At 47.1% G+C, this 217,031-nt stretch overlaps 1 protein-coding gene and 136 non-coding genes across 137 annotated transcripts; 23 read left to right on the top strand and 114 right to left on the bottom strand.

The window, feature by feature from the left end:
* Nucleotides 1–23,426: 23,426 nt before the first annotated feature.
* On the bottom strand, nucleotides 23,427–23,499 carry trnak-cuu (transfer RNA lysine (anticodon CUU)). Its single transcript has one exon. It is a non-coding gene; the product is annotated as a tRNA-Lys (tRNA).
* Nucleotides 23,500–24,346: 847 nt separating this feature from the next.
* LOC141307912 (U4 spliceosomal RNA) lies at nucleotides 24,347–24,487 on the bottom strand. The gene has a single exon (XR_012346838.1). It is a non-coding gene; the product is annotated as a U4 spliceosomal RNA (small nuclear RNA).
* Nucleotides 24,488–24,950: 463 nt separating this feature from the next.
* Nucleotides 24,951–25,032, top strand: trnas-gcu (transfer RNA serine (anticodon GCU)). The gene has a single exon. It is a non-coding gene; the product is annotated as a tRNA-Ser (tRNA).
* Nucleotides 25,033–26,032: 1,000 nt separating this feature from the next.
* trnan-guu (transfer RNA asparagine (anticodon GUU)) lies at nucleotides 26,033–26,106 on the bottom strand. Its single transcript has one exon. It is a non-coding gene; the product is annotated as a tRNA-Asn (tRNA).
* A 201-nt stretch (nucleotides 26,107–26,307) lies between these two features.
* On the bottom strand, nucleotides 26,308–26,380 carry trnak-cuu (transfer RNA lysine (anticodon CUU)). Its single transcript has one exon. It is a non-coding gene; the product is annotated as a tRNA-Lys (tRNA).
* An 847-nt stretch (nucleotides 26,381–27,227) lies between these two features.
* On the bottom strand, nucleotides 27,228–27,368 carry LOC141307874 (U4 spliceosomal RNA). Its single transcript, XR_012346799.1, has one exon. It is a non-coding gene; the product is annotated as a U4 spliceosomal RNA (small nuclear RNA).
* A 1,813-nt stretch (nucleotides 27,369–29,181) lies between these two features.
* Nucleotides 29,182–29,254, bottom strand: trnak-cuu (transfer RNA lysine (anticodon CUU)). The gene has a single exon. It is a non-coding gene; the product is annotated as a tRNA-Lys (tRNA).
* Nucleotides 29,255–30,101: 847 nt separating this feature from the next.
* On the bottom strand, nucleotides 30,102–30,242 carry LOC141307847 (U4 spliceosomal RNA). Its single transcript, XR_012346773.1, has one exon. It is a non-coding gene; the product is annotated as a U4 spliceosomal RNA (small nuclear RNA).
* Nucleotides 30,243–30,705: 463 nt separating this feature from the next.
* trnas-gcu (transfer RNA serine (anticodon GCU)) lies at nucleotides 30,706–30,787 on the top strand. Its single transcript has one exon. It is a non-coding gene; the product is annotated as a tRNA-Ser (tRNA).
* A 2,184-nt stretch (nucleotides 30,788–32,971) lies between these two features.
* Nucleotides 32,972–33,112, bottom strand: LOC141307846 (U4 spliceosomal RNA). The gene has a single exon (XR_012346772.1). It is a non-coding gene; the product is annotated as a U4 spliceosomal RNA (small nuclear RNA).
* Nucleotides 33,113–33,575: 463 nt separating this feature from the next.
* Nucleotides 33,576–33,657, top strand: trnas-gcu (transfer RNA serine (anticodon GCU)). Its single transcript has one exon. It is a non-coding gene; the product is annotated as a tRNA-Ser (tRNA).
* A 1,000-nt stretch (nucleotides 33,658–34,657) lies between these two features.
* On the bottom strand, nucleotides 34,658–34,731 carry trnan-guu (transfer RNA asparagine (anticodon GUU)). The gene has a single exon. It is a non-coding gene; the product is annotated as a tRNA-Asn (tRNA).
* Nucleotides 34,732–34,932: 201 nt separating this feature from the next.
* Nucleotides 34,933–35,005, bottom strand: trnak-cuu (transfer RNA lysine (anticodon CUU)). Its single transcript has one exon. It is a non-coding gene; the product is annotated as a tRNA-Lys (tRNA).
* An 847-nt stretch (nucleotides 35,006–35,852) lies between these two features.
* Nucleotides 35,853–35,993, bottom strand: LOC141307844 (U4 spliceosomal RNA). Its single transcript, XR_012346769.1, has one exon. It is a non-coding gene; the product is annotated as a U4 spliceosomal RNA (small nuclear RNA).
* A 1,538-nt stretch (nucleotides 35,994–37,531) lies between these two features.
* On the bottom strand, nucleotides 37,532–37,605 carry trnan-guu (transfer RNA asparagine (anticodon GUU)). The gene has a single exon. It is a non-coding gene; the product is annotated as a tRNA-Asn (tRNA).
* A 200-nt stretch (nucleotides 37,606–37,805) lies between these two features.
* trnak-cuu (transfer RNA lysine (anticodon CUU)) lies at nucleotides 37,806–37,878 on the bottom strand. The gene has a single exon. It is a non-coding gene; the product is annotated as a tRNA-Lys (tRNA).
* Nucleotides 37,879–38,725: 847 nt separating this feature from the next.
* Nucleotides 38,726–38,866, bottom strand: LOC141307843 (U4 spliceosomal RNA). Its single transcript, XR_012346768.1, has one exon. It is a non-coding gene; the product is annotated as a U4 spliceosomal RNA (small nuclear RNA).
* Nucleotides 38,867–39,329: 463 nt separating this feature from the next.
* On the top strand, nucleotides 39,330–39,411 carry trnas-gcu (transfer RNA serine (anticodon GCU)). The gene has a single exon. It is a non-coding gene; the product is annotated as a tRNA-Ser (tRNA).
* A 2,184-nt stretch (nucleotides 39,412–41,595) lies between these two features.
* LOC141307842 (U4 spliceosomal RNA) lies at nucleotides 41,596–41,736 on the bottom strand. Its single transcript, XR_012346767.1, has one exon. It is a non-coding gene; the product is annotated as a U4 spliceosomal RNA (small nuclear RNA).
* Nucleotides 41,737–42,199: 463 nt separating this feature from the next.
* On the top strand, nucleotides 42,200–42,281 carry trnas-gcu (transfer RNA serine (anticodon GCU)). The gene has a single exon. It is a non-coding gene; the product is annotated as a tRNA-Ser (tRNA).
* A 1,275-nt stretch (nucleotides 42,282–43,556) lies between these two features.
* On the bottom strand, nucleotides 43,557–43,629 carry trnak-cuu (transfer RNA lysine (anticodon CUU)). Its single transcript has one exon. It is a non-coding gene; the product is annotated as a tRNA-Lys (tRNA).
* An 847-nt stretch (nucleotides 43,630–44,476) lies between these two features.
* Nucleotides 44,477–44,617, bottom strand: LOC141307841 (U4 spliceosomal RNA). Its single transcript, XR_012346766.1, has one exon. It is a non-coding gene; the product is annotated as a U4 spliceosomal RNA (small nuclear RNA).
* A 1,538-nt stretch (nucleotides 44,618–46,155) lies between these two features.
* Nucleotides 46,156–46,229, bottom strand: trnan-guu (transfer RNA asparagine (anticodon GUU)). The gene has a single exon. It is a non-coding gene; the product is annotated as a tRNA-Asn (tRNA).
* Nucleotides 46,230–46,429: 200 nt separating this feature from the next.
* trnak-cuu (transfer RNA lysine (anticodon CUU)) lies at nucleotides 46,430–46,502 on the bottom strand. Its single transcript has one exon. It is a non-coding gene; the product is annotated as a tRNA-Lys (tRNA).
* An 847-nt stretch (nucleotides 46,503–47,349) lies between these two features.
* On the bottom strand, nucleotides 47,350–47,490 carry LOC141307840 (U4 spliceosomal RNA). Its single transcript, XR_012346765.1, has one exon. It is a non-coding gene; the product is annotated as a U4 spliceosomal RNA (small nuclear RNA).
* Nucleotides 47,491–47,953: 463 nt separating this feature from the next.
* Nucleotides 47,954–48,035, top strand: trnas-gcu (transfer RNA serine (anticodon GCU)). Its single transcript has one exon. It is a non-coding gene; the product is annotated as a tRNA-Ser (tRNA).
* A 996-nt stretch (nucleotides 48,036–49,031) lies between these two features.
* trnan-guu (transfer RNA asparagine (anticodon GUU)) lies at nucleotides 49,032–49,105 on the bottom strand. Its single transcript has one exon. It is a non-coding gene; the product is annotated as a tRNA-Asn (tRNA).
* Nucleotides 49,106–49,306: 201 nt separating this feature from the next.
* trnak-cuu (transfer RNA lysine (anticodon CUU)) lies at nucleotides 49,307–49,379 on the bottom strand. Its single transcript has one exon. It is a non-coding gene; the product is annotated as a tRNA-Lys (tRNA).
* An 847-nt stretch (nucleotides 49,380–50,226) lies between these two features.
* Nucleotides 50,227–50,367, bottom strand: LOC141307838 (U4 spliceosomal RNA). The gene has a single exon (XR_012346764.1). It is a non-coding gene; the product is annotated as a U4 spliceosomal RNA (small nuclear RNA).
* Nucleotides 50,368–51,905: 1,538 nt separating this feature from the next.
* On the bottom strand, nucleotides 51,906–51,979 carry trnan-guu (transfer RNA asparagine (anticodon GUU)). The gene has a single exon. It is a non-coding gene; the product is annotated as a tRNA-Asn (tRNA).
* A 200-nt stretch (nucleotides 51,980–52,179) lies between these two features.
* Nucleotides 52,180–52,252, bottom strand: trnak-cuu (transfer RNA lysine (anticodon CUU)). The gene has a single exon. It is a non-coding gene; the product is annotated as a tRNA-Lys (tRNA).
* An 847-nt stretch (nucleotides 52,253–53,099) lies between these two features.
* On the bottom strand, nucleotides 53,100–53,240 carry LOC141307837 (U4 spliceosomal RNA). Its single transcript, XR_012346763.1, has one exon. It is a non-coding gene; the product is annotated as a U4 spliceosomal RNA (small nuclear RNA).
* Nucleotides 53,241–53,703: 463 nt separating this feature from the next.
* Nucleotides 53,704–53,785, top strand: trnas-gcu (transfer RNA serine (anticodon GCU)). The gene has a single exon. It is a non-coding gene; the product is annotated as a tRNA-Ser (tRNA).
* Nucleotides 53,786–54,781: 996 nt separating this feature from the next.
* Nucleotides 54,782–54,855, bottom strand: trnan-guu (transfer RNA asparagine (anticodon GUU)). Its single transcript has one exon. It is a non-coding gene; the product is annotated as a tRNA-Asn (tRNA).
* A 200-nt stretch (nucleotides 54,856–55,055) lies between these two features.
* On the bottom strand, nucleotides 55,056–55,128 carry trnak-cuu (transfer RNA lysine (anticodon CUU)). The gene has a single exon. It is a non-coding gene; the product is annotated as a tRNA-Lys (tRNA).
* A 1,943-nt stretch (nucleotides 55,129–57,071) lies between these two features.
* On the bottom strand, nucleotides 57,072–57,212 carry LOC141307836 (U4 spliceosomal RNA). The gene has a single exon (XR_012346762.1). It is a non-coding gene; the product is annotated as a U4 spliceosomal RNA (small nuclear RNA).
* A 1,538-nt stretch (nucleotides 57,213–58,750) lies between these two features.
* On the bottom strand, nucleotides 58,751–58,824 carry trnan-guu (transfer RNA asparagine (anticodon GUU)). The gene has a single exon. It is a non-coding gene; the product is annotated as a tRNA-Asn (tRNA).
* Nucleotides 58,825–59,024: 200 nt separating this feature from the next.
* On the bottom strand, nucleotides 59,025–59,097 carry trnak-cuu (transfer RNA lysine (anticodon CUU)). The gene has a single exon. It is a non-coding gene; the product is annotated as a tRNA-Lys (tRNA).
* Nucleotides 59,098–59,944: 847 nt separating this feature from the next.
* Nucleotides 59,945–60,085, bottom strand: LOC141307913 (U4 spliceosomal RNA). Its single transcript, XR_012346839.1, has one exon. It is a non-coding gene; the product is annotated as a U4 spliceosomal RNA (small nuclear RNA).
* Nucleotides 60,086–60,548: 463 nt separating this feature from the next.
* trnas-gcu (transfer RNA serine (anticodon GCU)) lies at nucleotides 60,549–60,630 on the top strand. Its single transcript has one exon. It is a non-coding gene; the product is annotated as a tRNA-Ser (tRNA).
* Nucleotides 60,631–62,814: 2,184 nt separating this feature from the next.
* Nucleotides 62,815–62,955, bottom strand: LOC141307835 (U4 spliceosomal RNA). The gene has a single exon (XR_012346761.1). It is a non-coding gene; the product is annotated as a U4 spliceosomal RNA (small nuclear RNA).
* Nucleotides 62,956–63,418: 463 nt separating this feature from the next.
* Nucleotides 63,419–63,500, top strand: trnas-gcu (transfer RNA serine (anticodon GCU)). The gene has a single exon. It is a non-coding gene; the product is annotated as a tRNA-Ser (tRNA).
* A 1,000-nt stretch (nucleotides 63,501–64,500) lies between these two features.
* trnan-guu (transfer RNA asparagine (anticodon GUU)) lies at nucleotides 64,501–64,574 on the bottom strand. Its single transcript has one exon. It is a non-coding gene; the product is annotated as a tRNA-Asn (tRNA).
* Nucleotides 64,575–64,775: 201 nt separating this feature from the next.
* trnak-cuu (transfer RNA lysine (anticodon CUU)) lies at nucleotides 64,776–64,848 on the bottom strand. The gene has a single exon. It is a non-coding gene; the product is annotated as a tRNA-Lys (tRNA).
* An 847-nt stretch (nucleotides 64,849–65,695) lies between these two features.
* LOC141307887 (U4 spliceosomal RNA) lies at nucleotides 65,696–65,836 on the bottom strand. Its single transcript, XR_012346812.1, has one exon. It is a non-coding gene; the product is annotated as a U4 spliceosomal RNA (small nuclear RNA).
* A 2,726-nt stretch (nucleotides 65,837–68,562) lies between these two features.
* LOC141307834 (U4 spliceosomal RNA) lies at nucleotides 68,563–68,703 on the bottom strand. Its single transcript, XR_012346760.1, has one exon. It is a non-coding gene; the product is annotated as a U4 spliceosomal RNA (small nuclear RNA).
* A 463-nt stretch (nucleotides 68,704–69,166) lies between these two features.
* trnas-gcu (transfer RNA serine (anticodon GCU)) lies at nucleotides 69,167–69,248 on the top strand. The gene has a single exon. It is a non-coding gene; the product is annotated as a tRNA-Ser (tRNA).
* Nucleotides 69,249–71,432: 2,184 nt separating this feature from the next.
* Nucleotides 71,433–71,573, bottom strand: LOC141307832 (U4 spliceosomal RNA). Its single transcript, XR_012346757.1, has one exon. It is a non-coding gene; the product is annotated as a U4 spliceosomal RNA (small nuclear RNA).
* Nucleotides 71,574–72,036: 463 nt separating this feature from the next.
* trnas-gcu (transfer RNA serine (anticodon GCU)) lies at nucleotides 72,037–72,118 on the top strand. Its single transcript has one exon. It is a non-coding gene; the product is annotated as a tRNA-Ser (tRNA).
* Nucleotides 72,119–73,118: 1,000 nt separating this feature from the next.
* On the bottom strand, nucleotides 73,119–73,192 carry trnan-guu (transfer RNA asparagine (anticodon GUU)). The gene has a single exon. It is a non-coding gene; the product is annotated as a tRNA-Asn (tRNA).
* Nucleotides 73,193–73,393: 201 nt separating this feature from the next.
* trnak-cuu (transfer RNA lysine (anticodon CUU)) lies at nucleotides 73,394–73,466 on the bottom strand. The gene has a single exon. It is a non-coding gene; the product is annotated as a tRNA-Lys (tRNA).
* An 847-nt stretch (nucleotides 73,467–74,313) lies between these two features.
* LOC141307831 (U4 spliceosomal RNA) lies at nucleotides 74,314–74,454 on the bottom strand. The gene has a single exon (XR_012346756.1). It is a non-coding gene; the product is annotated as a U4 spliceosomal RNA (small nuclear RNA).
* Nucleotides 74,455–75,992: 1,538 nt separating this feature from the next.
* trnan-guu (transfer RNA asparagine (anticodon GUU)) lies at nucleotides 75,993–76,066 on the bottom strand. The gene has a single exon. It is a non-coding gene; the product is annotated as a tRNA-Asn (tRNA).
* A 200-nt stretch (nucleotides 76,067–76,266) lies between these two features.
* trnak-cuu (transfer RNA lysine (anticodon CUU)) lies at nucleotides 76,267–76,339 on the bottom strand. Its single transcript has one exon. It is a non-coding gene; the product is annotated as a tRNA-Lys (tRNA).
* An 847-nt stretch (nucleotides 76,340–77,186) lies between these two features.
* On the bottom strand, nucleotides 77,187–77,327 carry LOC141307830 (U4 spliceosomal RNA). The gene has a single exon (XR_012346755.1). It is a non-coding gene; the product is annotated as a U4 spliceosomal RNA (small nuclear RNA).
* Nucleotides 77,328–77,790: 463 nt separating this feature from the next.
* trnas-gcu (transfer RNA serine (anticodon GCU)) lies at nucleotides 77,791–77,872 on the top strand. Its single transcript has one exon. It is a non-coding gene; the product is annotated as a tRNA-Ser (tRNA).
* A 2,184-nt stretch (nucleotides 77,873–80,056) lies between these two features.
* Nucleotides 80,057–80,197, bottom strand: LOC141307829 (U4 spliceosomal RNA). Its single transcript, XR_012346754.1, has one exon. It is a non-coding gene; the product is annotated as a U4 spliceosomal RNA (small nuclear RNA).
* A 463-nt stretch (nucleotides 80,198–80,660) lies between these two features.
* Nucleotides 80,661–80,742, top strand: trnas-gcu (transfer RNA serine (anticodon GCU)). Its single transcript has one exon. It is a non-coding gene; the product is annotated as a tRNA-Ser (tRNA).
* Nucleotides 80,743–81,742: 1,000 nt separating this feature from the next.
* On the bottom strand, nucleotides 81,743–81,816 carry trnan-guu (transfer RNA asparagine (anticodon GUU)). Its single transcript has one exon. It is a non-coding gene; the product is annotated as a tRNA-Asn (tRNA).
* A 201-nt stretch (nucleotides 81,817–82,017) lies between these two features.
* trnak-cuu (transfer RNA lysine (anticodon CUU)) lies at nucleotides 82,018–82,090 on the bottom strand. Its single transcript has one exon. It is a non-coding gene; the product is annotated as a tRNA-Lys (tRNA).
* Nucleotides 82,091–82,937: 847 nt separating this feature from the next.
* On the bottom strand, nucleotides 82,938–83,078 carry LOC141307827 (U4 spliceosomal RNA). Its single transcript, XR_012346753.1, has one exon. It is a non-coding gene; the product is annotated as a U4 spliceosomal RNA (small nuclear RNA).
* A 1,538-nt stretch (nucleotides 83,079–84,616) lies between these two features.
* On the bottom strand, nucleotides 84,617–84,690 carry trnan-guu (transfer RNA asparagine (anticodon GUU)). Its single transcript has one exon. It is a non-coding gene; the product is annotated as a tRNA-Asn (tRNA).
* A 200-nt stretch (nucleotides 84,691–84,890) lies between these two features.
* On the bottom strand, nucleotides 84,891–84,963 carry trnak-cuu (transfer RNA lysine (anticodon CUU)). The gene has a single exon. It is a non-coding gene; the product is annotated as a tRNA-Lys (tRNA).
* Nucleotides 84,964–85,810: 847 nt separating this feature from the next.
* LOC141307826 (U4 spliceosomal RNA) lies at nucleotides 85,811–85,951 on the bottom strand. Its single transcript, XR_012346752.1, has one exon. It is a non-coding gene; the product is annotated as a U4 spliceosomal RNA (small nuclear RNA).
* A 463-nt stretch (nucleotides 85,952–86,414) lies between these two features.
* On the top strand, nucleotides 86,415–86,496 carry trnas-gcu (transfer RNA serine (anticodon GCU)). Its single transcript has one exon. It is a non-coding gene; the product is annotated as a tRNA-Ser (tRNA).
* A 996-nt stretch (nucleotides 86,497–87,492) lies between these two features.
* Nucleotides 87,493–87,566, bottom strand: trnan-guu (transfer RNA asparagine (anticodon GUU)). Its single transcript has one exon. It is a non-coding gene; the product is annotated as a tRNA-Asn (tRNA).
* A 200-nt stretch (nucleotides 87,567–87,766) lies between these two features.
* Nucleotides 87,767–87,839, bottom strand: trnak-cuu (transfer RNA lysine (anticodon CUU)). The gene has a single exon. It is a non-coding gene; the product is annotated as a tRNA-Lys (tRNA).
* Nucleotides 87,840–89,782: 1,943 nt separating this feature from the next.
* On the bottom strand, nucleotides 89,783–89,923 carry LOC141307825 (U4 spliceosomal RNA). The gene has a single exon (XR_012346751.1). It is a non-coding gene; the product is annotated as a U4 spliceosomal RNA (small nuclear RNA).
* Nucleotides 89,924–91,461: 1,538 nt separating this feature from the next.
* trnan-guu (transfer RNA asparagine (anticodon GUU)) lies at nucleotides 91,462–91,535 on the bottom strand. The gene has a single exon. It is a non-coding gene; the product is annotated as a tRNA-Asn (tRNA).
* A 200-nt stretch (nucleotides 91,536–91,735) lies between these two features.
* On the bottom strand, nucleotides 91,736–91,808 carry trnak-cuu (transfer RNA lysine (anticodon CUU)). Its single transcript has one exon. It is a non-coding gene; the product is annotated as a tRNA-Lys (tRNA).
* Nucleotides 91,809–92,655: 847 nt separating this feature from the next.
* On the bottom strand, nucleotides 92,656–92,796 carry LOC141307824 (U4 spliceosomal RNA). The gene has a single exon (XR_012346750.1). It is a non-coding gene; the product is annotated as a U4 spliceosomal RNA (small nuclear RNA).
* A 463-nt stretch (nucleotides 92,797–93,259) lies between these two features.
* trnas-gcu (transfer RNA serine (anticodon GCU)) lies at nucleotides 93,260–93,341 on the top strand. The gene has a single exon. It is a non-coding gene; the product is annotated as a tRNA-Ser (tRNA).
* A 2,184-nt stretch (nucleotides 93,342–95,525) lies between these two features.
* On the bottom strand, nucleotides 95,526–95,666 carry LOC141307823 (U4 spliceosomal RNA). The gene has a single exon (XR_012346749.1). It is a non-coding gene; the product is annotated as a U4 spliceosomal RNA (small nuclear RNA).
* Nucleotides 95,667–96,129: 463 nt separating this feature from the next.
* On the top strand, nucleotides 96,130–96,211 carry trnas-gcu (transfer RNA serine (anticodon GCU)). The gene has a single exon. It is a non-coding gene; the product is annotated as a tRNA-Ser (tRNA).
* Nucleotides 96,212–97,211: 1,000 nt separating this feature from the next.
* On the bottom strand, nucleotides 97,212–97,285 carry trnan-guu (transfer RNA asparagine (anticodon GUU)). The gene has a single exon. It is a non-coding gene; the product is annotated as a tRNA-Asn (tRNA).
* Nucleotides 97,286–97,486: 201 nt separating this feature from the next.
* Nucleotides 97,487–97,559, bottom strand: trnak-cuu (transfer RNA lysine (anticodon CUU)). The gene has a single exon. It is a non-coding gene; the product is annotated as a tRNA-Lys (tRNA).
* Nucleotides 97,560–98,406: 847 nt separating this feature from the next.
* On the bottom strand, nucleotides 98,407–98,547 carry LOC141307886 (U4 spliceosomal RNA). Its single transcript, XR_012346811.1, has one exon. It is a non-coding gene; the product is annotated as a U4 spliceosomal RNA (small nuclear RNA).
* A 1,538-nt stretch (nucleotides 98,548–100,085) lies between these two features.
* trnan-guu (transfer RNA asparagine (anticodon GUU)) lies at nucleotides 100,086–100,159 on the bottom strand. Its single transcript has one exon. It is a non-coding gene; the product is annotated as a tRNA-Asn (tRNA).
* Nucleotides 100,160–100,359: 200 nt separating this feature from the next.
* Nucleotides 100,360–100,432, bottom strand: trnak-cuu (transfer RNA lysine (anticodon CUU)). Its single transcript has one exon. It is a non-coding gene; the product is annotated as a tRNA-Lys (tRNA).
* An 847-nt stretch (nucleotides 100,433–101,279) lies between these two features.
* Nucleotides 101,280–101,420, bottom strand: LOC141307822 (U4 spliceosomal RNA). The gene has a single exon (XR_012346747.1). It is a non-coding gene; the product is annotated as a U4 spliceosomal RNA (small nuclear RNA).
* Nucleotides 101,421–101,883: 463 nt separating this feature from the next.
* trnas-gcu (transfer RNA serine (anticodon GCU)) lies at nucleotides 101,884–101,965 on the top strand. The gene has a single exon. It is a non-coding gene; the product is annotated as a tRNA-Ser (tRNA).
* A 2,184-nt stretch (nucleotides 101,966–104,149) lies between these two features.
* On the bottom strand, nucleotides 104,150–104,290 carry LOC141307820 (U4 spliceosomal RNA). The gene has a single exon (XR_012346745.1). It is a non-coding gene; the product is annotated as a U4 spliceosomal RNA (small nuclear RNA).
* A 463-nt stretch (nucleotides 104,291–104,753) lies between these two features.
* Nucleotides 104,754–104,835, top strand: trnas-gcu (transfer RNA serine (anticodon GCU)). Its single transcript has one exon. It is a non-coding gene; the product is annotated as a tRNA-Ser (tRNA).
* A 1,000-nt stretch (nucleotides 104,836–105,835) lies between these two features.
* On the bottom strand, nucleotides 105,836–105,909 carry trnan-guu (transfer RNA asparagine (anticodon GUU)). The gene has a single exon. It is a non-coding gene; the product is annotated as a tRNA-Asn (tRNA).
* A 201-nt stretch (nucleotides 105,910–106,110) lies between these two features.
* On the bottom strand, nucleotides 106,111–106,183 carry trnak-cuu (transfer RNA lysine (anticodon CUU)). Its single transcript has one exon. It is a non-coding gene; the product is annotated as a tRNA-Lys (tRNA).
* An 847-nt stretch (nucleotides 106,184–107,030) lies between these two features.
* On the bottom strand, nucleotides 107,031–107,171 carry LOC141307873 (U4 spliceosomal RNA). The gene has a single exon (XR_012346798.1). It is a non-coding gene; the product is annotated as a U4 spliceosomal RNA (small nuclear RNA).
* Nucleotides 107,172–108,709: 1,538 nt separating this feature from the next.
* On the bottom strand, nucleotides 108,710–108,783 carry trnan-guu (transfer RNA asparagine (anticodon GUU)). The gene has a single exon. It is a non-coding gene; the product is annotated as a tRNA-Asn (tRNA).
* Nucleotides 108,784–108,984: 201 nt separating this feature from the next.
* On the bottom strand, nucleotides 108,985–109,057 carry trnak-cuu (transfer RNA lysine (anticodon CUU)). The gene has a single exon. It is a non-coding gene; the product is annotated as a tRNA-Lys (tRNA).
* An 847-nt stretch (nucleotides 109,058–109,904) lies between these two features.
* Nucleotides 109,905–110,045, bottom strand: LOC141307819 (U4 spliceosomal RNA). The gene has a single exon (XR_012346744.1). It is a non-coding gene; the product is annotated as a U4 spliceosomal RNA (small nuclear RNA).
* A 1,541-nt stretch (nucleotides 110,046–111,586) lies between these two features.
* On the bottom strand, nucleotides 111,587–111,660 carry trnan-guu (transfer RNA asparagine (anticodon GUU)). The gene has a single exon. It is a non-coding gene; the product is annotated as a tRNA-Asn (tRNA).
* Nucleotides 111,661–112,781: 1,121 nt separating this feature from the next.
* On the bottom strand, nucleotides 112,782–112,922 carry LOC141307818 (U4 spliceosomal RNA). The gene has a single exon (XR_012346743.1). It is a non-coding gene; the product is annotated as a U4 spliceosomal RNA (small nuclear RNA).
* Nucleotides 112,923–114,460: 1,538 nt separating this feature from the next.
* Nucleotides 114,461–114,534, bottom strand: trnan-guu (transfer RNA asparagine (anticodon GUU)). Its single transcript has one exon. It is a non-coding gene; the product is annotated as a tRNA-Asn (tRNA).
* Nucleotides 114,535–114,735: 201 nt separating this feature from the next.
* trnak-cuu (transfer RNA lysine (anticodon CUU)) lies at nucleotides 114,736–114,808 on the bottom strand. Its single transcript has one exon. It is a non-coding gene; the product is annotated as a tRNA-Lys (tRNA).
* Nucleotides 114,809–115,655: 847 nt separating this feature from the next.
* LOC141307816 (U4 spliceosomal RNA) lies at nucleotides 115,656–115,796 on the bottom strand. The gene has a single exon (XR_012346742.1). It is a non-coding gene; the product is annotated as a U4 spliceosomal RNA (small nuclear RNA).
* Nucleotides 115,797–117,337: 1,541 nt separating this feature from the next.
* Nucleotides 117,338–117,411, bottom strand: trnan-guu (transfer RNA asparagine (anticodon GUU)). Its single transcript has one exon. It is a non-coding gene; the product is annotated as a tRNA-Asn (tRNA).
* Nucleotides 117,412–118,532: 1,121 nt separating this feature from the next.
* Nucleotides 118,533–118,673, bottom strand: LOC141307815 (U4 spliceosomal RNA). The gene has a single exon (XR_012346741.1). It is a non-coding gene; the product is annotated as a U4 spliceosomal RNA (small nuclear RNA).
* Nucleotides 118,674–120,211: 1,538 nt separating this feature from the next.
* On the bottom strand, nucleotides 120,212–120,285 carry trnan-guu (transfer RNA asparagine (anticodon GUU)). The gene has a single exon. It is a non-coding gene; the product is annotated as a tRNA-Asn (tRNA).
* Nucleotides 120,286–120,486: 201 nt separating this feature from the next.
* On the bottom strand, nucleotides 120,487–120,559 carry trnak-cuu (transfer RNA lysine (anticodon CUU)). The gene has a single exon. It is a non-coding gene; the product is annotated as a tRNA-Lys (tRNA).
* Nucleotides 120,560–121,406: 847 nt separating this feature from the next.
* Nucleotides 121,407–121,547, bottom strand: LOC141307814 (U4 spliceosomal RNA). Its single transcript, XR_012346740.1, has one exon. It is a non-coding gene; the product is annotated as a U4 spliceosomal RNA (small nuclear RNA).
* A 1,538-nt stretch (nucleotides 121,548–123,085) lies between these two features.
* Nucleotides 123,086–123,159, bottom strand: trnan-guu (transfer RNA asparagine (anticodon GUU)). The gene has a single exon. It is a non-coding gene; the product is annotated as a tRNA-Asn (tRNA).
* A 201-nt stretch (nucleotides 123,160–123,360) lies between these two features.
* trnak-cuu (transfer RNA lysine (anticodon CUU)) lies at nucleotides 123,361–123,433 on the bottom strand. Its single transcript has one exon. It is a non-coding gene; the product is annotated as a tRNA-Lys (tRNA).
* An 847-nt stretch (nucleotides 123,434–124,280) lies between these two features.
* LOC141307813 (U4 spliceosomal RNA) lies at nucleotides 124,281–124,421 on the bottom strand. Its single transcript, XR_012346739.1, has one exon. It is a non-coding gene; the product is annotated as a U4 spliceosomal RNA (small nuclear RNA).
* Nucleotides 124,422–125,959: 1,538 nt separating this feature from the next.
* On the bottom strand, nucleotides 125,960–126,033 carry trnan-guu (transfer RNA asparagine (anticodon GUU)). Its single transcript has one exon. It is a non-coding gene; the product is annotated as a tRNA-Asn (tRNA).
* Nucleotides 126,034–126,234: 201 nt separating this feature from the next.
* trnak-cuu (transfer RNA lysine (anticodon CUU)) lies at nucleotides 126,235–126,307 on the bottom strand. Its single transcript has one exon. It is a non-coding gene; the product is annotated as a tRNA-Lys (tRNA).
* An 847-nt stretch (nucleotides 126,308–127,154) lies between these two features.
* LOC141307812 (U4 spliceosomal RNA) lies at nucleotides 127,155–127,295 on the bottom strand. The gene has a single exon (XR_012346738.1). It is a non-coding gene; the product is annotated as a U4 spliceosomal RNA (small nuclear RNA).
* A 1,538-nt stretch (nucleotides 127,296–128,833) lies between these two features.
* trnan-guu (transfer RNA asparagine (anticodon GUU)) lies at nucleotides 128,834–128,907 on the bottom strand. Its single transcript has one exon. It is a non-coding gene; the product is annotated as a tRNA-Asn (tRNA).
* A 1,121-nt stretch (nucleotides 128,908–130,028) lies between these two features.
* On the bottom strand, nucleotides 130,029–130,169 carry LOC141307911 (U4 spliceosomal RNA). Its single transcript, XR_012346837.1, has one exon. It is a non-coding gene; the product is annotated as a U4 spliceosomal RNA (small nuclear RNA).
* Nucleotides 130,170–131,710: 1,541 nt separating this feature from the next.
* trnan-guu (transfer RNA asparagine (anticodon GUU)) lies at nucleotides 131,711–131,784 on the bottom strand. The gene has a single exon. It is a non-coding gene; the product is annotated as a tRNA-Asn (tRNA).
* A 201-nt stretch (nucleotides 131,785–131,985) lies between these two features.
* On the bottom strand, nucleotides 131,986–132,058 carry trnak-cuu (transfer RNA lysine (anticodon CUU)). Its single transcript has one exon. It is a non-coding gene; the product is annotated as a tRNA-Lys (tRNA).
* An 847-nt stretch (nucleotides 132,059–132,905) lies between these two features.
* Nucleotides 132,906–133,046, bottom strand: LOC141307921 (U4 spliceosomal RNA). Its single transcript, XR_012346846.1, has one exon. It is a non-coding gene; the product is annotated as a U4 spliceosomal RNA (small nuclear RNA).
* Nucleotides 133,047–134,584: 1,538 nt separating this feature from the next.
* On the bottom strand, nucleotides 134,585–134,658 carry trnan-guu (transfer RNA asparagine (anticodon GUU)). The gene has a single exon. It is a non-coding gene; the product is annotated as a tRNA-Asn (tRNA).
* Nucleotides 134,659–134,869: 211 nt separating this feature from the next.
* On the bottom strand, nucleotides 134,870–134,942 carry trnak-cuu (transfer RNA lysine (anticodon CUU)). The gene has a single exon. It is a non-coding gene; the product is annotated as a tRNA-Lys (tRNA).
* Nucleotides 134,943–135,789: 847 nt separating this feature from the next.
* LOC141307811 (U4 spliceosomal RNA) lies at nucleotides 135,790–135,930 on the bottom strand. The gene has a single exon (XR_012346736.1). It is a non-coding gene; the product is annotated as a U4 spliceosomal RNA (small nuclear RNA).
* Nucleotides 135,931–147,558: 11,628 nt separating this feature from the next.
* On the bottom strand, nucleotides 147,559–147,631 carry trnak-cuu (transfer RNA lysine (anticodon CUU)). Its single transcript has one exon. It is a non-coding gene; the product is annotated as a tRNA-Lys (tRNA).
* Nucleotides 147,632–148,478: 847 nt separating this feature from the next.
* LOC141307810 (U4 spliceosomal RNA) lies at nucleotides 148,479–148,619 on the bottom strand. The gene has a single exon (XR_012346735.1). It is a non-coding gene; the product is annotated as a U4 spliceosomal RNA (small nuclear RNA).
* Nucleotides 148,620–150,157: 1,538 nt separating this feature from the next.
* trnan-guu (transfer RNA asparagine (anticodon GUU)) lies at nucleotides 150,158–150,231 on the bottom strand. Its single transcript has one exon. It is a non-coding gene; the product is annotated as a tRNA-Asn (tRNA).
* A 201-nt stretch (nucleotides 150,232–150,432) lies between these two features.
* Nucleotides 150,433–150,505, bottom strand: trnak-cuu (transfer RNA lysine (anticodon CUU)). Its single transcript has one exon. It is a non-coding gene; the product is annotated as a tRNA-Lys (tRNA).
* An 847-nt stretch (nucleotides 150,506–151,352) lies between these two features.
* LOC141307890 (U4 spliceosomal RNA) lies at nucleotides 151,353–151,493 on the bottom strand. Its single transcript, XR_012346816.1, has one exon. It is a non-coding gene; the product is annotated as a U4 spliceosomal RNA (small nuclear RNA).
* A 1,538-nt stretch (nucleotides 151,494–153,031) lies between these two features.
* trnan-guu (transfer RNA asparagine (anticodon GUU)) lies at nucleotides 153,032–153,105 on the bottom strand. Its single transcript has one exon. It is a non-coding gene; the product is annotated as a tRNA-Asn (tRNA).
* Nucleotides 153,106–154,236: 1,131 nt separating this feature from the next.
* LOC141307808 (U4 spliceosomal RNA) lies at nucleotides 154,237–154,377 on the bottom strand. The gene has a single exon (XR_012346733.1). It is a non-coding gene; the product is annotated as a U4 spliceosomal RNA (small nuclear RNA).
* A 463-nt stretch (nucleotides 154,378–154,840) lies between these two features.
* On the top strand, nucleotides 154,841–154,922 carry trnas-gcu (transfer RNA serine (anticodon GCU)). Its single transcript has one exon. It is a non-coding gene; the product is annotated as a tRNA-Ser (tRNA).
* Nucleotides 154,923–155,922: 1,000 nt separating this feature from the next.
* trnan-guu (transfer RNA asparagine (anticodon GUU)) lies at nucleotides 155,923–155,996 on the bottom strand. The gene has a single exon. It is a non-coding gene; the product is annotated as a tRNA-Asn (tRNA).
* Nucleotides 155,997–156,197: 201 nt separating this feature from the next.
* On the bottom strand, nucleotides 156,198–156,270 carry trnak-cuu (transfer RNA lysine (anticodon CUU)). Its single transcript has one exon. It is a non-coding gene; the product is annotated as a tRNA-Lys (tRNA).
* Nucleotides 156,271–157,117: 847 nt separating this feature from the next.
* LOC141307889 (U4 spliceosomal RNA) lies at nucleotides 157,118–157,258 on the bottom strand. The gene has a single exon (XR_012346815.1). It is a non-coding gene; the product is annotated as a U4 spliceosomal RNA (small nuclear RNA).
* Nucleotides 157,259–157,721: 463 nt separating this feature from the next.
* On the top strand, nucleotides 157,722–157,803 carry trnan-guu (transfer RNA asparagine (anticodon GUU)). The gene has a single exon. It is a non-coding gene; the product is annotated as a tRNA-Asn (tRNA).
* A 993-nt stretch (nucleotides 157,804–158,796) lies between these two features.
* Nucleotides 158,797–158,870, bottom strand: trnan-guu (transfer RNA asparagine (anticodon GUU)). Its single transcript has one exon. It is a non-coding gene; the product is annotated as a tRNA-Asn (tRNA).
* Nucleotides 158,871–160,001: 1,131 nt separating this feature from the next.
* Nucleotides 160,002–160,142, bottom strand: LOC141307807 (U4 spliceosomal RNA). The gene has a single exon (XR_012346732.1). It is a non-coding gene; the product is annotated as a U4 spliceosomal RNA (small nuclear RNA).
* A 463-nt stretch (nucleotides 160,143–160,605) lies between these two features.
* trnas-gcu (transfer RNA serine (anticodon GCU)) lies at nucleotides 160,606–160,687 on the top strand. The gene has a single exon. It is a non-coding gene; the product is annotated as a tRNA-Ser (tRNA).
* A 1,000-nt stretch (nucleotides 160,688–161,687) lies between these two features.
* Nucleotides 161,688–161,761, bottom strand: trnan-guu (transfer RNA asparagine (anticodon GUU)). The gene has a single exon. It is a non-coding gene; the product is annotated as a tRNA-Asn (tRNA).
* Nucleotides 161,762–161,962: 201 nt separating this feature from the next.
* trnak-cuu (transfer RNA lysine (anticodon CUU)) lies at nucleotides 161,963–162,035 on the bottom strand. Its single transcript has one exon. It is a non-coding gene; the product is annotated as a tRNA-Lys (tRNA).
* An 847-nt stretch (nucleotides 162,036–162,882) lies between these two features.
* LOC141307888 (U4 spliceosomal RNA) lies at nucleotides 162,883–163,023 on the bottom strand. Its single transcript, XR_012346813.1, has one exon. It is a non-coding gene; the product is annotated as a U4 spliceosomal RNA (small nuclear RNA).
* A 1,538-nt stretch (nucleotides 163,024–164,561) lies between these two features.
* trnan-guu (transfer RNA asparagine (anticodon GUU)) lies at nucleotides 164,562–164,635 on the bottom strand. Its single transcript has one exon. It is a non-coding gene; the product is annotated as a tRNA-Asn (tRNA).
* A 1,131-nt stretch (nucleotides 164,636–165,766) lies between these two features.
* Nucleotides 165,767–165,907, bottom strand: LOC141307805 (U4 spliceosomal RNA). Its single transcript, XR_012346731.1, has one exon. It is a non-coding gene; the product is annotated as a U4 spliceosomal RNA (small nuclear RNA).
* A 463-nt stretch (nucleotides 165,908–166,370) lies between these two features.
* On the top strand, nucleotides 166,371–166,452 carry trnas-gcu (transfer RNA serine (anticodon GCU)). Its single transcript has one exon. It is a non-coding gene; the product is annotated as a tRNA-Ser (tRNA).
* A 1,935-nt stretch (nucleotides 166,453–168,387) lies between these two features.
* On the bottom strand, nucleotides 168,388–168,528 carry LOC141307875 (U4 spliceosomal RNA). The gene has a single exon (XR_012346800.1). It is a non-coding gene; the product is annotated as a U4 spliceosomal RNA (small nuclear RNA).
* Nucleotides 168,529–168,991: 463 nt separating this feature from the next.
* On the top strand, nucleotides 168,992–169,073 carry trnas-gcu (transfer RNA serine (anticodon GCU)). Its single transcript has one exon. It is a non-coding gene; the product is annotated as a tRNA-Ser (tRNA).
* A 6,393-nt stretch (nucleotides 169,074–175,466) lies between these two features.
* On the bottom strand, nucleotides 175,467–184,762 carry LOC141305421 (uncharacterized). Its single transcript, XM_073832523.1, has 2 exons — nucleotides 184,430–184,762; nucleotides 175,467–177,707 (listed from the first exon to the last, which is right to left on the bottom strand). The coding sequence occupies exons 1-2, from the start codon at nucleotides 184,683–184,685 to the stop codon at nucleotides 177,190–177,192; spliced, it is 774 nt and encodes a 257-aa protein (XP_073688624.1). The 5' UTR covers nucleotides 184,686–184,762; the 3' UTR covers nucleotides 175,467–177,189.
* Between the last annotated feature and the right edge of the window lie 32,269 nt (nucleotides 184,763–217,031).

Genomic DNA, 217,031 nt, shown 5'->3' with positions numbered 1-217,031 from the left:
TAAATGTCAACTATAGTGGACACCAGGACCATCTTAATGTAATTAATGAATGCATGTTGTAGGAGGCAGAACTGAAGCAGAGAGGATTTTTATAAGATAGTTGAGGGAGACTCTGACTTAGAGCTGTCAGATGAGGAGAGAGATAAGGATAAATTTGAATGTAACATACAAGAAGATGATGAAGAAGAGGAAGTTTTTTTTTTTTTTTTTTTTGAGTTTGCTTTCTTTCAGACTAAACTGTTCCAGGAATTTCAATAAAAAATGAAAAATTTCAAATACAAAAGGAAAAAATGGCTTTTGTTTTGTTTTTGTTACATTATGTTGGATTAATATCCCTTTTACAGCCATATTCTGTACAGTTTTGTTGTCTGAGTTTGGCTGTCATTTCAAACTATAATGGTCCTGTGGTCCACTACAGTGGACATGTTGTAAAATTAAAAATAAAAACAAAATGTAAAAACTAGGGGTGTAACGGTTCACGGGGATGTATTGAACCGTTTCGGTACGGCCTGTTCGGTTCGGTCCACTTGCGTACCGTTTCGGTATTTTTTTTTTCATTAAATAATATTAGTGAACAAACTCCATCGCACACCTGCAAGTGATAGGTGCGTAGGATAATAAGACCAACCTCAAATCTGTGATTACTTGTGTTTCCACTCATGTTGTGTACTTGATCCGTTGTCCTTGTGGTATAGGCTATGTGGGAAAAACGTCACGTCAATTGAAACAAAGAATTAGTGAACATAAGAGTTCGATCAGAAGAAAAGATATTAATTATCCAGTTGCGACACACTTTCTAAATCTGAATCACGACGTTACCTCTTTACGTTTCTGTGGGATTGAGAAAGTAACTTTGCCACCTAGAGGTGGAGACATTGAATTACTTCTACAGAGACGCGAACTGTTCTGGATTTATACCCTTCAAACTTTATCACCTATGGGCATGAACGATGAAGCACCATTTAATGTAATGTTATAGTGATGGAATTGATTTGAATGATGTGTCGTTTTTATTATGTATTTACAATGAGTTTGAGTGGCTATGGAGTCCGTTATAACAATTTGATGCTGTTTGATGACAATGTGTTGTTTATGTATTTTGGATGATCTTGTTAATCTGCAGTGGGATCTTTGTTGATTTTTGTAACTATCAGAATTTGTAACTGTTTATGATGTGATGCTAATTTATACTCCTAATGAGTTTAATTGTTTACAGATGGAGTTTTGTTAATTGGTCGTGTGTTTATCTTAAAAGAGATGAATTTGAACATTTGTATACTCCTGATGAAGGTCGTTTGACCGAAACGTTGTTAATAAAGATTACTACTTTACAAGTCACGATAGTGTGCGGGAATTGCTTATATATTCATTAAATAATATAAATTTATTATTAGCGTGATATTAAGCGCAGCGGAACAATGTTCCTAGGCGAGTTTCCGCACGGACGCTATTGAGTGACGCACAGTAACACACGCACAGTTAAGGTGCGTTCCGACAAAGAACTTATACTGATACTCTTTGGTTCCGATCGACAGGGTTCCTACGCAGTATTCACTGCTCCCTTCGCTGACAATAATCGCTCATTTGGAATGCCCTGGAACGTCATCAAAGCAAATTAACGGCAGCGTCACGCAGATTATGATTTAACATAAATACATATTGTAATTTATTTTACTTTCAAATTTAAATACATATAAAATACATATAAACGTATGTATCTAAAAAAATATAGTCCATATGTATATGTTTAGACCGTTAACACATTAACAGATTTTTGTGGTCTTATCTCACGCAGTTTTTTTTCCCCACACACAGCCTATATTTAACTATCCTGTGATAACATTAAATAAAACAAGACAGAGATACACCTCGCCAGTTTTACTTTCATTCATAAAATACAATATGCAAATGTAACATGAATCGCCATAACCATTCATAAACACTCTAATTTGTATAATAATAATAACAACATTTATTGCAACCGCTTCATTTCAGAGCCTTAAAAAAAAATTTAAATATCACCCAAATGTGTCGCTTTTATTTATTTTATGCAAGAATTCTGTTGTGTATTGGCAGCTTTTCAAAATAAAGATTTTGTAAGTTCTTATTTTTTTTGTACCGAAAATGAACCGAACCGAGCTCTCCAAGACACTGTACCGAACCGCATACGATTTTAGCGTACCGTTACACCCCTAGTAAAAACTCAAAATTTTAGATTTTTTTTAGACAAAAAAGACACTTTTTTTCTTTGGGTCTCAGGAGGATAAGACACATTTGTATTATTAGTTTGATTATTTTGATGGTACCCTTTAGACAGCTTTTGATAAGCAACTGCATGTCAACAATTAGCCTATTATTAACAGTATGCTAAATATATGTTAACACTGTATTTTGATGGTTCCCCAAAAGACAAACTGATTATAAGTAACTTTGCAAGTATGTGAACCTTCTACTTAGCCTAAGCTTAACCTAGGTCTACTAATACTCTAAGGAGTGTTAGTTGACATGTAGTTGCAAAGTTGCTTATAGTCAATAGACTAAAGGGGACCATCAAAATAAAACTTAATATAATATAAAAAAATAATGTAATATGATATAGTCCATTATAAATGAAGTAGATTTATGGTGACCATTGTGTGTTATGAATTATCATAATCTTAAAGGTTATAACCTGAAATATTGAAGTATTATAATGTATTATAATGGTTATGATTATTCATGAGATGATAGAACATATTATAAGTTTTTTTATAATGCATTATGCATTCATTATAATGCCTTAGAAATACCCAATGGTCTTCATTGAAAGTGTGTCTTTAGTCTGTTGGCTATGTTAATTTGTACTCAGCACACTATCTATCTAACCTCAGAAGCAGCAATGCACAAATATTGTACTTAGGGCTGGTATCTTTTGGGCTGTTGTATTTCAATTTGAGGATGGGTGTTCATGTGTCCTCTGAATAGAACATGTTTCCAAATGTATCTTTGGTTGAATTTTTATTATACAATACTTATTCTGGTGATTTTGAATCATGCACCTGACAAATATTCTAATTTACAAAAAAAAAAAAAAAAATCCAAAACTATTATAACCTTGGTAATCGCCAACAAAGCCTTTTCTACAAAGTATTAAATAAAGTGCGTTCAATTATATTTCCCTGTGTCATTTCACTTTATTTATTATGACTCAACTTGTTTACTTAAATGTTCTGATTTCTTTGAATGAATTCAGTATTTGGCTTGATGGCTACATCTGGTGGAAATATATTTTGTTCCTTCTTTTTTTCCCTTTTTCCTACCCCCCCCCCCCTAGTTATATTTTTATAAATATAAGATATAGAAGTGTACAACTAATACAATCTTACAATTCACATAATTACAACTAAATGTAACTTGTTTGTGCTTTTGTTTTGGCTTTTTTTAATTGTCAGACTTGCTTTATATTTAGAGCACTGTTTGTAGACAGCATGCAGTCACCAAACATGATTTCTCACATTTCAAGGTTTGCTTTGCGCAAAATTAATTATTTTCTTAGAGACTTTTGCATATTTACCAAAGTGCTAGAAATCAACCGTTTTAAAATTAGAAGCAAATATTGTTTTTTAATGTTACAGGGGGATTTTTTTTTTATATTGTTTAGGCTAATTAGCCTACTTATTATTGTTACAACTGAACTAAATGCATGATGTCTGCACACATTATTCATTAATATCTTTAATTTCAGCTTTGAGAATAAAAACCAACCTGTTTGTTCGTCAGTGTCTTCATGTTTGACTCTAAATGTTTCTAAACTCTTCATGTCTTCACTCTCCTCTTTAATAAACTCCATCTTTGTTTGTCTCTCAGTTTCTTCATGTTTGACTCTGAATGTTTCTTCAATCCTCATGTCTTCACTCTCCTCTTTAATAAACGCCATCTTTATATTAGTGTCTCAAGTGGATCTCTGTTGATTCTCCAGGAGTTTTTCTGTGTGTTTGGACACTCTGTCCTGTTTAATATAAGAATAATTAATAGAAAGAAAATATCAATGCAAACTAAATCTCAATCTGCATCTCAATCAGCTCCTAGTTCAGTAGTCAGTGCACTAGTAAGACATTCAGAGAGTTAATAGACTATTAAATAAAATTGATAAAATATACAAATTACACAAGGTTCAAATTTAGGTAGGCTATTTTTTATTTACATTTGGTATTCGATTAATTATCATATCTATTACACTCTCATGAAATCATTTTCGGTTGTGATCCACTCGTTTGTGTTTGTTGTTGTCGTTTGTAGTCCGCGTGCCGCTGAATCGAATCACTGAATCATTTCACAAATTATTTGATTCAAATGATTCGGATTCTCAGTTTCTCTCATCACTTCTTATCATCACACGATTGATTCATGATATAGAGAGAGAAATGAGACGCACATTCTCTGTTACTAAAGGCTAACGTCTTTAGTAACTCTAAAGCAATACAACGTTATATTTAAAAATGATGATTTATTTTACATAGCTTGTAAAAACGCTTTAATTGATGCAACAATATCCATTAGTTTAAAAACTTTAAAAGCACAAACCTTTCTTCAGGCGACTCACAACAGATGAGGAGCGCGGTGCATCTTTATGACGTCACACCAATAGAGCAAAATAAAAGTCCCATTGGTGCACTGCTCTCTAGAATCACAAACACACAATATAAATGCTGTATATAGAATATAATTTCGTACCCATATGATGATGCTTTTCTAAAGTTACTAACATTGTAAATCTATTATTCTCCTTTTTTAATGTACATTTATAACACTTTATTTTATGTTGATATACCTTGCCAAAAATATACCAACATATTCAGTTCACTCCATATCTTCTTTTATTAAAAGTGAAAAGATTAGATAATAAATACAAGACACAATAAACAGTTTATTAGAAACTTTAACTAAAAGTACATCTTCAGGAAAAAAAAAATATGTCATATTGTATTAGTGTTACGATTTTAGTGAAGTTAAATGTTTTGAAAGCAAAATACCTTTAATACACCTGCAGGAAAATTAAGATCAGGAGACTTGTTTGAGCTGGTCCTGTGTGTCGCTGCAGTCATCCAGACTGACTAAAACACTCAATCACTGTAGTTTATTCAGATTTCAGGAGGCTGTTCTTACAGATGAAGACAAAGCTCTCAGATCACAAGCTTAAACACAGTATTCGAGGGATGTGAGCAGTTCTATACTATACTCTAACTATAGCACTCATGATCACAGAGATCAGGGAAAGTGTTCACAACTTGACTGTTCATTAGCATTAACAATGACAATTAAAAAGACAGAAGCATCAAGAGTAGCCTATCACAGACAAAATATGACAGTGTCATTTTACATTTGTATTCACACACACCTAAAGCAAAAGAGATTGATTTACAACTGAACATTTCAGCTAAATTTCCTAAGCAATAATTTTATTTCAACCAATATAATTGTGTCTTTTGCAGTAATGATTGTCACACCTATGGACTGTCCTTGTGTGTTTTTTTTTTTTTTTTTTACAATGTGCTCCTTGTCCTTGTTTGTCTTTATTTGGTTTTCCTGTCACTGTTTCCATTGTCTGGATCAGAACGATAAATGGCATTTACATTTTAAAATGAATATATTTAGCTTTAGGAGTGTGTGAATATGAATGTGAAATGATGGTAAGTGTCATCTTTTGTCTTTATTGGCTGTTGATGTTTCTGCCTCATTTCTTTAATTGGTGTCTTTGTTTCTGATCAATATCTGAGTTAAATATGTGTAGTAAACGGGGCTCACGTCACCAATGATGCTGTGATTTTGGGTCACACGTCACTCAAGGTGCATTTGTGAGTCTATCAGATGACCAATTCCCACCTCGCTGGGTTCAGTGTATCAGTCAAAGACTGTTAATTTGGCAATAGGTCAATAAATTGAGACTTGCACCCTGGAAGGAGTTGGTCAACTGATTTATCTGAAAGTTTGGTGGTTTAGCTAGCTAGTAGAGCCTTGAATCATCAACACAATGAAAACACAATTGTAATAAAATTAATGAAATTTATTAACAATAGATATGCAAGAGTAAATACAACACTAGTGATAAACCAATAAATGAATACACACTGCTAATAGATAATAGGCAACTAAATGTGAAAGAAGATACCAAATAAAGTGTAGAAACTAACAAAATGGAATGAACGCAGAATGGCAGAATGCAATGCTGTTGAGCTGAAAGTAGCAATATAAGAGATTTCTATGGTAATGTTGTCTATGGGAAACCCACTTAATGGCTCTGGTAGGTTTAATGATAAATAACTGCGTATTTATCTTTGAACAAACAATATAGCTATCATTTGTAATGCTGACCACAAGTAAATGTTATCTAAACAGGTTAGAAAACATAGGCTGCAGGTATAAACTAAGCCAAGGTCTTTAGGAAAGAGGTTTGGTAAGTTTATAGTTACGTTCCACTTGGTCGGGTGATCAGTCCGGCGGCAGAGACGTCTTCCACTGGTGATGCGGTTTGCATATAGTGGGGAGGGCACAGAGTTGCGTTCCGGTAGCCGTCGAGGCGCTGACCTGGAGGATGCTTGACTTCTGTTGTGCCAAAGAGGGTCCTTAGGGCGTGGACCGGGCAGCTGGGTCAGATGGATTCTCACAGGGTCCTTTGCAGCAGGGCTGCGTCGTTGAGGATCCGTGTGTTCAAGGCAGTGTCTGCCAGTGTGGAGGTCCTTTGCGGACTGGGTTGCGCTGCTTTCGGAGTGGCAGGAGTCAGACGGGGTCCGTCACTGCTGGGTCCTTTGCAACTGAAGGGCAGCCGAATTCAGTATAGAAGGTTTACTCAAGAGCTGAGTGGATCCTTAGCTGTCTTGAAGTCTCTTTCCTCGTCAGGCCAGAAACTCAGGACCTTGTATCTGCTAATGTCTTAACCTTGCGGGGTTCAGACTCAGAACGGTGTAGCTGTTAATGTCTCTTCCCTTACGGGACTTAGACGCAGTACAAGGAGTGTCTTTTCGGAGGCTACCTTTATCTCTTTTTGATGAGGAGGAGATTGGAATCTAGCGCCTCTCCATTCCAGGAATGTGATTGGCCACTTGTGTCTGAGGTGGCCATGGTGTTACCCGCCCTAGTGTGGAACTCATTTGCATATAGTAGAGTACAAAGTTAGACAGTGTCTTTTACAATTTACCCAATGCAACATTTCTTTACCAAACCTCTTTCAAATTGTTACCCACATTATGAGGAGCAAAAAGAGTCCAAACATGATAGAAAACTGTTGAACAATCACTTATTCATATCATAATATGTTAATACGCCTGCTTCTGTGAACTGTTAGGTTAACAGTCAATGGCCATCAACATACACTGTACTTTATCAAAGGGTGAAGTGAATCTGTTGCAGTTTACATCAATTTAAGGTCCCAAAACATATGTATGAATGGATTTGGATGGATCTTTGTGGCCTTCTTTGTTTCGGCCACTGCTGTTGCATCCTGAAGGAATTTTTATGGCAGTCATTCCCAAACCTTAGGATTGGAGAGGGTCAATCCGTAGTCCAATGAGAAGTCCTCTCTTAGGTGGTCGTGGTTGCAGAAGGTCTCTCTTCCTGTTCTGTTAGAGGTGTCTGGTAGTTGTCTTGGCATCTTATCTGATGTTTCTGAACATTTGTTTATGCTCCTCAACCAAGATCCAATCACAGTGTGGCACATCTCCCTCCACCCTGGCAGATAGGGAAGGGGGCCTGCCATAAACTGACCCTTGGAATGCCATTTCGAAAGTTGTTCACTACATCTCCCCCCTACCCGGACTGATCGAGGACCCAAAGTCGTTGATCGGGTCGGGGTGCTGAAAGGGAACAGCGGGGACAAACACACCTCACCTTATCCTTCGACCATTGGCATTTTAGAGTATGCTATAGTTCAATAGTATGTATACATAACTAAATTTAAGGGAGTATAATAGTGATATCCTGTTTCAATACTACAAACAGGTTACTTATAAATCTACATGTAAGGAAAGAAAGGTGTGATCAGTGTCAAGGAACACTGTAGTGGGCTATTCAGTGAGTGGGTATAGAGACTAAACAGTGTTCTACTACTTTATCTAGACAACGTTACTAGTCATAGTAGGAGAAAGCTCAGGTAGTGGCCTGCACATGGCAGATTTTAGCTCCAGAGCTTCATTAGGTCTCACCCTTCTCTGTCCTGCCAGATTAGCCTGCAATTTGTGGATTCGCTGGTACAGTATCCACCCTAGGGGGCCCACTGTGACCCACCCACATAGTGTTAGAATAAGCAAAAGGCTGTCACTGATATCCCATCCCCAAGTGAATGGCACCTTCTTATGTTTTAACTCTACAGGTGTAGCTCGTAGGCTACCTAACTGGAGGCTTATCTTTGCTAATTTAGGTCCCTCAAACAGGATTTGCTTCCTAAATGACTCATCCACTTCTAGTGTGTGTCCTTTAAAGGAATCAACTATTTCAAAGTCCATGTCATGCATGTCTGTATCAAGATGGTATAGAGCCACATGTTCAATGTGGAGAATTGCTCCTACTGGGATTTGAATTAGCATGGTCTCATTAAGGAGGTGTATTGTGGTAGCGGTATCATGACGATCATGTGTCACTATGGCTTCACTCACAGGGGTGTTAACCAGCCATTTATTTCCTGCTCTCTCAAATTGCGTGTTAGTTACATCCTCCCTGTGTGTCACAACAGCTTTGCATTCGTCATCCTTAGTTAACCTTTTAATGCCACATAGGCTTTCAACAGGGTCTCTCACGAAAGGTTTACTGGGGCACAGAAAGTGAATGTCTTTGATAACTGTGCATAGATGTAGATTAGGTACCAGATACATGTCAGGATTTTCATCTTGGTAAGCTATCAGTGGGGGTGTCTCAATTTTTATGTGTACATCTTGAGACCAGAACCCTAAGTTTAACACTGATTTTATCCTGTATATGTTCTTAGTGTCAATTATTGGGAGATTTAACAGGAAACCAATTTCCTTAGCTTCTGGGTTAACGTGAATTGGTATGGCACTTCCCAGGCTGTAAGCTAAATGTACCTGCAGTGTTTGCGTGGTTCCATGCAAGGCCAGATTCAGAATATTTGTCACTAGCTCAACCGGTACCAAGTATGAAGGGATCCTGTTTGCTGCTAAATTGTCAATAGCAAAATTAACTTCTCTTAGCAAGTCTTGCATAAGTATTTGGACCCTTTGGACATGGGCATAGTCATATTGTATGACATCCACTATCCTGCCTATACTGTGGATAGTATAGTTCAACAGAGTTGTATGCTGATTTATGGCAAGGATCGTACCCTCTAATGTCCTGTCCATCTGCTGCAGCTGCTTTTGCTGAGCATACAATTTCTCTTGTATCTCAGGCATTTCTCCTTTTAAACCTTCTACATGCTTCCTTAAAGTGGTTATGCTAATGCTGTTAACTGTAGAAGTACCAACTGAGAGAAGTGAGCCCAAGGCGGATGCCGTTGTCAGCACTGTACCTAGGGAGCGCTTTGAGCGTCTAACACCCTTTAATTCCTCCTGTGTTATGGTAACTTTCCGTAGCTGTTTAAGCATGTGGATTGTGTCTAACTGTGCATGCCCTATGTTATCCTTACTCCATTGGGCTGCATGCCAGGGTACCATTCCCCCTGAGGTGACATGTTTCTTATACACGTCAGCAGGGTCCAGACGGACAAATACTCTCTGAGTGTGCACATAGCAGTCAGTCACTAAAATTCCAGGGGCATCCTGGAGTACAATGCCAGTTGGAGGGCCTGATCGTACTATATCCAGGGGCTGGGCTGCATTGAGTACGCAGATCAGAGTGGTTATGCAGAGCAGGTTCATTCTGAAATTACACATATACGTAGTGTCACTTCACTACTTCTTAACGCAACTTTCAAGTACAACTACCAAATATCACTACGCTTAAGTACAACAACCAGTCAACGGTGCGCTGGCTCCAGTGCCTGACACAGTATAGATTTCTCTACACTGCCTGGATCTATGTGCTTCAGCAGGAGTTACTCCTGAGTGGTAGCTACCCCTTGTATTCCCATGTGGGGTTTATAAGACTTAATCTGATTAAAGTGGACCCACTTGTACTCAGGGGATCTTCTCCCTTTGGGGATCTTAACTACAGGGCCAATCCAACCCATCTGGAGGTTAGACCATGGAAAGGTGATACCTGCCCGCTGAAGGAGAGCTCTATGATGGGGGTTTGATGGCTGAAACGGACAACAAACTAAGCAACCTTGGATATAAGCTGCAATGTCTTGTTTCATCTGTGGCCAGTATGCTACCTGACAAAGGGTCTCATGTGTCGCCTTCACCCCCCGGTGGCCTCCACAGGGTTCATCATGGGCATGCATGAGCATAACCCTTCTGTGGGCTGTTGGGACCACCCATCGAGGCGGTGTGTTCTCATCAGGAGCATATACTAGCAAACCCTTCTCTAACCTCAGGTGGTGTCTGATAAGGTACAGGGTTTTCAGGTCACTTGACTCTGCCAACTTTTGTTCAGTTATGGGATGTTTTACTGGGTCAGAAATTAATAGGTAAACAGTGCTGATCACAGGGTCTTGCTGTTGCATAGCAATAAGGTCGGTATCTGCTAGCTCTCTGCATATCACTACAGCCTGAGGGGTGTCAGCAGGGGCTGTCACTGTGTTCTTGGCCTGTCTGCGTGTGATAGCATTAACACTTACAAGAGGAGGCTCTGTTGTTGGAAGCCACTCATTCTGGAACTGCCAGGGGGTACCTGCTATGGCACCTGCTTTGGCTAGTCTATCAGCTTCATCATTACCTATTTTGTCTGGGCCAGGAGTTTGTGAATGCCCTTTTACTTTCTTCCAGTACACGGTCATGCCATCCTGACTGACAAGGACATCACAAGCAAGGAACAACTCCTTATGCTTAACTTCCTTTCCTCTAGCATTTTTCATACCATTCTGTTTCCAGTGAGGAAAGTGAGAGACAAAACTGTGCCTGGCATAGTTTGAATCAGAACAGATTACTAAATCCCGGATCCCATACTTCACTGCTTGTTGTAAGGTTATGAGTGCAGCAGCGATCTCTGCGTACTGACTAGACTTAGAGCCTAAGGAGAACTGCTGAGCACCACGGGAGGTGTCGTTCTCCCAGACTATCCCTACCCCCGCCTGAATGTGTTGTTCATGGTGATAAGAGCATCCATCAATGTAGGCCTTAGGAAGGCCTGTGCAGACATTTTCATCATAGTAATGATGGCTTGAGATTAGCGAGGGTGTGGTGCCTACCATGTTGGCTTCAGGAGTGTGTTCTCCATCACTGCAATGCTGGCATGCAGCTAATCCTTGGCCTAGTGCCATCTTATTGTTCTGGGCATACCTTACCTCTACATCATAACCTTGTAAAGCCATCATCCATGTAGCAATGCGACTGTTTGAGACTCTCCCCTCCCTAAGCCTTTGGCTGTTTAGGAACTGGACAGGCTGATGACATGTCTCAACAATGACTTTCTGGCCACCAATGTAGCTACGGAAATGTTCAATTGCCCATACTGTAGTGAGCAGGGCTTTCTCACAGTCTGAGAATTTAGCTTCTACACTGCTGAGTGCTCTGCTAGCATAGGCAACAACCCGCTTGTCTTGGTCATGTTTTTGGGAGAGTGCTGCACTGAGGCAGTGTTCAGAGAAACCAGCCTCAAGGAAAAACTCCTTGTCTTTGTCAGGGTAGGCTAGGCATGGAGCAGTGCACAATCTCTCTTTCAGCTCTTTCATGGACTGTGCTTGTCCTTCCCCCCAGCTAAATTCTCTGTCTTTCTGAAGTAGCTCATGCAATGGTCTGGCTATGTCTGCATAATCTTCTATGAACTGACGCGAGTAATTGCACACTCCTAGGAAGCTACGCAGTTCAGAGACGTTTGTGGGAGGTTTGATATTCTTTACTGCTTCAATTCTACTAGTCTGGGGTTGGATACCATCAGGACCAACAGTCAGTCCCACATACTCCACCTTGGTTCTGCACCATTGTCCTTTGGCTAATGACAGTTTAGCACCTGCCTCAGTGAGCTGGGTGAGAACATGTCTTATCTCAGCTACATGATCTGGCCAGGTCTGACTACGCATGAGGATATCATCAACAAAAATTACATTGCTGCGTGTAGCTGCATCACTCATTGCCTTGCGTAGAAATATATTAAACTCTGCGGGGGAGTTTGAATAGCCAAATGGACACCTTTTCCAAGTGAATTGTCTACCTCCAAAGGAAAATGCTAGCTTGTACTGGTCTGCAGGGTCTACCTTCATTGTCCAAAAACCATTTGCCACGTCCACTGTGGAGAAATATTTGGCTGTTGTCACCTTGGCTAACTCTTGGTCAAGATGTATCATGGGCCAACGTGACAGGGGAACCTGTTTGTTGAGCTGGCGGTAATCTACAGTTAAACGCCACTTTCCACTCGGCTTTAGGACAGGCCAAATTGGAGAATTGTAAGTGGAGTTGCATTCGCGAATGATCTTTTTCTCTAACAGGGAATCGATAATTTCCTGAATAGAGTCAAAAGCAGCAAGTGGGATTCTGTACTGACGCACAAAGGTAGGCGGGGCATTTGGATCTGTGGGAATACGGACAGTGTGGACATCTGTGACACCGCAATCATAGGAATCCCTAGAAAAGATTTCCTGGTGTTCATAAAACACCTGCCGTAATTCCTGACGCTGGACCTCTGTGTCCAGAGCATCTGCCTGTGCTAACTGTTGTTGCACCTCTGCCTCAAAACCAGGGTATGGTTCAGTACAAGGTTCCGCATCTTGCTTATCATTCAGTGGTACAGATGGCTCCTGGGCCATCACAGTATGTACCACTATCTCGCCTTCACTGTCAAAGTGTACTCTGCACATAGTCCCCTCAATCACAGCTGGATGGGGTGTGATGGAAATCATTTTTGTAGGGTAGGTGAGATACACTTGCTCATAGTTGTCTTTCTCTATCGGCAAATCAGGAAGCTCTCCTATGACAGGAATAGTTAATTCAAAATCATGAAAGGAGCTATCAATTATATACCCTAGAGGGGTGCGTGGGGGAATGTGGATACTTCCTCTTGTGAGGTTTTGTACCAGCATGTAAGTTGAGCGGTTGTACAGTTCAAGCTGTGGGTTCCCACAGATTGTGAGTCCCAATTTGCAAAATTGAGCAGAGGGCTGGAAATAGGCTAGTACTGTCTGATTCAGTTCTTGACCCCTTTTAATGATAAGCCTGATGGGGACCTCTGCCGTTTGGGCAGGAACCACCATTTCGAACTCATTCATTACCTGACATGCTTGAGGGATTGTCTGACCAGAACGCATGTTGTTAGGATCACCGGATAGCACGTTAGGACCAGTATCTGCCCTGGACCACAACACATTGTTGACTGTGTCTAACAGCACTCCTAGTCTCACTAACACATCAGAAGCGATGTATACTGAGTGTGGCAGGTCAGGTACCACAAGCATGTAGTGCTTGAACTGTTTATGGCCAAACTTAAGAGAGACTGAGCAGACTCCAACACTCTTAACTGTTGTCAGGGGACAACTGGAAAGCCGCAGCTCCTGTTTCTTTTCCACCATGGGGGTCATGCAACATTTCTCCTGTAGCTGCATATAAAGTTCCTGACTTATTGCTGACTTCTCTAACCAGAGTGTAACCACAGCATCTTTGACAGGTACCTCATTGATATGTATGCCCCCTACCACATGGGGATTGTACACCTCAGTGTTATGAGGTTCCAGGGCGCACAAAAATGCATCTTTCTTCTTTAACAGCTGCAAGGGAAGTCTGTTCTCGTGAGCTGTGCCTGCTAAGATTTGCATGTCCCTCGCATCAAGTGTTTCTCCATTGAAACTGGAGTCCTGCATTGTCTGCTGTCTAACGTGAGATGTTTTTCCTACCTCGACAGCCTTGCAGGACTTCTGACTGGAGCTAGTCTCTCTGATGGGCTGTGGGATTCTGACCTGTGCCCATAGTTGACAGCTGTGATAGTCAATCAAAGGTGCGAGTCTATCTAACAAATCCTGGCCGATAAGAAGCTGTTCTGTATTAAAACCAACAACATAGAGAGGGTGAACTATTTTCATTTCACCAAAAGTTAACTCCACCCAAACCCTCTGACTGATAGGGGCCTGGTCTTGTGTGTAGCTGGTTATCTTGATCTGACAGCTCTCTACCTTAAGCCACTTGCCTAGTGAGTTAGTTGCTTGGGTAAGCTCTTTAAACAGTCCAGGTGACACTAAAGAAATTTCTGAGCCAGTGTCTAGCAGCGCATCACATACTAAGGCACTTTCAATGGAAACAGAAATGTAAATCCTTCCAGCCCTGCCCTTTTGTGTCAAGTCACCCAGAAACTGACAGAGACTGGGGTGGGGTCTGCTGACATGTGAGTGGTTAGGCCTCACAATCTGTTCCCTACTTTCCCCTTTCCCTGGCTCTTCCCCCCACCCTATGAAGTACACTTTAGGTGGGGGAGGGGAGGGGTCCTGGCCTAGTCATTGCTTAAAAGGAGGGTCTTTCTCCTTCTTGGAAGTGTTCTCCTCAGACTTAAGGTCTTGGAGGGCTTTAGCAATCATTTTCTGAATTTGCTTAAAATTTACCTGGTCCCTTTCTTCAGTACCTTTGGACTCCCTTTTCTTCTGACTGCCCTGTTTGTGACTGTCCTTTGATCTATCTCTGGGTCTCCTTTGCCTTTCCTCTCTGTGTGCATGCCTGCCTCTCTTGTATCCTCCATTACCGGAGGATTTATGGCCCTGGGTGTCCTGTGTGGACTCACCAGATTTTGGCCGAGAGCGGTTGGTCCGCGCAGTTCCACTTTGGGGAAGCTCTGACCCTTCTAGCTCCAGAGGAGCCTCACTGTCATTTCGCAGTTCAAACACATGGGCACCTGTCTCCCTGTCTTTCTTGTCTGTGTGCAACTTCTCATTCTCCCAGGCCCGCATGGCAAGCTGTCTTAACTCTGCTGCAGTCATGCGATCAACATCTACCAGAAGTGAGAGGGATTTCCTAATGGTAGGATGCAAATTACTCACAAATAAGCTCTTAAACATCACATCTTCTTCGGCTCTAGGGGAATCTGCACCAGCAAAATACACTCTGCGTAAGCGTTCATAATACTCTCTGGGTGACTCATAGCGACTTTGCTTAGTCTGCAAGGCAGAGAGTCTGGAAGTAGACGGGTTCTGGTACATTGTATATTCTGCTCTCAGGGCCCTACACAGTTCATGGAAATTACCAGCAATGGCCGGACTTTGTCTCTCCATGAAACCATGGACAGTTCGCACTGTTGTTTTCCTCAGAAGGAGGAGTTTATCTGCCACAGTGGCCTCAGGGATATAAGACAATGCATAACTCACATCCTTAAGGTACAACTCTATATTGCTTCCGGGAGTATCAGGATTAAACACTTCAATGTCACGTGCTAATTCCCTAAGCTGCCGCAGTCGGCTATCCTTGGATAGTGCTGGGCTGGGAAAATCAGGAATGGGGCGACTAGTCTTTCCCCATGCTGGGGAGTCAGCATCTATTCCATGAGAATGGCTGGGAGTGGAGACGGTTAGGTCTCCCGGTGCTGCAGCATCACTATGGGACTGATAACGCTGTTGCTGTGAGGGGCTACCCAGTAGGGGGTCTTTTACTGCTGAGCCAAATGAGCTGAAGCGCACACTAGGTGGTTCAGGTTCAAGGGGCGTGTCCCTACTTATGTCTAACTGCTCCATCCTTTTCTCTATTTCCTCTAGCCTCTGCTCTGCAACAACAGCTTTATCTGCCCACTCTCTGGCTCTGGTAGCCATTCTATCGTGCTTGTGTTGGACTTCTAGCAACTTATCATCTGCTCTATCTAAGTCCTCCCTGAGTTGGACTTGGGTCTGTTCTGAACGGTACAGATGTTGTTTAAACAACTCAGACTGTTTACGAGCATCAATGTAAAGTTTGTGCTCTCTTTCTAAGTCCATTTTTAGACCAGAGATATCAGACAAGGCTGACGTTAATTCATCTTTAACCTGTTTTTCATTCCTACTCAATAGCCTTAGTTTGTCTGCCTGTGCTGACAAATCATTTTGAGCCTGAGCCAGTTCTGTTTGCAGAGCGGCTACGTCCTGGTCACCAGGTATGGTGCCTGGACTTGAATCGTCAATTTTGAGTCGTTCACACTCAGTTTCTAGGTCTAGATTTTTATCTTTTAACCTTTTAATTTCTGCTTCTTGGCTGTCAGTGATACTCTGCAAGTCTTCTTTCTCTGCAGATAGCCTAACAGTTTCGACCTTCAAATGGTCGTTTGCCTGGCGCAGATCAGCCAGCTCACTCTTTAGCTCCTGGATTCTCATATCCCTGTCTCTTACCTGTTCGTTGGCAAGGGATACTCTGTCTATAGCTTGGGTTAACTGAGCAGCCCAATTTAGTGCTAGACTCGAGAGGAGTTTGGCTAGCGTGGGGCCCTTTAAGGCCTGGCCCGCAGCTTCAGCTGTTAGCTGTGCTGTCTTGAGACTGATTTCTTCATAGGTTAAGCCCTTAAGCGTTTCTATGTACCCTGGATTCACAGCACTGGTCAGGTCTACGACCAGCTTTTCAGGCAGGGTTAATTCAGCCATTTTAAAAACAGATATTCTACTACACTTAGCGACTAATCTGTTCTAACGCTTGCCACAAAAGTGTTATTAGTTGGAATCACTGAGACAATGCAAGTGACACACTGACTAGTGATAAAGCTTTAGCACTTGGCTACGAGTTGTCAGAGGTAATTACCCTTATCTGACACTCATCTAAGTTTCACCAGGACTCACTTGATAGACTTACAAGGTATAGCAACCCTTGGTTATAATTTAGAATCAATTAGCTATAATCTAAAATTACAACTTCTTCTAACAGTAGAGTTTCCTGAGTGAGGAAACTTTTACCAGATCTATGCCACTGTAAAATGGTCCAAAACTTAACCACAACTCTTATTACTTGCAAACAATTCAACTGCAACAAATCCTATTCACAAATAGTACCACAAAGCTGAGTAAGGAAACTATGAATCAGGCTTGGGAGGAACCACCTGCTTTTACAAATAGTAACTGACCAAACTGAGGAACCTAGTTTCCTGTTAAAGTAATTACTCTTGAAATCTTTTAAGTCAATTCTTTTGTGTTGATAAATCAACTGGCTCGTTTCAATCTTAGCTAGCCCACCCAGGGACGCCAATTTATGTAGTAAACGGGGCTCACGTCACCAATGATGCTGTGATTTTGGGTCACACGTCACTCAAGGTGCATTTGTGAGTCTATCAGATGACCAATTCCCACCTCGCTGGGTTCAGTGTATCAGTCAAAGACTGTTAATTTGGCAATAGGTCAATAAATTGAGACTTGCACCCTGGAAGGAGTTGGTCAACTGATTTATCTGAAAGTTTGGTGGTTTAGCTAGCTAGTAGAGCCTTGAATCATCAACACAATGAAAACACAATTGTAATAAAATTAATGAAATTTATTAACAATAGATATGCAAGAGTAAATACAACACTAGTGATAAACCAATAAATGAATACACACTGCTAATAGATAATAGGCAACTAAATGTGAAAGAAGATACCAAATAAAGTGTAGAAACTAACAAAATGGAATGAACGCAGAATGGCAGAATGCAATGCTGTTGAGCTGAAAGTAGCAATATAAGAGATTTCTATGGTAATGTTGTCTATGGGAAACCCACTTAATGGCTCTGGTAGGTTTAATGATAAATAACTGCGTATTTATCTTTGAACAAACAATATAGCTATCATTTGTAATGCTGACCACAAGTAAATGTTATCTAAACAGGTTAGAAAACATAGGCTGCAGGTATAAACTAAGCCAAGGTCTTTAGGAGAGAGGTTTGGTAAGTTTATAGTTACGTTCCACTTGGTCGGGTGATCAGTCCGGCGGCAGAGACGTCTTCCACTGGTGATGCGGTTTGCATATAGTGGGGAGGGCACAGAGTTGCGTTCCGGTAGCCGTCGAGGCGCTGACCTGGAGGATGCTTGACTTCTGTTGTGCCAAAGAGGGTCCTTAGGGCGTGGACCGGGCAGCTGGGTCAGATGGATTCTCACAGGGTCCTTTGCAGCAGGGCTGCGTCGTTGAGGATCCGTGTGTTCAAGGCAGTGTCTGCCAGTGTGGAGGTCCTTTGCGGACTGGGCTGCGCTGCTTTCGGAGTGGCAGGAGTCAGACGGGGTCCGTCACTGCTGGGTCCTTTGCAACTGAAGGGCAGCCGAATTCAGTATAGAAGGTTTACTCAAGAGCTGAGTGGATCCTTAGCTGTCTTGAAGTCTCTTTCCTCGTCAGGCCAGAAACTCAGGACCTTGTATCTGCTAATGTCTTAACCTTGCGGGGTTCAGACTCAGAACGGTGTAGCTGTTAATGTCTCTTCCCTTACGGGACTTAGACGCAGTACAAGGAGTGTCTTTTCGGAGGCTACCTTTATCTCTTTTTGATGAGGAGGAGATTGGAATCTAGCGCCTCTCCATTCCAGGAATGTGATTGGCCACTTGTGTCTGAGGTGGCCATGGTGTTACCCGCCCTAGTGTGGAACTCATTTGCATATAGTAGAGTACAAAGTTAGACAGTGTCTTTTACAATTTACCCAATGCAACATTTCTTTACCAAACCTCTTTCAAATTGTTACCCACATTATGAGGAGCAAAAAGAGTCCAAACATGATAGAAAACTGTTGAACAATCACTTATTCATATCATAATATGTTAATACGCCTGCTTCTGTGAACTGTTAGGTTAACAGTCAATGGCCATCAACATACACTGTACTTTATCAAAGGGTGAAGTGAATCTGTTGCAGTTTACATCAATTTAAGGTCCCAAAACATATGTATGAATGGATTTGGATGGATCTTTGTGGCCTTCTTTGTTTCGGCCACTGCTGTTGCATCCTGAAGGAATTTTTATGGCAGTCATTCCCAAACCTTAGGATTGGAGAGGGTCAATCCGTAGTCCAATGAGAAGTCCTCTCTTAGGTGGTCGTGGTTGCAGAAGGTCTCTCTTCCTGTTCTGTTAGAGGTGTCTGGTAGTTGTCTTGGCATCTTATCTGATGTTTCTGAACATTTGTTTATGCTCCTCAACCAAGATCCAATCACAGTGTGGCACATCTCCCTCCACCCTGGCAGATAGGGAAGGGGGCCTGCCATAAACTGACCCTTGGAATGCCATTTCGACCGTTGTTCACTACATATGAATGCAGAGGCTGAAGGTGAGACTTTCCCTGATCTCTGTGATAATGAGTCTATAGTTCTGCTGATTGGATTAGAGTCGCTGAAAATCTGGGCAAATTCCTGTAACTGCTTACATCCTTTGCATATTTTATCTTCTAATGACGATCCTGAAATCTGTCTAAAACTCCAGTGATTGAGTGTTTTAGTCAGTCTGGATGACTGCAGCGACACAGTACCAGCTCTATCAAGAGTCTCCTGATCTTCATTTCTGAGTTTACTACAGGTCTAACTGGATATTGCAGGTATTTTGGTTTCAAAACTTGTAACTTCACTAAAATCATAACTCTAATATGACATCCCAGCCGGCACATGACCGACCTTCAACGTTGAAATTTGGTTGAAAAAAGGTCAGTTGTTGTTTCAACAGTGAAACAACGTTGATGTGACGTTGAATGCTAAATGGTTGAAGATCAGTCAACACATGACCGAAATTCAACGTTGAAATTTGTTTGAAATTAGGTCGGTTGTTGTTTCAACGGTAAAACAACTTAAATAAAACTTTGAATGCTAAACAGTTATATGTGCCCTCAAAAGCAAGTGTTTAAATTATAATATTAATAATAATAATAATTAACAAGGTTAACTTATAAATCAACATAAGATCATGTCTTCAGCATACAAATAAATGTTTGCCTTTTAAATGATTATGGACATTATTATTTCATGAAACTTATTATAAAATATAAGTGTATATGTTAAATATATAATCATTACCAACAATAAAACTAAATACATTTCGCTACCACATGCTGAAACAATTCCTATTGGTTGTTTTACCTTACTGCTTTGATCATGATTGGTTCATCTGGCTGTCATTCAGGAAACTGACAGGTGAAACTGCGCGCCTTTGGAATTTAAAAAAATTCGACCGTTACCACATTTTCTGGTGAGGCTGTGAGCTGCATAGACTGTATGAGAGTTGCTGCTCACCGAAATTATTCAGTTGGTCACGAATTATTTTATATTTTCCTGTTATATTTTTATTTTGAGCGTATTTGAATTGTAAAATCCCAACGGAGAACAAAAACCGGAACACAAAGGAAATAGACGTGAGCTGAGAGTCTCTGAAAACATACAGCACTGGCTAAATCAGGTAAGACAATAAGTATTTATTATTACCTTTTAAAAAATAGTACAAGAGTTTACAAATTGGTAAAGGACATGTAAACTGCAGAAGTTAAATACTTGAGTGTGTGTTTGTGCTGCTTTATTATCACAGACAGCAAAAGTTAGAAGCTAATCGCATTTAGCGCGCTAGCAATATTAGCTCATCTGGTCATATAACGTTATATATCTGGTGTTGTTGTGTGTTGCTAGTATTTGTTAATGTCTTTTAGAGATTCACATTTTTCGATATAAATGCCATGCATTACTGCAGATGTGTACTGCATTTTAATCCTATAATAACAGTCCTAAAGATGACATACTTTATCTTTCTTTTCTGAATATCATATAATGGCAAATATCTTTAATTAAAATTAATTAAGATTGTTTAAAGGAATGGTTTAAAACGAAAAACAGCTTTTTAAGAAAATTTCAGTAAACCATTTATTCTTTCTCCTTGTAGAGTAATTAAGGATCCAGCTTATTGGCAGTTTGGTAAGGAATTGTTCATCTTTGCACTGTCAGTTCTGGTAGAGATTCATTGATCTTTTGTCATAAGTTTATTTAATGTAATACAAATGTACTCAATATAATTTTACTTGTTTCACTAAGTATACTGTTTTGTTAGAATTGTGATTAAAACCATGTTGTTTTAAACTTTAATCTGAATACGTCAAAATGTGTTTAATGAAGTGTTGTGCACTTTGTTTCCAACTCCACTGTTATTGGACTGTAAAGTAAAAATATTGTACAAGATTTGTTTTGAATTGAGTGTTTTCAGTTAAAGATATTTAACAGTATCAACACTGGTATTTTATGAAATGTTATGTTTGGTGTTTTTGTTCATGCAGGACAGCACAGAAAGCACACAAGTCGAGGAGAGAGGAGGGGACAGCATCAGAAAGGACCTAGAGCTGGGACTCTTTCAAAGATCACCTGAAGCACAACCATGATATATGCACAAGGCTGTTGTTTTTATCAGAATTTGAAGAAACATTTTGGCTTAAAATAATAAATACATTTCATTTAAGATATTTCCTGCATAAAGAATTTTATGGCGATTGCTTTTTGATCCCTTCACCACGACATGGTTTCTTATTGCAGGTTCCATTCTCAAAGTCTTTTACCCATTTGCATTGCACAAATGTACACATCTCTTATAATGAGACACATTTGTAAACCTGTTTTCACAGAACCATAGTTAACCACCAAATAAGAGATCAAGTGGTTTTAGTCAAAAAAGGTTTCTCTTGTGCAGCGCAAAATATGCATGTTATTGCTCAAAAACTTTTGAGTCTTTAACCTTCTGGGGTCTAGGAATTTGGAGAAGTTTAAACCCTGACATCTGTGTGTTTTTTGTGAAAAAAATACACTACGAGTCAAAAGTTTTTGAACAGTAAGTTTTTTTTTATTATTATTAAATAATTTCCTTCTGCTTTATAATATTTGTGTTATTTAAAATAATATTTAATAATATTTAAAATATTTTAAAATGTAATTTATTACTGTTACTCCAGTCATCAGTGTCACATGAACTTTTAGAAATCATCCTAATATGCTGTTCAGGAAACATTTATTATTATCAATATTTAAACAGTAGATTTTTTTTCCTTCAGGATTCTTTGATGAATAGGAAGATCCAAAGATTAGCATTTACTTGAAATAAAAATCATTTGTAAAATTATATACTATACTTCAAAACTTTTATTTAGCAAGGATGCTTTACATTGATCAAAAGTGATAATAAAGACATTTATAATATTACAATAGATTTCTATATCAGATAAATTGTTTTATTTTCAGTTCATCAAAGCAAACTGAAAGAATTCTACTGAGCTGTTTCCAACATATTTTTCTGAGCAGCAAATCAGAATATTAGAATGATTTCTGAAGGTTAATGTGACTTGATCATGAGTAATGATACAAATTCTGCTTTGACATCACAGGATTAAATTACATTTTCAAATATCTTCAAATGAAAAACATTTTAAATAGTACAAATATATTATTTAATTTTTCTGTACTTTGGATTGGTGAGCAGAAGAGACTTTAAAAAACATTTGTTTTAATTTTACTGTGAGAAACTTCTGAGTGGTAGTGTATAATGTCTAAAGTCTGATTACTTTGTATTCATCACAAACTGGGCTACAATAACATGTGAGCAGAATTAATGTGTTTGTATTGTTTTTGGAAAATGTTTTCGACAGGTTTTTATTTTGATTTATACAGTGTATGTTTCCAAAATAAAACTTGTTTTATAATATTGATCATGTGTTAGTTTATTGAAGTTGACAGTAAACCCATTGCTGCTAGCTATTTGTTTTTTAAATAATAAGTATATACAGGGTTGATCTAAATGCAAACTGGTTGTAATTGAACGTACAGTTGTGTATTTAACGTTGCTGAAAGGTAAGTAAGACGGTGAAACTAAGTCGCTATTTCAACGGTGAATCAACGTCATAATATCAACGTTGAAATTTTTTGCAAATCCGAAAGGTTATTCACCGTTGATTCAACGTCGACAGATGACCATAACCCGAAAGGTAAAAGGGTGAAACAAAGTCGCAATTTCAACGGTGAATCAACGTTGTTACTTCCACGTTGAAAAGACGTCACAATATCAACGTTGAAAATTTTTGCAAATCCGAAAGGTTTTTCACCGTTGATCCAACCATGGTACTTGACGTTGTTTCAACGGTGAATCAACGTTGAAATGCCGGCTGGGTAAGCGCTGTGAGTGGCTCTCAACAATGGAGCTCGAACGATGCGATTGGCTCTCGTCCATTCTCACAATGGACGGCGAGATCGGCGATTGGACGAGGAGACGGCCGCGGAAACAGACGATCCTGCTCCAGGTAGCGCCACAGAGACAGCCGCTGTTGCTTGCTGCCGCCGGATCACCTGTGTAAAAGCAAGGGTTAGGGTTAGTGATAGGGATTAAAATTGCTCGCACTAACAGCGACATCTGTTTTGAAAGATGTTTCCGGAGCTCGCAAAATCCACTCAGCCTGCGCGGCGAATGGGCACGCTGGAGCCCGCCACCCTTTTGGGAAGAAAGAGAGTCAACAAAGCCGCCCAACGTGGGGCTCGAACCCACGACCCTGAGATTAAGAGTCTCATGCTCTACCGACTGAGCTAGCCGGGCTGGTCGTGGGCTTCTTCACCGGGTCGGACCCAGTTTTCATCGGCCCCCAAATTACACAGGCGAAACGGAGGCTCTCGCGTTGTGCGAGACTGTCGAGCCCTCCCCGTGGGTAGGGCTTAGAGCAGGCTTAGAGTTTTCTTCTGTCGGTTTTGACCCAATCTGTTTTTGGGAAGCGCAGTTTGACCCAGCAGTGCGGGCCAACAACACGTTCTGTTTTGCCGCGTGAAGGCGGGTCAATGCTTTGGACAGCGTATGGTTGAGATGTGATTTTCCACCAATTTGGGGCACCTTTCTTAAGGAAATCAAGGATGATTTCATGGGAAATGGCAAACTGCTGTAGCGTTTGGCTAACAAGCCAAAGCTACAAAGGATGTACCGGTGCCCCGTCGTCCGAGCAGAATCCACATTCGGCCGTAATCGGAGGTTACTACTAACGTTCGATTGTGTCTCATAGGGAGTTTGACGCAGGGCCTCAGTGGAAAACAGGCCCTCGGCGGCTGAAACAAAAGACGAAGAAGGCATCCACATGCACATGGTTCAGGAGTGTTAAACAAAGAAACCACGCAAGATGACGAGGTGGTCCAGCGGGTAAGGCGGTGGAAGGCTAATACATTGTGCTCGACATGCACTGGAAGCTTTAGCGCCACTGAGAGCCCACCGGACCAGACAGGCCCAACCTGTTTACGATGGGTAACGGTGAGCTGTAATTGCGCTGCAGTTTAATGATACCCGTCTTGAGGACATATTTACAAAACAACAAGCCTTCTGGCTCTGGCGCTCAATCATCAGCAGACACCTTTTCGACGAGAAACGAAACCAGGCTATTTTTTCTCAACAATACTCTAAGCCTCCAGAGAGGCTAGCAAAAATTGCCAAAGCTGACTGTATTTCAAGTCATCCTGGCGGGGTATTGGGTAAAGTTTTCAACCAGCAATGATCGCGCCTCGGATAAACCTCGTAGGCTACAATATTGCCTCTGCGAAAGAATGCCGGCGACGGTCGTGACCTTTGCAGGCACCTACGTGGATGTGAACTGACAAGGTGGTAGCAAGCTTTAAACTGCCGCACAAACAGTCTCCTGGCACGGGTTGCTGCACCGTGTTTCTACGGAACAGATTAGAGGTGTGTAAAAGACGGCTCATTCACTATTCCCTCTGTGCTCAAAACAGCCTGCTGAAAGCACAGCAGCAGCAGCTGAAAAGGTCCGCAGCATGGCCTCTCTCAGTCAGCAAGGGGGCGGGGAGGCCGAGTGGTTAAGGCGATGGACTGCTAATCCCATCCTTGTCGTTCGGTTCCTTTAGCACTGGACCTTAATCTAGGTCCTGGGGACCCCATGCTGAACTTTTTGTGTGTCCTCCTTATCTAACACACTCAGTTCAGTTCTTTGAGTTCTCTACTAATGAGCTGATGATCTGAATCGGGAGTGCTAAATAAAAGACGGCACGTAATACGACGAGGTGGCCGAGTGGTTAAGGCGATGGACTGCTAATCCATTGTGCTCTGCACGCGTGGGTTCGAATCCCATCCTCGTCGTTCGGTACATTTAGCAGTGATCCTCGGTCCTGGGGACCCCACTCTGCAATTTTTGTGTGTCTTCCCTATCTGACACACTCAGTTCAGTTCACTGAGCGCTCTACTAATGAGCTGGTGGTCTGAATCGGGAGTGTTAAACAAAAGGACAGCGCTAAACGAAAGGTGGTCGAGTGGTTAAGGCGATGCAAGGCTAGTCCGTTGTGCTCGGCACGCCTTGGTTTGTGTGGGATCGAATCCCATCCTCTTCATTTGATGCTTTAGCACCACTGAGAGCCCACCGGAACAGACAGGCCCAACCTGTTTACGATGGGTAGCGGCGAGCTGTGATTGTGCTGTAGTTTATTGATACCTGCCGCAAAGTCTTGAGAACATATTGACAAAACAACAAGTCTTCTGGCTCCGGCACGCTATGATCGGTGGACACCTCTTTGACGAGGACCAACAACCAGCCACGCCAATAAAAGGAAACAAAACGAAGCAAGACTATCTTTCTCAACAAGCCTCCAGAGAGACTGGCAAAAATTGCCGATGCTGACTGTATTTCAAGTCATCCCGGTGGGGTATTGGGTATTGACTTTGTGGCAACATGGAACTTTTGCATCTACATTAATATTAGTCTGTTTCTTCTTATTCTGAGGTCACCGTAGCCACCAGATCCATTCTGCATTCCGATCTGATGGTCACTACAGTCCCCCGGTTCCAGTCCGTACCAAGAGCAGATGGTGGATCAGCACCTTCAGCCGAATGTCAGCGGATACTATGTCAACTAGATGAGCCCCAGAGACAGATCATCAGTTAAGAAGGCATCCACATGCCACAGCAAACTACTCGAGCTGGTGAAAATGTTCACCAAATGCCCGCCGCTGAGTTCTTTTAAAACAAGCCAGCTTATTGAAGGTGCACAAGATAAACGCCCTGAGAAAGCTGTGCCTCGCAACCCTAAGAATGGCATAGGCGTTAGTGGACACCTGACGCGCGTGCAAAACTCCGGCATTTCACACGTCCCTGGGTGGGCTCGAACCACCAACCTTTCGGTTAACAGCCGAACGCGCTAACCGATTGCGCCACAGAGACAGCCGCTGTTGCTTGCTGCCGCCGTATCACCGGTGTAAAAGCAAGGGTTAGGGTTAGTGATAGGGATTAAAATTGCTCGCACTAACAGCGACATCTGTTTTGAAAGATGTTTCCGGAGCTCGCAAAATCCACTCAGCCTGCGCGGCGAATGGGCACGCTGGAGCCCGCCACCCTTTTGGGAAGAAAGAGAGTCAACAGAGCCGCCCAACGTGGGGCTCGAACCCACGACCCTGAGATTAAGAGTCTCATGCTCTACCGACTGAGCTAGCCGGGCGGATCGTGGGCTTCTTCACCGGGTCGGACCCAGTTTTCATCGGCCCCCAAATTACACAGGCGAAACGGAGGCTCTCGCGTTGTGCGAGACTGTCGAGCCCTCCCCGTGGGTAGGGCTTAGAGCAGGCTTAGAGTTTTCTTCTGTCGGTTTTGACCCAATCTGTTTTTGGGAAGCGCAGTTTGACCCAGCAGTGCGGGCCAACAACACGTTCTGTTTTGCCGCGTGAAGGCGGGTCAATGCTTTGGACAGCGTATGGTTGAGATGTGATTTTCCACCAATTTGGGGCACCTTTCTTAAGGAAATCAAGGATGATTTCATGGGAAATGGCAAACTGCTGTAGCGTTTGGCTAACAAGCCAAAGCTACAAAGGATGTACCGGTGCCCCGTCGTCCGAGCAGAATCCACATTCGGCCGTAATCGGAGGTTACTACTAACGTTCGATTGTGTCTCATAGGGAGTTTGACGCAGGGCCTCAGTGGAAAACAGGCCCTCGGCGGCTGAAACAAAAGACGAAGAAGGCATCCACATGCACATGGTTCAGGAGTGTTAAACAAAGAAACCACGCAAGATGACGAGGTGGTCCAGCGGGTAAGGCGGTGGAAGGCTAATACATTGTGCTCGACATGCACTGGAAGCTTTAGCGCCACTGAGAGCCCACCGGACCAGACAGGCCCAACCTGTTTACGATGGGTAACGGTGAGCTGTAATTGCGCTGCAGTTTAATGATACCCGTCTTGAGGACATATTTACAAAACAACAAGCCTTCTGGCTCTGGCGCTCAATCATAAGCAGACACCTTTTCGACGAGAAACAAAGCCAGGCTATTTTTTCTCAACAATACTCTAAGCCTCCAGAGAGGCTAGCAAAAATTGCCAAAGCTGACTGTATTTCAAGTCATCCTGGCGGGGTATTGGGTAAAGTTTTCAACCAGCAATGATCGCGCCTCGGATAAACCTCATAGGCTACAATATTGCCTCTGCAAAAGAATGCCGGCGACGGTCGTGACCTTTGCAGGCACCTACGTGGATGTGAACCGACAAGGTGGTAGCAAGCTTTAAACTGCCGCACAAACATTCTCCTGGCACGGGTTGCTGCATCGTGTTTCTACGGAACAGATTAGAGGTGTGTAAAAGACGGCTCATTCACTATTCCCTCTGTGCTCAAAACAGCCTGCTGAAAGCACAGCAGCAGCAGCTGAAAAGGTCCGCAGCATGGCCTCTCTCAGTCAGCAAGGGGGCGGGGAGGCCGAGTGGTTAAGGCGATGGACTGCTAATCCCATCCTTGTCGTTCGGTTCCTTTAGCACTGGACCTTAATCTAGGTCCTGGGGACCCCATGCTGAACTTTTTGTGTGTCCTCCTTATCTAACACACTCAGTTCAGTTCTTTGAGTTCTCTACTAATGAGCTGATGATCTGAATCGGGAGTGCTAAATAAAAGACGGCACGTAATACGACGAGGTGGCCGAGTGGTTAAGGCGATGGACTGCTAATCCATTGTGCTCTGCACGCGTAGGTTCGAATCCCATCCTCGTCGTTCGGTACATTTAGCAGCGGTCCTGGGGACCCCACTCTGTAATTTTTGTGTGTCTTCCCTATCTGACACACTCAGTTCAGTTCACTGAGAGCTCTACTAATGAGCTGGTGGTCTGAATCGGGAGTGTTAAACAAAAGGACCGCGCAAAACGAAAGGTGGTCGAGTGGTTAAGGCGATGCAAGGCTAGTCCGTTGTGCTCGGCACGCCTTGGTTTGTGTGGGTTCGAATCCCATCCTCTTCATTTGATGCTTTAGCACCACTGAGAGCCCACCGGAACAGACAGGCCCAACCTGTTTACGATGGGTAGCGGCGAGCTGTGATTGTGCTGTAGTTTATTGATACCTGCCGCAAAGTCTTGAGAACATATTGACAAAACAACAAGTCTTCTGGCTCCGGCACGCTATGATCGGTGGACACCTCTTTGACGAGGACCAACAACCAGCCACGCCAATAAAAGGAAACAAAACGAAGCAAGACTATCTTTCTCAACAAGCCTCCAGAGAGACTGGCAAAAATTGCCGATGCTGACTGTATTTCAAGTCATCCCGGTGGGGTATTGGGTATTGACTTTGTGGCAACATGGAACTTTTGCATCTACATTAATATTAGTCTGTTTCTTCTTATTCTGAGGTCACCGTAGCCACCAGATCCATTCTGCATTCCGATCTGATGGTCACTACAGTCCCCCGGTTCCAGTCCGTACCAAGAGCAGATGGTGGATCAGCACCTTCAGCCGAATGTCAGCGGATACTATGTCAACTAGATGAGCCCCAGAGACAGATCATCAGTTAAGAAGGCATCCACATGCCACAGCAAACTACTCGAGCTGGTGAAAATGTTCACCAAATGCCCGCCGCTGAGTTCTTTTAAAACAAGCCAGCTTATTGAAGGTGCACAAGATAAACGCCCTGAGAAAGCTGTGCCTCGCAACCCTAAGAATGGCATAGGCGTTAGTGGACACCTGACGCGCGTGCAAAACTCCGGCATTTCACACGTCCCTGGGTGGGCTCGAACCACCAACCTTTCGGTTAAGAGCCGAACGCGCTAACCGATTGCGCCACAGAGACAGCCGCTGTTGCTTGCTGCCGCCGGATCACCGGTGTAAAAGCAAGGGTTAGGGTTAGTGATAGGGATTAAAATTGCTCGCACTAACAGCGACATCTGTTTTGAAAGATGTTTCCGGAGCTCGCAAAATCCACTCAGCCTGCGCGGCGAATGGGCACGCTGGAGCCCGCCACCCTTTTGGGAAGAAAGAGAGTCAACAGAGCCGCCCAACGTGGGGCTCGAACCCACGACCCTGAGATTAAGAGTCTCATGCTCTACCGACTGAGCTAGCCGGGCGGATCGTGGGCTTCTTCACCGGGTCGGACCCAGTTTTCATCGGCCCCCAAATTACACAGGCGAAACGGAGGCTCTCGCGTTGTGCGAGACTGTCGAGCCCTCCCCGTGGGTAGGGCTTAGAGCAGGCTTAGAGTTTTCTTCTGTCGGTTTTGACCCAATCTGTTTTTGGGAAGCGCAGTTTGACCCAGCAGTGCGGGCCAACAACACGTTCTGTTTTGCCGCGTGAAGGCGGGTCAATGCTTTGGACAGCGTATGGTTGAGATGTGATTTTCCACCAATTTGGGGCACCTTTCTTAAGGAAATCAAGGATGATTTCATGGGAAATGGCAAACTGCTGTAGCGTTTGGCTAACAAGCCAAAGCTACAAAGGATGTACCGGTGCCCCGTCGTCCGAGCAGAATCCACATTCGGCCGTAATCGGAGGTTACTACTAACGTTCGATTGTGTCTCATAGGGAGTTTGACGCAGGGCCTCAGTGGAAAACAGGCCCTCGGCGGCTGAAACAAAAGACGAAGAAGGCATCCACATGCACATGGTTCAGGAGTGTTAAACAAAGAAACCACGCAAGATGACGAGGTGGTCCAGCGGGTAAGGCGGTGGAAGGCTAATACATTGTGCTCGACATGCACTGGAAGCTTTAGCGCCACTGAGAGCCCACCGGACCAGACAGGCCCAACCTGTTTACGATGGGTAACGGTGAGCTGTAATTGCGCTGCAGTTTAATGATACCCGTCTTGAGGACATATTTAGAAAACAACAAGCCTTCTGGCTCTGGCGCTCAATCATAAGCAGACACCTTTTCGACGAGAAACAAAGCCAGGCTATTTTTTCTCAACAATACTCTAAGCCTCCAGAGAGGCTAGCAAAAATTGCCAAAGCTGACTGTATTTCAAGTCATCCTGGCGGGGTATTGGGTAAAGTTTTCAACCAGCAATGATCGCGCCTCGGATAAACCTCATAGGCTACAATATTGCCTCTGCGAAAGAATGCCGGCGACGGTTGTGACCTTTGCAGGCACCTACGTGGATGTGAACCGACAAGGTGGTAGTAAGCTTTAAACTGCCGCACAAACAGTCTCCTGGCACGGGTTGCTGCACCGTGTTTCTACGGAACAGATTAGAGGTGTGTAAAAGACGGCTCATTCACTATTCCCTCTGTGCTCAAAACAGCCTGCTGAAAGCACAGCAGCAGCAGCTGAAAAGGTCCGCAGCATGGCCTCTCTCAGTCAGCAAGGGGGCGGGGAGGCCGAGTGGTTAAGGCGATGGACTGCTAATCCCATCCTTGTCGTTCGGTTCCTTTAGCACTGGACCTTAATCTAGGTCCTGGGGACCCCATGCTGAACTTTTTGTGTGTCCTCCTTATCTAACACACTCAGTTCAGTTCTTTGAGTTCTCTACTAATGAGCTGATGATCTGAATCGGGAGTGCTAAATAAAAGACGGCACGTAATACGACGAGGTGGCCGAGTGGTTAAGGCGATGGACTGCTAATCCATTGTGCTCTGCACGCGTGGGTTCGAATCCCATCCTCGTCGTTCGGTACATTTAGCAGTGATCCTCTTGGGGACCCCACTCTGCAATTTTTGTGTGTCTTCCCTATCTGACACACTCAGTTCAGTTCACTGAGCGCTCTACTAATGAGCTGGTGGTCTGAATCGGGAGTGTTAAACAAAAGGACCGTGCAAAACGAAAGGTGGTCGAGTGGTCAAGGCGATGCAAGGCTAGTCCGTTGTGCTCGGCACGCCTTGGTTTGTGTGGGTTCGAATCCCATCCTCTTCATTTGATGCTTTAGCACCACTGAGAGCCCACCGGAACAGACAGGCCCAACCTGTTTACGATGGGTAGCGGCGAGCTGTGATTGTGCTGTAGTTTATTGATACCTGCCGCAAAGTCTTGAGAACATATTGATAAAACAACAAGTCTTCTGGCTCCGGCACGCTATGATCGGTGGACACCTCTTTGACGAGGACCAACAACCAGCCACGCCAATAAAAGGAAACAAAACGAAGCAAGACTATCTTTCTCAACAAGCCTCCAGAGAGACTGGCAAAAATTGCCGATGCTGACTGTATTTCAAGTCATCCCGGTGGGGTATTGGGTATTGACTTTGTGGCAACATGGAACTTTTGCATCTACATTAATATTAGTCTGTTTCTTCTTATTCTGAGGTCACCGTAGCCACCAGATCCATTCTGCATTCCGATCTGATGGTCACTACAGTCCCCCGGTTCCAGTCCGTACCAAGAGCAGATGGTGGATCAGCACCTTCAGCCGAATGTCAGCGGATACTATGTCAACTAGATGAGCCCCAGAGACAGATCATCAGTAAAGAAGGCATCCACATGCCACAGCAAACTACTCGAGCTGGTGAAAATGTTCACCAAATGCCCGCCGCTGAGTTCTTTTAAAACAAGCCAGCTTATTGAAGGTGCACAAGATAAACGCCCTGAGAAAGCTGTGCCTCGCAACCCTAAGAATGGCATAGGCGTTAGTGGACACCTGACGCGCGTGCAAAACTCCGGCATTTCACACGTCCCTGGGTGGGCTCGAAGCACCAACCTTTCGGTTAACAGCCGAACGCGCTAACCGATTGCGCCACAGAGACAGCCGCTGTTGCTTCCTGCCGCCGGATCACCGGTGTAAAAGCAAGGGTTAGGGTTAGGGATTAAAATTGCTCGCACTAACAGCGACATCTGTTTTGAAAGATGTTTCCGGAGCCCGAAAATCCACTCAGCCTGCGCGGCGAATGGGCACGCTGGAGCCCGCCACCCTTTTGGGAAGAAAGAGAGTCAACAGAGCCGCCCAACGTGGGGCTCGAACCCACGACCCTGAGATTAAGAGTATCATGCTCTACCGACTGAGCTAGCCGGGCTGGTCGTGGGCTTCTTCACCGGGTCGGACCCAGTTTTCATCGGCCCCCAAATTACACAGGCGAAACGGAGGCTCTCGCGTTGTGCGAGACTGTCGAGCCCTCCCCGTGGGTAGGGCTTAGAGCAGGCTTAGAGTTTTCTTCTGTCGGTTTTGACCCAATCTGTTTTTGGGAAGCGCAGTTTGACCCAGCAGTGCGGGCCAACAACACGTTCTGTTTTGCCGCGTGAAGGCGGGTCAATGCTTTGGACAGCGTATGGTTGAGATGTGATTTTCCACCAATTTGGGGCACCTTTCTTAAGGAAATCAAGGATGATTTCATGGGAAATGGCAAACTGCTGTAGCGTTTGGCTAACAAGCCAAAGCTACAAAGGATGTACCGGTGCCCCGTCGTCCGAGCAGAATCCACATTCGGCCGTAATCGGAGGTTACTACTAACGTTCGATTGTGTCTCATAGGGAGTTTGACGCAGGGCCTCAGTGGAAAACAGGCCCTCGGCGGCTGAAACAAAAGACGAAGAAGGCATCCACATGCACATGGTTCAGGAGTGTTAAACAAAGAAACCACGCAAGATGACGAGGTGGTCCAGCGGGTAAGGCGGTGGAAGGCTAATACATTGTGCTCGACATGCACTGGAAGCTTTAGCGCCACTGAGAGCCCACCGGACCAGACAGGCCCAACCTGTTTACGATGGGTAACGGTGAGCTGTAATTGCGCTGCAGTTTAATGATACCCGTCTTGAGGACATATTTACAAAACAACAAGCCTTCTGGCTCTGGCGCTCAATCATCAGCAGACACCTTTTCGACGAGAAACGAAACCAGGCTATTTTTTCTCAACAATACTCTAAGCCTCCAGAGAGGCTAGCAAAAATTGCCAAAGCTGACTGTATTTCAAGTCATCCTGGCGGGGTATTGGGTAAAGTTTTCAACCAGCAATGATCGCGCCTCGGATAAACCTCATAGGCTACAATATTGCCTCTGCGAAAGAATGCCGGCGACGGTCGTGACCTTTGCAGGCACCTACGTGGATGTGAACCGACAAGGTGGTAGCAAGCTTTAAACTGCCGCACAAACAGTCTCCTGGAACGGGTTGCTGCACCGTGTTTCTATGGAACAGATTAGAGGTGTGTAAAAGACGGCTCATTCACTATTCCCTCTGTGCTCAAAACAGCCTGCTGAAAGCACAGCAGCAGCAGCTGAAAAGGTCCGCAGCATGGCCTCTCTCAGTCAGCAAGGGGGCGGGGAGGCCGAGTGGTTAAGGCGATGGACTGCTAATCCCATCCTTGTCGTTCGGTTCCTTTAGCACTGGACCTTAATCTAGGTCCTGGGGACCCCATGCTGAACTTTTTGTGTGTCCTCCTTATCTAACACACTCAGTTCAGTTCTTTGAGTTCTCTACTAATGAGCTGATGATCTGAATCGGGAGTGCTAAATAAAAGACGGCACGTAATACGACGAGGTGGCCGAGTGGTTAAGGCGATGGACTGCTAATCCATTGTGCTCTGCACGCGTGGGTTCGAATCCCATCCTCGTCGTTCGGTACATTTAGCAGTGATCCTCGGTCCTGGGGACCCCACTCTGCAATTTTTGTGTGTCTTCCCTATCTGACACACTCAGTTCAGTTCACTGAGCGCTCTACTAATGAGCTGGTGGTCTGAATCGGGAGTGTTAAACAAAAGGACAGCGCAAAACGAAAGGTGGTCGAGTGGTTAAGGCGATGCAAGGCTAGTCCGTTGTGCTCGGCATGCCTTGGTTTGTGTGGGGTCGAATCCCATCCTCTTCATTTGATGCTTTAGCACCACTGAGAGCCCACCGGAACAGACAGGCCCAACCTGTTTACGATGGGTAGCGGCGAGCTGTGATTGTGCTGTAGTTTATTGATACCTGCCGCAAAGTCTTGAGAACATATTGACAAAACAACAAGTCTTCTGGCTCCGGCACGCTATGATCGGTGGACACCTCTTTGACGAGGACCAACAACCAGCCACGCCAATAAAAGGAAACAAAACGAAGCAAGACTATCTTTCTCAACAAGCCTCCAGAGAGACTGGCAAAAATTGCCGATGCTGACTGTATTTCAAGTCATCCCGGTGGGGTATTGGGTATTGACTTTGTGGCAACATGGAACTTTTGCATCTACATTAATATTAGTCTGTTTCTTCTTATTCTGAGGTCACCGTAGCCACCAGATCCATTCTGCATTCCGATCTGATGGTCACTACAGTCCCCCGGTTCCAGTCCGTACCAAGAGCAGATGGTGGATCAGCACCTTCAGCCGAATGTCAGCGGATACTATGTCAACTAGATGAGCCCCAGAGACAGATCATCAGTTAAGAAGGCATCCACATGCCACAGCAAACTACTCGAGCTGGTGAAAATGTTCACCAAATGCCCGCCGCTGAGTTCTTTTAAAACAAGCCAGCTTATTGAAGGTGCACAAGATAAACGCCCTGAGAAAGCTGTGCCTCGCAACCCTAAGAATGGCATAGGCGTTAGTGGACACCTGACGCGCGTGCAAAACTCCGGCATTTCACACGTCCCTGGGTGGGCTCGAACCACCAACCTTTCGGTTAACAGCCGAACGCGCTAACCGATTGCGCCACAGAGACAGCCGCTGTTGCTTGCTGCCGCCGGATCACCGGTGTAAAAGCAAGGGTTAGGGTTAGTGATAGGGATTAAAATTGCTCGCACTAACAGCGACATCTGTTTTGAAAGATGTTTCCGGAGCTCGCAAAATCCACTCAGCCTGCGCGGCGAATGGGCACGCTGGAGCCCGCCACCCTTTTGGGAAGAAAGAGAGTCAACAGAGCCGCCCAACGTGGGGCTCGAACCCACGACCCTGAGATTAAGAGTCTCATGCTCTACCGACTGAGCTAGCCGGGCTGATCGTGGGCTTCTTCACCGGGTCGGACCCAGTTTTCATCGGCCCCCAAATTACACAGGCGAAACGGAGGCTCTCGCGTTGTGCGAGACTGTCGAGCCCTCCCCGTGGGTAGGGCTTAGAGCAGGCTTAGAGTTTTCTTCTGTCGGTTTTGACCCAATCTGTTTTTGGGAAGCGCAGTTTGACCCAGCAGTGCGGGCCAACAACACGTTCTGTTTTGCCGCGTGAAGGCGGGTCAATGCTTTGGACAGCGTATGGTTGAGATGTGATTTTCCACCAATTTGGGGCACCTTTCTTAAGGAAATCAAGGATGATTTCATGGGAAATGGCAAACTGCTGTAGCGTTTGGCTAACAAGCCAAAGCTACAAAGGATGTACCGGTGCCCCGTCGTCCGAGCAGAATCCACATTCGGCCGTAATCGGAGGTTACTACTAACGTTCGATTGTGTCTCATAGGGAGTTTGACGCAGGGCCTCAGTGGAAAACAGGCCCTCGGCGGCTGAAACAAAAGACGAAGAAGGCATCCACATGCACATGGTTCAGGAGTGTTAAACAAAGAAACCACGCAAGATGACGAGGTGGTCCAGCGGGTAAGGCGGTGGAAGGCTAATACATTGTGCTCAACATGCACTGGAAGCTTTAGCGCCACTGAGAGCCCACCGGACCAGACAGGCCCAACCTGTTTACGATGGGTAACGGTGAGCTGTAATTGCGCTGCAGTTTAATGATACCCGTCTTGAGGACATATTTAGAAAACAACAAGCCTTCTGGCTCTGGCGCTCAATCATAAGCAGACACCTTTTCGACGAGAAACAAAGCCAGGCTATTTTTTCTCAACAATACTCTAAGCCTCCAGAGAGGCTAGCAAAAATTGCCAAAGCTGACTGTATTTCAAGTCATCCTGGCGGGGTATTGGGTAAAGTTTTCAACCAGCAATGATCGCGCCTCGGATAAACCTCATAGGCTACAATATTGCCTCTGCGAAAGAATGCCGGCGACGGTCGTGACCTTTGCAGGCACCTACGTGGATGTGAACCGACAAGGTGGTAGCAAGCTTTAAACTGCCGCACAAACATTCTCCTGGCACGGGTTGCTGCATCGTGTTTCTACGGAACAGATTAGAGGTGTGTAAAAGACGGCTCATTCACTATTCCCTCTGTGCTCAAAACAGCCTGCTGAAAGCACAGCAGCAGCAGCTGAAAAGGTCCGCAGCATGGCCTCTCTCAGTCAGCAAGGGGGCGGGGAGGCCGAGTGGTTAAGGCGATGGACTGCTAATCCCATCCTTGTCGTTCGGTTCCTTTAGCACTGGACCTTAATCTAGGTCCTGGGGACCCCATGCTGAACTTTTTGTGTGTCCTCCTTATCTAACACACTCAGTTCAGTTCTTTGAGTTCTCTACTAATGAGCTGATGATCTGAATCGGGAGTGCTAAATAAAAGACGGCACGTAATACGACGAGGTGGCCGAGTGGTTAAGGCGATGGACTGCTAATCCATTGTGCTCTGCACGCGTAGGTTCGAATCCCATCCTCGTCGTTTGGTACATTTAGCAGCGGTCCTGGGGACCCCACTCTGCAATTTTTGTGTGTCTTCCCTATCTGACACACTCAGTTCAGTTCACTGAGAGCTCTACTAATGAGCTGGTGGTCTGAATCGGGAGTGTTAAACAAAAGGACCGCGCAAAACGAAAGGTGGTCGAGTGGTTAAGGCGATGCAAGGCTAGTCCGTTGTGCTCGGCACGCCTTGGTTTGTGTGGGTTCGAATCCCATCCTCTTCATTTGATGCTTTAGCACCACTGAGAGCCCACCGGAACAGACAGGCCCAACCTGTTTACGATGGGTAGCGGCGAGCTGTGATTGTGCTGTAGTTTATTGATACCTGCCGCAAAGTCTTGAGAACATATTGACAAAACAACAAGTCTTCTGGCTCCGGCACGCTATGATCGGTGGACACCTCTTTGACGAGGACCAACAACCAGCCACGCCAATAAAAGGAAACAAAACGAAGCAAGACTATCTTTCTCAACAAGCCTCCAGAGAGACTGGCAAAAATTGCCGATGCTGACTGTATTTCAAGTCATCCCGGTGGGGTATTGGGTATTGACTTTGTGGCAACATGGAACTTTTGCATCTACATTAATATTAGTCTGTTTCTTCTTATTCTGAGGTCACCGTAGCCACCAGATCCATTCTGCATTCCGATCTGATGGTCACTACAGTCCCCCGGTTCCAGTCCGTACCAAGAGCAGATGGTGGATCAGCACCTTCAGCCGAATGTCAGCGGATACTATGTCAACTAGATGAGCCCCAGAGACAGATCATCAGTTAAGAAGGCATCCACATGCCACAGCAAACTACTCGAGCTGGTGAAAATGTTCACCAAATGCCCGCCGCTGAGTTCTTTTAAAACAAGCCAGCTTATTGAAGGTGCACAAGATAAACGCCCTGAGAAAGCTGTGCCTCGCAACCCTAAGAATGGCATAGGCGTTAGTGGACACCTGACGCGCGTGCAAAACTCCGGCATTTCACACGTCCCTGGGTGGGCTCGAACCACCAACCTTTCGGTTAACAGCCGAACGCGCTAACCGATTGCGCCACAGAGACAGCCGCTGTTGCTTGCTGCCGCCGGATCACCGGTGTAAAAGCAAGGGTTAGGGTTAGTGATAGGGATTAAAATTGCTCGCACTAACAGCGACATCTGTTTTGAAAGATGTTTCCGGAGCTCGCAAAATCCACTCAGCCTGCGCGGCGAATGGGCACGCTGGAGCCGCCACCCTTTTGGGAAGAAAGAGAGTCAACAGAGCCGCCCAACGTGGGGCTCGAACCCACGACCCTGAGATTAAGAGTCTCATGCTCTACCGACTGAGCTAGCCGGGCGGATCGTGGGCTTCTTCACCGGGTCGGACCCAGTTTTCATCGGCCCCCAAATTACACAGGCGAAACGGAGGCTCTCGCGTTGTGCGAGACTGTCGAGCCCTCCCCGTGGGTAGGGCTTAGAGCAGGCTTAGAGTTTTCTTCTGTCGGTTTTGACCCAATCTGTTTTTGGGAAGCGCAGTTTGACCCAGCAGTGCGGGCCAACAACACGTTCTGTTTTGCCGCGTGAAGGCGGGTCAATGCTTTGGACAGCGTATGGTTGAGATGTGATTTTCCACCAATTTGGGGCACCTTTCTTAAGGAAATCAAGGATGATTTCATGGGAAATGGCAAACTGCTGTAGCGTTTGGCTAACAAGCCAAAGCTACAAAGGATGTACCGGTGCCCCGTCGTCCGAGCAGAATCCACATTCGGCCGTAATCGGAGGTTACTACTAACGTTCGATTGTGTCTCATAGGGAGTTTGACGCAGGGCCTCAGTGGAAAACAGGCCCTCGGCGGCTGAAACAAAAGACGAAGAAGGCATCCACATGCACATGGTTCAGGAGTGTTAAACAAAGAAACCACGCAAGATGACGAGGTGGTCCAGCGGGTAAGGCGGTGGAAGGCTAATACATTGTGCTCGACATGCACTGGAAGCTTTAGCGCCACTGAGAGCCCACCGGACCAGACAGGCCCAACCTGTTTACGATGGGTAACGGTGAGCTGTAATTGCGCTGCAGTTTAATGATACCCGTCTTGAGGACATATTTACAAAACAACAAGCCTTCTGGCTCTGGCGCTCAATCATAAGCAGACACCTTTTCGACGAGAAACAAAGCCAGGCTATTTTTTCTCAACAATACTCTAAGCCTCCAGAGAGGCTAGCAAAAATTGCCAAAGCTGACTGTATTTCAAGTCATCCTGGCGGGGTATTGGGTAAAGTTTTCAACCAGCAATGATCGCGCCTCGGATAAACCTCATAGGCTACAATATTGCCTCTGCGAAAGAATGCCGGCGACGGTTGTGACCTTTGCAGGCACCTACGTGGATGTGAACCGACAAGGTGGTAGTAAGCTTTAAACTGCCGCACAAACAGTCTCCTGGCACGGGTTGCTGCACCGTGTTTCTACGGAACAGATTAGAGGTGTGTAAAAGACGGCTCATTCACTATTCCCTCTGTGCTCAAAACAGCCTGCTGAAAGCACAGCAGCAGCAGCTGAAAAGGTCCGCAGCATGGCCTCTCTCAGTCAGCAAGGGGGCGGGGAGGCCGAGTGGTTAAGGCGATGGACTGCTAATCCCATCCTTGTCGTTCGGTTCCTTTAGCACTGGACCTTAATCTAGGTCCTGGGGACCCCATGCTGAACTTTTTGTGTGTCCTCCTTATCTAACACACTCAGTTCAGTTCTTTGAGTTCTCTACTAATGAGCTGATGATCTGAATCGGGAGTGCTAAATAAAAGACGGCACGTAATACGACGAGGTGGCCGAGTGGTTAAGGCGATGGACTGCTAATCCATTGTGCTCTGCACGCGTGGGTTCGAATCCCATCCTCGTCGTTCGGTACATTTAGCAGTGATCCTCTTGGGGACCCCACTCTGCAATTTTTGTGTGTCTTCCCTATCTGACACACTCAGTTCAGTTCACTGAGCGCTCTACTAATGAGCTGGTGGTCTGAATCGGGAGTGTTAAACAAAAGGACCGTGCAAAACAAAAGGTGGTCGAGTGGTCAAGGCGATGCAAGGCTAGTCCGTTGTGCTCGGCACGCCTTGGTTTGTGTGGGTTCGAATCCCATCCTCTTCATTTGATGCTTTAGCACCACTGAGAGCCCACCGGAACAGACAGGCCCAACCTGTTTACGATGGGTAGCGGCGAGCTGTGATTGTGCTGTAGTTTATTGATACCTGCCGCAAAGTCTTGAGAACATATTGATAAAACAACAAGTCTTCTGGCTCCGGCACGCTATGATCGGTGGACACCTCTTTGACGAGGACCAACAACCAGCCACGCCAATAAAAGGAAACAAAACGAAGCAAGACTATCTTTCTCAACAAGCCTCCAGAGAGACTGGCAAAAATTGCCGATGCTGACTGTATTTCAAGTCATCCCGGTGGGGTATTGGGTATTGACTTTGTGGCAACATGGAACTTTTGCATCTACATTAATATTAGTCTGTTTCTTCTTATTCTGAGGTCACCGTAGCCACCAGATCCATTCTGCATTCCGATCTGATGGTCACTACAGTCCCCCGGTTCCAGTCCGTACCAAGAGCAGATGGTGGATCAGCACCTTCAGCCGAATGTCAGCGGATACTATGTCAACTAGATGAGCCCCAGAGACAGATCATCAGTAAAGAAGGCATCCACATGCCACAGCAAACTACTCGAGCTGGTGAAAATGTTCACCAAATGCCCGCCGCTGAGTTCTTTTAAAACAAGCCAGCTTATTGAAGGTGCACAAGATAAACGCCCTGAGAAAGCTGTGCCTCGCAACCCTAAGAATGGCATAGGCGTTAGTGGACACCTGACGCGCGTGCAAAACTCCGGCATTTCACACGTCCCTGGGTGGGCTCGAAGCACCAACCTTTCGGTTAACAGCCGAACGCGCTAACCGATTGCGCCACAGAGACAGCCGCTGTTGCTTCCTGCCGCCGGATCACCGGTGTAAAAGCAAGGGTTAGGGTTAGGGATTAAAATTGCTCGCACTAACAGCGACATCTGTTTTGAAAGATGTTTCCGGAGCCCGAAAATCCACTCAGCCTGCGCGGCGAATGGGCACGCTGGAGCCCGCCACCCTTTTGGGAAGAAAGAGAGTCAACAGAGCCGCCCAACGTGGGGCTCGAACCCACGACCCTGAGATTAAGAGTATCATGCTCTACCGACTGAGCTAGCCGGGCTGGTCGTGGGCTTCTTCACCGGGTCGGACCCAGTTTTCATCGGCCCCCAAATTACACAGGCGAAACGGAGGCTCTCGCGTTGTGCGAGACTGTCGAGCCCTCCCCGTGGGTAGGGCTTAGAGCAGGCTTAGAGTTTTCTTCTGTCGGTTTTGACCCAATCTGTTTTTGGGAAGCGCAGTTTGACCCAGCAGTGCGGGCCAACAACACGTTCTGTTTTGCCGCGTGAAGGCGGGTCAATGCTTTGGACAGCGTATGGTTGAGATGTGATTTTCCACCAATTTGGGGCACCTTTCTTAAGGAAATCAAGGATGATTTCATGGGAAATGGCAAACTGCTGTAGCGTTTGGCTAACAAGCCAAAGCTACAAAGGATGTACCGGTGCCCCGTCGTCCGAGCAGAATCCACATTCGGCCGTAATCGGAGGTTACTACTAACGTTCGATTGTGTCTCATAGGGAGTTTGACGCAGGGCCTCAGTGGAAAACAGGCCCTCGGCGGCTGAAACAAAAGACGAAGAAGGCATCCACATGCACATGGTTCAGGAGTGTTAAACAAAGAAACCACGCAAGATGACGAGGTGGTCCAGCGGGTAAGGCGGTGGAAGGCTAATACATTGTGCTCGACATGCACTGGAAGCTTTAGCGCCACTGAGAGCCCACCGGACCAGACAGGCCCAACCTGTTTACGATGGGTAACGGTGAGCTGTAATTGCGCTGCAGTTTAATGATACCCGTCTTGAGGACATATTTACAAAACAACAAGCCTTCTGGCTCTGGCGCTCAATCATCAGCAGACACCTTTTCGACGAGAAACGAAACCAGGCTATTTTTTCTCAACAATACTCTAAGCCTCCAGAGAGGCTAGCAAAAATTGCCAAAGCTGACTGTATTTCAAGTCATCCTGGCGGGGTATTGGGTAAAGTTTTCAACCAGCAATGATCGCGCCTCGGATAAACCTCATAGGCTACAATATTGCCTCTGCGAAAGAATGCCGGCGACGGTCGTGACCTTTGCAGGCACCTACGTGGATGTGAACCGACAAGGTGGTAGCAAGCTTTAAACTGCCGCACAAACAGTCTCCTGGCACGGGTTGCTGCACCGTGTTTCTATGGAACAGATTAGAGGTGTGTAAAAGACGGCTCATTCACTATTCCCTCTGTGCTCAAAACAGCCTGCTGAAAGCACAGCAGCAGCAGCTGAAAAGGTCCGCAGCATGGCCTCTCTCAGTCAGCAAGGGGGCGGGGAGGCCGAGTGGTTAAGGCCATGGACTGCTAATCCCATCCTTGTCGTTCGGTTCCTTTAGCACTGGACCTTAATCTAGGTCCTGGGGACCCCATGCTGAACTTTTTGTGTGTCCTCCTTATCTAACACACTCAGTTCAGTTCTTTGAGTTCTCTACTAATGAGCTGATGATCTGAATCGGGAGTGCTAAATAAAAGACGGCACGTAATACGACGAGGTGGCCGAGTGGTTAAGGCGATGGACTGCTAATCCATTGTGCTCTGCACGCGTGGGTTCGAATCCCATCCTCGTCGTTCGGTACATTTAGCAGTGATCCTCGGTCCTGGGGACCCCACTCTGCAATTTTTGTGTGTCTTCCCTATCTGACACACTCAGTTCAGTTCACTGAGCGCTCTACTAATGAGCTGGTGGTCTGAATCGGGAGTGTTAAACAAAAGGACAGCGCAAAACGAAAGGTGGTCGAGTGGTTAAGGCGATGCAAGGCTAGTCCGTTGTGCTCGGCATGCCTTGGTTTGTGTGGGGTCGAATCCCATCCTCTTCATTTGATGCTTTAGCACCACTGAGAGCCCACCGGAACAGACAGGCCCAACCTGTTTACGATGGGTAGCGGCGAGCTGTGATTGTGCTGTAGTTTATTGATACCTGCCGCAAAGTCTTGAGAACATATTGACAAAACAACAAGTCTTCTGGCTCCGGCACGCTATGATCGGTGGACACCTCTTTGACGAGGACCAACAACCAGCCACGCCAATAAAAGGAAACAAAACGAAGCAAGACTATCTTTCTCAACAAGCCTCCAGAGAGACTGGCAAAAATTGCCGATGCTGACTGTATTTCAAGTCATCCCGGTGGGGTATTGGGTATTGACTTTGTGGCAACATGGAACTTTTGCATCTACATTAATATTAGTCTGTTTCTTCTTATTCTGAGGTCACCGTAGCCACCAGATCCATTCTGCATTCCGATCTGATGGTCACTACAGTCCCCCGGTTCCAGTCCGTACCAAGAGCAGATGGTGGATCAGCACCTTCAGCCGAATGTCAGCGGATACTATGTCAACTAGATGAGCCCCAGAGACAGATCATCAGTTAAGAAGGCATCCACATGCCACAGCAAACTACTCGAGCTGGTGAAAATGTTCACCAAATGCCCGCCGCTGAGTTCTTTTAAAACAAGCCAGCTTATTGAAGGTGCACAAGATAAACGCCCTGAGAAAGCTGTGCCTCGCAACCCTAAGAATGGCATAGGCGTTAGTGGACACCTGACGCGCGTGCAAAACTCCGGCATTTCACACGTCCCTGGGTGGGCTCGAAGCACCAACCTTTCGGTTAACAGCCGAACGCGCTAACCGATTGCGCCACAGAGACAGCCGCTGTTGCTTCCTGCCGCCGGATCACCGGTGTAAAAGCAAGGGTTAGGGTTAGTGATAGGGATTAAAATTGCTCGCACTAACAGCGACATCTGTTTTGAAAGATGTTTCCGGAGCTCGCAAAATCCACTCAGCCTGCGCGGCGAATGGGCACGCTGGAGCCCGCCACCCTTTTGGGAAGAAAGAGAGTCAACAGAGCCGCCCAACGTGGGGCTCGAACCCACGACCCTGAGATTAAGAGTCTCATGCTCTACCGACTGAGCTAGCCGGGCTGATCGTGGGCTTCTTCACCGGGTCGGACCCAGTTTTCATCGGCCCCCAAATTACACAGGCGAAACGGAGGCTCTCGCGTTGTGCGAGACTGTCGAGCCCTCCCCGTGGGTAGGGCTTAGAGCAGGCTTAGAGTTTTCTTCTGTCGGTTTTGACCCAATCTGTTTTTGGGAAGCGCAGTTTGACCCAGCAGTGCGGGCCAACAACACGTTCTGTTTTGCCGCGTGAAGGCGGGTCAATGCTTTGGACAGCGTATGGTTGAGATGTGATTTTCCACCAATTTGGGGCACCTTTCTTAAGGAAATCAAGGATGATTTCATGGGAAATGGCAAACTGCTGTAGCGTTTGGCTAACAAGCCAAAGCTACAAAGGATGTACCGGTGCCCCGTCGTCCGAGCAGAATCCACATTCGGCCGTAATCGGAGGTTACTACTAACGTTCGATTGTGTCTCATAGGGAGTTTGACGCAGGGCCTCAGTGGAAAACAGGCCCTCGGCGGCTGAAACAAAAGACGAAGAAGGCATCCACATGCACATGGTTCAGGAGTGTTAAACAAAGAAACCACGCAAGATGACGAGGTGGTCCAGCGGGTAAGGCGGTGGAAGGCTAATACATTGTGCTCAACATGCACTGGAAGCTTTAGCGCCACTGAGAGCCCACCGGACCAGACAGGCCCAACCTGTTTACGATGGGTAACGGTGAGCTGTAATTGCGCTGCAGTTTAATGATACCCGTCTTGAGGACATATTTAGAAAACAACAAGCCTTCTGGCTCTGGCGCTCAATCATAAGCAGACACCTTTTCGACGAGAAACAAAGCCAGGCTATTTTTTCTCAACAATACTCTAAGCCTCCAGAGAGGCTAGCAAAAATTGCCAAAGCTGACTGTATTTCAAGTCATCCTGGCGGGGTATTGGGTAAAGTTTTCAACCAGCAATGATCGCGCCTCGGATAAACCTCATAGGCTACAATATTGCCTCTGCGAAAGAATGCCGGCGACGGTCGTGACCTTTGCAGGCACCTACGTGGATGTGAACCGACAAGGTGGTAGCAAGCTTTAAACTGCCGCACAAACATTCTCCTGGCACGGGTTGCTGCATCGTGTTTCTACGGAACAGATTAGAGGTGTGTAAAAGACGGCTCATTCACTATTCCCTCTGTGCTCAAAACAGCCTGCTGAAAGCACAGCAGCAGCAGCTGAAAAGGTCCGCAGCATGGCCTCTCTCAGTCAGCAAGGGGGCGGGGAGGCCGAGTGGTTAAGGCGATGGACTGCTAATCCCATCCTTGTCGTTCGGTTCCTTTAGCACTGGACCTTAATCTAGGTCCTGGGGACCCCATGCTGAACTTTTTGTGTGTCCTCCTTATCTAACACACTCAGTTCAGTTCTTTGAGTTCTCTACTAATGAGCTGATGATCTGAATCGGGAGTGCTAAATAAAAGACGGCACGTAATACGACGAGGTGGCCGAGTGGTTAAGGCGATGGACTGCTAATCCATTGTGCTCTGCACGCGTAGGTTCGAATCCCATCCTCGTCGTTCGGTACATTTAGCAGCGGTCCTGGGGACCCCACTCTGCAATTTTTGTGTGTCTTCCCTATCTGACACACTCAGTTCAGTTCACTGAGAGCTCTACTAATGAGCTGGTGGTCTGAATCGGGAGTGTTAAACAAAAGGACCGCGCAAAACGAAAGGTGGTCGAGTGGTTAAGGCGATGCAAGGCTAGTCCGTTGTGCTCGGCACGCCTTGGTTTGTGTGGGTTCGAATCCCATCCTCTTCATTTGATGCTTTAGCACCACTGAGAGCCCACCGGAACAGACAGGCCCAACCTGTTTACGATGGGTAGCGGCGAGCTGTGATTGTGCTGTAGTTTATTGATACCTGCCGCAAAGTCTTGAGAACATATTGACAAAACAACAAGTCTTCTGGCTCCGGCACGCTATGATCGGTGGACACCTCTTTGACGAGGACCAACAACCAGCCACGCCAATAAAAGGAAACAAAACGAAGCAAGACTATCTTTCTCAACAAGCCTCCAGAGAGACTGGCAAAAATTGCCGATGCTGACTGTATTTCAAGTCATCCCGGTGGGGTATTGGGTATTGACTTTGTGGCAACATGGAACTTTTGCATCTACATTAATATTAGTCTGTTTCTTCTTATTCTGAGGTCACCGTAGCCACCAGATCCATTCTGCATTCCGATCTGATGGTCACTACAGTCCCCCGGTTCCAGTCCGTACCAAGAGCAGATGGTGGATCAGCACCTTCAGCCGAATGTCAGCGGATACTATGTCAACTAGATGAGCCCCAGAGACAGATCATCAGTTAAGAAGGCATCCACATGCCACAGCAAACTACTCGAGCTGGTGAAAATGTTCACCAAATGCCCGCCGCTGAGTTCTTTTAAAACAAGCCAGCTTATTGAAGGTGCACAAGATAAACGCCCTGAGAAAGCTGTGCCTCGCAACCCTAAGAATGGCATAGGCGTTAGTGGACACCTGACGCGCGTGCAAAACTCCGGCATTTCACACGTCCCTGGGTGGGCTCGAACCACCAACCTTTCGGTTAACAGCCGAACGCGCTAACCGATTGCGCCACAGAGACAGCCGCTGTTGCTTGCTGCCGCCGGATCACCGGTGTAAAAGCAAGGGTTAGGGTTAGTGATAGGGATTAAAATTGCTCGCACTAACAGCGACATCTGTTTTGAAAGATGTTTCCGGAGCTCGCAAAATCCACTCAGCCTGCGCGGCGAATGGGCACGCTGGAGCCGCCACCCTTTTGGGAAGAAAGAGAGTCAACAGAGCCGCCCAACGTGGGGCTCGAACCCACGACCCTGAGATTAAGAGTCTCATGCTCTACCGACTGAGCTAGCCGGGCGGATCGTGGGCTTCTTCACCGGGTCGGACCCAGTTTTCATCGGCCCCCAAATTACACAGGCGAAACGGAGGCTCTCGCGTTGTGCGAGACTGTCGAGCCCTCCCCGTGGGTAGGGCTTAGAGCAGGCTTAGAGTTTTCTTCTGTCGGTTTTGACCCAATCTGTTTTTGGGAAGCGCAGTTTGACCCAGCAGTGCGGGCCAACAACACGTTCTGTTTTGCCGCGTGAAGGCGGGTCAATGCTTTGGACAGCGTATGGTTGAGATGTGATTTTCCACCAATTTGGGGCACCTTTCTTAAGGAAATCAAGGATGATTTCATGGGAAATGGCAAACTGCTGTAGCGTTTGGCTAACAAGCCAAAGCTACAAAGGATGTACCGGTGCCCCGTCGTCCGAGCAGAATCCACATTCGGCCGTAATCGGAGGTTACTACTAACGTTCGATTGTGTCTCATAGGGAGTTTGACGCAGGGCCTCAGTGGAAAACAGGCCCTCGGCGGCTGAAACAAAAGACGAAGAAGGCATCCACATGCACATGGTTCAGGAGTGTTAAACAAAGAAACCACGCAAGATGACGAGGTGGTCCAGCGGGTAAGGCGGTGGAAGGCTAATACATTGTGCTCGACATGCACTGGAAGCTTTAGCGCCACTGAGAGCCCACCGGACCAGACAGGCCCAACCTGTTTACGATGGGTAACGGTGAGCTGTAATTGCGCTGCAGTTTAATGATACCCGTCTTGAGGACATATTTACAAAACAACAAGCCTTCTGGCTCTGGCGCTCAATCATAAGCAGACACCTTTTCGACGAGAAACAAAGCCAGGCTATTTTTTCTCAACAATACTCTAAGCCTCCAGAGAGGCTAGCAAAAATTGCCAAAGCTGACTGTATTTCAAGTCATCCTGGCGGGGTATTGGGTAAAGTTTTCAACCAGCAATGATCGCGCCTCGGATAAACCTCATAGGCTACAATATTGCCTCTGCGAAAGAATGCCGGCGACGGTTGTGACCTTTGCAGGCACCTACGTGGATGTGAACCGACAAGGTGGTAGTAAGCTTTAAACTGCCGCACAAACAGTCTCCTGGCACGGGTTGCTGCACCGTGTTTCTACGGAACAGATTAGAGGTGTGTAAAAGACGGCTCATTCACTATTCCCTCTGTGCTCAAAACAGCCTGCTGAAAGCACAGCAGCAGCAGCTGAAAAGGTCCGCAGCATGGCCTCTCTCAGTCAGCAAGGGGGCGGGGAGGCCGAGTGGTTAAGGCGATGGACTGCTAATCCCATCCTTGTCGTTCGGTTCCTTTAGCACTGGACCTTAATCTAGGTCCTGGGGACCCCATGCTGAACTTTTTGTGTGTCCTCCTTATCTAACACACTCAGTTCAGTTCTTTGAGTTCTCTACTAATGAGCTGATGATCTGAATCGGGAGTGCTAAATAAAAGACGGCACGTAATACGACGAGGTGGCCGAGTGGTTAAGGCGATGGACTGCTAATCCATTGTGCTCTGCACGCGTGGGTTCGAATCCCATCCTCGTCGTTCGGTACATTTAGCAGTGATCCTCTTGGGGACCCCACTCTGCAATTTTTGTGTGTCTTCCCTATCTGACACACTCAGTTCAGTTCACTGAGCGCTCTACTAATGAGCTGGTGGTCTGAATCGGGAGTGTTAAACAAAAGGACAGCGCAAAACGAAAGGTGGTCGAGTGGTTAAGGCGATGCAAGGCTAGTCCGTTGTGCTCGGCATGCCTTGGTTTGTGTGGGGTCGAATCCCATCCTCTTCATTTGATGCTTTAGCACCACTGAGAGCCCACCGGAACAGACAGGCCCAACCTGTTTACGATGGGTAGCGGCGAGCTGTGATTGTGCTGTAGTTTATTGATACCTGCCGCAAAGTCTTGAGAACATATTGACAAAACAACAAGTCTTCTGGCTCCGGCACGCTATGATCGGTGGACACCTCTTTGACGAGGACCAACAACCAGCCACGCCAATAAAAGGAAACAAAACGAAGCAAGACTATCTTTCTCAACAAGCCTCCAGAGAGACTGGCAAAAATTGCCGATGCTGACTGTATTTCAAGTCATCCCGGTGGGGTATTGGGTATTGACTTTGTGGCAACATGGAACTTTTGCATCTACATTAATATTAGTCTGTTTCTTCTTATTCTGAGGTCACCGTAGCCACCAGATCCATTCTGCATTCCGATCTGATGGTCACTACAGTCCCCCGGTTCCAGTCCGTACCAAGAGCAGATGGTGGATCAGCACCTTCAGCCGAATGTCAGCGGATACTATGTCAACTAGATGAGCCCCAGAGACAGATCATCAGTTAAGAAGGCATCCACATGCCACAGCAAACTACTCGAGCTGGTGAAAATGTTCACCAAATGCCCGCCGCTGAGTTCTTTTAAAACAAGCCAGCTTATTGAAGGTGCACAAGATAAACGCCCTGAGAAAGCTGTGCCTCGCAACCCTAAGAATGGCATAGGCGTTAGTGGACACCTGACGCGCGTGCAAAACTCCGGCATTTCACACGTCCCTGGGTGGGCTCGAACCACCAACCTTTCGGTTAACAGCCGAACGCGCTAACCGATTGCGCCACAGAGACAGCCGCTGTTGCTTGCTGCCGCCGGATCACCGGTGTAAAAGCAAGGGTTAGGGTTAGTGATAGGGATTAAAATTGCTCGCACTAACAGCGACATCTGTTTTGAAAGATGTTTCCGGAGCTCGCAAAATCCACTCAGCCTGCGCGGCGAATGGGCACGCTGGAGCCCGCCACCCTTTTGGGAAGAAAGAGAGTCAACAGAGCCGCCCAACGTGGGGCTCGAACCCACGACCCTGAGATTAAGAGTCTCATGCTCTACCGACTGAGCTAGCCGGGCTGATCGTGGGCTTCTTCACCGGGTCGGACCCAGTTTTCATCGGCCCCCAAATTACACAGGCGAAACGGAGGCTCTCGCGTTGTGCGAGACTGTCGAGCCCTCCCCGTGGGTAGGGCTTAGAGCAGGCTTAGAGTTTTCTTCTGTCGGTTTTGACCCAATCTGTTTTTGGGAAGCGCAGTTTGACCCAGCAGTGCGGGCCAACAACACGTTCTGTTTTGCCGCGTGAAGGCGGGTCAATGCTTTGGACAGCGTATGGTTGAGATGTGATTTTCCACCAATTTGGGGCACCTTTCTTAAGGAAATCAAGGATGATTTCATGGGAAATGGCAAACTGCTGTAGCGTTTGGCTAACAAGCCAAAGCTACAAAGGATGTACCGGTGCCCCGTCGTCCGAGCAGAATCCACATTCGGCCGTAATCGGAGGTTACTACTAACGTTCGATTGTGTCTCATAGGGAGTTTGACGCAGGGCCTCAGTGGAAAACAGGCCCTCGGCGGCTGAAACAAAAGACGAAGAAGGCATCCACATGCACATGGTTCAGGAGTGTTAAACAAAGAAACCACGCAAGATGACGAGGTGGTCCAGCGGGTAAGGCGGTGGAAGGCTAATACATTGTGCTCAACATGCACTGGAAGCTTTAGCGCCACTGAGAGCCCACCGGACCAGACAGGCCCAACCTGTTTACGATGGGTAACGGTGAGCTGTAATTGCGCTGCAGTTTAATGATACCCGTCTTGAGGACATATTTAGAAAACAACAAGCCTTCTGGCTCTGGCGCTCAATCATAAGCAGACACCTTTTCGACGAGAAACAAAGCCAGGCTATTTTTTCTCAACAATACTCTAAGCCTCCAGAGAGGCTAGCAAAAATTGCCAAAGCTGACTGTATTTCAAGTCATCCTGGCGGGGTATTGGGTAAAGTTTTCAACCAGCAATGATCGCGCCTCGGATAAACCTCATAGGCTACAATATTGCCTCTGCGAAAGAATGCCGGCGACGGTCGTGACCTTTGCAGGCACCTACGTGGATGTGAACCGACAAGGTGGTAGCAAGCTTTAAACTGCCGCACAAACATTCTCCTGGCACGGGTTGCTGCATCGTGTTTCTACGGAACAGATTAGAGGTGTGTAAAAGACGGCTCATTCACTATTCCCTCTGTGCTCAAAACAGCCTGCTGAAAGCACAGCAGCAGCAGCTGAAAAGGTCCGCAGCATGGCCTCTCTCAGTCAGCAAGGGGGCGGGGAGGCCGAGTGGTTAAGGCGATGGACTGCTAATCCCATCCTTGTCGTTCGGTTCCTTTAGCACTGGACCTTAATCTAGGTCCTGGGGACCCCATGCTGAACTTTTTGTGTGTCCTCCTTATCTAACACACTCAGTTCAGTTCTTTGAGTTCTCTACTAATGAGCTGATGATCTGAATCGGGAGTGCTAAATAAAAGACGGCACGTAATACGACGAGGTGGCCGAGTGGTTAAGGCGATGGACTGCTAATCCATTGTGCTCTGCACGCGTAGGTTCGAATCCCATCCTCGTCGTTCGGTACATTTAGCAGCGGTCCTGGGGACCCCACTCTGCAATTTTTGTGTGTCTTCCCTATCTGACACACTCAGTTCAGTTCACTGAGAGCTCTACTAATGAGCTGGTGGTCTGAATCGGGAGTGTTAAACAAAAGGACCGCGCAAAACGAAAGGTGGTCGAGTGGTTAAGGCGATGCAAGGCTAGTCCGTTGTGCTCGGCACGCCTTGGTTTGTGTGGGTTCGAATCCCATCCTCTTCATTTGATGCTTTAGCACCACTGAGAGCCCACCGGAACAGACAGGCCCAACCTGTTTACGATGGGTAGCGGCGAGCTGTGATTGTGCTGTAGTTTATTGATACCTGCCGCAAAGTCTTGAGAACATATTGACAAAACAACAAGTCTTCTGGCTCCGGCACGCTATGATCGGTGGACACCTCTTTGACGAGGACCAACAACCAGCCACGCCAATAAAAGGAAACAAAACGAAGCAAGACTATCTTTCTCAACAAGCCTCCAGAGAGACTGGCAAAAATTGCCGATGCTGACTGTATTTCAAGTCATCCCGGTGGGGTATTGGGTATTGACTTTGTGGCAACATGGAACTTTTGCATCTACATTAATATTAGTCTGTTTCTTCTTATTCTGAGGTCACCGTAGCCACCAGATCCATTCTGCATTCCGATCTGATGGTCACTACAGTCCCCCGGTTCCAGTCCGTACCAAGAGCAGATGGTGGATCAGCACCTTCAGCCGAATGTCAGCGGATACTATGTCAACTAGATGAGCCCCAGAGACAGATCATCAGTTAAGAAGGCATCCACATGCCACAGCAAACTACTCGAGCTGGTGAAAATGTTCACCAAATGCCCGCCGCTGAGTTCTTTTAAAACAAGCCAGCTTATTGAAGGTGCACAAGATAAACGCCCTGAGAAAGCTGTGCCTCGCAACCCTAAGAATGGCATAGGCGTTAGTGGACACCTGACGCGCGTGCAAAACTCCGGCATTTCACACGTCCCTGGGTGGGCTCGAACCACCAACCTTTCGGTTAACAGCCGAACGCGCTAACCGATTGCGCCACAGAGACAGCCGCTGTTGCTTGCTGCCGCCGGATCACCGGTGTAAAAGCAAGGGTTAGGGTTAGTGATAGGGATTAAAATTGCTCGCACTAACAGCGACATCTGTTTTGAAAGATGTTTCCGGAGCTCGCAAAATCCACTCAGCCTGCGCGGCGAATGGGCACGCTGGAGCCGCCACCCTTTTGGGAAGAAAGAGAGTCAACAGAGCCGCCCAACGTGGGGCTCGAACCCACGACCCTGAGATTAAGAGTCTCATGCTCTACCGACTGAGCTAGCCGGGCGGATCGTGGGCTTCTTCACCGGGTCGGACCCAGTTTTCATCGGCCCCCAAATTACACAGGCGAAACGGAGGCTCTCGCGTTGTGCGAGACTGTCGAGCCCTCCCCGTGGGTAGGGCTTAGAGCAGGCTTAGAGTTTTCTTCTGTCGGTTTTGACCCAATCTGTTTTTGGGAAGCGCAGTTTGACCCAGCAGTGCGGGCCAACAACACGTTCTGTTTTGCCGCGTGAAGGCGGGTCAATGCTTTGGACAGCGTATGGTTGAGATGTGATTTTCCACCAATTTGGGGCACCTTTCTTAAGGAAATCAAGGATGATTTCATGGGAAATGGCAAACTGCTGTAGCGTTTGGCTAACAAGCCAAAGCTACAAAGGATGTACCGGTGCCCCGTCGTCCGAGCAGAATCCACATTCGGCCGTAATCGGAGGTTACTACTAACGTTCGATTGTGTCTCATAGGGAGTTTGACGCAGGGCCTCAGTGGAAAACAGGCCCTCGGCGGCTGAAACAAAAGACGAAGAAGGCATCCACATGCACATGGTTCAGGAGTGTTAAACAAAGAAACCACGCAAGATGACGAGGTGGTCCAGCGGGTAAGGCGGTGGAAGGCTAATACATTGTGCTCGACATGCACTGGAAGCTTTAGCGCCACTGAGAGCCCACCGGACCAGACAGGCCCAACCTGTTTACGATGGGTAACGGTGAGCTGTAATTGCGCTGCAGTTTAATGATACCCGTCTTGAGGACATATTTACAAAACAACAAGCCTTCTGGCTCTGGCGCTCAATCATAAGCAGACACCTTTTCGACGAGAAACAAAGCCAGGCTATTTTTTCTCAACAATACTCTAAGCCTCCAGAGAGGCTAGCAAAAATTGCCAAAGCTGACTGTATTTCAAGTCATCCTGGCGGGGTATTGGGTAAAGTTTTCAACCAGCAATGATCGCGCCTCGGATAAACCTCATAGGCTACAATATTGCCTCTGCGAAAGAATGCCGGCGACGGTTGTGACCTTTGCAGGCACCTACGTGGATGTGAACCGACAAGGTGGTAGTAAGCTTTAAACTGCCGCACAAACAGTCTCCTGGCACGGGTTGCTGCACCGTGTTTCTACGGAACAGATTAGAGGTGTGTAAAAGACGGCTCATTCACTATTCCCTCTGTGCTCAAAACAGCCTGCTGAAAGCACAGCAGCAGCAGCTGAAAAGGTCCGCAGCATGGCCTCTCTCAGTCAGCAAGGGGGCGGGGAGGCCGAGTGGTTAAGGCGATGGACTGCTAATCCCATCCTTGTCGTTCGGTTCCTTTAGCACTGGACCTTAATCTAGGTCCTGGGGACCCCATGCTGAACTTTTTGTGTGTCCTCCTTATCTAACACACTCAGTTCAGTTCTTTGAGTTCTCTACTAATGAGCTGATGATCTGAATCGGGAGTGCTAAATAAAAGACGGCACGTAATACGACGAGGTGGCCGAGTGGTTAAGGCGATGGACTGCTAATCCATTGTGCTCTGCACGCGTGGGTTCGAATCCCATCCTCGTCGTTCGGTACATTTAGCAGTGATCCTCTTGGGGACCCCACTCTGCAATTTTTGTGTGTCTTCCCTATCTGACACACTCAGTTCAGTTCACTGAGCGCTCTACTAATGAGCTGGTGGTCTGAATCGGGAGTGTTAAACAAAAGGACAGCGCAAAACGAAAGGTGGTCGAGTGGTTAAGGCGATGCAAGGCTAGTCCGTTGTGCTCGGCATGCCTTGGTTTGTGTGGGGTCGAATCCCATCCTCTTCATTTGATGCTTTAGCACCACTGAGAGCCCACCGGAACAGACAGGCCCAACCTGTTTACGATGGGTAGCGGCGAGCTGTGATTGTGCTGTAGTTTATTGATACCTGCCGCAAAGTCTTGAGAACATATTGACAAAACAACAAGTCTTCTGGCTCCGGCACGCTATGATCGGTGGACACCTCTTTGACGAGGACCAACAACCAGCCACGCCAATAAAAGGAAACAAAACGAAGCAAGACTATCTTTCTCAACAAGCCTCCAGAGAGACTGGCAAAAATTGCCGATGCTGACTGTATTTCAAGTCATCCCGGTGGGGTATTGGGTATTGACTTTGTGGCAACATGGAACTTTTGCATCTACATTAATATTAGTCTGTTTCTTCTTATTCTGAGGTCACCGTAGCCACCAGATCCATTCTGCATTCCGATCTGATGGTCACTACAGTCCCCCGGTTCCAGTCCGTACCAAGAGCAGATGGTGGATCAGCACCTTCAGCCGAATGTCAGCGGATACTATGTCAACTAGATGAGCCCCAGAGACAGATCATCAGTTAAGAAGGCATCCACATGCCACAGCAAACTACTCGAGCTGGTGAAAATGTTCACCAAATGCCCGCCGCTGAGTTCTTTTAAAACAAGCCAGCTTATTGAAGGTGCACAAGATAAACGCCCTGAGAAAGCTGTGCCTCGCAACCCTAAGAATGGCATAGGCGTTAGTGGACACCTGACGCGCGTGCAAAACTCCGGCATTTCACACGTCCCTGGGTGGGCTCGAACCACCAACCTTTCGGTTAACAGCCGAACGCGCTAACCGATTGCGCCACAGAGACAGCCGCTGTTGCTTGCTGCCGCCGGATCACCGGTGTAAAAGCAAGGGTTAGGGTTAGTGATAGGGATTAAAATTGCTCGCACTAACAGCGACATCTGTTTTGAAAGATGTTTCCGGAGCTCGCAAAATCCACTCAGCCTGCGCGGCGAATGGGCACGCTGGAGCCGCCACCCTTTTGGGAAGAAAGAGAGTCAACAGAGCCGCCCAACGTGGGGCTCGAACCCACGACCCTGAGATTAAGAGTCTCATGCTCTACCGACTGAGCTAGCCGGGCGGATCGTGGGCTTCTTCACCGGGTCGGACCCAGTTTTCATCGGCCCCCAAATTACACAGGCGAAACGGAGGCTCTCGCGTTGTGCGAGACTGTCGAGCCCTCCCCGTGGGTAGGGCTTAGAGCAGGCTTAGAGTTTTCTTCTGTCGGTTTTGACCCAATCTGTTTTTGGGAAGCGCAGTTTGACCCAGCAGTGCGGGCCAACAACACGTTCTGTTTTGCCGCGTGAAGGCGGGTCAATGCTTTGGACAGCGTATGGTTGAGATGTGATTTTCCACCAATTTGGGGCACCTTTCTTAAGGAAATCAAGGATGATTTCATGGGAAATGGCAAACTGCTGTAGCGTTTGGCTAACAAGCCAAAGCTACAAAGGATGTACCGGTGCCCCGTCGTCCGAGCAGAATCCACATTCGGCCGTAATCGGAGGTTACTACTAACGTTCGATTGTGTCTCATAGGGAGTTTGACGCAGGGCCTCAGTGGAAAACAGGCCCTCGGCGGCTGAAACAAAAGACGAAGAAGGCATCCACATGCACATGGTTCAGGAGTGTTAAACAAAGAAACCACGCAAGATGACGAGGTGGTCCAGCGGGTAAGGCGGTGGAAGGCTAATACATTGTGCTCAACATGCACTGGAAGCTTTAGCGCCACTGAGAGCCCACCGGACCAGACAGGCCCAACCTGTTTACGATGGGTAACGGTGAGCTGTAATTGCGCTGCAGTTTAATGATACCCGTCTTGAGGACATATTTAGAAAACAACAAGCCTTCTGGCTCTGGCGCTCAATCATAAGTAGGGATGGGTCGCTCGACACCCAGTTTCGACACACTTGTCGAGTTTTCGACACGCTAGTGCTTTGAAACAGTGTTTCGGAGCATTGCTTGAAATGAGGCTGTCACGTGACCTGTGGAAATGAAGCTTTGTTTCCTCACTGACACGTCATGCAAGGCTCAAACACACAGCGCGACGATTGCGCTATCCCATACCCGCTGTCCATTTTATTCCAATGTTATAATTATATCCATAATTGTCATGTCTTTATGTTTTTTTACATGGTGTATTATTATAAAAAAAATATATAATAAAAACAATGACGTTTGAATGTCTGTTGTATGAATGTAAATTAAAACACCTTGCGGTCTCAACCACTGTCCCAAAATGAATAAAAGTCCTTCCTCAACTACAAACTTGTTTGCTGCTTGTAAACGCCGTCCTTGTGAACGCCGTCCTCAGCTCACATTGCTTGTTTAATATCAATATGGAAAATGCACGCAAGAGACCCCGTTCTCAAGTGTGGGAACACTTCAGTCTGGACAGTCCTAATAAAGTTTCATGCTTAATATGTGAATCAGTAAAAAAAAGGAGCCGCTTAAGCTCCAGCACAGCAGAACAAATAATATTCTTGAATAAAAATATGTAGTTGCATTTGTGTGTGTATTTTTTTATTTTTGGTGTTGTTGTTTTTGTACAGCGTACATGTTTGTGATGTTTTGTAAAGAACACAGAAAAATGGAGCAATGAAAAACAAAAAAATCACACATGCCAATAGGTCTCTATGTAGAAGGGGGAATGTTTGATGTGAGTACAAATGAAAAACAGAAAGTCTTTATTGCCATTATATTGTCCAAAAAAAAAGGGGGGGGGGACTCTACACACACACACACACACACACACACCACCATCTTGCTAATTACATATGTTTATTAAATACACAAACACAATCTTACAATGAACAAAACACTTCAATGGCACAGCTGGTGTAGAGATTTTTTTTGACCACCAGATGGAGAAGTAGAGCACTGTGTCAAAAAGCTTCGAAGCATCAACGCAGTTTGTAGTAAAAGCTTCACTGCTTCGGAAGCTTCGTTCGGCACATCCCTAATCATAAGCAGACACCTTTTCGACGAGAAACAAAGCCAGGCTATTTTTTCTCAACAATACTCTAAGCCTCCAGAGAGGCTAGCAAAAATTGCCAAAGCTGACTGTATTTCAAGTCATCCTGGCGGGGTATTGGGTAAAGTTTTCAACCAGCAATGATCGCGCCTCGGATAAACCTCATAGGCTACAATATTGCCTCTGCGAAAGAATGCCGGCGACGGTCGTGACCTTTGCAGGCACCTACGTGGATGTGAACCGACAAGGTGGTAGCAAGCTTTAAACTGCCGCACAAACATTCTCCTGGCACGGGTTGCTGCATCGTGTTTCTACGGAACAGATTAGAGGTGTGTAAAAGACGGCTCATTCACTATTCCCTCTGTGCTCAAAACAGCCTGCTGAAAGCACAGCAGCAGCAGCTGAAAAGGTCCGCAGCATGGCCTCTCTCAGTCAGCAAGGGGGCGGGGAGGCCGAGTGGTTAAGGCGATGGACTGCTAATCCCATCCTTGTCGTTCGGTTCCTTTAGCACTGGACCTTAATCTAGGTCCTGGGGACCCCATGCTGAACTTTTTGTGTGTCCTCCTTATCTAACACACTCAGTTCAGTTCTTTGAGTTCTCTACTAATGAGCTGATGATCTGAATCGGGAGTGCTAAATAAAAGACGGCACGTAATACGACGAGGTGGCCGAGTGGTTAAGGCGATGGACTGCTAATCCATTGTGCTCTGCACGCGTAGGTTCGAATCCCATCCTCGTCGTTCGGTACATTTAGCAGCGGTCCTGGGGACCCCACTCTGCAATTTTTGTGTGTCTTCCCTATCTGACACACTCAGTTCAGTTCACTGAGAGCTCTACTAATGAGCTGGTGGTCTGAATCGGGAGTGTTAAACAAAAGGACCGCGCAAAACGAAAGGTGGTCGAGTGGTTAAGGCGATGCAAGGCTAGTCCGTTGTGCTCGGCACGCCTTGGTTTGTGTGGGTTCGAATCCCATCCTCTTCATTTGATGCTTTAGCACCACTGAGAGCCCACCGGAACAGACAGGCCCAACCTGTTTACGATGGGTAGCGGCGAGCTGTGATTGTGCTGTAGTTTATTGATACCTGCCGCAAAGTCTTGAGAACATATTGACAAAACAACAAGTCTTCTGGCTCCGGCACGCTATGATCGGTGGACACCTCTTTGACGAGGACCAACAACCAGCCACGCCAATAAAAGGAAACAAAACGAAGCAAGACTATCTTTCTCAACAAGCCTCCAGAGAGACTGGCAAAAATTGCCGATGCTGACTGTATTTCAAGTCATCCCGGTGGGGTATTGGGTATTGACTTTGTGGCAACATGGAACTTTTGCATCTACATTAATATTAGTCTGTTTCTTCTTATTCTGAGGTCACCGTAGCCACCAGATCCATTCTGCATTCCGATCTGATGGTCACTACAGTCCCCCGGTTCCAGTCCGTACCAAGAGCAGATGGTGGATCAGCACCTTCAGCCGAATGTCAGCGGATACTATGTCAACTAGATGAGCCCCAGAGACAGATCATCAGTTAAGAAGGCATCCACATGCCACAGCAAACTACTCGAGCTGGTGAAAATGTTCACCAAATGCCCGCCGCTGAGTTCTTTTAAAACAAGCCAGCTTATTGAAGGTGCACAAGATAAACGCCCTGAGAAAGCTGTGCCTCGCAACCCTAAGAATGGCATAGGCGTTAGTGGACACCTGACGCGCGTGCAAAACTCCGGCATTTCACACGTCCCTGGGTGGGCTCGAACCACCAACCTTTCGGTTAACAGCCGAACGCGCTAACCGATTGCGCCACAGAGACAGCCGCTGTTGCTTGCTGCCGCCGGATCACCGGTGTAAAAGCAAGGGTTAGGGTTAGTGATAGGGATTAAAATTGCTCGCACTAACAGCGACATCTGTTTTGAAAGATGTTTCCGGAGCTCGCAAAATCCACTCAGCCTGCGCGGCGAATGGGCACGCTGGAGCCGCCACCCTTTTGGGAAGAAAGAGAGTCAACAGAGCCGCCCAACGTGGGGCTCGAACCCACGACCCTGAGATTAAGAGTCTCATGCTCTACCGACTGAGCTAGCCGGGCGGATCGTGGGCTTCTTCACCGGGTCGGACCCAGTTTTCATCGGCCCCCAAATTACACAGGCGAAACGGAGGCTCTCGCGTTGTGCGAGACTGTCGAGCCCTCCCCGTGGGTAGGGCTTAGAGCAGGCTTAGAGTTTTCTTCTGTCGGTTTTGACCCAATCTGTTTTTGGGAAGCGCAGTTTGACCCAGCAGTGCGGGCCAACAACACGTTCTGTTTTGCCGCGTGAAGGCGGGTCAATGCTTTGGACAGCGTATGGTTGAGATGTGATTTTCCACCAATTTGGGGCACCTTTCTTAAGGAAATCAAGGATGATTTCATGGGAAATGGCAAACTGCTGTAGCGTTTGGCTAACAAGCCAAAGCTACAAAGGATGTACCGGTGCCCCGTCGTCCGAGCAGAATCCACATTCGGCCGTAATCGGAGGTTACTACTAACGTTCGATTGTGTCTCATAGGGAGTTTGACGCAGGGCCTCAGTGGAAAACAGGCCCTCGGCGGCTGAAACAAAAGACGAAGAAGGCATCCACATGCACATGGTTCAGGAGTGTTAAACAAAGAAACCACGCAAGATGACGAGGTGGTCCAGCGGGTAAGGCGGTGGAAGGCTAATACATTGTGCTCGACATGCACTGGAAGCTTTAGCGCCACTGAGAGCCCACCGGACCAGACAGGCCCAACCTGTTTACGATGGGTAACGGTGAGCTGTAATTGCGCTGCAGTTTAATGATACCCGTCTTGAGGACATATTTACAAAACAACAAGCCTTCTGGCTCTGGCGCTCAATCATAAGCAGACACCTTTTCGACGAGAAACAAAGCCAGGCTATTTTTTCTCAACAATACTCTAAGCCTCCAGAGAGGCTAGGAAAAATTGCCAAAGCTGACTGTATTTCAAGTCATCCTGGCGGGGTATTGGGTAAAGTTTTCAACCAGCAATGATCGCGCCTCGGATAAACCTCATAGGCTACAATATTGCCTCTGCGAAAGAATGCCGGCGACGGTTGTGACCTTTGCAGGCACCTACGTGGATGTGAACCGACAAGGTGGTAGTAAGCTTTAAACTGCCGCACAAACAGTCTCCTGGCACGGGTTGCTGCACCGTGTTTCTACGGAACAGATTAGAGGTGTGTAAAAGACGGCTCATTCACTATTCCCTCTGTGCTCAAAACAGCCTGCTGAAAGCACAGCAGCAGCAGCTGAAAAGGTCCGCAGCATGGCCTCTCTCAGTCAGCAAGGGGGCGGGGAGGCCGAGTGGTTAAGGCGATGGACTGCTAATCCCATCCTTGTCGTTCGGTTCCTTTAGCACTGGACCTTAATCTAGGTCCTGGGGACCCCATGCTGAACTTTTTGTGTGTCCTCCTTATCTAACACACTCAGTTCAGTTCTTTGAGTTCTCTACTAATGAGCTGATGATCTGAATCGGGAGTGCTAAATAAAAGACGGCACGTAATACGACGAGGTGGCCGAGTGGTTAAGGCGATGGACTGCTAATCCATTGTGCTCTGCACGCGTGGGTTCGAATCCCATCCTCGTCGTTCGGTACATTTAGCAGTGATCCTCTTGGGGACCCCACTCTGCAATTTTTGTGTGTCTTCCCTATCTGACACACTCAGTTCAGTTCACTGAGCGCTCTACTAATGAGCTGGTGGTCTGAATCGGGAGTGTTAAACAAAAGGACCGTGCAAAACGAAAGGTGGTCGAGTGGTCAAGGCGATGCAAGGCTAGTCCGTTGTGCTCGGCACGCCTTGGTTTGTGTGGGTTCGAATCCCATCCTCTTCATTTGATGCTTTAGCACCACTGAGAGCCCACCGGAACAGACAGGCCCAACCTGTTTACGATGGGTAGCGGCGAGCTGTGATTGTGCTGTAGTTTATTGATACCTGCCGCAAAGTCTTGAGAACATATTGATAAAACAACAAGTCTTCTGGCTCCGGCACGCTATGATCGGTGGACACCTCTTTGACGAGGACCAACAACCAGCCACGCCAATAAAAGGAAACAAAACGAAGCAAGACTATCTTTCTCAACAAGCCTCCAGAGAGACTGGCAAAAATTGCCGATGCTGACTGTATTTCAAGTCATCCCGGTGGGGTATTGGGTATTGACTTTGTGGCAACATGGAACTTTTGCATCTACATTAATATTAGTCTGTTTCTTCTTATTCTGAGGTCACCGTAGCCACCAGATCCATTCTGCATTCCGATCTGATGGTCACTACAGTCCCCCGGTTCCAGTCCGTACCAAGAGCAGATGGTGGATCAGCACCTTCAGCCGAATGTCAGCGGATACTATGTCAACTAGATGAGCCCCAGAGACAGATCATCAGTAAAGAAGGCATCCACATGCCACAGCAAACTACTCGAGCTGGTGAAAATGTTCACCAAATGCCCGCCGCTGAGTTCTTTTAAAACAAGCCAGCTTATTGAAGGTGCACAAGATAAACGCCCTGAGAAAGCTGTGCCTCGCAACCCTAAGAATGGCATAGGCGTTAGTGGACACCTGACGCGCGTGCAAAACTCCGGCATTTCACACGTCCCTGGGTGGGCTCGAAGCACCAACCTTTCGGTTAACAGCCGAACGCGCTAACCGATTGCGCCACAGAGACAGCCGCTGTTGCTTCCTGCCGCCGGATCACCGGTGTAAAAGCAAGGGTTAGGGTTAGGGATTAAAATTGCTCGCACTAACAGCGACATCTGTTTTGAAAGATGTTTCCGGAGCCCGAAAATCCACTCAGCCTGCGCGGCGAATGGGCACGCTGGAGCCCGCCACCCTTTTGGGAAGAAAGAGAGTCAACAGAGCCGCCCAACGTGGGGCTCGAACCCACGACCCTGAGATTAAGAGTATCATGCTCTACCGACTGAGCTAGCCGGGCTGGTCGTGGGCTTCTTCACCGGGTCGGACCCAGTTTTCATCGGCCCCCAAATTACACAGGCGAAACGGAGGCTCTCGCGTTGTGCGAGACTGTCGAGCCCTCCCCGTGGGTAGGGCTTAGAGCAGGCTTAGAGTTTTCTTCTGTCGGTTTTGACCCAATCTGTTTTTGGGAAGCGCAGTTTGACCCAGCAGTGCGGGCCAACAACACGTTCTGTTTTGCCGCGTGAAGGCGGGTCAATGCTTTGGACAGCGTATGGTTGAGATGTGATTTTCCACCAATTTGGGGCACCTTTCTTAAGGAAATCAAGGATGATTTCATGGGAAATGGCAAACTGCTGTAGCGTTTGGCTAACAAGCCAAAGCTACAAAGGATGTACCGGTGCCCCGTCGTCCGAGCAGAATCCACATTCGGCCGTAATCGGAGGTTACTACTAACGTTCGATTGTGTCTCATAGGGAGTTTGACGCAGGGCCTCAGTGGAAAACAGGCCCTCGGCGGCTGAAACAAAAGACGAAGAAGGCATCCACATGCACATGGTTCAGGAGTGTTAAACAAAGAAACCACGCAAGATGACGAGGTGGTCCAGCGGGTAAGGCGGTGGAAGGCTAATACATTGTGCTCGACATGCACTGGAAGCTTTAGCGCCACTGAGAGCCCACCGGACCAGACAGGCCCAACCTGTTTACGATGGGTAACGGTGAGCTGTAATTGCGCTGCAGTTTAATGATACCCGTCTTGAGGACATATTTACAAAACAACAAGCCTTCTGGCTCTGGCGCTCAATCATCAGCAGACACCTTTTCGACGAGAAACGAAACCAGGCTATTTTTTCTCAACAATACTCTAAGCCTCCAGAGAGGCTAGCAAAAATTGCCAAAGCTGACTGTATTTCAAGTCATCCTGGCGGGGTATTGGGTAAAGTTTTCAACCAGCAATGATCGCGCCTCGGATAAACCTCATAGGCTACAATATTGCCTCTGCGAAAGAATGCCGGCGACGGTCGTGACCTTTGCAGGCACCTACGTGGATGTGAACCGACAAGGTGGTAGCAAGCTTTAAACTGCCGCACAAACAGTCTCCTGGCACGGGTTGCTGCACCGTGTTTCTATGGAACAGATTAGAGGTGTGTAAAAGACGGCTCATTCACTATTCCCTCTGTGCTCAAAACAGCCTGCTGAAAGCACAGCAGCAGCAGCTGAAAAGGTCCGCAGCATGGCCTCTCTCAGTCAGCAAGGGGGCGGGGAGGCCGAGTGGTTAAGGCGATGGACTGCTAATCCCATCCTTGTCGTTCGGTTCCTTTAGCACTGGACCTTAATCTAGGTCCTGGGGACCCCATGCTGAACTTTTTGTGTGTCCTCCTTATCTAACACACTCAGTTCAGTTCTTTGAGTTCTCTACTAATGAGCTGATGATCTGAATCGGGAGTGCTAAATAAAAGACGGCACGTAATACGACGAGGTGGCCGAGTGGTTAAGGCGATGGACTGCTAATCCATTGTGCTCTGCACGCGTGGGTTCGAATCCCATCCTCGTCGTTCGGTACATTTAGCAGTGATCCTCGGTCCTGGGGACCCCACTCTGCAATTTTTGTGTGTCTTCCCTATCTGACACACTCAGTTCAGTTCACTGAGCGCTCTACTAATGAGCTGGTGGTCTGAATCGGGAGTGTTAAACAAAAGGACAGCGCAAAACGAAAGGTGGTCGAGTGGTTAAGGCGATGCAAGGCTAGTCCGTTGTGCTCGGCATGCCTTGGTTTGTGTGGGGTCGAATCCCATCCTCTTCATTTGATGCTTTAGCACCACTGAGAGCCCACCGGAACAGACAGGCCCAACCTGTTTACGATGGGTAGCGGCGAGCTGTGATTGTGCTGTAGTTTATTGATACCTGCCGCAAAGTCTTGAGAACATATTGACAAAACAACAAGTCTTCTGGCTCCGGCACGCTATGATCGGTGGACACCTCTTTGACGAGGACCAACAACCAGCCACGCCAATAAAAGGAAACAAAACGAAGCAAGACTATCTTTCTCAACAAGCCTCCAGAGAGACTGGCAAAAATTGCCGATGCTGACTGTATTTCAAGTCATCCCGGTGGGGTATTGGGTATTGACTTTGTGGCAACATGGAACTTTTGCATCTACATTAATATTAGTCTGTTTCTTCTTATTCTGAGGTCACCGTAGCCACCAGATCCATTCTGCATTCCGATCTGATGGTCACTACAGTCCCCCGGTTCCAGTCCGTACCAAGAGCAGATGGTGGATCAGCACCTTCAGCCGAATGTCAGCGGATACTATGTCAACTAGATGAGCCCCAGAGACAGATCATCAGTTAAGAAGGCATCCACATGCCACAGCAAACTACTCGAGCTGGTGAAAATGTTCACCAAATGCCCGCCGCTGAGTTCTTTTAAAACAAGCCAGCTTATTGAAGGTGCACAAGATAAACGCCCTGAGAAAGCTGTGCCTCGCAACCCTAAGAATGGCATAGGCGTTAGTGGACACCTGACGCGCGTGCAAAACTCCGGCATTTCACACGTCCCTGGGTGGGCTCGAACCACCAACCTTTCGGTTAACAGCCGAACGCGCTAACCGATTGCGCCACAGAGACAGCCGCTGTTGCTTGCTGCCGCCGGATCACCGGTGTAAAAGCAAGGGTTAGGGTTAGTGATAGGGATTAAAATTGCTCGCACTAACAGCGACATCTGTTTTGAAAGATGTTTCCGGAGCTCGCAAAATCCACTCAGCCTGCGCGGCGAATGGGCACGCTGGAGCCCGCCACCCTTTTGGGAAGAAAGAGAGTCAACAGAGCCGCCCAACGTGGGGCTCGAACCCACGACCCTGAGATTAAGAGTCTCATGCTCTACCGACTGAGCTAGCCGGGCTGATCGTGGGCTTCTTCACCGGGTCGGACCCAGTTTTCATCGGCCCCCAAATTACACAGGCGAAACGGAGGCTCTCGCGTTGTGCGAGACTGTCGAGCCCTCCCCGTGGGTAGGGCTTAGAGCAGGCTTAGAGTTTTCTTCTGTCGGTTTTGACCCAATCTGTTTTTGGGAAGCGCAGTTTGACCCAGCAGTGCGGGCCAACAACACGTTCTGTTTTGCCGCGTGAAGGCGGGTCAATGCTTTGGACAGCGTATGGTTGAGATGTGATTTTCCACCAATTTGGGGCACCTTTCTTAAGGAAATCAAGGATGATTTCATGGGAAATGGCAAACTGCTGTAGCGTTTGGCTAACAAGCCAAAGCTACAAAGGATGTACCGGTGCCCCGTCGTCCGAGCAGAATCCACATTCGGCCGTAATCGGAGGTTACTACTAACGTTCGATTGTGTCTCATAGGGAGTTTGACGCAGGGCCTCAGTGGAAAACAGGCCCTCGGCGGCTGAAACAAAAGACGAAGAAGGCATCCACATGCACATGGTTCAGGAGTGTTAAACAAAGAAACCACGCAAGATGACGAGGTGGTCCAGCGGGTAAGGCGGTGGAAGGCTAATACATTGTGCTCAACATGCACTGGAAGCTTTAGCGCCACTGAGAGCCCACCGGACCAGACAGGCCCAACCTGTTTACGATGGGTAACGGTGAGCTGTAATTGCGCTGCAGTTTAATGATACCCGTCTTGAGGACATATTTAGAAAACAACAAGCCTTCTGGCTCTGGCGCTCAATCATAAGCAGACACCTTTTCGACGAGAAACAAAGCCAGGCTATTTTTTCTCAACAATACTCTAAGCCTCCAGAGAGGCTAGCAAAAATTGCCAAAGCTGACTGTATTTCAAATCATCCTGGCGGGGTATTGGGTAAAGTTTTCAACCAGCAATGATCGCGCCTCGGATAAACCTCATAGGCTACAATATTGCCTCTGCGAAAGAATGCCGGCGACGGTCGTGACCTTTGCAGACACCTACGTGGATGAGAACCGACAAGGTGGTAGCAAGCTTTAAACTGCCGCACAAACATTCTCCTGGCACGGGTTGCTGCATCGTGTTTCTACGGAACAGATTAGAGGTGTGTAAAAGACGGCTCATTCACTATTCCCTCTGTGCTCAAAACAGCCTGCTGAAAGCACAGCAGCAGCAGCTGAAAAGGTCCGCAGCATGGCCTCTCTCAGTCAGCAAGGGGGCGGGGAGGCCGAGTGGTTAAGGCGATGGACTGCTAATCCCATCCTTGTCGTTCGGTTCCTTTAGCACTGGACCTTAATCTAGGTCCTGGGGACCCCATGCTGAACTTTTTGTGTGTCCTCCTTATCTAACACACTCAGTTCAGTTCTTTGAGTTCTCTACTAATGAGCTGATGATCTGAATCGGGAGTGCTAAATAAAAGACGGCACGTAATACGACGAGGTGGCCGAGTGTTTAAGGCGATGGACTGCTAATCCATTGTGCTCTGCACGCGTAGGTTCGAATCCCATCCTTGTCGTTCGGTACATTTAGCAGCGGTCCTGGGGACCCCACTCTGCAATTTTTGTGTGTCTTCCCTATCTGACACACTCAGTTCAGTTCACTGAGAGCTCTACTAATGAGCTGGTGGTCTGAATCGGGAGTGTTAAACAAAAGGACCGCGCAAAACGAAAGGTGGTCGAGTGGTTAAGGCGATGCAAGGCTAGTCCGTTGTGCTCGGCACGCCTTGGTTTGTGTGGGTTCGAATCCCATCCTCTTCATTTGATGCTTTAGCACCACTGAGAGCCCACCGGAACAGACAGGCCCAACCTGTTTACGATGGGTAGCGGCGAGCTGTGATTGTGCTGTAGTTTATTGATACCTGCCGCAAAGTCTTGAGAACATATTGACAAAACAACAAGTCTTCTGGCTCCGGCACGCTATGATCGGTGGACACCTCTTTGACGAGGACCAACAACCAGCCACGCCAATAAAAGGAAACAAAACGAAGCAAGACTATCTTTCTCAACAAGCCTCCAGAGAGACTGGCAAAAATTGCCGATGCTGACTGTATTTCAAGTCATCCCGGTGGGGTATTGGGTATTGACTTTGTGGCAACATGGAACTTTTGCATCTACATTAATATTAGTCTGTTTCTTCTTATTCTGAGGTCACCGTAGCCACCAGATCCATTCTGCATTCCGATCTGATGGTCACTACAGTCCCCCGGTTCCAGTCCGTACCAAGAGCAGATGGTGGATCAGCACCTTCAGCCGAATGTCAGCGGATACTATGTCAACTAGATGAGCCCCAGAGACAGATCATCAGTAAAGAAGGCATCCACATGCCACAGCAAACTACTCGAGCTGGTGAAAATGTTCACCAAATGCCCGCCGCTGAGTTCTTTTAAAACAAGCCAGCTTATTGAAGGTGCACAAGATAAACGCCCTGAGAAAGCTGTGCCTCGCAACCCTAAGAATGGCATAGGCGTTAGTGGACACCTGACGCGCGTGCAAAACTCCGGCATTTCACACGTCCCTGGGTGGGCTCGAAGCACCAACCTTTCGGTTAACAGCCGAACGCGCTAACCGATTGCGCCACAGAGACAGCCGCTGTTGCTTCCTGCCGCCGGATCACCGGTGTAAAAGCAAGGGTTAGGGTTAGGGATTAAAATTGCTCGCACTAACAGCGACATCTGTTTTGAAAGATGTTTCCGGAGCCCGAAAATCCACTCAGCCTGCGCGGCGAATGGGCACGCTGGAGCCCGCCACCCTTTTGGGAAGAAAGAGAGTCAACAGAGCCGCCCAACGTGGGGCTCGAACCCACGACCCTGAGATTAAGAGTATCATGCTCTACCGACTGAGCTAGCCGGGCTGGTCGTGGGCTTCTTCACCGGGTCGGACCCAGTTTTCATCGGCCCCCAAATTACACAGGCGAAACGGAGGCTCTCGCGTTGTGCGAGACTGTCGAGCCCTCCCCGTGGGTAGGGCTTAGAGCAGGCTTAGAGTTTTCTTCTGTCGGTTTTGACCCAATCTGTTTTTGGGAAGCGCAGTTTGACCCAGCAGTGCGGGCCAACAACACGTTCTGTTTTGCCGCGTGAAGGCGGGTCAATGCTTTGGACAGCGTATGGTTGAGATGTGATTTTCCACCAATTTGGGGCACCTTTCTTAAGGAAATCAAGGATGATTTCATGGGAAATGGCAAACTGCTGTAGCGTTTGGCTAACAAGCCAAAGCTACAAAGGATGTACCGGTGCCCCGTCGTCCGAGCAGAATCCACATTCGGCCGTAATCGGAGGTTACTACTAACGTTCGATTGTGTCTCATAGGGAGTTTGACGCAGGGCCTCAGTGGAAAACAGGCCCTCGGCGGCTGAAACAAAAGACGAAGAAGGCATCCACATGCACATGGTTCAGGAGTGTTAAACAAAGAAACCACGCAAGATGACGAGGTGGTCCAGCGGGTAAGGCGGTGGAAGGCTAATACATTGTGCTCGACATGCACTGGAAGCTTTAGCGCCACTGAGAGCCCACCGGACCAGACAGGCCCAACCTGTTTACGATGGGTAACGGTGAGCTGTAATTGCGCTGCAGTTTAATGATACCCGTCTTGAGGACATATTTACAAAACAACAAGCCTTCTGGCTCTGGCGCTCAATCATCAGCAGACACCTTTTCGACGAGAAACGAAACCAGGCTATTTTTTCTCAACAATACTCTAAGCCTCCAGAGAGGCTAGCAAAAATTGCCAAAGCTGACTGTATTTCAAGTCATCCTGGCGGGGTATTGGGTAAAGTTTTCAACCAGCAATGATCGCGCCTCGGATAAACCTCATAGGCTACAATATTGCCTCTGCGAAAGAATGCCGGCGACGGTCGTGACCTTTGCAGGCACCTACGTGGATGTGAACCGACAAGGTGGTAGCAAGCTTTAAACTGCCGCACAAACAGTCTCCTGGCACGGGTTGCTGCACCGTGTTTCTACGGAACAGATTAGAGGTGTGTAAAAGACGGCTCATTCACTATTCCCTCTGTGCTCAAAACAGCCTGCTGAAAGCACAGCAGCAGCAGCTGAAAAGGTCCGCAGCATGGCCTCTCTCAGTCAGCAAGGGGGCGGGGAGGCCGAGTGGTTAAGGCGATGGACTGCTAATCCCATCCTTGTCGTTCGGTTCCTTTAGCACTGGACCTTAATCTAGGTCCTGGGGACCCCATGCTGAACTTTTTGTGTGTCCTCCTTATCTAACACACTCAGTTCAGTTCTTTGAGTTCTCTACTAATGAGCTGATGATCTGAATCGGGAGTGCTAAATAAAAGACGGCACGTAATACGACGAGGTGGCCGAGTGGTTAAGGCGATGGACTGCTAATCCATTGTGCTCTGCACGCGTGGGTTCGAATCCCATCCTCGTCGTTCGGTACATTTAGCAGTGATCCTCTTGGGGACCCCACTCTGCAATTTTTGTGTGTCTTCCCTATCTGACACACTCAGTTCAGTTCACTGAGCGCTCTACTAATGAGCTGGTGGTCTGAATCGGGAGTGTTAAACAAAAGGACCGTGCAAAACGAAAGGTGGTCGAGTGGTCAAGGCGATGCAAGGCTAGTCCGTTGTGCTCGGCACGCCTTGGTTTGTGTGGGTTCGAATCCCATCCTCTTCATTTGATGCTTTAGCACCACTGAGAGCCCACCGGAACAGACAGGCCCAACCTGTTTACGATGGGTAGCGGCGAGCTGTGATTGTGCTGTAGTTTATTGATACCTGCCGCAAAGTCTTGAGAACATATTGATAAAACAACAAGTCTTCTGGCTCCGGCACGCTATGATCGGTGGACACCTCTTTGACGAGGACCAACAACCAGCCACGCCAATAAAAGGAAACAAAACGAAGCAAGACTATCTTTCTCAACAAGCCTCCAGAGAGACTGGCAAAAATTGCCGATGCTGACTGTATTTCAAGTCATCCCGGTGGGGTATTGGGTATTGACTTTGTGGCAACATGGAACTTTTGCATCTACATTAATATTAGTCTGTTTCTTCTTATTCTGAGGTCACCGTAGCCACCAGATCCATTCTGCATTCCGATCTGATGGTCACTACAGTCCCCCGGTTCCAGTCCGTACCAAGAGCAGATGGTGGATCAGCACCTTCAGCCGAATGTCAGCGGATACTATGTCAACTAGATGAGCCCCAGAGACAGATCATCAGTAAAGAAGGCATCCACATGCCACAGCAAACTACTCGAGCTGGTGAAAATGTTCACCAAATGCCCGCCGCTGAGTTCTTTTAAAACAAGCCAGCTTATTGAAGGTGCACAAGATAAACGCCCTGAGAAAGCTGTGCCTCGCAACCCTAAGAATGGCATAGGCGTTAGTGGACACCTGACGCGCGTGCAAAACTCCGGCATTTCACACGTCCCTGGGTGGGCTCGAAGCACCAACCTTTCGGTTAACAGCCGAACGCGCTAACCGATTGCGCCACAGAGACAGCCGCTGTTGCTTCCTGCCGCCGGATCACCGGTGTAAAAGCAAGGGTTAGGGTTAGGGATTAAAATTGCTCGCACTAACAGCGACATCTGTTTTGAAAGATGTTTCCGGAGCCCGAAAATCCACTCAGCCTGCGCGGCGAATGGGCACGCTGGAGCCCGCCACCCTTTTGGGAAGAAAGAGAGTCAACAGAGCCGCCCAACGTGGGGCTCGAACCCACGACCCTGAGATTAAGAGTATCATGCTCTACCGACTGAGCTAGCCGGGCTGGTCGTGGGCTTCTTCACCGGGTCGGACCCAGTTTTCATCGGCCCCCAAATTACACAGGCGAAACGGAGGCTCTCGCGTTGTGCGAGACTGTCGAGCCCTCCCCGTGGGTAGGGCTTAGAGCAGGCTTAGAGTTTTCTTCTGTCGGTTTTGACCCAATCTGTTTTTGGGAAGCGCAGTTTGACCCAGCAGTGCGGGCCAACAACACGTTCTGTTTTGCCGCGTGAAGGCGGGTCAATGCTTTGGACAGCGTATGGTTGAGATGTGATTTTCCACCAATTTGGGGCACCTTTCTTAAGGAAATCAAGGATGATTTCATGGGAAATGGCAAACTGCTGTAGCGTTTGGCTAACAAGCCAAAGCTACAAAGGATGTACCGGTGCCCCGTCGTCCGAGCAGAATCCACATTCGGCCGTAATCGGAGGTTACTACTAACGTTCGATTGTGTCTCATAGGGAGTTTGACGCAGGGCCTCAGTGGAAAACAGGCCCTCGGCGGCTGAAACAAAAGACGAAGAAGGCATCCACATGCACATGGTTCAGGAGTGTTAAACAAAGAAACCACGCAAGATGACGAGGTGGTCCAGCGGGTAAGGCGGTGGAAGGCTAATACATTGTGCTCGACATGCACTGGAAGCTTTAGCGCCACTGAGAGCCCACCGGACCAGACAGGCCCAACCTGTTTACGATGGGTAACGGTGAGCTGTAATTGCGCTGCAGTTTAATGATACCCGTCTTGAGGACATATTTACAAAACAACAAGCCTTCTGGCTCTGGCGCTCAATCATCAGCAGACACCTTTTCGACGAGAAACGAAACCAGGCTATTTTTTCTCAACAATACTCTAAGCCTCCAGAGAGGCTAGCAAAAATTGCCAAAGCTGACTGTATTTCAAGTCATCCTGGCGGGGTATTGGGTAAAGTTTTCAACCAGCAATGATCGCGCCTCGGATAAACCTCATAGGCTACAATATTGCCTCTGCGAAAGAATGCCGGCGACGGTCGTGACCTTTGCAGGCACCTACGTGGATGTGAACCGACAAGGTGGTAGCAAGCTTTAAACTGCCGCACAAACAGTCTCCTGGAACGGGTTGCTGCACCGTGTTTCTATGGAACAGATTAGAGGTGTGTAAAAGACGGCTCATTCACTATTCCCTCTGTGCTCAAAACAGCCTGCTGAAAGCACAGCAGCAGCAGCTGAAAAGGTCCGCAGCATGGCCTCTCTCAGTCAGCAAGGGGGCGGGGAGGCCGAGTGGTTAAGGCGATGGACTGCTAATCCCATCCTTGTCGTTCGGTTCCTTTAGCACTGGACCTTAATCTAGGTCCTGGGGACCCCATGCTGAACTTTTTGTGTGTCCTCCTTATCTAACACACTCAGTTCAGTTCTTTGAGTTCTCTACTAATGAGCTGATGATCTGAATCGGGAGTGCTAAATAAAAGACGGCACGTAATACGACGAGGTGGCCGAGTGGTTAAGGCGATGGACTGCTAATCCATTGTGCTCTGCACGCGTGGGTTCGAATCCCATCCTCGTCGTTCGGTACATTTAGCAGTGATCCTCGGTCCTGGGGACCCCACTCTGCAATTTTTGTGTGTCTTCCCTATCTGACACACTCAGTTCAGTTCACTGAGCGCTCTACTAATGAGCTGGTGGTCTGAATCGGGAGTGTTAAACAAAAGGACAGCGCAAAACGAAAGGTGGTCGAGTGGTTAAGGCGATGCAAGGCTAGTCCGTTGTGCTCGGCATGCCTTGGTTTGTGTGGGGTCGAATCCCATCCTCTTCATTTGATGCTTTAGCACCACTGAGAGCCCACCGGAACAGACAGGCCCAACCTGTTTACGATGGGTAGCGGCGAGCTGTGATTGTGCTGTAGTTTATTGATACCTGCCGCAAAGTCTTGAGAACATATTGACAAAACAACAAGTCTTCTGGCTCCGGCACGCTATGATCGGTGGACACCTCTTTGACGAGGACCAACAACCAGCCACGCCAATAAAAGGAAACAAAACGAAGCAAGACTATCTTTCTCAACAAGCCTCCAGAGAGACTGGCAAAAATTGCCGATGCTGACTGTATTTCAAGTCATCCCGGTGGGGTATTGGGTATTGACTTTGTGGCAACATGGAACTTTTGCATCTACATTAATATTAGTCTGTTTCTTCTTATTCTGAGGTCACCGTAGCCACCAGATCCATTCTGCATTCCGATCTGATGGTCACTACAGTCCCCCGGTTCCAGTCCGTACCAAGAGCAGATGGTGGATCAGCACCTTCAGCCGAATGTCAGCGGATACTATGTCAACTAGATGAGCCCCAGAGACAGATCATCAGTTAAGAAGGCATCCACATGCCACAGCAAACTACTCGAGCTGGTGAAAATGTTCACCAAATGCCCGCCGCTGAGTTCTTTTAAAACAAGCCAGCTTATTGAAGGTGCACAAGATAAACGCCCTGAGAAAGCTGTGCCTCGCAACCCTAAGAATGGCATAGGCGTTAGTGGACACCTGACGCGCGTGCAAAACTCCGGCATTTCACACGTCCCTGGGTGGGCTCGAACCACCAACCTTTCGGTTAACAGCCGAACGCGCTAACCGATTGCGCCACAGAGACAGCCGCTGTTGCTTGCTGCCGCCGGATCACCGGTGTAAAAGCAAGGGTTAGGGTTAGTGATAGGGATTAAAATTGCTCGCACTAACAGCGACATCTGTTTTGAAAGATGTTTCCGGAGCTCGCAAAATCCACTCAGCCTGCGCGGCGAATGGGCACGCTGGAGCCCGCCACCCTTTTGGGAAGAAAGAGAGTCAACAGAGCCGCCCAACGTGGGGCTCGAACCCACGACCCTGAGATTAAGAGTCTCATGCTCTACCGACTGAGCTAGCCGGGCTGATCGTGGGCTTCTTCACCGGGTCGGACCCAGTTTTCATCGGCCCCCAAATTACACAGGCGAAACGGAGGCTCTCGCGTTGTGCGAGACTGTCGAGCCCTCCCCGTGGGTAGGGCTTAGAGCAGGCTTAGAGTTTTCTTCTGTCGGTTTTGACCCAATCTGTTTTTGGGAAGCGCAGTTTGACCCAGCAGTGCGGGCCAACAACACGTTCTGTTTTGCCGCGTGAAGGCGGGTCAATGCTTTGGACAGCGTATGGTTGAGATGTGATTTTCCACCAATTTGGGGCACCTTTCTTAAGGAAATCAAGGATGATTTCATGGGAAATGGCAAACTGCTGTAGCGTTTGGCTAACAAGCCAAAGCTACAAAGGATGTACCGGTGCCCCGTCGTCCGAGCAGAATCCACATTCGGCCGTAATCGGAGGTTACTACTAACGTTCGATTGTGTCTCATAGGGAGTTTGACGCAGGGCCTCAGTGGAAAACAGGCCCTCGGCGGCTGAAACAAAAGACGAAGAAGGCATCCACATGCACATGGTTCAGGAGTGTTAAACAAAGAAACCACGCAAGATGACGAGGTGGTCCAGCGGGTAAGGCGGTGGAAGGCTAATACATTGTGCTCAACATGCACTGGAAGCTTTAGCGCCACTGAGAGCCCACCGGACCAGACAGGCCCAACCTGTTTACGATGGGTAACGGTGAGCTGTAATTGCGCTGCAGTTTAATGATACCCGTCTTGAGGACATATTTAGAAAACAACAAGCCTTCTGGCTCTGGCGCTCAATCATAAGCAGACACCTTTTCGACGAGAAACAAAGCCAGGCTATTTTTTCTCAACAATACTCTAAGCCTCCAGAGAGGCTAGCAAAAATTGCCAAAGCTGACTGTATTTCAAGTCATCCTGGCGGGGTATTGGGTAAAGTTTTCAACCAGCAATGATCGCGCCTCGGATAAACCTCATAGGCTACAATATTGCCTCTGCGAAAGAATGCCGGCGACGGTCGTGACCTTTGCAGGCACCTACGTGGATGTGAACCGACAAGGTGGTAGCAAGCTTTAAACTGCCGCACAAACATTCTCCTGGCACGGGTTGCTGCATCGTGTTTCTACGGAACAGATTAGAGGTGTGTAAAAGACGGCTCATTCACTATTCCCTCTGTGCTCAAAACAGCCTGCTGAAAGCACAGCAGCAGCAGCTGAAAAGGTCCGCAGCATGGCCTCTCTCAGTCAGCAAGGGGGCGGGGAGGCCGAGTGGTTAAGGCGATGGACTGCTAATCCCATCCTTGTCGTTCGGTTCCTTTAGCACTGGACCTTAATCTAGGTCCTGGGGACCCCATGCTGAACTTTTTGTGTGTCCTCCTTATCTAACACACTCAGTTCAGTTCTTTGAGTTCTCTACTAATGAGCTGATGATCTGAATCGGGAGTGCTAAATAAAAGACGGCACGTAATACGACGAGGTGGCCGAGTGGTTAAGGCGATGGACTGCTAATCCATTGTGCTCTGCACGCGTAGGTTCGAATCCCATCCTCGTCGTTTGGTACATTTAGCAGCGGTCCTGGGGACCCCACTCTGCAATTTTTGTGTGTCTTCCCTATCTGACACACTCAGTTCAGTTCACTGAGAGCTCTACTAATGAGCTGGTGGTCTGAATCGGGAGTGTTAAACAAAAGGACCGCGCAAAACGAAAGGTGGTCGAGTGGTTAAGGCGATGCAAGGCTAGTCCGTTGTGCTCGGCACGCCTTGGTTTGTGTGGGTTCGAATCCCATCCTCTTCATTTGATGCTTTAGCACCACTGAGAGCCCACCGGAACAGACAGGCCCAACCTGTTTACGATGGGTAGCGGCGAGCTGTGATTGTGCTGTAGTTTATTGATACCTGCCGCAAAGTCTTGAGAACATATTGACAAAACAACAAGTCTTCTGGCTCCGGCACGCTATGATCGGTGGACACCTCTTTGACGAGGACCAACAACCAGCCACGCCAATAAAAGGAAACAAAACGAAGCAAGACTATCTTTCTCAACAAGCCTCCAGAGAGACTGGCAAAAATTGCCGATGCTGACTGTATTTCAAGTCATCCCGGTGGGGTATTGGGTATTGACTTTGTGGCAACATGGAACTTTTGCATCTACATTAATATTAGTCTGTTTCTTCTTATTCTGAGGTCACCGTAGCCACCAGATCCATTCTGCATTCCGATCTGATGGTCACTACAGTCCCCCGGTTCCAGTCCGTACCAAGAGCAGATGGTGGATCAGCACCTTCAGCCGAATGTCAGCGGATACTATGTCAACTAGATGAGCCCCAGAGACAGATCATCAGTTAAGAAGGCATCCACATGCCACAGCAAACTACTCGAGCTGGTGAAAATGTTCACCAAATGCCCGCCGCTGAGTTCTTTTAAAACAAGCCAGCTTATTGAAGGTGCACAAGATAAACGCCCTGAGAAAGCTGTGCCTCGCAACCCTAAGAATGGCATAGGCGTTAGTGGACACCTGACGCGCGTGCAAAACTCCGGCATTTCACACGTCCCTGGGTGGGCTCGAACCACCAACCTTTCGGTTAACAGCCGAACGCGCTAACCGATTGCGCCACAGAGACAGCCGCTGTTGCTTGCTGCCGCCGGATCACCGGTGTAAAAGCAAGGGTTAGGGTTAGTGATAGGGATTAAAATTGCTCGCACTAACAGCGACATCTGTTTTGAAAGATGTTTCCGGAGCTCGCAAAATCCACTCAGCCTGCGCGGCGAATGGGCACGCTGGAGCCGCCACCCTTTTGGGAAGAAAGAGAGTCAACAGAGCCGCCCAACGTGGGGCTCGAACCCACGACCCTGAGATTAAGAGTCTCATGCTCTACCGACTGAGCTAGCCGGGCGGATCGTGGGCTTCTTCACCGGGTCGGACCCAGTTTTCATCGGCCCCCAAATTACACAGGCGAAACGGAGGCTCTCGCGTTGTGCGAGACTGTCGAGCCCTCCCCGTGGGTAGGGCTTAGAGCAGGCTTAGAGTTTTCTTCTGTCGGTTTTGACCCAATCTGTTTTTGGGAAGCGCAGTTTGACCCAGCAGTGCGGGCCAACAACACGTTCTGTTTTGCCGCGTGAAGGCGGGTCAATGCTTTGGACAGCGTATGGTTGAGATGTGATTTTCCACCAATTTGGGGCACCTTTCTTAAGGAAATCAAGGATGATTTCATGGGAAATGGCAAACTGCTGTAGCGTTTGGCTAACAAGCCAAAGCTACAAAGGATGTACCGGTGCCCCGTCGTCCGAGCAGAATCCACATTCGGCCGTAATCGGAGGTTACTACTAACGTTCGATTGTGTCTCATAGGGAGTTTGACGCAGGGCCTCAGTGGAAAACAGGCCCTCGGCGGCTGAAACAAAAGACGAAGAAGGCATCCACATGCACATGGTTCAGGAGTGTTAAACAAAGAAACCACGCAAGATGACGAGGTGGTCCAGCGGGTAAGGCGGTGGAAGGCTAATACATTGTGCTCGACATGCACTGGAAGCTTTAGCGCCACTGAGAGCCCACCGGACCAGACAGGCCCAACCTGTTTACGATGGGTAACGGTGAGCTGTAATTGCGCTGCAGTTTAATGATACCCGTCTTGAGGACATATTTACAAAACAACAAGCCTTCTGGCTCTGGCGCTCAATCATAAGCAGACACCTTTTCGACGAGAAACAAAGCCAGGCTATTTTTTCTCAACAATACTCTAAGCCTCCAGAGAGGCTAGCAAAAATTGCCAAAGCTGACTGTATTTCAAGTCATCCTGGCGGGGTATTGGGTAAAGTTTTCAACCAGCAATGATCGCGCCTCGGATAAACCTCATAGGCTACAATATTGCCTCTGCGAAAGAATGCCGGCGACGGTTGTGACCTTTGCAGGCACCTACGTGGATGTGAACCGACAAGGTGGTAGTAAGCTTTAAACTGCCGCACAAACAGTCTCCTGGCACGGGTTGCTGCACCGTGTTTCTACGGAACAGATTAGAGGTGTGTAAAAGACGGCTCATTCACTATTCCCTCTGTGCTCAAAACAGCCTGCTGAAAGCACAGCAGCAGCAGCTGAAAAGGTCCGCAGCATGGCCTCTCTCAGTCAGCAAGGGGGCGGGGAGGCCGAGTGGTTAAGGCGATGGACTGCTAATCCCATCCTTGTCGTTCGGTTCCTTTAGCACTGGACCTTAATCTAGGTCCTGGGGACCCCATGCTGAACTTTTTGTGTGTCCTCCTTATCTAACACACTCAGTTCAGTTCTTTGAGTTCTCTACTAATGAGCTGATGATCTGAATCGGGAGTGCTAAATAAAAGACGGCACGTAATACGACGAGGTGGCCGAGTGGTTAAGGCGATGGACTGCTAATCCATTGTGCTCTGCACGCGTGGGTTCGAATCCCATCCTCGTCGTTCGGTACATTTAGCAGTGATCCTCTTGGGGACCCCACTCTGCAATTTTTGTGTGTCTTCCCTATCTGACACACTCAGTTCAGTTCACTGAGCGCTCTACTAATGAGCTGGTGGTCTGAATCGGGAGTGTTAAACAAAAGGACCGTGCAAAACAAAAGGTGGTCGAGTGGTCAAGGCGATGCAAGGCTAGTCCGTTGTGCTCGGCACGCCTTGGTTTGTGTGGGTTCGAATCCCATCCTCTTCATTTGATGCTTTAGCACCACTGAGAGCCCACCGGAACAGACAGGCCCAACCTGTTTACGATGGGTAGCGGCGAGCTGTGATTGTGCTGTAGTTTATTGATACCTGCCGCAAAGTCTTGAGAACATATTGATAAAACAACAAGTCTTCTGGCTCCGGCACGCTATGATCGGTGGACACCTCTTTGACGAGGACCAACAACCAGCCACGCCAATAAAAGGAAACAAAACGAAGCAAGACTATCTTTCTCAACAAGCCTCCAGAGAGACTGGCAAAAATTGCCGATGCTGACTGTATTTCAAGTCATCCCGGTGGGGTATTGGGTATTGACTTTGTGGCAACATGGAACTTTTGCATCTACATTAATATTAGTCTGTTTCTTCTTATTCTGAGGTCACCGTAGCCACCAGATCCATTCTGCATTCCGATCTGATGGTCACTACAGTCCCCCGGTTCCAGTCCGTACCAAGAGCAGATGGTGGATCAGCACCTTCAGCCGAATGTCAGCGGATACTATGTCAACTAGATGAGCCCCAGAGACAGATCATCAGTAAAGAAGGCATCCACATGCCACAGCAAACTACTCGAGCTGGTGAAAATGTTCACCAAATGCCCGCCGCTGAGTTCTTTTAAAACAAGCCAGCTTATTGAAGGTGCACAAGATAAACGCCCTGAGAAAGCTGTGCCTCGCAACCCTAAGAATGGCATAGGCGTTAGTGGACACCTGACGCGCGTGCAAAACTCCGGCATTTCACACGTCCCTGGGTGGGCTCGAAGCACCAACCTTTCGGTTAACAGCCGAACGCGCTAACCGATTGCGCCACAGAGACAGCCGCTGTTGCTTCCTGCCGCCGGATCACCGGTGTAAAAGCAAGGGTTAGGGTTAGGGATTAAAATTGCTCGCACTAACAGCGACATCTGTTTTGAAAGATGTTTCCGGAGCCCGAAAATCCACTCAGCCTGCGCGGCGAATGGGCACGCTGGAGCCCGCCACCCTTTTGGGAAGAAAGAGAGTCAACAGAGCCGCCCAACGTGGGGCTCGAACCCACGACCCTGAGATTAAGAGTATCATGCTCTACCGACTGAGCTAGCCGGGCTGGTCGTGGGCTTCTTCACCGGGTCGGACCCAGTTTTCATCGGCCCCCAAATTACACAGGCGAAACGGAGGCTCTCGCGTTGTGCGAGACTGTCGAGCCCTCCCCGTGGGTAGGGCTTAGAGCAGGCTTAGAGTTTTCTTCTGTCGGTTTTGACCCAATCTGTTTTTGGGAAGCGCAGTTTGACCCAGCAGTGCGGGCCAACAACACGTTCTGTTTTGCCGCGTGAAGGCGGGTCAATGCTTTGGACAGCGTATGGTTGAGATGTGATTTTCCACCAATTTGGGGCACCTTTCTTAAGGAAATCAAGGATGATTTCATGGGAAATGGCAAACTGCTGTAGCGTTTGGCTAACAAGCCAAAGCTACAAAGGATGTACCGGTGCCCCGTCGTCCGAGCAGAATCCACATTCGGCCGTAATCGGAGGTTACTACTAACGTTCGATTGTGTCTCATAGGGAGTTTGACGCAGGGCCTCAGTGGAAAACAGGCCCTCGGCGGCTGAAACAAAAGACGAAGAAGGCATCCACATGCACATGGTTCAGGAGTGTTAAACAAAGAAACCACGCAAGATGACGAGGTGGTCCAGCGGGTAAGGCGGTGGAAGGCTAATACATTGTGCTCGACATGCACTGGAAGCTTTAGCGCCACTGAGAGCCCACCGGACCAGACAGGCCCAACCTGTTTACGATGGGTAACGGTGAGCTGTAATTGCGCTGCAGTTTAATGATACCCGTCTTGAGGACATATTTACAAAACAACAAGCCTTCTGGCTCTGGCGCTCAATCATCAGCAGACACCTTTTCGACGAGAAACGAAACCAGGCTATTTTTTCTCAACAATACTCTAAGCCTCCAGAGAGGCTAGCAAAAATTGCCAAAGCTGACTGTATTTCAAGTCATCCTGGCGGGGTATTGGGTAAAGTTTTCAACCAGCAATGATCGCGCCTCGGATAAACCTCATAGGCTACAATATTGCCTCTGCGAAAGAATGCCGGCGACGGTCGTGACCTTTGCAGGCACCTACGTGGATGTGAACCGACAAGGTGGTAGCAAGCTTTAAACTGCCGCACAAACAGTCTCCTGGCACGGGTTGCTGCACCGTGTTTCTATGGAACAGATTAGAGGTGTGTAAAAGACGGCTCATTCACTATTCCCTCTGTGCTCAAAACAGCCTGCTGAAAGCACAGCAGCAGCAGCTGAAAAGGTCCGCAGCATGGCCTCTCTCAGTCAGCAAGGGGGCGGGGAGGCCGAGTGGTTAAGGCCATGGACTGCTAATCCCATCCTTGTCGTTCGGTTCCTTTAGCACTGGACCTTAATCTAGGTCCTGGGGACCCCATGCTGAACTTTTTGTGTGTCCTCCTTATCTAACACACTCAGTTCAGTTCTTTGAGTTCTCTACTAATGAGCTGATGATCTGAATCGGGAGTGCTAAATAAAAGACGGCACGTAATACGACGAGGTGGCCGAGTGGTTAAGGCGATGGACTGCTAATCCATTGTGCTCTGCACGCGTGGGTTCGAATCCCATCCTCGTCGTTCGGTACATTTAGCAGTGATCCTCGGTCCTGGGGACCCCACTCTGCAATTTTTGTGTGTCTTCCCTATCTGACACACTCAGTTCAGTTCACTGAGCGCTCTACTAATGAGCTGGTGGTCTGAATCGGGAGTGTTAAACAAAAGGACAGCGCAAAACGAAAGGTGGTCGAGTGGTTAAGGCGATGCAAGGCTAGTCCGTTGTGCTCGGCATGCCTTGGTTTGTGTGGGGTCGAATCCCATCCTCTTCATTTGATGCTTTAGCACCACTGAGAGCCCACCGGAACAGACAGGCCCAACCTGTTTACGATGGGTAGCGGCGAGCTGTGATTGTGCTGTAGTTTATTGATACCTGCCGCAAAGTCTTGAGAACATATTGACAAAACAACAAGTCTTCTGGCTCCGGCACGCTATGATCGGTGGACACCTCTTTGACGAGGACCAACAACCAGCCACGCCAATAAAAGGAAACAAAACGAAGCAAGACTATCTTTCTCAACAAGCCTCCAGAGAGACTGGCAAAAATTGCCGATGCTGACTGTATTTCAAGTCATCCCGGTGGGGTATTGGGTATTGACTTTGTGGCAACATGGAACTTTTGCATCTACATTAATATTAGTCTGTTTCTTCTTATTCTGAGGTCACCGTAGCCACCAGATCCATTCTGCATTCCGATCTGATGGTCACTACAGTCCCCCGGTTCCAGTCCGTACCAAGAGCAGATGGTGGATCAGCACCTTCAGCCGAATGTCAGCGGATACTATGTCAACTAGATGAGCCCCAGAGACAGATCATCAGTTAAGAAGGCATCCACATGCCACAGCAAACTACTCGAGCTGGTGAAAATGTTCACCAAATGCCCGCCGCTGAGTTCTTTTAAAACAAGCCAGCTTATTGAAGGTGCACAAGATAAACGCCCTGAGAAAGCTGTGCCTCGCAACCCTAAGAATGGCATAGGCGTTAGTGGACACCTGACGCGCGTGCAAAACTCCGGCATTTCACACGTCCCTGGGTGGGCTCGAACCACCAACCTTTCGGTTAACAGCCGAACGCGCTAACCGATTGCGCCACAGAGACAGCCGCTGTTGCTTGCTGCCGCCGGATCACCGGTGTAAAAGCAAGGGTTAGGGTTAGTGATAGGGATTAAAATTGCTCGCACTAACAGCGACATCTGTTTTGAAAGATGTTTCCGGAGCTCGCAAAATCCACTCAGCCTGCGCGGCGAATGGGCACGCTGGAGCCCGCCACCCTTTTGGGAAGAAAGAGAGTCAACAGAGCCGCCCAACGTGGGGCTCGAACCCACGACCCTGAGATTAAGAGTCTCATGCTCTACCGACTGAGCTAGCCGGGCTGATCGTGGGCTTCTTCACCGGGTCGGACCCAGTTTTCATCGGCCCCCAAATTACACAGGCGAAACGGAGGCTCTCGCGTTGTGCGAGACTGTCGAGCCCTCCCCGTGGGTAGGGCTTAGAGCAGGCTTAGAGTTTTCTTCTGTCGGTTTTGACCCAATCTGTTTTTGGGAAGCGCAGTTTGACCCAGCAGTGCGGGCCAACAACACGTTCTGTTTTGCCGCGTGAAGGCGGGTCAATGCTTTGGACAGCGTATGGTTGAGATGTGATTTTCCACCAATTTGGGGCACCTTTCTTAAGGAAATCAAGGATGATTTCATGGGAAATGGCAAACTGCTGTAGCGTTTGGCTAACAAGCCAAAGCTACAAAGGATGTACCGGTGCCCCGTCGTCCGAGCAGAATCCACATTCGGCCGTAATCGGAGGTTACTACTAACGTTCGATTGTGTCTCATAGGGAGTTTGACGCAGGGCCTCAGTGGAAAACAGGCCCTCGGCGGCTGAAACAAAAGACGAAGAAGGCATCCACATGCACATGGTTCAGGAGTGTTAAACAAAGAAACCACGCAAGATGACGAGGTGGTCCAGCGGGTAAGGCGGTGGAAGGCTAATACATTGTGCTCAACATGCACTGGAAGCTTTAGCGCCACTGAGAGCCCACCGGACCAGACAGGCCCAACCTGTTTACGATGGGTAACGGTGAGCTGTAATTGCGCTGCAGTTTAATGATACCCGTCTTGAGGACATATTTAGAAAACAACAAGCCTTCTGGCTCTGGCGCTCAATCATAAGCAGACACCTTTTCGACGAGAAACAAAGCCAGGCTATTTTTTCTCAACAATACTCTAAGCCTCCAGAGAGGCTAGCAAAAATTGCCAAAGCTGACTGTATTTCAAGTCATCCTGGCGGGGTATTGGGTAAAGTTTTCAACCAGCAATGATCGCGCCTCGGATAAACCTCATAGGCTACAATATTGCCTCTGCGAAAGAATGCCGGCGACGGTCGTGACCTTTGCAGGCACCTACGTGGATGTGAACCGACAAGGTGGTAGCAAGCTTTAAACTGCCGCACAAACATTCTCCTGGCACGGGTTGCTGCATCGTGTTTCTACGGAACAGATTAGAGGTGTGTAAAAGACGGCTCATTCACTATTCCCTCTGTGCTCAAAACAGCCTGCTGAAAGCACAGCAGCAGCAGCTGAAAAGGTCCGCAGCATGGCCTCTCTCAGTCAGCAAGGGGGCGGGGAGGCCGAGTGGTTAAGGCGATGGACTGCTAATCCCATCCTTGTCGTTCGGTTCCTTTAGCACTGGACCTTAATCTAGGTCCTGGGGACCCCATGCTGAACTTTTTGTGTGTCCTCCTTATCTAACACACTCAGTTCAGTTCTTTGAGTTCTCTACTAATGAGCTGATGATCTGAATCGGGAGTGCTAAATAAAAGACGGCACGTAATACGACGAGGTGGCCGAGTGGTTAAGGCGATGGACTGCTAATCCATTGTGCTCTGCACGCGTAGGTTCGAATCCCATCCTCGTCGTTCGGTACATTTAGCAGCGGTCCTGGGGACCCCACTCTGCAATTTTTGTGTGTCTTCCCTATCTGACACACTCAGTTCAGTTCACTGAGAGCTCTACTAATGAGCTGGTGGTCTGAATCGGGAGTGTTAAACAAAAGGACCGCGCAAAACGAAAGGTGGTCGAGTGGTTAAGGCGATGCAAGGCTAGTCCGTTGTGCTCGGCACGCCTTGGTTTGTGTGGGTTCGAATCCCATCCTCTTCATTTGATGCTTTAGCACCACTGAGAGCCCACCGGAACAGACAGGCCCAACCTGTTTACGATGGGTAGCGGCGAGCTGTGATTGTGCTGTAGTTTATTGATACCTGCCGCAAAGTCTTGAGAACATATTGACAAAACAACAAGTCTTCTGGCTCCGGCACGCTATGATCGGTGGACACCTCTTTGACGAGGACCAACAACCAGCCACGCCAATAAAAGGAAACAAAACGAAGCAAGACTATCTTTCTCAACAAGCCTCCAGAGAGACTGGCAAAAATTGCCGATGCTGACTGTATTTCAAGTCATCCCGGTGGGGTATTGGGTATTGACTTTGTGGCAACATGGAACTTTTGCATCTACATTAATATTAGTCTGTTTCTTCTTATTCTGAGGTCACCGTAGCCACCAGATCCATTCTGCATTCCGATCTGATGGTCACTACAGTCCCCCGGTTCCAGTCCGTACCAAGAGCAGATGGTGGATCAGCACCTTCAGCCGAATGTCAGCGGATACTATGTCAACTAGATGAGCCCCAGAGACAGATCATCAGTTAAGAAGGCATCCACATGCCACAGCAAACTACTCGAGCTGGTGAAAATGTTCACCAAATGCCCGCCGCTGAGTTCTTTTAAAACAAGCCAGCTTATTGAAGGTGCACAAGATAAACGCCCTGAGAAAGCTGTGCCTCGCAACCCTAAGAATGGCATAGGCGTTAGTGGACACCTGACGCGCGTGCAAAACTCCGGCATTTCACACGTCCCTGGGTGGGCTCGAACCACCAACCTTTCGGTTAACAGCCGAACGCGCTAACCGATTGCGCCACAGAGACAGCCGCTGTTGCTTGCTGCCGCCGGATCACCGGTGTAAAAGCAAGGGTTAGGGTTAGTGATAGGGATTAAAATTGCTCGCACTAACAGCGACATCTGTTTTGAAAGATGTTTCCGGAGCTCGCAAAATCCACTCAGCCTGCGCGGCGAATGGGCACGCTGGAGCCGCCACCCTTTTGGGAAGAAAGAGAGTCAACAGAGCCGCCCAACGTGGGGCTCGAACCCACGACCCTGAGATTAAGAGTCTCATGCTCTACCGACTGAGCTAGCCGGGCGGATCGTGGGCTTCTTCACCGGGTCGGACCCAGTTTTCATCGGCCCCCAAATTACACAGGCGAAACGGAGGCTCTCGCGTTGTGCGAGACTGTCGAGCCCTCCCCGTGGGTAGGGCTTAGAGCAGGCTTAGAGTTTTCTTCTGTCGGTTTTGACCCAATCTGTTTTTGGGAAGCGCAGTTTGACCCAGCAGTGCGGGCCAACAACACGTTCTGTTTTGCCGCGTGAAGGCGGGTCAATGCTTTGGACAGCGTATGGTTGAGATGTGATTTTCCACCAATTTGGGGCACCTTTCTTAAGGAAATCAAGGATGATTTCATGGGAAATGGCAAACTGCTGTAGCGTTTGGCTAACAAGCCAAAGCTACAAAGGATGTACCGGTGCCCCGTCGTCCGAGCAGAATCCACATTCGGCCGTAATCGGAGGTTACTACTAACGTTCGATTGTGTCTCATAGGGAGTTTGACGCAGGGCCTCAGTGGAAAACAGGCCCTCGGCGGCTGAAACAAAAGACGAAGAAGGCATCCACATGCACATGGTTCAGGAGTGTTAAACAAAGAAACCACGCAAGATGACGAGGTGGTCCAGCGGGTAAGGCGGTGGAAGGCTAATACATTGTGCTCGACATGCACTGGAAGCTTTAGCGCCACTGAGAGCCCACCGGACCAGACAGGCCCAACCTGTTTACGATGGGTAACGGTGAGCTGTAATTGCGCTGCAGTTTAATGATACCCGTCTTGAGGACATATTTACAAAACAACAAGCCTTCTGGCTCTGGCGCTCAATCATAAGCAGACACCTTTTCGACGAGAAACAAAGCCAGGCTATTTTTTCTCAACAATACTCTAAGCCTCCAGAGAGGCTAGCAAAAATTGCCAAAGCTGACTGTATTTCAAGTCATCCTGGCGGGGTATTGGGTAAAGTTTTCAACCAGCAATGATCGCGCCTCGGATAAACCTCATAGGCTACAATATTGCCTCTGCGAAAGAATGCCGGCGACGGTTGTGACCTTTGCAGGCACCTACGTGGATGTGAACCGACAAGGTGGTAGTAAGCTTTAAACTGCCGCACAAACAGTCTCCTGGCACGGGTTGCTGCACCGTGTTTCTACGGAACAGATTAGAGGTGTGTAAAAGACGGCTCATTCACTATTCCCTCTGTGCTCAAAACAGCCTGCTGAAAGCACAGCAGCAGCAGCTGAAAAGGTCCGCAGCATGGCCTCTCTCAGTCAGCAAGGGGGCGGGGAGGCCGAGTGGTTAAGGCGATGGACTGCTAATCCCATCCTTGTCGTTCGGTTCCTTTAGCACTGGACCTTAATCTAGGTCCTGGGGACCCCATGCTGAACTTTTTGTGTGTCCTCCTTATCTAACACACTCAGTTCAGTTCTTTGAGTTCTCTACTAATGAGCTGATGATCTGAATCGGGAGTGCTAAATAAAAGACGGCACGTAATACGACGAGGTGGCCGAGTGGTTAAGGCGATGGACTGCTAATCCATTGTGCTCTGCACGCGTGGGTTCGAATCCCATCCTCGTCGTTCGGTACATTTAGCAGTGATCCTCTTGGGGACCCCACTCTGCAATTTTTGTGTGTCTTCCCTATCTGACACACTCAGTTCAGTTCACTGAGCGCTCTACTAATGAGCTGGTGGTCTGAATCGGGAGTGTTAAACAAAAGGACAGCGCAAAACGAAAGGTGGTCGAGTGGTTAAGGCGATGCAAGGCTAGTCCGTTGTGCTCGGCATGCCTTGGTTTGTGTGGGGTCGAATCCCATCCTCTTCATTTGATGCTTTAGCACCACTGAGAGCCCACCGGAACAGACAGGCCCAACCTGTTTACGATGGGTAGCGGCGAGCTGTGATTGTGCTGTAGTTTATTGATACCTGCCGCAAAGTCTTGAGAACATATTGACAAAACAACAAGTCTTCTGGCTCCGGCACGCTATGATCGGTGGACACCTCTTTGACGAGGACCAACAACCAGCCACGCCAATAAAAGGAAACAAAACGAAGCAAGACTATCTTTCTCAACAAGCCTCCAGAGAGACTGGCAAAAATTGCCGATGCTGACTGTATTTCAAGTCATCCCGGTGGGGTATTGGGTATTGACTTTGTGGCAACATGGAACTTTTGCATCTACATTAATATTAGTCTGTTTCTTCTTATTCTGAGGTCACCGTAGCCACCAGATCCATTCTGCATTCCGATCTGATGGTCACTACAGTCCCCCGGTTCCAGTCCGTACCAAGAGCAGATGGTGGATCAGCACCTTCAGCCGAATGTCAGCGGATACTATGTCAACTAGATGAGCCCCAGAGACAGATCATCAGTTAAGAAGGCATCCACATGCCACAGCAAACTACTCGAGCTGGTGAAAATGTTCACCAAATGCCCGCCGCTGAGTTCTTTTAAAACAAGCCAGCTTATTGAAGGTGCACAAGATAAACGCCCTGAGAAAGCTGTGCCTCGCAACCCTAAGAATGGCATAGGCGTTAGTGGACACCTGACGCGCGTGCAAAACTCCGGCATTTCACACGTCCCTGGGTGGGCTCGAACCACCAACCTTTCGGTTAACAGCCGAACGCGCTAACCGATTGCGCCACAGAGACAGCCGCTGTTGCTTGCTGCCGCCGGATCACCGGTGTAAAAGCAAGGGTTAGGGTTAGTGATAGGGATTAAAATTGCTCGCACTAACAGCGACATCTGTTTTGAAAGATGTTTCCGGAGCTCGCAAAATCCACTCAGCCTGCGCGGCGAATGGGCACGCTGGAGCCGCCACCCTTTTGGGAAGAAAGAGAGTCAACAGAGCCGCCCAACGTGGGGCTCGAACCCACGACCCTGAGATTAAGAGTCTCATGCTCTACCGACTGAGCTAGCCGGGCGGATCGTGGGCTTCTTCACCGGGTCGGACCCAGTTTTCATCGGCCCCCAAATTACACAGGCGAAACGGAGGCTCTCGCGTTGTGCGAGACTGTCGAGCCCTCCCCGTGGGTAGGGCTTAGAGCAGGCTTAGAGTTTTCTTCTGTCGGTTTTGACCCAATCTGTTTTTGGGAAGCGCAGTTTGACCCAGCAGTGCGGGCCAACAACACGTTCTGTTTTGCCGCGTGAAGGCGGGTCAATGCTTTGGACAGCGTATGGTTGAGATGTGATTTTCCACCAATTTGGGGCACCTTTCTTAAGGAAATCAAGGATGATTTCATGGGAAATGGCAAACTGCTGTAGCGTTTGGCTAACAAGCCAAAGCTACAAAGGATGTACCGGTGCCCCGTCGTCCGAGCAGAATCCACATTCGGCCGTAATCGGAGGTTACTACTAACGTTCGATTGTGTCTCATAGGGAGTTTGACGCAGGGCCTCAGTGGAAAACAGGCCCTCGGCGGCTGAAACAAAAGACGAAGAAGGCATCCACATGCACATGGTTCAGGAGTGTTAAACAAAGAAACCACGCAAGATGACGAGGTGGTCCAGCGGGTAAGGCGGTGGAAGGCTAATACATTGTGCTCAACATGCACTGGAAGCTTTAGCGCCACTGAGAGCCCACCGGACCAGACAGGCCCAACCTGTTTACGATGGGTAACGGTGAGCTGTAATTGCGCTGCAGTTTAATGATACCCGTCTTGAGGACATATTTAGAAAACAACAAGCCTTCTGGCTCTGGCGCTCAATCATAAGTAGGGATGGGTCGCTCGACACCCAGTTTCGACACACTTGTCGAGTTTTCGACATGCTAGTGCTTTGAAACAGTGTTTCGGAGCATTGCTTGAAATGAGGCTGTCACGTGACCTGTGGAAATGAAGCTTTGTTTCCTCACTGACACGTCATGCAAGGCTCAAACACACAGCGCGACGATTGCGCTATCCCATACCCGCTGTCCATTTTATTCCAATGTTATAATTATATCCATAATTGTCATGTCTTTATGTTTTTTTACATGGTGTATTATTATAAAAAAAATATATAATAAAAACAATGACGTTTGAATGTCTGTTGTATGAATGTAAATTAAAACACCTTGCGGTCTCAACCACTGTCCCAAAATGAATAAAAGTCCTTCCTCAACTACAAACTTGTTTGCTGCTTGTAAACGCCGTCCTTGTGAACGCCGTCCTCAGCTCACATTGCTTGTTTAATATCAATATGGAAAATGCACGCAAGAGACCCCGTTCTCAAGTGTGGGAACACTTCAGTCTGGACAGTCCTAATAAAGTTTCATGCTTAATATGTGAATCAGTAAAAAAAAGGAGCCGCTTAAGCTCCAGCACAGCAGAACAAATAATATTCTTGAATAAAAATATGTAGTTGCATTTGTGTGTGTATTTTTTTATTTTTGGTGTTGTTGTTTTTGTACAACGTACATGTTTGTGATGTTTTGTAAAGAACACAGAAAAATGGAGCAATGAAAAACAAAAAAATCACACATGCCAATAGGTCTCTATGTAGAAGGGGGAATGTTTGATGTGAGTACAAATGAAAAACAGAAAGTCTTTATTGCCATTATATTGTCCAAAAAAAAAGGGGGGGGGGACTCTACACACACACACACACACACACACACCACCATCTTGCTAATTACATATGTTTATTAAATACACAAACACAATCTTACAATGAACAAAACACTTCAATGGCACAGCTGGTGTAGAGATTTTTTTTGACCACCAGATGGAGAAGTAGAGCACTGTGTCAAAAAGCTTCGAAGCATCAACGCAGTTTGTAGTAAAAGCTTCACTGCTTCGGAAGCTTCGTTCGGCACATCCCTAATCATAAGCAGACACCTTTTCGACGAGAAACAAAGCCAGGCTATTTTTTCTCAACAATACTCTAAGCCTCCAGAGAGGCTAGCAAAAATTGCCAAAGCTGACTGTATTTCAAGTCATCCTGGCGGGGTATTGGGTAAAGTTTTCAACCAGCAATGATCGCGCCTCGGATAAACCTCATAGGCTACAATATTGCCTCTGCGAAAGAATGCCGGCGACGGTCGTGACCTTTGCAGGCACCTACGTGGATGTGAACCGACAAGGTGGTAGCAAGCTTTAAACTGCCGCACAAACATTCTCCTGGCACGGGTTGCTGCATCGTGTTTCTACGGAACAGATTAGAGGTGTGTAAAAGACGGCTCATTCACTATTCCCTCTGTGCTCAAAACAGCCTGCTGAAAGCACAGCAGCAGCAGCTGAAAAGGTCCGCAGCATGGCCTCTCTCAGTCAGCAAGGGGGCGGGGAGGCCGAGTGGTTAAGGCGATGGACTGCTAATCCCATCCTTGTCGTTCGGTTCCTTTAGCACTGGACCTTAATCTAGGTCCTGGGGACCCCATGCTGAACTTTTTGTGTGTCCTCCTTATCTAACACACTCAGTTCAGTTCTTTGAGTTCTCTACTAATGAGCTGATGATCTGAATCGGGAGTGCTAAATAAAAGACGGCACGTAATACGACGAGGTGGCCGAGTGGTTAAGGCGATGGACTGCTAATCCATTGTGCTCTGCACGCGTAGGTTCGAATCCCATCCTCGTCGTTCGGTACATTTAGCAGCGGTCCTGGGGACCCCACTCTGCAATTTTTGTGTGTCTTCCCTATCTGACACACTCAGTTCAGTTCACTGAGAGCTCTACTAATGAGCTGGTGGTCTGAATCGGGAGTGTTAAACAAAAGGACCGCGCAAAACGAAAGGTGGTCGAGTGGTTAAGGCGATGCAAGGCTAGTCCGTTGTGCTCGGCACGCCTTGGTTTGTGTGGGTTCGAATCCCATCCTCTTCATTTGATGCTTTAGCACCACTGAGAGCCCACCGGAACAGACAGGCCCAACCTGTTTACGATGGGTAGCGGCGAGCTGTGATTGTGCTGTAGTTTATTGATACCTGCCGCAAAGTCTTGAGAACATATTGACAAAACAACAAGTCTTCTGGCTCCGGCACGCTATGATCGGTGGACACCTCTTTGACGAGGACCAACAACCAGCCACGCCAATAAAAGGAAACAAAACGAAGCAAGACTATCTTTCTCAACAAGCCTCCAGAGAGACTGGCAAAAATTGCCGATGCTGACTGTATTTCAAGTCATCCCGGTGGGGTATTGGGTATTGACTTTGTGGCAACATGGAACTTTTGCATCTACATTAATATTAGTCTGTTTCTTCTTATTCTGAGGTCACCGTAGCCACCAGATCCATTCTGCATTCCGATCTGATGGTCACTACAGTCCCCCGGTTCCAGTCCGTACCAAGAGCAGATGGTGGATCAGCACCTTCAGCCGAATGTCAGCGGATACTATGTCAACTAGATGAGCCCCAGAGACAGATCATCAGTTAAGAAGGCATCCACATGCCACAGCAAACTACTCGAGCTGGTGAAAATGTTCACCAAATGCCCGCCGCTGAGTTCTTTTAAAACAAGCCAGCTTATTGAAGGTGCACAAGATAAACGCCCTGAGAAAGCTGTGCCTCGCAACCCTAAGAATGGCATAGGCGTTAGTGGACACCTGACGCGCGTGCAAAACTCCGGCATTTCACACGTCCCTGGGTGGGCTCGAACCACCAACCTTTCGGTTAACAGCCGAACGCGCTAACCGATTGCGCCACAGAGACAGCCGCTGTTGCTTGCTGCCGCCGGATCACCGGTGTAAAAGCAAGGGTTAGGGTTAGTGATAGGGATTAAAATTGCTCGCACTAACAGCGACATCTGTTTTGAAAGATGTTTCCGGAGCTCGCAAAATCCACTCAGCCTGCGCGGCGAATGGGCACGCTGGAGCCGCCACCCTTTTGGGAAGAAAGAGAGTCAACAGAGCCGCCCAACGTGGGGCTCGAACCCACGACCCTGAGATTAAGAGTCTCATGCTCTACCGACTGAGCTAGCCGGGCGGATCGTGGGCTTCTTCACCGGGTCGGACCCAGTTTTCATCGGCCCCCAAATTACACAGGCGAAACGGAGGCTCTCGCGTTGTGCGAGACTGTCGAGCCCTCCCCGTGGGTAGGGCTTAGAGCAGGCTTAGAGTTTTCTTCTGTCGGTTTTGACCCAATCTGTTTTTGGGAAGCGCAGTTTGACCCAGCAGTGCGGGCCAACAACACGTTCTGTTTTGCCGCGTGAAGGCGGGTCAATGCTTTGGACAGCGTATGGTTGAGATGTGATTTTCCACCAATTTGGGGCACCTTTCTTAAGGAAATCAAGGATGATTTCATGGGAAATGGCAAACTGCTGTAGCGTTTGGCTAACAAGCCAAAGCTACAAAGGATGTACCGGTGCCCCGTCGTCCGAGCAGAATCCACATTCGGCCGTAATCGGAGGTTACTACTAACGTTCGATTGTGTCTCATAGGGAGTTTGACGCAGGGCCTCAGTGGAAAACAGGCCCTCGGCGGCTGAAACAAAAGACGAAGAAGGCATCCACATGCACATGGTTCAGGAGTGTTAAACAAAGAAACCACGCAAGATGACGAGGTGGTCCAGCGGGTAAGGCGGTGGAAGGCTAATACATTGTGCTCGACATGCACTGGAAGCTTTAGCGCCACTGAGAGCCCACCGGACCAGACAGGCCCAACCTGTTTACGATGGGTAACGGTGAGCTGTAATTGCGCTGCAGTTTAATGATACCCGTCTTGAGGACATATTTACAAAACAACAAGCCTTCTGGCTCTGGCGCTCAATCATAAGCAGACACCTTTTCGACGAGAAACAAAGCCAGGCTATTTTTTCTCAACAATACTCTAAGCCTCCAGAGAGGCTAGCAAAAATTGCCAAAGCTGACTGTATTTCAAGTCATCCTGGCGGGGTATTGGGTAAAGTTTTCAACCAGCAATGATCGCGCCTCGGATAAACCTCATAGGCTACAATATTGCCTCTGCGAAAGAATGCCGGCGACGGTTGTGACCTTTGCAGGCACCTACGTGGATGTGAACCGACAAGGTGGTAGTAAGCTTTAAACTGCCGCACAAACAGTCTCCTGGCACGGGTTGCTGCACCGTGTTTCTACGGAACAGATTAGAGGTGTGTAAAAGACGGCTCATTCACTATTCCCTCTGTGCTCAAAACAGCCTGCTGAAAGCACAGCAGCAGCAGCTGAAAAGGTCCGCAGCATGGCCTCTCTCAGTCAGCAAGGGGGCGGGGAGGCCGAGTGGTTAAGGCGATGGACTGCTAATCCCATCCTTGTCGTTCGGTTCCTTTAGCACTGGACCTTAATCTAGGTCCTGGGGACCCCATGCTGAACTTTTTGTGTGTCCTCCTTATCTAACACACTCAGTTCAGTTCTTTGAGTTCTCTACTAATGAGCTGATGATCTGAATCGGGAGTGCTAAATAAAAGACGGCACGTAATACGACGAGGTGGCCGAGTGGTTAAGGCGATGGACTGCTAATCCATTGTGCTCTGCACGCGTGGGTTCGAATCCCATCCTCGTCGTTCGGTACATTTAGCAGTGATCCTCTTGGGGACCCCACTCTGCAATTTTTGTGTGTCTTCCCTATCTGACACACTCAGTTCAGTTCACTGAGCGCTCTACTAATGAGCTGGTGGTCTGAATCGGGAGTGTTAAACAAAAGGACCGTGCAAAACGAAAGGTGGTCGAGTGGTCAAGGCGATGCAAGGCTAGTCCGTTGTGCTCGGCACGCCTTGGTTTGTGTGGGTTCGAATCCCATCCTCTTCATTTGATGCTTTAGCACCACTGAGAGCCCACCGGAACAGACAGGCCCAACCTGTTTACGATGGGTAGCGGCGAGCTGTGATTGTGCTGTAGTTTATTGATACCTGCCGCAAAGTCTTGAGAACATATTGATAAAACAACAAGTCTTCTGGCTCCGGCACGCTATGATCGGTGGACACCTCTTTGACGAGGACCAACAACCAGCCACGCCAATAAAAGGAAACAAAACGAAGCAAGACTATCTTTCTCAACAAGCCTCCAGAGAGACTGGCAAAAATTGCCGATGCTGACTGTATTTCAAGTCATCCCGGTGGGGTATTGGGTATTGACTTTGTGGCAACATGGAACTTTTGCATCTACATTAATATTAGTCTGTTTCTTCTTATTCTGAGGTCACCGTAGCCACCAGATCCATTCTGCATTCCGATCTGATGGTCACTACAGTCCCCCGGTTCCAGTCCGTACCAAGAGCAGATGGTGGATCAGCACCTTCAGCCGAATGTCAGCGGATACTATGTCAACTAGATGAGCCCCAGAGACAGATCATCAGTAAAGAAGGCATCCACATGCCACAGCAAACTACTCGAGCTGGTGAAAATGTTCACCAAATGCCCGCCGCTGAGTTCTTTTAAAACAAGCCAGCTTATTGAAGGTGCACAAGATAAACGCCCTGAGAAAGCTGTGCCTCGCAACCCTAAGAATGGCATAGGCGTTAGTGGACACCTGACGCGCGTGCAAAACTCCGGCATTTCACACGTCCCTGGGTGGGCTCGAAGCACCAACCTTTCGGTTAACAGCCGAACGCGCTAACCGATTGCGCCACAGAGACAGCCGCTGTTGCTTCCTGCCGCCGGATCACCGGTGTAAAAGCAAGGGTTAGGGTTAGGGATTAAAATTGCTCGCACTAACAGCGACATCTGTTTTGAAAGATGTTTCCGGAGCCCGAAAATCCACTCAGCCTGCGCGGCGAATGGGCACGCTGGAGCCCGCCACCCTTTTGGGAAGAAAGAGAGTCAACAGAGCCGCCCAACGTGGGGCTCGAACCCACGACCCTGAGATTAAGAGTATCATGCTCTACCGACTGAGCTAGCCGGGCTGGTCGTGGGCTTCTTCACCGGGTCGGACCCAGTTTTCATCGGCCCCCAAATTACACAGGCGAAACGGAGGCTCTCGCGTTGTGCGAGACTGTCGAGCCCTCCCCGTGGGTAGGGCTTAGAGCAGGCTTAGAGTTTTCTTCTGTCGGTTTTGACCCAATCTGTTTTTGGGAAGCGCAGTTTGACCCAGCAGTGCGGGCCAACAACACGTTCTGTTTTGCCGCGTGAAGGCGGGTCAATGCTTTGGACAGCGTATGGTTGAGATGTGATTTTCCACCAATTTGGGGCACCTTTCTTAAGGAAATCAAGGATGATTTCATGGGAAATGGCAAACTGCTGTAGCGTTTGGCTAACAAGCCAAAGCTACAAAGGATGTACCGGTGCCCCGTCGTCCGAGCAGAATCCACATTCGGCCGTAATCGGAGGTTACTACTAACGTTCGATTGTGTCTCATAGGGAGTTTGACGCAGGGCCTCAGTGGAAAACAGGCCCTCGGCGGCTGAAACAAAAGACGAAGAAGGCATCCACATGCACATGGTTCAGGAGTGTTAAACAAAGAAACCACGCAAGATGACGAGGTGGTCCAGCGGGTAAGGCGGTGGAAGGCTAATACATTGTGCTCGACATGCACTGGAAGCTTTAGCGCCACTGAGAGCCCACCGGACCAGACAGGCCCAACCTGTTTACGATGGGTAACGGTGAGCTGTAATTGCGCTGCAGTTTAATGATACCCGTCTTGAGGACATATTTACAAAACAACAAGCCTTCTGGCTCTGGCGCTCAATCATCAGCAGACACCTTTTCGACGAGAAACGAAACCAGGCTATTTTTTCTCAACAATACTCTAAGCCTCCAGAGAGGCTAGCAAAAATTGCCAAAGCTGACTGTATTTCAAGTCATCCTGGCGGGGTATTGGGTAAAGTTTTCAACCAGCAATGATCGCGCCTCGGATAAACCTCATAGGCTACAATATTGCCTCTGCGAAAGAATGCCGGCGACGGTCGTGACCTTTGCAGGCACCTACGTGGATGTGAACCGACAAGGTGGTAGCAAGCTTTAAACTGCCGCACAAACAGTCTCCTGGCACGGGTTGCTGCACCGTGTTTCTATGGAACAGATTAGAGGTGTGTAAAAGACGGCTCATTCACTATTCCCTCTGTGCTCAAAACAGCCTGCTGAAAGCACAGCAGCAGCAGCTGAAAAGGTCCGCAGCATGGCCTCTCTCAGTCAGCAAGGGGGCGGGGAGGCCGAGTGGTTAAGGCGATGGACTGCTAATCCCATCCTTGTCGTTCGGTTCCTTTAGCACTGGACCTTAATCTAGGTCCTGGGGACCCCATGCTGAACTTTTTGTGTGTCCTCCTTATCTAACACACTCAGTTCAGTTCTTTGAGTTCTCTACTAATGAGCTGATGATCTGAATCGGGAGTGCTAAATAAAAGACGGCACGTAATACGACGAGGTGGCCGAGTGGTTAAGGCGATGGACTGCTAATCCATTGTGCTCTGCACGCGTGGGTTCGAATCCCATCCTCGTCGTTCGGTACATTTAGCAGTGATCCTCGGTCCTGGGGACCCCACTCTGCAATTTTTGTGTGTCTTCCCTATCTGACACACTCAGTTCAGTTCACTGAGCGCTCTACTAATGAGCTGGTGGTCTGAATCGGGAGTGTTAAACAAAAGGACAGCGCAAAACGAAAGGTGGTCGAGTGGTTAAGGCGATGCAAGGCTAGTCCGTTGTGCTCGGCATGCCTTGGTTTGTGTGGGGTCGAATCCCATCCTCTTCATTTGATGCTTTAGCACCACTGAGAGCCCACCGGAACAGACAGGCCCAACCTGTTTACGATGGGTAGCGGCGAGCTGTGATTGTGCTGTAGTTTATTGATACCTGCCGCAAAGTCTTGAGAACATATTGACAAAACAACAAGTCTTCTGGCTCCGGCACGCTATGATCGGTGGACACCTCTTTGACGAGGACCAACAACCAGCCACGCCAATAAAAGGAAACAAAACGAAGCAAGACTATCTTTCTCAACAAGCCTCCAGAGAGACTGGCAAAAATTGCCGATGCTGACTGTATTTCAAGTCATCCCGGTGGGGTATTGGGTATTGACTTTGTGGCAACATGGAACTTTTGCATCTACATTAATATTAGTCTGTTTCTTCTTATTCTGAGGTCACCGTAGCCACCAGATCCATTCTGCATTCCGATCTGATGGTCACTACAGTCCCCCGGTTCCAGTCCGTACCAAGAGCAGATGGTGGATCAGCACCTTCAGCCGAATGTCAGCGGATACTATGTCAACTAGATGAGCCCCAGAGACAGATCATCAGTTAAGAAGGCATCCACATGCCACAGCAAACTACTCGAGCTGGTGAAAATGTTCACCAAATGCCCGCCGCTGAGTTCTTTTAAAACAAGCCAGCTTATTGAAGGTGCACAAGATAAACGCCCTGAGAAAGCTGTGCCTCGCAACCCTAAGAATGGCATAGGCGTTAGTGGACACCTGACGCGCGTGCAAAACTCCGGCATTTCACACGTCCCTGGGTGGGCTCGAACCACCAACCTTTCGGTTAACAGCCGAACGCGCTAACCGATTGCGCCACAGAGACAGCCGCTGTTGCTTGCTGCCGCCGGATCACCGGTGTAAAAGCAAGGGTTAGGGTTAGTGATAGGGATTAAAATTGCTCGCACTAACAGCGACATCTGTTTTGAAAGATGTTTCCGGAGCTCGCAAAATCCACTCAGCCTGCGCGGCGAATGGGCACGCTGGAGCCCGCCACCCTTTTGGGAAGAAAGAGAGTCAACAGAGCCGCCCAACGTGGGGCTCGAACCCACGACCCTGAGATTAAGAGTCTCATGCTCTACCGACTGAGCTAGCCGGGCTGATCGTGGGCTTCTTCACCGGGTCGGACCCAGTTTTCATCGGCCCCCAAATTACACAGGCGAAACGGAGGCTCTCGCGTTGTGCGAGACTGTCGAGCCCTCCCCGTGGGTAGGGCTTAGAGCAGGCTTAGAGTTTTCTTCTGTCGGTTTTGACCCAATCTGTTTTTGGGAAGCGCAGTTTGACCCAGCAGTGCGGGCCAACAACACGTTCTGTTTTGCCGCGTGAAGGCGGGTCAATGCTTTGGACAGCGTATGGTTGAGATGTGATTTTCCACCAATTTGGGGCACCTTTCTTAAGGAAATCAAGGATGATTTCATGGGAAATGGCAAACTGCTGTAGCGTTTGGCTAACAAGCCAAAGCTACAAAGGATGTACCGGTGCCCCGTCGTCCGAGCAGAATCCACATTCGGCCGTAATCGGAGGTTACTACTAACGTTCGATTGTGTCTCATAGGGAGTTTGACGCAGGGCCTCAGTGGAAAACAGGCCCTCGGCGGCTGAAACAAAAGACGAAGAAGGCATCCACATGCACATGGTTCAGGAGTGTTAAACAAAGAAACCACGCAAGATGACGAGGTGGTCCAGCGGGTAAGGCGGTGGAAGGCTAATACATTGTGCTCAACATGCACTGGAAGCTTTAGCGCCACTGAGAGCCCACCGGACCAGACAGGCCCAACCTGTTTACGATGGGTAACGGTGAGCTGTAATTGCGCTGCAGTTTAATGATACCCGTCTTGAGGACATATTTAGAAAACAACAAGCCTTCTGGCTCTGGCGCTCAATCATAAGCAGACACCTTTTCGACGAGAAACAAAGCCAGGCTATTTTTTCTCAACAATACTCTAAGCCTCCAGAGAGGCTAGCAAAAATTGCCAAAGCTGACTGTATTTCAAATCATCCTGGCGGGGTATTGGGTAAAGTTTTCAACCAGCAATGATCGCGCCTCGGATAAACCTCATAGGCTACAATATTGCCTCTGCGAAAGAATGCCGGCGACGGTCGTGACCTTTGCAGACACCTACGTGGATGAGAACCGACAAGGTGGTAGCAAGCTTTAAACTGCCGCACAAACATTCTCCTGGCACGGGTTGCTGCATCGTGTTTCTACGGAACAGATTAGAGGTGTGTAAAAGACGGCTCATTCACTATTCCCTCTGTGCTCAAAACAGCCTGCTGAAAGCACAGCAGCAGCAGCTGAAAAGGTCCGCAGCATGGCCTCTCTCAGTCAGCAAGGGGGCGGGGAGGCCGAGTGGTTAAGGCGATGGACTGCTAATCCCATCCTTGTCGTTCGGTTCCTTTAGCACTGGACCTTAATCTAGGTCCTGGGGACCCCATGCTGAACTTTTTGTGTGTCCTCCTTATCTAACACACTCAGTTCAGTTCTTTGAGTTCTCTACTAATGAGCTGATGATCTGAATCGGGAGTGCTAAATAAAAGACGGCACGTAATACGACGAGGTGGCCGAGTGTTTAAGGCGATGGACTGCTAATCCATTGTGCTCTGCACGCGTAGGTTCGAATCCCATCCTTGTCGTTCGGTACATTTAGCAGCGGTCCTGGGGACCCCACTCTGCAATTTTTGTGTGTCTTCCCTATCTGACACACTCAGTTCAGTTCACTGAGAGCTCTACTAATGAGCTGGTGGTCTGAATCGGGAGTGTTAAACAAAAGGACCGCGCAAAACGAAAGGTGGTCGAGTGGTTAAGGCGATGCAAGGCTAGTCCGTTGTGCTCGGCACGCCTTGGTTTGTGTGGGTTCGAATCCCATCCTCTTCATTTGATGCTTTAGCACCACTGAGAGCCCACCGGAACAGACAGGCCCAACCTGTTTACGATGGGTAGCGGCGAGCTGTGATTGTGCTGTAGTTTATTGATACCTGCCGCAAAGTCTTGAGAACATATTGACAAAACAACAAGTCTTCTGGCTCCGGCACGCTATGATCGGTGGACACCTCTTTGACGAGGACCAACAACCAGCCACGCCAATAAAAGGAAACAAAACGAAGCAAGACTATCTTTCTCAACAAGCCTCCAGAGAGACTGGCAAAAATTGCCGATGCTGACTGTATTTCAAGTCATCCCGGTGGGGTATTGGGTATTGACTTTGTGGCAACATGGAACTTTTGCATCTACATTAATATTAGTCTGTTTCTTCTTATTCTGAGGTCACCGTAGCCACCAGATCCATTCTGCATTCCGATCTGATGGTCACTACAGTCCCCCGGTTCCAGTCCGTACCAAGAGCAGATGGTGGATCAGCACCTTCAGCCGAATGTCAGCGGATACTATGTCAACTAGATGAGCCCCAGAGACAGATCATCAGTTAAGAAGGCATCCACATGCCACAGCAAACTACTCGAGCTGGTGAAAATGTTCACCAAATGCCCGCCGCTGAGTTCTTTTAAAACAAGCCAGCTTATTGAAGGTGCACAAGATAAACGCCCTGAGAAAGCTGTGCCTCGCAACCCTAAGAATGGCATAGGCGTTAGTGGACACCTGACGCGCGTGCAAAACTCCGGCATTTCACACGTCCCTGGGTGGGCTCGAACCACCAACCTTTCGGTTAACAGCCGAACGCGCTAACCGATTGCGCCACAGAGACAGCCGCTGTTGCTTGCTGCCGCCGGATCACCGGTGTAAAAGCAAGGGTTAGGGTTAGTGATAGGGATTAAAATTGCTCGCACTAACAGCGACATCTGTTTTGAAAGATGTTTCCGGAGCTCGCAAAATCCACTCAGCCTGCGCGGCGAATGGGCACGCTGGAGCCGCCACCCTTTTGGGAAGAAAGAGAGTCAACAGAGCCGCCCAACGTGGGGCTCGAACCCACGACCCTGAGATTAAGAGTCTCATGCTCTACCGACTGAGCTAGCCGGGCGGATCGTGGGCTTCTTCACCGGGTCGGACCCAGTTTTCATCGGCCCCCAAATTACACAGGCGAAACGGAGGCTCTCGCGTTGTGCGAGACTGTCGAGCCCTCCCCGTGGGTAGGGCTTAGAGCAGGCTTAGAGTTTTCTTCTGTCGGTTTTGACCCAATCTGTTTTTGGGAAGCGCAGTTTGACCCAGCAGTGCGGGCCAACAACACGTTCTGTTTTGCCGCGTGAAGGCGGGTCAATGCTTTGGACAGCGTATGGTTGAGATGTGATTTTCCACCAATTTGGGGCACCTTTCTTAAGGAAATCAAGGATGATTTCATGGGAAATGGCAAACTGCTGTAGCGTTTGGCTAACAAGCCAAAGCTACAAAGGATGTACCGGTGCCCCGTCGTCCGAGCAGAATCCACATTCGGCCGTAATCGGAGGTTACTACTAACGTTCGATTGTGTCTCATAGGGAGTTTGACGCAGGGCCTCAGTGGAAAACAGGCCCTCGGCGGCTGAAACAAAAGACGAAGAAGGCATCCACATGCACATGGTTCAGGAGTGTTAAACAAAGAAACCACGCAAGATGACGAGGTGGTCCAGCGGGTAAGGCGGTGGAAGGCTAATACATTGTGCTCGACATGCACTGGAAGCTTTAGCGCCACTGAGAGCCCACCGGACCAGACAGGCCCAACCTGTTTACGATGGGTAACGGTGAGCTGTAATTGCGCTGCAGTTTAATGATACCCGTCTTGAGGACATATTTACAAAACAACAAGCCTTCTGGCTCTGGCGCTCAATCATAAGCAGACACCTTTTCGACGAGAAACAAAGCCAGGCTATTTTTTCTCAACAATACTCTAAGCCTCCAGAGAGGCTAGCAAAAATTGCCAAAGCTGACTGTATTTCAAGTCATCCTGGCGGGGTATTGGGTAAAGTTTTCAACCAGCAATGATCGCGCCTCGGATAAACCTCATAGGCTACAATATTGCCTCTGCGAAAGAATGCCGGCGACGGTTGTGACCTTTGCAGGCACCTACGTGGATGTGAACCGACAAGGTGGTAGTAAGCTTTAAACTGCCGCACAAACAGTCTCCTGGCACGGGTTGCTGCACCGTGTTTCTACGGAACAGATTAGAGGTGTGTAAAAGACGGCTCATTCACTATTCCCTCTGTGCTCAAAACAGCCTGCTGAAAGCACAGCAGCAGCAGCTGAAAAGGTCCGCAGCATGGCCTCTCTCAGTCAGCAAGGGGGCGGGGAGGCCGAGTGGTTAAGGCGATGGACTGCTAATCCCATCCTTGTCGTTCGGTTCCTTTAGCACTGGACCTTAATCTAGGTCCTGGGGACCCCATGCTGAACTTTTTGTGTGTCCTCCTTATCTAACACACTCAGTTCAGTTCTTTGAGTTCTCTACTAATGAGCTGATGATCTGAATCGGGAGTGCTAAATAAAAGACGGCACGTAATACGACGAGGTGGCCGAGTGGTTAAGGCGATGGACTGCTAATCCATTGTGCTCTGCACGCGTGGGTTCGAATCCCATCCTCGTCGTTCGGTACATTTAGCAGTGATCCTCTTGGGGACCCCACTCTGCAATTTTTGTGTGTCTTCCCTATCTGACACACTCAGTTCAGTTCACTGAGCGCTCTACTAATGAGCTGGTGGTCTGAATCGGGAGTGTTAAACAAAAGGACCGTGCAAAACGAAAGGTGGTCGAGTGGTCAAGGCGATGCAAGGCTAGTCCGTTGTGCTCGGCACGCCTTGGTTTGTGTGGGTTCGAATCCCATCCTCTTCATTTGATGCTTTAGCACCACTGAGAGCCCACCGGAACAGACAGGCCCAACCTGTTTACGATGGGTAGCGGCGAGCTGTGATTGTGCTGTAGTTTATTGATACCTGCCGCAAAGTCTTGAGAACATATTGATAAAACAACAAGTCTTCTGGCTCCGGCACGCTATGATCGGTGGACACCTCTTTGACGAGGACCAACAACCAGCCACGCCGAAAAAAGGAAACAAAACGAAGCAAGACTATCTTTCTCAACAAGCCTCCAGAGAGACTGGCAAAAATTGCCGATGCTGACTGTATTTCAAGTCATCCCGGTGGGGTATTGGGTATTGACTTTGTGGCAACATGGAACTTTTGCATCTACATTAATATTAGTCTGTTTCTTCTTATTCTGAGGTCACCGTAGCCACCAGATCCATTCTGCATTCCGATCTGATGGTCACTACAGTCCCCCGGTTCCAGTCCGTACCAAGAGCAGATGGTGGATCAGCACCTTCAGCCGAATGTCAGCGGATACTATGTCAACTAGATGAGCCCCAGAGACAGATCATCAGTAAAGAAGGCATCCACATGCCACAGCAAACTACTCGAGCTGGTGAAAATGTTCACCAAATGCCCGCCGCTGAGTTCTTTTAAAACAAGCCAGCTTATTGAAGGTGCACAAGATAAACGCCCTGAGAAAGCTGTGCCTCGCAACCCTAAGAATGGCATAGGCGTTAGTGGACACCTGACGCGCGTGCAAAACTCCGGCATTTCACACGTCCCTGGGTGGGCTCGAAGCACCAACCTTTCGGTTAACAGCCGAACGCGCTAACCGATTGCGCCACAGAGACAGCCGCTGTTGCTTCCTGCCGCCGGATCACCGGTGTAAAAGCAAGGGTTAGGGTTAGGGATTAAAATTGCTCGCACTAACAGCGACATCTGTTTTGAAAGATGTTTCCGGAGCCCGAAAATCCACTCAGCCTGCGCGGCGAATGGGCACGCTGGAGCCCGCCACCCTTTTGGGAAGAAAGAGAGTCAACAGAGCCGCCCAACGTGGGGCTCGAACCCACGACCCTGAGATTAAGAGTATCATGCTCTACCGACTGAGCTAGCCGGGCTGGTCGTGGGCTTCTTCACCGGGTCGGACCCAGTTTTCATCAGCCCCCAAATTACACAGGCGAAACGGAGGCTCTCGCGTTGTGCGAGACTGTCGAGCCCTCCCCGTGGGTAGGGCTTAGAGCAGGCTTAGAGTTTTCTTCTGTCGGTTTTGACCCAATCTGTTTTTGGGAAGCGCAGTTTGACCCAGCAGTGCGGGCCAACAACACGTTCTGTTTTGCCGCGTGAAGGCGGGTCAATGCTTTGGACAGCGTATGGTTGAGATGTGATTTTCCACCAATTTGGGGCACCTTTCTTAAGGAAATCAAGGATGATTTCATGGGAAATGGCAAACTGCTGTAGCGTTTGGCTAACAAGCCAAAGCTACAAAGGATGTACCGGTGCCCCGTCGTCCGAGCAGAATCCACATTCGGCCGTAATCGGAGGTTACTACTAACGTTCGATTGTGTCTCATAGGGAGTTTGACGCAGGGCCTCAGTGGAAAACAGGCCCTCGGCGGCTGAAACAAAAGACGAAGAAGGCATCCACATGCACATGGTTCAGGAGTGTTAAACAAAGAAACCACGCAAGATGACGAGGTGGTCCAGCGGGTAAGGCGGTGGAAGGCTAATACATTGTGCTCGACATGCACTGGAAGCTTTAGCGCCACTGAGAGCCCACCGGACCAGACAGGCCCAACCTGTTTACGATGGGTAACGGTGAGCTGTAATTGCGCTGCAGTTTAATGATACCCGTCTTGAGGACATATTTACAAAACAACAAGCCTTCTGGCTCTGGCGCTCAATCATCAGCAGACACCTTTTCGACGAGAAACGAAACCAGGCTATTTTTTCTCAACAATACTCTAAGCCTCCAGAGAGGCTAGCAAAAATTGCCAAAGCTGACTGTATTTCAAGTCATCCTGGCGGGGTATTGGGTAAAGTTTTCAACCAGCAATGATCGCGCCTCGGATAAACCTCATAGGCTACAATATTGCCTCTGCGAAAGAATGCCGGCGACGGTCGTGACCTTTGCAGGCACCTACGTGGATGTGAACCGACAAGGTGGTAGCAAGCTTTAAACTGCCGCACAAACAGTCTCCTGGCACGGGTTGCTGCACCGTGTTTCTATGGAACAGATTAGAGGTGTGTAAAAGACGGCTCATTCACTATTCCCTCTGTGCTCAAAACAGCCTGCTGAAAGCACAGCAGCAGCAGCTGAAAAGGTCCGCAGCATGGCCTCTCTCAGTCAGCAAGGGGGCGGGGAGGCCGAGTGGTTAAGGCGATGGACTGCTAATCCCATCCTTGTCGTTCGGTTCCTTTAGCACTGGACCTTAATCTAGGTCCTGGGGACCCCATGCTGAACTTTTTGTGTGTCCTCCTTATCTAACACACTCAGTTCAGTTCTTTGAGTTCTCTACTAATGAGCTGATGATCTGAATCGGGAGTGCTAAATAAAAGACGGCACGTAATACGACGAGGTGGCCGAGTGGTTAAGGCGATGGACTGCTAATCCATTGTGCTCTGCACGCGTGGGTTCGAATCCCATCCTCGTCGTTCGGTACATTTAGCAGTGATCCTCGGTCCTGGGGACCCCACTCTGCAATTTTTGTGTGTCTTCCCTATCTGACACACTCAGTTCAGTTCACTGAGCGCTCTACTAATGAGCTGGTGGTCTGAATCGGGAGTGTTAAACAAAAGGACAGCGCAAAACGAAAGGTGGTCGAGTGGTTAAGGCGATGCAAGGCTAGTCCGTTGTGCTCGGCATGCCTTGGTTTGTGTGGGGTCGAATCCCATCCTCTTCATTTGATGCTTTAGCACCACTGAGAGCCCACCGGAACAGACAGGCCCAACCTGTTTACGATGGGTAGCGGCGAGCTGTGATTGTGCTGTAGTTTATTGATACCTGCCGCAAAGTCTTGAGAACATATTGACAAAACAACAAGTCTTCTGGCTCCGGCACGCTATGATCGGTGGACACCTCTTTGACGAGGACCAACAACCAGCCACGCCAATAAAAGGAAACAAAACGAAGCAAGACTATCTTTCTCAACAAGCCTCCAGAGAGACTGGCAAAAATTGCCGATGCTGACTGTATTTCAAGTCATCCCGGTGGGGTATTGGGTATTGACTTTGTGGCAACATGGAACTTTTGCATCTACATTAATATTAGTCTGTTTCTTCTTATTCTGAGGTCACCGTAGCCACCAGATCCATTCTGCATTCCGATCTGATGGTCACTACAGTCCCCCGGTTCCAGTCCGTACCAAGAGCAGATGGTGGATCAGCACCTTCAGCCGAATGTCAGCGGATACTATGTCAACTAGATGAGCCCCAGAGACAGATCATCAGTTAAGAAGGCATCCACATGCCACAGCAAACTACTCGAGCTGGTGAAAATGTTCACCAAATGCCCGCCGCTGAGTTCTTTTAAAACAAGCCAGCTTATTGAAGGTGCACAAGATAAAAGCCCTGAGAAAGCTGTGCCTCGCAACCCTAAGAATGGCATAGGCGTTAGTGGACACCTGACGCGCGTGCAAAACTCCGGCATTTCACACGTCCCTGGGTGGGCTCGAACCACCAACCTTTCGGTTAACAGCCGAACGCGCTAACCGATTGCGCCACAGAGACAGCCGCTGTTGCTTGCTGCCGCCGTATCACCGGTGTAAAAGCAAGGGTTAGGGTTAGTGATAGGGATTAAAATTGCTCGCACTAACAGCGACATCTGTTTTGAAAGATGTTTCCGGAGCTCGCAAAATCCACTCAGCCTGCGCGGCGAATGGGCACGCTGGAGCCCGCCACCCTTTTGGGAAGAAAGAGAGTCAACAGAGCCGCCCAACGTGGGGCTCGAACCCACGACCCTGAGATTAAGAGTCTCATGCTCTACCGACTGAGCTAGCCGGGCGGATCGTGGGCTTCTTCACCGGGTCGGACCCAGTTTTCATCGGCCCCCAAATTACACAGGCGAAACGGAGGCTCTCGCGTTGTGCGAGACTGTCGAGCCCTCCCCGTGGGTAGGGCTTAGAGCAGGCTTAGAGTTTTCTTCTGTCGGTTTTGACCCAATCTGTTTTTGGGAAGCGCAGTTTGACCCAGCAGTGCGGGCCAACAACACGTTCTGTTTTGCCGCGTGAAGGCGGGTCAATGCTTTGGACAGCGTATGGTTGAGATGTGATTTTCCACCAATTTGGGGCACCTTTCTTAAGGAAATCAAGGATGATTTCATGGGAAATGGCAAACTGCTGTAGCGTTTGGCTAACAAGCCAAAGCTACAAAGGATGTACCGGTGCCCCGTCGTCCGAGCAGAATCCACATTCGGCCGTAATCGGAGGTTACTACTAACGTTCGATTGTGTCTCATAGGGAGTTTGACGCAGGGCCTCAGTGGAAAACAGGCCCTCGGCGGCTGAAACAAAAGACGAAGAAGGCATCCACATGCACATGGTTCAGGAGTGTTAAACAAAGAAACCACGCAAGATGACGAGGTGGTCCAGCGGGTAAGGCGGTGGAAGGCTAATACATTGTGCTCGACATGCACTGGAAGCTTTAGCGCCACTGAGAGCCCACCGGACCAGACAGGCCCAACCTGTTTACGATGGGTAACGGTGAGCTGTAATTGCGCTGCAGTTTAATGATACCCGTCTTGAGGACATATTTACAAAACAACAAGCCTTCTGGCTCTGGCGCTCAATCATAAGCAGACACCTTTTCGACGAGAAACAAAGCCAGGCTATTTTTTCTCAACAATACTCTAAGCCTCCAGAGAGGCTAGCAAAAATTGCCAAAGCTGACTGTATTTCAAGTCATCCTGGCGGGGTATTGGGTAAAGTTTTCAACCAGCAATGATCGCGCCTCGGATAAACCTCATAGGCTACAATATTGCCTCTGCAAAAGAATGCCGGCGACGGTCGTGACCTTTGCAGGCACCTACGTGGATGTGAACCGACAAGGTGGTAGCAAGCTTTAAACTGCCGCACAAACATTCTCCTGGCACGGGTTGCTGCATCGTGTTTCTACGGAACAGATTAGAGGTGTGTAAAAGACGGCTCATTCACTATTCCCTCTGTGCTCAAAACAGCCTGCTGAAAGCACAGCAGCAGCAGCTGAAAAGGTCCGCAGCATGGCCTCTCTCAGTCAGCAAGGGGGCGGGGAGGCCGAGTGGTTAAGGCGATGGACTGCTAATCCCATCCTTGTCGTTCGGTTCCTTTAGCACTGGACCTTAATCTAGGTCCTGGGGACCCCATGCTGAACTTTTTGTGTGTCCTCCTTATCTAACACACTCAGTTCAGTTCTTTGAGTTCTCTACTAATGAGCTGATGATCTGAATCGGGAGTGCTAAATAAAAGACGGCACGTAATACGACGAGGTGGCCGAGTGGTTAAGGCGATGGACTGCTAATCCATTGTGCTCTGCACGCGTAGGTTCGAATCCCATCCTCGTCGTTCGGTACATTTAGCAGCGGTCCTGGGGACCCCACTCTGCAATTTTTGTGTGTCTTCCCTATCTGACACACTCAGTTCAGTTCACTGAGAGCTCTACTAATGAGCTGGTGGTCTGAATCGGGAGTGTTAAACAAAAGGACCGCGCAAAACGAAAGGTGGTCGAGTGGTTAAGGCGATGCAAGGCTAGTCCGTTGTGCTCGGCACGCCTTGGTTTGTGTGGGTTCGAATCCCATCCTCTTCATTTGATGCTTTAGCACCACTGAGAGCCCACCGGAACAGACAGGCCCAACCTGTTTACGATGGGTAGCGGCGAGCTGTGATTGTGCTGTAGTTTATTGATACCTGCCGCAAAGTCTTGAGAACATATTGACAAAACAACAAGTCTTCTGGCTCCGGCACGCTATGATCGGTGGACACCTCTTTGACGAGGACCAACAACCAGCCACGCCAATAAAAGGAAACAAAACGAAGCAAGACTATCTTTCTCAACAAGCCTCCAGAGAGACTGGCAAAAATTGCCGATGCTGACTGTATTTCAAGTCATCCCGGTGGGGTATTGGGTATTGACTTTGTGGCAACATGGAACTTTTGCATCTACATTAATATTAGTCTGTTTCTTCTTATTCTGAGGTCACCGTAGCCACCAGATCCATTCTGCATTCCGATCTGATGGTCACTACAGTCCCCCGGTTCCAGTCCGTACCAAGAGCAGATGGTGGATCAGCACCTTCAGCCGAATGTCAGCGGATACTATGTCAACTAGATGAGCCCCAGAGACAGATCATCAGTTAAGAAGGCATCCACATGCCACAGCAAACTACTCGAGCTGGTGAAAATGTTCACCAAATGCCCGCCGCTGAGTTCTTTTAAAACAAGCCAGCTTATTGAAGGTGCACAAGATAAACGCCCTGAGAAAGCTGTGCCTCGCAACCCTAAGAATGGCATAGGCGTTAGTGGACACCTGACGCGCGTGCAAAACTCCGGCATTTCACACGTCCCTGGGTGGGCTCGAACCACCAACCTTTCGGTTAACAGCCGAACGCGCTAACCGATTGCGCCACAGAGACAGCCGCTGTTGCTTGCTGCCGCCGGATCACCGGTGTAAAAGCAAGGGTTAGGGTTAGTGATAGGGATTAAAATTGCTCGCACTAACAGCGACATCTGTTTTGAAAGATGTTTCCGGAGCTCGCAAAATCCACTCAGCCTGCGCGGCGAATGGGCACGCTGGAGCCCGCCACCCTTTTGGGAAGAAAGAGAGTCAACAGAGCCGCCCAACGTGGGGCTCGAACCCACGACCCTGAGATTAAGAGTCTCATGCTCTACCGACTGAGCTAGCCGGGCTGATCGTGGGCTTCTTCACCGGGTCGGACCCAGTTTTCATCGGCCCCCAAATTACACAGGCGAAACGGAGGCTCTCGCGTTGTGCGAGACTGTCGAGCCCTCCCCGTGGGTAGGGCTTAGAGCAGGCTTAGAGTTTTCTTCTGTCGGTTTTGACCCAATCTGTTTTTGGGAAGCGCAGTTTGACCCAGCAGTGCGGGCCAACAACACGTTCTGTTTTGCCGCGTGAAGGCGGGTCAATGCTTTGGACAGCGTATGGTTGAGATGTGATTTTCCACCAATTTGGGGCACCTTTCTTAAGGAAATCAAGGATGATTTCATGGGAAATGGCAAACTGCTGTAGCGTTTGGCTAACAAGCCAAAGCTACAAAGGATGTACCGGTGCCCCGTCGTCCGAGCAGAATCCACATTCGGCCGTAATCGGAGGTTACTACTAACGTTCGATTGTGTCTCATAGGGAGTTTGACGCAGGGCCTCAGTGGAAAACAGGCCCTCGGCGGCTGAAACAAAAGACGAAGAAGGCATCCACATGCACATGGTTCAGGAGTGTTAAACAAAGAAACCACGCAAGATGACGAGGTGGTCCAGCGGGTAAGGCGGTGGAAGGCTAATACATTGTGCTCGACATGCACTGGAAGCTTTAGCGCCACTGAGAGCCCACCGGACCAGACAGGCCCAACCTGTTTACGATGGGTAACGGTGAGCTGTAATTGCGCTGCAGTTTAATGATACCCGTCTTGAGGACATATTTACAAAACAACAAGCCTTCTGGCTCTGGCGCTCAATCATCAGCAGACAACTTTTCGACGAGAAACGAAACCAGGCTATTTTTTCTCAACAATACTCTAAGCCTCCAGAGAGGCTAGCAAAAATTGCCAAAGCTGACTGTATTTCAAGTCATCCTGGCGGGGTATTGGGTAAAGTTTTCAACCAGCAATGATCGCGCCTCGGATAAACCTCATAGGCTACAATATTGCCTCTGCGAAAGAATGCCGGCGACGGTTGTGACCTTTGCAGGCACCTACGTGGATGTGAACCGACAAGGTGGTAGTAAGCTTTAAACTGCCGCACAAACAGTCTCCTGGCACGGGTTGCTGCACCGTGTTTCTACGGAACAGATTAGAGGTGTGTAAAAGACGGCTCATTCACTATTCCCTCTGTGCTCAAAACAGCCTGCTGAAAGCACAGCAGCAGCAGCTGAAAAGGTCCGCAGCATGGCCTCTCTCAGTCAGCAAGGGGGCGGGGAGGCCGAGTGGTTAAGGCGATGGACTGCTAATCCCATCCTTGTCGTTCGGTTCCTTTAGCACTGGACCTTAATCTAGGTCCTGGGGACCCCATGCTGAACTTTTTGTGTGTCCTCCTTATCTAACACACTCAGTTCAGTTCTTTGAGTTCTCTACTAATGAGCTGATGATCTGAATCGGGAGTGCTAAATAAAAGACGGCACGTAATACGACGAGGTGGCCGAGTGGTTAAGGCGATGGACTGCTAATCCATTGTGCTCTGCACGCGTGGGTTCGAGTCCCATCCTCGTCGTTCGGTACATTTAGCAGTGATCCTCTTGGGGACCCCACTCTGCAATTTTTGTGTGTCTTCCCTATCTGACACACTCAGTTCAGTTCACTGAGCGCTCTACTAATGAGCTGGTGGTCTGAATCGGGAGTGTTAAACAAAAGGACCGCGCAAAACGAAAGGTGGTCGAGTGGTTAAGGCGATGCAAGGCTAGTCCGTTGTGCTCGGCACGCCTTGGTTTGTGTGGGTTCGAATCCCATCCTCTTCATTTGATGCTTTAGCACCACTGAGAGCCCACCGGAACAGACAGGCCCAACCTGTTTACGATGGGTAGCGGCGAGCTGTGATTGTGCTGTAGTTTATTGATACCTGCCGCAAAGTCTTGAGAACATATTGACAAAACAACAAGTCTTCTGGCTCCGGCACGCTATGATCGGTGGACACCTCTTTGACGAGGACCAACAACCAGCCACGCCAATAAAAGGAAACAAAACGAAGCAAGACTATCTTTCTCAACAAGCCTCCAGAGAGACTGGCAAAAATTGCCGATGCTGACTGTATTTCAAGTCATCCCGGTGGGGTATTGGGTATTGACTTTGTGGCAACATGGAACTTTTGCATCTACATTAATATTAGTCTGTTTCTTCTTATTCTGAGGTCACCGTAGCCACCAGATCCATTCTGCATTCCGATCTGATGGTCACTACAGTCCCCCGGTTCCAGTCCGTACCAAGAGCAGATGGTGGATCAGCACCTTCAGCCGAATGTCAGCGGATACTATGTCAACTAGATGAGCCCCAGAGACAGATCATCAGTTAAGAAGGCATCCACATGCCACAGCAAACTACTCGAGCTGGTGAAAATGTTCACCAAATGCCCGCCGCTGAGTTCTTTTAAAACAAGCCAGCTTATTGAAGGTGCACAAGATAAACGCCCTGAGAAAGCTGTGCCTCGCAACCCTAAGAATGGCATAGGCGTTAGTGGACACCTGACGCGCGTGCAAAACTCCGGCATTTCACACGTCCCTGGGTGGGCTCGAACCACCAACCTTTCGGTTAACAGCCGAACGCGCTAACCGATTGCGCCACAGAGACAGCCGCTGTTGCTTGCTGCCGCCGGATCACCGGTGTAAAAGCAAGGGTTAGGGTTAGTGATAGGGATTAAAATTGCTCGCACTAACAGCGACATCTGTTTTGAAAGATGTTTCCGGAGCTCGCAAAATCCACTCAGCCTGCGCGGCGAATGGGCACGCTGGAGCCCGCCACCCTTTTGGGAAGAAAGAGAGTCAACAGAGCCGCCCAACGTGGGGCTCGAACCCACGACCCTGAGATTAAGAGTATCATGCTCTACCGACTGAGCTAGCCGGGCTGGTCGTGGGCTTCTTCACCGGGTCGGACCCAGTTTTCATCGGCCCCCAAATTACACAGGCGAAACGGAGGCTCTCGCGTTGTGCGAGACTGTCGAGCCCTCCCCGTGGGTAGGGCTTAGAGCAGGCTTAGAGTTTTCTTCTGTCGGTTTTGACCCAATCTGTTTTTGGGAAGCGCAGTTTGACCCAGCAGTGCGGGCCAACAACACGTTCTGTTTTGCCGCGTGAAGGCGGGTCAATGCTTTGGACAGCGTATGGTTGAGATGTGATTTTCCACCAATTTGGGGCACCTTTCTTAAGGAAATCAAGGATGATTTCATGGGAAATGGCAAACTGCTGTAGCGTTTGGCTAACAAGCCAAAGCTACAAAGGATGTACCGGTGCCCCGTCGTCCGAGCAGAATCCACATTCGGCCGTAATCGGAGGTTACTACTAACGTTCGATTGTGTCTCATAGGGAGTTTGACGCAGGGCCTCAGTGGAAAACAGGCCCTCGGCGGCTGAAACAAAAGACGAAGAAGGCATCCACATGCACATGGTTCAGGAGTGTTAAACAAAGAAACCACGCAAGATGACGAGGTGGTCCAGCGGGTAAGGCGGTGGAAGGCTAATACATTGTGCTCGACATGCACTGGAAGCTTTAGCGCCACTGAGAGCCCACCGGACCAGACAGGCCCAACCTGTTTACGATGGGTAACGGTGAGCTGTAATTGCGCTGCAGTTTAATGATACCCGTCTTGAGGACATATTCACAAAACAACAAGCCTTCTGGCTCTGGCGCTCAATCATAAGCAGACACCTTTTCGACGAGAAACAAAGCCAGGCTATTTTTTCTCAACAATACTCTAAGCCTCCAGAGAGGCTAGCAAAAATTGCCAAAGCTGACTGTATTTCAAGTCATCCTGGCGGGGTATTGGGTAAAGTTTTCAACCAGCAATGATCGCGCCTCGGATAAACCTCATAGGCTACAATATTGCCTCTGCGAAAGAATGCCGGCGACGGTCGTGACCTTTGCAGGCACCTACGTGGATGTGAACCGACAAGGTGGTAGCAAGCTTTAAACTGCCGCACAAACATTCTCCTGGCACGGGTTGCTGCATCGTGTTTCTACGGAACAGATTAGAGGTGTGTAAAAGACGGCTCATTCACTATTCCCTCTGTGCTCAAAACAGCCTGCTGAAAGCACAGCAGCAGCAGCTGAAAAGGTCCGCAGCATGGCCTCTCTCAGTCAGCAAGGGGGCGGGGAGGCCGAGTGGTTAAGGCGATGGACTGCTAATCCCATCCTTGTCGTTCGGTTCCTTTAGCACTGGACCTTAATCTAGGTCCTGGGGACCCCATGCTGAACTTTTTGTGTGTCCTCCTTATCTAACACACTCAGTTCAGTTCTTTGAGTTCTCTACTAATGAGCTGATGATCTGAATCGGGAGTGCTAAATAAAAGACGGCACGTAATACGACGAGGTGGCCGAGTGGTTAAGGCGATGGACTGCTAATCCATTGTGCTCTGCACGCGTAGGTTCGAATCCCATCCTCGTCGTTCGGTACATTTAGCAGCGGTCCTGGGGACCCCACTCTGCAATTTTTGTGTGTCTTCCCTATCTGACACACTCAGTTCAGTTCACTGAGAGCTCTACTAATGAGCTGGTGGTCTGAATCGGGAGTGTTAAACAAAAGGACCGCGCAAAACGAAAGGTGGTCGAGTGGTTAAGGCGATGCAAGGCTAGTCCGTTGTGCTCGGCACGCCTTGGTTTGTGTGGGTTCGAATCCCATCCTCTTCATTTGATGCTTTAGCACCACTGAGAGCCCACCGGAACAGACAGGCCCAACCTGTTTACGATGGGTAGCGGCGAGCTGTGATTGTGCTGTAGTTTATTGATACCTGCCGCAAAGTCTTGAGAACATATTGACAAAACAACAAGTCTTCTGGCTCCGGCACGCTATGATCGGTGGACACCTCTTTGACGAGGACCAACAACCAGCCACGCCAATAAAAGGAAACAAAACGAAGCAAGACTATCTTTCTCAACAAGCCTCCAGAGAGACTGGCAAAAATTGCCGATGCTGACTGTATTTCAAGTCATCCCGGTGGGGTATTGGGTATTGACTTTGTGGCAACATGGAACTTTTGCATCTACATTAATATTAGTCTGTTTCTTCTTATTCTGAGGTCACCGTAGCCACCAGATCCATTCTGCATTCCGATCTGATGGTCACTACAGTCCCCCGGTTCCAGTCCGTACCAAGAGCAGATGGTGGATCAGCACCTTCAGCCGAATGTCAGCGGATACTATGTCAACTAGATGAGCCCCAGAGACAGATCATCAGTTAAGAAGGCATCCACATGCCACAGCAAACTACTCGAGCTGGTGAAAATGTTCACCAAATGCCCGCCGCTGAGTTCTTTTAAAACAAGCCAGCTTATTGAAGGTGCACAAGATAAACGCCCTGAGAAAGCTGTGCCTCGCAACCCTAAGAATGGCATAGGCGTTAGTGGACACCTGACGCGCGTGCAAAACTCCGGCATTTCACACGTCCCTGGGTGGGCTCGAACCACCAACCTTTCGGTTAACAGCCGAACGCGCTAACCGATTGCGCCACAGAGACAGCCGCTGTTGCTTGCTGCCGCCGGATCACCGGTGTAAAAGCAAGGGTTAGGGTTAGTGATAGGGATTAAAATTGCTCGCACTAACAGCGACATCTGTTTTGAAAGATGTTTCCGGAGCTCGCAAAATCCACTCAGCCTGCGCGGCGAATGGGCACGCTGGAGCCCGCCACCCTTTTGGGAAGAAAGAGAGTCAACAGAGCCGCCCAACGTGGGGCTCGAACCCACGACCCTGAGATTAAGAGTCTCATGCTCTACCGACTGAGCTAGCCGGGCTGATCGTGGGCTTCTTCACCGGGTCGGACCCAGTTTTCATCGGCCCCCAAATTACACAGGCGAAACGGAGGCTCTCGCGTTGTGCGAGACTGTCGAGCCCTCCCCGTGGGTAGGGCTTAGAGCAGGCTTAGAGTTTTCTTCTGTCGGTTTTGACCCAATCTGTTTTTGGGAAGCGCAGTTTGACCCAGCAGTGCGGGCCAACAACACGTTCTGTTTTGCCGCGTGAAGGCGGGTCAATGCTTTGGACAGCGTATGGTTGAGATGTGATTTTCCACCAATTTGGGGCACCTTTCTTAAGGAAATCAAGGATGATTTCATGGGAAATGGCAAACTGCTGTAGCGTTTGGCTAACAAGCCAAAGCTACAAAGGATGTACCGGTGCCCCGTCGTCCGAGCAGAATCCACATTCGGCCGTAATCGGAGGTTACTACTAACGTTCGATTGTGTCTCATAGGGAGTTTGACGCAGGGCCTCAGTGGAAAACAGGCCCTCGGCGGCTGAAACAAAAGACGAAGAAGGCATCCACATGCACATGGTTCAGGAGTGTTAAACAAAGAAACCACGCAAGATGACGAGGTGGTCCAGCGGGTAAGGCGGTGGAAGGCTAATACATTGTGCTCGACATGCACTGGAAGCTTTAGCGCCACTGAGAGCCCACCGGACCAGACAGGCCCAACCTGTTTACGATGGGTAACGGTGAGCTGTAATTGCGCTGCAGTTTAATGATACCCGTCTTGAGGACATATTTACAAAACAACAAGCCTTCTGGCTCTGGCGCTCAATCATCAGCAGACAACTTTTCGACGAGAAACGAAACCAGGCTATTTTTTCTCAACAATACTCTAAGCCTCCAGAGAGGCTAGCAAAAATTGCCAAAGCTGACTGTATTTCAAGTCATCCTGGCGGGGTATTGGGTAAAGTTTTCAACCAGCAATGATCGCGCCTCGGATAAACCTCATAGGCTACAATATTGCCTCTGCGAAAGAATGCCGGCGACGGTTGTGACCTTTGCAGGCACCTACGTGGATGTGAACCGACAAGGTGGTAGTAAGCTTTAAACTGCCGCACAAACAGTCTCCTGGCACGGGTTGCTGCACCGTGTTTCTACGGAACAGATTAGAGGTGTGTAAAAGACGGCTCATTCACTATTCCCTCTGTGCTCAAAACAGCCTGCTGAAAGCACAGCAGCAGCAGCTGAAAAGGTCCGCAGCATGGCCTCTCTCAGTCAGCAAGGGGGCGGGGAGGCCGAGTGGTTAAGGCGATGGACTGCTAATCCCATCCTTGTCGTTCGGTTCCTTTAGCACTGGACCTTAATCTAGGTCCTGGGGACCCCATGCTGAACTTTTTGTGTGTCCTCCTTATCTAACACACTCAGTTCAGTTCTTTGAGTTCTCTACTAATGAGCTGATGATCTGAATCGGGAGTGCTAAATAAAAGACGGCACGTAATACGACGAGGTGGCCGAGTGGTTAAGGCGATGGACTGCTAATCCATTGTGCTCTGCACGCGTGGGTTCGAGTCCCATCCTCGTCGTTCGGTACATTTAGCAGTGATCCTCTTGGGGACCCCACTCTGCAATTTTTGTGTGTCTTCCCTATCTGACACACTCAGTTCAGTTCACTGAGCGCTCTACTAATGAGCTGGTGGTCTGAATCGGGAGTGTTAAACAAAAGGACCGCGCAAAACGAAAGGTGGTCGAGTGGTTAAGGCGATGCAAGGCTAGTCCGTTGTGCTCGGCACGCCTTGGTTTGTGTGGGTTCGAATCCCATCCTCTTCATTTGATGCTTTAGCACCACTGAGAGCCCACCGGAACAGACAGGCCCAACCTGTTTACGATGGGTAGCGGCGAGCTGTGATTGTGCTGTAGTTTATTGATACCTGCCGCAAAGTCTTGAGAACATATTGACAAAACAACAAGTCTTCTGGCTCCGGCACGCTATGATCGGTGGACACCTCTTTGACGAGGACCAACAACCAGCCACGCCAATAAAAGGAAACAAAACGAAGCAAGACTATCTTTCTCAACAAGCCTCCAGAGAGACTGGCAAAAATTGCCGATGCTGACTGTATTTCAAGTCATCCCGGTGGGGTATTGGGTATTGACTTTGTGGCAACATGGAACTTTTGCATCTACATTAATATTAGTCTGTTTCTTCTTATTCTGAGGTCACCGTAGCCACCAGATCCATTCTGCATTCCGATCTGATGGTCACTACAGTCCCCCGGTTCCAGTCCGTACCAAGAGCAGATGGTGGATCAGCACCTTCAGCCGAATGTCAGCGGATGCTATGTCAACTAGATGAGCCCCAGAGACAGATCATCAGTTAAGAAGGCATCCACATGCCACAGCAAACTACTCGAGCTGGTGAAAATGTTCACCAAATGCCCGCCGCTGAGTTCTTTTAAAACAAGCCAGCTTATTGAAGGTGCACAAGATAAACGCCCTGAGAAAGCTGTGCCTCGCAACCCTAAGAATGGCATAGGCGTTAGTGGACACCTGACGCGCGTGCAAAACTCCGGCATTTCACACGTCCCTGGGTGGGCTCGAACCACCAACCTTTCGGTTAACAGCCGAACGCGCTAACCGATTGCGCCACAGAGACAGCCGCTGTTGCTTGCTGCCGCCGGATCACCGGTGTAAAAGCAAGGGTTAGGGTTAGTGATAGGGATTAAAATTGCTCGCACTAACAGCGACATCTGTTTTGAAAGATGTTTCCGGAGCTCGCAAAATCCACTCAGCCTGCGCGGCGAATGGGCACGCTGGAGCCCGCCACCCTTTTGGGAAGAAAGAGAGTCAACAGAGCCGCCCAACGTGGGGCTCGAACCCACGACCCTGAGATTAAGAGTATCATGCTCTACCGACTGAGCTAGCCGGGCTGGTCGTGGGCTTCTTCACCGGGTCGGACCCAGTTTTCATCGGCCCCCAAATTACACAGGCGAAACGGAGGCTCTCGCGTTGTGCGAGACTGTCGAGCCCTCCCCGTGGGTAGGGCTTAGAGCAGGCTTAGAGTTTTCTTCTGTCGGTTTTGACCCAATCTGTTTTTGGGAAGCGCAGTTTGACCCAGCAGTGCGGGCCAACAACACGTTCTGTTTTGCCGCGTGAAGGCGGGTCAATGCTTTGGACAGCGTATGGTTGAGATGTGATTTTCCACCAATTTGGGGCACCTTTCTTAAGGAAATCAAGGATGATTTCATGGGAAATGGCAAACTGCTGTAGCGTTTGGCTAACAAGCCAAAGCTACAAAGGATGTACCGGTGCCCCGTCGTCCGAGCAGAATCCACATTCGGCCGTAATCGGAGGTTACTACTAACGTTCGATTGTGTCTCATAGGGAGTTTGACGCAGGGCCTCAGTGGAAAACAGGCCCTCGGCGGCTGAAACAAAAGACGAAGAAGGCATCCACATGCACATGGTTCAGGAGTGTTAAACAAAGAAACCACGCAAGATGACGAGGTGGTCCAGCGGGTAAGGCGGTGGAAGGCTAATACATTGTGCTCGACATGCACTGGAAGCTTTAGCGCCACTGAGAGCCCACCGGACCAGACAGGCCCAACCTGTTTACGATGGGTAACGGTGAGCTGTAATTGCGCTGCAGTTTAATGATACCCGTCTTGAGGACATATTCACAAAACAACAAGCCTTCTGGCTCTGGCGCTCAATCATAAGCAGACACCTTTTCGACGAGAAACAAAGCCAGGCTATTTTTTCTCAACAATACTCTAAGCCTCCAGAGAGGCTAGCAAAAATTGCCAAAGCTGACTGTATTTCAAGTCATCCTGGCGGGGTATTGGGTAAAGTTTTCAACCAGCAATGATCGCGCCTCGGATAAACCTCATAGGCTACAATATTGCCTCTGCGAAAGAATGCCGGCGACGGTCGTGACCTTTGCAGGCACCTACGTGGATGTGAACCGACAAGGTGGTAGCAAGCTTTAAACTGCCGCACAAACATTCTCCTGGCACGGGTTGCTGCATCGTGTTTCTACGGAACAGATTAGAGGTGTGTAAAAGACGGCTCATTCACTATTCCCTCTGTGCTCAAAACAGCCTGCTGAAAGCACAGCAGCAGCAGCTGAAAAGGTCCGCAGCATGGCCTCTCTCAGTCAGCAAGGGGGCGGGGAGGCCGAGTGGTTAAGGCGATGGACTGCTAATCCCATCCTTGTCGTTCGGTTCCTTTAGCACTGGACCTTAATCTAGGTCCTGGGGACCCCATGCTGAACTTTTTGTGTGTCCTCCTTATCTAACACACTCAGTTCAGTTCTTTGAGTTCTCTACTAATGAGCTGATGATCTGAATCGGGAGTGCTAAATAAAAGACGGCACGTAATACGACGAGGTGGCCGAGTGGTTAAGGCGATGGACTGCTAATCCATTGTGCTCTGCACGCGTAGGTTCGAATCCCATCCTCGTCGTTCGGTACATTTAGCAGCGGTCCTGGGGACCCCACTCTGCAATTTTTGTGTGTCTTCCCTATCTGACACACTCAGTTCAGTTCACTGAGAGCTCTACTAATGAGCTGGTGGTCTGAATCGGGAGTGTTAAACAAAAGGACCGCGCAAAACGAAAGGTGGTCGAGTGGTTAAGGCGATGCAAGGCTAGTCCGTTGTGCTCGGCACGCCTTGGTTTGTGTGGGTTCGAATCCCATCCTCTTCATTTGATGCTTTAGCACCACTGAGAGCCCACCGGAACAGACAGGCCCAACCTGTTTACGATGGGTAGCGGCGAGCTGTGATTGTGCTGTAGTTTATTGATACCTGCCGCAAAGTCTTGAGAACATATTGACAAAACAACAAGTCTTCTGGCTCCGGCACGCTATGATCGGTGGACACCTCTTTGACGAGGACCAACAACCAGCCACGCCAATAAAAGGAAACAAAACGAAGCAAGACTATCTTTCTCAACAAGCCTCCAGAGAGACTGGCAAAAATTGCCGATGCTGACTGTATTTCAAGTCATCCCGGTGGGGTATTGGGTATTGACTTTGTGGCAACATGGAACTTTTGCATCTACATTAATATTAGTCTGTTTCTTCTTATTCTGAGGTCACCGTAGCCACCAGATCCATTCTGCATTCCGATCTGATGGTCACTACAGTCCCCCGGTTCCAGTCCGTACCAAGAGCAGATGGTGGATCAGCACCTTCAGCCGAATGTCAGCGGATACTATGTCAACTAGATGAGCCCCAGAGACAGATCATCAGTTAAGAAGGCATCCACATGCCACAGCAAACTACTCGAGCTGGTGAAAATGTTCACCAAATGCCCGCCGCTGAGTTCTTTTAAAACAAGCCAGCTTATTGAAGGTGCACAAGATAAACGCCCTGAGAAAGCTGTGCCTCGCAACCCTAAGAATGGCATAGGCGTTAGTGGACACCTGACGCGCGTGCAAAACTCCGGCATTTCACACGTCCCTGGGTGGGCTCGAACCACCAACCTTTCGGTTAACAGCCGAACGCGCTAACCGATTGCGCCACAGAGACAGCCGCTGTTGCTTGCTGCCGCCGGATCACCGGTGTAAAAGCAAGGGTTAGGGTTAGTGATAGGGATTAAAATTGCTCGCACTAACAGCGACATCTGTTTTGAAAGATGTTTCCGGAGCTCGCAAAATCCACTCAGCCTGCGCGGCGAATGGGCACGCTGGAGCCCGCCACCCTTTTGGGAAGAAAGAGAGTCAACAGAGCCGCCCAACGTGGGGCTCGAACCCACGACCCTGAGATTAAGAGTCTCATGCTCTACCGACTGAGCTAGCCGGGCTGATCGTGGGCTTCTTCACCGGGTCGGACCCAGTTTTCATCGGCCCCCAAATTACACAGGCGAAACGGAGGCTCTCGCGTTGTGCGAGACTGTCGAGCCCTCCCCGTGGGTAGGGCTTAGAGCAGGCTTAGAGTTTTCTTCTGTCGGTTTTGACCCAATCTGTTTTTGGGAAGCGCAGTTTGACCCAGCAGTGCGGGCCAACAACACGTTCTGTTTTGCCGCGTGAAGGCGGGTCAATGCTTTGGACAGCGTATGGTTGAGATGTGATTTTCCACCAATTTGGGGCACCTTTCTTAAGGAAATCAAGGATGATTTCATGGGAAATGGCAAACTGCTGTAGCGTTTGGCTAACAAGCCAAAGCTACAAAGGATGTACCGGTGCCCCGTCGTCCGAGCAGAATCCACATTCGGCCGTAATCGGAGGTTACTACTAACGTTCGATTGTGTCTCATAGGGAGTTTGACGCAGGGCCTCAGTGGAAAACAGGCCCTCGGCGGCTGAAACAAAAGACGAAGAAGGCATCCACATGCACATGGTTCAGGAGTGTTAAACAAAGAAACCACGCAAGATGACGAGGTGGTCCAGCGGGTAAGGCGGTGGAAGGCTAATACATTGTGCTCGACATGCACTGGAAGCTTTAGCGCCACTGAGAGCCCACCGGACCAGACAGGCCCAACCTGTTTACGATGGGTAACGGTGAGCTGTAATTGCGCTGCAGTTTAATGATACCCGTCTTGAGGACATATTCACAAAACAACAAGCCTTCTGGCTCTGGCGCTCAATCATAAGCAGACACCTTTTCGACGAGAAACAAAGCCAGGCTGTTTTTTCTCAACAATACTCTAAGCCTCCAGAGAGGCTAGCAAAAATTGCCAAAGCTGACTGTATTTCAAGTCATCCTGGCGGGGTATTGGGTAAAGTTTTCAACCAGCAATGATCGCGCCTCGGATAAACCTCATAGGCTACAATATTGCCTCTGCGAAAGAATGCCGGCGACGGTCGTGACCTTTGCAGGCACCTACGTGGATGTGAACCGACAAGGTGGTAGCAAGCTTTAAACTGCCGCACAAACATTCTCCTGGCACGGGTTGCTGCATCGTGTTTCTACGGAACAGATTAGAGGTGTGTAAAAGACGGCTCATTCACTATTCCCTCTGTGCTCAAAACAGCCTGCTGAAAGCACAGCAGCAGCAGCTGAAAAGGTCCGCAGCATGGCCTCTCTCAGTCAGCAAGGGGGCGGGGAGGCCGAGTGGTTAAGGCGATGGACTGCTAATCCCATCCTTGTCGTTCGGTTCCTTTAGCACTGGACCTTAATCTAGGTCCTGGGGACCCCATGCTGAACTTTTTGTGTGTCCTCCTTATCTAACACACTCAGTTCAGTTCTTTGAGTTCTCTACTAATGAGCTGATGATCTGAATCGGGAGTGCTAAATAAAAGACGGCACGTAATACGACGAGGTGGCCGAGTGGTTAAGGCGATGGACTGCTAATCCATCGTGCTCTGCACGCGTAGGTTCGAATCCCATCCTCGTCGTTCGGTACATTTAGCAGCGGTCCTGGGGACCCCACTCTGCAATTTTTGTGTGTCTTCCCTATCTGACACACTCAGTTCAGTTCACTGAGAGCTCTACTAATGAGCTGGTGGTCTGAATCGGGAGTGTTAAACAAAAGGACCGCGCAAAACGAAAGGTGGTCGAGTGGTTAAGGCGATGCAAGGCTAGTCCGTTGTGCTCGGCACGCCTTGGTTTGTGTGGGTTCGAATCCCATCCTCTTCATTTGATGCTTTAGCACCACTGAGAGCCCACCGGAACAGACAGGCCCAACCTGTTTACGATGGGTAGCGGCGAGCTGTGATTGTGCTGTAGTTTATTGATACCTGCCGCAAAGTCTTGAGAACATATTGACAAAACAACAAGTCTTCTGGCTCCGGCACGCTATGATCGGTGGACACCTCTTTGACGAGGACCAACAACCAGCCACGCCAATAAAAGGAAACAAAACGAAGCAAGACTATCTTTCTCAACAAGCCTCCAGAGAGACTGGCAAAAATTGCCGATGCTGACTGTATTTCAAGTCATCCCGGTGGGGTATTGGGTATTGACTTTGTGGCAACATGGAACTTTTGCATCTACATTAATATTAGTCTGTTTCTTCTTATTCTGAGGTCACCGTAGCCACCAGATCCATTCTGCATTCCGATCTGATGGTCACTACAGTCCCCCGGTTCCAGTCCGTACCAAGAGCAGATGGTGGATCAGCACCTTCAGCCGAATGTCAGCGGATACTATGTCAACTAGATGAGCCCCAGAGACAGATCATCAGTTAAGAAGGCATCCACATGCCACAGCAAACTACTCGAGCTGGTGAAAATGTTCACCAAATGCCCGCCGCTGAGTTCTTTTAAAACAAGCCAGCTTATTGAAGGTGCACAAGATAAACGCCCTGAGAAAGCTGTGCCTCGCAACCCTAAGAATGGCATAGGCGTTAGTGGACACCTGACGCGCGTGCAAAACTCCGGCATTTCACACGTCCCTGGGTGGGCTCGAACCACCAACCTTTCGGTTAACAGCCGAACGCGCTAACCGATTGCGCCACAGAGACAGCCGCTGTTGCTTGCTGCCGCCGGATCACCGGTGTAAAAGCAAGGGTTAGGGTTAGTGATAGGGATTAAAATTGCTCGCACTAACAGCGACATCTGTTTTGAAAGATGTTTCCGGAGCTCGCAAAATCCACTCAGCCTGCGCGGCGAATGGGCACGCTGGAGCCCGCCACCCTTTTGGGAAGAAAGAGAGTCAACAGAGCCGCCCAACGTGGGGCTCGAACCCACGACCCTGAGATTAAGAGTCTCATGCTCTACCGACTGAGCTAGCCGGGCTGATCGTGGGCTTCTTCACCGGGTCGGACCCAGTTTTCATCGGCCCCCAAATTACACAGGCGAAACGGAGGCTCTCGCGTTGTGCGAGACTGTCGAGCCCTCCCCGTGGGTAGGGCTTAGAGCAGGCTTAGAGTTTTCTTCTGTCGGTTTTGACCCAATCTGTTTTTGGGAAGCGCAGTTTGACCCAGCAGTGCGGGCCAACAACACGTTCTGTTTTGCCGCGTGAAGGCGGGTCAATGCTTTGGACAGCGTATGGTTGAGATGTGATTTTCCACCAATTTGGGGCACCTTTCTTAAGGAAATCAAGGATGATTTCATGGGAAATGGCAAACTGCTGTAGCGTTTGGCTAACAAGCCAAAGCTACAAAGGATGTACCGGTGCCCCGTCGTCCGAGCAGAATCCACATTCGGCCGTAATCGGAGGTTACTACTAACGTTCGATTGTGTCTCATAGGGAGTTTGACGCAGGGCCTCAGTGGAAAACAGGCCCTCGGCGGCTGAAACAAAAGACGAAGAAGGCATCCACATGCACATGGTTCAGGAGTGTTAAACAAAGAAACCACGCAAGATGACGAGGTGGTCCAGCGGGTAAGGCGGTGGAAGGCTAATACATTGTGCTCGACATGCACTGGAAGCTTTAGCGCCACTGAGAGCCCACCGGACCAGACAGGCCCAACCTGTTTACGATGGGTAACGGTGAGCTGTAATTGCGCTGCAGTTTAATGATACCCGTCTTGAGGACATATTCACAAAACAACAAGCCTTCTGGCTCTGGCGCTCAATCATAAGCAGACACCTTTTCGACGAGAAACAAAGCCAGGCTATTTCTTCTCAACAATACTCTAAGCCTCCAGAGAGGCTAGCAAAAATTGCCAAAGCTGACTGTATTTCAAGTCATCCTGGCGGGGTATTGGGTAAAGTTTTCAACCAGCAATGATCGCGCCTCGGATAAACCTCATAGGCTACAATATTGCCTCTGCGAAAGAATGCCGGCGACGGTCGTGACCTTTGCAGGCACCTACGTGGATGTGAACCGACAAGGTGGTAGCAAGCTTTAAACTGCCGCACAAACATTCTCCTGGCACGGGTTGCTGCATCGTGTTTCTACGGAACAGATTAGAGGTGTGTAAAAGACGGCTCATTCACTATTCCCTCTGTGCTCAAAACAGCCTGCTGAAAGCACAGCAGCAGCAGCTGAAAAGGTCCGCAGCATGGCCTCTCTCAGTCAGCAAGGGGGCGGGGAGGCCGAGTGGTTAAGGCGATGGACTGCTAATCCCATCCTTGTCGTTCGGTTCCTTTAGCACTGGACCTTAATCTAGGTCCTGGGGACCCCATGCTGAACTTTTTGTGTGTCCTCCTTATCTAACACACTCAGTTCAGTTCTTTGAGTTCTCTACTAATGAGCTGATGATCTGAATCGGGAGTGCTAAATAAAAGACGGCACGTAATACGACGAGGTGGCCGAGTGGTTAAGGCGATGGACTGCTAATCCATTGTGCTCTGCACGCGTAGGTTCGAATCCCATCCTCGTCGTTCGGTACATTTAGCAGCGGTCCTGGGGACCCCACTCTGCAATTTTTGTGTGTCTTCCCTATCTGACACACTCAGTTCAGTTCACTGAGCGCTCTACTAATGAGCTGGTGGTCTGAATCGGGAGTGTTAAACAAAAGGACCGCGCAAAACGAAAGGTGGTCGAGTGGTTAAGGCGATGCAAGGCTAGTCCGTTGTGCTCGGCACGCCTTGGTTTGTGTGGGTTCGAATCCCATCCTCTTCATTTGATGCTTTAGCACCACTGGGAGCCCACCGGAACAGACAGGCCCAACCTGTTTACGATGGGTAGCGGCGAGCTGTGATTGTGCTGTAGTTTATTGATACCTGCCGCAAAGTCTTGAGAACATATTGACAAAACAACAAGTCTTCTGGCTCCGGCACGCTATGATCGGTGGACACCTCTTTGACGAGGACCAACAACCAGCCACGCCAATAAAAGGAAACAAAACGAAGCAAGACTATCTTTCTCAACAAGCCTCCAGAGAGACTGGCAAAAATTGCCGATGCTGACTGTATTTCAAGTCATCCCGGTGGGGTATTGGGTATTGACTTTGTGGCAACATGGAACTTTTGCATCTACATTAATATTAGTCTGTTTCTTCTTATTCTGAGGTCACCGTAGCCACCAGATCCATTCTGCATTCCGATCTGATGGTCACTACAGTCCCCCGGTTCCAGTCCGTACCAAGAGCAGATGGTGGATCAGCACCTTCAGCCGAATGTCAGCGGATACTATGTCAACTAGATGAGCCCCAGAGACAGATCATCAGTTAAGAAGGCATCCACATGCCACAGCAAACTACTCGAGCTGGTGAAAATGTTCACCAAATGCCCGCCGCTGAGTTCTTTTAAAACAAGCCAGCTTATTGAAGGTGCACAAGATAAACGCCCTGAGAAAGCTGTGCCTCGCAACCCTAAGAATGGCATAGGCGTTAGTGGACACCTGACGCGCGTGCAAAACTCCGGCATTTCACACGTCCCTGGGTGGGCTCGAACCACCAACCTTTCGGTTAACAGCCGAACGCGCTAACCGATTGCGCCACAGAGACAGCCGCTGTTGCTTGCTGCCGCCGGATCACCGGTGTAAAAGCAAGGGTTAGGGTTAGTGATAGGGATTAAAATTGCTCGCACTAACAGCGACATCTGTTTTGAAAGATGTTTCCGGAGCTCGCAAAATCCACTCAGCCTGCGCGGCGAATGGGCACGCTGGAGCCCGCCACCCTTTTGGGAAGAAAGAGAGTCAACAGAGCCGCCCAACGTGGGGCTCGAACCCACGACCCTGAGATTAAGAGTCTCATGCTCTACCGACTGAGCTAGCCGGGCTGATCGTGGGCTTCTTCACCGGGTCGGACCCAGTTTTCATCGGCCCCCAAATTACACAGGCGAAACGGAGGCTCTCGCGTTGTGCGAGACTGTCGAGCCCTCCCCGTGGGTAGGGCTTAGAGCAGGCTTAGAGTTTTCTTCTGTCGGTTTTGACCCAATCTGTTTTTGGGAAGCGCAGTTTGACCCAGCAGTGCGGGCCAACAACACGTTCTGTTTTGCCGCGTGAAGGCGGGTCAATGCTTTGGACAGCGTATGGTTGAGATGTGATTTTCCACCAATTTGGGGCACCTTTCTTAAGGAAATCAAGGATGATTTCATGGGAAATGGCAAACTGCTGTAGCGTTTGGCTAACAAGCCAAAGCTACAAAGGATGTACCGGTGCCCCGTCGTCCGAGCAGAATCCACATTCGGCCGTAATCGGAGGTTACTACTAACGTTCGATTGTGTCTCATAGGGAGTTTGACGCAGGGCCTCAGTGGAAAACAGGCCCTCGGCGGCTGAAACAAAAGACGAAGAAGGCATCCACATGCACATGGTTCAGGAGTGTTAAACAAAGAAACCACGCAAGATGACGAGGTGGTCCAGCGGGTAAGGCGGTGGAAGGCTAATACATTGTGCTCGACATGCACTGGAAGCTTTAGCGCCACTGAGAGCCCACCGGACCAGACAGGCCCAACCTGTTTACGATGGGTAACGGTGAGCTGTAATTGCGCTGCAGTTTAATTATACCCGTCTTGAGGACATATTCACAAAACAACAAGCCTTCTGGCTCTGGCGCTCAATCATAAGCAGACACCTTTTCGACGAGAAACAAAGCCAGGCTATTTTTTCTGAACAATACTCTAAGCCTCCAGAGAGGCTAGCAAAAATTGCCAAAGCTGACTGTATTTCAAGTCATCCTGGCGGGGTATTGGGTAAAGTTTTCAACCAGCAATGATCGCGCCTCGGATAAACCTCATAGGCTACAATATTGCCTCTGCGAAAGAATGCCGGCGACGGTCGTGACCTTTGCAGGCACCTACGTGGATGTGAACCGACAAGGTGGTAGCAAGCTTTAAACTGCCGCACAAACATTCTCCTGGCACGGGTTGCTGCATCGTGTTTCTACGGAACAGATTAGAGGTGTGTAAAAGACGGCTCATTCACTATTCCCTCTGTGCTCAAAACAGCCTGCTGAAAGCACAGCAGCAGCAGCTGAAAAGGTCCGCAGCATGGCCTCTCTCAGTCAGCAAGGGGGCGGGGAGGCCGAGTGGTTAAGGCGATGGACTGCTAATCCCATCCTTGTCGTTCGGTTCCTTTAGCACTGGACCTTAATCTAGGTCCTGGGGACCCCATGCTGAACTTTTTGTGTGTCCTCCTTATCTAACACACTCAGTTCAGTTCTTTGAGTTCTCTACTAATGAGCTGATGATCTGAATCGGGAGTGCTAAATAAAAGACGGCACGTAATACGACGAGGTGGCCGAGTGGTTAAGGCGATGGACTGCTAATCCATTGTGCTCTGCACGCGTAGGTTCGAATCCCATCCTCGTCGTTCGGTACATTTAGCAGCGGTCCTGGGGACCCCACTCTGCAATTTTTGTGTGTCTTCCCTATCTGACACACTCAGTTCAGTTCACTGAGAGCTCTACTAATGAGCTGGTGGTCTGAATCGGGAGTGTTAAACAAAAGGACCGCGCAAAACGAAAGGTGGTCGAGTGGTTAAGGCGATGCAAGGCTAGTCCGTTGTGCTCGGCACGCCTTGGTTTGTGTGGGTTCGAATCCCATCCTCTTCATTTGATGCTTTAGCACCACTGAGAGCCCACCGGAACAGACAGGCCCAACCTGTTTACGATGGGTAGCGGCGAGCTGTGATTGTGCTGTAGTTTATTGATACCTGCCGCAAAGTCTTGAGAACATATTGACAAAACAACAAGTCTTCTGGCTCCGGCACGCTATGATCGGTGGACACCTCTTTGACGAGGACCAACAACCAGCCACGCCAATAAAAGGAAACAAAACGAAGCAAGACTATCTTTCTCAACAAGCCTCCAGAGAGACTGGCAAAAATTGCCGATGCTGACTGTATTTCAAGTCATCCCGGTGGGGTATTGGGTATTGACTTTGTGGCAACATGGAACTTTTGCATCTACATTAATATTAGTCTGTTTCTTCTTATTCTGAGGTCACCGTAGCCACCAGATCCATTCTGCATTCCGATCTGATGGTCACTACAGTCCCCCGGTTCCAGTCCGTACCAAGAGCAGATGGTGGATCAGCACCTTCAGCCGAATGTCAGCGGATACTATGTCAACTAGATGAGCCCCAGAGACAGATCATCAGTAAAGAAGGCATCCACATGCCACAGCAAACTACTCGAGCTGGTGAAAATGTTCACCAAATGCCCGCCGCTGAGTTCTTTTAAAACAAGCCAGCTTATTGAAGGTGCACAAGATAAACGCCCTGAGAAAGCTGTGCCTCGCAACCCTAAGAATGGCATAGGCGTTAGTGGACACCTGACGCGCGTGCAAAACTCCGGCATTTCACACGTCCCTGGGTGGGCTCGAACCACCAACCTTTCGGTTAACAGCCGAACGCGCTAACCGATTGCGCCACAGAGACAGCCGCTGTTGCTTGCTGCCGCCGGATCACCGGTGTAAAAGCAAGGGTTAGGGTTAGTGATAGGGATTAAAATTGCTCGCACTAACAGCGACATCTGTTTTGAAAGATGTTTCCGGAGCTCGCAAAATCCACTCAGCCTGCGCGGCGAATGGGCACGCTGGAGCCCGCCACCCTTTTGGGAAGAAAGAGAGTCAACAGAGCCGCCCAACGTGGGGCTCGAACCCACGACCCTGAGATTAAGAGTATCATGCTCTACCGACTGAGCTAGCCGGGCTGGTCGTGGGCTTCTTCACCGGGTCGGACCCAGTTTTCATCGGCCCCCAAATTACACAGGCGAAACGGAGGCTCTCGCGTTGTGCGAGACTGTCGAGCCCTCCCCGTGGGTAGGGCTTAGAGCAGGCTTAGAGTTTTCTTCTGTCGGTTTTGACCCAATCTGTTTTTGGGAAGCGCAGTTTGACCCAGCAGTGCGGGCCAACAACACGTTCTGTTTTGCCGCGTGAAGGCGGGTCAATGCTTTGGACAGCGTATGGTTGAGATGTGATTTTCCACCAATTTGGGGCACCTTTCTTAAGGAAATCAAGGATGATTTCATGGGAAATGGCAAACTGCTGTAGCGTTTGGCTAACAAGCCAAAGCTACAAAGGATGTACCGGTGCCCCGTCGTCCGAGCAGAATCCACATTCGGCCGTAATCGGAGGTTACTACTAACGTTCGATTGTGTCTCATAGGGAGTTTGACGCAGGGCCTCAGTGGAAAACAGGCCCTCGGCGGCTGAAACAAAAGACGAAGAAGGCATCCACATGCACATGGTTCAGGAGTGTTAAACAAAGAAACCACGCAAGATGACGAGGTGGTCCAGCGGGTAAGGCGGTGGAAGGCTAATACATTGTGCTCGACATGCACTGGAAGCTTTAGCGCCACTGAGAGCCCACCGGACCAGACAGGCCCAACCTGTTTACGATGGGTAACGGTGAGCTGTAATTGCGCTGCAGTTTAATGATACCCGTCTTGAGGACATATTTACAAAACAACAAGCCTTCTGGCTCTGGCGCTCAATCATCAGCAGACAACTTTTCGACGAGAAACGAAACCAGGCTATTTTTTCTCAACAATACTCTAAGCCTCCAGAGAGGCTAGCAAAAATTGCCAAAGCTGACTGTATTTCAAGTCATCCTGGCGGGGTATTGGGTAAAGTTTTCAACCAGCAATGATCGCGCCTTGGATAAACCTCATAGGCTACAATATTGCCTCTGCGAAAGAATGCCGGCGACGGTTGTGACCTTTGCAGGCACCTACGTGGATGTGAACCGACAAGGTGGTAGTAAGCTTTAAACTGCCGCACAAACAGTCTCCTGGCACGGGTTGCTGCACCGTGTTTCTACGGAACAGATTAGAGGTGTGTAAAAGACGGCTCATTCACTATTCCCTCTGTGCTCAAAACAGCCTGCTGAAAGCACAGCAGCAGCAGCTGAAAAGGTCCGCAGCATGGCCTCTCTCAGTCAGCAAGGGGGCGGGGAGGCCGAGTGGTTAAGGCGATGGACTGCTAATCCCATCCTTGTCGTTCGGTTCCTTTAGCACTGGACCTTAATCTAGGTCTTGGGGACCCCATGCTGAACTTTTTGTGTGTCCTCCTTATCTAACACACTCAGTTCAGTTCTTTGAGTTCTCTACTAATGAGCTGATGATCTGAATCGGGAGTGCTAAATAAAAGACGGCACGTAATACGACGAGGTGGCCGAGTGGTTAAGGCGATGGACTGCTAATCCATTGTGCTCTGCACGCGTGGGTTCGAGTCCCATCCTCGTCGTTCGGTACATTTAGCAGTGATCCTCTTGGGGACCCCACTCTGCAATTTTTGTGTGTCTTCCCTATCTGACACACTCAGTTCAGTTCACTGAGCGCTCTACTAATGAGCTGGTGGTCTGAATCGGGAGTGTTAAACAAAAGGACCGCGCAAAACGAAAGGTGGTCGAGTGGTTAAGGCGATGCAAGGCTAGTCCGTTGTGCTCGGCACGCCTTGGTTTGTGTGGGTTCGAATCCCATCCTCTTCATTTGATGCTTTAGCACCACTGAGAGCCCACCGGAACAGACAGGCCCAACCTGTTTACGATGGGTAGCGGCGAGCTGTGATTGTGCTGTAGTTTATTGATACCTGCCGCAAAGTCTTGAGAACATATTGACAAAACAACAAGTCTTCTGGCTCCGGCACGCTATGATCGGTGGACACCTCTTTGACGAGGACCAACAACCAGCCACGCCAATAAAAGGAAACAAAACGAAGCAAGACTATCTTTCTCAACAAGCCTCCAGAGAGACTGGCAAAAATTGCCGATGCTGACTGTATTTCAAGTCATCCCGGTGGGGTATTGGGTATTGACTTTGTGGCAACATGGAACTTTTGCATCTACATTAATATTAGTCTGTTTCTTCTTATTCTGAGGTCACCGTAGCCACCAGATCCATTCTGCATTCCGATCTGATGGTCACTACAGTCCCCCGGTTCCAGTCCGTACCAAGAGCAGATGGTGGATCAGCACCTTCAGCCGAATGTCAGCGGATACTATGTCAACTAGATGAGCCCCAGAGACAGATCATCAGTTAAGAAGGCATCCACATGCCACAGCAAACTACTCGAGCTGGTGAAAATGTTCACCAAATGCCCGCCGCTGAGTTCTTTTAAAACAAGCCAGCTTATTGAAGGTGCACAAGATAAACGCCCTGAGAAAGCTGTGCCTCGCAACCCTAAGAATGGCATAGGCGTTAGTGGACACCTGACGCGCGTGCAAAACTCCGGCATTTCACACGTCCCTGGGTGGGCTCGAACCACCAACCTTTCGGTTAACAGCCGAACGCGCTAACCGATTGCGCCACAGAGACAGCCGCTGTTGCTTGCTGCCGCCGGATCACCGGTGTAAAAGCAAGGGTTAGGGTTAGTGATAGGGATTAAAATTGCTCGCACTAACAGCGACATCTGTTTTGAAAGATGTTTCCGGAGCTCGCAAAATCCACTCAGCCTGCGCGGCGAATGGGCACGCTGGAGCCCGCCACCCTTTTGGGAAGAAAGAGAGTCAACAGAGCCGCCCAACGTGGGGCTCGAACCCACGACCCTGAGATTAAGAGTCTCATGCTCTACCGACTGAGCTAGCCGGGCTGATCGTGGGCTTCTTCACCGGGTCGGACCCAGTTTTCATCGGCCCCCAAATTACACAGGCGAAACGGAGGCTCTCGCGTTGTGCGAGACTGTCGAGCCCTCCCCGTGGGTAGGGCTTAGAGCAGGCTTAGAGTTTTCTTCTGTCGGTTTTGACCCAATCTGTTTTTGGGAAGCGCAGTTTGACCCAGCAGTGCGGGCCAACAACACGTTCTGTTTTGCCGCGTGAAGGCGGGTCAATGCTTTGGACAGCGTATGGTTGAGATGTGATTTTCCACCAATTTGGGGCACCTTTCTTAAGGAAATCAAGGATGATTTCATGGGAAATGGCAAACTGCTGTAGCGTTTGGCTAACAAGCCAAAGCTACAAAGGATGTACCGGTGCCCCGTCGTCCGAGCAGAATCCACATTCGGCCGTAATCGGAGGTTACTACTAACGTTCGATTGTGTCTCATAGGGAGTTTGACGCAGGGCCTCAGTGGAAAACAGGCCCTCGGCGGCTGAAACAAAAGACGAAGAAGGCATCCACATGCACATGGTTCAGGAGTGTTAAACAAAGAAACCACGCAAGATGACGAGGTGGTCCAGCGGGTAAGGCGGTGGAAGGCTAATACATTGTGCTCGACATGCACTGGAAGCTTTAGCGCCACTGAGAGCCCACCGGACCAGACAGGCCCAACCTGTTTACGATGGGTAACGGTGAGCTGTAATTGCGCTGCAGTTTAATGATACCCGTCTTGAGGACATATTCACAAAACAACAAGCCTTCTGGCTCTGGCGCTCAATCATAAGCAGACACCTTTTCGACGAGAAACAAAGCCAGGCTATTTTTTCTCAACAATACTCTAAGCCTCCAGAGAGGCTAGCAAAAATTGCCAAAGCTGACTGTATTTCAAGTCATCCGGGCGGGGTATTGGGTAAAGTTTTCAACCAGCAATGATCGCGCCTCGGATAAACCTCATAGGCTACAATATTGCCTCTACGAAAGAATGCCGGCGACGGTCGTGACCTTTGCAGGCACCTACGTGGATGTGAACCGACAAGGTGGTAGCAAGCTTTAAACTGCCGCACAAACATTCTCCTGGCACGGGTTGCTGCATCGTGTTTCTACGGAACAGATTAGAGGTGTGTAAAAGACGGCTCATTCACTATTCCCTCTGTGCTCAAAACAGCCTGCTGAAAGCACAGCAGCAGCAGCTGAAAAGGTCCGCAGCATGGCCTCTCTCAGTCAGCAAGGGGGCGGGGAGGCCGAGTGGTTAAGGCGATGGACTGCTAATCCCATCCTTGTCGTTCGGTTCCTTTAGCACTGGACCTTAATCTAGGTCCTGGGGACCCCATGCTGAACTTTTTGTGTGTCCTCCTTATCTAACACACTCAGTTCAGTTCTTTGAGTTCTCTACTAATGAGCTGATGATCTGAATCGGGAGTGCTAAATAAAAGACGGCACGTAATACGACGAGGTGGCCGAGTGGTTAAGGCGATGGACTGCTAATCCATTGTGCTCTGCACGCGTAGGTTCGAATCCCATCCTCGTCGTTCGGTACATTTAGCAGCGGTCCTGGGGACCCCACTCTGCAATTTTTGTGTGTCTTCCCTATCTGACACACTCAGTTCAGTTCACTGAGAGCTCTACTAATGAGCTGGTGGTCTGAATCGGGAGTGTTAAACAAAAGGACCGCGCAAAACGAAAGGTGGTCGAGTGGTTAAGGCGATGCAAGGCTAGTCCGTTGTGCTCGGCACGCCTTGGTTTGTGTGGGTTCGAATCCCATCCTCTTCATTTGATGCTTTAGCACCACTGAGAGCCCACCGGAACAGACAGGCCCAACCTGTTTACGATGGGTAGCGGCGAGCTGTGATTGTGCTGTAGTTTATTGATACCTGCCGCAAAGTCTTGAGAACATATTGACAAAACAACAAGTCTTCTGGCTCCGGCACGCTATGATCGGTGGACACCTCTTTGACGAGGACCAACAACCAGCCACGCCAATAAAAGGAAACAAAACGAAGCAAGACTATCTTTCTCAACAAGCCTCCAGAGAGACTGGCAAAAATTGCCGATGCTGACTGTATTTCAAGTCATCCCGGTGGGGTATTGGGTATTGACTTTGTGGCAACATGGAACTTTTGCATCTACATTAATATTAGTCTGTTTCTTCTTATTCTGAGGTCACCGTAGCCACCAGATCCATTCTGCATTCCGATCTGATGGTCACTACAGTCCCCCGGTTCCAGTCCGTACCAAGAGCAGATGGTGGATCAGCACCTTCAGCCGAATGTCAGCGGATACTATGTCAACTAGATGAGCCCCAGAGACAGATCATCAGTAAAGAAGGCATCCACATGCCACAGCAAACTACTCGAGCTGGTGAAAATGTTCACCAAATGCCCGCCGCTGAGTTCTTTTAAAACAAGCCAGCTTATTGAAGGTGCACAAGATAAACGCCCTGAGAAAGCTGTGCCTCGCAACCCTAAGAATGGCATAGGCGTTAGTGGACACCTGACGCGCGTGCAAAACTCCGGCATTTCACACGTCCCTGGGTGGGCTCGAACCACCAACCTTTCGGTTAACAGCCGAACGCGCTAACCGATTGCGCCACAGAGACAGCCGCTGTTGCTTGCTGTTGCTTGCTGCCGCCGGATCACCGGTGTAAAAGCAAGGGTTAGGGTTAGTGATAGGGATTAAAATTGCTCGCACTAACAGCGACATCTGTTTTGAAAGATGTTTCCGGAGCTCGCAAAATCCACTCAGCCTGCGCGGCGAATGGGCACGCTGGAGCCCGCCACCCTTTTGGGAAGAAAGAGAGTCAACAGAGCCGCCCAACGTGGGGCTCGAACCCACGACCCTGAGATTAAGAGTCTCATGCTCTACCGACTGAGCTAGCCGGGCTGATCGTGGGCTTCTTCACCGGGTCGGACCCAGTTTTCATCGGCCCCCAAATTACACAGGCGAAACGGAGGCTCTCGCGTTGTGCGAGACTGTCGAGCCCTCCCCGTGGGTAGGGCTTAGAGCAGGCTTAGAGTTTTCTTCTGTCGGTTTTGACCCAATCTGTTTTTGGGAAGCGCAGTTTGACCCAGCAGTGCGGGCCAACAACACGTTCTGTTTTGCCGCGTGAAGGCGGGTCAATGCTTTGGACAGCGTATGGTTGAGATGTGATTTTCCACCAATTTGGGGCACCTTTCTTAAGGAAATCAAGGATGATTTCATGGGAAATGGCAAACTGCTGTAGCGTTTGGCTAACAAGCCAAAGCTACAAAGGATGTACCGGTGCCCCGTCGTCCGAGCAGAATCCACATTCGGCCGTAATCGGAGGTTACTACTAACGTTCGATTGTGTCTCATAGGGAGTTTGACGCAGGGCCTCAGTGGAAAACAGGCCCTCGGCGGCTGAAACAAAAGACGAAGAAGGCATCCACATGCACATGGTTCAGGAGTGTTAAACAAAGAAACCACGCAAGATGACGAGGTGGTCCAGCGGGTAAGGCGGTGGAAGGCTAATACATTGTGCTCGACATGCACTGGAAGCTTTAGCGCCACTGAGAGCCCACCGGACCAGACAGGCCCAACCTGTTTACGATGGGTAACGGTGAGCTGTAATTGCGCTGCAGTTTAATGATACCCGTCTTGAGGACATATTTACAAAACAACAAGCCTTCTGGCTCTGGCGCTCAATCATCAGCAGACAACTTTTCGACGAGAAACGAAACCAGGCTATTTTTTCTCAACAATACTCTAAGCCTCCAGAGAGGCTAGCAAAAATTGCCAAAGCTGACTGTATTTCAAGTCATCCTGGCGGGGTATTGGGTAAAGTTTTCAACCAGCAATGATCGCGCCTCGGATAAACCTCATAGGCTACAATATTGCCTCTGCGAAAGAATGCCGGCGACGGTTGTGACCTTTGCAGGCACCTACGTGGATGTGAACCGACAAGGTGGTAGTAAGCTTTAAACTGCCGCACAAACAGTCTCCTGGCACGGGTTGCTGCACCGTGTTTCTACGGAACAGATTAGAGGTGTGTAAAAGACGGCTCATTCACTATTCCCTCTGTGCTCAAAACAGCCTGCTGAAAGCACAGCAGCAGCAGCTGAAAAGGTCCGCAGCATGGCCTCTCTCAGTCAGCAAGGGGGCGGGGAGGCCGAGTGGTTAAGGCGATGGACTGCTAATCCCATCCTTGTCGTTCGGTTCCTTTAGCACTGGACCTTAATCTAGGTCCTGGGGACCCCATGCTGAACTTTTTGTGTGTCCTCCTTATCTAACACACTCAGTTCAGTTCTTTGAGTTCTCTACTAATGAGCTGATGATCTGAATCGGGAGTGCTAAATAAAAGACGGCACGTAATACGACGAGGTGGCCGAGTGGTTAAGGCGATGGACTGCTAATCCATTGTGCTCTGCACGCGTGGGTTCGAGTCCCATCCTCGTCGTTCGATACATTTAGCAGTGATCCTCTTGGGGACCCCACTCTGCAATTTTTGTGTGTCTTCCCTATCTGACACACTCAGTTCAGTTCACTGAGCGCTCTACTAATGAGCTGGTGGTCTGAATCGGGAGTGTTAAACAAAAGGACCGTGCAAAACGAAAGGTGGTCGAGTGGTTAAGGCGATGCAAGGCTAGTCCGTTGTGCTCGGCACGCCTTGGTTTGTGTGGGTTCGAATCCCATCCTCTTCATTTGATGCTTTAGCACCACTGAGAGCCCACCGGAACAGACAGGCCCAACCTGTTTACGATGGGTAGCGGCGAGCTGTGATTGTGCTGTAGTTTATTGATACCTGCCGCAAAGTCTTGAGAACATATTGACAAAACAACAAGTCTTCTGGCTCCGGCACGCTATGATCGGTGGACACCTCTTTGACGAGGACCAACAACCAGCCACGCCAATAAAAGGAAACAAAACGAAGCAAGACTATCTTTCTCAACAAGCCTCCAGAGAGACTGGCAAAAATTGCCGATGCTGACTGTATTTCAAGTCATCCCGGTGGGGTATTGGGTATTGACTTTGTGGCAACATGGAACTTTTGCATCTACATTAATATTAGTCTGTTTCTTCTTATTCTGAGGTCACCGTAGCCACCAGATCCATTCTGCATTCCGATCTGATGGTCACTACAGTCCCCCGGTTCCAGTCCGTACCAAGAGCAGATGGTGGATCAGCACCTTCAGCCGAATGTCAGCGGATACTATGTCAACTAGATGAGCCCCAGAGACAGATCATCAGTTAAGAAGGCATCCACATGCCACAGCAAACTACTCGAGCTGGTGAAAATGTTCACCAAATGCCCGCCGCTGAGTTCTTTTAAAACAAGCCAGCTTATTGAAGGTGCACAAGATAAACGCCCTGAGAAAGCTGTGCCTCGCAACCCTAAGAATGGCATAGGCGTTAGTGGACACCTGACGCGCGTGCAAAACTCCGGCATTTCACACGTCCCTGGGTGGGCTCGAACCACCAACCTTTCGGTTAACAGCCGAACGCGCTAACCGATTGCGCCAAAGCTGGGGAACAATAGTCTGTTAAGGGGGGGGGAAGAAAAGGAAGGAGGGGGAAGAAGGGGGGAAAAGAGAAAAAGAAAGAAAAAAGAGAGAAAAAAGGAAAAAATGAGGAGAAAAGAAATGAAAGGGAATTTTATCTCTTTGAACTGTTTTTGGAGTGTATATTTACAATAAATTATCTGAAAAAAAAATGTTTTCTTATATGGGAGTAAGGATGATCACAAGCTTTCCAGTTCGTATTAGTGTTGCCATACATTGAAGTGTTTACTGAATGTTTTATTTATCAGTAATTATCACATAAATGATGTCCAAATGAATGAAATTATTTCTGAAATTACAGAAATTATATTTTATTAGATTTATATTACTGATTATTGATATCTTATTCAAAGTTTTTGCACTTTAAATATATTTCTTCTGTAGTTATGTTCTGAAACTTATAGTACAAAAAATAGTCAATTTATTTATTAAATAATCCCCAAATTTATCAACATTTTTAAAAGGGCTGTAACCGTGAAATGATACTGTAACAAAGACATACAAAAAGAGTTATTTAATCATGACCAAACTTTTATTTTTCAATCAGTCATAGCCAATTATTCATTATTCCTTTTTACATTTTTATTCTTATAGTTATGTTGCATTTGCAGAAAACAAAGCAATACCTCCTAGTAATTATTTCTAGTGTCCATGACTCCTGTGCATTTTTTGAAAGTGCAAAAGAACAGAAAACAGAACTATACATATAAATAAAACCGTCCAATGTCAATGGCTCTTGTGCATTAATTGCAAGTAAAAAGAACAGAAAGCACACACCAATACACATAAATAAAACTTTAAAATATTATGACTCCTGTGCATTCTTTGCAAGTGCAAAATAACAGAAAACAGAACTATACATTTAAATAAAACTTTCTAATGTCCATGGCTCTCGTGCATTAATTACAAGTGCAAAAGAACCGAAAGCACAAAACAATACACATAAATAAAACTTTAAAATATTATGACTCCCGTGCATTCTTTGCAAGTGCAAAATAACAGTTAACATGAATAACATTTCTACACATAAATAAATATACACATAAATAAAAAGTTTCCAATGTCCATGGCTCTTGTGCTTTCATTGCAAGTGTAAAAGAACAGAAAACAGAACTATTTACATAAATAAAACTTGCCAGTGTCCATGGTTCTTGTGCATTCTTTCCCCCAAAAATAAAATTCAAGTTCCCATGTCTCTTGTGCAAAAGAAAAGGGGGGAAAAGACTATAAACATAAATGAACTTAAGATCAAAGATCTGTGTCTTTTTTTATTATTTAGTTTTTTTAATGTTCTCCAACCACTGCTCCTTTGGTACTGTCTCTACAGAGGGGCAGTATATGATGCCCTTGTATTGGCTATGCCCAGTCTCTGCTGTTCTGAACTGCCCGCATTTTTTGCATGTGTTGTGCTGTACTTTACGAATCAGTTTTCGAACCGAAGCAGCAGCAGGTGCAGGAGAGGCAGAAGGGGCAGGAGGGGCAGAGGAGAGGCTGACGCTGAGAGCCTGCGGAGCAGCAAATAGGACAGGCCCTGTTAGTCCCTGGGAAGCCATTGGTGTCAGCATCACCAGTTGAGCACCTGGGGGTGGAGCAGGGAGGAGTTGCCGCTGGGTTTGTGGTTTCTCAGCTGGCGGCGACAAAACCCCTGTGGCTGAAGGAATGTTCCTCTTCCTCTTCGTCTTTGCCTGGCCCACCGTGCTGCTGGGCAGGTGGTATTGGTGAGCTGGGCCTGGTTGGGGAGGCGCAGACGGGGGGCGCACGTTGGCGGGGAGTAAAGGGTCAGCTGCCACAGACAAGCGGCTGGGCAGTTGCAGACCTTGCATAAGTACTGCACTGTCTTGCTTTTTCACTCTCCTGTTGTGCCACTGAACCAATGTGGTGTGGCTCACATCTACCAGCTGCAGGGTGGTCTGCTGCATAACAGCAGCATTGGCCAGAATGCGTTGCCTGATTTTCCTGTAGTCCTCCAATATAAGGTCCCATCTGGAAAATGTGCCAACCCCCTTCTTTTTTGGGCTCTTATGGATGGCACAGAGCTTGACAAAAATGGTCTCTATCAGGCGACAACAATCTGGCCACTGGGCAAGTGGGGCAGTGGTGGTGAGTGCATGCCTCTTCACACTCTCTACCCCTGGAGTGAACTCCTGCCTCTTCTTGGGGGATCTGAACCTTCCTGTGTCCAGCCTGCTCTGGTGTCTGGCAGCAAACACCACCCTCTTCTTATCATAGTCCAGCAGGTTCTGCCAAAGAGCAACTATATTGCTCACCTAAGCAGAGAGAACATATAACACATGGCAAATGAGAAAACAGTGTTAACATATGACATATCAAGGAGGGAAAGTAGAGAAACTTGAATGTTGCTGACCTGCTGGTTGGAGAGGGCCAGAGATGGCTGATCCCTGAGCTCCACAAGATACTCTGCCAGGCTGTCCACTTTGTCCATGCCTGGCACACCAGCACTGTCCAAAGCCTGGGAGAAGAAAAAAAAAAAAAACACACACAGAAATTAATAACTTAATGAGTACAGTGATGTGAGACAAAAAAAACTAATAAATATGTAATTTTTTTCTAGATATCTTTCATGAAAATCTCAGAAACTGTTAAAAAGCTACAGGTCAGCTCAAATTATATGTTTTTTTCCCCAGGCAATTTTAAAAATATTACATAAAATAAAATTACATACGTATAACAAGATATTTACATACCACAGACTCGTCAGGAGATGCTGAGGCACCTGGCGTGGAGGAGGCAGCAGCTGAGGTAGAGGAAGCCGCTGGCTGGGCAGAAGAGGCAGCAGGCTGGAAAGTGGAGGCAGCAGCCGAGGTGAAGGAGGCAGCAGGGTGGGCAGAGGGGGCATCAGGCTGGAAAGAGGAGGCAGCAGGTTGGGTGGAGGAAGCAGCAGCCAAGATGGAGGATTCAGCAGGCTGGGTAGAGGAAGCTTCTGGCTGGGTAGAAGAGGCAGCAGGCTGGGCAGAGGGGGTATCAGGCCTGGGCGAGGGTGCAGCAGGCTGGGTGGAGGACAGAGACTCAGCAGAGGGCGGAAAATGGGAGGAGACAGAGATGCTTGAGTCATCGGTAAGACTTGACACAGTACTATCAAGTGTTTGGTCCTCCCCGAAGCCCTCGTCTTCTTCATTCTCGCCTTCATCCACATCCTCCAGCATGCTCTCTGTCTCTTCTGAGTCAGGATCCACTACCAGGGGCTGTCCAGTCTGACTCAGGAGGTAGTCAACTCCAAGCAGCTCTCCTATGAAAATAAATAAATAAATAAAAGGAAACACATAAATACAGGACCATTCAAAAGTTTGATTACATTAATATTTTTTAAGTTTTTTGAAGAAAGTATCTCATAATCATCAATCCTGCATTTATTTAATAGAAATACAGAAAACACTAGTAATATTGTAAAATGTTAATACAGTTTAAGTTTACAGTTTCATGTACTTTAAATAAAAAATAATTTATTTCTGTCATCAACGCTGAATTTCTAGCAATCCTTTTAGAAATCATTCTAATTAGCTAATTTATTACCAATGTTGGAAACAGTTGTGCTGCTTAATGTATTTTTTATGTAATCTGTGATACTTTTTTCAGGATTACCTGGAGAATAAAAAATTACATAAAGAACAGCATTAGAAATCAAATACAAAATCTTCTGTAACAATACACAGTACTGTTCAAAATTTGTTGTTTTTTAAAGAAATTAATGCTGTTCTTTTGAACTTTTTATTCATCAATGAATTCTGCAAAACGTATTACAGTTGGCATTTAACAAGAATAATAAATACAAATATGCAGTACAAATTATATTGCTTTTTTTGTATTTTTGATCAAATAAATGCAGGCTTAATGAGCATAAGAAATTTCTTTCAAAAAAAATGAAACGTGTCCAAACGTTTGACAAATAATGTACACAAATAATTCTATTTCAAGCATTTCATACAAATTGAATGCAACTTTAATTCAATTTCAATGGTTTGGTGATGTTAAGGATAAAAGGAAAGACTCAGGACATTAAAAGGGGATGACATACCAGTGTATATGGCAGGTGGCCTGAAAGTTGGCACAAAAGGCCGACCAAACACCTTCTGGCTGTTGGTGTTGACGCAGTGGGCCATATCTCCGGAGTACGTCAGAAGGGACGCTGGTTTGCTGGTCACAGATGCAGCTGCCCGATCCTGATTCCACCTGTTCAAGCCTTCCAGTAGGTACAGCTGAAAATTTAGTGCATTTGCACTAGTACCTAGAAGAAGAAAAATATACCAATAAAAATGACAAGCCTGTCAATATTTATAACAGAAATTGAAAATTTAAAACATCACACATGTGAGACACCAACCTGGAATGAACCTGTTCAGGTGGCAGTGGAAAGACTCCAGGGACGTGGACCCTCTTGCACACCGATACTTGGTTAATGTGACCCCTCTCTTTGTGGTGGTGCCTACCTCAGTGTAGAGAGGCACGCCTGGAACGTCCTGGATACACTTGACGTGTCGTTTTTGCACACGCCAGATGTGCTCCATGCGCACCTCGTCCAGAAGTGGCACACCCATAAGGTCCCTCCCATTTGCCCCCCCCAGCTCCTGCAGCAGCCTCTCAATGAGGTGTATGGTGGCCTCCTCACCTCGTGTCTTCCTGCGACAGTAAAGGCTCAGTTCCTTTTTACTGATACTCCTGTCCACCAGGATATCAGTAATAGCTGGCACACCCTCCTGCACCAGCTGTTTCCTTTTTGCCTGCCGCAACAGGCTGAGGTCTCCAGAATCCCACTCAAAGATGCATGCAGACAGGCATCCCATGAAGGTGGGGTAGAGGGGATGGGCATCGGTGGTGCAGCCCACAGCCAACCTCCTCATAAAGTGCCAGATGTCGAGTCGTACGGTCAGATCTGGCCACTCCCCGAACCTGGACTGCAACTTACTAGTTGCTCCCTCACTCACGCAGCAGCCACAGTCCACATAGAGCAAAATTGGGGGTGGGACGGCAGCCTGGCGGTACCGCTCCATTACACCGGTCACCATTCTGTCCAGTCCTGGCCCCTCTTGCACCGACAGCACGCTGATCAGTATCTGGCCAACCTCATTTCCAATTGAGGTTACCCAGAGTGCTGTCCCCCGTCCATGGCCAGCCAGCTTCTTTGTGATCTGGAATTAACAAATGTAACAAGACATTTGTGATGTACCGTTAGCAATGACTATAATAGTAATGTCTATTTATAAATATTACAAAATGTAACAGAGTCAAATTATTGTTTACCTGTTTTGTGGAATCCATCTTTAGGATGTTTCCAAAGATGGATGTGATGCTGGCCTTTATATGTCCAATTCTGGACAGTATATCTCTGCCATATACTGACAGCAGCCAACGACTGGTGGGGATGTCGATTGGCTCTGGAGGCTCCTGGCAGACCACCGGAAAGAGGCTGGGTCGGTCGACAAAGTCAGCACACTCCCCAAGATAGTGTGCCAACCGATTTAGCCATTCCTCCCCATGGTTCTCTTTTAACTGCCGCACCAATCGAGTTGGACTGTTGCCCAGTGTCCGGTCCCGAAGCAGCCTAATGACACGGATATCACAGGCATACCTGAAATGCACATTGTTGCTGCGATCAGTTACATGTTTATTACGGGGGTCATTTCAGTGGTTTAAGTCTTCGCAATAACCATCTTTTTACTGCGTTACTCACTTGCGGGTCAGGATCAGCCGGAACATTTTCTGGTGTGGCAGGTCAAGCTGGTCCCGGACAGTCTGGCTTGTCGACAGATAGTTCAGAGAACACACAGTGCACCTGAGTGTCTCCGTTACCATCAAGTAGTACCTGTCGATGTCCAGGACCTTCCTGGCCCTCTTGTGGACACCATAGCCCGTCAGGTTCTTGCCGCAAGCTGGACAGGATACCCTCACCTTCCACAGGTGGTAGGGCATCCACACCATCAGTCGATGGGTGAAGAACCGGTCAGGTGTTGGTGTCTGGTGATAAATAAGGGCCGGGACAGGTGGCTCATACCACAGCTTCAAATCTGGCCGCAGCTTGCCAGAGTGAAATAAGGTGTTGGCAATCCACCTCTGGTCCTGCACAGGGATGGTCTTGCCTAATTCACCTGGCAGCCAGAATGAAGCTGAGGCCTCGGCAGGGGCAGGGGCTGGCTGTACTCTACCAAGATCCTCCTGTTTGGAAGACAATTTGATTTTTGTGTAAATAAATGCTACACTAATAAACATCACAGTCTGTCCAATAAATTGGTGCTACTATACTCACAGGGAACGGAGCAGGAATGTGGGTCTGCACTGAGGTTGGGGACAGGCTGGAGGTCCTCACAGAGGATGGAGCAGGGCTGGGGGCCCTTGCAAAGGCCATTGTTGGGGTCCTCACAGAGGATGGGCTGGAGGTCCTCTCAGAAGATGGAGAAGGGCTAGGGGTCCTCACAGAGGTCATAGTTGGGGTCCTCACAGAGGATGGGGATGGGCTAGGGGTCCTCACAGAGGCCATAGTTGGGGTCCTCACAGAGGATGGGGATGGGCTGGGGGTCCTCACAGAGGCCATAGTTGGTGTCCTTCTAGAGGACGTAGAAGGCGAGGGGCTGGAAGGAGAAGGGCTTGGGGTCTTCACAGAGGCCATAGTTGGGGTCCTCACAGAGGATGGGGATGGGCTGGGGGTCCTCACAGAGGCCATAGTTGGTGTCCTTCTAGAGGACGTAGAAGGCGAGGGGCTGGAAGGAGAAGGGCTTGGGGTCCTCACAGCAGTTGGAGAAGGCGAGGGGCTTGGGCTCTTCACGTGGGATGGAGAAGGGCTGGGTGTCCTCCGCTCTACTAAATTGGGCTTTAGTGAAGTCAACTGGGACCCACCAAAGCGTGATTTAGTGAACTAAAAAAAATAAACGTAAGTTAATAACAAGGTAATAGCATGATGCAAAAAGTTGGAAGTTACATACATTATTTTTTTCTTTTTTCTTTCTGGAGTCTATAATGTTTTGTGTGCGTGTGTGTGTGTGTGTGTGTGTGTGTGTGTGTGTGTGTGTGTGTGTGTGTGTCATTCTGACCTTGGTGGGATGATGTCAAACAAATTCTAAATGAATCCCAGTACACATGAATTACAAAGAAAATATTCACCATTGATAAAGAAGGAGGGGGCCTCAGGAATGATCGTGGGGCAGGAGCTGTATCTGAAGCCTCAGATTGTGGATGCACAGCAGCAGCCTGTGTCGAAGTGGCAGTGGCAGGAGGAGCAGCAGCAGCCTGTGTCGAAGTGGCAGTGGCAGGCTGTGAAAACAACAGCAGGAGAACATAAGATGTAGTGAAACAGCATAACAGCATTTTAACAAATATGTGATGCAACATTATTTCATTTTTAAATAGATCACCTTGGTGGTGTGGAATCCACAACTGCACGGGCCAGACCCACCAAAGAGGGTGGTCTGTCCATGAGCCTGTCGGGGGCATTTCTCTATCTAAAAAAAATAAGAATGTCACTGTTTACTGATATTTTCTGCACCATTGTCTGATGAAATGCATACTACATATTCTATAATGAGATACAGGTAACTTTACCTTCTGGTAGAGGTCGTACCACTTCCGCTGCCTTGGTGCTGGTCTGTTGCCTCCTGACGGCCAAACCCCAGAGCTGGCAAAAGCCCTTAACCTGGCCATCCACTCGCCATCACCCATGGCTTTGTGGCTCTTTGGCTTAGTGCTCATCTAAATATAAAAGGAAAAAAAATAATAGTAAATAATGTGCTTTTTTGCAAGTATTGGACAACTACACAAATGTTTTTAATTTATTTATAATGATGCAACAATATATATTCAAGCTATAACTAAATAATGGCACCCATTACAACAATTAAACATTATTTTATTACTAATAAAGAAAAAAAGGTTACACTTTATTTAAAGATGTTAAACTACTATTATAAATAAAAGTATTTGAATATTAAATTACTGCATGCAGTTACTATAGGGGTAAGATTAGTGTTTTGTTTGGTTTATAGTTAGTTGCATAATACTATTATGCATAATTTACTGTTATTACTAAAGTAACTACTTATAGTGTGTATTAATGACAATGTGAAATAAAGTGTTACCCTCCCCCAAAACTAAAATGCATGTTTAGTTAAAAGCTGTGGTTATACATAATGATAATCAATAAAATCAATAAAATAAAAAATAAAACATCAACAAAAAAGCATAGTAAGTACACTTTTGTATAGTAAAACCATGGTTAATTTTTGTAAGGGATGTCTATATCTACAACTATAACATTGCTTTTTCATTCAAATTATTATTTGTAGCACTTGTATCTGTGTTTATACAAATAGTAATACATCTGTTAACACAAAACTTGATTGCTACATTCACACATAGCAAAATCACATTAAATTTTCATTAGAAATGACTGTCTGCAACTTTACATATTTTTAAAATCTCAAATCAAACTTGAATAAAAAGAATAAATGTGTTTATTGTGCAAAATTACAGGCAAATGGTGTTTTATATATGAAATTATAGGCAAGTCATGAAAACAAAACATGATTATTACACTTTCACATTAGTAAAAGCATGGTAAATGGTTTGTTTTATTTTCATTCAAATTTTTATTTATAGAAAAACTGTTTATACTTCAGAACGAGTAAATAGAGTTTAATAAGTAAGATTACAGGCAAACTGTGTTTAATATGTGAGATTATAGGCAATGCATGAAAACAACACACGATTATAACACTTTTACTATAGTAAAGCCATGGTAAATGACGATAAACACAAGTATGACGTTTTTCTTTTTGTTTTGTTCATTCAGATTTTCATTTATAGTAAGACTGTGTCCATACAGTTGTAATCGATCAGCCAAAAACACAACAACGATTTCATTGTAGTAAAAACACGATGAATTGTTATGGGGAATGAAAAACATTTTTTCACCCATTCAAATGGAACTTCAGAACGAGTAAATAGAGTTTAATAAGTAAGATTACAGGCAAACTGTGTTTAATATGTGAGATTATAGGCAATGCATGAAAACAACACACGATTATAACACTTTTACTATAGTAAAGCCATGGTTAATGACGATTTACACAAGTACGACGTTTTTTGTTGTTGTTCATTCAGATTTTCATTTACAGTAAGGCTGTGTTCATACAGTTGTAATCGATGTGCTAAAAAACACAACATGGTTAACTTACTACGATTCACTATAGTAAAAACACGGTAAATTGTCACAAGGAATGCCTACATTTACAACTATAATGCGTTTTCCCCCTTTAAATCGAACTTCAGAACGTGTAAATGGAGTTTAATAAGATTTCATTCAAACGGTGTTTCATTATGAGAAAGTCCGACTTAGTCGCGAGTCAAAAGTTTGTGAACACACAAAAACAGATGAACGACGGACGAAAACGTAACGACTTACAAACTGAGAACAGTGTAAACAAAGTGGATGAAGAAAGAAAACAATTATTACTTACTTTGAAAAGTTAGATGATGTTCCGTTCGTCTGATTTTACCTGACTTAGAATGAAACTGAGCGCGGTGAGTGGCTGCGTCCATTCTCATTCGGCAACGCGATTGGCTCTCAACAATGGAGCGCGAGCGATGCGATTGGCGCCTCGTCCATTCTCACAATGGACGGCGAGCGACGCGATTGGCTCTCGTCCATTCTCACAATGGACGGCGAGCGCGGCGATTGGCTCTCGTCCATTCTCACAATGGACAGCGAGCTTGGCGATTGGACGAGCTGACGGCCGCGGAAACAGACGATCCTGCTCCAGGTAGCGCCACAGAGACAGCCGCTGTTGCTTGCTGCCGCCGGATCACCGGTGTAAAAGCAAGGGTTAGGGTTAGTGATAGGGATTAAAATTGCTCGCACTAACAGCGACATCTGTTTTGAAAGATGTTTCCGGAGCTCGCAAAATCCACTCAGCCTGCGCGGCGAATGGGCACGCTGGAGCCCGCCACCCTTTTGGGAAGAAAGAGAGTCAACAGAGCCGCCCAACGTGGGGCTCGAACCCACGACCCTGAGATTAAGAGTCTCATGCTCTACCGACTGAGCTAGCCGGGCTGATCGTGGGCTTCTTCACCGGGTCGGACCCAGTTTTCATCGGCCCCCAAATTACACAGGCGAAACGGAGGCTCTCGCGTTGTGCGAGACTGTCGAGCCCTCCCCGTGGGTAGGGCTTAGAGCAGGCTTAGAGTTTTCTTCTGTCGGTTTTGACCCAATCTGTTTTTGGGAAGCGCAGTTTGACCCAGCAGTGCGGGCCAACAACACGTTCTGTTTTGCCGCGTGAAGGCGGGTCAATGCTTTGGACAGCGTATGGTTGAGATGTGATTTTCCACCAATTTGGGGCACCTTTCTTAAGGAAATCAAGGATGATTTCATGGGAAATGGCAAACTGCTGTAGCGTTTGGCTAACAAGCCAAAGCTACAAAGGATGTACCGGTGCCCCGTCGTCCGAGCAGAATCCACATTCGGCCGTAATCGGAGGTTACTACTAACGTTCGATTGTGTCTCATAGGGAGTTTGACGCAGGGCCTCAGTGGAAAACAGGCCCTCGGCGGCTGAAACAAAAGACGAAGAAGGCATCCACATGCACATGGTTCAGGAGTGTTAAACAAAGAAACCACGCAAGATGACGAGGTGGTCCAGCGGGTAAGGCGGTGGAAGGCTAATACTTTGTGCTCGACATGCACTGGAAGCTTTAGCGCCACTGAGAGCCCACCGGACCAGACAGGCCCAACCTGTTTACGATGGGTAACGGTGAGCTGTAATTGCGCTGCAGTTTAATGATACCCGTCTTGAGGACATATTCACAAAACAACAAGCCTTCTGGCTCTGGCGCTCAATCATAAGCAGACACCTTTTCGACGAGAAACAAAGCCAGGCTATTTTTTCTCAACAATACTCTAAGCCTCCAGAGAGGCTAGCAAAAATTGCCAAAGCTGACTGTATTTCAAGTCATCCTGGCGGGGTATTGGGTAAAGTTTTCAACCAGCAATGATCGCGCCTCGGATAAACCTCATAGGCTACAATATTGCCTCTGCGAAAGAATGCCGGCGACGGTCGTGACCTTTGCAGGCACCTACGTGGATGTGAACCGACAAGGTGGTAGCAAGCTTTAAACTGCCGCACAAACATTCTCCTGGCACGGGTTGCTGCATCGTGTTTCTACGGAACAGATTAGAGGTGTGTAAAAGACGGCTCATTCACTATTCCCTCTGTGCTCAAAACAGCCTGCTGAAAGCACAGCAGCAGCAGCTGAAAAGGTCCGCAGCATGGCCTCTCTCAGTCAGCAAGGGGGCGGGGAGGCCGAGTGGTTAAGGCGATGGACTGCTAATCCCATCCTTGTCGTTCGGTTCCTTTAGCACTGGACCTTAATCTAGGTCCTGGGGACCCCATGCTGAACTTTTTGTGTGTCCTCCTTATCTAACACACTCAGTTCAGTTCTTTGAGTTCTCTACTAATGAGCTGATGATCTGAATCGGGAGTGCTAAATAAAAGACGGCACGTAATACGACGAGGTGGCCGAGTGGTTAAGGCGATGGACTGCTAATCCATTGTGCTCTGCACGCGTAGGTTCGAATCCCATCCTCGTCGTTCGGTACATTTAGCAGCGGTCCTGGGGACCCCACTCTGCAATTTTTGTGTGTCTTCCCTATCTGACACACTCAGTTCAGTTCACTGAGAGCTCTACTAATGAGCTGGTGGTCTGAATCGGGAGTGTTAAACAAAAGGACCGCGCAAAACGAAAGGTGGTCGAGTGGTTAAGGCGATGCAAGGCTAGTCCGTTGTGCTCGGCACGCCTTGGTTTGTGTGGGTTCGAATCCCATCCTCTTCATTTGATGCTTTAGCACCACTGAGAGCCCACCGGAACAGACAGGCCCAACCTGTTTACGATGGGTAGCGGCGAGCTGTGATTGTGCTGTAGTTTATTGATACCTGCCGCAAAGTCTTGAGAACATATTGACAAAACAACAAGTCTTCTGGCTCCGGCACGCTATGATCGGTGGACACCTCTTTGACGAGGACCAACAACCAGCCACGCCAATAAAAGGAAACAAAACGAAGCAAGACTATCTTTCTCAACAAGCCTCCAGAGAGACTGGCAAAAATTGCCGATGCTGACTGTATTTCAAGTCATCCCGGTGGGGTATTGGGTATTGACTTTGTGGCAACATGGAACTTTTGCATCTACATTAATATTAGTCTGTTTCTTCTTATTCTGAGGTCACCGTAGCCACCAGATCCATTCTGCATTCCGATCTGATGGTCACTACAGTCCCCCGGTTCCAGTCCGTACCAAGAGCAGATGGTGGATCAGCACCTTCAGCCGAATGTCAGCGGATACTATGTCAACTAGATGAGCCCCAGAGACAGATCATCAGTAAAGAAGGCATCCACATGCCACAGCAAACTACTCGAGCTGGTGAAAATGTTCACCAAATGCCCGCCGCTGAGTTCTTTTAAAACAAGCCAGCTTATTGAAGGTGCACAAGATAAACGCCCTGAGAAAGCTGTGCCTCGCAACCCTAAGAATGGCATAGGCGTTAGTGGACACCTGACGCGCGTGCAAAACTCCGGCATTTCACACGTCCCTGGGTGGGCTCGAACCACCAACCTTTCGGTTAACAGCCGAACGCGCTAACCGATTGCGCCACAGAGACAGCCGCTGTTGCTTGCTGCCGCCGGATCACCGGTGTAAAAGCAAGGGTTAGGGTTAGTGATAGGGATTAAAATTGCTCGCACTAACAGCGACATCTGTTTTGAAAGATGTTTCCGGAGCTCGCAAAATCCACTCAGCCTGCGCGGCGAATGGGCACGCTGGAGCCCGCCACCCTTTTGGGAAGAAAGAGAGTCAACAGAGCTGCCCAACGTGGGGCTCGAACCCACGACCCTGAGATTAAGAGTCTCATGCTCTACCGACTGAGCTAGCCGGGCTGATCGTGGGCTTCTTCACCGGGTCGGACCCAGTTTTCATCGGCCCCCAAATTACACAGGCGAAACGGAGGCTCTCGCGTTGTGCGAGACTGTCGAGCCCTCCCCGTGGGTAGGGCTTAGAGCAGGCTTAGAGTTTTCTTCTGTCGGTTTTGACCCAATCTGTTTTTGGGAAGCGCAGTTTGACCCAGCAGTGCGGGCCAACAACACGTTCTGTTTTGCCGCGTGAAGGCGGGTCAATGCTTTGGACAGCGTATGGTTGAGATGTGATTTTCCACCAATTTGGGGCACCTTTCTTAAGGAAATCAAGGATGATTTCATGGGAAATGGCAAACTGCTGTAGCGTTTGGCTAACAAGCCAAAGCTACAAAGGATGTACCGGTGCCCCGTCGTCCGAGCAGAATCCACATTCGGCCGTAATCGGAGGTTACTACTAACGTTCGATTGTGTCTCATAGGGAGTTTGACGCAGGGCCTCAGTGGAAAACAGGCCCTCGGCGGCTGAAACAAAAGACGAAGAAGGCATCCACATGCACATGGTTCAGGAGTGTTAAACAAAGAAACCACGCAAGATGACGAGGTGGTCCAGCGGGTAAGGCGGTGGAAGGCTAATACATTGTGCTCGACATGCACTGGAAGCTTTAGCGCCACTGAGAGCCCACCGGACCAGACAGGCCCAACCTGTTTACGATGGGTAACGGTGAGCTGTAATTGCGCTGCAGTTTAATGATACCCGTCTTGAGGACATATTCACAAAACAACAAGCCTTCTGGCTCTGGCGCTCAATCATAAGCAGACACCTTTTCGACGAGAAACAAAGCCAGGCTATTTTTTCTCAACAATACTCTAAGCCTCCAGAGAGGCTAGCAAAAATTGCCAAAGCTGACTGTATTTCAAGTCATCCTGGCGGGGTATTGGGTAAAGTTTTCAACCAGCAATGATCGCGCCTCGGATAAACCTCATAGGCTACAATATTGCCTCTACGAAAGAATGCCGGCGACGGTCGTGACCTTTGCAGGCACCTACGTGGATGTGAACCGACAAGGTGGTAGCAAGCTTTAAACTGCCGCACAAACATTCTCCTGGCACGGGTTGCTGCATCGTGTTTCTACGGAACAGATTAGAGGTGTGTAAAAGACGGCTCATTCACTATTCCCTCTGTGCTCAAAACAGCCTGCTGAAAGCACAGCAGCAGCAGCTGAAAAGGTCCGCAGCATGGCCTCTCTCAGTCAGCAAGGGGGCGGGGAGGCCGAGTGGTTAAGGCGATGGACTGCTAATCCCATCCTTGTCGTTCGGTTCCTTTAGCACTGGACCTTAATCTAGGTCCTGGGGACCCCATGCTGAACTTTTTGTGTGTCCTCCTTATCTAACACACTCAGTTCAGTTCTTTGAGTTCTCTACTAATGAGCTGATGATCTGAATCGGGAGTGCTAAATAAAAGACTGCACGTAATACGACGAGGTGGCCGAGTGGTTAAGGCGATGGACTGCTAATCCATTGTGCTCTGCACGCGTAGGTTCGAATCCCATCCTCGTCGTTCGGTACATTTAGCAGCGGTCCTGGGGACCCCACTCTGCAATTTTTGTGTGTCTTCCCTATCTGACACACTCAGTTCAGTTCACTGAGAGCTCTACTAATGAGCTGGTGGTCTGAATCGGGAGTGTTAAACAAAAGGACCGCGCAAAACGAAAGGTGGTCGAGTGGTTAAGGCGATGCAAGGCTAGTCCGTTGTGCTCGGCACGCCTTGGTTTGTGTGGGTTCGAATCCCATCCTCTTCATTTGATGCTTTAGCACCACTGAGAGCCCACCGGAACAGACAGGCCCAACCTGTTTACGATGGGTAGCGGCGAGCTGTGATTGTGCTGTAGTTTATTGATACCTGCCGCAAAGTCTTGAGAACATATTGACAAAACAACAAGTCTTCTGGCTCCGGCACGCTATGATCGGTGGACACCTCTTTGACGAGGACCAACAACCAGCCACGCCAATAAAAGGAAACAAAACGAAGCAAGACTATCTTTCTCAACAAGCCTCCAGAGAGACTGGCAAAAATTGCCGATGCTGACTGTATTTCAAGTCATCCCGGTGGGGTATTGGGTATTGACTTTGTGGCAACATGGAACTTTTGCATCTACATTAATATTAGTCTGTTTCTTCTTATTCTGAGGTCACCGTAGCCACCAGATCCATTCTGCATTCCGATCTGATGGTCACTACAGTCCCCCGGTTCCAGTCCGTACCAAGAGCAGATGGTGGATCAGCACCTTCAGCCGAATGTCAGCGGATACTATGTCAACTAGATGAGCCCCAGAGACAGATCATCAGTAAAGAAGGCATCCACATGCCACAGCAAACTACTCGAGCTGGTGAAAATGTTCACCAAATGCCCGCCGCTGAGTTCTTTTAAAACAAGCCAGCTTATTGAAGGTGCACAAGATAAACGCCCTGAGAAAGCTGTGCCTCGCAACCCTAAGAATGGCATAGGCGTTAGTGGACACCTGACGCGCGTGCAAAACTCCGGCATTTCACACGTCCCTGGGTGGGCTCGAACCACCAACCTTTCGGTTAACAGCCGAACGCGCTAACCGATTGCGCCACAGAGACAGCCGCTGTTGCTTGCTGTTGCTTGCTGCCGCCGGATCACCGGTGTAAAAGCAAGGGTTAGGGTTAGTGATAGGGATTAAAATTGCTCGCACTAACAGCGACATCTGTTTTGAAAGATGTTTCCGGAGCTCGCAAAATCCACTCAGCCTGCGCGGCGAATGGGCACGCTGGAGCCCGCCACCCTTTTGGGAAGAAAGAGAGTCAACAGAGCCGCCCAACGTGGGGCTCGAACCCACGACCCTGAGATTAAGAGTATCATGCTCTACCTACTGAGCTAGCCGGGCTGGTCGTGGGCTTCTTCACCGGGTCGGACCCAGTTTTCATCGGCCCCCAAATTACACAGGCGAAACGGAGGCTCTCGCGTTGTGCGAGACTGTCGAGCCCTCCCCGTGGGTAGGGCTTAGAGCAGGCTTAGAGTTTTCTTCTGTCGGTTTTGACCCAATCTGTTTTTGGGAAGCGCAGTTTGACCCAGCAGTGCGGGCCAACAACACGTTCTGTTTTGCCGCGTGAAGGCGGGTCAATGCTTTGGACAGCGTATGGTTGAGATGTGATTTTCCACCAATTTGGGGCACCTTTCTTAAGGAAATCAAGGATGATTTCATGGGAAAAGGCAAACTGCTGTAGCGTTTGGCTAACAAGCCAAAGCTACAAAGGATGTACCGGTGCCCCGTCGTCCGAGCAGAATCCACATTCGGCCGTAATCAGAGGTTACTACTAACGTTCGATTGTGTCTCATAGGGAGTTTGACGCAGGGCCTCAGTGGAAAACAGGCCCTCGGCGGCTGAAACAAAAGACGAAGAAGGCATCCACATGCACATGGTTCAGGAGTGTTAAACAAAGAAACCACGCAAGATGACGAGGTGGTCCAGCGGGTAAGGCGGTGGAAGGCTAATACATTGTGCTCGACATGCACTGGAAGCTTTAGCGCCACTGAGAGCCCACCGGACCAGACAGGCCCAACCTGTTTACGATGGGTAACGGTGAGCTGTAATTGCGCTGCAGTTTAATGATACCCGTCTTGAGGACATATTTACAAAACAACAAGCCTTCTGGCTCTGGCGCTCAATCATCAGCAGACACCTTTTCGACGAGAAACGAAACCAGGCTATTTTTTCTCAACAATACTCTAAGCCTCCAGAGAGGCTAGCAAAAATTGCCAAAGCTGACTGTATTTCAAGTCATCCTGGCGGGGTATTGGGTAAAGTTTTCAACCAGCAATGATCGCGCCTCGGATAAACCTCATAGGCTACAATATTGCCTCTGCGAAAGAATGCCGGCGACGGTCGTGACCTTTGCAGGCACCTACGTGGATGTGAACCGACAAGGTGGTAGCAAGCTTTAAACTGCCGCACAAACAGTCTCCTGGCACGGGTTGCTGCACCGTGTTTCTACGGAACAGATTAGAGGTGTGTAAAAGACGGCTCATTCACTATTCCCTCTGTGCTCAAAACAGCCTGCTGAAAGCACAGCAGCAGCAGCTGAAAAGGTCCGCAGCATGGCCTCTCTCAGTCAGCAAGGGGGCGGGGAGGCCGAGTGGTTAAGGCGATGGACTGCTAATCCCATCCTTGTCGTTCGGTTCCTTTAGCACTGGACCTTAATCTAGGTCCTGGGGACCCCATGCTGAACTTTTTGTGTGTCCTCCTTATCTAACACACTCAGTTCAGTTCTTTGAGTTCTCTACTAATGAGCTGATGATCTGAATTGGGAGTGCTAAATAAAAGACAGCACGTAGTACGACGAGGTGGCCGAGTGGTTAAGGCGATGGACTGCTAATCCATTGTGCTCTGCACGCGTGGGTTCGAATCCCATCCTCGTCGTTCGGTACATTTAGCAGTGATCCTCGTTCCTGGGGACCCCACTCTGCAATTTTTGTGTGTCTTCCCTATCTGACACACTCAGTTCAGTTCACTGAGCGCTCTACTAATGAGCTGGTGGTCTGAATCGGGAGTGTTAAACAAAAGGACCGCGCAAAACGAAAGGTGGTCGAGTGGTTAAGGCGATGCAAGGCTAGTCCGTTGTGCTCGGCACGCCTTGGTTTGTGTGGGTTCGAATCCCATCCTCTTCATTTGATGCTTTAGCACCACTGAGAGCCCACCGGAACAGACAGGCCCAACCTGTTTACGATGGGTAGCGGTGAGCTGTGATTGTGCTGTAGTTTATTGATACCTGCCGCAAAGTCTTGAGAACATATTGACAAAACAACAAGTCTTCTGGCTCCGGCACGCTATGATCGGTGGACACCTCTTTGACGAGGACCAACAACCAGCCACGCCAATAAAAGGAAACAAAACGAAGCAAGACTATCTTTCTCAACAAGCCTCCAGAGAGACTGGCAAAAATTGCCGATGCTGACTGTATTTCAAGTCATCCCGGTGGGGTATTGGGTATTGACTTTGTGGCAACATGGAACTTTTGCATCTACATTAATATTAGTCTGTTTCTTCTTATTCTGAGGTCACCGTAGCCACCAGATCCATTCTGCATTCCGATCTGATGGTCACTACAGTCCCCCGGTTCCAGTCCGTACCAAGAGCAGATGGTGGATCAGCACCTTCAGCCGAATGTCAGCGGATACTATGTCAACTAGATGAGCCCCAGAGACAGATCATCAGTAAAGAAGGCATCCACATGCCACAGCAAACTACTCGAGCTGGTGAAAATGTTCACCAAATGCCCGCCGCTGAGTTCTTTTAAAACAAGCCAGCTTATTGAAGGTGCACAAGATAAACGCCCTGAGAAAGCTGTGCCTCGCAACCCTAAGAATGGCATAGGCGTTAGTGGACACCTGACGCGCGTGCAAAACTCCGGCATTTCACACGTCCCTGGGTGGGCTCGAACCACCAACCTTTCGGTTAACAGCCGAACGCGCTAACCGATTGCGCCACAGAGACAGCCGCTGTTGCTTGCTGCCGCCGGATCACCGGTGTAAAAGCAAGGGTTAGGGTTAGTGATAGGGATTAAAATTGCTCGCACTAACAGCGACATCTGTTTTGAAAGATGTTTCCGGAGCTCGCAAAATCCACTCAGCCTGCGCGGCGAATGGGCACGCTGGAGCCCGCCACCCTTTTGGGAAGAAAGAGAGTCAACAGAGCTGCCCAACGTGGGGCTCGAACCCACGACCCTGAGATTAAGAGTCTCATGCTCTACCGACTGAGCTAGCCGGGCTGATCGTCGGCTTCTTCACCGGGTCGGACCCAGTTTTCATCGGCCCCCAAATTACACAGGCGAAACGGAGGCTCTCGCGTTGTGCGAGACTGTCGAGCCCTCCCCGTGGGTAGGGCTTAGAGCAGGCTTAGAGTTTTCTTCTGTCGGTTTTGACCCAATCTGTTTTTGGGAAGCGCAGTTTGACCCAGCAGTGCGGGCCAACAACACGTTCTGTTTTGCCGCGTGAAGGCGGGTCAATGCTTTGGACAGCGTATGGTTGAGATGTGATTTTCCACCAATTTGGGGCACCTTTCTTAAGGAAATCAAGGATGATTTCATGGGAAATGGCAAACTGCTGTAGCGTTTGGCTAACAAGCCAAAGCTACAAAGGATGTACCGGTGCCCCGTCGTCCGAGCAGAATCCACATTCGGCCGTAATCGGAGGTTACTACTAACGTTCGATTGTGTCTCATAGGGAGTTTGACGCAGGGCCTCAGTGGAAAACAGGCCCTCGGCGGCTGAAACAAAAGACGAAGAAGGCATCCACATGCACATGGTTCAGGAGTGTTAAACAAAGAAACCACGCAAGATGACGAGGTGGTCCAGCGGGTAAGGCGGTGGAAGGCTAATACATTGTGCTCGACATGCACTGGAAGCTTTAGCGCCACTGAGAGCCCACCGGACCAGACAGGCCCAACCTGTTTACGATGGGTAACGGTGAGCTGTAATTGCGCTGCAGTTTAATGATACCCGTCTTGAGGACATATTCACAAAACAACAAGCCTTCTGGCTCTGGCGCTCAATCATAAGCAGACACCTTTTCGACGAGAAACAAAGCCAGGCTATTTTTTCTCAACAATACTCTAAGCCTCCAGAGAGGCTAGCAAAAATTGCCAAAGCTGACTGTATTTCAAGTCATCCTGGCGGGGTATTGGGTAAAGTTTTCAACCAGCAATGATCGCGCCTCGGATAAACCTCATAGGCTACAATATTGCCTCTACGAAAGAATGCCGGCGACGGTCGTGACCTTTGCAGGCACCTACGTGGATGTGAACCGACAAGGTGGTAGCAAGCTTTAAACTGCCGCACAAACATTCTCCTGGCACGGGTTGCTGCATCGTGTTTCTACGGAACAGATTAGAGGTGTGTAAAAGACGGCTCATTCACTATTCCCTCTGTGCTCAAAACAGCCTGCTGAAAGCACAGCAGCAGCAGCTGAAAAGGTCCGCAGCATGGCCTCTCTCAGTCAGCAAGGGGGCGGGGAGGCCGAGTGGTTAAGGCGATGGACTGCTAATCCCATCCTTGTCGTTCGGTTCCTTTAGCACTGGACCTTAATCTAGGTCCTGGGGACCCCATGCTGAACTTTTTGTGTGTCCTCCTTATCTAACACACTCAGTTCAGTTCTTTGAGTTCTCTACTAATGAGCTGATGATCTGAATCGGGAGTGCTAAATAAAAGACTGCACGTAATACGACGAGGTGGCCGAGTGGTTAAGGCGATGGACTGTTAATCCATTGTGCTCTGCACGCGTAGGTTCGAATCCCATCCTCGTCGTTCGGTACATTTAGCAGCGGTCCTGGGGACCCCACTCTGCAATTTTTGTGTGTCTTCCCTATCTGACACACTCAGTTCAGTTCACTGAGAGCTCTACTAATGAGCTGGTGGTCTGAATCGGGAGTGTTAAACAAAAGGACCGCGCAAAACGAAAGGTGGTCGAGTGGTTAAGGCGATGCAAGGCTAGTCCGTTGTGCTCGGCACGCCTTGGTTTGTGTGGGTTCGAATCCCATCCTCTTCATTTGATGCTTTAGCACCACTGAGAGCCCACCGGAACAGACAGGCCCAACCTGTTTACGATGGGTAGCGGCGAGCTGTGATTGTGCTGTAGTTTATTGATACCTGCCGCAAAGTCTTGAGAACATATTGACAAAACAACAAGTCTTCTGGCTCCGGCACGCTATGATCGGTGGACACCTCTTTGACGAGGACCAACAACCAGCCACGCCAATAAAAGGAAACAAAACGAAGCAAGACTATCTTTCTCAACAAGCCTCCAGAGAGACTGGCAAAAATTGCCGATGCTGACTGTATTTCAAGTCATCCCGGTGGGGTATTGGGTATTGACTTTGTGGCAACATGGAACTTTTGCATCTACATTAATATTAGTCTGTTTCTTCTTATTCTGAGGTCACCGTAGCCACCAGATCCATTCTGCATTCCGATCTGATGGTCACTACAGTCCCCCGGTTCCAGTCCGTACCAAGAGCAGATGGTGGATCAGCACCTTCAGCCGAATGTCAGCGGATACTATGTCAACTAGATGAGCCCCAGAGACAGATCATCAGTAAAGAAGGCATCCACATGCCACAGCAAACTACTCGAGCTGGTGAAAATGTTCACCAAATGCCCGCCGCTGAGTTCTTTTAAAACAAGCCAGCTTATTGAAGGTGCACAAGATAAACGCCCTGAGAAAGCTGTGCCTCGCAACCCTAAGAATGGCATAGGCGTTAGTGGACACCTGACGCGCGTGCAAAACTCCGGCATTTCACACGTCCCTGGGTGGGCTCGAACCACCAACCTTTCGGTTAACAGCCGAACGCGCTAACCGATTGCGCCACAGAGACAGCCGCTGTTGCTTGCTGTTGCTTGCTGCCGCCGGATCACCGGTGTAAAAGCAAGGGTTAGGGTTAGTGATAGGGATTAAAATTGCTCGCACTAACAGCGACATCTGTTTTGAAAGATGTTTCCGGAGCTCGCAAAATCCACTCAGCCTGCGCGGCGAATGGGCACGCTGGAGCCCGCCACCCTTTTGGGAAGAAAGAGAGTCAACAGAGCCGCCCAACGTGGGGCTCGAACCCACGACCCTGAGATTAAGAGTATCATGCTCTACCTACTGAGCTAGCCGGGCTGGTCGTGGGCTTCTTCACCGGGTCGGACCCAGTTTTCATCGGCCCCCAAATTACACAGGCGAAACGGAGGCTCTCGCGTTGTGCGAGACTGTCGAGCCCTCCCCGTGGGTAGGGCTTAGAGCAGGCTTAGAGTTTTCTTCTGTCGGTTTTGACCCAATCTGTTTTTGGGAAGCGCAGTTTGACCCAGCAGTGCGGGCCAACAACACGTTCTGTTTTGCCGCGTGAAGGCGGGTCAATGCTTTGGACAGCGTATGGTTGAGATGTGATTTTCCACCAATTTGGGGCACCTTTCTTAAGGAAATCAAGGATGATTTCATGGGAAAAGGCAAACTGCTGTAGCGTTTGGCTAACAAGCCAAAGCTACAAAGGATGTACCGGTGCCCCGTCGTCCGAGCAGAATCCACATTCGGCCGTAATCAGAGGTTACTACTAACGTTCGATTGTGTCTCATAGGGAGTTTGACGCAGGGCCTCAGTGGAAAACAGGCCCTCGGCGGCTGAAACAAAAGACGAAGAAGGCATCCACATGCACATGGTTCAGGAGTGTTAAACAAAGAAACCACGCAAGATGACGAGGTGGTCCAGCGGGTAAGGCGGTGGAAGGCTAATACATTGTGCTCGACATGCACTGGAAGCTTTAGCGCCACTGAGAGCCCACCGGACCAGACAGGCCCAACCTGTTTACGATGGGTAACTGTGAGCTGTAATTGCGCTGCAGTTTAATGATACCCGTCTTGAGGACATATTTACAAAACAACAAGCCTTCTGGCTCTGGCGCTCAATCATCAGCAGACACCTTTTCGACGAGAAACGAAACCAGGCTATTTTTTCTCAACAATACTCTAAGCCTCCAGAGAGGCTAGCAAAAATTGCCAAAGCTGACTGTATTTCAAGTCATCCTGGCGGGGTATTGGGTAAAGTTTTCAACCAGCAATGATCGCGCCTCGGATAAACCTCATAGGCTACAATATTGCCTCTGCGAAAGAATGCCGGCGACGGTCGTGACCTTTGCAGGCACCTACGTGGATGTGAACCGACAAGGTGGTAGCAAGCTTTAAACTGCCGCACAAACAGTCTCCTGGCACGGGTTGCTGCACCGTGTTTCTACGGAACAGATTAGAGGTGTGTAAAAGACGGCTCATTCACTATTCCCTCTGTGCTCAAAACAGCCTGCTGAAAGCACAGCAGCAGCAGCTGAAAAGGTCCGCAGCATGGCCTCTCTCAGTCAGCAAGGGGGCGGGGAGGCCGAGTGGTTAAGGCGATGGACTGCTAATCCCATCCTTGTCGTTCGGTTCCTTTAGCACTGGACCTTAATCTAGGTCCTGGGGACCCCATGCTGAACTTTTTGTGTGTCCTCCTTATCTAACACACTCAGTTCAGTTCTTTGAGTTCTCTACTAATGAGCTGATGATCTGAATCGGGAGTGCTAAATAAAAGACAGCACGTAGTACGACGAGGTGGCCGAGTGGTTAAGGCGATGGACTGCTAATCCATTGTGCTCTGCACGCGTGGGTTCGAATCCCATCCTCGTCGTTCGGTACATTTAGCAGTGATCCTCGTTCCTGGGGACCCCACTCTGCAATTTTTGTGTGTCTTCCCTATCTGACACACTCAGTTCAGTTCACTGAGCGCTCTACTAATGAGCTGGTGGTCTGAATCGGGAGTGTTAAACAAAAGGACCGCGCAAAACGAAAGGTGGTCGAGTGGTTAAGGCGATGCAAGGCTAGTCCGTTGTGCTCGGCACGCCTTGGTTTGTGTGGGTTCGAATCCCATCCTCTTCATTTGATGCTTTAGCACCACTGAGAGCCCACCGGAACAGACAGGCCCAACCTGTTTACGATGGGTAGCGGTGAGCTGTGATTGTGCTGTAGTTTATTGATACCTGCCGCAAAGTCTTGAGAACATATTGACAAAACAACAAGTCTTCTGGCTCCGGCACGCTATGATCGGTGGACACCTCTTTGACGAGGACCAACAACCAGCCACGCCAATAAAAGGAAACAAAACGAAGCAAGACTATCTTTCTCAACAAGCCTCCAGAGAGAATGGCAAAAATTGCCGATGCTGACTGTATTTCAAGTCATCCCGGTGGGGTATTGGGTATTGACTTTGTGGCAACATGGAACTTTTGCATCTACATTAATATTAGTCTGTTTCTTCTTATTCTGAGGTCACCAAAGCCACCAGATCCATTCTGCATTCCGATCTGATGGTCACTACAGTCCCCCGGTTCCAGTCCGTACCAAGAGCAGATGGTGGATCAGCACCTTCAGCCGAATGTCAGCGGATACTATGTCAACTAGATGAGCCCCAGAGACAGATCATCAGTAAAGAAGGCATCCACATGCCACAGCAAACTACTCGAGCTGGTGAAAATGTTCACCAAATGCCCGCCGCTGAGTTCTTTTAAAACAAGCCAGCTTATTGAAGGTGCACAAGATAAACGCCCTGAGAAAGCTGTGCCTCGCAACCCTAAGAATGGCATAGGCGTTAGTGGACACCTGACGCGCGTGCAAAACTCCGGCATTTCACACGTCCCTGGGTGGGCTCGAACCACCAACCTTTCGGTTAACAGCCGAACGCGCTAACCGATTGCGCCACAGAGACAGCCGCTGTTGCTTGCTGCCGCCGGATCACCGGTGTAAAAGCAAGGGTTAGGGTTAGTGATAGGGATTAAAATTGCTCGCACTAACAGCGACATCTGTTTTGAAAGATGTTTCCGGAGCTCGCAAAATCCACTCAGCCTGCGCGGCGAATGGGCACGCTGGAGCCCGCCACCCTTTTGGGAAGAAAGAGAGTCAACAGAGCTGCCCAACGTGGGGCTCGAACCCACGACCCTGAGATTAAGAGTCTCATGCTCTACCGACTGAGCTAGCCGGGCTGATCGTCGGCTTCTTCACCGGGTCGGACCCAGTTTTCATCGGCCCCCAAATTACACAGGCGAAACGGAGGCTCTCGCGTTGTGCGAGACTGTCGAGCCCTCCCCGTGGGTAGGGCTTAGAGCAGGCTTAGAGTTTTCTTCTGTCGGTTTTGACCCAATCTGTTTTTGGGAAGCGCAGTTTGACCCAGCAGTGCGGGCCAACAACACGTTCTGTTTTGCCGCGTGAAGGCGGGTCAATGCTTTGGACAGCGTATGGTTGAGATGTGATTTTCCACCAATTTGGGGCACCTTTCTTAAGGAAATCAAGGATGATTTCATGGGAAATGGCAAACTGCTGTAGCGTTTGGCTAACAAGCCAAAGCTACAAAGGATGTACCGGTGCCCCGTCGTCCGAGCAGAATCCACATTCGGCCGTAATCGGAGGTTACTACTAACGTTCGATTGTGTCTCATAGGGAGTTTGACGCAGGGCCTCAGTGGAAAACAGGCCCTCGGCGGCTGAAACAAAAGACGAAGAAGGCATCCACATGCACATGGTTCAGGAGTGTTAAACAAAGAAACCACGCAAGATGACGAGGTGGTCCAGCGGGTAAGGCGGTGGAAGGCTAATACATTGTGCTCGACATGCACTGGAAGCTTTAGCGCCACTGAGAGCCCACCGGACCAGACAGGCCCAACCTGTTTACGATGGGTAACGGTGAGCTGTAATTGCGCTGCAGTTTAATGATACCCGTCTTGAGGACATATTCACAAAACAACAAGCCTTCTGGCTCTGGCGCTCAATCATAAGCAGACACCTTTTCGACGAGAAACAAAGCCAGGCTATTTTTTCTCAACAATACTCTAAGCCTCCAGAGAGGCTAGCAAAAATTGCCAAAGCTGACTGTATTTCAAGTCATCCTGGCGGGGTATTGGGTAAAGTTTTCAACCAGCAATGATCGCGCCTCGGATAAACCTCATAGGCTACAATATTGCCTCTACGAAAGAATGCCGGCGACGGTCGTGACCTTTGCAGGCACCTACGTGGATGTGAACCGACAAGGTGGTAGCAAGCTTTAAACTGCCGCACAAACATTCTCCTGGCACGGGTTGCTGCATCGTGTTTCTACGGAACAGATTAGAGGTGTGTAAAAGACGGCTCATTCACTATTCCCTCTGTGCTCAAAACAGCCTGCTGAAAGCACAGCAGCAGCAGCTGAAAAGGTCCGCAGCATGGCCTCTCTCAGTCAGCAAGGGGGCGGGGAGGCCGAGTGGTTAAGGCGATGGACTGCTAATCCCATCCTTGTCGTTCGGTTCCTTTAGCACTGGACCTTAATCTAGGTCCTGGGGACCCCATGCTGAACTTTTTGTGTGTCCTCCTTATCTAACACACTCAGTTCAGTTCTTTGAGTTCTCTACTAATGAGCTGATGATCTGAATCGGGAGTGCTAAATAAAAGACTGCACGTAATACGACGAGGTGGCCGAGTGGTTAAGGCGATGGACTGCTAATCCATTGTGCTCTGCACGCGTAGGTTCGAATCCCATCCTCGTCGTTCGGTACATTTAGCAGCGGTCCTGGGGACCCCACTCTGCAATTTTTGTGTGTCTTCCCTATCTGACACACTCAGTTCAGTTCACTGAGAGCTCTACTAATGAGCTGGTGGTCTGAATCGGGAGTGTTAAACAAAAGGACCGCGCAAAACGAAAGGTGGTCGAGTGGTTAAGGCGATGCAAGGCTAGTCCGTTGTGCTCGGCACGCCTTGGTTTGTGTGGGTTCGAATCCCATCCTCTTCATTTGATGCTTTAGCACCACTGAGAGCCCACCGGAACAGACAGGCCCAACCTGTTTACGATGGGTAGCGGCGAGCTGTGATTGTGCTGTAGTTTATTGATACCTGCCGCAAAGTCTTGAGAACATATTGACAAAACAACAAGTCTTCTGGCTCCGGCACGCTATGATCGGTGGACACCTCTTTGACGAGGACCAACAACCAGCCACGCCAATAAAAGGAAACAAAACGAAGCAAGACTATCTTTCTCAACAAGCCTCCAGAGAGACTGGCAAAAATTGCCGATGCTGACTGTATTTCAAGTCATCCCGGTGGGGTATTGGGTATTGACTTTGTGGCAACATGGAACTTTTGCATCTACATTAATATTAGTCTGTTTCTTCTTATTCTGAGGTCACCGTAGCCACCAGATCCATTCTGCATTCCGATCTGATGGTCACTACAGTCCCCCGGTTCCAGTCCGTACCAAGAGCAGATGGTGGATCAGCACCTTCAGCCGAATGTCAGCGGATACTATGTCAACTAGATGAGCCCCAGAGACAGATCATCAGTAAAGAAGGCATCCACATGCCACAGCAAACTACTCGAGCTGGTGAAAATGTTCACCAAATGCCCGCCGCTGAGTTCTTTTAAAACAAGCCAGCTTATTGAAGGTGCACAAGATAAACGCCCTGAGAAAGCTGTGCCTCGCAACCCTAAGAATGGCATAGGCGTTAGTGGACACCTGACGCGCGTGCAAAACTCCGGCATTTCACACGTCCCTGGGTGGGCTCGAACCACCAACCTTTCGGTTAACAGCCGAACGCGCTAACCGATTGCGCCACAGAGACAGCCGCTGTTGCTTGCTGTTGCTTGCTGCCGCCGGATCACCGGTGTAAAAGCAAGGGTTAGGGTTAGTGATAGGGATTAAAATTGCTCGCACTAACAGCGACATCTGTTTTGAAAGATGTTTCCGGAGCTCGCAAAATCCACTCAGCCTGCGCGGCGAATGGGCACGCTGGAGCCCGCCACCCTTTTGGGAAGAAAGAGAGTCAACAGAGCCGCCCAACGTGGGGCTCGAACCCACGACCCTGAGATTAAGAGTATCATGCTCTACCTACTGAGCTAGCCGGGCTGGTCGTGGGCTTCTTCACCGGGTCGGACCCAGTTTTCATCGGCCCCCAAATTACACAGGCGAAACGGAGGCTCTCGCGTTGTGCGAGACTGTCGAGCCCTCCCCGTGGGTAGGGCTTAGAGCAGGCTTAGAGTTTTCTTCTGTCGGTTTTGACCCAATCTGTTTTTGGGAAGCGCAGTTTGACCCAGCAGTGCGGGCCAACAACACGTTCTGTTTTGCCGCGTGAAGGCGGGTCAATGCTTTGGACAGCGTATGGTTGAGATGTGATTTTCCACCAATTTGGGGCACCTTTCTTAAGGAAATCAAGGATGATTTCATGGGAAAAGGCAAACTGCTGTAGCGTTTGGCTAACAAGCCAAAGCTACAAAGGATGTACCGGTGCCCCGTCGTCCGAGCAGAATCCACATTCGGCCGTAATCAGAGGTTACTACTAACGTTCGATTGTGTCTCATAGGGAGTTTGACGCAGGGCCTCAGTGGAAAACAGGCCCTCGGCGGCTGAAACAAAAGACGAAGAAGGCATCCACATGCACATGGTTCAGGAGTGTTAAACAAAGAAACCACGCAAGATGACGAGGTGGTCCAGCGGGTAAGGCGGTGGAAGGCTAATACATTGTGCTCGACATGCACTGGAAGCTTTAGCGCCACTGAGAGCCCACCGGACCAGACAGGCCCAACCTGTTTACGATGGGTAACGGTGAGCTGTAATTGCGCTGCAGTTTAATGATACCCGTCTTGAGGACATATTTACAAAACAACAAGCCTTCTGGCTCTGGCGCTCAATCATCAGCAGACACCTTTTCGACGAGAAACGAAACCAGGCTATTTTTTCTCAACAATACTCTAAGCCTCCAGAGAGGCTAGCAAAAATTGCCAAAGCTGACTGTATTTCAAGTCATCCTGGCGGGGTATTGGGTAAAGTTTTCAACCAGCAATGATCGCGCCTCGGATAAACCTCATAGGCTACAATATTGCCTCTGCGAAAGAATGCCGGCGACGGTCGTGACCTTTGCAGGCACCTACGTGGATGTGAACCGACAAGGTGGTAGCAAGCTTTAAACTGCCGCACAAACAGTCTCCTGGCACGGGTTGCTGCACCGTGTTTCTACGGAACAGATTAGAGGTGTGTAAAAGACGGCTCATTCACTATTCCCTCTGTGCTCAAAACAGCCTGCTGAAAGCACAGCAGCAGCAGCTGAAAAGGTCCGCAGCATGGCCTCTCTCAGTCAGCAAGGGGGCGGGGAGGCCGAGTGGTTAAGGCGATGGACTGCTAATCCCATCCTTGTCGTTCGGTTCCTTTAGCACTGGACCTTAATCTAGGTCCTGGGGACCCCATGCTGAACTTTTTGTGTGTCCTCCTTATCTAACACACTCAGTTCAGTTCTTTGAGTTCTCTACTAATGAGCTGATGATCTGAATCGGGAGTGCTAAATAAAAGACAGCACGTAGTACGACGAGGTGGCCGAGTGGTTAAGGCGATGGACTGCTAATCCATTGTGCTCTGCACGCGTGGGTTCGAATCCCATCCTCGTCGTTCGGTACATTTAGCAGTGATCCTCGTTCCTGGGGACCCCACTCTGCAATTTTTGTGTGTCTTCCCTATCTGACACACTCAGTTCAGTTCACTGAGCGCTCTACTAATGAGCTGGTGGTCTGAATCGGGAGTGTTAAACAAAAGGACCGCGCAAAACGAAAGGTGGTCGAGTGGTTAAGGCGATGCAAGGCTAGTCCGTTGTGCTCGGCACGCCTTGGTTTGTGTGGGTTCGAATCCCATCCTCTTCATTTGATGCTTTAGCACCACTGAGAGCCCACCGGAACAGACAGGCCCAACCTGTTTACGATGGGTAGCGGTGAGCTGTGATTGTGCTGTAGTTTATTGATACCTGCCGCAAAGTCTTGAGAACATATTGACAAAACAACAAGTCTTCTGGCTCCGGCACGCTATGATCGGTGGACACCTCTTTGACGAGGACCAACAACCAGCCACGCCAATAAAAGGAAACAAAACGAAGCAAGACTATCTTTCTCAACAAGCCTCCAGAGAGAATGGCAAAAATTGCCGATGCTGACTGTATTTCAAGTCATCCCGGTGGGGTATTGGGTATTGACTTTGTGGCAACATGGAACTTTTGCATCTACATTAATATTAGTCTGTTTCTTCTTATTCTGAGGTCACCAAAGCCACCAGATCCATTCTGCATTCCGATCTGATGGTCACTACAGTCCCCCGGTTCCAGTCCGTACCAAGAGCAGATGGTGGATCAGCACCTTCAGCCGAATGTCAGCGGATACTATGTCAACTAGATGAGCCCCAGAGACAGATCATCAGTAAAGAAGGCATCCACATGCCACAGCAAACTACTCGAGCTGGTGAAAATGTTCACCAAATGCCCGCCGCTGAGTTCTTTTAAAACAAGCCAGCTTATTGAAGGTGCACAAGATAAACGCCCTGAGAAAGCTGTGCCTCGCAACCCTAAGAATCAGCCTGCGCGGCGAATGGGCACGCTGGAGCCCGCCACCCTTTTGGGAAGAAAGAGAGTCAACAGAGCCACCCAACGTGGGGCTCGAACCCACGACCCTGAGATTAAGAGTCTCATGCTCTACCGACTGAGCTAGCCGGGCTGGTCGTGGGCTTCTTCACCGGGTCGGACCCAGTTTTCATCGGCCCCCAAATTACACAGGCGAAACGGAGGCTCTCGCGTTGTGCGAGACTGTCGAGCCCTCCCCGTGGGTAGGGCTTAGAGCAGGCTTAGAGTTTTCTTCTGTCGGTTTTGACCCAATCTGTTTTTGGGAAGCGCAGTTTGACCCAGCAGTGCGGGCCAACAACACGTTCTGTTTTGCCGCGTGAAGGCGGGTCAATGCTTTGGACAGCGTATGGTTGAGATGTGATTTTCCACCAATTTGGGGCACCTTTCTTAAGGAAATCAAGGATGATTTCATGGGAAATGGCAAACTGCTGTAGCGTTTGGCTAACAAGCCAAAGCTACAAAGGATGTACCAGTGCCCCGTCGTCCGAGCAGAATCCACATTCGGCCGTAATCGGAGGTTACTACTAACGTTCGATTGTGTCTCATAGGGAGTTTGACGCAGGGCCTCAGTGGAAAACAGGCCCTCGGCGGCTGAAACAAAAGACGAAGAAGGCATCCACATGCACATGGTTCAGGAGTGTTAAACAAAGAAACCACGCAAGATGACGAGGTGGTCCAGCGGGTAAGGCGGTGGAAGGCTAATACATTGTGCTCGACATGCACTGGAAGCTTTAGCGCCACTGAGAGCCCACCGGACCAGACAGGCCCAACCTGTTTACGATGGGTAACGGTGAGCTGTAATTGCGCTGCAGTTTAATGATACCCGTCTTGAGGACATATTTACAAAACAACAAGTCTTCTGGCTCTGGCGCTCAATCATCAGCAGACACCTTTTCGACGAGAAACAAAACCAGGCTATTTTTTCTCAACAATACTCTAAGCCTCCAGAGAGGCTAGCAAAAATTGCCAAAGCTGACTGTATTTCAAGTCATCCTGGCGGGGTATTGGGTAAAGTTTTCAACCAGCAATGATCGCGCCTCGGCTAAACCTCATAGGCTACAATATTGCCTCTGCGAAAGAATGCCGGTGACGGTCGTGACCTTTGCAGGCACCTACGTGGATGTGAACCGACAAGGTGGTAGCAAGCTTTAAACTGCCGCACAAACAGTCTCCTGGCACGGGTTGCTGCACCGTGTTTCTACGGAACAGATTAGAGGTGTGTAAAAGACGGCTCATTCACTATTCCCTCTGTGCTCAAAACAGCCTGCTGAAAGCACAGCAGCAGCAGCTGAAAAGGTCCGCAGCATGGCCTCTCTCAGTCAGCAAGGGGGCGGGGAGGCCGAGTGGTTAAGGCGATGGACTGCTAATCCCATCCTTGTCGTTCGGTTCCTTTAGCACTGGACCTTAATCTAGGTCCTGGGGACCCCATGCTGAACTTTTTGTGTGTCCTCCTTATCTAACACACTCAGTTCAGTTCTTTAAGTTCTCTACTAATGAGCTGATGATCTGAATCGGGAGTGCTAAATAAAAGACGGCACGTAATACGACGAGGTGGCCGAGTGGTTAAGGCGATGGACTGCTAATCCATTGTGCTCTGCACGCGTGGGTTCGAATCCCATCCTCGTCGTTCGGTACATTTAGCAGTGATCCTCGGTCCTGGGGACCCCACTCTGCAATTTTTGTGTGTCTTCCCTATCTGACACACTCAGTTCAGTTCACTGAGCGCTCTACTAATGAGCTGGTGGTCTGAATCGGGAGTGTTAAACAAAAGGACCGCGCAAAACGAAAGGTGGTCGAGTGGTTAAGGCGATGCAAGGCTAGTCCGTTGTGCTCGGCACGCCTTGGTTTGTGTGGGTTCGAATCCCATCCTCTTCATTTGATGCTTTAGCACCACTGAGAGCCCACCGGAACAGACAGGCCCAACCTGTTTACGATGGGTAGCGGCGAGCTGTGATTGTGCTGTAGTTTATTGATACCTGCCGCAAAGTCTTGAGAACATATTGACAAAACAACAAGTCTTCTGGCTCCGGCACGCTATGATCGGTGGACACCTCTTTGACGAGTACCAACAACCAGCCACGCCAATAAAAGGAAACAAAACGAAGCAAGACTATCTTTCTCAACAAGCCTCCAGAGAGACTGGCAAAAATTGCCGATGCTGACTGTATTTCAAGTCATCCCGGTGGGGTATTGGGTATTGACTTTGTGGCAACATGGAACTTTTGCATCTACATTATTATTAGTCTGTTTCTTCTTATTCTGAGGTCACCGTAGCCACCAGATCCATTCTGCATTCCGATCTGATGGTCACTACAGTCCCCCGGTTCCAGTCCGTACCAAGAGCAGATGGTGGATCAGCACCTTCAGCCGAATGTCAGCGGATACTATGTCAACTAGATGAGCCCCAGAGACAGATCATCAGTAAAGAAGGCATCCACATGCCACAGCAAACTACTCGAGCTGGTGAAAATGTTCACCAAATGCCCGCCGCTGAATTCTTTTAAAACAAGCCAGCTTATTGAAGGTGCACAAGATAAACGCCCTGAGAAAGCTGTGCCTCGCAACCCTAAGAATGGCATAGGCGTTAGTGGACACCTGACGCGCGTGCAAAACTCCGGCATTTCACACGTCCCTGGGTGGGCTCGAACCACCAACCTTTCGGTTAACAGCCGAATGCGCTAACCAATTGCACCAAAGCTGGGGAACAATAGTCTGTTAAGGGGGGGGGGAAGAAAAGGAAGGAGGAGGAAGTAGGGGAAGGAGGTGGAAAAAGAGAAAAAGAAAGAAAAGAGAGAGAAAAAAAGAAAAAATGAGGAGAAAAGAAATGATCACAGGCTTCCCAGTTCATATTACACTGTTGCCATACATTGAAGTATTTACTGAATCCTTTATTTATCAGTAATTATCACATAAATGATGTCCAAATGAATGAAATTATTATTACAAATGACAAATTAATATTTTATTAGATTTATATGGCAATTTACTATGCTTCAGTATTTGTATTTCATCTTTGAAAGCATCTCTTTGTGCCAATTTTATGAGCGTGATGCTTGCATTTCTCATGTCTTCAACATTTATGGGTTTAACTTTCTTGTCTCTCGCTAGTTGCTGGATACGAGCGACAACTTTCAATGCAGTGTGCCATTTCGACAATCTACTGAATCTCTCTAGAAAATGATCATCATCATTTGCTACATTTGTTTGTAGCACTTGTGTTGTCCTGATTTCAGGGTCGCCAACCAGAAGCTCAGGAGTTGTCTTTGCTGTGACAATTTCTCTTTCCCAGAGAAACTTCGTTCCAGTGAGCCAATTTGAAGTGATCAGCTCTGACACCTTGAGGCCCCTGGAAGCGTGATCTGCAGGATTTTGTTCGGTGTCTATGTAGTGCCACTGTTCAGGGTTAGTCGCCTCTCTAATTCTTTGGACTCGATTCGCTACAAAAACGTGAAATCTACGGGCTTCATTGTTAATGTAGCCTAAGACTACTTTTGAATCGGTCCAGAAATATTCTTGGTCAATTTTGAGCTCCAGCTCCTCCTTTAACATGCTACTGACTGCTGAAGAGATCACCACAGCTGTTAACTCAAGCCTGGGTATAGTCACGATTTTGGTGGGCGCAACTCTTGCTTTGCCAATGACAAAAGAGCAGTGCACTTTATCTTCACTCAACACTCGAATATATGAGCACTGACCATAGCCATGGCTACTCGCATCTGAAAAGTGATGGAGTTCGATCCTCTGAACAGTCCCTAGGTGTTCAGGAGCAAAACATCTTGCTATCTGGAGATCGTGCAGGTTCTTCAATTCATTTAGCCAGCTACTCCATTGCGGCATTAACTCTCTGGGAAGTGGGTCATCTCACTCAATGCCCCTTTGGCACATTTCCTGTAGTACTTTCTTTCCTAATAGAAGGAAGGGAGCCAAGAATCCTAACAGATCAAACACAGATGCGACGGTTGAGAGGATTCCTCGCCGTGTTGCTGGTTTCTCATCCAGTGTTACTTTAAATGAAAAGGTGTCACTATTTACACTCCACTTTACTCCCAACACAGTCTGGACTGGGAATTCATTTGAACCAAGCTCCACATCCTGAATTTCGCTGGCTCGTTCACTGACAGGGACAGACTCCATAACCCTTTTGTTGTTCGAGATGAACTTGTGTAGGCGCAATTTCCCTTTTGCACACACATTTCGGGCTTCTTGGACAAGTTTGATAGCAGTGTCCACATTTTTCACACTAATGAGCCCATCATCAATGTAGAAATTAGTTTTGATGAAACTGGCTGCTGCAGGATACTCTCTTTCGTTTTGACATGCAAGATACTTCATTCCGTAATTCGCGCAGCCAGGAGATGATGCTGCTCCGAAAAGGTGGACTTTCATGCGATACTCCTTTGGCTCTGATCTTGTATCGCCATTTTCCCACCACAGGAACCGTAAGTAATCTCTGTCTTCCTGGCTTACATGGAACCTGTGAAACATCCTTTCCACATCACAGATAATGGTGATTGGATATTTGCAGAACCTGCAGAGTACGCCTGATTGTCCATTAGTGAGATCTGGTCCCGTTAGCAAGTGATCATTCAACGCCGTGCCACCATATTTAGCAGAGCAGTCGAACACAACTCTAATTTTCTCTGGCTTTCTAGGGTGATATACCCCCTGGTGAGGAATATACCAGACGTTTCCTACTTTGGGTTGGTGTTCAGCGCTCTCTGCATCACCATCCTTGAAGACACCTTCCATGAACTTTACATAATCATCCTTGAATTTCTGGTCTTTCTCAAATCTTCCTTTCAGACGCTTCAGTCGCACCAGAGCCAGCTGCTTATTTTCAGGTAACTGTGGGCGTGTCTTAAAGGGGAGGGGCATCTCAAGGTGTCCCTCTGAATTCTGATTAATTTTCTCATTTAGAAGTTGCGTGAACTGTATATCATCTTGTGATATGCTCCTTTCCCTTGGACTTGTATCTCTAAAGTCTGATTCAAGGGCTCTGATGACTGAGGTAGGTGTTAGTATCGGGAGTTCCTTAACAGATACACGATGGCACAGACCTGTAACTTCAGTCGACTTGGCAAACTGCGGTGGACAGCCAACTATGCTCCAACCCAAGTCTGTCTTGACTGCAAATGGTTCTTCATCACCTCCTGTGATGACTTGGCGTGGTGCCAAAGCTCTTGAGCAATCATAACCTATCAAGAGTCCGACCTTACAATTCAGCAGCGTTGGAATTTCCTGAGCAATTTCATTCAGATGACTCCACCTTCTAGCGGTTTCCGGAGTAGGAATGTGGGAAAGTTCAAGTGGAATGAAGTCTCTGGTATAGGCAGGTGGCAAACTGATTAGGCCATGGGAGTGAAACCCCCTAACTCTGAGCCCACAAACTCTTTCACTTTGAACAATTGAATCCTTTCCCATCATTGTGGTAAGCTTTAACTTTACTGGCTCTGAAATCACCCCCATCCTCTCACACAACTCTTGATCCACAAAGGTGTTGCTGCTTTGCGTATCCAAAAGAGCGTAAACTAAGGTCTCTCTATCAGGAGTGGAAGTTGAAGAAATCCATACAGGCACTATCATTGATGTACTCCCACCATCTACACTGTCTACGCAACAGGAAAGAGAAGATGTGTTTTGTTCAGCTTGCATTGTGTGCGAAACTGTTACTGCTGTAGAAGAAGGACGGTCTTCATGAAGTGGTGTTGGATGATGTTTCTTGCATATACTACAAGTAGCTTTATTCCTTCAGTCCTTTGAATTGTGTCCTTTCCTAAGACAGCCAAAACATAGGTTATTGTCTTATATGAACTTTCTCTTGTCCTCCACAGACTTACTGGTGAACGTTTGGCATTTGTGGATGGAGTGGCTCTCTCCACAACACCTGCACGTGACTGGGTTTGAACATGAAGGCAGAGTGTTAACTCTATTGGATCTGTTAGAATCAACTGAGTTGCTTACTCCAACACTGTATGATTTTGACACTATTCTTGATTTATCTGACACTTTCACATTAGTGATGAACGCATTAGCCTTTGAGCGCTTGACTTCTCTAGATGGCTTTTCTTCAGAGAGCTTCAGGGCGTGAAAGGATGTTACAGGGTTGCATGCTATTTCTGCTTCCTGTGCCACAAAATCAGCAAACTCCTTGAAAGTAGGGTACTCTTCCGCTCGTTTCAGCTGCATTGTTACATGCCGATTCCAACGAGACGTCAGCCAATCAGGTAGTTTTTGTAGCATTTTCTGATTTTCTTCACAGTCGTTTAACACCTGAAGCCCTTTGATGTGTGGCATAGCATTGCTGCATGCTGTCATAAAATCACTGAATTGTCTCAATTTAACAGACTCTCTCGAACCAATCTTGGGCCAGCTATTCAGTTTTTCTCTGAACGCACGCTGAATTACAAATGGATGGCCATACCGAGAATTCAGTGCTTCCCATGCTTGATCATAGGCTTCGTTGTCTTTTCTGTAGAAGGTTCCTTCCAACACAGATTGTGCTTCACCGCTGACATACTTTTGTAGGTAGAACAACTTATCGGCTGGATTTGTGCATCGCCGTTCTATTAATGCCTTGAAACTTGTTCTCCACTCTAAGAACTTGAGTGGGTCCCCTGAGAAAACTAAGGGCTCAGGTGCAGGAAGTCTGCTGAGAACCATTGTGTCATGTAAGGCTTGTACTATTGATGCTTCACCATTAGTATGGCTTGTCTGTTTCTCGTTATCTGTTTTGCATGCTTGTTCTTCTTTAATTTCCTTAGATGCTGCTTCTAGAGGACAATTGGCTACCTCAATGCTTGCTGCTATACTATCATTACAGAACTCACCCGAGTCAGCTTCTGAGTATAAGAAAGAGAGTCAACAGGGCCGCCCAACATGGAGAGTCTCATGCTCTACCGACTGAGCTAGCCGGGCTGGTCATGGTTTACTTCACTGGGTCGGACGCAGTTTTTATCGGCCCCCAAATTACACAGGAGAAACGGAGGCTCTTGCGTTGTGCGAGACTGGCTTAGAGCAGGCTTACAGTTTTCTTCTGTCAGTTTTGACCCAATCTGTTTTTGGGAAGCGCAGTTTGACCCAGCAGTGCGGGCCAACAACATGTTCTGTTTTGCCGCGTGAAGGCGGTTCAATGCTTTGGACAGCGTATGGTTGAGATGTGGTTTTCCACCAATTTGGGGCACCTTTCTTACGGAAATCAAGGTTAAATCTATATAAGGATAAGGATAAACCTTCTATTTTCGGTGGTCTTTTGCAAACACTAGATTTATATGTCAATTCCAACATAGGGAGTTTGACGTAGGGCCTCAGACTGCAGTGTTGAGGATGAGGTTCCAGTGTTACCACTTTTCCTGCCTAAACGAATCACAGGAGCACAGCTTGTAATGGACAGGATCTATTCCCCCTTGCAGCTCTTTCAGCTTATTTTACCAGCTCTGTGGTAGACACAATTGTAAAAAATACAAACGCCTTTGCAAGAATGATATCAGAGGCTGGAAAACGTTTCCTGTGGTTGCCTTTAAAAGCACAAGAATTTTATTCATACATTGCACTTGTGGTTTACATCGGGCTCCTTGGTGCCAAAAATATTGGTGATTACTGGTCGGGAAAAGAAATCTACCGCTTACCCTTCCCAAGATTGGTTATGTCCAGGTCCAGATTTCAGGCCATTTCCTGGAACCTGCATCTTTGTGATCCTGAGGGTGATCGAGAAAACACGCGAAAAAAGGGGATTCAAGCCTACGACAGACTTTTCAAAATCAAGCCCCTGTACGACAGCATCATCACAGCATGCAAAACTTGCTTCCATCCAGACAGACAGCTGGCAGTGGATGAAAGGATGGTGGATTGAAGTCATGTCAAGTTGGTGGATTCAAGTCATGTCAAGTCAAGTCAAGTCACCTTTATTTATATAACCCTTTTAACAATACAGATTGTGTCAAAGCAACTGCACAGTATTTAAACAGCATCAATGTGTGTAATTAACGCATTATTAAATTTATTAGTAAATTTATTAGTACATAATCAATTTTCAGTAAAAGGCAGTTCATCAATGAATTCAGTGATATCATCGTCCTGTTCAGTTCAAATAATATACGATATCGCTGAAAAAATTTCCCCAACTATGAAAGCCAGAGGCAACAGCGGCAAGGAACCAAAACTCCACAGGTGACAGAAATGGAGAAAAAAAACTTGGGAGAAACCAGGCTCAGTCGGGGGACCAGTTCTCCTCTGGCCAGACGAAACCAGCAGTTTGTACCAATGTCTGATTGTAGAGAACTCATCTGGATCCCGTGGTGTAGCACCGATGGCCGTCTAGTTTGGCGAGGTCTTCATTGATGATCCGTCTCTGGAGCTAATCTGTTTGACAACCTCGGCTATTAAAGTCATCTCCAGGTGGTGATCCATGATCTAAGCTGGGTACGGACTGGATCTGGGGGACTGCAATGACCATCTGATCTGGATACAGGCTGGGTCTGGCGGCTACGGGGACCTCGGAATAAGAATGAAACAGACTAATATTGCTCCTCCTGTGCAGGCCTGCTATTACAACCAACTTCCAGCATCCCTTCAGCTCAAGCTAGGCAATTTTTGGGGGTCACCTGGCTGCTGTCTTGCAATTATTAGCCTTTTTGGGGAGCATTTATAGAGTTTGGGCCAAATTCCGAGCACGGACCCTCTCCCGGACAGCACGCCAGATACGCCTACCCTTTTGCTCAGTTTATTACCCGTAAGAGTGAACTTTTGAAAGAAAGACATGAAATTTTTGCACTAAACTCACTAGGTGAGTTTAAGTTGTAACAATACCCCACAGAGCGCCAAATTCATTTGAAATGGGAGATTTCTTTTTTTTTTATGAAAGAATGTATGAACGTAGTAAACTCACACACAGCCACCATTTACAAACCAAGTGTATTAGACAAATAATAATTACAAAGTGTCAGAGCAAGTTAAATTAGTGCAATACAATGGTGTGTGTGTGTGTATAGTCAATTCAAGATGAAAATTTCAAGATGAAATTGGATCCCATTAAACTCCTGTAGAAATGATCATACAGCAGATTTAGGCCTTGTCCTGTAAGACAATCCTCTAAGACCATTCCTAATACAATCCTTGAGGAATGGATCCAAGATATGATTATTACCTTCCACCTTGAGCCTTCCACAAAGCCGCCAATGTTGGTGGTAGAAGTGAGAAAGTAACTGACGTGTGCAAATTAAATCCATGCACACTGATGTTAAAATTCTAACAGTGTCTTTCATTTTGCTTCAATCAAAAAAACAGTGCACTTTCTCTGAGCCCTACCTTCAATTCATGATATACAAATGTGTAGTTCTTACATTGGAGACAGAGCAAACACATTGTCCATAGTCCATTTCATTCCTTACATGTTTATGCAGTAAGCTCAGCCAAACACAATATAGCTAGTTGACACGGTAAAGTGTACCATGGACAAAACACAGTGCTCTAAAATGTGTATTAGAATTTCTATCATTGTAAGAGCCCTGTATAGGATTCTTATTGGAATTCTTTAGGATTGTTTTGACAAGGGAACATTTTGCAGATTCTGAAAGTGGGATGTAAACTTTTGACATTAACTGTAATTGTAGTTGCAACAATGTGGTTCCCGAGAAACAAAGAGGTGTATTTTCGTAGAGTAATTTACAACAGCTTTGATTGTGGCCAATCAGAATCAAGGACCGGAACTCTCTGTTCTAGACAATTTGTTTGAAACACTGTCCATGCTAAGGGGATCTGTTAGGCTTCTCTTTATTGTGAATTTTCATGTGGTTGTCAAGGCTTCCTTTTTGACTGAAACTGTTTCCACACTGTTTGCATGTGTAAGGCTTCTCTCCAGTGTGAACTCTCATGTGAATGTTAAGGTTTCCTTTTACAGTGAAACTCTTTCCACACTGTTTGCATGTGTAAGGCTTCTCTCCGGTGTGAAATCTCATGTGTTTGTTAAGGTTTCCTTTATCAGTGAAACTTTTTCCACACTGTTGGCATGAGTAAGGCTTCTCTTCAGTGTGAATTCTCATGTGCCTTTTAAGGTGTCCTTGTTGTTTGAAACTCTTTCCACACTGACAGCAAGTGAAAATACTCATAGTTCCTGTCTTTTGAGCTGTTTTTTGTTTAGAAATCTTTTCAGACTCTAAGGAACAAACAGATTTTTCTCCAGATACGAAATTATGAAGATTCTCAAACTGATCTTTCTCTTCAGTTTCATTCAGTACTTCTCTCTCCTCTTTCAGCGCTGTTAGGTCTAAGTTGGAAAAACAAAGGGATAAAAGTTAACCCCAGTTTAATGGCACAAAGCAGTTAACATCACAACATGTAGATACATATAACAGTAGTTCAAACCAATAAGTGTTAAGTTTTCCACAAAAAGTAATTTACCATTCTATCTTTTAGGCCTGGTCCACACTAACGCCTGTTTCACAAAGCCAAAGCCTTTTGGAAAATCTATTTGTGGCGGCCAGTTTTGATATTGTGGCAAGTCGTCACAAATTTATCCATGTATGGGAAACACCACTTAAGCCAACTCATCACCTTAACCTTAAGTTGGGCTAGAATTAAATTAATGTCAAAGCTCAGCTTTTGTTTTTCATGCCCCAGTTTGAGAACCACTGGTTTATACCGTTCACATCTTAAAATACAGTACCTTGGTGTAAGAATGACCTACTGCTCCACTCTGATGCCTCCTGAACAGTGTTCATCTATTTATTTACTTGATTATATTGATATTATTTGAATTATTTTCTTCATTTCCTTTCTTTATCTGGTTATTTAGTTTATATATTTTGTTCCTTCTTCTTTCCCTTTTTCCTAATCTTCCTACTTATTCCCTTTTTTAACTTTATACATTTACAAGATATCAAGGTGTACATCTTATGCATTACAATCTTACACCTCACATAATTACATCAGAATTTAACTTCAATGTTAATGCTTTTGTTTTGGCTTATTTTGTGTTTGTTTTATTGTCAGACTTGCTGTATATTTTATTTATACTTATCTATATATGTATATACACATACTTTATATTACAGCTCTTTTCTCCTATTTTGTACTGTTTTTCTGTATGTCCTACGTTGTCTTACCCTGGAAATCCAGAGGTCTTGCGAGAGCACAATTTGAATTGTCTCTGCAAGACACTCTGGCATCGAGCAATGGTGCAGGTTACTGCAATACGTAAGCAATTGTGGGAACCAATCAAATCGGTGTATCTGATGCAGTGTTGTTTTTGACAACCATCTTAGATTTAGTCTTAGTCTTAGTCTTTTGGACTAAAATGGTTATTAGTTTTAGTCAAATTTTAGTCACTTCTATACGTGATAGTTTTAGTCCAATTTTAGTCGACGAAAAGTCAAAAAGGTTTTAGTCTAGTTTTAGTCGACGAAAAGTCAAAAAGGTTTTAGTCTAGTTTTAGTCAAAAAAAGGGGAAAAATAGTCTTTTAACAAATTAATGTAGGTCAGTAAGCATTTTGCTGTTGGGTAGTGTCACACTAATGCTAAAGCGGCTTGCCATACTAGTATAGCAAAGAGTATTTAATGCTAAAACGGCTTGCCATAGCGGCAGCTATTTTCCGGTTTTAATTGGCATGCACAATAGTGATGGGAAGTTCGGTTCTTTTCCGCGAACCGGTTCTTTCGGACGGTTCGTTTCAAAGAACCGGTTCAAAAAACCAGTTCACCAGTTCTTTTACGCTATGACGTAATGACGTCATTAACGTAATTACTATCGTCCCGCACCCATATACAGTTACATGCAGTGATCATATGAGTAAGTTTTACAAGTCTTGATTTAATAAATTATAAGATAAATTAATTCTAATCAGAAACACTATCAGCTTACTGCACATGCACAATCCATAAAGACTTTGTTATAAACATACGTTTCACCAGATCCCCTCATTAAAGTCCTCAGTTAACCGCGCTCATAGCATTAGCACAGAGACAGTGGTAAAAAAAGAACTAGTTCGGTTTGAGATGGAGTCAGTCATAGCAGGAGTTTGTTTGTTTGGCAGCTGCACGAGTCACGCATGCGCACAGTATCAGCTCATCGATTCTCGAATCGGACGCGTCCGAAAGAAACCGGTTCTCGTTCAGTGTACTGGTGATCCGACAACCGCTGCAACCGCTTCTTGAGTCGAGAATGAGATTGGAGAACTCACACAGAGAGTGACTGAAACGTGCCGCTTGGTTTGCTTGTGCAGTAGTTTGATTACTTCATTTTTAGCATTATACCACCGTTTAAAAGTTAAATAAAAATTTTTGTTTGAACATGGTTCAAATTATAGTTGTGTATTGTATCATTAAAACATTGTTTATTTAATACAAACACAATTTTTGCATGTCATCATTATCTTTTATTACAGTGCAGCTAATTCATAAATCACATGTTTTCTTTTAATCAAACTCATTTATTATGGTACCACGACACTTCCCTGACCTAGATCATAAAAACCCTTTTAGCCAATAACCTAACTGTTACAGTTCTGTCAGTTTATGTCTTAGTCATGTCATGTATTTGGTTTTTCCCATTTGTCTTCCCCCTGTCATTTTGTTATCATTTGGTTTAGTCCTCGTTTGTGTAATCACCGTCACCTGTGTTTGATTTATCAGTCATCTATGTCACCTGTGTCTTATGATTAGTCTGTCCTTAAAAGTCTGTCTGTGAGTTCAGTTCCCTGTCGGTCCTTTTGTGTGAAAAGATGTGTGTGATGTTCCTGACTTGTTCCTGCCTTGTTCCAATCGAAGATTTATATTAAATATATTGTATATTGTAATCCTTGTCGTCCGTCTCGTCAACTCCTGCACGCACCCGTAACATAAGGACCGACCTACAAAAGTTTACCTGGCGTCTTTCCCTGCGTTTATTTTTCGTTTTTGTATCAGTGTTTGTTTTATATTTTTTCCCTCATGGATGACCCCAACGTTGCCATCATTCTCCTGAAGCAGGGGAGACGCTCTCTCGAGGACCACACCAGAGACTTTCTGTTCCTCGTTCCATCAACTCACTACCCGGACAGCTGCTTGTGCACGTTCTTCCACCACGGACTTAATGACAACATCAAGACGCAGCTGTCCGGGGAGGGTCCTCGAGAGAGCTTTGCCGGATTCGTCGAGTGGGTGCTGGCGTCCAATGGATCTTCCTGGACTGTCGATTTCATCGAGGAGGACGTCAGCCCCGCTCACAACCCAGAGAGCAGCCAACCATCGCCCCGACATGCAGAGCTGGAACCCGAGCGCACCGCGGATGCAGGACTAGAGCCGCGAGCGACAGAGCCAGAGTCCTCTCCGGCTGATCAGGTGCGTGAGTCGGATTCTACATCTCTGACGGTGGATTGCGACGTGGAGCTAGGGAGGGAAATGGAGAGCCCTGCCCACTGCAACTCCGCTGGGGGTGAGCTGGATATCTCTGGGGACTTAATTGACTTTGTTTCTGAGACTGTGGATATTGACACGCCGGATTTAATAGACTTTTTCTCTGAGCCACTGACGCGCATTGACTTCCCTCCCACCCACCCTCATCTGTCCGAATCTGCCTGGTTCCCGCTGGTTCCGCCCAGCCGCCCTGAGTCCCCGCTGGTTCCGCCCAGCCGCCCTGAGTCCCCGCTGGTTCCGCCCAGCCGCCCTGAGTTCCCGCTGGTTCCGCCCAGCTGTCCTAAGTTCCCCAAGTCAGCAGTCAGTCCCCTTGCTCACCCTCAGCCCACCATCTCTGCAGTGGGCTCGCCGCAGGGATGCCTGCTCACTTCGGTGGCAAGGCTGGAGGTTCCCTCAGCTCCGCCTCCAGCCTCCGAATCCAGACCTCCACCTCGGTCCTCCGACCCTGCGGCTCCACCACGGCTCTCAGCGCCCTCCTCTCCACCGTCGCCCGTCGGTCCACCAGCTCCACCGGGCTCCATCGTCTTTCCGGCTCCGCCCTGGTCAGTCGTCACCCCATCGGATCCTCAGGACTCTGCTCCTCCGGCTGCGCCTCGTCACGCCGTCCCACCGGCTCCTTGGGACTCCTCCTTCCTGCGGGCACAGCCTCCATCCTCTGTCGCTCCGGCTCCGCCGCGGATCTCCGGGACTCCGCCTCGGCCGCCAGAGCCCGTTCCGCCTTGGCCCTCCGGATCCGCGGTGTCGCCCTGGATCTTCGGCTCTCCATCTCCGCCTCGGGTTCCTCTGCCAGCTGCTCTGCCTCTGTCGGTCGGCCCCACGGAGTCGGCGGTCCGTCCTCCACCATGGCTCCTCCCTCCGTCGGCTCCTCCGTGGGCCGTCATCCTGGCTGCGATCTGGGTCCTGTTCTCCTGCTTCAGGTCCCTCCTGTGTCTTCCCTGGCTCCTCCCTCCGTCGTCGCCCCCATGGACTGTCTTTTTTGCCCGTTGGACTTGTGTTCTGGTCCTCCTCCGGGGGTTGCGTCCTCCGCCGGAGCCCCCTCCCTTATTGACTCTATTTTTCTGGTTTTCCGCCCCTCTCGTTTTTTCGTTTTTTCTACGGCGCGAGGACGCGCCTTTCCGGAGGGGGGCGTTATGTTACAGTTCTGTCAGTTTATGTCTTAGTCATGTCATGTATTTGGTTTTTCCCATTTGTCTTCCCCCTGTCATTTTGTTATCATTTGGTTTAGTCCTCGTTTGTGTAATCACCGTCACCTGTGTTTGATTTATCAGTCATCTATGTCACCTGTGTCTTATGATTAGTCTGTCCTTAAAAGTCTGTCTGTGAGTTCAGTTCCCTGTCGGTCCTTTTGTGTGAAAAGATGTGTGTGATGTTCCTGACTTGTTCCTGCCTTGTTCCAATCGAAGATTTATATTAAATATATTGTATATTGTAATCCTTGTCGTCCGTCTCGTCAACTCCTGCACGCACCCGTAACACTAACAGAATCCTTAAGTAAACTTTTAACAAAACGTTTAACAAAATAGACCAACTTGACTAACGTGCTTCATTTCATCTGGTTGAAAAATGACACGCATGCGCACAGTATCAGCTCATCGATTCTCAACTCGGACGCGTCCGAAAGAAACCGGTTCTCGTTCAGTGTACTGGTGATCCGAAAGAGAGCGATTCTCGTTCAGTGTACTGATGATCCGACAACCGCTGCAACCGGTTCATGACTCGAGAACGACAACCGCTCTGGCAGCTGCTCTGCTCATGCGCATCATCAGCTCTCTTTTCACAGCCGTTCAAACACTGTTTGAGTAACTGAATAACTCGGGAAATTGATTTATTTTGAATCAGAGGGAGTGTCAGGCACGTTAAAAAGTAAAAACCTTTAAGTAATTTGTGGATTAGTGCTTACTAGAGACACGAACCGTTTCAAACGATTCAGTTCGATTTGGTGTACTGGTTCAACCGGGTCACTAAGAAGATCCGGTTAAATTGAACGATTCGTTCGCGAACCGGACATCACTAATGCACAATAAGCAGAAATGTCATGCATTTTAAATGTCTGACGGACCACCCACTAACATTTTCGTCTATTCTCGTCTCGTCAACGAAAACTCACACACGTCTCGTCATGTTTTAGTCATCAACGAGCCATTTTTATGTCGTCATCGTCTCGTTTTCGTCATGAAAAAAGTGGTGTCAACGAAATGATTTCGTCATCGTCAACGTTGACGAAAACAACACTGATCTGATGTAGGCGGGCCAGAGGCGAGCTAAGCTGATGATGACAGCACTGCAACGTCCGAATCATGTAGTAAACTTTGAAAGATCGCTGTCGCTACAGATGAACCACAAGTTGTTTGAAACGGCTTTGGCCGCTACAATGAACGAGTTAGACTTGGCTTCCCATATAAAAGAGGAACAGAAAACCGAAAACTCGAATCGTTCCTTTGCAAGAAGGACGTTTTTGCTGTTTTGCCGACTGGATACGGCAAGAGTTCAATCTATCAGTTCACGAGTTCACGTTTACATATAATTAGCCGGAGAATAGTAGTGCATGTTTGGCGTGCTGTCCGGTGAAGGGCTCCGAGCTCGGGAGTGGCCCGAACCCAGAGTACGTTACCCTCCAATAGGAGTAGCGAGAACTCGGAGTGATGAGATGGGGTGCTGGAGGGTTACTGATAAACCATCGAGTGAATTGAGGTGAGTCAGCTGTATTTAAACCTATGGCGCTGATTGACTTGTGATGTTTACGCTAAGCATCTGACACCTTCTCCCGAACTTTGTTAATGAAACATCATTTAGCTCTGCTGGTAGCTAAGCGTGTATTGTTGTGATTGGTCGTGGCATTATCCAATTGCGTGCAGTTAGAGTTTCAAATGCACGCTTGGTGCCGCCCCTCGAATTAGGCAGTTTTCATTGCTCGATCCCAGACCCTTAATCTTAATAGATTAGGGTCTGGATTTTTCCAGGCTAACGTTGTCTTGTTCTAAAAAAAAGAAGGTAAATGAAATGATCTTACTAGAAGATATGCATGAAAAAGTGTAATCTGTTCCATTTGAATAAGTGAATTTAACGCTTTCTGACATTTCAGTGTGGATGAGAAACTTTTAGAAAATGCTAGTGTGGATAGAGAATATTTTAACACTAGAAGGCTGTTTTCAATTGTATCCAGATTAATTTAGACGTAGCCTAAGTGTTTACTTGTTTATTTGCTTACCAAATACTTTAAATTAACAAATGTAGACAGCATGCAGTAGCCAAATGTGATTACTAACATTTCAAGGTTTGCTTTGTTAGTACTTTTGCGTAAGTAGCCAAAAGTGCTATAAATCAATGGTTTTAATATTAGAAGCAGATACTAGGTTTAATGTAACAGAAAAAAATATAATTTTGGTTTAGGTTAATTCCATATTATTGTTACAACTTAAATGCACGATGTCATAATAACAAATGGCCAATGTGAAAGCAAGATCTTCTCAGTTGCACTTGAAGGCAGCATTAGTATTTGATCTCAACACTTGATCTCAAAACATTTCTACACTCGTGTGACATTCATAAATATCATTCATTTTTGTAGTGACTTCAGGTTTGAGAATAAAAACCAACCTGTTTGTTCCTCAGTATCTTCATGTTTCTCTATGAATACTTCTTCAATCTTCATGTCTTCACTCTCCTCTTTGATAAACACCATCTTTGTTTGTTCCTCAGTATCTTCATGTTTGATGAATGTTTCTTCAATCCTCATGTCTTCACTCGCCTTTTTAATAAACGCCATCTTTGTTTGTCTCTCAGTATCTTCATGTTTGACTATGAATGTTTCTTCAATCTTCATGTCTTCACTCTCCTCTTTAATAAACACCATCTTTATAATAGTGTGTCACATGGATCTCTGTTGATTCTCCAGGAGTTTTTCTGTGTGTTTGAACACTTTTTCCTGTTTCAGATGAGAATAATTAATAGAAAGAAAAATCAATGCAAACACAATCTCTGGGTGCTTTTCAATCAGCTCCTAGTTCAGTAGTCAGTGCACTAGTAAGACAGTAGTTCAGTGTTTCCCCTACAATTATCTTAGGGGGGCGCCCCGCCCCGCCCCCCAATGACACACCCCGCCCCCTTGAACGTCAAGTTCATTTTATTTTCGACAAAGTGCCAGGGCACAATAAAAGTCATTTTAGGTTATCTTTCCTATGGAACAGGTCTATACATTGTTCTTTTATCAAACAAACGAAATAGCCTTATGTTATTTATCTTATTTACACGAAAACATGTCATTTCTGTCTCTACATGGTCACGCTTTTACAATGTCTCCTCCGCGAAAAAAAAAAACCACGGACTGGATCGCCAAACCCCATTTTCATAGCATCAAATAACAACTTAAAAAATAAATTATTAGAAAAACGATGGAAACCATCTTTGGAAAAAAAATATTTGAAGTGTAATTTGATTATTTATTTTGGCTTACGTCCCATTAGATTACATGGAGAGGGCGGGGTTTATGACCTGTACTGCAGCCAGCCACCAGGGGGCAATCGAAAACTTTTGGCTTCACTTTTCAGGACACCTACGGCACACTTGGTACACGCTGGCTGTGTCCAAATTCAGGGTCTACATCCTTCGGAGGATTCATTTGAAGGATGTTACGTCACAGCGCCGCGACGAAGGCTGTCCAAATTCATGGGATCCTTCAAATGCGGCCCACAAATACGTCCTCCTTTTCCCCGAATTTGAAGGATGGGTCTGGTGGATCCTTTCCTGTCCTACCAATCCCATAATTCCTTTCGGCAGAGCGCTTCCAGAATTTTCAAATAATAGCGAACAAATCGAACGGTAGTAGTGATGTAAGTTTTAAAAAAACTGGCGTTTCTTGGTGTTTTTTTGTTATAGCGGTTGTCTAGTTAGGCCTTTGGTTTTAGCGTTAAGCTTATTTTTTTTTTACATTTGTATGTCACTTTCGTAAACTGGCTTCTTTCTTACTGCCTGTGTGAATATCCCCTTACACACAGCTAATTCTTGTTAGTGATTGAAGCTGTTTTTAACGCTTTTAGGGACAATAGAGCAGCTCTTTTGTTTTGTGCAGTACAGATAACCTTACTTCTTGCTTAGCGCTGTCACGGTTGCTAGGCGACACGATATGAGCAACGGGGAAGAGAGGGAACTGAAAGAAGGGTAGGCTGTCCAAATTCACAGACTCCTACTTCCAGGTTTTGCGGTCTTCGGAGGACCCCTCCTCCTTCAACCTGGTAGGAAGGATCCTAAGGAGGATGCAGACCCTGAATTTGGACACAGATACAGAAACTTCACGGCAACCTGTCAAAATAAAAGTACGGTGTAACATGTAACAGAACAATATTAGTCTTGTATTACTTTTGTACAGTATAATGTAGGTTTTTTTTTTAATAAACTATAAAGAACTTTCCCTACAGGTTATTTTTAGTTTTTATTGAATAACCTAGAGAGAACGTTCCCAGAACGTCATTACCATTTAAAAATATTAAAACTTTGCAGATGACTTAGATTTTTTCTCATTTTAAAATGTATTTTTTTCATTATAATCAAACTAGAACCTTATGTCTGAAATAATAAATGACATCAAAGTGTTTAACCCGCATTATAATGATAATATAATTTTGATTTTATAGTTAAATTAAGCCAAGGTTAAGTGTCTGAAAATCATATTATAAAGTTTCTTTACTTCATCATGCGCTTTCTCCTGTCGTCAACATAAAGCGGCGCGCTCGCGTAATTTAAAAAATAACGGTCATTTCGTTTAACTGACTGACTAACGTTTGTTGATTAATCTCTTTTAGGAATAATTACTTTTAACTAATATATATACACGAGAGTAAATATTGTTATTTTAGGGAGATTTGACACGTCTTACTGAAGAAAACATAATGTTAACCAAGACTTTTCGTTTAGTGACCAGAAGAGGGAAGCACATCATCGTTAATTCAGCGGTAAGAAACGAATGTGATGTTATCCTAGATAAAGTCAAATAAATGTTAATCGTTTTTAATGTCTGTAAAAAAATAAATAAATACACATTTTAAAAAATAATATTTTGTTGAAGTCATGTTTTTTGGTGCTTTAATAAACAAAATCTGGGTCGTTTTATGGTATGGTACTTGTACATCTTACATTAACAAAATCTAACATAGTATAGCATAATTCAGTCTCATTTAATGCTCCTTATGATGGTTAAATGTGCTCTGATTATCTGTAATGATTAAACAATAGTTTAAAACAAGACATGGTGTGTAGTAGTGATTATTGAGATTCACATTCGTCCGCCTTCCATGCCGCTTACTCCGGGACACAGGAGTGCTGACATACAGAAGCGGTACTGGAGTGAAGAGTTTAGGAGAACGTTCTGGGAACTGTAGAAAATACTTTTTCTAAATGCTTTTAAATTTGTGTTTTGGTTGTTCTGTGCTTATGAGAAGACAGAATGTTCTGTGCTTAATGAAAAAGACAAAGAAGACACTGTGTAACAAACTGTTTAGTAAAATGTGTGTGTGTGTAGTTGCGAACTCTCTACATTTATGTCATCTCTGAGAAACCTTTGTTTACAGGCACGTAGGAGAAAAGAAGCCCTGCAAAAGTAGTAGCAATTTGAAGGTCACTTTAGACTAGACTTTTGGTCACTCTAAGAAGAAGAATGGGATGGGGCTGTATTTTCTTTTCTGTCCAGGAACGGTTGGCGATAACAGGCCCTGATTAGAGGAGAATGGTTGAACGATATCAGGAGGAGAGGCCTGCAGAATCAAGAATATAAATGCATATTTTAGCTTTGTGAGACATTCCTGGACTGCCCAGAATGTCAGATTTGATATTGGCTGTTCTGGAATCCTGAGCTCAGCACTCTTTGATTTTACTATTAAATTGGCTTTAAACTTTGACGCGGACTCGAGCTGTTTTATTTAAAGGGCGAATAAATGAGCTGGGGGGAAGTAGGTATTTTTACAATACCGGTAACTTCCAACAGAACCTTCTAGAAACATAAATAGAACGTTCCCTATTGGTTGGCCAGGAAAGTTTTCTTTACGTAACTAGAACATTCCCTCTAGGTAAGGGGAACGTTCCGGGAACGAAAACTAACCTGGCTAAAGAAAACTTTCCTGGCTTACCAATAGGAAACGTTCTTGAGAACTTTCTGGGAACCAAAAATTGTTAGCTGGGTTACCACTTAATTGTAGAAAAAATTACTACAATTATTATTTAAACGGTAAATTATTATTATTTATTGATTTTAATAGTAAACCTCGGTTTGTTTATGATTATGAGAAAAATTAAAACACAAGAATTTCTATTTAAAAAAAAAGCAAAAGATTGTAGAGCCCTAATTGATCAAAATGTTAAAGTAGAGAGTTTTTGAGTTATATTTTCACTGAAATAAAATGTTTTCGTTATTTCACAAAGTAGGGTAAAGTACTGGGGGAAAAAAGTAACCCCAAAGCTGGAAACCTAGGGGAAACACTGTAGTTAAATAGACTTCAAAAGACTTAGTTAATAGACTTATATATTAAATGTATAAAATATATACAAAATACACAGTTCATATTCAGATAGACTATTTTGATTCATATTTGGTATTCAATTATTTGTACATCGTTTGTGTTTGTTGTTGTCGTTTGTAGTCCGCGTGCCGCTGAATCGAATCACTGAATCATTTCACAAATGATTTGATTCAAATGATTCGGCTTCTCAGTTTCTCTCATCACTTCTTATCATCACACGATTGATTCATGATATAGAGAGAGAAATGAAACGCACGTGCTCTGTTACTAAAGGCTAACGCTTTAAGTAACACTGAATAAACATAACATTTATTTTACATAGCTTGTGAAAACGCTTTATTGATGCAACAATGTCCATTGGTTTAAAAACTTTAAAACCACAAACCTTTCTTCAGGCGAATCACAACAGATGAGGAGTGAGGCGCAGCTTTATGACGTCACATCACCGGAGCAAAATAAAAGTCCCATTGGTGCACTGCTCTCTAGAATCACAAATATATCATAGAAATGTTGTTTATAGAATAGAATTTTGTACCTATATTCTTAATATAATTCATAATAACTTTACTGAAGTTATTAACATCGTTAATCTATTAATATTATTCTCTATTTTATGTACATTTATAAGACTGTTTTATGGTGATATACCTTGCCATTAAATTCACATTAAACTAGTCAATGCTGCTGTGTAACTGTAACAAAGAGGGTGTGATGGCAAATTTAATCTATCACTCTTTTGACAATTGTAATCAATCTCAAAATGTTATTTGTTTGAGTATTCATTTATTTATTCCTCTTTTGGAAAGTTTCTGAAACACTGTCAGGCATATGAGGACACAAAAATATATTTGTGTCAGTTTCTATTTACCACTAGAGAAATTTATTTATTAATGAAATATGACTTACATTTCCCCAGAGTATTATTACTTTTTTTTTTTTAATTGGTATATAATCCGTGCTAAAATATGATTATAATATTATTAAGTTACATATTAAGATTTCAGTTTTGGAAATGTATTTACAAACAAAAGTCATTAATAGCAGATCCACGCTAAAAATGAACAAATCTTCTGTAAGGATTGGATATGGTTTGTATTTGATTTTTTTTTTTTTTCATTGGTAATGTTCTTTTATGTAATTTTGTTTTTAAATACATTTTTTTGCAGCGTAAAGGAAAATGGTTAATTGATTATTACCTTATTAGTTTCCTTAATTGGCAAAATTTGCAAACATATTCAGTTGTTACTCCTCATCTTCCCTTATTAACAGTGAACAGTTCAGTTAATAAATACAAAATATAATACCTGCTTTACTAGAAACTCAATCTCTAGAAGTGCATTAATTAAAAAGTATAATAATGTCATATTAGAGATATGATTTTAGTGAAGTTACAAGTTTTGAAACCAAAATACCTGCAATATCCAGTTAGACCCGTAGTAAACTCAGAAATGAAGATCAGGAGACTCTTGATAGAGCTGGTACTGTGTGTCGCTGCGGTCATCCAGACTGACTAAAACACTCAATCACTGGAGTTTTAGACAGATTTCAGGATCGTCATTAGAAGATAAAATATGCAAAGGATGTAAGCAGTTACAGGAATTTGCCCAGATTTTCAGTGACTCTAATCCAATCAGCTGAACTATAGACTCATTATGACAGAGATCAGGGAAAGTCTCACCTCCAGCCTCTGCATTCATATTTAACTCAGATATTGATCAGAAACAAAGACACCAATTAAAGAAATGAGGCAGAAACATCAACAGCCAATAAAGACAAAAGGTGACACTTACCGTGATTTCACATTCATATTCACACACTCCTGAAGCTAAATATGTTCATTTTAAAATGTAAATGCCATTTATCGTTCTGATCCAGACAATGGAAACAGTGACAGGAAAACCAAATAAAGACAAACAAGGACAAGGAGCACATTGTAAAACACACACACATACACACACACACACACACACACACACATACACACACACACACACACACACACACACACACACACACACACACACACACACACACACACACACACACACAAGGACAGTCCATAGGTGTGACAATCCTTACTGCAAAAGACCCAATTATATTGGTTGAAATGAAATTATTGCGTAGGAAATTTAGCAGAAATGATCAGTTGTAAATTAATCTTTTTTTCTTTAGGTGTGTGTGAATACAAATGTAAAATGACACTGTCATATTTTATCTGTGGTGCACTTGATACTTCTGCCTCATTTCTTTAATTGTTGTGATTGTTAATGCTAATGAATACTTGAGTTGTGTGTGAATGTCTTTCCCTGATCTCTGTGATCATGAGTGCTATAGTTAGAGAATAGTATAGAACTGATCACATCCCTTGAATACTGTGTTTAAGCTTGTGATCTGAGAGCTTTGACTTCATCTGTAAGAATGGCCTCCTGAAATCTGAATAAAACTCCAGTGTTTGAGTGTTTTAGTCAGTCTGGATGACCGCAGCGACACACAGCACCAGCTCAAACAAGTCTCCTGATCTTCATTTTCCTGCAGGTGTATTAAAGGTATTTTGCTTTCAAAACATTTAACTTCACTAAAATCATAACACTAATACAACATGACATATATTTTTTTCCTGAAGGTGTACTTTTAGTTAAAGTTTCTAATAAACTGTTTATTGTGTCTTGTATTTATTATCTAAACTTTTCACTTTTAATAAAAGAAGATATGGAGTGAACTGAATATGTTGGCATATTTTTGGCAAGGTATATCAACATAAAACAAAGTGTTATAAATGTACATTAAAAAACCCACCCAGCAAAAACTGGTCGAAAAGACGTCGAAAAGACGACAATGCTAGACGTCTAAACAACGTTAAAATTTGGTTGAAAAGTGAAAGGTGAAAAGACGTCTTTCTCAGGTCGTCGAAAAGACGTCTCTAAAAAGACGTCCAAATTACGTCTAAATGTGGTTGTAAAGTGAAAGTTGAAAAGACGTCCTTTTCAGGTCGTCGAAAAGACGTCTGTAAAAAGACGTCCAAATTACGTCTAAATGTGGTTGTAAAGTTAAAGTTGAAAAGACGTCCTTTTCAGGTGGTTACAAAGACATCTATAATAACACGTCGACCTTATTCTAAAAATTTCAGACTTGAATTTAACCTGATCATTATTATGTAAAATATTCATCATTTTATTACTCTCAAAATAGGACAACTGACAAAAAGTAACGAGAAAACACATTTATTTATACGTCAAGTATCACAAACAAATGTATCTCATTAAGTGGTTAGTTTGCAGTCTGTCCGCTACCGCCAGATCGTCCAGGGGCATGTTTAAGGTGGTCTCCCACGGTTCTGTAAATGACGTGATCGGTGGCCTTGCTGTCCCACTTTTTGACTGCATCTGTAACGATAAAGAAAACATCTGTAGTTTGTTACTCAAAAGTATTAATTAGATTTGTAACGGTGGGTCTTTCGGTTGGATGTGTGTGTAGCATGCCTTCCGTCAAGTCAGAATGCTGTTTTCTTACTTTCCTGATTTTTTAAAAAAAAGTTAGTTATAAGTAAATTTGAATAAGTCTTTTAATTGTATCGGAAAAACAAACAAGCAGTTTTGAGGCACGTGTGCGTAAGGCTACCCATAAGGACACCTTTAAATTCTGTATTTGTTTTTTATTTTATTTTAATACAATATTAAATTATAATATTATCAATAGGCGATGCTGTCTACGCGAATGCTGTCAGTGCGCGATGTAGACAGCATTCAAAAGAAGTTTATCATTAATAAATATTACATAAAGTACATCAAATAAAATAACCCTACAAGTGTCATGATCTGGGCTGTGGGGCTTCCCTCAGCCACATGAGGTCGCTGTTCCCTGCACTGCTAATTGTTATCACCTGTCTAGATGTCATTATCACTTACACCTGCTCACTATTAAGGATAAGGACTATAAGAACTCTCATTTCCCACTCTTCATTCTGATTTCAGGTCTGCATTGTCTCCTGTCATGTTTGTTTTCTTGTTTCTGAGACTCCCTGACTTTTGATTATGTTCTGGATTTTGTTTATTTTGTGTTCGAGTTCTTAGTTTGTGCCGTGTTGGCCTTTTTGTTTGTTTATTTGCTTGTTATATTCATTAAAAACCTTTTACCTGCATTTTGGACCCAGACCTCTCCTTGAGAAACGTGACAGAATGCAGCCAGCAAAGATGGGTCCAGCGGGGAGGAATTTTTTTTTCAAGGAGGCGGCGTCCCCCCGTTCTGTTCCCGAGACGGCGGGGATGTCCTTCGAGGCGGCGTCGGCCGCTCGTTTTGAGTGCATCTACGCCTGCCTGGCGGCGATGGATGCCCGTAGCGCTGAGGCTGCGCGGATGCGCCCCTGCTTTGCGGCGGGGATAGAGACGCTGTTTTGCGGGAAGGTGGCGGTCCGCTGTTAATGTTCCCGAGACGGCGGCGGTGACCGCGCTCTCTGTTCCTGACGCGGCGGTGACCGCGCTCTCTGTTCCGGACGCGGCGGTGACCGCGCTCTCTGTTCCTGACGCGGCGGTGACCGCGCTCTCTGTTCCGGACGCGGCGGTGACCGCGCTCTCTGTTCCGGACGCGGCGGTGACCGCGCTCTCTGTTCCTGACGCGGCGGTGACTGCGCTCTCTGTTCCTGACGCGGCGGTGACCGCGCTCTCTGTTCCGGACGCGGCGGTGACCGCGCTCTCTGTTCCGGACGCGGCGGTGACCGCGCTCTCTGTTCCTGACGCGGCGGTGACCGCGCTCTCTGTTCCGGACGCGGCGGTGACCGCGCTCTCTGTTCCTGACGCGGCGGTGACCGCGCTCTCTGTTCCTGACGCGGCGGTGACCGCGCTCTCTGTTCCGGACGCGGCGGTGACCGCGCTCTCTGTTCCTGACGCGGCGGTGACCGCGCTCTCTGTTCCGGACGCGGCGGTGACCGCGCTCTCTGTTCCTGACGCGGCGGTGACCGCGCTCTCTGTTCCGGACGCGGCGGTGACCGCGCTCTCTGTTCCGGACGCGGCGGTGACCGCGCTCTCTGTTCCGGACGCGGCGGTGACCGCGCTCTCTGTTCCGGACGCGGCGGTGACCGCGCTCTCTGTTCCGGACGCGGCGGTGACCGCGCTCTCTGTTCCGGACGCGGCGGTGACCGCGCTCGCTGTTCCGGACGCGGCGGTGAGCGCGCTCTCTGTTCCGGACACGCCGGTGACCGCGCTCTCTGTTCCTGACGCGGCGGTGACCGCTCTCGCTGTTCCTGACGCGGCGGTGACCGCTCTCGCTGTTCCTGACGTGGCGGTGACCGCGCTCTCTGTTCCGGACGCGGCGGTGACCGCGCTCTCTGTTCCTGACGCGGCGGTGACCGCTGACGTTCCTCTAGCGGCGAGGCCAGCTCGCGTTCCTCTGGCGGCGAGACCAGCTCACGTTCCACTGGAGGCGAGGCCAGCTCACGTTCCTCTGGCGGCGGTGTCCGCTCACGTTCCTCCGCTGCACGGGCCTGGCCCGCCGTCCCTCCCCCTGATTCACCTTCCACCGTTCCTCCTCCCTCCAGGATTTTGTTTGGGAACGTCTGGAAGCCGTTCCCTTGAGGGGGGGTAATGTCATGATCTGGGCTGTGGGGCTTCCCTCAGCCACATGAGGTCGCAGTTCCCTGCACTGCTAATTGTTATCACCTGTCTAGATGTCATTATCACTTACACCTGCTCACTATTAAGGATAAGGACTATAAGAACTCTCATTTCCCACTCTTCATCCTGGCTGCATTGTCTTCCGTATGGTTTGTTTCTTGTCTCTGTTTGCTGTCTTCAGTGTTCCCGGACCTTGTTTCCTAGACCTTGTTTTCAGTTCTGTTTATTTAGTTTGTATTCTAGTTGTGTGTGCCGTGTTGGCCTTTTGGTTTGGTTGTGTTTGTTTATTTGTTTAATTAAAACCCTTACCCTGCATTTGGACCCAGATCTCCTTACTCCAACGTGACAACAAGAAACATTTTATGCATCCCACAGTCTTGTAAGTCCATTCACTAAACCTTTTTTTTCTGTAATATTTGCATTATTCGTTTATATTCGTTATTTTCCCCTTCATTTCGATTTCTTTACTTAAAGTTTTGAATGTAAAGGATACTGTAAATGATCAACGTGCCAGGCAAGTTTTGATTATGCTATATGACTGGGATTTTTAATGGAATGCAGCTAGTTTAAAGATTAAATTTAACATATATTTTATTTTTTTTATTTTATTTCATCTAATTTTATCCATCCCTCTATTACCTGATCGTCTTTTTTCCATATTCAAGATTCAATTTTTTTATACAGCGCTTTTAAGTATTATTATTATTATTATTATTATTTTTATTTTTTTAAGCCCATTATTATTGGTTATATTTTTATTTTCGTTTATATTAGTTTTCCCCCTTCTTTTTGATCTCTTTACTTAATGTTGTATATGTAAATAATACTGTAAATGGTCGATATATGTGATTTTTACTGAAATGCAGTTTAAAGGTTTAATTTAACACATTTTATTTTGTTTTGTCTAGACTAGCCTATATAAATCTTATAGTGTTTCACTGAGGAATGAATCATTCACGTAGTTTCATTTGTAAATGAAAACATACTCATTTATCATCAAACACGGGCATACAATCATGAAGTCAAAACTTTATTGGCATAATTAAGCAAATAGCATACACCATAAATATAAAGATATAGCCTTATAATTTATTATTAGCATATTATTGTTATTATTATTATTATTATTATTATAGCATTATTATGTTATTATTATTTTAATAACTGGTTAGGACTATATTTAGTTAATGCCTGACAATTACCCAGATAGCAAAATTTGTCTGGCCCACCTCTGGGCCGTACCCTTGCATCAGTTCTGGCCCAGTTCTGGCTGGGTCCCCGGCCCAAAGCTGGCCCAGATACAGAAAACAGACACAAACAGTCTCCTCTGGCCCAGGTGCGGCCCACACCCTGTAAAATGACTTATTGTTTTACATGGCCCAGGTCTGGCCCAGACCTTTCAAACCAGTTCTGGCTGAGTGTCGGCTTGGTCCCCGGGCCACATGTGGCCCAGGAACTTGAAAACACTTAATTTTAGGCAAAAACAAAAAACAAAAAAAACACAAATTCAGCCATATATAAAGTTTAAGAGTTTTTTTTTTTATTAAAATAGAAAAATAATAAATATATAACATTAATTGACAAATAGTGCAAAATAATAACTTTATAGACAATATAGAACAATATAGAACAATAACAAACCCTAACTTATCATAAATATATATATATATATATATATATATATATATATATACAATATCAAAAAAGACTACAATTTCTGCAGAAGTCTTCGCTTCCGCCCGCCCTCCCGATCTGCTGCCAGCTGGAGCCACCTTTTTATTGTAGCCTCCACCTCGGTTTCGGCAGCATTTGCTGTTAGGGGGTTTCTCCGAACAGCAGCTTTAAAACAAACAAACAAACAAAAAAAAACTTTTGTAAGTTATAATGTAATAAAAAGTAATGAAAATACTTAATAAAAGTAATAATGATTGTTGCTTTCAAAGTGCATGGGTCAATGACATAGGATTTCAAGAGGACAATTTAAAAAAAAAAAACCCAAAAAACTAATTAATACCTATTGCAGGTTTTTGAACATTAAGAGTGTTGTGTACACATAAATTCACATTGCATTTAAATTAAACGATTTAATGTTTTCTTATCAAGATTAATTAGCTGCAGCCTTTAAAAAATGTTATGTTATGCAACTGTGATGTTTCTTTAAAATTTCCTTAGGTTCTCAGTAATAAGTCTTTTGAAACAAACTACAGTATTTCCTAAATATGGTTGCACCAACAAGGATTGAATTAAATAAAGGGACGATTGGATAGTGGATACGATTGGATCCCCTAAAGGGATTTCCTAATTCCTAAAGTGTTCCTAAAATACTTTTCAATACTCATGGATTGAAGCAGCAAACATTCAGTGTAAGAGTATAGAAACAATATAATTTATAATACGTTTATTTGATTCACAGCGGCTACATAGTTTGCATAGTAGCATAGTGCTGCGACAAGTTAACTGTTCTGCGCTCTCGCGGGTGCACAGATGCGCTCAGATATACCAAGAGGGGGTGAAGATATAACACTATATATATATATATATATATATATATATATATATATATATATATCAAGTAAAAGTACCATTACTTGCCATTAAAAGTAAAGTACCTGTTCTATATATGACTTCAATAAACCGCTAAAGGTAAGTAAAGTTTAAGCATGGATTACGTGCCTCTGATTGGACGAGACACCTATCAATCAAGGTGACGTACAACAAGCTTAAAAAACCTTAAAATGTTCGGAGTTGTTCATAATATATAGCTAGGCCTCGTCGATACAAAAACTACGTCTTCGATGGTGAAAACAGTATTCTTTGAAAACGGATTCAAGAGCTAATTATAAAATCGTAAAATTAAACCGTCGAGTTGTCATGTGGACAAGAACGATGGTATTTTAGAAGCGATGACATATAGTATCACGTGTTTATGAATAAAAACACTGCATGCTGCTAATTCTAGTATTGGATTTTTTTTTTTACAGTCTATGGTTTGTAGTCGCTGAATAAAAATGACCTAATGTGCATTGTGAGTGCGCGTTCTTTTTGAGGGCAGCTTACCCTATCAAACAATAAAAAAACTAAAAATCAAAGAATAAATTAAATCTTATCATCTCACTAAAAAACGAACTTCGAGCCAGTGACTACTTGAATGCAAGGCGATTGCCGAACAAGGACGCCACTGAATCAATTGTGTGAGGCGCAGCCCGAAAATATCTTCCAATTTGACATTAACTATCCTTTCAATGGTGCTTATACTGTGAATTTAGGGTGAACTATCCTTTAATATATTTCATATATTACAAAGTTTAAAAAGTGCCCTTGTTTTTCCACTTGAGCACCTGCCCCTTAAAATATTTCACGGCCCTGATTCTATTGACATAGCTTAATGTTAGTGAAATGTCTTTGTGGCTTAGACGAAAGTAAAATTAAATCAATTAATTTCAATTTGCCATGACTCTAGCCAAATAAGTCACAAAATATGTCATTTTTAATGAGAAAATTATATTGTTTTAATGAGAAAAGATCTCGTTCTAACAAGAAAGGATCTCGTTCTAACGGCATAATTGAGTGCAAATATTTTGTGTGTTTGGCAGCAATGCGTCACTGTAAAAAACATAGTAATAACAAAATGTATAATGCTCCAGAGCAAAGATAAATTATCCCCCTAATACTGCTGTCAAGAGATTTGATAAAGTGATATGAATAATGGAAAATGAGCATTATCAATTGTAATATATATATATATATATATATATATATATATATATATAACAAAATAAATAAAAACAATAGAGAAATAGATGTACTGCTTCCTTACCAATCACAACCTCTCTTAGTTGTAGAGAAGCCACTGAAGTTTTCCCGTTGACTCCTCTCCAGTTAAGACTTCTGGCCAAGGAGTTGGAAACTGCCCTCTTCAAAATCCGCCAGGTGCAATCCATCACATCTCCCCCACCAATAAGCCCCAGCCAGCTTATCTGAAACAAATTTAAAAATGAAAATTATATTTAAAAAAACTACAGTGAAAAACAATATTTTCATTAACTAACATTAACGAAGATTTATATATACTGTAATGTATTAGGTTTTTGACAGTATTAATACTGTAGAGAATATCTGTGCAAATATATAAACAATAGTAAAATGAAAAGAAAAAAAATCTCACTAGTTTCTGCTTATATTCCGGACACTGCTGCATCTTTTCTTCCAGACTCAGCAATTGGGGAAGGTCTTGGAGAGGCAGTAAGCCTTCCTCTATCCCCAAAGGCTGAGTCTGGTTATCCCGCAGTTGCAGCAGTCTTAGGATTGTGGTCTGCTGGTCCAGCACCATTTCCACCTTTGTCAGAATCTCCCTCAATAAGGCTATGGTAAAGAAATATATAACGAAACAATGATATACATGCTACTAAACTGTGCAACTCATAAACCCTTGTCTACTTTCTAATAAAAAAATACTGTTGATCCACCTGGTTCTGATGACTGCTTAAGGGGGAAAATGCGCACCGTTTGAAAACTGTGACGCGCTACAAGAGAAAACAGTATACAGTTAACTGAGAACAAATGTCCCACAAATACTACAAAAGAAAGCCAAACTGAATACTAAAGAATATACTCACATGGCACATTCTCTGTTGGCTGGCAGTTTTGGAGCATGTCTAAAAATGTGCCTTGGGGTGGCGGCACTGGCATTTGTGCTGGTGATGGCACTGGCATCGGTGGTGGTGATGGCAATGGTATCGGTGTTGGTGATGGCACTGGCATTGGTGCTGGTGGAAAGGTGGTGGTGAACGTTTGGGGTAAGCTTATGGTGGGAGGTGGCGGGAGACAATCATTGGGAGCTGGACCAGATTCCTCATCAGTGTCCACCAAATAACCCCCAGGTGGGCCAATCCGGACACTCTTCCTTTAATTAAAAAAATTAAATTAGACTAAATGAAAAAGAAAGTTATTAAATAATATGTCCAATTCCACAATATTTCAGGAAAACAGGTCTTACAAGCACAGCTTGAAAGCATCAAATAATAGAATGATTAACAAATATCTGTACATTTTACGTCTTTGCTTTGTTACTTCTGGGTCAGACTGAATGTCTCACCATGTCTCCGCCTCTTTCACCTTGCGTCTCCCTTCTTCATAGCTGTCTGTAAAATACAGTTGCATTAAACATACTGTATTAAAATGTCTTCAGGATCAATCAATGAGAAAAAAAAATCACTTTGCTAAGATAATTTAAGAATTGCAAACACACTATAGCAAACAGTGTGCTGTGCAAAAAGAATGGTCTGCTAAGTGGAGTCCCTAATGTAATAATGGAACCACTGGCAGGTATGATATAAGATGACATGCCCATGGTAAAATATATCAAACAAAACATGTTTTATTCAATAAAGTACAATGATTCAAAGGCACAATTTAAAGTTAAAGATAAAGCATTAGTTACGTTATAACTAAATGAATCAGCCCTTTGAATGAATTATAACACCCTACACTGGGTGTTATAATGCATACTGCAATGACACATTACTGTAAATGAATTAGCCATTGACCATTATGTTTACAATAATGTGAAAAAGTGAAACATACTACGCAGTATCAAAATGTAAAATTTACCTGTGGAAAACATTGTTCGTGTCTCCCACCTTTCCCAGTCAACCTCAGGAGGCAACAGTTTTTTTATTGCCTGGTGAAGGGCCATACCCCTCAATGAATTTGGCCAATAGCACTGGCCATTCACCACCCAAGTGCTTGGCACCAGCTCCACCTCGTGGGACTCAACAAATTCAACTATTCTGAACATATCTGTTTGGAAAAAAAACATAAAAAACAAGTGTAGTATTGACGGGTATAACCAGTTAACACGTAAACATATTTTATATTTTAAACTAACGTGAACCAACCCTTTAAGAGTTTGGAAGAAATTTGAACCATTAAGAGAACAAAAGTAAAAGATGGAAGAGTTAGATCGTAATAACAGATCTTAGGAAAAAAATGATGAAACTGAAGTGAACTTTGTTCAGTTAAATGAAAACTAAGTTTTTTTAAGAAAAGGGCACAGCTAAACTGAACAAGCTGCACACAGTAAAAGGGATAAATTGAATCACTGGCACACAGCAAAATCAGCAGTGCTAATTCAACACCTACAGAGTTAAATTCAACACTTTAAAAGTGTCTATATTGGTCCACACTAGATCGAGTTAATACTACACTTTTCAAAGTGTTAAATATTTAACACTATGACAGAGTTGCAGCAACTCTCTAAATAGTTAACATTTAACACTAGTCAACACTGGTTAGTGTTGAATTTACCCAACACCAGTGCGTAGTGTCAAAATTTAACACCAAATGTGTGTTTTTCTTTCAACACTATCGAGTTGTTGCCATATTAACACTACATAGGATGTAAAGTTTAACATAAAATGCAATTCTTTTGTAATTTGTGATTTGTAATACTATTGGGAATCAATTTAACCCCTACACCCCCCCCCCCCCAACTCAACTCATTAAAATAATTTACAAAAAAAAGACAAAAACAGGGAGATTGTATTTCAAGTGAAACTGTATTAAAAAGCACACCATCCACAACAAAGCATTGGCTTTACATTAACAATCGACAACCAATCCTCTAGCACAGGTCACACAAAATGGCAATGTGGCACTACATATGTTTTTTCATCCATCTCATTAGAAAACTGTTTGTCATATGGTCTGTAATACGTCAACTCATCAATAGAAATAACAGAAAAGGAATCAGCTCTCTCCTCAATACAATATGCATTAAAGTGGTCATCAAAATAAAGTGTGTCAACTCTGCATGTCAAAATAAAAGCTTGATCTTCATTAATAATGATATTTGTGATCTTTCTGAACACAGGAATTTCCATATCTGTTGTAATACAAACAAACATACCAATTTGATACTCAGTTCCGAAGTTCTTCACCCAATTAGTAGTTGACACATCAGAAAATGCATTCACATGAAACTTAGCACTTAAATTCTCACCACCCTCCAAGTTATCGATCATTTCTTTCCTCACTGGACCAAACTCAAATCTCTGAAAATTAAAATTCTCCCAGTGATAAGCTAACTGTCTCTGGTGTTGTTTTACCAAGGTTTTTGTGATATTTTTGAAATTTTTAACAGATCGTTTAAAAAAATTATGGGTAACACTTTAGAATAATGGGCCGTTGTTAACAAGTAACTATGCAGGAAGTAATAGGTAGTTCTACATTAACACTTAATTTAATACTATTAACTAATATAGAAGCAAGATTAACCAAGCAGTAGGTAAGTGATAATTTTGGACAAAGGTAGTCCCTTATTAGGTATTTGATAATTACTAAAGAAAAAATTGTCATTGAGAACTACTTGTGAACTGTGACCAATTCATAAAGAATAACTAATTAACTATCACAACAGTAAGATTTATAAAATCAACAATTAGGTTATTTGTGCAAACTGATTTATGAAAACCACCACCATCACCGGTTGAAATTGTGACTCTTACCAAAATATGACTGGATGTGTTCTCTGTTCATTTCAAACAAACATATATTATATGATTAATGATAATGATTAATATGATAATTATGAGCTGCATTTAGTTCAATGTTCAATGTTTTTTTTAGTATTAGTATTAATAGTATTCTGGGGCAGGCTTCTCTTTAGTGTGATAGTAAATAATTATGTTCTTTTACTTCCGTAATGAAGACATTAACTGCATTTATTTTGTAAAGTACAAAAAATTTTTACAGTACAATGTCTGAATATCACTAGTGCTTCAGTGCAAGTTTACTGTAAATTACTTGTAAAATCCATCTTAACCCCTCAATAATAACTCAAGTGTTACCTTGTCAGTCTGCATGAACTACTAGTGTGATCTGGCCCATTATTTTAAAGTGAAAAACATGTTAAGCCCTCAATAATAACTCAAGTGTTACCTTGTCAGTCTGCATGAACTACTAGTGTGATCTGGCCCATTATTTTAAAGTGAAAAACATCTTAACCCTTCACTAATAACTCAAGTGTTACCTTGTCAGTCCCCATGAACTACTAGTGTGATCTGGCCCATTATTTTAAAGTGAAAAACATGTTAAGCCCTCAATAATAACTCAAGTGTTACCTTGTCAGTCTGCATGAACTACTAGTGTGATCTGGCCCATTATTTTAAAGTGAAAAACATGTTAACCCCTCAGTAATAACTCAAGTGTTACCTTGTAAGTCCCCATGAACTACTAGTGTGTTCTGGCCCATTATTTTAAAGTGAAAAACATGTTAACCCCTCACTAATAACTCAAGTGTTACCTTGTCAGTCCCCATGAACTACTAGTGTGATCTGGCCCATTATTTTAAAGTGAAAAACATGTTAAGCCCTCAATAATAACTCAAGTGTTACCTTGTCAGTCTGCATGAACTACTAGTGTGATCTGGCCCATTATTTTAAAGTGAAAAACATGTTAACCCCTCAATAATAACTCAAGTGTTACCTTGTCAGTCCGCATGAACTACTAGTGTGATCTGGCCCATTATTTTAAAGTGAAAAACATGTTAACCCCTCAGTAATAACTCAAGTGTTACCTTGTAAGTCCCCATGAACTACACTCAAAAAAAAGATTCTGCCACACTGTACAGTTAATTTAAAAAAATCTTTTTCATTTAACACCATTGTGTTAGGTTTCCCATTTAAACAATTGCATTGTGTTAAACTGATTTGAAACAGTTTCGTTTTGGTTCAACTCAATATTTTCATTTTGAAAGAACGTATTTCAATTAAGTAGAGTTGAGAGTACATAAATTATTTTACTTGTGTAACTAGGAAGTGGATTTCCCCTTCCCATCATGCTTTGCACACGGCTGGATAAGGAGAGTAAATGTTGAAATAAAATTTTATTTTATGCATTTTTTTAATAAAATGATAAAATTGGGAGACTTGTTAATGTTTAATGTTCTTTTATGTTTGTATTTAAAACAGTTTCTGGTATGGTAGTGTTTTGGGGGGTTACCATTGTGGTGAATGCATAGAGCATGTGCTTGGGTTGAGGACCTGATAACATAAGTTAAAGTTGTTTTAATAATAAAATAAACAACTACTTTGGGTATGCCATGGATGTAACAAAGCTATCTTATGGCTAATGCCTAATAAGTTGGTTAATGCCTAAAGTTAAGTAAATCCAATGTATCATTTTTTGAGTGTAGAAGAATTTCTGCCTAGTCATTTGTTTTCCAGTTAAATGTTTTAGATTGAGTTCAACAAGCATAAAATAATTACTTCATAAACGTATCAATTTCATTGAAACTATATTTGATCAAATTGAGTTGGCCCAACTCAATTACATTTCATTGCATGAATTTGTTTTTTATGAGTTGGGGTCACACATATTTATTGGATGGAAATCCTGCCCTCAATTAAATTGAGTTCATCCAATGACTTATTTTTTTGAGTGTACTAGTGTGATCTGGCCCATTATTTTAAAGTGAAAAACATGTTAACCCCTCAATAATAACTCAAGTGTTACCTTGTCAGTTTGCATGAACTACTAGTGTGATCTGGCCCATTATTTTAAAGTGAAAAACATGTTAACCCCTCAATAATAACTCAAGTGTTACCTTGTCAGTCCGCATGAACTACTAGTGTGATCTGGCCCATTATTTTAAAGTGAAAAACATCTTAACCCTTCACTAATAACTCAAAGGTTACCTTGCTTGTGGCTAGTTATATTTACTGTGCCAAATTTATTTTAAGAGTTTAATTTTACTTTAATTTTAAAATGTCCCCCAAACATAATACCCCCAAACATAAACCTACCAATTTTATAGCAAATATGCAAATTTATCATTTCATTAATAAGCGATTTAGATTGCCCCCTTAACCTACCCCCAAACCTAAACCATTTTACAGCAAATATGCATTTTTTCAATATATTAATAAGGGATTTAAAATGTAATATATAAAACGTAACTTTAACTGACCAAAATATGCAGGAAAATTCTCATTTTGATAACAATATAGCATTAAAAAAAAAATTATAGTCACTAATCACACTCCTACCTCTAAACCTAACGTTAACCATAACTCTCTCTGTACAGTAATAAAGAAAAACATGAAAGATGGAAACGTGCAATCGCAATCATTTATTCATTGCAAAAATGTCAACAGCCGTACCAAAAAGTAATCCAAATGACTATGCGTTTGCAGCCGCAGTCGTCTCTGGCGGAATACAGACAGTAGGTTTCTTTGAGGTACAGAGTAGGATTTGGGTAGGTTGCTGATGGCTGAAAATATTATCCTGATCCTCTCCGAGATGGCGCCTGCGCATCGTTCAAACAAATCTCACCAGAAACACGGCATGTTGTAATCTGTAGCGAATGCTGGCAAGAGCCAATGAACGTTCGATTTTCCTGCCGTAAAGCCTGTAGTTTCCTGGTGCGTTTGTATTTGAATTGTTAAATGCACTGCAGCGCGGGGGTTTATTGCTCTTGCTGCTGGAGTCGCTGCTCGGGATGGAGATGTCACGATCGTCATATAAAGGCTTGAATTTGGGTCTGTTCCTCCCAATCGTATGAATTCTGAAGATCTGGATTACAGCGTACAAATAAAATTGTTTGATTTTATGATTATGATGCGTGCATTTTATGGTTGTATTGTTAGTCACAGCATGTCGGAGAAAACGCCTTTTGTGTCCCACCACGGCAAACGAAGCTAATATTACATGAATGGTTAAACGATTGCAGAAATGTCATTTATTTTAATGGTTTAAAGTGTAGTCTTGTTTAACATTTTGTAGACCTTAAAATGCTAAAAATACTAAGTATTTGTACGTTTAGATGCTGTAAATACGTCAGTATTGTATGTTTTAGTGTCTGGAAAAACGTAAGTAAATGTACGTTTTGTAGAACCACATTTTATGTAAATACATACGAATTATCATGAGATCACGTTGCATATAGACATGTTGATGAGGGGTTAACATGTTTTTCACTTTAAAATAATGGGCCAGATCACACTAGTAGTTCATGTGGACTTACAAGGTAACACTTGAGTTATTAGTGAAGGGTTAAGATGTTTTTCACTTTAAAATAATGGGCCAGATCACACTAGTAGTTCATGTGGACTTACAAGGTAACACTTGAGTTATTATTGAGGGGTTAAGATGTTTTTCACTTTAAAATAATGGGCCAGATCACACTAGTAGTTCATGTGGACTTACAAGGTAACACTTGAGTTATTATTGAGGGGTTAAGATGTTTTTCACTTTAAAATAATGGGCCAGATCACAGTAGTAGTTCATGTGGACTTACAAGGTAACACTTGATGTCACAGGGAGTCAGACTGAGACGTGCGGATCCATTTGCAGCATTTATTAGAATCGTCAACAGGCCAGAATAATCACCAGAAAACAGGAACAACGTAGGTAATCCGGGAAACAGTTCAATAGACAGGCAATGGTCGCAATGGCAGGTAGCAGGAATCGTCAACGGGGTACACAGTCCAGAGTCATACACAGAGAAACCAACACAGAGATAAATGCTTAGAATTACGACCATAGGAACAATAAGACTTCGCAAGGTGGCTGTGTGTGTGAGTGGCTTAAATGCATGTGGGTAAATGTGAAACAGGTGTATGCAGCAATCAGTTCAGTGGGAAACGAGGAGCAGCTGTGTGCAGTGATTAGTGCAGTGGCTTATGGGGATTGCAGTCCAGAATGTGTGTGCAAGAGTTCATGATGAGATAGACCAGATACGTGACAGAGCCCCTCCCCAAGGAGCGGCTTCCAGACGCTCTAACCACCTAATACAACCTGGAGGGTGGTGGAGCGGAGGTGGAACAGGGGGAGGGATGGAGGGCCAGGTCCATGTAGGGGTACTGGAACCACGAACTGAGGCTGAGCCGACGGAGGGAGAAGCCATGGCGGAGGAAGGGTTGGCTCCTGCATGGGGCCGACCGACGGAGGTGGAGCCGGTGGAGCCCGAGGCGGAACCGGAGAGTCGATGGTCCTGGGCGACACAGAGGATCCGGAGGGCCAAGGCAGAACCCAAGGCTCTGGCGACCCCGGCGGAGATGGAGGTCCGGAGGTACGCAGCGGAGCCGGAGTGACAGAGGATCGAGGCTGTGCCCACGGGAGGGAGGAGGTCCACAGAGCCGGCAGGACGGAGTGACGAGGCGCAGCCGGAGGAGTAGAGTCCAGAGGCGAAGGTGGGGCGACGACTGACCGGGGCGGAGCCGGAGAGACGATGGAGCCCGGAGGAGCTGGTGGGCCGATGGCCGACAACGGAGACGAGGGAGCACAGAGCCGGGGTGGAGCCGCAGGGTCGGAGGGCCGAGGTGGAGTCCAGGACTCTGAGACTGGAGGTGATGGTGAGGGATCCCTCAGTCTGGACACCGATGGAGACTGGCAGTCCCACGGCAAGTCCTCTGCACCGAAGGTGGGATGTGGGTGAGCAGAGGGACTGTCAGGAGACAGAGGTGGCGGGACTGGAGCAGCAGGGAGGGTGGGTGGGAACAGTCCATGCATGAGCTCCGTGACCAGAACCGGGCAGACAGGAATCTCAGGACGACTGGATGGAACCAGCGGAGTCTCTGGAAGGCTGGGCGGAACCAGCGGAGGCTCTGGAAGGCTGGGCGGAACCAGCGGAGGCTCTGGAAGGCTGGGCTGAACCAGCGGAGTCTCTGGAAGGCAGGGCTGAACCAGCGGAGTCTCTGGAAAACTGGGCAGAACCAGCGGAGTCTCTGGAAGGCTGGGCGGAACCAGCGGAGTCTCTGGAAGACTGGGCTGAACCAGCGGAGTCTCTGGAAGGCTGGGCTGAACCAGCGGAGTCTCTGGAAGGCTGGGCTGAACCAGCGGAGTCTCTGGAAGGCAGGGCTGAACCAGCGGAGTCTCTGGAAAACTGGGCGGAACCAGCGGAGTCTCTGGAAGGCTGGGCGGAACCAGCGGAGTCTCTGGAAGACTGGGCTGAACCAGCGGAGTCTCTGGAAGGCTGGGCTGAACCAGCGGAGTCTCTGGAAGGCTGGGCTGAACCAGCGGAGTCTCTGGAAGGCTGGGCTGAACCAGCGGAGTCTCTGGAAGGCTGGGCTGAACCAGCGGAGTCTCTGGAAGGCTGGGCTGAACCAGCGGAGTCTCTGGAAGGCTGGGCGGAACCAGCGGAGTCTCTGGAAGGCTGGGCGGAACCAGCAGAGTCTCTGGAAGGCTGGGCTGAACCAGCGGAGTCTCTGGAAGACTGGGCTGAACCAGCGGAGTCTCTGGAAGGCTGGGCGGAACCAGCGGAGTCTCTGGAAGGCTGGCTTGAGGAGCGGGCTCTGGACGACGCTCTTGTGAAGCGGGCTCTGGACGACGCTCTTGTGAAGCGGGCTCTGGACGACGCTCTTGTGAAGCGGGCTCTGGACGACGCTCTTGAGGAGCGGGCTCTGGACGACGCTCTTGAGGAGCGGGCTCTGGAGAACTGGACGACCCCAGCGGAGATTCAGGAGGGCTGGGCGTCTCCAGCGGAGACTCTGGAAGAGCAGGCTCTGAGCGAGCGGTCACTGGAGGGCGCTCTGGCGGCGCAGTCACTGGAGGGCGCTCTGGCGGCGCAGTCACTGGAGGGCGCTCTGGCGGCGCAGTCACTGGAGGGCGCTCTGGCGGCGCAGTCTCTGATTTGATGGTAGCCATCTTGTGCCATGGCTGTGGAAGGGGGCCCATCTTGAGAGCAGACTCTGGAAGGGCAGCCATTTTGCGAACAGAGTCTAGAAGGGAGGTCATCTTGTCAAGAGACTCTAGAAGGGAGGCCATCTTGCTTACAGACTCATGCGGGTCCATATTGTGATGCTGGAGAATAAAGCTGCTGGATCCTTGTAGTGGCGAAGTCTTCTGTCACAGGGAGTCAGACTGAGACGTGCGGATCCATTTGCAGCATTTATTAGAATCGTCAACAGGCCAGAATAATCACCAGAAAACAGGAACAACGTAGGTAATCCGGGAAACAGTTCAATAGACAGGCAATGGTCGCAATGGCAGGTAGCAGGAATCGTCAACGGGGTACACAGTCCAGAGTCATACACAGAGAAACCAACACAGAGATAAACGCTTAGAATTACGACCATAGGAACAATAAGACTTCGCAAGGTGGCTGTGTGTGTGAGTGGCTTAAATGCATGTGGGTAAATGTGAAACAGGTGTATGCAGCAATCAGTTCAGTGGGAAACGAGGAGCAGCTGTGTGCAGTGATTAGTGCAGTGGCTTATGGGGATTGCAGTCCAGAATGTGTGTGCAAGAGTTCATGATGAGATAGACCAGATACGTGACACTTGAGTTATTATTGAGGGGTTAACATGTTTTTCACTTTAAAATAATGGGCCAGATCACAGTAGTAGTTCATGCGGACTGACAAGGTAACACTTGAGTTATTATTGAGGGGTTAAGATGGATTTTGCAAGTCATTTACAATAAAGAGTTTTTATCATATTTTATATGACATACTGTACAGCCATGCATTTCTTTGAAGCACCATACTGATATTCTAACAGACATTGTAATGTGGAAAATGTTGTGTTTGTGCTTAACAAAATAAATGCAGTTAATGTCTTCATTACGGAAGCAAAATAACATATTTACTATCACACTAAAGAGAAGCCTGCCCCAGAATACTTAAAAAAAAAAAAAAAAAAACAACAACACTGAACTAAATGCAGCTCACAATAGTGAAATAATCCAATCATGAGAATCCAATCATTGCTGGCATTACATCCTAATTAAATAAATGATATGTTTGTTTGAAATGAACAGAGAACACATCCATTCATATTTTGGTAAGAATCACATTTTCAACCAGTACTTCAGCCGGTGATGGTGGTGGTTTCCATAAATTAGTTTGCACAAAGAACCTAATTGTTCATTTTATAACTGTTACTGTTGTGATAATTTATTAGTTATTCTTTATGAATTGGTCACAGTTCACAAGTAGTTCTCAATGACAATTTTTTCTTTAGTAATTATCAAATACCTAATAAGGGGCTACCTTTGTCCAAAATTATCACTTACCTACTGCTTGGTTAATCTTGCTTCTATATTAGTTAATAGTATTAAATTAAGTGTTAATGTAGAACTACCTATTACTTCCTGCATAGTTACTTGTTAACAACGGCCCATTATTCTAAAGTGTTACCAAATTATGTTTGGCCTCAAACCTCATGCACCATACATGAAGAAGTGGGCCTATTTTACGAATGCACCTTGGATAATGTATCATAAAATGATGCTTTGGAATTAATCTTCTGTCAGGAAATAAGGATCTGAACAGCTTGTGGTGATCATTAATCAAATGCTTCAAATAATATGTCAAACCATTAGTAACAACTGGTGAAAACACTATATTCACTATCTGAATCAAGAGGAGGAGCAAGTTCCAGTGACTGTTATTTCTTTCAATTACATCACCAAAAATCAGGGGAACATTTCGCACAAGACACCACGACTGAATTGCATTCAATCCAAGATCTTTACTACCCTCATCCATTTTCAACCCACTTGGCCTGTTTTTTCGCTCAATATAACCGTAGTTGAAACTTTGGATCCTCTGTGACAATGTTTCCAGAGACAGATACTTGTTATTGACCAGGTATTGAAATACTAGTTTCAATTCATACTGCACTACACCTTCAAGCAAATCTTGCATGATGTCAACTGCATAGTTATCAGAGATGTGGTAAAAACATAGTGTATTGAGCAAGCATGTCTTCTTGACACCAAATGTTGATGCCAACATAGGATTTTCCTGTAGAGCTGCACAATGTTCTGCATGGATTTCTTTTGTACGGAAAATCAAGCAAGGGTTATCTTCAGTGAAGACAGATTGTGACTCTTCCTTTGTAGTTAAACAAAATCTACAGAAATATGTTGCACTGAAGGATTCAATCAAACCAAACAACCCGTGCAAACCTAGATTATCACCTGTTACTTGAATAACAGTCCCTCGCAATGGTGAGTCTGAGAAAGGTACCTCTATTCCTTCCATTTCTAGTGTTTTAACATCATCAATGAGAGGCTTTAGTATTTCATCAAAACCATATTTCTTCAGGTCTTGTGAATGAAAAAGTGCCACAACATGAATATTCATCAGAACAGAATTACATTTTGGGGGCAGGTTCCTCAATATAAAGTAAATGCAACCAAGCTTGTGTATCCCTTTCTTTGAACCCAAGGGATTTGCCGTCTCAAAATCATCGTAAAAAAGCTGAATCCGTAGAGCATGTTTTTGCTGGGAAAACAAATCATTACTTTTGAAGTATGAACCATCACATATATCTTTATAAACACCTTCGTTATGTTGCTTGGCCTGCAGGAAACTTTCACATAATTCACTATTCTTAAACATAGATTTCAGGGTTCCCAAGATGGGTACATACACAAATTTATCTGTTACAGGGATCTGATTGTAAACTCCTGTTGTCCGATCTCTTCGCAAATCAAAACGCACTCCAAGAACATACTCTACAGGTTCAACTATTTCCCACTTTTCCTCGAAGAACTTCTGTTATTTGGCTGCTGTATTTAAGACTGAGAAAGGATTTTCCAATTGACCTTATGCACGGAGCGTTCTTTAGAACTTCCGCATAAAGATAAGCCAGCTCGTAAACTTCCGTTGAAGCTCATTTTATATGTGCTATATATTAGGTGGACACTCTTGAGACTGATCTAGTGCCTCGTTCTTATCAGAAACTGAGAAAAATTATAATTGCAACATTATAAACAATGTTAGCGGCATGAACATTCAGTTTCATATTATTTAACAACATATAATTTAAATGCGGAGCCTGGTAATCTCATACTTACCGTATCTGCATAGTTGTACATTTAAATGCTGACAGCTAAACACTATCATAACGTGTTTAGGCTAACGTTAGCCATCTATCATATTTCTCTTCAAGGACATCTTAATCGTATTCTTGATAATCACTAACTTGCCTTTGTAGTCATGAACACATTTTTAAAATCTTCCAATATTTCAAAGCCTTTATTATTTTCTAACTCTACAGCTGTGAAATAAAATGTACTTCAAGGACTCACTTTTCATTCATAAAAAAGGCATCGGAAAAAATGACTTCACGGAAAACAACGTCTATTTTTGGCTAAAATAATATGGAATTACCCCATATAACCAATAGATGGCAGCATAGGATTATTTATTATGCAGCCGTCTCTCCCTATATTTTTCAAGACGTCTTGCTTTCGATTTATTATAAAATACTAGTATAATAAATTGTAGTACTTTTACCTTTTACTTTTATAGTATAGCAAGTGCAGAAAGTCATTAAGCTCACACACAAACAGCCTATAAGGGTGAATTATGTAAATACTAATATATAGTTCACTACAAACACGTTAAATATTTATGGTATAATAATTAAAAAATGCACTAATTATGAATCGATAGGAATTTTAAATATTTTAATAAATTGAATAACTACATAACCTCTGTCTTTTTAGAAGTGCACTGACTAGTGAACTAGGAGATGATTGAGACGCACCCAGAGATTTAGTTTGCATGCATTCTATTAATTATTCTCATCTTAAACAGGAAAAAGCGTTCAAACAGAAACAATCCTGGAGAATCAACAGAGACCCATGTGACACGATTATAAAGATGGTGTTTATTAAAGATGAGCATGAAGACATGAAGATTGAAGAGACATTCAGAGTCAAACATGAAGATACTGAGGAACAAACAGGTTGGTTTTCATTCTCAACGCTGAAATGAATTGTATTTATGAATAATGTCACAGGAGTGCAGAAATGTGGAGACATTCAACAGAAGTTTTGAGATCACATGACATATATTAACACTGAATATCTTGCTTTCACAGTGTGCATTTGTTATATCCCTGCTGAAAAAAACAGCTAATACCAGCCTAGGCTGGTTGGCTGGTCTTAGCTGGTTTAAGATGGAAGTAGCTAGTTTTAGCTGGTCTCCCAGCCTGGCCAGGCTGGTTTTAGCTGGTGGTTACCAGCCTGACCAGCTAAGACCAGCCTGATCAGCCTGGCCAGGCTGAAAAAGTGGCCAAAACCCCTCTAAAACCAGCCTGCCTTCCAGCTATGACCAGCTAAAACCAGGCTGGTTGACCAGCTAAAACCAGCCAACCAGCCTAGGCTGGTTTTAGCTGTTTTTTCACCAGGGATATATATATATATATATTAGGGGTGGGCATAGATTAATTTTTTTAATCTATATTAATCTAGATTAAATCTTGGAATTAATCTAGATTAAAATGGCTAATTTAAATTCTGATGAAGGCATTTTCAGAATATGAGTGTTACCCAAATAATGACTAAAAGTAAGTCTTCGAGAACGGGCCAGGTGGCGCATTAGACCAGGCGCTCATCTCCTGTTTCCAAAATGCATCACAAACTGCTTGACAATTGCTTTTACAACATAATTACCTATACAAACTTGTGTAACCAAGTACTTCTGCGCAAAAGGCTGCACGACGTGCGCGTTCCCCTTAAATAAACAGACGCGCACGGACATGGATAGCCTATCTGCGTGCATAGTCTTCCATTAAACTGCGTTGCTTTTAGAAGCGTCAATTCAGTTGTTGCATATTGTTTAATGTCTTTATTTCGGGATTTTCAAAGTAAATTATAACTCAAACTTGAGATTTTAGTGGGGAACAGCAGATTTTCACTGGGGCACATGCCCCAGTAAAAAGGGTCTAGCAACGCACGCACCTGCCCTTCATAACTGCATCCATGTTTGCTCGTCTCATTTGATGTGGTAATTTGACAGAAGTTGAAGACTCGTTCTCGCCCCCTACAGTGCAATTCGACTAGGTATACGTCATCCGCGCTAAAATATCAAAGTGAAAGTCATCATATCTTCAAAAATGATTAGCGATTCAATTATCATCTGACGGTTGAGTGGGGAATGTATCCCATTTTCTTTTTTCCTTGTCTGAGATCAGTCAATACCTAGATTTCCTCAACTCTGTCATTACATTATCTCGATTTTTTTGTAATTAATTGGTGGTATGTCTAAGTGGTATAATGGCCAGCTTAAACTCAGGATCAGGTTTGAACACCCTGGTATAGGTTCTAGCATACATGCATTACATATGACGTATATTCAGTTGTGTTTATTTTTAATTGTTTTGTGCCATTAAACTGTGGTTTACTTTTATTTATTTGTTTTTCCACCTTAGACCTAAAAGCACTGAAAATGGAGAGGGACGTACTGAATGAAACTGAAGAGAAAGATCAGAATGAGACACTTCATGATTTCATAACTGGAGAAAAATCTTTTTGTTCCTTACAGTCTGCGAAGACTTCTACACAAAAAAGAGCTCAAAAGACAGGAACTAGGAGTAATTTCACTTGCTTTCAGTGTGGAAAGAGTTTCAAACAACAACGAGCCCTTAAAACTCACATTAATATTCACACAAAAGAGAAGCCTTTCCTCTGCCAACATTGTGGGAAGATGTTTATTCAAAAAGGACACCTTACAAGTCACGTGCAAATTCACACTGGAGAGAAGCCTTTCATTTGCCAACAGTGTGGAAAGAGTTTCGCTCGAAAAGGAAACCTTAAATCCCACATGAATATTCACACAGAAGAGAGGTCTTTCACATGCTGTCAGTGTGGAAACCGTTTCAGTCATCCTGGAAACCTTACAGTCCACATGAGAGTTCACACTAGAGAGAAGTCTTTAAACTGCAAATAGAGTGGAAGAAGTTTCAGTAATCCTAGAAACATTAAGAGTCAACATGAGATCCTGCCAGAGTCTGAGTCAAGTCTGAAGTCTTTATCGCTGGAGTCTGAGTCAAGTCTTGAGTCTTTGGTCATGAGTCTGAGTTGAGTCTTAAGTCATGTAACTAGGCTACGTCTTTTAAAAAATAAAAAAAATTATATTTATCTCCATGTGTTCACATTTTTTCAGCACTTGAATGCAGATAGGTTTCATCAGAAACACATTTTGGACAAAAATATGATAAAAATGCATTTTTATCAAAGTTATTTTTCAAATAAAATACATTCAGATGTCATATTCTTTGATAAAAGAAATCTTCAAAATTAAATAAACAAAAATTGTATAAAATTATAATTTGGTGAATAAATATTAGGCACTGTATTTTTATCTTTGAGTGGTAAACTGTAACAATTACCAGAATATAAGGGGGCTTTCAAAAGAGAGTGAGGTCTCACTTCGCAAACCATTTATGTGCACAAACACTGCATCTTCTTGTCAAGTGTTGCTTTTAGGAACTAGACGCAATCGGACCAAAAAGGTTAAAAAAAAAAAAAAAGGGTAATTCACCCTATTTCTAGGGTCAGTGTTGTATGGTGCTCTAGGAGTGTTTTCAGTTGAAGGGTCATCTATTTCTTCACCACCACCAGCCTGTTCTTGGCTGCTCCATGATTTTATAATAGTGGATGAAAGAGAGGAGAGTTTTACAATTATCTTGTGAGTTTTTTGCTTTGTAAATGACAAAAGCATTGACCAACTGATCTGCAACAGAAATGTCAAATTTCTTTGTCCATTTGTGTGACTTCCTGACAAAAGGGTAGTACCCAATGTTTTGATCTAATTTGTTATCTCCATTCATTGCATTATTGTATTCCACAATGCATGCTGGTTTTGCTTTGCATTTCTTTTCTTGGTGGCCTCTGCCATACTCCAACCACAGAATTGGGTTTTTCAAATCAAGTAGATGTTTACACAGTGGTAGAGTTGTAAAAATGAACCATACATAATCCTTTACCATGACCTGCTAGGCTAGGCTATATAAAAAAGAGACAACCATGTCTTTCAGGGCAGCACTTTCTTCACAATAGGACTTCATGTTTTTTAAACAGTACCCTGTTTCAGAATCACACAAGATGTAGAATTTTATTCCATATTCGATTGGTTTTTGAGGATTGTAGACCTTGAAAGCTAGGCGCCCTCACCACAGAAGCACAGGACCAAATAGATGTGCTTCACATTGGGAAGGTAACCACACAGTGTGTGCTACCAAATTCTAGTTCCACTTCACTGGATCAATGACTATATAGTGTATTGGACATTCATGAAAAACGTAAGAGACCACGCTCTCTCTTCCTGACGCGGAGGCGACCGCGCTCTCTCTTCCTGACGCGGAGGTGACCGCGCTCTCTCTTCCTGACGCGGAGGCGTCTGCGCTCTCTCTTCCTGACGTGGAAGCGACTGTGCTCTCTCTTCCTGACGCGGAGGCGACTGCGCTCTCTGTTCCTGACGCGGAGGCGACCGCGCTCTCTGTTCCTGACGTGGAAGCGACTGTGCTCTCTCTTCCTGACGCGGAGGCGACCGCGCTCTCTGTTCCTGACGCGGAGGCGACTGCGCTCTCTGTTCCTGACGCGGAGGCGACTGCGCTCTCTCTTCCTGACGCAGAGGCGACCGCGCTCTCTGTTCCTGACGCGGAGGCGACCGCGCTCTCTGTTCCTGACGCGGAGGCGACAGCGCTCTCTCTTCCTGACGCGGAGGCGACAGCGTTCTCTCTTCCTGACGCGGAGGCGACCGCGCTCTCTCTTCCTGACGCGGAGGCGACCGCGCTCTCTCTTCCTGACGCGGAGGCGTCTGCGCTCTCTCTTCCTGACGCGGAAGCGACTGTGCTCTCTCTTCCTGACGCGGAGGCGACTGCGCTCTCTGTTCCTGACGCGGAGGCGACCGCGCTCTCTCTTCCTGACGCGGAGGCGACCGCGCTCTCTGTTCCTGACGCGGAGGCGACCGCGCTCTCTGTTCCTGCCGCGGAGGCGACCGCGCTCTCTGTTCCTGACGCGGAGGAGACAGCGCTCTCTGTTCCTGACGCGGAGGCGACCGCGCTCTCTGTTCCTGACGCGGAGGCGACAGCGCTCTCTGTTCCTGACGCGGAGGCGACTGCGCTCTGTTCCTGACGCGGAGGCGACTGTGCTCTCTCTTCCTGACACGGAGGAGACAGCGCTCTCTGTTCCTGACGCGGAGGCGACTGCGCTCTCTGTTCCTGACGCGGAGGTGACTGCGCTCTCTGTTCCTGACGCGGAGGAGACCGCGCTCTCTGTTCCTGACGCGGAGGCGACTGTGCTCTCTCTTCCTGACACGGAGGAGACAGCGCTCTCTGTTCCTGACGCGGAAGCGACTGCGCTCTCTGTTCCTGACGTGGCGGCGATCGCTATCTCTGTTCCTGACGCAGAAGTAACCGCCGTCTCTGTTCCTGACGTGGCGGCGATCGCTGTCTCTGTTCCTGACGCGGAGGCGACCGCTGTCTCTGTTCCTGACGTGGCGGCGATCGCTGTCTCTGTTCCTGACGCGGAGGCGACCGCTGTCTCTGTTCCTGACGTGGCGGCGATCGCTGTCTCTGTTCCTGACGCGGCGGTGACCGCTGTCTCTGTTCCTGACACGGAGGCGGCTGCGCTCTCTGTTCCTGACGCAGAGGCGGCTGCGCTCTCTGTTCCTGACGCGGAGGCGACCGCGCTCTCTCTTCCTGACGCGGAGACGACCGCGCTCTCTGTTTCTGACGCGGAGGCGACCGCGCTCTCTCTTCCTGACGCGGAGGCGACCGCGCTCTCTCTTCCTGACGCGGAGGCTACTGCGCTCACTGTTCCTGACGCGGAGGCAACTGCGCTCTCTGTTCCTGACTCGGAAGTGACCGCTGTCTCTGATCCAGACGTGGCGGCGATCGCTGACTCCACCTCTATATATCCCTTCCCCTTGGAAATGTATTTAAACTGTACTGTATCTGACATTAATCAGACGAACTTTGATGACTGCGGCAACGAACAGCTAGGATCTCAATAAAGAGAAACTTCTGCTTCAAGATATCCAAACGCCTCCTGGTTTCTGAGACAAATTCACAACAGTTTTCAACATATTGTTTCAGAAATGCAAACAATTAAAGACTGAAATTCAAAATTTGGTTGGGTTTGAGCCACAGGAACACAGAGAACCCTTTGTTTTAGATACATTTTGATCATTCGAATTGATAGGAAACATCCTGAAAATTACTTTAGATACTTTCATTGTACTCCTGCTTTTTTTGCAGTAAAAAATGGCTCATCTTACCCCACTCTTCCCCTACTGTGTCATATTTTCTACTTGCATGTTCATCACCACCTCAAGGTCTTGTAGGA

This window comes from Garra rufa, unplaced genomic scaffold (assembly GCF_049309525.1).
Source record: "Garra rufa unplaced genomic scaffold, GarRuf1.0 hap1_unplaced_002, whole genome shotgun sequence".
NCBI classification, from domain to species: Eukaryota; Metazoa; Chordata; class Actinopteri; order Cypriniformes; family Cyprinidae; genus Garra; species Garra rufa.
The sequence above is the reverse complement of the archived record's forward strand: the minus strand, read 5'-3'. Positions and strand labels throughout refer to the sequence as shown.

Excerpts from the sequence above, each read along its gene's own strand:
- LOC141305421 (XM_073832523.1), bottom strand. The coding sequence starts at position 184,685 with ATGGTGTTTATTAAAGAGGAGAGTGAAGACATGAAGATTGAAGAAACA. Across the intron at positions 177,708-184,429 it reads AGATACTGAGGAACAAACAG|ACCTAACAGCGCTGAAAGAG; the intron begins GTTGGTTTTTAT and ends TTTCCAACTTAG.